Raw genomic sequence first — 288,358 nt, 5'->3', positions numbered from 1 at the left:
ATTTTATTAAAACCATAAGGGGTATGTTTTCTGCATTAGATTCATAGAAGTTAAGGAGTCCCTCTGGCCAGATTTCTGTATTTCCTAAGTCATTCAACTTCACACAGTAGTGACTGCAAGTGGAATGGATAATTTGAATTTGATTTAAGGATATCTTCTGGAGATGTGATGACGATGCTGATGATGATGATGAAAATAACTGGTATTGACATGTAAACAAGATACAGAGGAAATCTGTCAGGCTTTATTAATCTCAGTTGCTTAGGGAGTATACCTAAATTCTATTCTTAATTTGTCCAGTTTCTGCTTAGACACACAGTTGTTATGCCTTAGAGTGAGGAGCTATATCAACATAACAGTAACCTTTTGCTGTGTGTTTGAGTGAAGGCAAGATGACTGTACCGCATTCAGCCTCCTTCTCAGCCTTTGTTTCCATAACAAAGTGTGTCCCTGAGAGACACTTTCTATCTCAGAAAATGTGTGCAGTTCATTCTGCATTCAGCAGTCTCTATCCTGAAAAAGTATTGTACTCTCCTTAACACCCTCAATAATCATATTAGCCATTTGTCACACTGGTGTTAACACTTGGTCGTCTGGTCAAAACCTCATAATTTGTCACTCTGCGACTATTTGTGTCATCCACAGGATTAATTGGCAAGGATTTTATTTCTATTTCCATTTTTAATAAAGCTATTAGATTGAGCCAGTACTGTCTGCTGCCCAGCAATTTTACTCCAAACCAGTTAAGTGATTGATCTGCAGCATACGGGCATTTTTAAGTGCTGGATAATCACTCCCTGATTCTGCAAGATCAAAATCTGTGCAGGAAGGAGGTTTAATTTTAAGATACTTATTCATGCTTCTTCTGTAGCCAATGGAAAAATTAATTTATTTCAACATGCATCCTGCAGTACAATATACACCATTAGTATATGGCCTGGACCTGAATCTCTCACTGCACCTTGTCTGTAGCTGGAGCTTAGTGGACTAACTTGGCTAAGCTGAGCAAGTTACTGTGAAATGGCTGAAATGGCTGAAACTAAGTGGTGTGAGCCCAAACCTCTGTGATTCAGTACAACAGAAACACCATCCTAAGAAGCAAACAGTAAGCACCACTGTAATCCCAAGCATCCCTGCAGCATGAACAGGGGGCTTGTGATTACCTTTGCATTTCCTCACAGCAATGTGTCTGTGGAGAGCAGGTCACCCAAACAGATCCAGAAACAGGACAACACAAAGAACATAATCAAGAGAAAGACAACAGAGGGGGCAGAAGCCTTTTTTTCAGCCTCCAGTCCAGTGAGAAAGTGGCTCAGCATGTGCCTTGTTGACATGATCCACCTCCTCTGCATAGCTGGGTCACACACCAGGAACAAGATCCAATGAAGGGCAAGTTTGAGGTAAATTAACAGGATGGAGCCCATGAAAATTAGATGTACATTATGAACAACAGGGTGGCTGAGGGCTAGGGTGCTTCTTTGTTCAGTCATTAGACATTGTTTCTTAAATACTGCAGCACTTGCCCAAAACTGTGGAAATGACGTGCCATATTAAACCTTCTACTTCCACCAAAGGGAGTCACAGCATATTTGCTACCAATTTGAAGGCTATTTCTCAACTCTTCAGAAGAATATGATCAACTTTTGTTAAAAAATAAAAAAATTAATGCAGGGAAGTATTAAAAACAACATTCTTCTTTTAGGAAAAGTTCTTCATTCCCAAAAGTATAAAAAATTCTTACAATCAAGATTAATCAAATATAGTTATTATTCATTGCTGACTTAAATTTTGCATTGCTGAGATTATTTCATCTGCTGTACTTTATTAGCTCCCTGATGATTATAGAGATACAAAGCAGCAGTTACTTAGGACTAAGATATCATTTGGATATTAGAATTACAAAGACAAAGAGAAGGCAAGGAAAGGTTTTGCGGCTTTTTACACAGGAGATTGAATGCTGATCAGTGTTATAGCATGATTGAAAAATTACACTTAGTGGTCATGTAGATTCTGATTCAATAGAAAAACCCTAATAACTAGGGACAGGGACAACCCTGATTTGATAATCCTCAACTGCTCAAGCTCCATTAATGAAAATGGATGAAAACCTTGACTGCATCCAACTCTCACCATGGTTGTCATCATGTAGAATGTACCTCATCTTAGGATTTGAAATGAAGTTACTGAGCTTCACACAGGAGCACTCTTGCTTATTTTTACAATATATTAACACAATTGAAAAGTATTCTTCTAGCATAGGCAATGACCTAAAAATGAGAGCATTTGTACTCTGTAAGGCACCATTGCACCTCTATTCTTTATACAGAAGAATCCAAGTTGACTTGCTCTGTTATAGATACCCATTTTCTAGACATCCACATTTATCCAGGTCACTCTCATCCAGGATATCAGCCAAATCACAGTCATCGTAAAATATGAAATTATTAAGCAACATTTGAGCAATATTTAGGGTTAAATCCTCTATTTGACATAGGCTGGGGCCACAAGAACATAGTCCAAGCACAGATTGTTATCTTGGTGGCCACAAAACAGCTGGTGAATTGCCTGTACTGCAGCTCAGCAAATGACAACCTTATGACTGAATTAATGTTATCTGCCTTTAATTACCACAGCTGAAGCTGAAGACCAAATCCATCAACTCCTGGTTTACAGGTACATGCTACTACTCTGGTACTGGGATGTGCAGACCTACAGCCACATTTATTTGAGTGTTTCGAGAAATGGATCGCTTAAAAAGTCCAAGTATTCTTGGGGGTAGATCTTGGAGTTTAATGTGATCATGAGACTCTTTCACACATGCTGGTTTATTGCAGCAATATCACAGCACAGAGCTTCCAGTAAGAATGTCAGACACAAGCTGGTAGCTCATCTTTTCCAGATGCCAGAAGCTAAACATTGCTTTGAAATAAATCCCTGGATAATCCCCCAAAATCATTTAATGATAAAATGTAAGGACTAAGAACCTTCTTCCTTGTACTGTAGAAATAGTTTTTCAGGGAAGGGAAAAGGGTGTGGATGATTAGCTTGGTCCCTATAGCTGGAAACACCTTCCACCATGTACTTGTTTCTTTCTTTGGTGAGGCAAACAAATATGTGACATTTCTTTTACTTGCATATCCCAGAAAACTAACCTTATTTTCAGCTTTTTTCTGAGAAAGGAAGTTGTTGCTTCCTCACCTATACTAAAATAATTCTACAGAGTCAGGAAAAGGAATAAAGTTATTTGATTTTAAAGAAAATGTTATATCAAATTAGTAAAAGGATTAGTTTTACCATTCTGTTAAGAAAAAAAAAAAAGAAAAAAGAAAATTCAGGAGCCTTGCCTTGCCTTTTTTCACCTTCATATTTTCACCCAATTAGCTTCCTCATTTGATAGGCATGAGAAGGGAGGAAAAAAGTCACCAGTACTTGAAAGAGAGATGTGAACATCTAGGCCTGAGGAGAGGCAGCAAAGACAAAGGATCCAAAATGCAAGGGCTTGAGTTTGGAGACTAAAAAGCGTAAGCAACTTTAAAAAATATAAGCAACTTTATAGCATGAAAAGTTACTAATATACAGAAAGAGGAATAAATAATGCAACAATTCTTTTCTGTTTTGCCTTTGCCTTTTCACAAACTTGATTGAGAAACAATTAAGTCAGTTTTCATCAATCTCATTGATGTGGGGCTCTGGAGTCAATGACTTTCCATTCATCTTGATGGCATTAACAAGCCCTAATTGAGGAGAGAGAGAGGCACTCTCCTGTCTGAGCACTCTGGTTCTTGGCAGCACTCTGGCCCTCTTGCTCACACCATAAAGCAGGTCACACATTGTTGGAATACTGGGATCTGTTGGATCACAGACAGACACACCTCAAGCTCAACAACTGCTCTTATTTTTTTTTCAAAAGAGAAAGGTTTGTCTGGCAGCGTTGTGTAATAGAGGAAAGAAAAGGAGAAGAGAGGTAATTTTGTGTACTTTCTGCTCTCCAAAGAGGCTCATTAGTACTCTAGCATGACAGCAGGAAGCAGAAACTAGGTTTTGAAGTGTGAGGGACATGCTTTCTGCACAAGTTGTGTGAGGTGTTAATTTTGCCCAGGTTGCCCAAACATAAACCACCCTCTTGCCTAAAAACAGATTAATAATTTGGCCATCCAGTAACAGAGATTTGAGTCATTGTGACTTTGAATGGTACTAATCCAAACAATCCAAAGAGATTTATTTCAGTCTTCAGAATTAGTGTTTTTTATCAATGTTCAACACAACTTTTCTTGTTCAAATGTGTTCCTTTGAGCAATACAATCAAATTTGAAGGTAAAAGAAAAGGTGAGGCAGGAGTAGATCAGCTTGCCTCTGAAATGCACAAGAGAGAATTTGAGATTGAAGTATTCTGGCTGCACTTGACACTTTCCCAGAATGAATAGGAAAGTTGCCATTTCAGTATGAAGACTAAATTACATGGTTGGTAACAGCTCTTGGTGGTTGTTGCACAAGAGCACTCAGTAAGGTGTTTCCACAGATTATTTCAGTCATTCAGGCAATATTCAATTTTGAAACTTCAGCTGTCTGAGATCACTGTAGACTCAAGTAACTAAAAGTCATTACCTCTTACGTGTCAAGCAAACTTTTAACCTGGAATTACCCTGGTGTGCTTTCTTGCAGACCTGAATTCCTTTTATCTCCAATATGACATTAAATGACCCTTTTAGAATGAAACTATTCTTTTACTAAGCAATTTTAATAATCTTGCATGTATCTTCATAATAGAAATATGGTACAAGTAGAATCATAGCACCACAGAATCTTTAAGGCTGGAAAAAGTAGGTAAGATCATCTAGGCCAAGTGTTAACTGGGCATCACCACACTCCCAATTAAACCATATCCCCAAGTGCCACATCCTCTTTTTTTCTTGAACACATAAGTCAAAACTATTCAGGATGGTGTTAATTATATAACTTAAAAAAAAAAGTGTTAAATTAAAGTATTGATATATGTAACACACTGGTTTTTGTTATATACACCAGGAATTGAGGGAATCTTACCCATTTCAACTTAAGTAAATATGAATTCAAAGGCCACCTCTTCTGATTTATTCAGGTTGATTATGAATGTAGGAATTTTACCCAGGATTCCACACTTGCCCATCTGTGTATGAAAGATACAGGTCCCCTCTAGATAAGGCTTTACTTACAGACGCATCCCAATAACTTTGAAACAAGAGGGTCAGCTGTGTCCTGGGGGCATCAGGCACAGCATCACCAGCTGTGCAAGGGAGGGGATTGGTACCTTCCAACAAAGGATATTCTATTCTATTCTATTCTATTCTATTCTAGTCTAGTCTAGTCTAGTCTAGTCTAGTCTAGTCTAGTCTATTCTATATTCTATGAGCCTGTGATTCTGTGATTCTGTGAACAGCACTACCAAGTGCCAGTGCAGATACTGGGTTCAGTGTCTTCTGCTTTGATCCCAGAACTGGCTACCAAATGGAAAGATTTTTTTTAAAACAGTTACCATAGTTAGGTTCTGTACCAGCAAATGTCCAGGAAACATATGGGTAATTTGCTGTACCAGTTGATAAAGCAGTCTCCAATATTTTCTGCTTCACAGAGCAGAAGATGTTATGCAGCTAGATTAGATCATATTAGGCACACAGTGTTTTTGTGGTGCCAACCAACTTGAGTTGTTTGGTTATGGACAGCTATACTCACCCAAGATTGAGCCAGTATATTGACCTGGGCTGGTTTGGGTCTAGCTGTAGCTAAGCACTTCCAAGCACATGACAAATGTGTGCCACCACTAACCTTATGGAATCAGAGAGATGGTAGGAGTTTTCTTAGTTGTGTCAGTATGATTTGCAAGACACAGTAGCTCCAGTACTGTCCCAAATTGTATACCTTCTGACCAGCAGCAGGTAGTGCAAGTCTAATCATTATCCTGCTAGACATTTGCTGGAACTGGCAAATAAACCTCTCTGGCTTGACTCTCCAACACTGTGTTTTGTGGCCAATTTCTTTTATTGCTGATGGGACCAATAGCAATGCTCTGAGAAGTAGTTGTAAGGCAAGAAAAGAGTGACATAATGCTGTTTCCACTTCAGAAAATGTGTTTTGTGGTGAGATAGTAAAAAACTATAGGGGGTGAGATAGTAAAAAAATATCTCCCATCCTTTCTAAAGAAAAAAAGAACTCAGCTTAAGTAGATATCATGGTAATCAAGGAACCAAACCATGTAACCTGCTAGGTTTGCAGCTAAAAATTCTGTCCTAGACTGAACTTGGATTGATGCGCTGAGACCAGTGGTATGAAGTTCTGGAAGGGAAAGTTCCAGGTGCTCCACATTGGTTACAATCACCCCATGGAGTATTACAGGCTGGGGGGAAATGGCAGGAAAGCAGTCCAGTGGAAAAGGACCTTGGGGTGCTGGTCAACAGCAGCAGTGCTCTGGGAGCCAAGGAGGCCCATGGCCTGTACCAGCAAGTGTTCCCAGTCAGGGCAGTGACTGTTCCCATGTATTGGGTGCTGGTGAGGTCACATTTCAAGTACTGTGCTCAGTTTTGGGACCTTCCCAGCAAGGACACTGAGATGCTGGAGCATGTCCAGAGAAGGGCAGTGGAGCTGGGGAAGGGGCTGGAACTCAAGTCCTATGAGGAGCAGCTGAGGGAGCTGGGGGTGTTTAGCCTGGAGAAAAGGAGGCTCAGGGGAGAGTTTATCACTCTCCACAAGCACCTGAAAGGAGGATGTAGCAAGGTGGGAGTCAGTGTCTTCTCCCAGGCAGCCAGTGACAGGACAAATGGACATAGCTTCAATTTGCACCAGGGGAGGTTCAGCTTGGACATCAGGAAAATTTTCTTCACAGAAAGAGTTGATAAACATTCAAATGGACTGCCCAGGGAGGTGATGGGGTCAACATCCCTGGAAAAATATTCAAGAGACCACTGGACATGGCATTTAGTGCTATGCTCTGAGTGGAGATCAGTCAAAGGTTAGACTCAATGATCTTGGAGGTCCTTTCAACCTAAATGATTCTGTGATCTGTGATTCTGTGAGCTGTTATATAGGTAGAGGAAGAACTATATAACAACTCTAAGTAACAAAAACAGCTGAAACCTTCCCTGTCTTCCACTCTCTGAGTATGAGGAGATGTAGCTTCAGTAGCCACGTCAGGCCAAGGGAACTCAAGCCTGCATACCCCACTCCCACTAACACACTCAGTGTATCAGCTTTCTTGGGCAGGGCTCTTCTCCATGGAAGACTTGGGGACTGCACCAATGACTGGACACAGTCACGCCTTAATTGGGGTGAGCAGTTTGAAGCAGAAATAAGGCACTAAGTTAAAAATGACAGAAGAGATTTTCAGATACTTCAGTCAATTTCAGCAAGTTAGTATTGGCTTACCAGAAGCTACATTAACAAAGCTAATGGAGAAAATGCTGTTAGAACAGAGATATGTACAATCTAAAGCCATATAAGACCATAAAATCAATTATGTTCAGCTTAAATAATTTGTCAGCAATACTAAAATGATATCAGAGAATGACGGCAGAAAGCATTTTAAAGTAATTTTTGGGCTTCAAGATAGCAGATTTAGTGAATCTGTCTACCAAAAATAAGACTTGGATATAGTTAGGTACTTGGGCAAAGGAGCTGTAGGGACATTCCTTGCCCACATCTGCTAATGATGGTGTTGGGAGGGATGCAGCACATACGGTAGCAAACTCCATCCTCCCTGTGCAAGATGCTCTGTGCTTCTAGTCCCTCCACAGCATCTTAAACAAGGATCTGCATCACTACCTGACATTAAGGAATGCATTTCACAGACACTCCCTTACTGGAGATGTGATGTGAGTTTTCACCTGTCAAACATAAACAGCATTGACTAGTTCCTGTCGGGACAGCTGTCCAGAGCAGGAAGGGCAGGAATGATGGATTGCTTTAGAAAACCTTAGCATTTCTTTCCTCAGAGATCCTCTTAATTCCCAATCTATTATATCTGGTACAAGGTGAGATGAAATGAGATTGGCAGTGACAAAGAAATCCAGCAGTGAAGCTGCAGTGAAGGCAGCTGCAAGAGGCCCCTGGCCCAGGCAAGGTCAGAGGCTGGGCAGGAGCTGCTGGTTCCTTCTCCCTCTCTCCCTCAGCTGGCAGCACCCGGGGGCAGCAGTCAGCTGCAGAGGATTTCAGATCTGCTGCAGAGAGCCAGAGAGCCAGAGAGCCTTCACACCCTCCAGCTCTCACCACGCTGCAGAGAGAGGGCTGTTCTCCAGAAGGCTTCAACTCTGAAGGGCATTTCATCTTTGGATTTTTAAACTTTCCTTTACATAGAGCACTAGGTCTTTGGATGTGATCTGAACGCATCTGTAATAGTAGATAGCTTTCTGGCAAACCCAGGGAGGAGTTCCCTGAAAGTTTCAGAGCCAGCTGTCATATTGAAAGCATAGGAAGCCAGAAACTGCAGCATGCAGAAAGAAGACATGCATAATCAGGGCTGCCAAACCCATGCATATTTTACTCAGAGTGCAGGTTCAGCAGAGCTTAAATGTTTTGTACAGGGCATTTTTGTTCTTGTTGAAATATTGCTCTTACACTTTGTTCTTCCTTTGCTGGGTTAAAAAAAAAGTGAAATTGTGGGAGTGCTCTTGCTTTACAAGAGGGCAGCTGTTAAGAGGACAACCACTGATAGGAATAGCTTAAATTTACAAGACAGAACATGTCACCAATATGCACTACTCTCTCATCCCTATTTGAAGATTTATTTGTTCAGCTTGATAAATATGTTTAACAACAAACAAACAAGCAAAACAGTGGAAGGTTTCTAAATACAGATCTGTATGGATCTGTATGCAGGTATGAAAAAGCAGGTGGTATGCATGAGCTGCAATAAAAAGGCAGGGCTGGGATGGATTCCTCTTGGGCAGTACCAAAGTAGATGTAACCAACAGTGTTATTCCTTTGTACTGATGGACCCTTTGAGAGAGAGTTTCACCTGGATGATCTGGGATAATTCGGAAGAGCATCTGGAGAAGGACTACAAATGGATTTTCAGAATAGCATTAGCAAGTCTAGTCTTCTAGCAGGTCTTCAAATTGCTGGAAGAAACCCAAAAGTGCTTTGGGAAACACACTACTTTCTTTATTTGCAACTCTGCTGTGATACCTAAATTTAGATTGATGTTTAGGGATAAAAAAGTAAGGAAAGAAAAGCACCTTTTTATTTGTGGGGTGGGGGGGAGGTAGAGGGGAAGAATAACACGGATTTACGTGCTCTGAGGTAAGTCCATGGACAAGACAAAGCAGGATTCAGAAAAAGGCCAACTTTCATTAGACACCCTCAAGAGGAGTTGCCCGGATGTTAGATGCAAGACTTGTACTACACATACAAAAAAGTTGGACAGATTTGAATACCAGAACAACCTTAAACTTGTTCTTTATACCAGGGGAATCCATAGGGAGTTAGAAACATGAAGCATCTGCAATGCCTACATGATAGGCAGCACATTAAGATCGTCTCTCATACAAACATTCATAAGTCATGAAGTTTGATATATCACTAATCCCACTATGGCATTTGCTGGGTACAGGATATATGAGGTGGACCTCTGACATTTCAAATATTCTTATACAGAAATGTCCACATTATCTTCTGGAAGCCCATCACCTGCACTTCTGTAGGAGTTAGTGTACCTGCATTTCTTCTTATTTCAATGAAATAAAACAAACACACCCGATATTCAAATACTCATCCTTTTTTTACCTTTCTGATATTCTGATATTCCTTTTAACTCTCAACCTGCAATTCACAAAATTCACACTAACAGCTGCCTTGCTCCAGGAATGAGTGACGTACATGTTAAAGGAGAGTATGAGAAGTCCAAGTTTTCCTTAGGAATAGCAATCATAACCTGTATGATCTACAGATGTTTGAGAGCATACATTATTGCTGTGCCATCTGCTGAAAAAAGCCAGAATCTCAGCTGTCTCTCAGGAGAAGACAAGGGCCCAGAGGTTAGCTGTACCTTCCAGATATATCTGCATTTTTTCTTCATCTTTAAAGCAAGTTCAGAAAAAATAATTATACATATTTTAATTGCAAGTTAATGGAGTTTTGTTTGGGGGTTGATCTTATTACGCCTCTGAGTTATGAGATTTCATTTCTGTTCTTAAAAGCTTTACCACAAACTTAGCTTAGTGTTACAGAAACACCTTTCAAATGTTTTTAAATTCCATGGTCCTGCTTTCAGATATTGGAAACCTGTTTAAGGGTGTGGGGGCTCACTGGTTGGCCTAAAGTTCAGGAGGAAATAAAATAACCCAGAATCATGAAAAGTAAAAAAGCAGGTTCTGGGGCACACAGCCTGAGGTCTCCAAATGTCCAGCAGTGTGACTGGGCAGAATAGTGCCAATACCCACTCAAGGAAAGAATATATCTGCTGTTGCTGGCAAATCTGACTCCTTCAACAAAGTGACCATTTGCAGTAGTACCCTCAGTTCTGAGTGAAGTCTGAAACCACAATCACAAGTGGGGGAGCATCAGCTTGGTCCTGGGCACTGGGCACAGGAAAAAGGACCTGGTTTTACTCCTGCTCACCTCCTTCACGGAGAGAGAAAAATACCACTGAAAACCAATTGGCTGCTTGAACTTTCAAGCAAACTGAAGCCAGTATTTTGTAAAGTCAGTGTCTCACATTATGAGTACTGAAGCTTTAGTTATACCTTTTCCTGACTAAGCAGAAGTCCAAGGCAATTCACCTGTTTAAAATGTTAATCAGAAATGAAAGTAGCAGCTTTGTGAGCAGAGATAGCATTCCTTTACCTCTTCTTGTCTGGTCCAGAATTAGATCACCTTTCTTGTAGCTATCCTGGGGCCTTAGAAGAAATTCCCAGTCTGGTACCTCGCCAGACAAGCATTAAGAAAGGTTTTTGCTTTGCCTAAGTTGCAGCAGTACCAGAAAGTGTGATATGGTCCCTCCTTCCTAACATGAGCTGCTGGTTACAGTCCATCTTCTCAGTAGGTGTTATTGTGCCTGAGCAAGAAGCTTGCATCAAAGCCACAGTTCCTTCCCTGCATAAGGAAAAATCTCCATTGCTATAGCTTTGCCAGGAATGCATACTTCTTCTGACTATGAATATTGCCACATGTGCCAGTAATAAGCCCATACAGAGGCCAGGTTCCTTTAAAGGAAGTGTTCAAGGGAAGTCACTGTCAATGTCATCAGCCGTGGGATTGAGCATGGATGTCCTTTCATGCTGGTTTTTATCCAGAGCAGCAGAACTGTGGAGACAAGTCTGTAAGCACAATACACTGCTGCTCATTGGTAGTCACCAGTTTGACTCTGTTGCCCTTCTGGGGCAAGGAGGAACTCAGGAAAGAAGCCTCCTTATAAGCAGTCATAACTGTTGACTTATATTTTCAGATTTGAGCGTAAGATGTGGTTTTACTTTGACAATTCCATCCTTACATGAAGTAGCAGGGAAGGTTTAGCACAATGCTCCATTGAAAGGTCTCCTAGGTGGCAGATCTTCACTGCAGGAATAAACATCCTCTTTCTCACATACTCTAGTGGAAGAGCGTCATTGCTCCAGCCAGCCCCAAAGAGCCAAAGGGAGGTTACTATTGTGCTTACTTTTGTAAAAAACAGTTTATCTCAAGTAGATCTCCACCTTTGGTCTGAGTCACAGGGTAACATTTAACCCATCATTGCTCCCTTCCCATCTACTGATTTCCCCTGCACAGCTGCTGCTTTGCTGTTACACTTCATAGAACCACAGAATTCTGTGATCACTTCTGCATATCCTGTGTCAGAAACTATCCTCAAATGTCACAGCACCCCAAGACCACATTGCAGACAGTGTGTCATTGTTATTTGCAGACTTGAGCTGCATCTGCTCATACCAGGATTAAGAGATGAATTTTCTTTGTCAGCATTTCCTGTACTGGACCCTCACCAGCTTCCTTTTCTTGGTTTACCTCTTGACTGCTGCGGTTTCTTCAAAATTTCTGCTTATTTTGAAGGTGGTTGCTACACTTTTGAGGATGCCCTTGTTTTTGGTGGTATGAGATCACATCGGTGTCAATAACCACGGGGCTGTTTAGCCAGATTGCCCAGCTCTTGCTGTCAAGACACTTCTGCAAGTGACATGAATCACTTGCTTAGACTTCCAGGCTCAGAAACCTCACTGATTTCTTCATGACCATTAAAAACTGTGGTATTTATCAGCAGACTGCATGCATTTGTATTAGATGACATCAGTGCCATAAGTTTATCTCTTGTTACTGGAAGTCTCTCCTGAGGGAAAGGATACCATTGGTAGGATACTTTCCAAAAGAGAGCCATAAGTGTGCTCCCAGTCAGCTGCTTGTTGAAGTAAACATGCAAGTCAACCCACAAACTGGCTTTCCTCTTGCATTTTTGAGTCATCACATTCACAAGATATCTACAAATAGCTCAGATTCACTTTGAATAAGTGCAAGCAATTGACTGCCTGGGGAAGGTGCATTGTCTGCTCCAAATTGATTTGCATGGAAAGGTGCTTCTGCTCTCCCCAAAAAGTCTTCCAGTATCACAAGCATTGCAGACAGCTATTAACACCAAAGGCCAATTGCCTCTCTGACTGTAATTTTGAATATAAAGGTCCTATTTCCCCTCCAAACAGAAGAATGCTGGTTGTAGTAAACTGCAAACAGAGTAATTTCCAAAAGGCAAGGAAAGCAGGAACAGGAGCTGACTTCAGACACATCACAGCCTTTCTGTCTGGGCCACTGCAACAACCCTCAGCTGGTACTTTCAGTTCTCATTATTTAAATGCTGGATTTGAGTTTTCATGTTCCTACCATCTGCTCACACACAATACAGAGTTTCTCAAGCCAATAATCGGAAGTAAAAATACCTCAAGATAATGACACAAACTTGAGAGACCTCAGAATTTCCTTTTAAAGAACACTTGAGCATGTGACATTCTGCAAAACCAGCCAGGGAAGGCACCAGCTGCCTCATCATTAGAATATAGTTTTATTTATTTTGAGATTAGGCCAAAGTCAGTGAATGTGCAAAAAAAAAAAAAAATATTAAAAGAATAGGCCAAATCTAAGATTAGATATTCTAGTCCCCACAGACTGACATCTTAAAGGGACAGTGGGGTAACTAATTATACATGTACAAGCATGCTCAGCTCTCAGAGCAATCCAGGCTGGGCACACTGCCAAGGGAGAAGCCCTGCAGAAAAAGCCCTCAGGGTCCTGGTGGGAAGTGAGCTGAGACCTGGCAGCAGAAAGGTCAAAAGCATCCTGTGCTGCCAGGATTGATGGAAGTGGGTATGCCCCTCATCTCAGCAGTCACTAGGGTGGATCCAGAGTCCAGCACCCAGTTTTGAGGGGAGTTCAGCAGAGGAGCCAGAGGATCCTAAGGGGTCTGGAACACTTGTCCTCTGAGAAGAGGCTGTGAGACTGAAGTGGCTCACCCTGGCTAAGCTTTGGGAGGGCTTACAAACAGCCCTCAACACCTGTGACCAAGGAGCTGGAACCAGGCGGTGAATGGTGGGGGGATGAGAAACTGTGAATAAAAGCTGAAGGTAGAGAGGTTCAGAGAGAAGATAAGGAGACCCTTTCCCCCTTGGGACAGCTGGGCAGGGGGGTGTGTTGCCCGAGGGAACTGTGCTGGCTCCATCCTCAGAGTTTTCTGATCCACAAAAGGGCACAGCTCTAAGCAGCCTGATGTGGGCTCAGAGGTGACCCTGCCTGAGTGGAAGGATGCACTGGAGACCTCCTCACTTCCCTTCCCTTACAAATACATACCCCTATGATCTTGCAATCCTATATAAATAACTCTTCTATAGCACTGTTATTTACAAAGACAAAAAGTAGAAAAATATGTGCTCCACAATATTGATGCCTAGCAACCAGCAGAGCAATTCCTGGAAATCCACTTAAAGAGAATTTCAGGGGCTGGACTATGCACTTGTTTGCTGTTTTTTGCCATTGGAATAGCACATTACAGATAAAGGAAGGTCTAAGGACTTGCTTGACTGCTTTCTGATAGTTTTTCTGTGAACTGAAGTATGGCAGGGCTTAGAGGATCAGTCAAGATGGACCCATTATGTCAGGCCTGTGCACAACTTGCCTCAAACAAATTAATGCCTGAACAGCACAAGCAGAAAAGAAATGAAGTGTCCAGGGACTTTTGGTAAGTCAATACTAGAGCCTAGCTTTATGCCATAACTACTCAAAATGCTTGTCATTAGTGCATAGTTTGTCTGAAAACAAGGGAGTAAAAAGGGCAGAAATCCTCTGTTTTGTTATTTTTCTTCTCAAAGAACTCCATATCCCATCTCCATTACATAAAAGCATATTACAGACATATTGTTAAATTGATTCAGGTGGTGCAAGGACAAGCAGATCCCAATCAAGGAAGCAATTTTATTGCCTTAACCTTCTATAACCCCAGCATTCTCTCTTTGTGCTCCAAATCCACTTCTTCCTGTAGTTCTGTGTTTCTCTAGAGGAAATTTCTGATCGCAGGGGTGCTGAAAGCAAGCTAAATGATCCCAATGAGCCTTTTGGATCTGAAAGTCTAGGAACTGAGCTGTGTCCATTTGATATAGTGGACTGAAATGAAAGAGTAGGGGTGAGAACATTATTTTTGAGGGTTGAGCTTGAGCCTCCTTTTTTATTCTGAGGGGTAATTTGATTTAATTATTTGCCTTTAAGGTAGAGTGTTCTTCAACAACAAAAATAATTAAATAAAAACAAGTCAGTGATCTTTGTGCTAGTAAGGGCATATGAATAATAGCACTATGACCCACTGGCAGAGGAGGGGTAGGGGAAGAAGAAAAACACTGGTCAGTGGGACTCACTCTTCATTGGTCATCCCAGAGCATCATGTGGCCACGGCTCCTTTTTAAAGATAAGTGCTCTTCCCCTGGAGCTCATTATATTCTCCAGCCCTGCATTCTGTTTGAACCTGTGGAAGGCATCTTTCTAGCCTGGCAAGATGTGCGACCATTTTGTGGGCACCTGGAAGCTCCTTTCCAGTGAAAACTTTGAGGACTATATGAAAGAACTGGGTGAGAATTGCTATTTCAACTTCTTGTATCTGGAGCAGGGAAGGAATGCCAATTTTGAACTTTACTTGCTTTTTCTGGCTGTGCTGTTTATCAAGGGGGGTTTAATCCATTACTTTGATCAGATAGTTTTAAACTGGAGAATTGGTCTGTTTCAATAAGTGATGTTAAAATCCTAAAAAGCAGAAAAACTTTAATTGATGGGAATAATTTCAGGTAAGTCAAGTCTGTGCATGCCTTATTAGTAGTTTTATAAGTGGAAGTAAAGCACATCACCAGATTATTTTCTGTGAATTAACTTTTGTCCTTCGACACGCAAATCGGTGTGATGCTAGAAAGCAGCAAGTTTCTTTATGTCTGTGAGCAGCACACCTAAACAGCTTTAAAATGCTACTGGATTAGGACACCAGTTAATTGCCATGGCTATTATATTGAATGAAACTCTGTAGCTGCCTCCAGTGAATATTAACAAAGACAATTGCATGGATTCATGCAGATACTTGCAAGATATGATGTCCAACAATTTTCTCTAAAGGTGTAGCCTTCTAGCTTAGAATTAAAATTGGGATTTAAAAGGGTTTCAACATTCTGTTAGTGTGGAGGACGCAGGAGGTAACTTGCACTGATTCAATTACTATATGCTAAAAAGCTGGCGGGTTATTTGCAGTTTAGGGGTAAAATACTTACTGTGGCTTATCCTGACAGCTTTCAATGAGTGAGACTTGCACTCTTAATCTTTACTCCAGATTTTACTCAGGACATAACAATTGCCAGCTATTTTTTCATCATTTCCTTATATTCAATCTACCCACTTGTAAATATAAAAAGCTTGGGGTTTTTTCCTCGTTTTGTTGTTGCTTTTGTGGCTCAGAAACTGTCATATGTTCCTGCTTATTTACATTTAGATACAATTAGCATATTGGTGTACAAGCTGCAAAACTTATTCTGAATAAGTCTATGTGCAAGTATCTGGCATTCATACAATCTCAGCCTTCAAAATATTACTTTTACTATTTTGACAATGACAGAGAATTTCCTTACAACAGCCCACCCAGCTTGGTCTATAGCAGAATCAAGTGAGATTTTACAAAAGAATTTCTGTAACATAGAATTATTAACACTCAGAAAGTAACAGCAGAAAAATCACTGAGGAGTTTTTTTTTTCAACGTATAAGACAAAAAGATTGAGGAAAGATAAAAAATTAATATCTTATTTTCAGGTGTGGGGTTTGCTACCAGGAAGATGGCTGGTGTGGCCAAGCCTAATGTAACTATCAGCATCAATGGTGATGTGATAACCATCAAAACAGAAAGTACCTTCAAAAATACAGAGGTCTCTTTCAAGCTGGGTGAAGAGTTTGATGAGACCACAGCAGATGACAGAAAAACAAAGGTGAGTCCTGAAATGGCATTTTGCAAATACGTCTCTCAAAAGGGGTGTGGGAGCAGCAGGGCAGAGCTGTGATTGTGACATCCAGTGCAGAAATGCTGCCTCCACAGGTAAGACTGTTGAGGGTGCTTTGTGCTTTGTGCTGTTTGGACTGGGGGAGTCTTCTCCTGAGACCAGAGCACCGTGATGAAACAGCCACAATTTGTTTTTTTGCTTTGGTAGAATGTCATAACCCTAGAGAATGGTGTGCTGAACCAGGTGCAGAAGTGGGATGGAAAAGAGACTATCATAAAGAGAAAAGTGGTGGATGGGAACCTGGTGGTGGTAAGTTAATTTTTGTTACTTAATCACTGAATTCAGTGTGCAGAATTCATGTTTGGCTGATGTATGACTTTGGATTCAAAGACAGGGAGGGAAAGCATCTGCAAGGGCTCTGTGCACTTGGTGAGAAGTCTCTCTGATTGAGTCTAGAGCATAGCTTGAAACTGAAAAGCTGCTAAACTTACGGAATGGCAAGAAGGTGCCTGTTCTCCATAGCAAGTCATGGTTGGGAAAGTGTAGGAAGAAAAACCCAACAACCCTATGAGGGAAACTTGTGCAGAATCTCTAAGTCTTGGACAGTATAGAGGAAGCATTAGCAAAGCCCACGTTAAACAAGTCCACTCTATGCTAAAGCAGAGTACTCCTGTTCATCTTCAGCAGAGGCTTAGAGCCTTCTGTGGGAATCCTGCTATGCATCACCAACAACTGTGTTAATAATATGATGTTAGTGCAAGGAAACATGTGCCCAAGCTCTGTTGGTCAGAAGCTATTGTGCTTGACTTGGTGCCAGTAAGGCCCACGTACAGTGTGGGGCTCCCCAGCTCTGCTCTACAGTTTTAGAAAACACACTTTGAAGAATCTGGGACAGGACTAAATCTATGTTCATAAAAGGCAGCTGAGATTCCTACATGCTACAAAACAATACACATACACAAAATTCCTGAACAGTTCTGCCCTCCCCTAAGGAAAAATAATATATCCATAAATTCAATATTTAAATTCCTTTGGATAGAGACCAGAGGAGAAGAAATAGAAATCGTTTTTAATAACAACTTCATTAAGAAAGAGTGAACAAAACAGAGTTTGATCTCACTGAAACATAGATGAGGACAGAGCCTAACATGCAGAGGCTGACACTAGCAGCTGCAAGTCTGAAAGCTCTCTGTGTGTTCATGTGTTGTGCTCACGTGTGTGAAGACAACCACAGCTGCAAAAGGTGAAGGAAAAAAATGTTAATGCCTAGCTCCTGGATCCAGTCAGCCTCCACAGAAGTCCTAGGAGCCTTCTTTAGAGGTTTTTAAGAAAAGATTAGAAATCTCCCAGGGGCCAGTAGAGCAGTTCTTGAAAATTCTTTCACTCCTGTGCTTGTTTTTCAGTCTTATGTTGCTGAAGCTCTCAAAACTGAGTTCCACTCTTTTAGCAATTGCCTTTAGAGGCAGAGAAATGCAACTTTTTTCTTAAACTGGTTCCCAATAGATAAGTAATTCTCTACCTTCTGACTAACAAACATTTAGTTAGAGTTAAAAGCTTATTGAACTATCTTTTATTTCCAGGAATGCACCATGAATAACGTTTCCTGCAAAAGAACTTATGAAAAAGCATGAAGAACACACCTTCACACAGGACTAATGCTTAAAGCTGGAGTAAAACAACTTAACCAAAGGAGAAAAGCCCCACAAATCTGTTTTCAAGAGAACTGTACTTTTTTCAGATATATCCCGAAGCAGTTACACGCATTTAGTCTAATTTGTTGTGCCTATTCAATAAAATGTTCTGCTTTCTACAATGTGTTCTCATGCTGCAGTTTGTCAGGGAGGGGCCTGGGGGCCATGCAGAGTGGGAAGGGGTGCTGGGCAGGAAAGCACCATGTGAGGGCCACTGCCACTCTCAGCCATGTCACTGATATCCCTGAGAAAAGAGCATCAGAGCCAGTCCAGGGAGTGGCACTTGTGACAGATGGACACCTGAACACTCATCTGGGGCGTGCTGTGTGTGGGCTACCCCCTGCAAGGAGTCAGGGAATGGGGCTGCTCTTCTCAGCATCCAGCAGAAGTGGTTGTTCCTGGCACAGGGAGGAGGATGATCTCTGGATGCCCAGTTTTGGCTTCCAAACATGAGCAGGGTACCAGGCCCTTCCTCTGTGCACAAATGCAGACAATTTTAAACCTGGAGGCTATTTGAAGCAGCTTGATCTTACCCTTTTTTCACCTCAAGTGTGAAATTATAGCAGTTAGAGCTTTCACCTGTGATCATTTTGTCAATGTGCCTGTCTTGACTATCTCATTTTGACCTAGATAGGGTAAAAGCCTGGAATTAATAATCATAGCTTTAAAAACACTGAGGTTGACTAAAAGTCTGTACAACTTTGTTGGTGCTACCACCTCCTTTATTACCTACATGCATTTTCTGCTAGCTCATTAGGTTTGATCAGTCGTGGGAACATGAGCCTTTCCAGGTGCAAAACCCTTTGGTACCCCACGTTTTCCAACTCTGCTTATTTCTGAACTGCCATCCTCTACTGCCCATGGGTCTGGTCTCCTGTTTCAAAACTTTGCATCTACCGAAGCCATGATTTCTACCCCTGAGAGGGCTTAAATTGAGGACAAAAAATAAATTGAGGTTTGTAGAGAAAACCTGGACAGTAAGTGTAAAAATGTGTGCCTTAACCACTAAAAGGGGAAATGAGTGATTTGGGTCTCTGATCTAGAGTGATCTGGAGTGATTAAGATCTCTGAACCAAATTCCACATATTCCTGACATTCCCAAAGTCAGCTGCCAGAGGTGATGGTGCTGAGCACACTCTGCTAGCAGCAGAGACCTCTCATGCACTTGAACTTTCCACTGAATTACTCAGTTTGTTTCCAAGTTTTTGCACTATTTATACAACAGGATAGGGAAATGGAAGGACTTTTACATTGTACATGAGCTGAGGAGTAATTTAAAAGCGATGCCAAAGACTATCAGAAAATGTTTAAATAACCATGAACAAACAACTCCTGTGTTTTAACCTTGGCTTCATTGCTTGTGAAATCTCACCAATTTAGAGAACAGCAGCTGCATATGGGATAGAAGAATGCTTCAGAGTACCCCATCTATATACTACTAAATCTACTTAACAATACCAAAATTATTTATGAGAGTTAGGATACAACTACACTTTAGAGGTAGAAAATCTACATGAGAGGGATGGTTGTAAGAAGCAGAAACATTGGCTTAAATAAACTACATACAGACATTAAATATCAGCCCATAGTATTCTATCATCCACAGATTTGGAAATACTCTGTCAGAGGTAAAAGTTCCAATATTTCGATATTCATAGAGCAGATTTTATTTTCCAGAAATCTTACATTCTGAAAGCAGCCAGCAGTTATAATTGTAACATTCACAGCCTAATATTTCAGCAAAAGGTAATCTCTTCTAAAAGCATCACCACTTATTTTGGTACCTGGTGAATGACTTTGAACTTAGTGAATTAATCAAGACACCTAAAACTTCTATTTTTGGAAATTTCAATTCAGTGACATTCTGTCTGTAAATCTGAACAGGCATAGCAACATAAGGAAGCACTACTGATGCTTTTCTTAGAATATGAACATGTTTGGAATTTAGTCTCTGAAGAAGGACAAAATTTATTGTCTGAAAACAGCAGCAGTCTAGTGACTCCTTGAATAAACGGAGGTGATTCCTCTCTGCCAAGAAAAGGTGTGTGCTCTCAGACCCAGACGGAAGTGGGAGCACACATTTCTAAGGACTCAAGTCAGATCAGTGTCCTGTACTTACCTGCAGAGCAGCACAGGTCTGCCTCTCCCTTCTGTCATGCTCAACTATTGTCCAAAATTCAGTAACCACCCCAGAGCATTCCTTTCTGCCACAGAAGGATCTTACTAAACCCATACAAACCCACATTTGGGCAGCACATTGATCACAGCAGGCACCTTGAATGCTGCAAGGAGATCTCTGCCCCACACCACATTCACTCACTACTCCTTTACAGGTTTCTTGGACAGCCAAAGGGAAAGGTGACTCACACCCACAGATTATTGGCAATTCAACAGAAAGATGAGGAAAGGTTTATTCTCATCATTGATCTATCAGTTGTTTTTCTCGTTTTCTTTTAACTATTTATTTCCATTGGGAAGAACTTGAAGGACTTTGGTGTCCTGGCCAGTCAAGCCCAGTATGTGCAATGCAGTCTGGACTTGTTCCCCCAGCCCAGCTGTCCCAGTCTGGCTTTGTAGGATGCTCCAGCTAAGGGACAAAAAGCTATTTGCACCCTCCAATGTAGCTACAGGGAAAAGGGAGGCTGCTGGCCCCATGTTCAGGGCTGATCCTTTAGTTTCATAGAGTCAATGCTAAAACATCCTTGTTGTCCTCACAGCAAGCCCCTCTTTGACCTCTGTTCGCCCCTTCTATTTCTGTTCTCTTCATTGCTCCTCTGGGAATATATTCAGACTTTTGGGCCTTGAATTTGCCTAGATCATAGTTCCCTAAAGAAACTCACATAAGTTTACTTTCTGTATTTCTTTAAATGGTATCTTTAAATAATCTCTGAATTCTTAGTTCTCTATTTCTATCAAGTTTTACCTTTATCTCTTGCGTTTCTTCACAATCTCTAAGTTCAGTGTTTAAAATCCTGTTTTAGATGAACCATAAGCAAAACAAGGGAATCAAGGCCCTCCCTTATCATATGTACTCACAATCCTTGATGCTTTTTTCCCCTTTAAATTCCAAGAAAAGATTGGTTTCCACAATTAATTCTATTGAGATATAATTCCCTGCTCTTGTTCTTTCTAAACTGCAAGTCCTTTAAATGAAAGTACTGTTTTTTCTTAGTGACAAAGAGATAGATGGTAGCAATGTCAACATTGTTTGAGACTGCTTAAGACTGGGTTTTGTCTGAATAAATAATTCTCTGTTACTTTTGTTCTTAAGGTTACTGGTACTACAGTGTAGCTGTTCTATTCTGACTAATTTGCTCGTCTTGAATTTCTTTGGGCCTAATTTTACAGCATCCCAATCATCTTTTATTTCCCAAAGGCACCAGCCTTGTCTTGTTAAAGTGTATTTATGTGGATAAGACAATTAAATAAAAGAACAAAGAATGCCTGAGGAGCAACGGTAGCATATTTTCATATTATTTCTTGAGCAATAATGGATAGTTTCATTTAGAAATAGTTTTCTCATTTTCAGAGATGGGATAAAAGACCTAGCTATTCTTTATAGAAAATGTGATATTATTCATCTCTGCTTTAGAAGAGTTTTGTGTGGACAACACCTTCAAAGACTGACATTTACTTATTTCTTACAGATACAGCACCTGCTTCCTACTGTGGGGGAGAAAGAGTTCTTTGCCATGATTATACAATTTATGAGAGTTAGGATGCAACTACACTTTGCCATGATTATATTTTTATTCACCCCAGACTTTTTCTCTCCACACTGAACTGTCATTAGACTTGTGCAGCAAGGAAAGCTTTTTTCAGCTTCCTCTGCTGATGTTATTATTGAAGAGTTTAAAAATATTTGGCATATGCCACCAAAACATGTGACTGAAGACCTTCTTATTTCCCACAACCACCATATAAACCACAGACTACAACAATTTCACTCCTCAGACTCTATTATTTACCTGTTCCAGTGTGCTCCCCTTCTTCCTTATGACAGCTTTCAAGTCAGGACCTAGACCTCACCTTCTTTGTCACAACACCATTTCCATCTCATTCTTTCAACTCTAAACACAAGAAATTTGGTCCCACAACCTATAACCCCAGTATCTCTGTCCTTACAATGTAGATCTGAAGAGCCTTTATAGATTGCCATAATCCAGAAATTACAGTCATACAAAAAAGACAAACAGGTAACAATTGCTCACGCAAGCTGGAAAGAAGTCTCTAATCTTTCCAAGATATGTACCAAGCAATAATTTTCTGCAGGAAGATGGTTTAGGAAGAAGAATGTCAGAATTACATCTGATGTGGTCTTGCACTAAATAGTTGAGGTGTCTTTAGCTTTCAATTCCTTCCTGTCACATACACACATGGTTTATGATTTCTTTATGTCTGCTTTTTACTAACCATTAGACAATAGTTCTAAATGTGGACTTTAAAAAAAAAAAACCAAAACAAAAAAAAAAATCAGTTTTAAATGCTGAAAACTCTAATCGCTCAATCTTTCAATTTTGGCTTGGCAGAAAATATTCTGGTGGTCCTGGTGTACACCAAGCTGAATATGAAGCAGGAACATGCATGGGCAGCAAAGGGTGAGCGACGTCCTGGGCTGCATGGAGTGTGTGAGGTTGAAGGAGATTATCCTTCCCTTCTATTCTGCACTCAGCAGGCCACAGCTGGAATGCTGGGTCCAGTTCAGGGCTCCCTAGTATGAAAAGTACGTGGACCCAAGGAGGTTGTGGCACTTCTTCATGGAAGCAGGGAAACCTGAGGAAATCTGACAATAGTAGGACACATTTGAATATAACGCCTTATATGATTCTGCTGGCTTAAATCTTCCCTTTACCTTATGGCAGACCAACTACCCATGTGCCAAATTATGTCCCCCTGTCAAGTCAGCAAAGTTTCTTGCCTCTCACCAAGTGAATTTGAACTAAGTACTTTAATGACTCAGTCTCTTTTCATGCCACCCACCTGTCAGGCATGAGAGCTGATCTCCACTGATGCACTGATCTTCTAAATGTGCCTGGTTGTAAAAGAGAGCCAGCGAGTATTGTCTGCTTCTTGTTCTTGTGATCCTGTCTGGGATATGTGCAAGGAAGAGCCCACAGCTTGGGATCATTTCTCTGATGCAAAGGGAGAAAACAGAACACTATAACACAGTTCTGCCTTTAAATGATAAAAAATACAGACCTTTTCCAGGATGGATCGTGAAAGCAAAAAAAAAAAAAAAACAACAAACCACTTTGTACATCTTCTTGACTGCTCCTTCACATAATTCACATGGCTTTGATTTATCTGACTAGCTCAGAGGTGACAATAGAGGTAACACCCTGCAGACTCCTGAGGAGGGGAAGTGGAGGGGAAGGTGCTGATCTCTTCTGCCTGGTATCCAAGGATAGGATGTATGGGAATGGTTCAAAGCTGAGTGAAGGGAGGTTCAGATTTGTCATTAGGAAGCACTTCTTTAGTGAGAGACTGGTCATACACTGAAACAGACTTCCTAGAGAGGTGGTCAAAGACCCAGGCCTGTCAGTGTTTAAAAGGCATTTGGACAATGACTTAACAACATGCTTTAACTTTTGGTCAGCCCTGGGTTGGTCAGGCAGGTGGATGAGATAGTTGTTATAGATTTCTGATCTATATGGTGACAGCAGGACAATAGCATTGGGAGGACAGTGGGAGCTGGGTTTTGTAGGGAGGCAGTGCTCCTTTACTTGTCTCTGTGTTACTTACACCCCACTGCAGCATGCCCTGACCACTCTGCAGGTGCAGTGGTACCATCCCATCCCATCCCATCCCATCCCATCCCATCCCATCCCATCCCATCCCATCCCATCCCATCCCATCCCATCCCATCCCATCCCATCCCATCCCATCCCATCCCCACCCCTATCCCATCCCCATCCCACCCCCATCCCCATCCTATCCCCATTGCCACCCCCATTGCCACCCCCATCCCCACCCCTATCCCCATCCCACCCCCATCCCCATCCCCACCCCCATCCTATCCCCATCCTATCCCTATCCCACCCCCATCCCCATTGCCATCACCATCCCCATCCCCATCCCCATCCCATCCCATCCCCATCCCCATCCCCATCCCCATCCCCATCCCCATCCCCATCCCCATCCCATCCCCATCCCCATCCCCATCCCCATCCCATCCCCATCCCCATCCCCATCCCCATCCCCATCCCCATCCCACCTCCATCCCCATCCCCATCCCATCCCATCCCCATCCCCATCCCCATCCCCATCCCCATCCCCATCCCATCCCCATCCCCATCCCATCCCATCCCCATCCCCATCCCCATCCCCATCCCCATCCCCATTCCATCCCCATCCCCATCCCATCCCATCCCCATCCCCATCCCCATCCCTATCCCCATCCCCATCCCCATCCCCATCCCCATCCCCATCCCATCCCCATCCCCATCCCCACCCCCATCCCCATCCCCATCCCCACCCCCATCCCCACCCCCATCCCACCTCCATCCCCATCCCCATCCCATCCCATCCCATCCCCATCCCCATCCCCATCCCCATCCCCATCCCCATCCCCATCCCCATCCCATCCCCATCCCCATCCCATCCCATCCCCATCCCCATCCCCATCCCCATCCCCATCCCCATCCCATCCCATCCCCATCCCCATCCCATCCCCATCCCCATCCCCATCCCCATCCCATCCCCATCCCATCCCATCCCCATCCCCATCCCCATCCCCATCCCCATCCCCATCCCATCCCCATCCCATCCCATCCCCATCCCCATCCCATCCCCATCCCCATCCCATCCCATCCCCATCCCCATCCCCATCCCCATCCCCATCCCCATCCCATCCCATCCCCATCCCCATCCCATCCCCATCCCCATCCCCATCCCCATCCCATCCCCATCCCATCCCATCCCCATCCCCATCCCCATCCCCATCCCCATCCCCATCCCCATCCCCATCCCCATCCCCATCCCATCCCCATCCCATCCCATCCCATCCCCATCCCCATCCCCATCCCCATCCCCATCCCCATCCCCATCCCCATCCCCATCCCCATCCCATCCCCATCCCCACCCGCCCCTCGTGTCCTGGTGTGCTCAGTGAAGGAAGCCAAGGCAGCGTCACCCAGAGCCTTGCTGCTGGCACGGCTGCCCTGGACAAGGTGCACATTGTCTCGCCCTGGTGCTGCCTCCCCTATTGGCCAGCCCCCACTGCCACAGGCACCAGACCTCTTTAAAGGCAGACCACTAAATCTCACTTGGGCACAAATCTCTGACTGCCACCAAGAGCTGTTGTGGCCACTGCCTCTCTCTGCAGGACCAGCGCCTCACAAAGCCTGAACGATGTGCAATCGATTTGTGGGAACCTGGAAACTCATCTCCAGTGAAAATTTTGATGATTATATGAAAGAATTGGGTGAGAAATGTTCTGGGTTTGTTTGTTTTTTGTTAGTAAGTTTCATTTGGGAAGGCTCTGCTTACGGATGGTGCCTTCTTTCTTGCCAAAAAAAAAGCACTCTTGTAGCATAATTTAATTTCTTTTCTTTAGCATCTAAATTGAAAAAGGTAGGTGATGAATTACTATTATAAATTTACTTCTGTCTAACTGATATGAATCAATCTAAAATGTTTTTCTGTCATGAGAGTAATCTATGGAGATACAGATATTTTGTTTCCTCTTGATTGCACTATTAAACTTGTGACTTATGATAATTCACAATAAATAATGGAGCTGATGTCTCATGACACTGTAGTTTCAGACATCTAAATACTGTGAATGAATCTATCTGTTACTGAAGAATGCCAGGAACGTAACAAATTAAGCATTGTTTTTCATTTTAATGCTGTCTTCATTCCTGTATGCCAAGTGCACAGGCAGTCAGTTACTGCATTGCTTTTGCTCTATAAATGATTCACTGATTCCCTTTATTTGAAATGTTAGCCTGAATAACAAAAGAATTGCAGTTAATTAATTAGCCAGGGTGAACGTAGGAGGAAAGTTCAGCTGCAGATATTTTTCTGAACATCTGAACAGAATTGCTTAGAATGGAATAATTATTGCAAGTAATTTTATACTTTGTAGATAACTTTATACCCTTTTTTTACAGATCTTTCCATCTGAATATGGCATAGCATTAACAGAGGCACTAACTGCAGCTATCCCTTTTCTGCTCTTATGAAGCAGTGATACATCACCAGTGGCTTCATTCCTACTTGCCCCAAGCCTCACAGCCTGTAGACAATGAACTGGACTGGAGAGGATTAGGCAATACAAAAGGCTTTTGGCATGGGATTTTCCTGGAAGCTCTTTCCAGCTCTTAGCCCTTATACCTCAACATTTTTTATATTTCATACTTGTACTTTTCACCGAGGTTTAGATGCAAGGATCCTTAAAGGGTGTTAATAACAACTTAGGAATTACCCAGTCTTCAGTATGTTTTAATGAACAAGCACCAGCATTTGGCAATTCAGTGTCCAGTTTCTTCCTTGCAGCTATTAACAAAGGTACAAATTCTCAGATTTGTCAAGGATTTTTTTAAAAGATTTTTACAAATTTTTACGAGAACCAGACTCTTCTTCTTAATTTTTCTACTTATTCTATCTACATTAAATTAATGCAGATTTGTAACCAACCATGTTTGTTCTTAGCTAAATGTGCACAGCTCTATAATTGTGTATATCTTTACTTCTTGCTGAAGGTGCACTCTTATCAGCTGGGGCTGCCTCAGCCCCTGAATGCTGAGGTTTCCATTCCTACCTCTGCCTCAGTAGTGTCTCATCTAAAGAATGAGTGTTTCACCTAAATCAGGCATTAAAGTACTCAAGAAGAAACTCTTCCTTATTCTTCCACTGAAGAATCATGAGAGGATACTGAGTTTCTTGCTTCTAGCATGTAATGATTTTTTTTTTTGTTTCTGATTTCCAGGAGTGGGCTTAGCTGCCCGGAAACTAGGTGGCCTGGCAAGGCCTGATGTGATAATCAGTATGAAAGGGGACATAGTGACCATCAGAACTGAAAGCACCTTCAAAAATACAACCATCTCCTTCAAACTGGGCCAGCAGTTTGATGAAACAACAGCAGATGACCGGAAAGTCAAGGTAAGAGGGCTGATAATCTCTGAGTAGTCTGAACATCTCGTAGAAGAGCACCAGGGAAAATTTTACCTTCTCCCTTTATTGGAATAAAATCCCAATATTGCTGAGTGGAACGCGCCTGGGCTCGTCCGGCCCTAGTGCTGGACCAAAGGTATCAGCTGGGATGTTTCACCTCAGAGACACCTTTGGCTGGCTGGAAGTTGCAGTTAGGCACTCAGAATGAGTCCATGCATGGTAGAAACTCAGTTTACCTCTAGTGGAAAAAGTTCAGGCGATGGTGAAGAGAAAGAGAGCGGATTCCTCCGGAGGGTTAAATCCAGAGTTTATTCCAGGGTGACAGAGCTCTAAATCTCAGTAACAGCTCCAACAGAATACAGACCACATGGTTTCAGTGCCTTTTAAGCCCACAGGGAGGGGGGAGGGAGAGGATAGGTGAGCCACCAACCAGGTGGGAGGGGGAGGGTCTCAGGGGACAATGGCACCTGGACAGGCCAATGACCCCAGGTCTGAGAAGCAGAACTTCTCAGACCTGGGGTCATTGGCCTGTAAATCTTTTGAACTTCTGCCAATCACACGACGCCCTTGCTGGTATGTGGAACTTGACAGACAGCAGTTAGGAAGAAGGCAAGGAGGCAGGGGGAGGGGAAGGAAGAAGTTGGCACACCTGAGGGACAGAATATAGCTTCACACCACAACATCCCTTAATGCACCTTGAGTCTTCCAAAATATTGAAATAAAGCACTGAAAGAAGACACAGTACAGTGCTGAATATCATGTTACTGAGCTTGCCATTATGCCCAAGTGCATGTCTTGCTGAACACAAGGTGAATTGCTGCTCTAAACTGCAAAGCTCAGCTTGCAGTCTGAAACTCTTCTCTTGGGATTTGCAGAGTGTTGTCACCTTGGAGAAAGGGTCATTGGTGCATGTGCAGAAGTGGAATGGCAAAGAGACCACGATAAAGAGAAGACTTGTTGATGGGAAGATGGTGGTGGTAAGTTCACTTTCCTTGTACACTGCTAAAGGTCAGAACGATATATCCTTCAGTACGTTTCTGTCTAAACTAGACAGACTAGACTATCAATTTTAGCTTACTCTTTGAATAATGAAACAAATTAAAGGAGAGAAAAATGGAACCAAGCTTAGAAAACAGCTGGAAAGAAATAAATGTTGCTGCATACAGCAACTTTAAAGTGACTATATTGGCAGAGCTGCCATAAGTTAACATCATACTTACTGCTCTCAACATTAATGTTCTTAAAAGCAATGAGGTTTAAAAAGAACATAAACCTGTGAAATGGAAAAAAAAATTTACAATCAGGGTACTGCTGTCCCCGAAACAGCTCGTTCCTTTTCACTACCTTGGCCATGCCAGGGAGATAAAACATTTTAGGGACCCTAGTTGTAAGGGTCACTATCAAAATTAAGATTTCACTTTGTTCATTAAATTTTTTAAATATTGGAGTCAAACTAATTTTCACAACTTGTTTGAAGTCAGCAGCATTACATTTTTACATGTTAGCTGACTGTCTTTTGTTATAAGTTCTCTTACATAGAATCATAGAATGGTTTGGGTTGAAAGGAACCTTAGAGATCATCTAGTTCCAACCCACTGTCATGAGCGAGGACACCTTCCACTAGACCAGGTTACCCAAAGCCCCACCCAGTCTGATCTTGATTTCCAGGGTTGGGGCATCCACTTCTCTGGGTAACCTGTCCCAGTGCCTCATTACCCTCATGGTAAAGAATTTCTTCCTAAACCTCCCCTCTCTCAGTTTAAAGCCATTCCCCCTTGTCCTGCCACTACACAGCCCTGTAAAAAGTCCATCTCCAGCTGTCTTGAAATCTCCCTTTATGTAGGAAGGTTGATTTGGTTTTGCATCTCCTCATGACTGCATTTCTGTGTAAAATTTTCTAATTATTAAACCCTCTTCATAAAGCAGAGAGGTAAAGTGCCTCTTCTGTCAGTGTCCTGCTGCCTGCCCCTTGCCTCAGAGAGGGTTGTGGAGGACTCCTCCTCTTTTGCAGACCAAGGAAGCATTTTTTTAACATCCTGTTGCCTTTGTCGCATGCATCCTGTGACTGTGAGTCAACAGCAGTCACTGAAGGCAACTGGGGTGAGAGGGTCAAGAGAAATATTTTGTGACTCAGAGGAGCAAAGATTTTTAGCCTGACCTTTGAAATATCCAGGCTACCTCTGCTTCTACACAAAAAACCCTTACTACTTTGAAAATTTGAAAGCGTTGGTGGGCCATGATGTAAAAACTAGGTGAGGCTAACATTTCTGACAAGCCAGCAATAATACCAAAGAAAGTAAATTTGTTTGTGGAAGCTGAGCCTAATTTTGCAATCTTTTTGTCATTAAATGCCACTTAATGAAGTTAAAACTGTTAAAATAGAAACAACTCTATTTGCAATATAAAAATAGTCTTGCTGTTTGTTCTAAAAACATGACATCTGGATTTTCATTGACTTCAGAAGTTACTGCAGCAGACACAACTGCTGTCAGCAAAAGGTTTATATTAACATTTTCCTTTATGCCTTAGGAATATGCCATGAAAGGGGTTGTCTGCACTAGAGTTTATGAAAGAGTGTGAAGAAGTTTCGTCTCTGCACCGGATCAGAACTGGCTCTAAAACCTCGGCTCAGTTCAGTGACCAAAGCCTCATGCACTGTGCTTCTTAATTTTATTTCCTTTTATTGGGAAAATGACTACACCATAATTGGTATTTCAGAGCCATAGTGTAACTAATCCAAAATATTGTGGTGATCCAATAAAAGCTTCTCAACACAGAAAACAGTGTTTGGCTCCGCATGAATGATTTACTTTTTGACCGGTGCTATCTTTTCTGTTGATAGTGTCTGTACAAAAGGTCAGTCTATTTCTGAGTAAAACGGTGAAACACAAGTAATCTATATCTGAGAGAGGGCTAACACTGCTTCTCTGATATGTTAAAAAAAAAAAAAATATCCTGGACTCAATATTCTTTTCCCACAAAAGATTTTATTGCTGAATAGCTCCTATAGGAAAAATTATCTTTACCACCAGAATTTTTGACTTTCAGTATGACATGTCATTGTAGCCTTATAGTCTTAGCACATCATTGTTTCATACTCACCCAAAAAGCTTATAATTCTTTTACTACCAGGATTTATATACTGGCATTTATTTGGAAGAAAACAGATACTGGAGGGAAAAATTGGAATATATTCCATATTTGTCTGCCAAAAGGGCAGATATACCCGTGAAACAAAGTGTGGAACAGGTGTGAATGAACTCCAGAAGCCTTAAGGCTAGAGGGCTTCATTTTAAAAGTGCTCAGTAATCAAGCCTGCTTCCAGCAGAGTATTTAAGTGTACGCTCAACATTAAGCACACAGAGGAGTTGCATTGGGTAGAGTTTGCTGACAAGCCTAACTGAGTAGCTAGCATTCATTCCTTCCACTTCTTTTACTCTGCTTTTATCTAAGGAAAAAAAACAGAAAAAGCAAACCTAAACTTCTGGAAATCTATTTAACCAAAAAAGCACTGTGGCAAGTTACGAATATTTGCCTCCACTGGGCAGTGGTCAGTATCACTGCCACATTCCCTCTGAACACATTTCACCCTGTGTCATTGCCTCCATGCCATCACCCAGAGCTTCGCCTCCTCGGTGGGGTTAAAGCAACTGTGAGAGGCTCATGTGTTTATCTTGGCTCATTAAGAACAGCAGAGCTGATATGAACCTTTGCCTACTGGTTTTGCAGGCAAGAGCACAAGTTCTCAAGGTTAAGACAGATCCTGAACGTCAGAATCTGAACTGGTTTAGCCAAGCAGAGAGTGAAGAGATGGATATCACATGCAAATGAAAGATATAAAGGTCACCTTTCTTCTCTACCCACCACTGGAAAAGCCAGAATCTGGGCCCAGCTTTGGATACATTTTTATGTAGATGCAGTCTAACTGCAGGCAGCTGCCAGAAGGCAAACAAGACGAATCCTAGAAAGTATGAGCAGTGAGAGAAAGCCGTGGGATTTATGGACAGCAGTTTTAAGGAAAAATTTATCCTGGTCTCTAACCTTGATGAAGGGACAGATGCCCCATCTTTAACCTTACCATTAAAACTCACCCCTATGAGTGTCAGAGATTCTGTGACTCCAAGTCCTCAGTGATTGTTACAAGGAACGGCGGTAGAATGATGCCTCATGTATCATCTTTTGCAAACAGAATGTAATCACGTACTATGAGCAAAGATATTTTACCAGGCTTCCATAAGAACAGTCATACAGTGTGAACTCTCATTATACACAGCCCTCCAGATTATTCCCCTAGTGTCTTAACAGAGGCAGAGACATTTCTTACAGCTCAGAATCTGCCTGAAATGTGCTTGTGGATCTGGATTTCTGCTCTGCAGTTTCATCATTCCCTTCCCTTGCAGTATCACACAGTCCCAGTGAAGCTGCTGGATCCACTCACCCCAGCCTGGCTCTTGGAAGCTGGAACTTGTCCAGAGCCTTTTAGGCAGAGTTCACCTCCCACCCCTGAGCCACAGGCAAAGGAGAAGATATTGCTGCAAACAAACTCTGTGTTTCCTTGGCTTTTCCTGATGCAACCTGTAAATTCTTCTTAAGTTAAATGCAAAATCTCCTCTCCAACAGAATATTAGTTTTCAACTTTTGATTTCCTTAGGCAAATGAAATAAATGTTTACTTCAGTACAAACTACAGTTTTTCCAGATCTGGAAACAGTGACAGAATAAAAACAAAGGACTGCTCACCTACTCTTCACTTATTTATTTACTGTCATCTCCATTTATGTGACATAACCCATCTCTCTCTTCCTCTTCTAAAGAAAATTTTAGTTTCATTTATTTTTCCAGAGATTTGGAATTAAAATAATGATAGCTAAATTCCTAACTAAATACAGATATGTGTTTAGGAGCCTAGTATTTGGCACTTTCACTCTATACAAAGGTCACATAAAAATGTCATGAGAGCTGGAGACTTTCCAAAACAGGATAAGTGCAGCAGCACTGATAGTGTCGAAGGCAAAAACAATAGGGCAGGTGGGACAAATCAGCACAGAAACTGAGCACTTAGGGCTGCTGCTGTCTGTAAAGCAGTCCTGGGGCTCTCCAGGAGAATTTAGGGGGAACAGGAACTTTTTAATCTCAAGGTCTTCTTCATGTCTTACTGTAAATTAGTTTTTTTTCTTTCTTAAATTTTTTATACAGGCCAGATACTTCTGGAATGAACATCTAGGCTGAGGTACAATGTCTGTGTCTTGAAATGTACTTTCACATTGACAAACAATCCACTTGCTGTTTTCCTAGCTTGCGTATGGGCCTAGCCTAGAAATATTGGCAGTCTGATGCTGTGTATAAATAGCATTATTTAAAGCAATCAGCTTCATCAGGCACCCACCCCAGGCAATGAAGTCCTGGCTGAGTTTAAAATACCACACTCAGATTCCTCTCCCACTGGTCACTCTTTGTGTAAGTTTGTTAAGGCTCTGTCACACCCCTGTTTCGCCTGCATCTCCTGAGATGATGGAAATTGCCTGCATGGGGTATTCATCCTCCAGTTGCTGCAGGTCTGGCAGCATTCCCTGCCTCTGCCCTCTCTGACATCTGCTGGGGAAGGAGAAACAAGCTGTCATGGCAAGAGCCCCTCTCAGCCACTGTGCTCCCGTGGGGAGCACTGAAATCAAATGAAAGCCCTATCTGGACTCCATGTACTGAAGCTGTTTCCTTGGACTGAGCAAAATTTGGCAATTTGTGATAGAAAACATTTCCTGGTGATGTATAGCTAAATAGTGAATAGCAGAACAGTGGACCCTGCACCCCACATGGAGTGGAGCAGAAAATATAGGCTCTCCTATAGCTTTGGACTTTGCTTGTCCATCTCCTTGAAGTTCATTTTGGGAGCAACTGTATTCCTGTAAAGTGAATTCCCACACATCCAGGTGCCCAGCTTCAGACCTGCCGGTGTTTTACACAGAAACCTTGCCACCTGCTGGGACAGTTTGACTGGACAGTGAGTGTGTGGCTGGGCAGCTCTAGAAATAGCAAAGATTTGGGGAGGGGGACTGGGCTGTGTTATTAAAGCAATTGTGCTTCATAAGAAGTCCTCGCCGCTTACCGCATTTTTCCAAGCAGCAACGCATTATGCTGCTGAACACTGTGCTGTTTCTAACTTGCTCAACTGTGCCTTTTAAGACTTTGCTACCTTGCCTAATTTTCATTTTGGTTTAAAGATGTTCTGCTGCTTTCGGGAATACTAAGGAGTGAAAGGTTAGTGCTGAAGGGATAATCACTCAGAAACAAATAGGCTGATACCATGAAAAAATTGCCTTCAGAAATCCTGGAATTTAGATGTAATCAAGGTCTTTGTTAGGGAGGCAATTAGAGCATATCCTCGCCATTTCAATGAAAAATGTTGTGGTTGGATATTGGCCATCTGCTGCAGATGAGAAACACAAGAAAATGTTATTTGGACTAAAGGGCACAACAACATTGGGAATAATATTGTGCCTGAGATGCTACAGAGGGAAAGCTGTGTTGGCATTCATGCAGTATTTTCAAAGGAAAGTTTGCCTTTTTTTTACCTTTCAAGAAGCAAATCAATGTTTAAACATACTTTCCTCAGATGTTATGAAAAATTTTAAAACTAAAATTAGAAGAAATGCAATCATTCAGGGATTAGGAAGGGTGAGGTGAATGCATTGCAGCTGGGTTTGTTTCCAGTTTCTCAGTGAAGAATTAATAAAATTATTTAAAAATCTTTTTTATATTTGCTATAATGTGATCACCAGTATCAATCATACTATTTGTGAGAAGATGAGGGAGGAAGAAAGGGTTTTCTATTAAATTCAAACTAAACATGCTCCATGTCACACTCCCTTGGGGATGAGACTTCTTACAAGAGGCACCTGTGCCAACAATGGTCTCAAAACCACTGCAAGGATCCATCTGTCTTTCAAGCCCCTAATTACTCGCCCAACACGAATGTTTTAATTTCATTTAACAAGAGATAAAGCAGTTGGATTATGAAAGGTTAGGTGCATAAATGTCCTTACTTTCCAGATAGGAACTGAGCCCTCTGGCCGGGAGCACAGGAACCAAGATTAAGACTCTCTCCGGTGCTTCCTTTTTCTGGGGATTTTGATGTAATCAAGAAGCATCATAACAGTTTATCCTGGCTCTGTCTCCACTTGGGCAGAGAGCATGTTGTGAAATACAGGCACAATCACTATGGTCCAAGTTAATGACTTCAGAAAAGTAGTGTCAAGGAAGAAAATATTTTTAAAGCATGGGGGCCTATTTGGATGAGGCATTTCAAACCTATCTCATTTTCCTCTCACAGGGTGACAAGTTGTGTGCATGGAAGAACAATAGTAGTCACCTCTGATGACTTCTGAAGTGTTGTAACAAGATGACCAAAGACATCAGCCTACAAGAAGGTCTACAAGAAAATTGGAGAGGGACTTTTTGCAAGGCATGTAGTGAGAGGACAAGGGGACGTGACCTTAAAATAAGGACAGGTTTAGATTGAACATAAGGAAATTCTTTACTCTGAGGGTGATGAGGCACTGGAACGGGTTGCCCAGAGAAGTTGTGGATGCCCCATCCCTGGAAATGTTCAAAGCCAGGTAAGATGGGGCTTTGGGTAACCTGGTCTAGTGAAAGGTGTCCTTGCCCATGGCAGGTGGGGTTGGAACTGGATGATCTGCAGGGTGTCTTCAAAACCAAACCATTCAGTGACTCTGTGTCTATAATTACACTATAAATTAGACCAGATAAAGCTGCTGCTACAGAGAGGGTACAAACTGATGCAAAAACCTTACTTCACCAGCCAATGGTTCAAAGTGGAAGGATGGATTTAATGGGTTTGTGCTGATCCAGTCCTGTTCAATCTTCTCAGCAATAATGATGTTACTGTTTGTGGAATGTACAGAGCTGAGAGAACATGCAAGCACACCAGAGGGCAGGTTCAAATTCAAATGATCCCAACAAACTCACGTAGCAGTTTGAAAAGCCAGAGGGATATTTAAGAGGAAAAAAACACACTAAGCAATATGAGCAAAAGCACAAATACTAGATGGAGAACAAGCAAGAACTAGAGCAAACAGTGTGGTTTTACAGCAGATCACAGACTGAAAGTGAGTGGTGAATGTGGCCTTACCAAAAAACTCAAATATCCTATCAGGATGCACAGCCCAGAGGATGGCCAGCAAGCTGCAGTCATCCACATGCTCTGCTTGTCACTACTAAAGCTCCTGGGATGCATTCTCAGGTCTGAGCAAGGCTGTCCAAAATGAATGGATCAATGCAGACAATTCAGAGGAAAGCAATGAGGCCCAAAAAACATTCTTTGAATAGAAATGTGAAATTACTAGGGAGAAGAGATTCAGGGAAGTGGGACTGGTCAAAGCACAGAAGTCTTGTATTGACACACCAAATTCCTTGGATAGGTGAGATGTGCAATAAATGTAGATCTACACATAGAACTACCTATTCATACACGTGGTTTAGTCACATCCAGGGATACAGAGCCAAGCTCCTGTTCTCCACCTCTGAAACTGTCATGGAGTCAAAGCAGCAGAGGCTAAATCATGTCTGCAGCACCTGCTGTGAGAGTCATCATTCAGTGCACCTCTCCTCAGCTTCACAAGTACATGTTCTCACAGGTCAGAGCATGAGGAAGAGGCAATTTGAACAAGAACTACAGCAAAAGAGTAGAATACTCAAAGCACAAACAGCATTCCTGATTTTATTCTACTGCTTACATTTTCTATCTGATTGGGCATAAAAAATAGGAGATTGAAGTTACTTGTACCTGAAACATATTGGCAACAAGTTATTCCTTTGTCCAAGGTTTACAAGCAGCTGGAAGTTGGATCATTTGAGAGGAAAGAAAAAAAAGAAGACAGAGAGAGAGGAAAAAATGCTAAATTACCTAAAAACCCTTAAATCTCACATTGTTTCAGAGCTGATGAAGTGCTTGCAAAGTAGAAGACACTGCATTTCCTGAAAAAAACCTATACTTGTCACCCTGACACAGTTATGGATCAGATTGTGATTAAATCAGTTGGTTAGAGTGTGGCGCTAATAAGACCAAGGTTGTGGATTCAATCCCTGTATTGGCCATTCACTCAAGAGTTGAACTTGATCATTTTGGGTCCCTTCCAGTTCAGAATATTCTGTGATCTGGGAAGTGTCATCTTCCCAACGATTTTCTAGGATCAGGAAAGAATTGCTATATTTTTCTTTGACACAAGTTTCAGATTATTCATAGAGCCTGTGAAAATAATTGAAGAATGTACCTTTGGACTTAATTTTAACTATACTCCAAACAGAGTTCTTCCCTGAAATCCATAAGCTCTGAATTCTCAGAATCTGCCTGTGTGGTACCTATGAGCACTTTGGGGTAGGAGATGTACATTGGACTGATAAAATATTCTGGATATCCAAAATATCCAGATATTCCAGATACATTGGACTGGAAGATTTTCTCAAGCTCCACATCAACAACAGCTCTTCCATCTGGAAACTCCCCTGACAGCTCCTGGTTGGCAACACAGGGGCATCAATATGATTTATATTTTTGATATAAGGCTGTGCTCTCAGAATTAATATCTTAACAATAGTTAAAGTGATAAGGCCAATGGTATTTCTTCACTGCTCAGATAAGTTCAGTTACCTCTAGCTTTGTCAGCTACTGCTGGGTATCTACTGGGCACCTTCTGGAGGCAGAGTTCATCGAGACAGACAGAGGGACCATCCCCAGCCACTTGCAGAATACATAATTCCTGAAAAATATCCAGCATGGAAGATAGCAATTAGGCCAGTCAAAACCAACTCTCTGAAAAAGGCCCTGCCGTGTTGAGGCTGGGCTGATACCCCCTGATCATGGTGTGCACTGCTCCAGGTAGCAGTCACAGCCAGTTTGCTTCCTCCATGTGAGATCCTGCCCTGTGCACCTGCAGATTTCACCTCTTACAGACAAAGGTCTGGGATGTACCCCCACTCAGGCTACAAGTGCAGTTTCTGTTGCCTGTCTACATCCATTCCTATCCAGGAAGGCTACAGAGGGAGGGATTTGGCACGGTTCCCCCAGTGGTTTACAGCATCCTGCTCTGGTGGAATCACCATCTTAGATCTATTTGGCCACAAAAAATCAAAACCACCAAACAAAGTCAAGCCTCTACATGGCAATTAGATGAGTGGCCATAACCACAAGGGGATTAAAGCACATCTTTTCTCCTTTTTCCCTATAGCTCAAGCTTGTTCCTCCTGGCAACCCACACTGCTCACAGCACACTGTCCCCATATCTGTTTTTACCAGACACACACCAGCTGTTCTCTGCCTCTTCTTCTAACTCCATATTTTCCATACCTGCTTAAATGACTGGTTTAATTTAAGGTCCCATTATGCAACTTTATCCTGATCATCAGGGAGGGAAACAGAAGAGAACCTGTCCATGTTTGTCTGAGTGCTGAATGTTTGAGTCTGTGCTGGCCATGAATATAGGTGTATGTGTAGCATGTGTGTGGCCACGTGCACCTTTTGGCCAGTCCTGCTGCTGACTGTCTGAGGCAGAGATCTGCATCAGCCTCACCTTTGTGGGGCCACTGAATTCAGTAAACCCAGACAGATATCCCTGCTCTGCCTCCTGTGACTCAGCCACATCTTCCAATACATTGCCATCCCTCAGTCAAGCCCTGCTTTCACAGTGAGCTTTAACATGTATACTACTTGATCTGGATCTAAGTGAATTGCTGAATTTATCACTCCTCTCTGATGTCCTTAATGCAGTGTAGACATTTTCCCCTAACCCACCATGGATATCAATATTTGAAATACATCTCTAGTACAATTCTTGGAAAATGGCAAACACCTTCAGGTAATACTTTAGCTGACCTATTTTAAATATCTTCTTTCAGAGATGAATAACAGCTTAGAAATATGCTTTTTTATTGACTGCCTGAAAAAGGATTTATGTTATTGTCTGGTACTTGATGTAACAGCTCACTGAGCTGAAGTTTTGGTTGTTCTCACCACTATTTTGGCTGACAGGTCTGTGGCTGAGCTCTCTTTGGTGTCAGAACCCCAAGGATTATACAGCTGGAGAGTGGTGGTGTGCTGGTGATGCAATGAAAACCCTCACAAATCTCTGACTCTGTGCCAGTGACACCCCACAGTGTCCATTTGGGTAATTCAGTCCGTGTTCTCCAAACAGGATCAATTCTGTTGACATGTCTGAAGATCATCTACTGAGATGAGCAGAGAAGATGACCTGTTTCCTTCCACTCAGCTGTGAAAGCATGGTCTCAATCATACACAGGCATGTGTGGTTAAACGTGGTGCTGGGTTTTTGCCTCTGCATGCCTGCACTGTCTTGCTTGCTGCTGCCTCTCTTCCTGCTCTTTCAATGGCTTTGACAGCCTGTCCTGCTTCTTGGGCTAAGTGGTTGGGCAGTACTGATGGCTGCTTTCCAGCTGATTTCCTATCCTAACTCAAAAGTAGCTTAATTTTTATTTTAATTTTAGTGTGGGGAAAATGTGTGGGAATCTGGGGAACGAGAAAGTCCTTCTTGACTAAATGAAATATGCTGTTGTATTGTCATAACCTAGTTTGGACTCCCAGAAGACTCACATGAACCTGACACACACTCAAAATACTGGAAGCAAAACCAACTTTAAATCTTTGTTCCTCATTTGTTTCTAAAAATACTGCAGTTTTTCTACTCGCAAAGTAGCAAAAAAAATAGAAAGGAGATTCTCAACTTTCCTTTCAGATCTTTCATCAGGAAATTACTCAGGACTCTGCAGAGCAGTCTTTGCAATGAGTTTCTCTTCTCTTGGTAAGTCTGTGGAGAGAACTTTCAGCAGACAGGGAAAGGGTGAAACATGGAAATTATGTTAGAGTTCAACAAAGCATGATGTTTATGTCCCAGAGAAAAGGGGAACATCACCCCAGGGACTTGAGCTGAGTATCTACATGGTGATCACATGATGGAACATTGAGATCCAAAGCCAGGCAATGGAAATGTGACCAGCGTCACTCCCAGGTGTGGTGCAAGGATGTACCACAGCCAAGAGGAAGGGAAGTCCTTTTTTCAATAGCAGAAAATTCTCCAAGCACCATCTGGATTTGAATAGAAGCACTCGTTAAAGGAAATAACTTGTAAATGATGACACTACCCTTTGCAATTCTCATGGCTTTCTACACACATCCTTCTCACAGCACACAAACAAACACACAGAGAGCTGATCTACTCCTGCTGTTTACAAACGCAGTCCCTCAAACTGTGACAAAGACAGGACATGGCCAAAGGACAGAAAACCTGAGATATCTTCTTTAGAGTCCAAATGTGTGATCGAGAGCATAAACCTGCTTTCCTTAGTTAACCCAAGCAATCCATTCGTTTTCCTTAGTTAACCCAAGCAATCCATTCGTTTTCCTTAGTTAACCCAAGCAATCCATTAGTTTTCCTTAGTTAGCCCAAGAAATCCATGAGCTTAAAAAGCAGTAATTAGTTGATTGATTCCTGTGCAATGACTCATGGGGAAGAGGTAACACTGAAGGCTTAGCAAGGCTATATCACTACACATTTTAGTCTTTCGTTCTGAGGCTTTTCTATGACATCGGCCTGCTGTTTGGTCTTACAAAAACCCCAAGAACTCTCAAAGATTTGAGCTCAGTAAGAGTTTGTGGAAAAGTAAAAAAACTCAACAATATATATTGTTAATTCTTATACCCTACAATATTAATTGAAAATAACACTATTTTTTTTTTCTTGTGTATTTGATATCTGTCCATAGATTGTAAAAGAGTTCTTCATCCTTTTGGGAACTTCATCTACAATTTCTATAGAAAATATGTTTTCTTCCATCAAAATGTGTGATTTTTTTTTTTCTCTAAATATACTTCTATTTTCTCTCTTGGATGTGACTAGCCCCTACACTAATAAGACAAAAAGTACAGGATGACAATTTAAACATTCCTGAAAAGGATGCATTATCTGATGGAGTTCTCTTGTTGCTAGCAATATGAAAGCAGAGCAATTTGTTACTAGATCTTCTGGATAAATGTGGAGGACATTTATAATCCAACTGCAACAATATGATGAAACCAGGACTAGCAGCCTTTGTGGTAAACTGTACTGACAGAGAGGACAGTTTCTGTCTCAAGGAATTCATGGTACAAGGAACCAGAGTATTGCACTTGTCTCTGAGAAGGCAGATCTACTGCTGTGTGGCAGCTAAGTAGTAATGGAGAAAAAGTTGCTCCTTTTGGAATCGCTGCTAAGAGAGATTCTGTAGTAAATACAAGCAGTTTCCATGGGCTGGAGAATATTCTCAAAGGTGAGGCTGCACACTTGTCCTTGAAAAACTGATTCCTTTCATCTTTTCAGAACTCATTTCTTTTGGGGTTTGTCCAACAGTGGAGTTCACTCCCTTGCTGGCACAGCCAAACTACAACATCTAAGTGGGTGAATATCCAAAAATGTAACAAGCAGCCACTGGTAGCTGCTAATCACAGCATCTGGGAAGTGATGCTCATTTTGAAAAAAAACAGACTAGATTTGGCACACAACATGTCTTCTCCCCTACCAGCACAACATTTGCTGTTCTGTCATCTTCTTGAGGAGATCTGATCCATGTTTGTATATCCACAGCAAGGCAAATTGTTTTTTACTGTGCCATGTTCACAACCACACTCACTGAGGACAATCGAGTCACATTCATAGAGGTGGAAACTAGAACATGACAATTGGATCACCACAGGTGAATGGCTGGTGTGGCAGGTAGGTGAAAAGGATGGAGTGTCAAGATGCAGAGGGAAAATTGTTTTGTAGGCCATTTTGTAGAGAACCCATAAGCACAGCACCTTGCACTGACTTGTTTGTTGTTTGAGCACACTGCTTTTCTTTTCCACTTCAGTCAGCATGACAATCTGCCTCCCAAGACACTCCCAGGTCACATAAAAAAGGCTGACACTGATTTCAATGTGAAGGAAGAAAACCCTTTCAATGAAGAGAAAAGAGTATTTTCTATTTTTCCACTATTAATCCAAACAAAAGGACGTGCTCTGGAGTCTGGCTCTGTAAGTACTGGGCCAAAAAGCACCTCAGACAACACTGATCTTCAGCATGGTAATTGAGTGTACACTGTCACCTGTGGCAAACAATAGCAGGAAATCCAGCCCTCAGGCAACGGAAGGCTCCAACATATAAAATCCAACACATGTATTATTTATTTCTACATTAGGCATGAAACCCAAGATGGATTGAATGGTTGAAGAATAACTCCATGCAATGTTTGTAGGCAGGAAATAAAAGCTATTTATAAGTGCTTAATAAGAACACTTTCTTTTGTTCAAGAATAAAGTTTCTGTATAAAAACTGGTGAAAGACATCATACTATTTTTGTCCTCTGAATGTTCTCCAATCAGAAAAAGAAAAATAATAACAAAAAATATGGCCACATTTGTTAGAAAGTAATCTGTTTAGATTGAGAATACTCAGAGGAAAAAAATCATTAATCAGTTGTTTAAAAATACTCTTAGTGAACAGGAAAAGGCAGAAAAGATTTCTTCCAAAGATCCCACTTTTGTTCAGCACTGGTTTGACACTTTCCAACATACTTCACTTTAGAGTTTCATGCCAGTCTCTCCTCTCCCCAGGTAATGTACCCAAGCCCTTTTCCTCACTTGTGCACTGCTTTATTGGCTGCAGGTCATTCCTTGTCTCAGGTTTCCCTCTCACAGAGTCTGAAGATGACAAGTTTGGGCATCTTGTGCTAAGGATTTTAGAGATTTCAATGGATAGGGCTTGGTGGTTTATGTTGTATCTTTTTGTAAAGTTGCCCAAACAGCTCTAGAAATGTGATCCAACAGCTGGCATGGCTTCCTCTGTAAATGGATTTGCCTGCATTTTTGTGCAGGCTTTTTTGAGAGTGCGGAATTTTTTGTGGGGTAGCTTACACACATAAATATGTAATGAAGCCCTGTGAACATTGGCGAGAATAGAGTGAATAAGATGATTTCCCATTACCTAATTTTCCTGGAAGAAAGTAGCTTTGAATTAAAATGGAGAGACCACAAACTCCAGATTAGGGTACCTTGAAGATAAAGTTCAGTGAAAGAGTGAAAGAAACCCACACTACTTGTAACTGAAAAGGCAAAAATGCTTTGATGAAAATAAAAGCAACAGTTTTAAAAGTCCATTTCCTAGGTCATGCCCAGCCTCTCACCCATCAGCACCCCACAATCCTTCTCAGCAGGGCTGCTCTTGATGTGTTCACCCTGTGTTGATACCCTGACCCAGGTGCAGCACCTTGCACTTGGCCTTGTTAAACTACTACAATATTATTGATAGGCACCATCAAAATGTATTTAGGATGTCACAAAGGTAAAAATCTGTGACAAATATTTGCTAGCACTTGTAAAAAATGAAGACAATGTGTATGACACATCCAGTTGGTGGACATGGAGTTGCTATTACTAAAAGCAGGCAACACTGGTGGTAACTTGACAGAGTTCCAGCATAGCTCCACCTCATCCAACTACAAAATGTTTTCATCCTCTACACAAAAAAGTGCTTAGACAGTCTTCATTCATGCCCCACATTTTTTTAAAAGCTTCATTTCCTAGTTTGCTTTTGATGATTTTCTGAAGTTATCATCTTACTGTTTTGCTGTGTCTATTGGATATTTTATGAACTATTTTAAAAGACTTCTGAGGCATCATGTTGCTGGAGGAAACTGGAATATTGTTCTCCAGCCGGATGTTTTAACACAGCCAGCTGCCTTTCATGTAGTACAGAGGCAGGGGAGGTTGATGCCACCTTAGGGGAAGGAAGATTTCTAGAAGTGCAGATCTAGCACATGTTGCATGCCATTGCACAGAAATCCCAACTCTCAGAAATGCTTAACTAGCCCTCATTATTCCATTTGCATCAGCCCCAAACATAGGGAACCTTAAAAAACTCTCCAAACCCACAGTACTTCACAGCCCTTTAATTTGACCCAGTCCTTGCCAGCAACCACATTTTCAAGCTTTCTCTGCTAATTGATTACTGGTTATTCCATTGTTGCTTTTTCACTGGTTGTTTTGGAGTTTTTTTATGAAACTGAGGCTCTGAGATATTAATACTACTCTGAGGGAGGCAGTTTTAAGAACAGAGAAGCAAAGTAATAAACATGTTTAAATAAAGTTTAAAAAGAGATGTGAAAAGAAAGTTGATTGACTCCATAAACACAAAAGCTAGAAAAACTCTACTTTTACATGCATATAAATAGAGTGTTACATGACAGCACTGATGGACTGTATGAGTCCCATTGTACTGAAAGCTCTGTTAGAAAAAGAAGTCTGACATTTAATATTTTGTCTATTATTTCCTGCCAAGTCTTCCCCAGTCTTCTGAATCCACAGTGTGTATTGAAAGATCAACTATGCCTACCAGTATGACAAGTCTAGGAATTCTCCTTTCTTTGTTTCTCTATTTCTGTTTACTGTGTGGGCTTGTGCATTTTGGAACACTATTCACTGAGAGAGTATTTGAAAGGCCCCCAACATGTGATAGAGATTCATTAAGTCTCACTGAAACACAGCAGGTTGGAAAAGGAAGTGAAAGAATTAGATTTAATCATGAAAACCAACAATAGCTTTTGGATGTAGAACATTTAAAAAGCCATGAACAAGGTCAGCCCATGTGTTTTCTGAGCATACCACACATTGCTTGTTGCCAAACTCTCTTGGGGTGATGAGACTGAACACCTCTGAGGTAGTCTGCCACGAAAAGACAAGAATTTGCAAAGCTGGATGTCCAACAGACATGCCTGCATCACTGTTCCTTTTAAGACCTGTCTGGGATAAAAACCTCCTCAGGACAGACCCGAGTGAGAAGTTACACAGACACGCTGACCTGAAATCACTCTTTGGAGGCTGCATTAACCTTATAGGAGCTTGGTCTGCATTGCAAGGCAGCTCCAGCCTTTCCAGGCATTTGGTGTGTAATTCCCTTTCCCCAGGGGCCCAGGGAGATGGCATTTGCAGCAAGCAAGGCTGTCTGGGTGTGCGGTGTCACTGCCATTTCACTGTATGGAAGCCACTGACAGTTCCCTTCACCTCCAGTACTGCTACACCCCTCCAAGGGCTTGGGTCTGTGAACAGCAAAGCACTTTAAAAACCTCAAAGTGCTTCATGTGTTAATCCAAACCAGCATGTTCAATATGCTGTCTTCATATATTCATTATGTTATAGCTGGTTCTCTAGAAAAGCTTTCCACTGGTTTGCACTGTCCAGTTTAAAGTATGCTGGAAGGATAGGTATGGGGAGAAATCAGAAAAAAACAAATTGGCAGAAAATAAATCCCAGATTATAAAATTCATTTCCTATCCAGCAGTGAACAATGTCCCAGAAGATCAGAAAAAGCAGCTGCACATATAAAGTCCTGGGCTTTTTACTTGTACAAGAGAGGAAAATAGTAAATCAGTGATTACAGAGTCATGTACTTTTCTTGGTATTTTAAATATGTATTAAATAATCATGTGAGTGCTTCAGTGCCCAGGATTAAGGTCTATGTTAAAAAGTCACATGCATCCTAAGCCAGGGACTCTCTTGATTGTACTTATTCTTTTATTTTAAAGCTGTTTTGGGGAAGATGCAGTTAACCAAACATGGCTCACAAAGTTTTTGAGGCCAATAAACTGCATTACAGCATATTTCTATTGAATTTGTTTTAGTGACTGATTAGAGAATCTTATATTCATTAAGAATTAGTGCTTTCTAACATTAATGGTATGACTTATTACCACACAGAGAACTCAGCATGGTACTAAGAAATGGGAGAAATTTCCACATTCAGAGCAAGTTTATAGTTTAGCATCCCACAGTTACTACCTGTAGCCAGACAGGCAGGCACTTCAAGACCTGACATGACCCATGACATCCAAAACATTTGCTTTTCAGCCTTTTTCAGTATTTTACCTTACTCTGAAGGTAATATTTGCTGTCTTGAGATATACTGTTCATTTCCACACTGCCAGTTGCAACAGGGACAAAGGAAAAACCTGTCATGAGAAACAGGTACTTTGGGGGGAAAGGAAGCAGTAGGATTTTGTTTATATATTCTTGCAAGTGTCAAAGTGCATGAGTAGCCTATAAAGCAATGCTAATGCATAGCTTTATTTTCTTCCTCCATATCACTTTAGGTCAAAAGATTTTCAAGGGCAAGAGGGCACTGAACTTGCTTCTAAAAATAAATGTCTAGCAGATGAGCATAAAGAAATGTGTAAGTTGACAAATAATTAAAAGAAAAATGAAAAGGCCAGATTTTAGGGCTATGCTCCTCATGCATCTGTGATCCTCAGTGACAACTCTGAGGAATGTTTTCCAGCTAAAAAAAACCACCTTCTGAGTCATCACTAGCACTGACTGCATGGCACTGCTATTCTTAGTTATCTCTTGACAGTCTGACCTAATCAGTGCAGAGTGGGACAGATTTTCCCATATATGTTTGCTCTAGCCATAAGTCATCCCTGGCCTATTACTGGGATGCATATGCCTGATGAGACACCTAATCCCTGTTACCACCCCTGGAAAGGCATGGCAGATCATGCAAAAGCTGGCACTGTAGTGAGTCTTGTGGGAAATAGAGAATGGCCCTCAGTTCACCCTCCTTCTGAGAGCTGATGATGAGAACAAGTCATCTGTGCTGGGTTCCAACTGGCAGGCCAGAGGTGCAAAGCCTACAGCTTACTTTCTGTGCCTGGAGTCATCTAGGCTTTATCAGGAGAGGAGTGCATTGGTTATCCAGAGAGTGTTTCTAAATGTTAAAAAGAATGGTAAGCAGGAAGTGATCTGGGGCAGTGAGATCTTTGAGCTGTAAGAACACACTGAGATCTGCTATTAGAAGTACCACCACAGGCAGGGAGCTACAGGCACAGCACAGCCTCTGTGGCTGGAGCTGGGATGGGTGCTCTAGAGCCAGGTCCCACCAGACAGACTTTGAAAAGCTGATTTCTTGGTCTGCCTGTGTCAAGTCATGAGACTTTGCTCAGAGAAAACAGTAAGAAATATCCCCAAAGTTGTGACATCAAAATGGCAATGGAAGAAAGGTGGTTAGAGCACCTCCTTTCCTGCAGGAGACACTGCCCTGAGGCCAAGCAATAACTTTCAAGAGGAATATTTTCACTCTCTCTCAGACATCACCTCTTTCAAAATGCAACATATTTGACTTATGCAGTACTAAGAAGTCTGAAATTCATGCATACAATCACCCTTTCAGTACAATTCCTTTTCAGAGTTGGAGTCTACAGAAAAAATAACCAAACAGTGACAACATGGGAAAAGTGAAATACCTGCTTTCTTTACCACAGCTGACAACTCACTGGTAGGCAGGAGAGCTCCTTTTAAAATTAGGGAGCCCTGAATCATCACTTTGTGCTTCATTCACTGGTCACAGTCACCTTTTCTCTAGTCCCTAGGAAGCAGTGCTGCTGCGTGCTTATATGATGCTAAAAATGTCAGCCATGGAAGCTGTGATTTCCCAGGGACAATGAAACATCATTGAAGTTAGCAGACAGGGCACACTGGGTAAGTGCCAGCATCTAAATCTGTCTTCAGGAGAGGCCTGTAAATCTGCTCCCCCATCCTCAAGTGGGGAGGTGAAACAACCGTGCATATAGGTAGGAGATACCCAGAAATATTTCATATCTATGATGTTGCCTATTAAATGCCCTTTTTTTTTTTCAAACTATGTTAATAAATCTTCATGAACAGAAACTGATCTGTATTTCTGATACACTTTTATGGTCTTCCATAAAGATGAGTCAGAGGAAGTAAAAACAACCCTCCAAACGTGATACTCGTGGCAGGTACTTGTACAGGCTCATGCCACTTTTGAGTAGCAAAGCAAGAATTACTGAATTACATCACCAAAGATGCCATATCTTTGTTAGGAAACTCCCATTATTTCAGGGGTTTTATTAAGTTATTTCAGTTTGTAAAAGGTACCTCTCATCTCCCATCTGGAGTATTGTGGAACAATTTCCCATTTCAGAGCATAGGGAGCCCCTCTAAATCCCTGCATCTTCTCCACAAGTCACCTGGAAGCACTTCCCACAGGGATACCCCACACTGCACCTTTACCTGGCCCTGTGACAGCCCTCACCTGAGGTGCCAGAGTGTCCCTGGGAGCAGCACCAGCCCATGCTCCCTGTGCCAGCCCCAGTGTTCCAGAGAGCACAGCCAGCCCAGGCCTCTTCCACACCGTGTGGCAAGTCCCCGTGCCCAGCACAAGCCAGGTTTGCACAGCTGATTGTCTCAGTGCCTCACAGGGATGCTGGGGAAAGGCAAGGAAGCCTGAAGGACACCAGGATATAATGAGCCCACTTTCCTTTTCCAGGCTATATTTTGCACAGGGTGGGGTCCAAGCAGCAGCTCTGGGAAGCAAAGGAAGCCAGTGAGCCCACCACCCACTCTCTTAGGACCATTCTCTGGGCTGGACCTTGAAGCTGAACATCGTTATAGGATCCCTCAGTAAGTGGGGCCAGGACTGAAAGCCATTTCCTGAGCAGTCTGTCAGCCTGTTCCAGCAGCCTCCCTCCTTTCCCAGGGATTCGGACCCGCTGAAGTGAGCCTGGCGCCTTGCCCCAGGCACGCTGCTGTCAGAGCCAAGCACGGGCTCTCTGCCCCAAGCCACACCACTGGTGTTCCACTCTTTAGGTAAATGTTCTCCCTTGTACCCCTGTGTGGTTAATTAGAGCTGTTCAGGTACTGTAAAAATGCAAGAACGTTCAATAAACATAATTTATAAACAGATAACACCAAACAGCCAGGCTGGAAGGCTGTTGAAACCTCTTGGAAGACTTCTGCTGTTCTCAGTGGGCTTTGGAACAGGACCAAAGGCTGTTCAGATTAGATAAAGAGAGGTTGATGTCAGGACTATAATACTTAATCTGTGTAGTAGCCAGATTAATTGCACAATGAAATTTTCATTAATTATCCCAAATTGTCTTCCATGATAGCTAGTTTAAGTATTATGTCTTACAGTCTTAAACTCTGAAACAGCAAAGCATGTGCCTAACACTGAAAATGCGATTAGTACCCTGGAATCTGTGCCCTTGTTCCTATTTTAGAGAACAGGAAGGGTTTGTAATGCTCTTGCCACCATGAACAATGGTTTTCACTGATACAGTATTAATTACAACATGCACACTCAGGGTAGATGCCTATTTCTTGTGACCATGCACTCCTTTTGCTCTTACTGCTTGAAAGATAACAGGACTAAATATATTGAATTTGAGGACAAGCATGGGTGCAGGGGAAGGAAGGAGGAAGAGAACATTAAATATGCATATATTTAAAGCAGTGCCTGCTGTTTCATCAACAGTCATTAAAAATGTTATAAAGTTCCTATTGAGAACATTTTTGTTCTTTGATATAAAATTTGTCTGTTTAAAAGGGTATCTCTGTGGTTACTGACTCTGGTGTTACTACCTAGGGAACAGAGCTTCGGGGACTGGGTAAAAGTGGGAAGTTCTCTAACTAACAAATGAGGGAACCAATTTGCTGGGTACTGATACCCACTAGGCTAAGAATGTAGTCTGTGGTGTAATAGTCTTTGGGCAGCTTCCAAACAATGCTGTGTTGTGGGAAGGAAGCTATAATGCAGTTGTGTCCCTGTCTTATATTGACTGATTTGGAATTCACTTGCTGTGCCACTGCTTACTGCAGCTAGTTTGTGAAGGAAGCTATTGTGGATGAGAGAGAGAAACAAAAAGCATTTGATCCTTGCAGCCCTCATGAGACAGCTATGAATTTATGGCCATTTTTTCTTTCCAGGCAGCAAAGGAACAGATTACTATCTTATTATAGATCAGCATTTTTACAAATGCTGAACAGCAAATGCTCCCTGGCATCGCTTACTAGGGATGTGAAAAGGAATTATTCAAATTGCTTAGAAATTGCCTGACAGCACTTTTGAGATAAAGATGCATCGAAATAAAGAGATAGCAAGGGAATTGCTCTACTGGATCAGACTGAAAGTGCTTTTAAGACCTGATGTCTAGCAGTGGCAATCCATGGGTGATGCAAAGAGCAAAGAGTGTAAGCAGAGCATGTACCAAGTGATTCTTCCCCCTCACACATCCCCCCAGACTTCAGATACCCTCAAATGAGCCCCTGCTGGAGCTCTCATGAACATTCTTACATTGAAGAGTCTGGTTGCAGCTCTGAACAAATTAATTTATACATTTGACCTCCTTAGTTTCCATGTCAGTTTCCACCATACAAAAATTTGAGTCACTACATGAAAATAATAGTAATCTGCTTCTTTTTTCTGCTGGTCAGTTAGCTGCCTGAAGTACTGGAATTCTGCAAAAGTTGAAGAGAGGAAAACAACCATTTATACTTTATCTTCCCCAGACAACTTTGTAAGTCTGTTTCACATCTGACCTTGATTATTTTTCACAAGTTAAAGATGGACTTTAGCTTGAAAGATCAAATGATTCATCAATCTTTCTGTACCTCGTTTTCTCCAGTTATAAAAAGGAGTTTCTGATGTTAGGTATATTTCTAAAATTTTAATGACACCTCCACCTCAATGTCCAGGAAAACTCAACTAACAGAATGGTTTGAGCTCTTCCTGATATTTTAGTAAACTTCCTGATACTGCAAAGTTAATGGAAATTACAGGAGCCTCATTTGCACGGAACACAGGAGTGTTGTAGGGAAAATGCTACTGTTAACTCAGTTTTCATGCAAGAAACTTGGTATGTTAGGGAGAAATAAACACCTGACTGAAAAAAGAGCTCATGTTTTGCTGTTCACTAAAATAGCAGAAAAAGCTGCACAGACATCACTCCTTTACTTTTTTCAGCTTGTGTACCTGAAAAACAGAAAGCACGAATGGTCAGTAACAAAACATTTGTGTTAGATGTGAGCACACCAACCATGTGCAACAAAGGAATGAAAATGACCTCTGATGAGGTTAGTGAGCTAACCACTGGGAATAATGTGATCCTGTCTTCTTGAATCAGAGGCAAAATTCCTAGTAGAATTCCCAGGGCAATTGATGAATCTTAATGGGTAAACCATCTTTAAAAGAGGGGTGGGGTTGTAACTTTTTAAACGTCATCTTTCAAATTCCCTGTAGACTTTAGCAAAACTATTTTGATTTTTGAAATTCCACTTCCACACAAGAGCCTTCTCCAATATGCTACCAGACTGACTAAAACTTCTGCCTGTTCAGAACCTCATGTGAAACAAAATCACTTGCTTTTTAATATAAGGGGCACAAGTCTCTGGAAAAAAAAAAAAAAAACCTTAAAAGGTATTTTGCTCTCACCTTTTAATGAACTTCTGCCTAATATGACTTCCTTGATACATTTCTTTAAACTCATAAAGATACATCAAACAGCCCTGCCCCTGTACTTTAGTGAAATTTTAGCTGGCTGCAATTATTAGAAAATTACATTATTACCTATTCAAGGCTGAAGCATGTCCAGCAACAAAGAAAATCCCTGCCCAAAGCAATAGGAATGTACTTGACTTGTGCCAGAAGACAGGACCATCAAACCTGCTTCTGTTTCCCTCTGCTGAGGTCAGGATGCTCAAGAAACAGTTCAGGTCACAGCAACATTGGACTTCCTCATGTCTGAAGGCAGCCATTTCAGGACCTCTGCCTCATTTCAAATTCCCTGTAAATTCTGAGATGATTTCTACCTAATTTATATATTTACTCCTCAGATTGATATTTAGGCATATCACTCTAAATGTTTTGTTTAGGCATTAAAAATGGTCTGTATGTCCTTGCTCTGCAAATATAAAATTCTTGTGAGCTATTGTTTTGTAGAAGTCTGATTCAGATACTTGACAAAAAACAGCAGCCTAAGACCTGGGTTTTTATTCTTGACTGCAAGAAGAATAAAGTAGGTGTGTGTAGAATGTTGCAAGAAGTGTGACACTGTCGTGCAGGCTTTCTCTGTTTGCTCACAGCAGCATTACTGCACTCCCAGGAATGTGGAATTTGCCAGGAATGGGAGGATGCTGCAGGACCATGGCTGGCTGTGGCTGGATGAGGGAAGCATTGCCAAGGTGCACATCCCAGGCTCCCTGACGTGCTGAGGCTGCTCCCCAGCAACATCCCACGGGGCACTGCAGGCCTGCTGCTCCTGGAGCAGGCACAGGAGGTAAAGCTGACAGCAGTTCTGCTTTGAAGTTCCCTCCTGGCCACAGCATTTGAGGATTTAACCCTTAAGGAGATCGGGGTTGTAGCCATCGGGATGAGAATCCTAGATTGCTTCCAAGGCTTCAATTAAATATGCCACACAATAAAAGTGCAGGCATGAGAGACCATTTGGGTTTGGCACCATGCATGGAACTAGAGTCTAATTAGGCCTTTATTGCTAACAACATCAGGTTATAACACTGCCTGCATTTCACAAGGGCTGTTTTGCAAGCTCTCTCTGGGTTAACTAACACAGGGATGCCTACACCACAAAATAGAGCTTGATGCAGGAAAAAATCATCAAAGCAGCACTGACCAAAATCTGAATTTACACAGGAGCATTCAAAAACCAGAGAGCTGTGATTCAGCTATGCCTACTGATGTTAACAGGCCATGAAATCTAATAATCAAAGAACTTTTGGGTCAGGTTGAAGGAAACAGTAGTGCAGCCAAAGAGAGTACTTTTCCCAAACTTGTGGTCAGATGAACTAATTTGTTTCTGAACTTTCACTGGGAATAACAACATTTGGACCTTAGGTCACTTGGCATTGCCTGGGTTCTGACAGAAGATGGCTTAAAATCATTCAAAAGATTTAAAACTGAGACAGGAGAACAAATAATCTCACAATACCCTCACAGGGCTAGGTAGGCATGAACAAAATGGGAACTTTCTTTCAAGACAAATATTTCCTGCACAGTTGATCACCTCAGATAAGTTTTATTTTCTCAGTATCATGAAAATTAACTTACAGGTTTCAGTCACACATAGCAAAATATTCTCAAAGGCTTATTTGTGTCATCCCAAATAATTTAACTCTACAGAAAGCAGCAGATATGGTAGTGCTTGCCTGACAGTCGGGTCCTGCTGGGTATAGATTTACATGCAGCCCTGGGGCTTTTGGCTTCTTACTCATAACTGGAAGACTGGTAGTATTTGCCAAATGCAATTTGAATTCAAGTGGTTGCTACTGAAACTGAGTAAGAATAGAGACATAAAGTCAGAGCATGATCAAGTTTCGTGACCCATCAAAACGATACAGATGTCTATTTTCTATTTTCTTATTTGTTTTTGAAATATTATTTAATGGCAAAAGAATAAAGACAGTTTTAAAACTAGTATGATAGGAAAAGAGTCAAATTAAGAATTCTTTCTGAAGTGTGTCACCTGCGATTTTGTGGTAGTGCCGTTTCTATTGCTTTCCACGTGGCACCTACTAGAGGAGTATTTAATATCTATCATTCTCCACTGTATTTTAACAAGATCTAAAATGTTAATTTAATATTTTATTTTAACTTTGTTAATCTTTTAATAACAACTTTTGCTTCATGTCACAAGATGGTTGTGATTTCCTGATGGAAGCAGTTAAAAGTTGTTTTTCAGATCCTGTCGATCAACGTAACTACACTGAACTTACTCTAGCCCCAAGTATTTATTAGAGTCTTGGGATCATCTACAACAACTCAAACTTCATAAATGCTGCAAATAACAACTAAATATTTGTTGGGGCATCCATTTATTTGGAAACATTGTCTTTCTGGTAATGTTTCCTTAGCTTTTGTAAAACTACATATCTTGAATAGTCTTACTGTACACAGACTGGGCTCTGATTTTTTTTTTTTTTAAATGCATGCCACAAACTTTTTTGATCAACTTTACTTCTGAAACACACAAAAAAAAAAAAGGGGGGGTGAGGCCATATAGTTAGTGTGTTTCAAAAAAATTTCAAACATTTCTATTAGGTCTTTATTTGTAATTCACATATTAAAGCAGCATAGGCTTACACAAATATTGTGACTGCCCCCCGTAGACCAACTTATTCCTGGATTCCTTAAATCTATTGTATTCTTAATCTTCAAGCAGCATAAAGATCATGAGGAATGTGCTTTACTTTCATGTGTTTATAATTTTCTCCATGTGAATACAAACATTTTTGTTACATGGGTATTTCATAGTGCAAAACACTCTTTTGTAGACTAATAAATAAGACAGAAGACTGACAATGGAAAATATGGATTAGCTGAACCTATATATTATAAACTGATTTATTGCACAACAATTGGCCAGTTTGCAAACCTTACATGTGCTTTCTAAACAGTGAAGGCTATCCTAAATACATAGAGAGGTTGGAGAGTTAAAAGTAAAAAGCATTAACTTTTCATTTATAATGATCTGCCTCATTTTGCAATAAAAATCCAATGCAACAAAACAAAAGAATATTTTTTTCCTTTGGACTTTAGCCCTCAGATTTTTTAAACAACATTTCATGAAAATTTCATGTTTCTAACTACACTGGCATCCTTGCCAGTCAGAGATGGGCACCTGAATCACTTTGGGTATCAAAGTGCAGGAGCTTTAAATTTGTGCTGTAAGAGGTGACCAGCTTCTGCTGTACATGATGTATTTTCTCATAAATTCCACCCAAGGAACAAATTTATGCATACAACAGAGAGAGAAATGTGTGCTTGTTTTGGGAAAGGAAAGGTTAATGTCTGTGCTGTTGTCAGAGTAGAAACTGGATCTTAGCAAGCGTCTTTTGTTTCAAAGGAAGTCCATCCCACACTTTGGAGACTGAGTATAAGAATGACTCTTCTTGTCTAAATTAACAAAGGCCAAAGTCCTGTCTCAAGTGCAAATGATAAATTGTAGCTGTTCCCTTAATTTCATAGGGGTTTTGGGTGTTTTGGAGGGATAGTTGGAGTTTTTTAAACTTATTTGCTGAATTCATCAGTCATTTTCTTGATTTAAAATTAGCCAGAATCATACTTTTTTAAGGGTCTTGAGGAATTTAATTTTTCATCAGAAAGCTTAATTTTTATTGTATTGATATTTTAACATATTATTCGGACTTTACTCTGCTTTATAGTGTTCCCCTTCAGGATTTCTACAAATGGGTTTAACTACCGTAAAGTTATTGAGCTCTTGTTACTGAGTCCCTTCCTCAATCAGTATTGTTGCTGAGTTGACTGCCACTGAGAAAATTTACACCATGGCTACACCAAATAGTTAACTACAAGAAACCCAAAATTAATGTTTAGAAATCCTTTTAGGAGTTTAGCTACATAATTAATCCAGTCTAATATCACTGACCTCTGTTTCATAAAGCCTTAGAAAGACTGCTTCAGAATTTGTACAGAAGGGAGCTGAAATTTCCTTATATGTGACATATATTTTGCACAGACTGAGTAGAAGCTTATCTTTGAAGTACCTTTAAAAGCATCAAAAATCAGATGTGAGCTATGGGGCAGACAACCCAGACCAGGGTGAGTACACAGCATCTGGATGAGCAGGCTCCTTGATTATACCTCTCACTAGTTATAAATCCATCTTCTAATTGATGACATCTGCCTCTGCTACACCATGGCAGCAGCCAAACCAAGCCGTGCAAGAAGAGGCAAATATGAGGAGTATGGGGAAAGGAAATCAGAGATTGTATCTGTTGATTTTCGTCTAAATATGGAAATTCTTATACAATAGACCATCAAATGTAATTTCCTATGTCTTAAGAGGACAAGTTGTACATTTTTTAAAATAGTTCAAAAGACTTAGAAACTTGAGCCCAGGGTGTGGAAGTGGGAGGAGGGGGCCAGAGGAGCTGTAGAGAAAAAAAGATGGAGTACAGGATATCCCCCTCACAAGCCTTTGTAAAGAATCCCTCAGTTTGAGATTTCTGTGTAACAGTACCAGACAGTCTGCTCACTTGACAGGACTGGGCCCACTGCAGATTGATGACAGGGATGTCTTTGTGCAAGGACAACAGAGAGATCCCTTGGCAGCTTCCACACACAAGAGAAGACACACAGTACCAGAGCTGAGGCACCTTCCTAGTGCCATTCTGCATCACGTGCTGCAAGAAGGAGGAGCCAGTAACACCACAATAATGCTCTACCCTTTGTTGTACGTTTTCTTCTCTGCTTGAAACTCCAAGTGTGCCTCAGTCTGCCCCGTCATAACCTTGCCCCGGCCTCACAGAACAACAGTGAGCTCAGTTTCTCACTGAGGGCCACAGCCCTGCCCCCCCCCCCCTTTTTTTTTTTTTTTTTAAACCATGAGCTAATATATTTAGTCCAGCTTCACTTCTTTTGATATGCCATTTCCAAAGACTTTTATCAAATGAATTCAGAAAGTTGCCGGGCTATGCCTCATGATTGCAAAACCTTGAAGAAACCACTGGGCAGTTTAAGGTCTTTGCTAGGTCAAAGAAGAAACAAAGAAGATTTCCAAAGAACTAGGACAACCTTTCTCCCAGTACTTGAAGAGTTGTGCTTCTTTCTTGTCTGGTAATACTTGCTGAGTATGTGGTAATAGACTTGTACAGGCATTCTTGCCTAATGTCATTGGGACATTACAGTACTGAGAAAATCAATGCAACTTTACAGCTATTAAGCAAAGTGTTGACAGTAACAAGCATATGGATTCCTTCAGAAAACAGTCCTGGGAGATTTGACTGTGTCACATGCATCCCAGTGCTCAGCGTTGGAAATGTGTTTGTCTCAGACAACTTTTTGGGGTGAAACCTGAGATCCCTGAATGAGACACAAACTGAGAAGCAGAGACTTCTTATGCCGTCACAGTCCTTCCCAGAATAGTGATCAAAGCTGACAGCTTGAATCACCAACAGGAGTGATGTTCTGTTTCCTTCCAGAGCTCAGGCTCATACAGCCTCACCCAACAGTAAGAGAGCTGAAACAAACAGAAAATCATATTTATAGGTGGAGCACAATGATTTTGCTTGAACTGAAGAAGGAATTCTGAGCCTGAAATTTCACCGAATTTTTTCACCTTTATCAGCCAGTTTAATAAAGAACAAAGCTTTCCCTGTGAATTCAGCTTCCTTATGCCCACACAGTATGGTAGCTATGGAAACATTCTCACCATTCAGTGGACCTGTTCTTGTGAAATAAGGATTTTGGACAGGGGACCAGTAGGCAGCATAAATATTTCCTACTCATTATGGTAGGTGAAGCTGCCTGTTTTGATTTTAAATTTTAGACAAGTTTTCAAAGCTGTCTTGAAGGGCAGAAAGCTGGGAAACAGAAGATGATCGAGTATTATTTTATTATTTTAACTTGAGCATTATTTAACTTTTAATAAGCCAATCTTCTTTATTTATGGTAAGGCAGGATTGTGAAAATACAGCTGTAAATAGATAAGACACAAGTTCAAACATCTTTTCCTATGCTCAGTTGCCCTCAGGAACAAGAACTTACCTGGATTTGAACAGACCATTTCTCTGCCCACAGCAGCCTTGTGTTCATTTGCAAAAGGTGCAAATCCAACACTTCATACAGAGGAAAAGGAAATAAAGAGTGAGATTTCCCTACTGGCAGCCTTGAGCAGGTTAGTGCAACTTCAAAGTGACAACACAAGCACTCTGAAGGTGGCTGGGAAGCTTTCTCAGGCAGGAGGAAGTTCTGAGTAACACTGATGCACAGTGAGATTGGTACACTTAAACTTGACAGCAATGGTGCAGCATACCTGCAGGTGAGGAGAAAAGGATATCAAAGCAGGAACGCTGGAATGTGGGGGAGGGTCAATTTATGCATAAGGATTTCCACCACAGACACCCCTGGAGTTTTTTGGAGTGGCTTCACAGCACTCAGCAGTCTGTAAAGGAAAACAAAGTGCCTGATGAGGCACACTCCATGCACTGACAGTGGCACCACCAGTTATTCTGGTAATGGCCAGCTCTGTTCCTTCCAGGCAGAATGAAACCACTTTCACTCCTGCCTTACAATGATATTGTAGACAAGTAGGAATATTTTAGACAAGTAGGAATAGTAATGAGCACTTAGCCTATGAAATCTTCCATGTTATGTTCTTAAAAATCTCTGAGAAGAAGGTGTCCACACTTCTAAATTCCCATGTCAGTGAGAATAAGAGAATCACGTGATTTTATAGCTGGAAGAGAAAATATTTTTCATGAGAAATGATATGGCACAAACATTCCAGAGCTATAACCTCATCCTGAAATGTGGAAAAAGAGAAGCTATTTGTTGGAAACAGCTCAGTTATACTGGATGGATGATAGGCCTTGGAAAAAAAACCCACGAAATAGAAAAGCAATGAAGCAAAAAGATGCAATTTTACCTGAATGCAAATGTAATCCTCAAAACGAAAATTTTCTTTTCACAATACCACCTTTCAAACTCATTTATTCATAAAATTTTTGAGCTATTCATTGGCAACACTCGCTCATTATCTACAGATGAACAACTCATGGATGCAGTGCAAGACAGTTGCATTTGGACATTGAATGACTCCTGCAGGTAGGTAAAATATTATTGTAAGAGTGTTTTTGGAGACTGGATGTTGGACCATACTGAATTCTTGTTCCCTAGAGAAAGCAATTGGCCAGCTCGGGAAATATGTATACATGGGTTTCATGAGAACAGTAGAACCAATAGTCACATTCTCCAAAAAGGCATAACAGAAGCAAAGCAGGATATGAGGCAGGGAGTGGAAGAACCACTGAGTAGCTGAGGTGAGCTCAAAGGAGAGTTGCCTGTGGGACTTTTTTATCTTGGTAATGATGGGAGAGCTGACTGTGATCTGCCTGAAGCACTGATTCACAGGTGTCACCTTTGAAAAGTAAGAGCCATGGTCAGCAGGAAAGTTGCAGAAGATCCAGCTTGATGTGCCCTGCCCAGCAGGAAGCATGAGGCCAGATTCTTCTAGCTGAGAACAAAAGACAAAAGCACCTGAAAAAATCCTTTACTGGTGAAAATGTCAATGTCAAGTTCTTACTGAAATCTTCTTTGAACTTCTGTGAAAGAAAAAAAAATTCGGGATGTTAAATATAGAAGACAAATTATTTCTTTTGAGGTATTGTACAAGATCAAGAGCAAACCTAAAAAACAAAATGTCTGTCATTACCTAGGAAATTAATAGCTCCGTGTTTTAATTTATTATGAAGACAAAGAATATTCTGGCCACCATGGTATATTATATCATTTCCCTCCAAACAGTTTCATCTGTCTTGTTTGTGTCCAACAGCAGCAATGCCTTCAGCAAGGTGTTCACCAAAACTATTCCATTCAGCTGACACTTCTGCCAGCAAACTGGATATTTCCTTCTCAGTGATACATTGGTGTAAGCCTTCTCACATGCCCTACAAACATGAAATTTAAAGCACCTGTCCTCAATGAACAGATTATATGGCAATAAGGCAGACATGCTTGGAAAGATCTAATATGTACTAATAAGAGAGGAAGTCATCAGGAAACGGATAGTTCCTCAAGCTAATGAATTTGTCCCAACAAAAATTTGTCTATTATATTCACCATTCTTTCATGGGATCATTTTTAGAACATTTATTCTGAGCAGTTCAGGAATATTTAGAAAAATATGTAATGTATTTGTTCATTTTTTTCTCCCAGGCGTTCACTTAACAATGGGCGGCATGAAGGTTTTTCCTGAGTTCAACATTTGCTTTCCAGATCTGCACGATTCTGATGGCTTGGAAATGTGACATAATCTTAATGATTTCCCCTTATTCTCCATTAGGCCATTCCACTGCTCAGGAGTATTGTGCTGCATTGATAATCACCTTGAGAAGACTTTAGTGAAAGCCTGGTGGGTGTGGTGGTATGAAACGTGGAAAGACGCAATGCTCCTCAAAATGAGAACATACCAAGGATTAAATACTCCTATCTTGCAGCAAGAGAATGCTAAGAATCTTGGTAGGTGTCCTGGCATAGGGACCAGGACTGTGAGGACATGCCTGGGAAATACATCAGGAACTGATCACTTTTTCCTGAACACCAATGTGAATATATGAAACATGAGAGCACTTAAAAAAAAAAATAAAGAAAACCAGGCCATCCTTTATCAGAGAGGCAAAGACATGTACATTTACAACAAAAAATGAAACATGACAAAATACACCAACAAAAAACACCCAAAACAAAACAAAACCCACAGAAATATATATATGTTGAAAAAATAATACATCTCATACCCTTTTATGAGTTTCATTCAAGGGTCATCAAAGCTTGGTTAGTTAGGAGTAGCATGATTTAGTTCCCTCTCTTGGGATATGTGTCTCCTATCAAAGGGCTATCCAAGACTGAGCTGTCTGCCTCAACTTCTTGGTTTCTGCTTGGCTGCACTTTGATTTGATTCTCAGATTGGACTTAGACTATTTTTCATCAGTGAGGCATTTTGACAGGCCATTTAAGTACCACTGCTCAGTACCCCATACAGAGGTCACATCCTGTTAAAACTCAGTTTACCTTTGCTCTTTTCCCAGTGGAATTATTTTGCCCTAACTTGTTAGTCTTGGTGGAAACTGTCTAGGTATAATCTAGTCATTTGTGCATTCACTATACCAGACAGAGAAAATCAAAAATCAATAGAGGACCGCTGACCTAATTTGTAAATGCTTACTTAGAGTTGCTGGGATCCTTGTCCACTGCCCACAGGGGAATCCTCTTTGGCTGTGCTGGACTCTTCTGTGCCTGTAGTTAAATGAAATACATGTTCACCTTGAACATAATTTTGATCCACCCTCCTGCATCACAGATGCAGCATAAAGGTGCTTATTAAAGACCTGTTAAAACATCCAGTCTTCTTTGCTGATGAAACAAAACACAAAAGGTCATCTGATATTTGCTTTAAAAAGGCCAAGGGTCACAAGAGATAGGATAAAATCCAATCATCAACTTATAGCAAGATTCACATGCCCAGCCTACTATTTCCAAGGGCATTGCAAAAGTCTAGCATTTTCATCATCAAGTCACAGATGACTAAAATCAATTACAAAGGTTAATGCCTTTGGCAACTCTTGTTGGTAGTGGATCTCAATTCATAATATTTTCTCTGATATTACAGTAATAATATGTAATTATAAATTAAATCCTATTACTATTGAAATCTATTTTCAGATTTCTTACCAACTATAGCAATGCTAAACTCAACTCAGCAACGCTAAACCCTTTTTATTAAAAAAATAGAGCAGCTATTCTGATTCCATCCTTTTTCCTGCAATAAAACCTTGCCATACTGTAACAGAATTTTGCAAAGTAGCAAAATCTCATAGTTATTATTGTGTTTTGGTAGGAACCTCCTCCTTGATGTCTGCCTGTCAGAGGTGCATCCATCCACCCTTTGGCTCATGATGAGGTACTCAAAGAAGAAATTTGTCTTTGGTGCAAGCTTGTGAGGATTTGCCTCACAAAAGGGCAAGGCAAAAGCAGGAGGAACATAACATAGCTGGAACTATTTTACATAAGCAAAAATAACTTCTGAGTTATCTTGTTTGTTGTCTTATAAGAGAGAAAATTTTGCCTGGTCAATATTTGGGCAACAATCTCTGTACTCCACAGGGAATACCCAAGGAGACAGTAGTTGCTGTGATTACAGGCTTCATGTGACAGGCAAAATTTAAGCAAATTAACTCCTTTAATATTTCCACCACAAACTAAGGCTATTTACTTGTAAGATATCTTGACAAGGAGATCATACCGTTCATAACTGTATCTCCACAGAACTTAATTTTTTGTTTTACAGCTGATGGCTCACTGGCTCCAAATTATTGCATAAGTGTGGCTACAGGCAGGGCATACCTGGAGCAGCTTCACGTAGTCCAAGAAGCAACAGAAGTGCTGAGAGAGATGATTGCCTTCTGCTTTCCCATCAGGAGTGGTGGGGCACTGCCCCAGTCTGCCTGAGGCTCATTAACCACACAGCCAGAGTCAAAGCTCAGCACTGCTCCCAGCATTACCTGACTGACAAATTAGGTTTGTGGTCATGGTAAAGAATGTTTTAGACTGTTTCTCCTCTAAGATTACAACAGCCCATAGTCTTTAAACTAGTCCATATGAACAGACCTGGAGCTCCTAGGGCGTGTCTCTGCCAATGATTAAAGGATCAGCACGTGGTGGGGCCCAGCTTTCTGTTGAAGTCAAAGAAATTGGTCACTGAAGAAGAACCTCTGGAAGTAAAAGATAAAAATTGATCAGAAAAAATATATCAATCTAAATTGATATTACACAACATAAGCAGTAAAATATCTTTTATGTTTAAGAAAGGCCATTATTATAATATCCTCATTTTCTAGGCTCCATTCTGTTACTTGAGAGTCCTTTGTCTTTATACATTAAAAGCATGCTTAGCTATAGAAGAGGATCAAGGAGGCAGGTCTGACCTGTTAACAGGCAGAAGGAGCAGGCTGCCACCTTTTGCTCTTTCTTTGCCTCAGTGCCATACTCAAGTGCTCTGTTCAGATGAAGTTGTTAAAGTAGTTCTTTATGCAGGATGTCCAAAAGGAAATCTCTTTCTGGAGGGCTTATAGCTCTTTGAATTCAAGCAAGGCAACTAATAACATTTTAATAAATGTGCACTTATTGATTTCCTTTCCTGAGACAAACACAACTTTTTGCCTTTTTTTTTTTTTTTTTAAAAAAAGGAACATGGCACATCTCCTTCAGAAACAATTCTATATTCCCTTGTAAGTATATTTTTTAAACTGCTGAGTGGTTTCTTGCCAAAAGGGAGACAGTCCACACTCCTCCCTCCCCAAATGTTCCCTCAGGAACTCTTTGTACTTTCCCTTAACTGTTCGCTACGTCCATTGGAGTCCAGCTGCAAAAAATGGCTCAACTTTACATCTGGATTTCCAATCAGTCACAAATTCATGGCTGTTTTCCCAGACAGAGAGCCATTAAATGAAACCTGTGAAACCCATTACCAAAACCTCTGGAAACATCAGTTCACCCAAACAAAACTATTCTCAGTGTTTCTCAGCCTAAGCTTTCAGGATTTAAATGAGATTTCATAAACATCTAGGGAGAAATCACTCCCAAGGTTATCTGCTCATTCTTTCCCTCTCCCTTCTTGTTCACTAGTATTATGTTCCATTTTTTAAACTTTGCTTACCATGCATTTTACTTGCACTATACTGCAGACATGTGTGCAAGTGGATTTGTCCAGATCTGCAGGAAGAGCCACATTCAAGTGACATTCTTCTGAATATATTGAAGAGAAAAGAAGAAACTTTTTCTTCTCTAAAAATAGAAGGTGGCATCTGCATAATGCCATGTTCCAGTTCTGTCCCTAAAAGCATCTCTGGAGAGCCACTGGTAAGGTTTTGAAATCCTAAGTAATATCAGAAACACTGTTGATCAACCAGCTGCAAAAAAAAAAAAAAAAAATAAATGGTTCACCAAATGTTTCCAAGACAAGACTTTCTACTTTTCTTTATACTCTGAGACCTGGGCTGACAGAATCCTCTTTTTTTTTTGTTTTTTTGCATCAGTGCTGCCTACCTTGTAAGCCTACAGCTACAACTGGTGTTTAGATAAAGGGGCTTAGACAGAGCTGCATCTCCTCGAGCACTAAGAGTTTCCACAAGAGTCAAACACACCTTTTGCAAGTTCAGCTCAAAGAGCACTTTTTACAGGGCTTTCAATACCAGTTTTCGTAAAGACCTTTTTCTCAAGCCAAAAATGCAGGAAATTTCTGATCTAACTTGCACAACATATATTATCTATCACTCCTGCTGTAACTTTGCCTCTGTCTTCAATGTGGATGACAGACCAAAGGGATCTCAGAGCCCTGACCTGGAGGACCATGACTGCAAGTATGATCAAATCCCAGCTGGCCCTGGAATCGTGCAAGATCTGCTGCTCCAGCTGGATCCCTAAAAATCTAGGGGGCCTAATTAGATTCATCCAAGAGTCCTTGAAGAGCTAGATAATGTCATCAAAAAACTCTTTCGATGATTTTTGTGGTGTCTTGGGAATCCAGAGAGTTCCTAGTTGACTGGAAGCTTTCAGGAGGCAGATTTTAAAGAAGGGCAAAAAAGAGGACCCTGAAACCTACAGGCCTCTCAGTTACACTTTGATGCCTGGTAAAGTTATGAGGAGAGACCTCACTGCCATCTATAATTTCCTTGTGAGGGGAAAAGGAAGGGCACTGATCTCTTCTTTCTGGTGACCAGTGACAGTACCCAAGGGAATGGCCTGAAGTTGTATCAGGAGAGGTTTAGGTTGGATATTAGGAAAAGATTCTTCCCCCAGAGGGTGTTTGGGCACTGGAACAGGCTCCCTAGGGAACTGATCACAGCACCAGCCTGGCAGAGTTCAAGAAAGGTTTGGACAGTGCTGTCAGGTACATGGTGTGACTCTTGGGGACCTTCTGTGCAGGGCCAAGAGTTGGACTTGATGATCCTTGTGGGTCCTTTCCAGCTTGGGATATTCTGTGATTCTGTCATTCAACATCAAGCCCGTAAGTTCTGCTGTAATTGAAGTGGTGGCACCAGTGAGTTAAGAACTCTATAAAAACTTACCCTTCTATTTATAGCACTGCAACCAGCTTCCTGGGAATGTGACCTTAACTAATATTCCCTAAGCCACTTCCCCCTGATAAAATACTGATAGTGATGAAAATCTAGTATGTCACTAAAGAGCAAAAGAACTACTCAAAACAATAGCAAGGCATTGCTACAGAATTATATAGATAGCTTGCAGAATGATATCAGGACTTCTAACTATGTAGCATGGCTTGAATTTTTTCTTTGAGACCAAGAGTTGTAAAAAAGGAGGACAGATTTAGTGAGATTTGTTGTGATAGCAATCACAAAGGCAGGATGAGAATTGGGATAAAATTTTTCATACTAAAAAATTATCATAAAGTGAAAAATATGCACCAGTTAAGCACCAGAGTATCATGAAACATCTCCACCTATATTGTTCCTAAGAGCATTTAGGTATAATACTAATTTACTTAGTACAGAGTTGTCAAACCTCAAACCAATCAACTACATCTGGCTTGACAAGCTGGTTAATCTGGACCAGCTCTTCCTGCTCTCTTTCCCAAATCTCCCACAATGATAGGAGGGGACTGCTCTATAGTGCCAAACCAACTGGTCTGTCCAAACCAGTCAGCCTTGGCCACCAGCTTTCCACTATGAGGACCCACTGTCCTGCCCATTCTAAGATGACATCTGGGAATTGGCTAAATTCATTGCTCAGAAAGTGGCAGCTTCCTCCTAGACCTTCTCCTAGGGTTTCCCAGGGGTGGCCAAAAAGTCAGACAAACCAAGAAATGTTCACATGTTTTTAGAGTTATATTGCATAAATTCAAGTCTTCAGGACATTGCAACAAGAGGAGGAGAAGATGAGGTGAATGACTGTGGGCTTGTGCAGCCACCTGTATGAAGATCAGGTGCTAGGGACCTAGTCCATAATCTATTTTATTATTGTTGTTTTCATTGCATTTATTTTTAATTAAAAGCAGCATACCCATTAATAGTACTAAGAGAACTTCAGCACCTAGTCCAGAAATGGTACAAATTATACCATTAACATATGCAAACCAATACCAGAAAGTTTGCAGGTCTCAGAATGCAGAGAGGAGACAAAGGAGTTTAAGCATATAAAAATAGGGTGGATATAACCATCACTTAAAGCATGTTCTAGCCATTCAAGCAGCTAAAAAAAAAAGATATTTGTATTAACATTTTTTGTTTAAATGGTATTTGTTCGCCTCAATATAAATTTTCCAGTGATGTGGGAGAAATATGCAGAAAATGAGCAGTTGCACTCTTTGTGGTTTTAAGGAATTATCTAAGATTGTAAGGCTGTGTGATGACATGTGCCCATGTAGGCAGCATGGAATATATAGCTAGGGTCAGCTTTTGTACCCATCCAGTTCCTTCTCAGCTTTTCTACTGGTTCACAAAGCATCTTTCATGCCCCTGTTGAAGACTGCATTCTGTACATGGGTGACATTGTGACTGGAGCTCTCTGTTCACAATCCAGCCCTGTCACCACCTCTTTTGCTACCTCACACAGTCAGAGGTCTAAGCTGTTGCAGCACATCTAGTAAAATCAGTAAAAGGCTGAACAAATGAAAGAGGTGTTCAATAACTCAGGATTAGTCTGAACAGCTGCTTGGGGTTCTGAAGAAATGTAATTTCTAAGAGGATTGAATTTTCACACACATTCATCTATGTAAGTCATACTAACTAGGCTGTCCCTGTCCTGTGAGACAGAAGGAGAGAATGAAAAGAATGATGAGTCAGTGAGGAGGTATTATGCTTCTTCTAAGAGGGTACCATTCAGAGTTCTTGACTATTATGTCTTTCAAAGTGCTGAGATCCCCAGATGCACATTCTTCCTTCATAGATTACATTCCCCTTGGAGCAATGAGTGTACAGCAGCTGTCTTCTTTCCATCAGCATGTACTGTACCAGACTTGCTAGATGGAGAATTTTGCTCTCTGATGCAGGATACCCTTTCAGTGCTATGAAAGGATCAACCATGCTGACATGGACACTCCCATTCAGGGCAGTAAAGGGCACAGAATTGAGGATTACAGCTTTGTTCACACTACTGTAAGAGTGGTTGGTTTTAATCCCTTGTGGTCTCATGAGTAAAAATTATGGCTACTTCTGCCTTGCCTATTTATCCTATAATCCACCAAGAGATGTGCTAAGCAATTCAGAGAAAACTGCTTTGTAAAGTACAAAAACTGTGTCATGCTACAATCCTCCTTGATGAGTATAGCATTTGTACAGTCTCCAGCACTTTAATTTCTAAGGTCTTTAGTATTTCCAGAACATTCATTTGTCACATTAGGTGCCTTAATTCACATGTTTGGAACAAGGACATTCCCATCTCAATTTTCCCCCTGTCTTCCCATGTTCTTATTGTATGATCCCTGTAAATGCCAGGCAAAAGCACATGCCTATCATTCTCAGGGCATCCTAGGGAATGTTCCCCCAAAGGGAGACAGTTGCATCCTTTGTGAAAATGTGAAAAGAGCAGCAGAGGGTGTAGGTGTCAGGAGAGCTTTCTCAGCCAAAACCTTTCCCAAGGCTCCTGCTGAGGCAGGGAGGTTCTGCACCACTTCCAGCACTGCCAATATCACACCATGCTCTGCTGACTCAGGGCTGGGGCTCTTCCCCAGCAGCCTCTCACCTGGCTGATGCAATCACCCTGTGCTTTCAAATCACTTCAACCACCTGCCTTTCACCTGGGAGATGCATGCAGCATAGAGCGTGCACTATGACTGCCTTGGGTAATTTCATTTCAGGTTGTGAAATGCTGGCTATTGTGCAATGATAAATCCACTCTAAGCCTCATTATCTCACTTCTTAAAGAAGTGAAAGCGTGTCTGCAAGCACATCTGAATCACACTTCCAAAACGAAGACTGTTTTGAATAGAGCTAACTTATATCCCTGGAAAAACACACCCTCCCCTCCTCAAGTGTATTGTCTGCTGACCTGTTTTTAAATGTGGTTATAGTCTCATCTCATAGGCCTAGCAATCTCCCTTTATGCCCAGCAAATTTTAAAGAGGCTATGAAAGCAGTAACTTCATCAAATTATTGTCATCATAAATATGGTAACAATGCAAGGTGAAGTCTTTAGTTACCATGTTCTCAAAAGATCAAGTAACAAATATCAAGACAAATATCAACAAATCAAGCAAGAAAAAGATTAAGTAGAAAAAAAAGTGGCATACAAACTTTTCAGTGTTGTCAAAATGCCTGGAGATTTGTCACTCCTTTCTTTTGGGTCCCCTGATCTCTTCTGTTACCTTCATATCTCCCTGCTTGTTTTTGCTGCTAATGGAGAATATGAGTCAGAGAATACAGACAGACCTTGAGGGTTTGGGTTTTTTTTAAAACAGCACTTTAAAACATTAAAAGTTGCAATGTTTCACTAGGAAGATGAAAGCAAATTTAACATAACACCTTCCTGACAAAGAGCTGAAGTATCAAATGCAAAGTGAAGCATCACTCTGTTTTTAACTTCAAGGTTGCATCCTGTTCTGATGTCAAATACTTTCATGGTACCTGCTGGATTCCTAGTTGCTGTATTCAGCTATTTTGTGGGACAGCTCTTTGGGTCCCCCCCTACTGAGGGCTTCAGTCTGTGCTTGGCTCTAAACACCTTGCTCTAATATCACTCTTGCAGGACTGTACTTCTTCTAAGCATCATTGCAGTGTGTCATATACATTCCCATTTAAATGATGGATTTTTCACAGTTCAAAATTCTTCCTGTTCAGCTTCACCAAAGTAACAGTAGATGAAAGCAGTGGGATTTGCCCTAGATATTCATTTTGAGGGCACAAAGATAGAAGGCATAGCATGGGTCTGAAGAAAAAAAACCCAGTGGACACTTCAAGCCAAGACAGAGATTGCCATCTCAATTCTCCTCAACAGGGACCAGTGAAATGAAGAGGACACCTTTATGAATGAGGTTGCCAGAATTACAGCCACCACAGAGCCTCAGTACAATCTACTGTGCAAAGACTTGTTACATAGAGTCAATCTAGAACAGACTATAGAAAACCATTATTATTTCAAACTTATTATTATTATTATTATTATAAAACTTACTTTCAAACTTACAATTATTATTTTTATTTCAAACTTACTATTGTTCCAGCTGCACATAGCTCTCCTTCCACAGTTACAGTATCTACAATGCTTACAAAGGATATTCTCTAGGTGTGCAGGTCAGAGAGCTGTTCAGATGTTGCACAGTGAGTCCATCCTGAAGACAGTAAGATTAAATCCATCCCAATGGGCAAAAAGGTGGGACAACGGATCTGCCAGAGGATAGAAGAGAGTCAGTGGGAGAAGAAAAAAGAAGAGAGGAAAACTTAATCAGAGTGAGAATGCTCATCTGCCCCAGCAGGCATCAGTTCCTTATTCTGCTGAAGGATTTGGCCTTTGGCCCACGTTTGTGGGGCCAAGGAGATTTTCAGACTTATAACTACAGAAATCAAGTCCAGTTTTCACTGGCATAGCATAAGATGTTCCTCTTCAATAGAGCTTATATTATTTCAGGATTACTCAGGTCTCACTCTATTATTTCAGGATTTTTGGTCCAGATTTGCTAAAAAAAAGTGCGAAAATTGTGAAGTTATTTTCTTATACTTAATACTTGCATGAGTCATTCTTTTCTTTGTCTGTTTCAAAGTCCAAATACAAGGCATTTGAAAATAGGAAGATGAATGTTTTTGAGAAGTAATAATCGTTCCCCTCATCAAAACAGAAGCATGGAATGGAAATGTATAAGCAACCACAGGAGTTACTGGTGCTCCAGTTACATGCCAGTAAAATCTAGGCAGATTTGTTGGTGTCTACACATGTAAAATGAAACTTCAAGTGAGTATGCATTTTCCTTTCAGACAGATTTATCACCTTCCAGTAACATGTATTATTACTGAAGAAAAACTGATAATGGAAAAAATAAATATACTTTGCTGGTAGATTTCTCTCTAATCCACAGTGAGCACACTACATACGCATCTGGTTTTCCTCTTTCCAAAAAGAAATCAACATTCCTGAAAAAAATGTCAGTGTTACTTTATCCAAAAGAACATGCATGCAGCATGCATGAGATGTTTATTGACCTTCCTGCTGAAAGACACACAATTCTCCAAGCTGTCAGTTCATGCATCATTTCTAACATTCCTTCCAAGTACATGTATAATACATGTGCAAGCTACTCATCAGCAAGGCTGTTTTAGAAATAAACTGTCTTAGATAGTGTGCCAGTGCCTAGAGCTATGTCTCCAGCCCATTTGGATATGGATGAAAGGAATGAGGAAAAAAATGTTTGATTAACATTAAACTACTGAAATTAAAGATTGAAAAAAGAAAGCATCTCTATTAGTGGAGGTAAAAATCTACTATTTTGTCCCCTAAAATTAATATCTGAGTTGCCATCAGCAATCCATTTATTTATATTAAATGTAACTAATTTTATTCAGGAAAAAAAATCAAAGTTTTTTTTCAAGTTAAAAAATACTTATTCTTTATATAATCTAATGATATCATTGCAATTTTTCATTTGGAAATGATATCTTGACATAAGATTGAGAAAATTGTGTAATGGTTTCTAGCTGTGCTCTGAATGTATAAATCCCTTCATGGGCTGCAGATATCTACCTGGTACAGTGTGTAGAGCCTGTGCTGCTGCTTAGCTGGCCAGTGAATAAAAGTCTGATTTATGGTGAGATGAAACACCAGGCTCCACTGGCTGCGTTGACTTGAGGCTCATTTCAGCTGCCTAAACCTGGCAGCCAGTGCTTCCACAGGTGCTTTGGGTGCCTGGCCTCCAGCTGCCTCCAGCAGTCCACAGAACTTCAGCCATTTCTCTCAAATTTTCCAAAATTTTTATTCATTCATGTCAAAATTGAGTTACCAAAAAGTAAAATTGTCTACTTGATATCCTAGGGAAAATTTTCTTCAAGAGTATCTAAATGCTCCATACAAAGCAGTAAAAAGTCCCAATACAACAATCTTTCAAGAACTTTACAGTAAATTTGGGATGCCTTTTAAATACATTTCAATGATCCATTTTCACTTGCTGAAAATTGCCAAGCTTTACTCAAAACTATTACAAAGTAAGTATTTAATTTTTTAAGCTACTGCCTATGATATCATCCATTCCCCTGCCATCATACAAACAACTTTTTTGTTTCCTACCCTGATACCCAGTATTGTAGCAAGGGATGTTTTGGGAACATTGCAAATGCCGCCCAGCTCAGTTTACAATCACTTCCATTTAAACCTGCCACTGATTTTAATAGGCACCAAACAGCTTTCAGCCAGTTCTGTAGTCCTGAGATGTGTCTGATCAGTGGCCCTCACTTTCACCATCAGAGAGTTACAGGTGGTTGCAGATGGCTAACTACCCAGAAACATGTTCCCTATCAAGGCAGAGTTTCTTCTTACTTAAGAGTTAGCCAAAAGAATAAATTAAAATATATCTTTTGTTAAAAGATATGGCTGAATAAGCCAGGTGTTAAACTGGAAGAAAACAGCAACTTGGAAAGACTGTTGGAAATTTTTAATAATTTCCATGTTTTGGCTGGAGAACAAATAATAAAATAGAATAAATACTTCTGGAAATAAGTTGTGTAATTGCAAGTGGGTTTTCTCTTTGTTTTGATTTCTTTAGGAGAAAGAAATTTTGTCAAATAAACATGTAGATAATTCAGAACACAACTCCAAGAAATATGCCTGGCCATGCTGGAGGGAGAAGGCAGTGCTGGCTTCTCTATTACTCAGGACACGGGAGGCAGAGTGGATGTCCCAGACCCCTGGAGCCAGGGGATCATGTCTTTGGACACAGGAGAGAGTGCCAGGCCTTGATCCAGTGTGACTGCCTGGAGCTGGAGCAGTGGGTGCCACCAGACCTCCAGCCACTCCATCCAGCAGGTCCCAGGGCCCGTCCCTCTCCCACCCCAGGTGTGCCAGCCCGTGGCAGAGCCTGTGGTCAGCCAGGACACCCAGGCAGTGCCAGGGCCCCAGAGCTCTCCTGCTGGGATACCATCGGCCAGCTGTGGCCAGAGACACCTCGGGCACCGCTGGCACAGCGAAGCCACCACTGTCTGGAAATCAGCTGAAATGCAAAGAGTGTTTGCTGGGGCTGCTGGACTTACAGGGAGGTTTCCAGAGCTTCCATGGCTATTCAGTGGAGCTTGTGCAATGACAACTATTGCTCCAGGCTCTAGAGACCACCCAGCAGTGGGTGAGGGGCTCTTGACCCTCCTGCTGTTCCTTATTTCCTGGCCAGCATGCTATCAAGAGAAAACAGGAGCCTGAAAGTGCCTAAGCAGGAATTTTGGATGGTCTGACTCCATGCAGTCCCTCAGTGCTGGCACTGGGCCAGGCCCAGCTGCTTTCCCATGGGCTCCTCAAGGGCCGAGGTCCAGCATCCATATCCAGCATCCATATCCAGCATCCAGCAGCTACCCTATAAGCCCTGCTGCTCTCTGCTCTGGGTGCAGCCATCTCCATCCACAGGGCTGCTGATTCCCCGTGCCCAGGCACAGCCATGTCTCCAAGTGCCAGCTTGCAGGAATAGTCAGTTCCCTATTCAGCATCACGTAGGCTTCATGCCTTTCCCTTCTCAGACGGGAAATGCCTGCATGGCACTGCAGCAAGGAGGGACATGGTGGAAATGGTGCCTCCTGTTTAGCAGCTTTTCCACAGAAGGTTTCCACAGAAAACTACATGTTTCTGTCATGCATGGACTTGAGCACCATGTGTTCCACAGGTCAAACTGCTTCACAGCAATCTCTCAGGAATGAGCTTGTTCCACAAAGGGTCTCCATAGCATCTCCGAAATGTGGCACTCTGGCAAGAAACATCCTGCTCTCCTTGTTCTTCCTTGGATGCCATGGCTCCACACACATAACTAGGGACTCATCGCTTCAGTTATGGATATTTAAATAGAATTTACTTTCAACAACAGGACAACAAAGTTAAAAAATCTGAGTAAAAGTAAAAAAAATGTTTTTCCACTGTATGGGGAGGAGAAAAAGGAGCTAAACTCAAATAGCCTTTTTCAAGGACAACTCTCAGTTTGAATGAGTTCAACAAAAGTGCATCTCCAGAGAGACAAAATGTTCATTTCTAGACAGTAATTGCCTTTTTTTTTTAATAAAGACTGAGATTCTGGCATTACCATAAATTCTGACCAAAAAAACCCAAAACAAAATAACTGAATAAGCCCAAGTGGCTTTACTTTTGTTGAAATCACAGGAAATACTTCACAGATTTGCTTGTAGAAAGCAATTGGAAAATTAATGCTATTTATATTTCTCAGAGATCTGGTTGAAATTGCATCCTCATTCAAATTTTATCTGCCTGTGGCATAAAATGCAATGTTGATGAAAAAATCTGAAGGATGGATTTCTGATGTTTAGAAGTATTTTTGTGAAGGAGGTAAACCTCATTTTCATATAATCAAATTCCTCATTTTCTAACTTTCATTGGCCAATTAAAAATGAAGTGTTGTTTGAATTCAAAATATGGAAATAATTTTACACAGAAGAAAGAATGTCATGGGAAAACAGAGTGAGCATTATAACTTTTCTAATAGGAAGTTATATATAAAAATCTTCCTGGATATAACTATTTCAAAAAGTAAAAAAGCAACAAACAATATTTATTTGAAAAGTGGAGCAAAGCTATCCCCATCTTCAAAGAGGGCAAGGTGGAAGACCTGAGAAGACACTTACCAGTCAGCCTCACTGCCATCCCTGGAAAGGAGATGGAACAGGATATTCTGGAGGTCATCAACAAGCATAGGGATGAAAAGAAGGTCACCAGCAGTACTTAGCATGGATTCACCAAGGGGAAATCATGCTTGACCAATCTGATGGCCTTCTGTGCTGGCCACGATGGCCACCAATGGCTACGATGGATAGACAAGGGGAGAGCAGTGGATGTTGTCTCCTTCAGCTTCAGCAAAGTTTTGACACTATATCCCACAACATCCTTCTAGGTAAGCTCAGGAAATGTGGGTCAGATGAATGGACAGTGAGGTGGATCAAGAACTGGCTGAATGGCAGAGCTCAGAGCATCATGATCAGCAAAGCAGAATCCACCTGGAGGTCTGTAGTCAGTGGTGTTCCTCAGGGATCAATACCGGCTCCAGCCTTATCCAACCTGTTTAGCAATGACCTGGACAGAGATATAGAAGGTGCTCTCAGCAGTTCTGCTGATGATATGAAGCTGGGGGAGTGCCTGATACACCTGGAGGCTGTGCTGACATTCAGCAGGACCTCAGCACGCTGGAGAATTGGGCAGAAGGAAACTTAATGAGGTTCAGCAAGGGCAGGTGTTTGGTAGTGCACCAGGAGGGGAATGACCCAGAGCCAGCACAGGCTGGGAGCTCACCTGCCAGAGAGCAGCTCTGTGGAGAGGGGCCTGACAGCCTCGGATGCCAAGCTGGCCATGAGCTGGCAGTGTATCCTTGTGGCCAGGAGGGCCAGTGGGATCCTGGGGTGCCTCAGGAAGAGTGTGGCCAGCAGGCCGAGGGAGGTGACCTGCCCAGCCCTAACGAGGGCACATCTGGAGTGCTGTGGCCACTTCTGGGCTCCTCAGTACAAGGAAGACAAGGAGCTACTGGAGAGGGTCTGGCAGAGGCCACAGGGGTGATGAGGGGTCTGGAGCTTCTCTTATGAGGAGAGACCGTGGGAGCTGGGCCTGTTTAGTCTGGCAAAAACTGAGAGGAATCTCATCAATGCATATAAATACTCAAAAGGGGGTGTCAAGAGCATGGTGCCAGACTGTTTTCAGTGATGTCCAGCAAAAGGATGAGGAGCAATGGCCATAAATTAAAACAAAATAAATTTCATCTCCTTTCACTTTACATTGAGGGTGGCACAGCACTGGAACAGGCTGTCCCAGAAGGTTGTGGAGTCTCCCTCTCTGGAGATATTCAAAACCCAGAAACCCACCTGGACACATTCTTGTGTCACCTGATCTCGGTAACTTTGCCTTTGGAGGGATTTGGACCGGATCTCCAGAGGTCCCTTCAAATCCTAACAGTTCTGTGATTCTGTGAAATTACTTCTAGTCCAACAGCCTCAGTTTAAAAGTAAAACTGGCACAGGCCAGTTGTGAGGAAAGGTAATAGATATATGATAGCAGCTCTTCTTTTGTCCCTAAGATGGCATTCTTCATTTTGACTCCTTTTTATATTAGGAATGAGACTTAAAAAAAAAAAAAAAAAAAATCATCACCATGTTTGGTACTGGTTCAGAAAATTCAGGCAATAACCTGAAATCTTCAGGTATGGAGAGCAAATTTGAGAAGTAGCTGGGAAGAGAACACAGACAGTTTTACTCACTCTCTGTACACAGAGGATCCACTGCTGGGGCTGTATAATTTTTCCATATCACCTTTAAGATAAATTTTATCTATGTTATGGAAGGCAATGTGTTAAGGAATATGCACTTTCTGACTGGAAGAAATCTCTCCTGCCCAATTTGTGTGGAATTTGTGGAGGAAGATGAAAGTCATTAGGAACAAGAGAAGCATTCAGCAAGGCAAAATTGGAGTTTGAAGAAACCTACTGAAAGTTTTACATGTGACACACCTACATTATAAATGACATTTTTCCTTCACAGAGGAGCACACAATTCAGTAATTCAGCCCCCTCCACCACAAGGCATTAGAAGCCAGCACTGCTTGTCCATTCATCCAAAAGTGCACATTCTCAGAAACTGGGAACTGTGTAGTTCCTAGTGGGCTGTCTGGATGATAATAGTAAGCTGTTTCCTTCTGAGCCCACTTAATGGCAATTAGCATAGCTTTGGGAATGGTGATAATCATTTATTTATACTGTGCTCCAGTGAAAAAAGTGCTCTTAATAGTATTTACCAGAGAGCAATAGCTGCACTAAGCAGGTTACCTGGGGACAGCTGCACTTCTTGCACAGACCCTGACTACAAAATGCCATTGAGTTTATTTTGCCTGGAAGAACATTGGGCAGACTACACTTGACAATCCCTAGTGGCATATCACTTTCACAATAATTATCACAAACTACCAAACCTCCACTCCTCTTTGAATAAACATTCTCTGCAGGAAATAGTGAGAAGTTCTTGCTTGTGGGCTTGGCCCTTGCCTAGCCAATACAACTGAAGACGTTTCTTTTATACAGCATTGTACCTGCTGCCCAGCATAAAAACAAATGTAATTCTGGGTGTATTCAAATGGAGTCACCACCTTGGACATTTCAAGACGCAGCTAAAACAAACCTATGGCTGAGTTGACCCCAGAAATGTGGTAGCACTTGAGAGTGGTAGTCCTACTTCAGGCAGCAGGTCGGACTAAATGACCTCCAGAAGGTCATCTACTGCTGATATGAAGCTATGAAATGTGTAGAAAAGTCTTAGATATTTAGAACATGACAGTTTTGCATTTGAATTGGAATTGTTTTGCAACTGAACCAAGAGCTTTGTATTTAATAAAGTTGGTGCTAGTCCAACTGTGTGTTCAGGACTTCTGATCATATACACTGTTGCACATCATACTTTTATAGCTTGCCTATGCATTCCATGGATTGCAGAGGTCTTTTGATTTCAAAATAGTAAAATGAAACATCAACAACTTCATATGGTTCCTCCCATGCAAGAAGGATGTAATTAACTTCAGTCACTGGCCTGACCTGAAAACAGGGGATCACAAGAGCTTCTGGCAGTGAGTAGAGACTGGGGGAGGAACTCCCAATACCTTGCAAACAGCACAGAAGAGAGCAAAATAAGTTCTAAGTATAGGTTAAGCAGCCTCCTTGATTCCATGGGATGAAAATGCTTTGAATTCTAAATATTGTAATACCCCCATTACATTTTGATTATTGCGGTATCATTTGAAGTGTTAACAATGGCATCAGCCTGATCAGGAATGAAAGGGAAAAATGCTGAAGTCAAGATTCTTTTACGCTGGGCACTTTCAGGGTAGTTTTGGTTTGGGCCTTGTTCCCTGAGACTGTTGTGTCAGCAGTACCTGGAAGAGTACTGAGCAAGGGAAACTTCCCTTCCAGGAAAGCTGAAGAGAAAAATTGTAAACATAAAAACTTGCTTGTTTTTCATATCTAAATCTGAGGACAAAAAAGCAGACCATGTCTGTTTCTGCACATGCCACATTAGTATTTCAGTTAGTATAGGGGCAAAGAATATCACTTAAGGTACCTTAAGAAGGTGGGGGTGGGTTGCGTATTTTAAATAAAATTACTGGGAGGAAGTGATTAGCATTGTTTTTTTTACAAATTACGAAGTTGCTCTCCTTCTTACAGCCTTTTCCCCCAACTACTTCTATGACCCCATTTTTTTAATGTTGAGCATCCAGTAAATGCCTGTGAGGTAGAGAAGTATTATCATTATGCCTCTCAGAGGATAAAAGCACATGTTAAAAGACACTTAAGCATATGGCTTTGAATGTCTATGTGTAAGTAATTCCATTTGCTGAAAGCAATACAGAAGATTAGTGTCAGTGTCTTCTAGTCTTGCTCACTAATCACTTCATAGCATTCTTCTCATTTATTGCTCAGCAAAAGGACATAATTACATGAGCCTCAATAGTTAAAAGCACTTGCTCATTTGTCTGTATGCTGAGTTGTTCTATTTATAGCCATTTTTTTGCAATTTACTTGCAATAGGAAATATGCTAGCAATGCATTGAGAAATCAAAATCTGACCTTGACTTGGCTCTTTTTCATTGTGTGAGTCTGCTCTAAAAGCCAGTGGGAAATCTGTGCACAAACTTTGCATTGTATCATTCCCCAAGGCAAAGGCCAAAAGTGCTCCAGATTGTAACTCTGCAGAATTTAGGGCACAGACTAAATATTTCTCAAATTGCACAGAATTTGAGTGACCTATCATTTATATTCTCTTTATACCAGTTTATATCACCTTTTTCCAGCAGGCTCAAGCATTTGCCTGGGCGACATTTCCCTGACTGGCCTCTGTTACTAAAACATCTATTAGTTTTTTAACTAGAGCATAATTTAACTTTCATTCTTGATTGCAAATATTGAGTTATACGTTTTCAAATCAAGTCTTAAAAAAAAAAATCACTTAACAACTGTCTTCAGAGGAAATATTTCATTTTAAAGTTAATGAAGTGTAGTCAATTTACTTAATTTTTTTACTCATCAATCAGCCATTCTTTGAGTCTCTTTAAGTTATGTTTCCATGTATGTGTGCATACTATCTTTTTTTTCTGAGTATTTTCTTTTTGTATTTCATTCTCACTCATTTTCCAAAACAGACTTTACTTCTTCTATTTTCCCCACACACCAAGGCAAGAGCCACCATACTGGTGCCATGTCAAGTTCTCATAAGAACAGACATGCTTCCAAAAGTTCTGTCCTGGAGGTGCCAGCTAAACCTAAATTTGACCCAGGTGTCTTACCAACATCTGATACAACCCACTGTGTTATACCTTGTTTAGGTCCTGCATTACCTTCACAGTTTGCCTCTGATATATGGGTGTAATTTCTCTTGTGTGATGTTTCAGCATGAAAGACAACACAGCCTCCCTACTCACTTAGGCCTGAAGAGACTCTGGGATGTGACCATTCAACCCCTGCTCAGAATAGGGGCAGCTCTGTCTTCAGACCAGGCAGCTGAGGGCTTCGATCTATCTCGATGGATCAAAATCTCCAGGCTCGGAGATCTTAGAGTTCTCTGAGAAATTTCTTACACTACATGGCTGTTCTCAGAAGGGAAACATTTTTCTTTTTATCCAGTCAGACACTGCCCTATTTCAGATTATGATAATTGCATTTCATTATCCCATCATGCAAGTTAGTATTGAGAGTGACTCCCTTGTCTAGGCAATCTCCTCAAAAATATTGTAAGCCTTCTCTCCTCCAGTCTAAACATGCATCAGTGGGTTACAGAGTGCTCTAATTGTGGGATTCAACTCACTTTTAAAATTCATCCTCTTAAACTTGTGTATCTCAGATAGGTCTTGTCTTCACTCACCAGTGAAGGAAGGAGATATTCTTGGGGGAATATCCTCTTAAAAAATAGGTGGGCAAGGGAGGTAGGATGAACTTGTCTGCAAATGTTGGAGATTTCCTGCTGATAAGGCAAAGAGACTTAGCTAAAAGCAGAGGACTACCCAAACAGAAGGCTTCAGGAGCAATGAACCTTGCCAGCAGGCACACAGGTGCTCCTCTGGTCTTTGACTGCTGTGTTTGCATGGCACTGGCCAAGAAATGGCACCTCTTCATTCTTTGTTTCCTCTCTCTTAGAAGAAGAGAGCGATGACTGATTTCAGCATTTTGCCAAGCGGTTTGATTTTCACGTGCAAGAAGCTCCATGTGAACGGAAAGGGCGCCGGTCCAGGGTGAAGCCGCAGGAGAATGAATTACTGGGCAGAAATCATAATCCTTTTAAGTGGCACACCCCAGTGGTAGCAAAATGTAACATTCTTCTTTTTTTCAATTATTGTTTCTGGTTGGCATCACCCTAAAAAGGCCAGGCCCCCTATGTGGAGATAGACATAGATTTCTGCCTGGAAAATGCCTCTTCTTCACAGAGCACTGAGCAACAAAAGTCTTTCCTTGTTACAAAGGTACCTCCCTAATCTTATCTTGGTCATTGCACCTATTACAGTTCAGGACACACCTTCATTTAAATACAAGTAATGTTCAAAATCTTTCTGAATCAATCTGATAACTTATTTAAGTGTTGTAAGAAAATGATTCAACACTGCAATTAACTCTTGCCATAATTGATTGTATTTGTTTACATGGTAGGTTATTAACAAAATATTATCTGGAACCGAACTCTACCTTTAAGCACAGTTTAGATTATTGCAGCAATATGCCAAACATAATGTCATAAAGGTACAGCAGGTGGCTACTTAATTACAGTTCATAATATTCAGTATTCATCCTAAATAGTGCATTTAGAACCAAATTAGCTGTCTTGAATGAATGATTGATTTGACTGATAGTGAACTGTATGTCATTACTAGCAAGCATTATGCAGCTTTAGTAAGAAATAACTCACAGTTACATGATGATGTCAATCATTATCTTTGAAATACTATTTTAGAAAAGGGGTGAATGGTCTTTGCTTCTTTCAGGGTGATGCATTCTACTCCAGGAGCTGAGGAGTACTTTTCAGTGCCTAAATTCACCATCTGGTATAGCCCAAAGCCATTATGCCATCTTGCCATCTTAAAACAACAGTATAATAGACCACTACAGATTTATAATCCTGTCTGTCTCTTTGGATGACATGCAGTAAGGCCACATTTGATCAAGCCCCTAACTGCATGTAATATTTTAAATTACTGTATATAAAACTGCTCCAATTTTGAGAAAAATATTTTTTAAAATATGGAAAAATGAGGAAAGATATAATTCTGAATCTGCTCAGAACAAAACCATGGAAGCATTAAAATCTTTTGTCAAGCCTGTTTCCCATACATCTCCCTTTATGCTATCTAACCAGTTAAAAATGTTAGAATAAATTATTTCAGTGATGTGGCAGATAACAGGATACAGGCCATTGGCATGCAGTTTACAGAGAACTTTTGAAATTGATGGAAAATGTCTTACAGGAGAGGTAAGAAACACAGGGAATCCAGTCCCTACTGCAGCACCTTCAGAATCCTGCTGCAAGATATAGGGTGATCTCAAGGATTACAATACCAGAAACAGGATTGTCATTAGACTAATATTCATACACACCCCTTTTGACAAGTAGTTCTCATCATCTGTGCTCATCTCCTTCCACTCCTGTGCCTTGCTGCAGCTCCAGACCTAACTGATGTAAGTAGGTGTCACTGGGAAGCTGCAAAGACTTGTGCCTTCCACAGGACTCAGCTGAATTGAGGCCCTAGATGGAAAGATTTGGGTTTCCCTCCACTTACATAGAAAATATTCTCTTGTGCTGCTTGTTCAGTGCACAGTATAATGGTGCACTAAGCCATGCCTCCAAAAGCAGCAAAAGGACAGGTAGTGCATCTGTAGGTGGATGTGCTGTGTGCTGAGAGAGTGCTGGAGGCTTGTCTTTAGGTAGAAAAGTACACCTGGAGATGGAAAAACATATAATTTAAACAAACAAATAAATAAATAAATGGAATGTGGTTTAACAGGGCTGAGGCTTTGTGACATTTGAAACAACTGAAATACCCTCTTCAGAACAGATCAGTGTCTTGGGGTCCCACAGAGTCAACCTGTGGTGTACTGTGGTTCCCACTGGGAAACTTGAGGATATATCCTCTCATCTAGTGTAAAATTCAAACTGCTAGGCAAGAATGATTGGTTAGTCTATAAACAGACAGGCTGGAAGTAGTGGGGGAAGAAAAGAAAGATACATCTTGTTATTGGCGTGTAAAACTCAGATTTAGTTGGAAAATTATCTAAATATAACCAAAGGATTGTTCTGTTTCTTAACCATAAGCTTTTTTCAGGGTGGAGCTCTTTCTTTATTCTACTTTTATACACCCTATTTCACCAGCATATTTCCTTGTGTTACAAACAGTCTGCCGATCTTTCGGATCATGTCCAACTTTTCAGTTTTCTCTGGTTGGCTGAATTAAGGCCCTTCCACAACAGGTACAGCTCCCTTGAATGCTAAATTGTTTGCTATGAAACAACATGGATCTGCTCTGTAAGCACCAGTTTGAAGTATCTGACTTTTTCATTACAGCCAGCAGCTCCCAAATACACATCAGGTCTATATCAAAATTCTTGGACCCCTTGATTAGGGAAATATCAAGATGTCTGGACTAATATTTTAGAGGATTTTATAGTTTAGTTGTGAGTACTTGTGACACCTAGTGGTCCCGACAGAAAAATGCAAATATTCTAGAGGAAGAGGAAGTAGGGGGTGGGTCAGTCAAAGGAGGAAGGGGTTCAATATCCTACTGGAAGATAGCTACTACAGCAATCGAAGAAAACACACAGCTGAACAAATTCTGTCCCTGAGGATGAGGCACACCTGTCTGAGGCAACGACCCTTTGCAGCCCATCATGTAAAGAGTGGAAAAGTTCAGCTATATGAAACACTTCTGAGGTGGGGTGGCACTAGGTGGTTATAGATATTTGGGTAAGGTGGTCAGGCAAATTACCCAAGTCCTTTTCATGAAACAGGAGGTGAGCACAGGAGCTGTGAGTGATGGCATCAACATGGAATCAAAAGAACACCTGGGGTAGAGCAAAACTACCAAAGAAAGCCAAGGAAAGTGTTGTACTCAGTTCATTTCTGTCTCTTTAAAAAATCATCCTTTAAATGTGATGCTCAACAATGTTCCATCATCTAAGATACTCTATATATTCTACAGAAAAATGTGGGTGTTTCCCAAGGCATGAACTTAGAAGGACTCAGCTTAGATGGACTGTGAAGAAGTCTGTGTCAATAGCTTAACAAAACCCCTTGAATTTATGAACCTTGCAAAAAGACCGGATCAAGAGCACACGCCCACGTGATGCACAGAAGTGAACTGGGTGTCATGGCCAGATGCAGGGACAGCACAGCATAAACAGTGCTGGCTCACTGGGGCTGGCACCTAGAGAGGCATAACCTGCTTGCTGTTGCAGGGCAAAGCTCTTCAACAGCTACCCAAGCTGCTGACCCAAGTGGACCAAATCTCAAGAAGCTCGTGTGCTGGAGATTCCTGGAAGAAAACTGCTTTTGATGGTAAAGACAACAACATCCAGTGGATTTTAGAAGTCTCTAAAAGAAATCAAAACAATGGAGTCCAACATAACACAAAACTCCTCAGAGACAGGTATTCACAGTTAATTAATGACAGTGCCTATTTCTGTGCTGCTGTCTGCTAACACAAAACACCCATCTAAAGATCTTTAACAGGGATAACAAAACCAAAACCAATTGACTTCACAACTGAACAAGTTTTGCACAGCTAGACAACAGATCTACTGAAGCACACCTTGCAAGCATGCAGTTCCAGACATATACAGTTTGTATGTACTTAGTGTGATTCCTGAATTGGAGCACGTTGTGTGATTCACTCAGCTCCTGTGAGGTTTGTGGGATGAGGGGTAGGCTCTGTACCTCCTACAGTGTCATGGCTTCTAGTGCTGGAGTGTACCATGTATGTCCCTGGAAGACAACAACGTGTATTCACAGTGGGCTTGGCAGTTTGCTCCTCAGACTGCCACCTGGCATTTCCAGGCCATGTCTGCCCTTCGTCGCTGCCGTGGCAGGGGCAAAGCACCTTGGCTTGGCCCTCCAGCTGAGGTTTGGAGAGGTGAGTCTGACTCCACAGCGTGCCACAGTTGTTATAGCTCCTACAGCTCCTAATAGGTGCTATTGCTAGGTTTTTCAATAAAGGAATAAAACTCAAACTCAATAAGTAAGTAAATAAATAAATAAATAAATAAATAAAACTAAAACTCAAATGCAGGAACTGCACTATTTAAGTGTCTAGAAGAAGCACATAAACAAAAGACCCTAGATCAGTCCCCAGGCTGTTCTCGCACTTCGCAAATGATAATTTTGCTTGGACTGCTTAGTTGTAGGTGCTTTCTAAGAGAACTTTTTAGATCTTTGTAGATCACACTAAGAGAAATTAATGTATTTTCCTGACAAGTTCTTCTCATATGAAAAAGTAATCCATCAGATGGTGTAAGTGAAGCTTTTCTACAGGACCATCTGTTTCTTCATCCCATCCTAAACAACATAACTGCAGTTAAAAATGGAAACTGGATTGATTCATTGCACTCAGCACCACACTCCCATTTTCCCACGTGAATCCTGAGGCTTGCAGTGGAGCCAAGAAATGACGAGCCCCTGGGTGAGCAGAGAAGCAGAGTCACTGTGCAGAGCACAGCACCACCAGCGACAGGGGCAGCCTCAGCATGCTGCTGTGGCACCTCCCAAGTCTGAATGGACTCTGGATTACGTAAACCAAAGTAAACAGAATCTGGAGAAACAATCAGTTTGATACTAGGACCTTATCAGTCCCTACTCATTGTCAACAGTGCAAATAGCAGAGCACCAGACAGAGCTGTCCTGCGTGCTCAGACAGAGCCTGTAAGAAGGGCAGGAGCAAAACCATGGAGTGAAAAATCTTGAGGGGGAGCTGCCAAGAAAGGATTTGTCTAATTGTGAAGAATGATTAGAAGAAAAATACCTTAATCAGTATGTTGGCACCCACATTAACTTATGAAATAGAGGACAGGGTTGAACTTTGCAACAAGGGGGACCTATCTTTTTTCTTAGTAATATTTGAATAATATTACTATGGAAGAATGTGGGATCTCCATTTGTGAAGTGTTTTAAGAATACTTCGACTGTTACTTCTCAGGGACAGCACAGACATCATTGATTCAGGTTTAAATGATTTGTGAAAGATCCTTCCTTCTGCTTTTTATTATTTTTTCTATAATACACTTATTTTGAGATATAAGTGGAATAGTAATGAAGAACAGTGCTCCTCCTTGCAACCTCGAATGTCTTGTAAAAGAAAAGGAAAATAGGGTAGAGTAGGGTAGGGGAAGGAAGGAAGGAAGGAAGGAAGGAAGGAAGGAAGGAAGGAAGGAAGGAAGGAAGGAAGGAAGGAAGGAAGGAAAAGAAAGAAAGAAAGAAAGAAAGAAAGAAAGAAAGAAAGAAAGAAAGAAAGAAAGAAAGAAAGAAAGAAAGAAAGAAAGAAAGAAAGAAAGAAAGAGAAAGAAAGAAAGAAAGAAAGAAAGAAAGAAAGAGAAAGAAAGAAAGAAAGAAAGAAAGAAAGAAAGAAAGAAAGAAAGAAAGAAAGAAAAGAAAGAAAAGAAGAAAAAGAAAAGAAAATAATAAAAAAGATCCAACTATTGAAAAGCATACAAGAAACTAGGAGACTGTTGACTTCAGAGTCATTCCATAAAAAAATAAAATTATGTATTTGGGTTCAGTAGAATAAAACTTCATTTGCACAATTATACTTGAGCTTAGCATCGGAGTCCTTTCAGCTTTAAACTTCTTTCAATATTTAGAATAAACCTAGTATACAGCAGTAGAACATTAAATACTCATAAAGAAACCTTTGGGAATTCTTCTTTTACAACGTGGGAATATTAACTACTGAAGGCCTATAAAAAATGAAAGTTGAATTAATTTCACTAAATTCATCTTGTTACAGAACAGAAATAAGCAAAAGCCTTTTAAACCTCCTAATATAAAGATAAGCAAAATCCCTAAAATGTTCAAACTTACCTTTTGAGGAGTCCCTTCACTATGAAAAATGCTCGACCTAGCCTCACTGAAGGACAAAAAGGGGACAGAACATATGCTGTGGTTGCTTACCAGTTCTTCACAATTTTTTCCTTTTGCATAAATAAAACCTTTGAACAGTAAATGTTATTTTACTTCCCGGGGTCAGTGAGTACTTTGGGGTCTACATCTAAAGGAGACCTGAATGGTTGGCCAAATCAGTCACTGGTCATTAAAAAAACCAATCATTCTAAGGCCCACCAGAATTCTCAAGAGACACAGTTTTAATTAATAGAAAGGCAAAGTTATAAAAACAGAGGTTATGCTGCTCTGCCCTACAAGAGGTGTACCTGTAAAATGCACCTCTGAAATGCACATCACAGGAGAAAACTTGCACTGGTTCTTCTTGGCTTCAATATTAAGAGTAATTGTGTTAATAAAATCATGCTTTTATTCATACAAACTATTGTTCGTAAATAATATCTGAAATTGCATTAAATTACCTCCAAGTGTATGTTTCAAAGAACAATTGGAGTCGTAAAAGATATCTCATATAGCATAATTTTGCTGACAACGAGACCTATACACTAAATAAATCTGGCTTTTCCAAATCCACTGGATTCACAGTAATAATGCAGCATAGTGTTTTCCTTTTTCTCCTTGATGTATCCACATGCAAATTACCATGCAAAGCAAATTGCTCTGCTCATTAAATAACTGACATTTTATTATGTCAAGTTAATTTCAAGACTTGCAAGGGTAACCATCCATTGTATAAGGTAGTCAAAAATTAATTACAGCCTTCTTTTCTGTGACATGAAGTAACTGTACAGACATGATATTCTACAACATGTTTTATTGGTGTTTTCTTCAAAAGATGTCCCAACAATCATTAAACTAAAGAAAAAAAGTAGATCAAAGCTAACAATGAAATGTTAACTGAATATTCTGATGCAGCTGCATAGTCTTCCTACTAAAATCTGTTGATACTATTGAAGGGAAGTAAGGGAAATATTTTCTCTATAATAAGGTAATTAAATAAGAATAACACCAAGAGAATACAATATGTTTTGTTCTTCACATGCTACTCTTTATTCCAAGAATAAGACAGTGAGACCATACCAGCAGCAGTGATCTCTCCTTTCTGCTGTAAATATTAGGTTCATAAAAATAAATGAATATATGAATTTATCCAAATTTATGTGCCGCTCAAATTCTGTTCCCAGTGAACACTATTCCCATCATAAGTACTACAAAGATAAAGAAGGAAATTTTTATAATTTAGAGTCAGTAATATTTCTTAAAATGAATTATTCCTACTTGATTTCTGGTATTAGTTTTCAGTTACTAAAGCCTAATCCAATCACACTGCAGTAATGCTATCAAGGGCTGTTGCTTCACAAGATGCTCTCAGTGCCTCTATAATAAATGCACTTAGCTCTCAATTTTAGCAGGAATCCAGCCCAGAAATCCTAATCAGTAGGATTCAGCCTCTAAGCAGAAGTTAACTCTCTGGTAAAATCTATGCAAGAAATCATGTAAGAGTGCAAACCATCTCCTGAAATGTAAAGACTTGAGAACAGCACAACCAGAGAAATCTCACTGAATAGAGAAAAAAAAAATATTTTGTCTCTAAGAAAATAGTCAATTACAGTGGAATAAAGACACTGCTGACCAAAAGGATTATCAGCTGGGGAAAGGGAAATTCCAGTAGAAGTCTGGACAACCTCTCACACAGACAGTGTTCTGAATCACAAGGAGGGATACTAGCCACATCCAAATAAGGCACTATCTACATGAATTAGAGCTATGGGTGATGACCTGAGTTTTCACAGCTTTAGCTAAGATGTTTTAAACATTCCTAAAGGTTTGGTACACTTCATTTTCCTAGAATAGGTAATTTTTCAGATTTGTGTTTTCTGTAACAGAAGAATCTCAGGGGAGACCTTTCTTCACAGACTTATTATTTTGGTCATATTATATCAAAGTATGTTTGGTTTGAATTGTTCCTCCCTTCTCCTCTGCAGACCTATGACTGTGTCTTAAACATTGATCACAGAGTAAGGATATAATTGAGTAACTTCCCAAAGTAATGTGTATTTGACAGATGTGACTAACTGGGAGCAGATCTAAACGTGAGGGAAAATCTCAGAACCCTGCAAATTAAGATAGCAACAAGGCAGAAATCAAAAATTAAGCTGTAAATTTTTGCATTCCAGCTTGAAACTCAAGGTCCAGTTCCATCCAGATATGATGAAATTTGTGCAGGTCCGTGGAGCTTTAGCTGACAGATTAATAAAGGAAACAGATCTTTTCAGATGAAGTTGTTTACTTCATTTGATTATCACAAATTACATTCAGAAATTAGTAGCACTGTCACTATTTGAAAAAATATATTCAGCAGAGATTGACTTTTTGGGTAAACACATCTGTCTGCTTTCTTGGGTCACGACTATGCTGATTAAATACTGCAGAAAATTCTGCTTGAAACCACTTCAGCACAAGCATAAGAGCAAAGAGCATGTGGAAACAATTAAATCTCTGGCTAATATTGCTTAGACATTTACTGCTTTAAAATCAGGCTTTCAGGATGGCTGCCACAGATAACATTGCATGTAGTAGGAGTGGAAAGTTGTGCACTGAGTTTTTGTCCTACTCTTGGTGCTGAAAAACAGAGCGAAGAAAACGAGCTTAAAAAAAAATAAAAATATGGAGACTGGACAAGATGCACATGTTAATTCTTATCTTTCTTAAAGTCTGTTCCACTTTTCCACAACAGCTGGATATTCAGAACTAGAGTCTGAGTGACCTGGTAATCTTTTTTTTTAAATAGGAAAAAAAGAATAATCTTTATGAGGAAAGTGAGCATACAGAAGGATAATGCTTAGGCTCAGATGAGCATGGGCTGTGTTGTGCTAACAACAGGGGAAGGAGAAATGAGGATGTTGAGGCACTGAGGCGTCTGTGATGTCTGTTCTATTCAATTGGCTTCCTTTGCTCTGCACAGCTTCAGAAGAGCAGCCAACAGTTAAGCAAGCCCTTTACAGCAGGACCATATTCCATGCAGTGGGCAAAAAGAATACAGCTATTCAAACAATAGCCCCAGCAGAGAAATGCACCTTGCATTTTCATTCTGCATCTCACCAACAGAAACATATAAACATCAAAGAATAGAAATGTCTCATTTTCTGAACTTTATTTATTTAGGTCTGGACAAAGCAAGGCAGTTTAGGAGAACGAGATGAGACAAAACAAAGCACTCAGAGCAAATCCCAGTATCAGACACTGCCTTACGCAGTTTAAAAGATAGTATTAATATTTTGCCTTAATTACACTTCACAACAAAACAGAAATAATTCCTCCTGGTATACTCTACTGCCACTTAAAGAATTAAATTGCCATAATGAGGCCTGGCCATAATTTCTAGAGTGAAGAGTCAGTCCGAGTTGCCTTCAGCTGAACTTAGCATGTACCCAAGGAGCCTTGGTACTCTAGGAGTTTCCAGAAACTCCCTGTCATGGACTCTCTGATCTCAGTTCAAGGTTTCCCTGGAGGTCAAGCCATGCAGGCTGTCCTTCTCTGGATGCTTTTGAATTTGCTGATCACCATACAGGACTTTATCACAGGCCCCAGAAGACCCCACCACAGACATTCAAGCCACAGAACACGAATGCCCCTGGGGTATGCAGCAGAAACCCACTGCCTTCCCAGCTTTAAAATTGCACTCCATTTTCTGTTGGACACTTGCACTGCACAATGAGCTCACCCTTAGGTAACACCTTTTCTGAAGGCAGACTCGATGATTCCAAGCAGAAATTCCCAAGGGAAGCAGATGCTCTGCCTGGGGCAACAAAAAGTCCAGTCCTAGATAAGTGGTATGCATGGTGCTCAGACTGGGATATTTGTCTTCTGGTATTTAATTTCAGAGTACACATCTGTGATTAATGACAAACATGTTATCTATTTTAAAGTGTCAACAATACTAATTGAGATTCAGCAGATTTTTGTAGGACATAACAAAACTGGTTCTAGGTTGCATGTGTTGCAGAAATTTTACATTTCTTCTGAAACTCTAATGAACTTCATGTGTTAATATCTTCAGACTATAATTAGGACCACCTGGGAGAGGGAATTGATTTTGAAAACATTTTTGCTGGAAAGGAAACCAAATTCACTCTTGGGAGCAGGGTCTCCCATAGTGTTTCCTTTTCCTCTGAAATAATAGTATGAAGTAAAACCATTCTGGGAAGTGTCAACAAAAACTTAATTTGATGTGCAAGGGCTGAAAAGCCAAAGCTGGAAGAACCATGGGACAAAAATGTGTTTACACAGATGCTGGATTTTCTCCAAAACCTAAGAAAATAGTGCTAAATCCTCTCAGGGCTGAACAATGGGACTGAAATTAGGCATCAAAGAATAATTAATATATGTTAAGTTGTTCCTACCTACTCTCACACTGGGTTTTTTTTCCCCCTACAATCACAAATAATCAACACAGTGCAAAGATTTCTAATCCACTCATGGTGCCAGCACATACTCAGGCAGGGAAGGAATCACCAGCAAAGGTCTGAGTGGAACTGGTCTGCATTACTGCTTTTATTTTTGTTAATCCATTTTATGTAGAATAAAAAGAAATATGGCAGTTCCTTCATAGAAATTAGTTTTAAGCATGAATTTTTATGTGTAGAATCTGAAGATATCTGAGCTGGAGACTTATCCTCTGATAACCAGCTCAGGCACAGACTGACACCCCAGGCTGAGCTGAAATGGGGCTGCTGGGCAGAGACCCACGTCTCTCTTAGGACCCTGAGAAATATTTACAGGGCACTTATTTGTCAGCATTTGACCTTAATAAGAGTTACTTTGAATGGACTGCTTTATGAAGCAACAGAATTCATAGGACATAATATTATGTAGAAGTAGAAAAGGTGGTTTATGCAATACTAGATTTTTAAGTCTTAACCTGAAAAAAAAAAAAAAGAGTGTCTATTCAATGATTAATTTGCTTTTCAGATCTTTGAGTCTCAGTTAATATAGCCCAAGTGGCCAATGGCAGAGCAAAACTGTCTTCCTACACTTGATCTTCACACCTGAAGAAATAAGCACTCTTTTTTTTCTGGACAGCTGACAGCTATCAGTCGAACCATATTCTCAGAAACCTGAGATGTTTCCTACCATGGACTTTGTTTATTAAAAAACTTTGATCTGGAGGGCATGTGTGAGGTAGGAAGGGGAGAGGAAGAGGAAAGGCCGGTGTTAATTGCAGAGATTGCAGGCAGAGTAGGATAACAATTCTGAAATAAATCATAATACCAAACCATAACAGGAAAATCCTTAATAGTCTGAGCATTATACAGAGCCAGTACACACTCCACAGAGCACAGTGCCATTTCATTAGTGTTCCTGGAAAGCTCAAACAAGAGACTTCCCTAATGTGGTGGAATATCAGATCTAAATTACTCAACAACTTCATTTTCTACTCCTTTATCCCACTTCACTATCAAGAAACTCCACCTCCCCACCCACTCATCAACAAACAAACAAACACATCAACAGCAGCCTCTTCCTTGTAAACAGCAGAACTACACCAATTTGAGAAGCCAGTGAGATTTAAAGATATAAACTGGACAATGCTCATAACTTTAAATGAATGTGTGTTGGACATGGAAACTGCTTCTCTTTGAACAAGTTCTGCCTGCAGTTTCGTTTGCTAAACATGATTCTTTCATCCATCCAAAGTATTTAAAAAAACCATGCACTAAAATGTCTCAACAAAACTTGTCTCCTCATTAATTTCTTTAGCATTACAAAGCAGTCCTGGCTGGATAATGCACAACTTCTTATTTTTCAGTTCTACTCAGAAGTCTTATTTTCTGCCTTCATATGTGATACAGTGAACTACAGTTATTCAAATGTCAGGACAATTGGTTATTTTGCACTGATGGGAATATTGTGTATATAAACTCAAAAAGAGTGAAGCTTTTTTCTAGTATAATAAATAATAGGAGGAAACTGGAAACTAAATATATTTTCAAGTCCTGAGCATTATAAATCTTAGCTTGCAGTACTATAGAACAATCATCATTTTTAGTAGGTCTAATCTAACACAAGCAGGTTGTATATATGGTAGTTCTGGGTCACAGTACACTTACATTGAAGTTGCTGGCAACTGAGGCTAACATCAAAATAAAGCAAATAAATATGTGAGACTAAGTAGTTCTGGAGAATTAGCTCTAAAGAATTCCAGTTTCCTCTTGATCTGCCTCTTATCATTGGTCAGCTTCTGTGCCTAAGATAACTTTTGTCTGCCAAGAGCTCTCATAATGTTTTACTTCCATTTAATGTCAAAGTGTCACTTCCACGTGCAGTCTTTCCACCATCAAGGTACTTCAGTGGTCCATCTCCTTCATCAGGCCACCTATTTTCATGACATTTGTGGAAGAATAGTTATCTTTGGGACCTTTAGCCTGTACTTCACATGGCTGAATTTGGAGAGCACAGATACACAGACTTTATAAGCCTTGTTTCCAAAGGAAATCACTCTAAAAAGACACTCTTCTGCCTTTTGTTTCACAAGAAGTGATCTCATTGTAATCAAAACGGATGTCCTAGAAAAGACATTGGACTGTTTTTCCATTCAAATGAAAGATAAACAATTAACACTACCCAGGATCAGGAGTAAACAAAGCAGGGCTAAGTGATAGACCAGTGACCTCATAGAAGGCTTAATGCCCAGTTGAGAGCAGCAACACTGTCTCTTTAGGAGGGGAGGCAGGATTTTCATATCATGCCTGATGCTGTTTAGAGTATTTCTGATCTAAAATTTAGCAGGTCCCTTATCAGATTGGTTTGTTTTCCATATTACTTCTGTGGGTAGATTCCTTCTATTTCTAATGTCTGTGTAAGACTGCGCCCTCTGTCTTTAGGGTTCATATTAAAATGAGGAAAAATACTACTAGAAGATAATGTGAAAAAGGACAACCCAAAAAGGAGCCACAGAAAGAAATTGCAAGAAATATTCTCCAGGGAGAAATGCTTTCAGATAACAGAGGTAAAGGGGATGACATTGTAAGTAGTCATAAAATTATGAAACACATAAATGGTCTGAGATTATGGGAAAAGTCACTTTCCATGGTTCACAGAATGAACACAACATAACAGATTTTCTATTTGAGTAAGCTCAGAAATATGATACATGCAATGAGCAGCTAAAATCTCAGAAGTAAAAATTGATTCTGCAATGACAGATACAGAAAACAGGACCTGTGCAATTGCATGATCCCCAAGGCTCCTGAATTCATGGAAACCTTCCTGACACCAAATGGTTTCACTTTTATCACTGGTATCACAGAAATTCACCTAAACCTTTTAAATTTTTATCTCATCTGACATCTCTTTGGCAGAATAATAGCATTATAGGCTCTGTTTCCCAACCAATATAAAAGTAAGAGTCAAGACACTGATATTTCTGATTATTTATTATGGCACTTCAAAGCATATATACTCCATTGCTAGGTGTCTCAAACAAGTTAAAAAAAAAATAAAAATGAGGCTTTAGGTTTTAGGCAGTATTTCAGCAATTTTGGTTAAGAATTTTTAGAATGTTACTAGACATGGAATAAGAGTTTTGCTAGGAAAAGTCTTCTTAAAATAAGGCTTCCTTTCAAGAAAGTGTGTATGTGCTTGCTTAAATTTATCATGTTCATTGGCTTACTGGTATATCTTGAGATTAAGAAGACTGTGGGTATTATATATGAAGAAACAATGGGTTTGAAACCAAAGAAACCCCAAACTAACCCTGAAAATCCATTCCTCTATTTAAACACCAATTTAGCTTATCTCATATTTATACCCACACAATTCTAGTTACTTTGTAATATGGAAGTTAGAAAAAACATTCAAAGTTTGGGCTGTGGAGTTGTTCCAATTTCAAATTTTACTATCTTAGAAAGTAGGAATGTTTGTGATATATTGGCTTGTTTTGTGCTGAAGGCAGATTGTAGTAGAGCCCAAAACCAAAACGGGTTTTTTTGAAACCTCACTTAAAATTCCACTAGTAACAATGTTTCCACTTCATATATTCAACAATTTTATTTAATAGCCTAAGTTCAGAATAGTTACATAATAGTTACATCACGGCCATTAAAAAGAATTGCACTCAGCTACTCAGTCCATTGAAATACTAGAAAACAGGGAAAAGGAAAATATGGAGTGAAAAGGAGCTCTGTCCAGTGAACTGAGTTGTTTGCAGCAAGTTCCTACTGAACCTGAAGATGTCCTCATGCCTTCTGGTAGACTCTAACACACTTGACACCATTCATGTCACACTCCTAGAAGATAAAGAGATGGATTTATTAATTTACCTCTCAGTGCAGACCAGCAGGGAAAAAAGACACGTTAGGAATTACATTTCAGGCTACCAACCAGCAGCACCTGGGGATCAGAAAGTAGGACTGAACTCACCACCACCAACTGTCCATCCACTAGCTTCCTTGTTATTGTGGTCTTCTTGCCATCCCATTCCTGCTCTTGAATCAATGACCCATCATCTTTTAAGCTGACAAGGGTCTGAAAGAAGAACCTGACCATCAATATTTTGCTCATGACATTCGGGGAAAGCACTGAGGCTCTTCAACCCCTTATTCCAAATGAAAGATTCCCACCCCAGCTCACTCAATAATAATTTTATCATTGACAACTACAATGCTGGAAATTATCTTAAACATTTTATCAATCCTCTTCTTACAGTAACTAACTCGCTGCTCATTCACTCACTGCTCTGACACATTTCTGCATCAGACAAACCTTTGACAGCATCCACAATTTCAATTAACAGGAGCAGAAGATGTTCTCTGTTCATCTCTTTGTTACATGGGCTTTGAGCTTTTGTGTAGCATTTATCTGATCTTGCAGTAATAGATGAACTGGAAGTGTGTAGCTGGAGGGAGGGGAGTGATAAACAGAGAGCACTCACAGGAGGAAAGGAGATATATCCTTTGCTTTTCCCCTCCTTTGGGATAAATATTCTCACTTCTAGGTGCAAGGAGAAACTCTGCCTTCTAAAACTGGAGTTCAGTGCCTGTAATTCACATGGTTACCTTGCTGTCCATGATCCCACCCCACACTGAACCAGGCTCTCTTGTTATGCAAATATGAGACAGAGCAGAAAGGTTAACCCTAGGGCTGAATTGCCTCTGATTAAACATCAATGGCATTTTTTTTTCCACAGGCTTCAAATGAAGTGGCATTTGGCTTTAACAGGGATTTAGAGGTCTGTTAGATTTACTAAAAAAAATGCTTCTGCTACAAAATGAAAACAGCAAAATACACAAGACTATTGATTTCAGCACTCTCCCTCTTTGGAATTTGCTTAATCCATGTCAAAAAAAATATATTTCAACGAGACTTACAGAGAAAACTGCTCATTGAATAAAACACTGTTAGTGTGGATGTCAAAGTTGATTTTAAAATAGCATCTCCCTCTGTAAAACACCCAAAGAATTGCCTTTTTTCATCAGAAAGTCTAGTATACTGACCTGAGTTTTCCTGCCATCTAATGTATTTTCCTCAAATTTCTCACCAAGCTTGAAGCTGAACTGTGAAGTTTTGAAGGTGCTTTCTGTTTTCACGGTGATCGTGTCCCCATCCTGAATAATGTAAACGTCTGGTTTGGCCATGCTTCCCATTTTTCTCATGGCCATACCCACACCTGCGAGGCACAGAGTGTCACAAAGTCAGTTAAACCCTGAGGCTTAGGGCCACACAAGAATTCAAGTACCTAATTCCCATTTAATTAGGCACTTAAGTACACTTGAGAATCAAAGCTCTAGAGCCACAAAGAAAGAGGATGTTTTAAATTTTCCACAGATGAGGAAGGAAAAAAGCTTATTTGCAGTTACTCTTTTGTTTCCTCCAAGAGCTAAAGTTAAATTTATTTTGCCCTCTAGAGGATTTCTAGGTATCCCACAACTCAGCACTGATTTTTTTTTTTCAAACAGAAATTAATAGCAAAAAGAAAAACAAATACAAAATTTTAAACTAAAATAAAATTATTCTCTTCAAATTCTGAACACTTTAAAAAGTCTACAAATTATTTTTATTGTAAATTAATTCACTTTATTCAAACTGAATAAATACCCTTCCATTAATTTGTACACCATTGCAAACATGCCATTTTTAATTAAATTTCATATTTTACACCCTGTTTACAAAGTATGGAGTTGTGAATTAGAAAATCATTATCATAAAAAATAGTGCTTACACACACATGCAAAAGATAGAGAAATGGAGAAATGAGCAATTTGCATGTAGCTGAAAATTCATGATCTGGAGACAGCAGCCCTCAAAACTCTTCAGATTCACCCTGCTTCAGCCCCTGCATGCAATGTTTGCAAAGTTTGCTTGAATCTTTTTGCTCTGAAGGATGAAAATACAAATAAGAGAGCAGCAAGCAACAAACGTGACTCCATCCAACTGGTAAGTGCATATCTGAACCATGAATTGATATGGGGCAAAAAGTACCACCAAGGCAGTGAGTGCCTGGGCTCTGCAACTGGTGTAGTTAAAGAATGCTGTCAAGTATCAGCACAGCACTCCCCTGGTATGTGGAGGTAAGGGCTGTGTCCTTGAGAGGGAAATTAAGTACTTTCCAGACACTGCTTCACCAGACTCAAATGAGATTCCAGGATTGATCCTTAAGCTTGAGTTCACAGAGAAAAACCAGTTATCCTCAGTCCAGCTTTTCTGATCAGAACTGGAAATTATTGCCACAGTAACCTCCACACACATTCTGTTGCTGTAGTCCAGGCCAGAGTAATCAGGGAGTTATTTCATCAGCTACAGCTTGGGATCCAACTAAACAGAGATGAGCTGCATGTCTTCCATATGGCAAGAAGTGAAATTCCAACTTCTTTGTCCTCAAATGTTCTTTTGCACAGAATGAGCAGAATCTGCATGGTCTCATTTATGGTGCATCAATAGGATCAAAGGCAGAGAGTTTCACAGGTAGCCAGCAAGGGTGAAATCCAGTAAATGACTGGCTCCTAAAATGTGACTTGGTATAAATTTAATTGCCTAAATGGTAAATGTAAAATGAAGAGTTACTGGGTTTATGATTTCAGTCTAAAACCAAACAACAGTCTGGTGCTGCCTACACATGGGAGGTGCTCTGCAGTTGCAGCACCTAATTTCTACTTTGAAGTTGCAACTTGGCACACGCCTAGGTCTGGCCATTGGACATCAAGGCACCAAGGCATCCTAATCCATGGCTCAACCAAGCCGAGCTTAAAATTCTTGAATTTCCTCCAAAGTCTCCCAAAGAGTTCAGTCCAAAAGGCTTTCTCATATCATACCTATCACATACTGACAGGCCTCCCAAAGTGTAATTACAGCCACCACTGTCTGCAGAGCGTAAATGCAGTGATGCTCTTTGTATTTTACATGAAGAACGCAAGACCTAAATTCCTTCTTCTCCCTCTAAGGATAAGCCTACATCTTCTGCCTCTTGAGAAAATATCATGGCTTTCATCTGTGAATAAACTGCATAAAATAATAGCTCTTGGGCCATATAGACACTGCCAGGTATCTATCACCTGTCAGCCAGGATGCTCACAGGAAAGTGGTAAATCAGAGCTTGCAGATGACGCTCCCGGTCTGTTAGGTGTGTTCTTCATCCGGTAACTTCACGTTACAAAATGTAGGGCAGCCTGGACGCAGGGATAACAAGCCAGGACCATCCCCCTGAGATAAAGGTGTGACTACCCACAGAAGAAAACAGGCAAACAGCCTCCGGCAGGGCACCCGGCTGCCGGTTACCCACAGCAGCTGATCCAGTTTGGCTTTCTCGGGAGGAGACACCCAAGGTGACTCCGCGGGGAGGCAGCCCCGGCTCAGCAGGTCTGTGTGCGGCCGCCCCAGGCGGGGTGACCCAGCCGGGCCCCGGCGCAGCCGTGCGGAGCCCCTCGGGGCCGGGGCAGCGCCGAGCCCCCCCTCGGGCAGCCCCCCCCGGGCAGCCCCGGCTCCCTGCCCGGGGCATTAGCGCTGAGGGAGGGGCGAACCGGCCTAATCGCAGCCGGGCTGCCGGCACCAGCTGCTAATCCTGGCCGCTGCGGAGGGAGGCGGCGGGCAGGGCGCAGCGCTGTGCGGCGGGAAGCTGCCTGCTGGTGCCGGCACCTGCCTCACAGGCACCGGCATTACGATGCAAAAAGGGTCGCTGACATCTTTAGGACCCGGAGCCTGAGGAGGCAGCTCTCCCGCCAGGAAAGGTCTGCTGCCGGCCAGCGCTCCGTTCCCGGAGCCGAGAGGGCGCGGAGCCCCCGGCGCTGCATCCCGGAGAATCCCGGCATCATCCCCGCAGCCGCCGCCCACCCGCGGCTCTCGGCCGGGCTGCATCCCACCCTCGGGGCCGGCTCCGAGACCACGTTCTCCGCGGACCTTGGACAGAGCCTCGCCGGCCGGCAGCGACAACACATTCCCGGGGCGGCATCCCGGCATCCATCCCTCCCTCTCGGGGGCGGGGAGCCGGCGGCTTCTTACCCAGCTCCTTCATGTACTCCTCGAAGCCCTCGCTGGAGACGAGGCACCATTTACCCAAAAACGCGTCGATGGCCATGGCGGCGGCACTGGAGCTGATGGCGTCCCTGTAGAAACGCGAAGGCAGAAGGACGGGCTGCAGCGCGGCCGCCTTTATAGCCGGGCCGGCAACATGTGCTGCCGGGAAGAGCCAATGGGGCTCCCGCCGCGCCCCGGCCCCTTCCCCGCCGAGCCCCCGCCCGGCGAGTCCCGCCCGCGGCGGTGGCAAGAGCGGGCACGCCGCGGCACTGCCCGCCCTCCGCCCGCACACACGCTCACGCACACAGACAGACACACACACTCACACACAGACAGACACTCACACACGCACTCACACTCCTGCAGACACACTCGCACACTCACACGCACAAATAGACACGCACACACAGGAAACGCACACTCACACTCTCGCACACACAGACTCGCAACCCCTCTTTGCAGTCCAGCACGGGAATGCCCAGGAACGGGGGGACACTGCCAGGGCTGTCCCGCCGAGGGGTGTTGTGGCCTCGACGCTCCTTCGAACACCTCCATCCGGAGTGCTCAGAGTCCAGCGTGCTGGTTGCCGGTACCCATGAATGCTAAAATATACTGTTTATGACACGTCACGGTTTTTTTGAAGGCTAATTCAAAAAAATCATCATATGGCACAGAGACAGAGCAATAAGGCATCTCCATCCCAAAGCAGTTTATTGGGATTGATTGCCAGCTTTCCCAACAACTCCCACTGGTACCTCATATTATTGAACTACAGCAATCCATAGGTCCTGTGAGCCGGGAACAGACCTTCTACATACACACAGTGGTCACCTTAGCAAACAAAATCAATCAAAATACAGAGTTAATGTGGGTGCTTGCAGTACTCAGGAAAAATCAAAGCCTGAATGCAACCTCATGTCTTAGCATAGGAAAAATGGAGATATGATATCTTGATTTTAGTCCATCTTGAACTGCAATTCCTACTTCTTAAAGGAAATTGCTGCAGCTGCCACAACTGTACACTGGCACAGAAGTGGCATTACAAAATATACTGTCTCAACAGACCCTGTGAGGATTTAACCAGTCTTTTGTCAAATTCTCTCAGGCAAGTGATTCACTGTCATATTCTGTGAGGAAGCTGCTATTTTTAAGTCACAAAAAAAAAAAAAAAAAAAAAAAAAAAAAAAAAAAAAAAAAAAAAAAAAATCCTGATTCCAATGTATCCCCAAAATTTGTTTCCAACATCAGGGTTATGCCAATCTCTGCCTCTTTTGGCCTTATATCACACTGGATGAAAACCATAGCTACTTTCTCCTGTCTGGAAAAGAGAAATGTGAAGATACATCTGGTGTCTCAAGGGTTTTTTTGAGTTACTACACTTCTCTGCTGGTACTTTCATGAAGCAGTTTGAAATGAAGGTATCAAAACTAGAGAACACAGCAAGGCAGGTCCTGTACTGGCTCCAGCATTTCACAATACGAGAAAGTGCCATAAAGCCAAATGTTTTGGAGCAAGGAGGACCTTTTCCTTTACACTTTGCTGTGATACAACTTCACATAGCAGCTAGAAGTTTCAAGACTTTGTAGAAAGTCAGATTTGTTATACACAAAACAAACAGATAATGTTTGAACTGATATTTTTTTAAAATTACTCTAACTATCCTTCCCTACAGAGCTGTCTTTAATTACTTTCTGCTTGTCTGACTAAATGCTTGCTTTTAATATGCAAACAACATTATAGCCTCTGCTCATAAGACAGCAAGTCACATTGCTTCTTTTTTGTGTTATTAAGTAGGTATATTGAAACACAGGACTTTCAACATTCTTCCACTTTTTTTTTTTTAATTTAACTTTGTGTGTGTCTTGTGTAAGAGATTTCAGAGTAAATGTTAAACTAGGGTGATGTTTACTGACTAATTCATGATAGTTGAATCACCATGCTGTCCATGCTGCAGTTCTCTGGTTGCTTACAGAAAAGGATAAATGAAAAGCCATTAGATTAGGGATCAAACAGAATCATCCTACAGGAATTAGGAAGTCTTCAGTCTTGTAAAGCGGGGACAATTTCTAGAAATAGAAGTCTTGGCTTTACTCCTAGTACACTAGCAAATAATTTTGGATCCACATTTCTGCAGTGCTGCCTGCAGATGGCTTACGATATGCAAATGGTAGTCAGGTATAAGTGCTGATAATGCAGCAGAAGATGTAAAATCCACTATTTCCATCTAGTGGTGAGACAGTATTCCTGGATCTGAAGTACCTGATGATCCAGTTACCCACCGGTGCTCAACATTGCTACAGTTTTGAATCCTCCCACAAGTCATTTGGTCTGATTTATTCTCCTCACAAATTTTTCAGGTCTAGGCATGTAAATTCATACAAGACACAAGAAGAAAAGAGACTCTTATCTCTCTTTTCTGAAATACAGATTGTTAGTATACAGTGAAAAAAATCTCACTCAATTCTTACAAAGTTCTAATGTTTTGCAAATTAATCAATCCAGTGATATGGATTACTGGCTGTGGTATCATCAATGCCACATCTCAAAAACTTCTTTGAAATAGAATAGGGCTGAAACTGTCCATGTAGCAAATAAAGTATCTACAGGGGCCAGAGATGTATCCTTCTGGGAAAGGCACAAGTAGCCTGAGCTACAAAATATACATTGCTTTGTATCTCAACAGTACAGTATATATTTGCCAAATACGGCTCCTTCTTTGGAAGGCAAACTAAAATGTTCAGATATCCAGACATCCAGAGGTGCTTGAGCCACAGGGATTCAATCCTGTAAATCTCAATTCCAGCCTGGTTTGAGGCTGACATCATAATCAGACCTTTTGTGTTTGTGTAGTCTCCTCTTTAGATATATGAAAAGAGAAGCAGCAAATACATGCTACCTACGGACAGCGTTGAATCTCTGTGCCACATATCATTGTTTCAGTGCAGACAGAATAAATTCTCTGAAGTTTTGCTCATTTCCACAATGAACTACATATTGTCCAAGAAAAGGAGAATCAAATTTACAATGAGAAGTGTAAATTTTTCTGAGGAAATGAGCTGCACGGCAAGCACGTAGTCACATTTAGGAGCAACCACCACCTTGGCAGCTTGAGCCTAACCAGGGTGAATGCTTTCCTGAGGTAGTCAAACCCTTGCACCTTGTAGGATGGGAGGGTATTACAGCTCTTCATTACCAAGTGCAAGGCAATGTGCACAGAAACCTTCATTCTACTCCTTGGGGCAGGTGCACGTCGTGGAGTGATGCTTCATCTGACGTGGGAGCTGTGGCCAGCAGAGTTTGAGGTTTCTCTTCACGTAGCCATAGATTCACCTCCTGCATGCAAGCTAAGCCATATTTTGTCTTTTGGAGTCACAATACCTGCTGCTTGGGCAGGGCAGAGCACCACCTCCTCGTCTGCAACATATCACTAATCAGGTTCCATAAGAGGCGTAACTTTTTCCCTAGACCTTTACTCATTAAACTGCCCATATGTTTAACTTGGAGGGAACCCAATCTGATAGAGCTGTGCTCTACTGTGTAAGGGAGGATCTAATTTTCCTTCTAGAATACAGACATACTGTGTGTATAGACCACCTTTTCTAAGTGGTAGTCTTCTTTAAGATAAGATAACCTCTTGTGAAAGCCTTAAAAAATTGTTAGGAAAACTGGACATCACTGCCAAAATTTTACTCTTCAGCCTATCCCTAGCTGTGAAAAAAAGTTAAAGCAGTCTATGAATAATAGCTACTCACCCCCAAGGCATGGATGGGAAAAATTGCACAGGTAGCAGAGTTTTGTTTCTGTTTCCTTGTTGTACAAGTGTGGTTTTCCCTTCCCAGCCATGTCATCGCTGGGCAGGCATGATGAAACACGTGCTACAGTTGCCTACCTGGCCTAAGGAAGCTTTGCCACTCAAGAGATGTCTGCTTGGGCAATACTAGGCCAGGGATTATGAAGCAACAACGCACGAACCTGCAAGTTTTCCATTATATGTCAACATGCACAAGAACTCTCAGAATACCAGCATTTCATTGCCTCTGAGCTGGAAGAGCTGGGCATAGCTTTGTTTTATCAACGAGCTTTGTGCAAAACACCTGGTTTTGGGTCTAAGCCATATTGCTCTCCAGCATGGAGCGTGGGTCCAAAGAATCCTTGCTGTGGATCTGGAGACTGCTGCATCTGCCCTGGGCAGGCAGCAGTCAGGGTGGACAGGCTCACGTGTGCCGGCGCAGTGGTGCTGCTGGTGCCACAGAGCATTACTGCATCACTCTAATGCAATTAGCGCACTGGCAGCCGCAGCCCGGCTCTTGCACGTTGGCAGCAGCACGTTCAAAGCAAGGTGAAAGGGAAATGCTTCTAGGGCAAAGTTTACTGTGGCAATGGTGTCACAGCTCACCGACTGTAGCCTGCTGCAGTGATGAGAGAGAAAGCTCCAGAAGCCTGCAGTGACTTGGAAGAGGACTCATTTTCCTCATTCCCGGCAAAAAATAATTGGATGTCAGATCCAGCCCAGGTCACAGTGACTGCAGGTATGTGAGCTTGTAGCTAACTTCAGAAGCTCTGTAAAGTCCATTTTATTTAGCAGCAGTATCTACCCTGAACAGCAAACATCCACATATAAGAATAAAAATATTTTTATTCATCTTCAGAATTTTATAATCAGCATAGTCATTACAATGCTAAAAAAGATATTAGGGTGACTACAAATCTTCCATAGCTGTAGTTTTACCACTGAAAAAGCCTTTGACCCATGTAAAACAAAAGCTCATTAGCAGGGAATACCTGCTCACAGAAGAGACTTTCAGAAAACAAATACTCTGGTATGGCTTTTAGAAACATCAGATGTACAAAAAAGTCATCCCAAATGATGTCTCTGTAAATAAAGACAAATAAAACTTCAACTTTGTCCTTTCTGTGCAGTCTGGAACTATAAAGACATAAGGGAAAGGACAAGGAATGTCAAAATTATTTGGAATAGGTAATGATAAAACAAATATTTCTACCAATGATAAATAATTAGATTATGAAATTTGGAATCAATATAGATGTTCCCACTGGATTTTAAAAGGGTATATAAAGCTTTAGCTTTTTTCCTTGATTGCATATCATAAGTAGAGTTCCATTACTGAGGATATTGATCAAGCACTGTGAAGAGAACCTTAGGAAAAAAACAATGTTTCATTTATAGTTATAACCATACTTCTCATTCTCAGGATATCACAGAGGAGAGCATCATAGTACAGAAATTTGAAGGGCAGAGCCTGACACTCACACTCTGCAGAGGAAGGATCTTCTCATTGTGATGTGGATACCAACACCTTTCCCAGGAAAGCTGCAGAGGGGCTGCCATTGCTCCTCTTCTTGTTGGCCAAAATCATGTAGTAGGGTGCTAGGAATATGTGTAGGCTGTCTACCCGGCCAGGGCTCCCAGAGGGCTTTATCCTGGGGTGAAAAGGTGTAGAACACCTGAGGCACAGTTGATGGGGGTTCCTTTTCAACAAACAGCACAAGCCTTCTCACACCTGCACACAGTGGGAACAGAAAGGCTCTCTGGGCTGCTGCTCAGTGTATTTGCTTCCAGTTCTTACTCACCTTCCAAGGCCTCCTTTTTCATGGACTGTAGAAGAACATTGGGGAAAGCCCTTTGGAAGCTAAAGCTAGTTTTTACTACCAACACATTCCCATTGCCAACATGCTAAGCTTGCAAATAGGGTTGACTAAATGACTTGTGTTCAAAAGTCTTCTAAGAAAATTCTTGCTTCTGGCATCTCAAGCTACCATGCAGGACAAGCAGGTATTTTCCAGCTTGCTCTTCTAGACTTGAAAAGTCTCACGCTATTTGGGTTTACAACCCCGGTTCCATCTCAAGATTTGATAGTACATATCTAACAACCAGATCAGAGAAATCTGTAAGGAAGTAGGAAATTACACTGCAGTTCTCTAATTTGTTACTATGCTTCTGCCAAAAGTTGTTGGTACTGACTGCCACCTATTCTTTTATGTGCAATTTAACTTGATACTGATCTAGCTGTTTGAAGGAAAGAAGTAATTACCTGATCCTTAAATTTCTCATTCCCAGTAAATACTCTGAAATTCACTTGAACAGTGGATTTTGAAATCAAGTTTTATAAATCTTCATCTATAAAGATATTTCAAAAACTCCATGAAAAGATTTATTTTTTCTTTTATTCATGCAGGTGATTTGGACCACTCAAGATTCCCCAAAAGTGAAAAGACAATTCCATGCATCCATGCAAGAACTGTGTAAGAGAGGATAAACTTGCTGGCTTTGCATGCCAACCATGTTATTTTTACAGTAAGGCTGGTCTTTGACTCTGTGTTGAAAAAGTGTGGAGGGTTCAAAAGAAACAGAGGAGTAGTGCCTGAGTAAGGAAGGAACCTGCTGCTTTGCCTCCTACCTGTCCTCTGAACTTCCTGCAGGGACTGTCAGTCTGAATTGTGAAAATCTGTCCACAAAGGATGTCTTTCCCAGGTTTGCTCCTATTGACCAAGCATTCCCTTCACAAACATGCTTGTCCACTTTTCCAGCTATTTTGCCTTAAAAGAAATATTAATTCATATGGAAACAAGTCAAACTCGCCTCTTCCAGTGAAGCACAATGCAAAGATCTCCTTTGATGTGCTATTAACCTCTGCTATTAACACTGCCAGTAGGTAGGAGACTGCTTTAAGTCAAACAGAATCTCTAGGCTTGCCTTACCTCTGCTGTCAAGTACCAGTTTGAAACTTCAGGAGTCATGATCAAAACAGGTCAGCAGCTCCTTTGCCTTCACACCCCTAATATCTGTCCCTGGGTGCATCCTTAGTTTTGTAAAATCCTGAGAAGACCAGCTCAGTGTAAAGACCATTTTTTGTTAAGTTAATCAGAAGCCAAATACCACCTCTAGCTGTTCATGCTGCTCCATCCCAACAGTTACCAGCCTACAGAGCAAGGCTGAGCAGGAAGCAGAGAACATGGAGTGGTCTACCAGCAGCAGAGTACCTTGGCTGCTTGAAGCTACTGCTTGCTCTTGGCAAACAACAAAAAGGGCTCAGGAGACTTAGGCCTTCCAAGGGGAAAAGGGGAGCCTGGATGAGATCAAACAATGCCAGTAAGGAAAAAGACTATTAGGCTAGGAGATGGAGAAGGCAGAGAAGTGCATCTGGAAGAGGCATCACTGATAGGCAATATGTTGGTCTCAATGTGACTCCAAGACATTCAGTGGAAAGGCAGGGCCAGCATCCAGGAAAACTGGTTGTGCGTGGAATTGGTGAGGTGGGCAGTGAGCCAGCAATTCTTAAAACTGTAAGGAGTGTATACATGTGTAGGAGATACACTTGAAAACACACATCTTGAGAACTGTTAAACACAGTCCCAGGATATTCAACTTTTGAGGGGTTTTTCTGGCTTCTTTATACCACATAAATTCCTTGGTCACTTAAAATTCAAAAAAGCAGAGGCGAAGAACTTGCAATGTTCTCTGGCACTGCTGCTCCTAGTTGAAATCTTTACTAAAAATACCATTATCTTTTTCTAAAAGCCAGGTTGTGTTATCAGAATGGCATATTCATCCATTTCAAGACTATTTCCCCTATGCACTGATAAGATTGTCTAAAAAGTGGGTATTTGTACAATGAAAAGATCTAAGATGATTCTAATAATTGCTAAATCTCCAGGCATTAGAGATTTAGCCATTTTAATGTCATCACCTGCTATCAGACATCCTATGTGGCCATGGTATTTGCAAGTAGGCAATCCTAGTTTTTTAGGGTCTGTTCCAGTTCCTTTTATAGTTGGGCAAGCACCCACAGTTTTGGTGGGATACAATAATCAAGATTAGCGGGCTAAAAAATAACAACATGCAAAGTCAGTGCTCACCCAGACACGCTTTGTTGTGCATGAGTGACCTTAATACCCAGTACATCCCCAGTGCTGGCCTGTGCATGTCAGGAGCTGTCAGAGCTTTGTTTCAGGCAATCAGCAGCAGGAGCTGGGAGTGCAGGAGCAGCTTGCAGCAAAGCTATCTAAATACTCAGGGAAGAAAGTCATTACAGATTATCTTTAACGTACTTGAAAAATAAATTCGTACCTTTATCTCCACGATACAGGGAGAGAAATTTTCTACATATTAGCATAATAATCATCAGAGGAGTGCCTTCTTGCTCATCTTGCTTGTTTATATCACTCCAGTATCTTGTAGTCTCGAAGATGCACATTTTTAGCTTGATTTTTCTGTCCTGTAGGTTTTTGCTTTACACATTGCATATTAAAAACCCAGTCATTACTTCTTTTTCATGCACAGAACATATCAGAGTTTTATCACTGCAAACTGCAGCTCCCAGCACCCACAGCAAAAGCAGCATCAGCCTAAACCTCATCCCCTGAATTGTTGGTGATCCCTCAAAAGCAAAACCAGCCTATACCTCATCCCCTGAATTGTTAGTGATCTCTCAATGGCAACATGGCAGGCCTTTGGCCTAACCTAAGCAGGAAGGTTGGGCATGTGTGAATTAAAATGAATGCACTTAGCAAAAGTGTGTGTTTATACAGAGCAAGATACCTATCCATGCTAGTAAAGTAAAAAAATAAACTACCTTTCTTTGACAACAGAAGGGATTCATTTTTGTGATAAAAAACTAGCTAGGACCTTCTTTTTTTTCCCTTTTCTATGCATAAGTATAAGCCCCAATCTTGGGCCAAAATAAATACTACAGAAATGTAATTATTATTAATAATTAATAATTAATTACTTAACTCCTGTTTGACTCTTTAAGCACTTATAGACGGCTATTTAAGATGGATATAGGCAATTCAAATTAAAACACAAGTTTTGTACACAGATGTGCAAACTATCAAAGAAAGAAAAAAAACCCTCAAGAATCATTGATATGGTATAGTAAGAGGGCTTTTGAGCATATGAATATATGATTAACCAGAGGAACAATAATTGTGCATTGGTCTTCCACTTGAACAATTCCCACTTTTCCTGCAAAGCTTTTTCAGATAAAGTCATGGTATATGATGTTATTCTAAACTGTGAGAAAAACAAAACAAAATAAAACAATAAAACAACCTGTCCTTTGAACATTCTTATTTCAATTTGGTCCTCTTCGGTGGTACTCCTCTAGCTTGACAAGATTTAAACTCCTCTCTGTTTCAGGTGTTCTCATAACCCCTCTCTCCTGTAACGGAGCTCAGTAGCAGGTTTAGCAGCTCAACACTCTAAAACCACTCCGAAGAGCTAGTGGCCTAATTAAAAAAAAAAAGGGTTCCAGTGCGGAGAAGGTATTTATCCCAGACAAATTTATTCACATCTCTTGTTCCCACATCCAAATTTCATTGAATTGTCTTATCTCACTCTTCTGCTTGTTGCAAACACATGGGAAACACCCAACGTCTTTAGCACAGCTCTCCTTCTCCAACACAGGACATCACCTTGACTTCAACATTCTAATGAAGAACTTGCAAAGAATTACCTTGACAGTGCTATTTAAAACCATCTTGCTTTCAAAATGGACAGTGTCCATCTAATAATCTTGGCAAAAGTAAAGTAAAACTAGTTTCAGATTTGTGTCCTAAATCTGCTGCCAACTTTGGAAATACATGCACTAATTTTAAAGAAATCAGGCATCTGATTATAAAAAGGTAGAAGTAAAGCCTCTCAAGAGTACCACACCTGCAATTCTCAAAACTGGAACTACATTTTTGTTATGAACAAAACTGATGCACATGAACACATGTGGAGCTGACACTTTCACCTGCACAGCCTGAGGAGAGATCGACCCTTCAAAACCCAGACCTTTGCAATACAGATGAGACACCTGAGCAGTTACTTTAATTAATAGGGTTGGACGTGGGACTATAAACACCAAATAAAGCTCTGCCTTTGATCTTTCCAAAATAGTTAATGAAATATCCCAAAAGTGAGTGACAAAACCACTACAAAACTGAACTTCAAGGATAGTTCTTTTCTCCAATTATCAAAAAAACTAACTTGAGCTAAACTTAGTTACTTTTATGCAGGATGAGTAACTCTACTGTGTGCTGACAGTCCCATAACCTTGTTACTTTAATAGCTGAGCTAAATTTACATTTAGCAAATTTCCCACTTCCTTCAAAAAAAGAGGAAGAAAATGGTAGGGACTTAGCAACAGATGTACTATAAACAAAGCAGTACAAGAACCACTCTACATTTGCAGCCTGCTGTCCCTCACCTAAGTCAATACTTTTAGAAGTTTTCTTCAAATGTAATAAATTTAATAGCTTTCAAACAATAGCAATAACCACTCTAAAAATGTTCTGCCTTACACTTAGAAAAATTTTGTAGGAAATAATGTCCAAAGAGATCTGGCTTCATTGCAGTATTAATTTAATAGCTAATCTGCATTATTCACATTGAAATGCAAACATATGTGATATTAGTCCAACAGGCAGCTGCTTAGAAAGATGCATTCCTGCACCTTATGTCACTCTGAACCACTACTGTAGGAAGATCTGTTGATCTAGTATGTTCTCCTTCAAGGGAAGGCAGGGAACATTTAAAGTCTTTTGGCCATCTCTCGGATTTTGTTGCATAGGAAAAAGCCTTCTGTGCAGCCTGCTGTTTCTAACCCATGTTGATGCAAACACAGCTGGTTTTCCATTCTTCAGGGATTCTTCTTCTTGCTTTTCTGTTCTTCCTTAAGGTCTTTTGCATTACATCTGGATGCCAGTGCTGTTAACATTTCCCCTGTTGTCAGGTGGGCTCCCTTCATTATCAGCCGATCTCCATCAGCTACAAATGAAGAAAACCTTGAGAAGTCACAAAGTGACAACTACTCTGGTGTGCAGTTGTTTCATACGTATAAATCCAACTACAGCTCACCTTCTGATTAGAAAGTGCTCCAGCTACCAAGGAACCTGACTATGCACCACTGCCAAACAAACATATCAAACTGCACACAATATGCATTTAATTTTCACTTCTGCATTGCATTATTGAAAAATCTGAAGCATTTGTCTAGGTATGACTATAGTAAGAACACATTTGATAAGAATGGCTCATACTCTGCCCCCAAAGTCATCTCACAAAAGGCAAGCAAGGCATTGGAAGGCACATTTCCACACATGGCTAAGCATTTTAGTAGCCTGTTGTCAGTGGTTCATTTAACGTGCTTCTTCAGCCAAAACAATAAAATTGGTTCACACAATCCTGTGGTTATAATGTAAAAAAAAAAAAAATAGGAAGCACTAGGATTTCTAGAATTCTGAAAGAAGTTATTTTAAAACAGGCAGGGAGCAGTAGAAGGTGAATATTACCTAAGTTAATTATTTTGCAAGGTTTGCAAATACAGAACCGACAGCCAGACCCATATAGTGAAATACCATGCCTGGCATCCACGTTCCCGCCCCATTTTTGCCAACTACAAGGGCTACAAACACTTCGCTGGAGAAAAATCAGCTTTTAAAATATGAAGAGTTTAGAGGTGTCTTGGCATTAATGAGATAAAGTGGTTTGGGTTTACACTGTGAAAAAACATAGAGCTTTACTGCTTTAGTCTTAATACATCACAAGGATGAGAAAGACAGAGGCATGGGGGAGAGAGAGACAAGCAAGGTTAACATTGAAGTAGGTAGACTTTCCTGAGCAAAACAAAGACCATTCAACACTTTTGACATTTCCACCAATTCACTAAAAATATGGAAGTTTAAACATAAGAGAGTAGCAGAAATCAGTATTAATGAAAACTTTAATGGGCTACATGACATATTGGTCCATTACAGCACAGCAGGAAAGAAGATGCAGCCAGAGAAAAGGACAAAAGCAGATTAGAGCCATCTGTTCATAGCCTGCAATCTGGGACGCTTCCAGAACTGATGAAATCTCCACCACCAATTCCCTGCCTGCTCCCTATACCCCCAAAGGAAACCAAGAAATTTGTAGTACATAGTTGACCTCATTCTGCAGGTCCATCTGCACATGTAAAGCCTCACCCATCTGAGCAGTTCCTTCAGATTACAGTTACTCAGTTGCATAAGCAACTAAAGGTATTCAACCTTCTCTTCTCATGACTGAGATGCCTCCACCACAAGTAACATAAAAAAATTATGGAAAATAAACAGATTGTTATATAAAAACAGAGCTACATTTACCTTCCTGGAATTGTACCTGACTGAAAGTCATATAAGTACATCACTGCAGAAGTACACTCAGCTCCAATGTCATCAGTTGTTGGATCTAAGATCCATTAGATCTAACAACAGTAGAGACATGTAAACACATTTATCTAGACATCAGGCTGTTAGTGACACCCTCTTTCTTTTTTCCTCTCAGCTGTTCAATATCTAGTTATGGACCAGACGAAAAAAAAATTGCAGTTAAAAAAAAATAAAACAGAATACAATAACATTGTAACAACACAAACCCAGAGGTTTTTGTTTCTTTAAAAACAAGCTCCTTACCAAATGTAACATCTACAACTGGTTCAGATCCATCATGTCTCACATCAGTAGTCACTTCACAGTTTGTATTAGTAGCTTGGATTTTTTTATGATAAATACTTTGGAGAAATTTTCTGAAAGTATATTAAAAATATATTAAGTATGTTGTAGACAGAAAGTAAGCATACTTCTAAAATTAATTTGCACATCTCAATATTGCTGGGCAACAAAGTATAAACAAAATACTTACTTAAGTCTGAACTTAAGTTCAGACAGGTACTTCTTATGAGAGAATCACTCTTAAAATCCAAAAATACAAATTCAGTATATATTCCTTATATACTAACATGTAAAAAAGCATACCAAAGAACTTTGCAAAACTTCAGTGTATACACTTTCTGTGTTTCTTTTAGCTAGATCGGTAGCAATAATAAAAAAATAAACAGGAAAGGCATTTTCCTTTTTCTTTATGCATTATTTGCTCACCAATGTTTTCTTGTTTGGGTTTGAGACAGCATTTATTTATATGACATCTTTGGTCTCCTGTAGATTTCTGAAATGCGTGACAGCTACTTTAAGCTGCTATTCTGGCAGTTTAAAGATATTCTAAATTAAGCTGTGTTACTAAATTCATTTTAATAGTGGGTGTGCCTGTAAGTCATTGCAAAACGGCATTTTGGAACTGTTTGGTGCAGAACCCATAATTATTTGGAATTGACTGATCTCCAGAACACTGCTGGAGAAGCACAATCCGGTAAATTTCTCCAACGATTAATTACGGGGATAGAGGAGCCTCTGTTGCCCCGCCTGCCCGTTACCAGCACATGGAATGGATTTCTACTCTCACTGCAGATCAGCCACTGCGGGGCTGAGTACTCTGCTGAAGCTGAGTGCACACACCTGAACAAGGGTGCACGGCAGGGCACGGACCCTCGGGACAGCAGCAGGGAATGACCCCGGGTGCCACAGCCCAGCGCCAGCGCCCGCCGGAGACCCGCGGCACCCTCGCAGAACGCGCGGCCCGGGAGGCCGCAGGAAGGGCGCACGGAGGGCGCCGGGGCGTCTACAGAGAGGGAGCCCGGACAGAGCGGGCCGGGACCAGGGCCGCCCCCGCAGCCCCCTCACCTGGTGCTCTCGACGTTGGGCTCAAAAGGGCAGAACCGGACCACGATACTCTTCACCGGCCTCAACACCAGGCTCACCTTGGACGCCATTTTCTCCCCGCCCCCTACTACAGCTCCCAGCAGCCCCCGCGCAGGGGCTCTCGGCTGCGACGGCCACACCGGCCCGCCCCGAGGGCAGCTGGGAACTGTAGTCCGTGCCGCGGCCATGGGGGCGGGAGGCCCGGGTTGCGCTCCCTTCACCGCTGCTGTCCCCATGAGCCGCGTTTGATGACCCGCGGCGCTCGGGGCCAGGCTCCTTCCTGTGTCAGAGAATCATAGACTGGTTTGGGTTGGGAGTTTAATTTTTATTTTTTTTTAATGTAGTTCCAGCTGTCATCCCTGTGCAGGGGCACCTTTCATTAGACCAGGTTGCTCAAAGCTCCCTCCAGCCTGCCCTTGAACACCTCCAAGGATGAAGCATCTGCAGTTTTCTCTGGACAGCCTGTTCCAGTGCTTCACCATCCTCACAGCAAATAATTTATTCCTAATAATCTAAACTAAACTTACCCTCTGCCGGTTTGAAGCCATTCCCCCGTATCCTCTCATGACACATTTTCGTAAGAAGTCCCTCTTCTGCTTTCTTGTAGGTTGCCTATGGTGCTGGAAGGGAACAACAAGGTCTCCCCCAGAGACTTATCTGCTCCAGGCTGAACAGCCATGACCTTCTCAGGTTTTCCTTGTAGGAGGGGAGCTCCATCCCTCTGATAATACTCATGGTCCTCCTCTCCCCTTAGTCCAACAGGTCAATGTCCTTCGTGTGCTGAGCACCCCAGAGCTGGATGCAGCAGTCCAGGTGGGTTTTCACAAGACTGGAGTAGAGAAGGAAGGAAGATAAGGATCAGCAAGGAGCTACCAACACAGCTAAAGATAAAATAGAGGCAATATTTTGCAATACATCAAAGAGGAAAGAGATTTGCAACAGGTACTGCTGCTGGAAATGAACACATTTGGGTTTTCATTCATGACTGGTTATGTCCAGGAGCTGCTTCCCAGCCCTGGGATTAAGCCTGGAGAAGAGGAAGCTCGGGGTGACCTGGCCACTCTCTACAGCTCCCTGAAAGGAGGGTGTAGCCAGCTGAGGATCGGCCTCTTCTCCCAGGCCACTAGCGACAAGACAAGGGGACATAGTCCTCAGCTGCACCAGGGAAGGTTCAGGTTGGGCATTAGGAAGAAATTCTTCAAGAACTGGAGCTGGAATGGGCTGTCCAGAGAGGCGGTGGAGTTACCATGCTGCTTAAGGAAAGGCGGGACGTGCCGCTTGCTGCCAGGTCGTAGTGGACAAGGGCGTGTTTGGCCCCAGGCTGGACTCGATGGTCTCAGAGGGGTTCTCCAGCCTGGCTGTCTCTGTGAGTAGGTCTGGGTGCCGGTGTCGCCGTGTGTCCGTCCGGGTGCCACTAGATGGCAGGAACCTCCCTGGCAATGGCTCCGCAGCGCCGGGACCCTGCGGGGCGCTGGGGGCGGCGGCAGCGGCGTTCGAGCCCACGCTGGGAATGTCTGCGCAATATTCCATAGCCACCCACCATTCCTGCGGGAACTGCACTAAACAGCTGCCATCTCTTGCAATGGGGAACCTGTTCTTAGATTATCTTTGTTTATTCCAAATAGTCTTCCTTGAAAGCCTCACATTTTCTGTAAAACCATTGTCTTCAATGAGACTTGGACGAGAAATTAACTAGCAAAAGAAAAAACTAACACAATGGAGCCAATATCGTTGTAATGTTTGAAGCTTTTATTCTCTCTCTCAAGAGAATTAAAAATATATATATACACACATATATATTTATATATGTAACATATCATAATATACATTATATATATGTAATATATAATAATATATATTACATATATAATATTCTTTCCCTTCTGGAAAAAAAAGGGAGAAAATACATTATTGTGAGATATCTTTTAAAAGACTTTGCTGTAACCAATAAATAGCTGGTTTAAATAGGAATTTTTCCTATATAGTAGGCTTAGAGACAGGGCCAGGTAAATAGAGTATTTTGTATTTGGAAGGCAAAAGTAACTTATGAAATTTCAACATCTCTTTCTTTGTTATAACACAAAGACCTAAATTTATTCCATTTGAAATCTGTGGCTAAATTTCCATTGACTTCTATGGTTACACTGAAGAAATAACACCAGTAAAGGACAGGGGAAGAAAGAATGATCACTGATTTTTCTAAGGGCTCCATTTTTCACACTGTTGGTACTGTAGCACTCACCGACTTAAAATATACACAATTAGAACAGTTTTATATTTGCTTTTACTGCATTTTGATAGTGATTTAAGAAGAACTTTTAGCTTATATTGCACAATTAAATGAAGAGAAAATTTTGTTTACTTCTTTCCAGAGTCAGATCAGTTGATTTTTATACTTTTTATTTTCAGCAGTAAAATTTGCATCTTTCCCCTTAAGCCATCTGTTCAGAGTAATTGAAAACTCACTGATATTTCAAAGTAATTTTTAATTTTTTGAAGTCTGAGAGATTCACAGTGACATCATAAAACAGGTACCTGTTAACTGAAAGGCTCTGTGTTCTATTTCTCCCTTCAAAGAATAGTCTGTATCTGTGAGATGAAATTTCTACTCATCCCTACAAGTAGAAATATCTCTTCCCTGGATGCTACCCCTACTTGTGGACAACTAAGTCTTTCTCGACAGCTACTCTAAATGCAGTAGTTTTAGGTGATGATAATTCTGGTGAGAATTTGAACTTCTATGGTTACGAAATTAGATAAATGAGCAGTAAAGTGACACAGCTATTTAAAAACAAACACTAAAACAAAAAAACCAAACCCCAAGCAAACAATAACAACAACAACAACAAAAAACCCCACACAAAACCCCAAAATAAACAACCAAACCCAAGCATTTCCTCATCTGCCTTTAAATCCAGGTGGTGGTTAAGCACAGTACATTGGACTACCCTCAGTTTATACCAGAGTAACTCCAACTGACCCCTGCCATTTCAGGAAAACTGATAATTTATCAGTGTAAGACCTTGAATCAGTCTCTCCAGCTCCAGCAGGTAATCTGGGAGCTCTCAAGTGTCTGTATTTGAGACTCATCTTCAAGGACATCCTTGGGAGTCTGAATGATTCATGATTCTTATACCTAGTGATAATCACACACATTCCGAAAGCATAGTAACATGAAGAAGCATCAAAAGATACATTATTATAATGGAAACTATTTTAGTATTCCTTTCACTCCGTGGATCTTTTTTATTATAAATACTGCCTCATCCCAAGTCTACAGACTTTAATGTCATCAGTTTCACTGAAGTGTAGCCATGAGGCCATAAATGATTTATCTCTAAGTACCATATACAGCAAGGGAAAACTGCAGCCATGCTTTTTACACTTCGTTTTGCAGAAAAAAGCTGCATAAAAGAAGTTATGCAGAAAAAGGTCTGTAGTATTAATTATACTAAGTAAATTTTCCTCTTTTCTCATTGGTCACTTCAGATCTTTTAGATCCTGGGAAGATTTCTTTGCTTTTCCTCCAGTTTCTTACTCAGCTGCTTTCACTTTGTGTTCTGTTTTCTGACTATAGAAAGGCGCGCTGTTCAGAGCTCTTGAAATCTAATTTCTCCACAGTTTGGACATGCCTGTTTTTAGCACCTTGGCTCTGGCTTTTGACTGCTCTTCAAATGCTGCATGAGAGAGGCTTCTCAATGCTGCATTTCAGGTGTGGTGTAACACCTCCCTGTGTTTATTGGGTTCTGGAGACTTGGATCCTTATCTCTGACTGTCCTCAGCTGATTGCCTCCTCTGCATCTTTATCCTTTTTCTGCTGAGTCTTTCTCTGAGCCTTGTCACAAACGTCAATAGGCCTGGAATTTAGCAATCAAAATGTCATGTCTGCACATCTAGTTATAATGCTGTGTAGTCCAGGAATAAAATTTAATGCTGCCTTCAGGGCAGTAGGCAGTGCTGAGGAGAAGTGAACCAACACAAAGCCAGCAGCCTGCCTGTTCTGCACCGAGGTGATGCTTCCAGATGACCACTCAGGAGAGGCTCTTAGAGGAAGATTCTGTGCTGGGCCTGACAGGAGAAGCAAATTATTTCTGGGAACAGAAAACCACTCTGACAGGTGCAATATCATGGAGCATATCTTTGAAAGAGCAATGGACAGATAGACAGTCAAGATCACAAAGGAATTGCAGCAAGTCACTGTAAGATACTAGTGCCACATTGAAGGACATGTTGGAATGAATTCCTTACCATACTGCAGGAACACTGCTTATAGTCATAAAAATACAAACCAGTCTGTGTTTTCTGTCTGGCTTTGTTTCTTCCTTTGAACTGAATATTTTACACCATATGTCAGTTACTGAATTTTAAAAATATTTTCCCAAAGAGAAGAGCTGGTAAAGGTCCTTTATCCTCTGAAAATTGTGGAATCAAGAATAGTTTTCTACTAATAGTGCAACAAATTTTGCATTTTATTTATAAACCAGCTAATAGTTGTATGCTGTTAATGGGGTTTTCAAAAATAAAAACAAAAATAAAATCAACCAGCAAAGATGCCACTTACAATGAGCCTGCTTTATAATTAATTCTGAAATAATAACTCTGCATATCAGTTCAGAAAAGCTCTTATGGGAGTGAATAAACAGATTCCCTAGTTGCTCTTTACTCCTCTGCAAACATGTATTTCTATTGCCTGAGGTTAACAACTGCCAGCAGATACATTTGCTAAAATAATATGCAGCATTTAACTGGCTGAGAGCAGACTGTGCCAATTCCTGACTTGTAACTTAATTTCTTGAGGATAATACCAAAAGCTTTATTTTGTACATTTTCTTCCCTGCCTAATAAATACTACATTTGGATTTTTATGTTGATTCAAAATATGCACTTGCTTCCAGCAAAGAGAGTTTATTATCATAATAGCAAAAGGCACAAAGGTGAGCTGAAATGAGTGGTAACAACTCAGGGTTAGAACCTGAGTCCTTGAGGTCTGGGATCTGTTCTTGAAGCTCCAGGTAGACATTTAATGTAAGTATTTTTACTTTAAGGGTCCTTGCACAGGTCACAGGCACAGTCCCATCTAACAGATCTGACTCAGAATCATTATCATAGTTTGAGGGGGAACAGATTTTTCACAAGTGCAGAATCTGGGGAAAGCAGTTGTATTAGAATTTGATCTATATTTTCAAAGACTTCCAGAAGGTTTGTCTGTTCTTCAAATAACTTGTTAGAGGTTTTGAGGAGCTCAGCAGCATATTGACATTTGTACCACTTTGCTAAGGGCATGCTTCAGTGCTGTGAATACCATAAGCAAAGCAGTTTGTTTTCACTGTGTTCTGCTAAGAATAGCTGTGCCTATAGATTGATGGTTTAAGTTATTAGTATTGTCAGCAAAGTGTAACAACTCTGCTCAATTGAACGTGGTGACCAGCCAAGATAGTCTCTCTATGCTTTCATTTTTTCCATGTCAAGAACTTTCACTTTATATTCTACAAGCTTATGTATGCACCAGTTTTAAGTTCTCTTTTCTAGATTTCAAGAATGTATCCAGGCATGGCCTACATGTAAGCCATAGACTACTTACTTAACACAGATGAAAGTTCAAACATAAAGAGTCTAGACATTCAGACATAAAGGAACTAAATATCAAAATAGGGAATTTTTATGCAACCATTGGCTGTAGCAAGTTTCATACAATTTAATCTATTTATTAACATAAGTAAAAGGTATCTCCTCAAGAGAGTCATTGTAAAGTATTCTTACCACCTATATGAGTAGAAGACCACATTTCAATCAATTCAAACATGCATCAATGTCAGTGACATGCTACTACATTTAGTATTATAATTCCAATAAAAAGGCAGTTTGACTTACTGAGAGGCCATGATAAAAATACTCTTAGCTGTAAATTTAAATATGCCGCAACATCCTTCATGTGAAGCTCAATTCTACATTTGCAGTCCTATGCTCAGATACAAAAAAAAAAAAAAAAAAACAAAAAAAAACCCAAAAAAAAAAACCACCCCACACCAAACCCCCCTAATCTGTTGATTTTACTAGAATAGCTTGTACTAGAATAAAAGAGGTAAGTTTTGTTAAAAGCCTGCTTAGCACAGGAAGAGTACGATTCAGGTGGTGTCCCACAAGAATTCCAGTGTGGTCAGTGATATGCACTGACTGAGTGCAGAAATTAATAAAGATCTGAGCCATTTTGAAGTTTTTGTTAGATATTATGTGATTACAATTGTAGTGTAATAATTACATTATTATCTCCTAATTGAAGCAACATGTCAGAAGATAGAAGAGAACAAATAAGATATTGCAAGAGTTGCTTGTTATACATACAGAAGCTACATTATAGAAACAAAAGGCAGCAGATGACAATTTAGATAGATATTCCCAGGAAATTTATGTTACCCAGATGAAGTTAGGAATATGAAATGCCATATAAATAGCAGAACTGGTGAGTTTTATTCAGGCCTATATTACCAGTTAATACAGGAATGAAGCAAGTAATGATTTTCAACCCATGGACCCTTAGTCTTCCATGGCCTATGGGTTCATGAAGTATTATTTTAAAAAGATAATAATTCTTACTCTTGGCAGAGTTCCAGTCAGGGTCTAGGAGTCTCAATCTCCCCTTGGACACTGTGAGGATCCAGTGTTACTGATCTTTACAGATCAGTAAAGGCTGATCACCACAGTGTAAGTGGTCACTGTTCAGCCCCGATGACAAGAGATAGCAGAGTATTTGTTACTAGGCTAGTTCCAAATGGTCAGATTTTCTAGACAGAGATTCCTAATGTTTTAAAAATATCAAAGATTCTGCTCTGTATTACTCAAACCAGAAGAAATCATCACAATTTTTGCCCAGTCTTGAATTACTGACAGTATATCCACATTTGATACCTCTTGAACTACATTAATTTACTTAAACATCTCAGGATCTTAGGACAACCAATTCAGTTCTTACCTTTATCCAATTTCTTGTGTGACATATTAAACAGAGAATGTGCAAGCCAGAGATTTCAAACACTTGTGTTTAGTTTTGTGCATATAATACTGTTGTTCACCTATTGAAATTGCTGGTTCAGAGTTCACTAAAGTCAGTCACATTTCTCTCTGTAGGACTGATGGGTAAAAATTATCCTGATGAATCAAAAAAAAAAAAAACTAGAATTATTTTCAATACATTTGTATTTATGCTGTTTTCCTTTTTTCTTGATGAATGGGCAGTGTGCAAAGATAAGAAATTAATAATTATAATATATATAAATATATAAGATAGAAAGAATATTTAATATCTGAAATATAAAAAGATAAATAGAATAGCTTGGTATGACCATACCAAGCTCTGTAAAGACACAAACAAATATTTAAGAGTTAACCACTTCAAAAGGAAGGAAGAGAAGCTATGAATTTAGCTATTTTATTCAATCTCCATCATGTCTGCAATGAGAGAATACATTCATTTACTGCAATCCCTCCCAGCAAATCCATATCATCAAGCAAAGGATAAAACATCAGTTTCCAAGGCACCTTTTTCTGGCGAAATACATCAGCTCTGTAGAAGTACAGTAACAAAGTGAGGTTTGAGGGGCACAGGCTTTCCTTGTATCTGTGTCCCTTGTGCAGCAGCAGCAGTACTAAAATCCAGGTGATGCCTTAGCCCACTCCCATGCTACAGAACTGATTTGTCTCCACAGACGCCCCACTGTCCAAACTAATAAGAGTGATGCTTTTGCCATGGCTGCACAGAAAGGAGCACAGCATTTGAGAAAGGCAGCAGCACACAGCAAAGAGGCAACTGCCTGTGGCTTCTCACCAAACACGTTTATGACAGCAGACAGCTCCTGTGGAACAGTGGTGATGAGCCAAAGGTCTCTGTTGCTGCACTCTGCGCTGCTTGCAGTAGCCAACAGCACTGCTCTGCCTTTTGTAGGGCTTCCACCTACATGTCTGTAATCAAGCAGATTTCTTCTCCCAGTCTTAGAGAAATATACACATCATCTATTTCAGTTATTGGTTTGTTCTATTTGGTAGTGACACGTTTTTTAAATCCTCTGTGCTTCTCACTGTCTAAATAAGCTGCTCCTGTCTCCCCTCTCTGCAGGCTTTCGGGACATAGTCAATACCTATAACCTCTAAAGATGTGAAGGGAGGTTTCATCTCATTAAAGTGTTCCATGAGTGGACATTTCTTTATTTCTTCTTGTGATTTGTGTCCACAATTTCTGACCTTTCCTATGTGTGTTGTCTCACTCATACATTGTGTGCCCCTAGGGAATGCATTCAAGTATGTCACGGATTTTTGCTTTATGTTCTACACCTTCCCTCTCCCCTGTCAGAGTATTCTCATCTGTTAATAGATTGTGCAATAGCTCAATGGGTAAAATCATTCTTCTAGAAGACCAGGTTCTGGGAAAATTACTTACATTGCTTTCAGATATTGCTTCTCTAGCAGATTTTTCACTGCACTTATGTCAATAATGCAATTTTTTACTCTTTAATGCTACAATTCCTCAGTAAAAACCAATTATCTTTAGGAATATCATAGCTGTCAAGGGTTGTTTTTTTTTCCACTATGCTTATCATACCTGAGGTTCTGACTGTATTATGTTGCTAAGGAAACTGGGTTATGACTCAGTCTCTTTCTCCCTCTTAGAGCACCTCCAAGAGGCTTAAAGTGAGTCACAAAATTAAAAAACACAAGTGAAGGAACAGTTACTCAGCTTTCTAACCCTACACAGAGTCCACATACTTCAAACATCCAGGGACTGTGGGAATGTGATGACAATAGTTTCCCAGGGCATCCAATTGCTACTTTGCAAGGTGGCAGTGTTGGCTTCAGAAGTCTCCCATGGATCCCCTGCTTCTAAATATTCAAGCTGGTAGAAAAGCCTCCCTCAGCTCAGACTGCAGCCCCAGCATAACAAATTACACTTGAACAGCTTGAGAGCTGCAGGTGGCTAAAGAGTCCCCAAACTACCACCCACAATCTGAGCAGCCAGCAGTTTCCAAATTTGTTGTAAATCCTTGAAGCTAGTAACTACAAACATTCCTCTTTATCTCCATCTAAAGAAATTAGGCTGCTGCCTTCTCGTCCTAGAAATGTGGGGAGGGCAAGTCAGAGGAAGGGCCTGTGGCTGAAGGAGCCTCACAAACACAAATGGGGACAGAAGGAAGCTGTACTCAAAGAAATGTAACTCTAAACCATTCTCCATTCTCTGTGTTGCTAAAATTTCATTTTACAGAAAGAAGTATCTGATTAGGATTCTGATCCTCACCAGAAATTTGATGAAGCCACCAACAACTTTACTAAAATCCTAATCTTTGAGTGACAGTGCACACTCTTGCATAAAAATGCTCCTTCTATCAACATCCAGTTTGAATAAATGCATAACGGGCTCCACATGACTTGGGAATGATCAAGATCTTGGAGCAAAAATCAGGAAACACCATAAAGCAAAGTGCCATGGGAATGACAATGTTGTATGTATTTATGAAAATTTTCCATCAGGAAAAGTAGTCAAACATGAGGCAATCCTAGTCCGCTTTTCCACAGAATTTGCACAGCACAAGAGTGTGCATGAAAATACATAACATCTAGATGAAAGAGAAAAGGGATATCCAACCCTTTGGTTGGCATCAATCCATAAAGGGATTGCTCTGCCCCTTTAGGAACTTCTATGGTCTGAGCAGCGCTGGTCAGCCAGTGCTTGAAACCTTGACTGAAAAGGCTCATGCTTTGTTTTCTTGGTAACCATTCCAGAGAAACAATGGATGCAGTGAGCTGAAAAAGTTATTATTTTTCAGCTCATTCAATTCAGCTCACTCAGGTGACATTAAATAAAGAGATGTCTCAGTTATAAGTGCACTTTAAAACATTTATGTGTTGCATCAATCAGAGTATCAAAATTAAGAAGTTGCTTCAAAGCTGCTGAATAATTTTAAAAGTTAGTGCTGGTGCAGAAAAGAGAAGCAAGGGATAAACTCCCAGCCTTCCATGGGGAAGTGACTCCCTGGATGAGCCTCTGAATCCATGGGATTCATAGGGTCACCATTTTGTTCAGCAGGAGCATTTGAGTCCATTGCTTTCCTTCTGCTTCCCAGTGCTCAGGGAGTGATTTTTCTGTGCAAATAAGGGAGGAGAGATAAATCCAAAACTTTCCCCAAAATACTCCCTGCACATTAAGCATATAGGCATATTAACCTGTCTCTGTGCTTGTTTCTGGGATGGTACTGACCAGCTACAAAGCCTGGTCTCAGAATCAAAGGTTTGTTGCCATTGAATTTATCCAGGAGGCATTGGTTCAAAATTCTTGTTGAAATTTCTGAATACAACTAAATAAACTGTCTCTAATGCCAGAATAGCCTCCTAACTAATATGAATTTAGTATGAATTCCTTTCAAAAAGCTGAGTGCTACAGAAATGGTGACTGTGTCTAATTGTGCCAACACGATGTGGAGCTCAATTGTATGTTACAGCTAGGAAGTCATATCAGATTTGCTTTAATGGATTTTCCAGAAAGCAGTTTTCTCAAACTGGTGCACAACTTAACAACAGAGCTTGTGTAATTCTTCTCTTGGCTGTTTCACAATGTCATTTTTTGGTCTTCTAAATGTGAGACTCCAACTAAAGTAACAGAGCAAGTAATGTTGGCAATAGAAGCAGGTAATGTGAAATTCATACCTCACACCTGCTTTTCTATGCCACTTTGTCTGTGCCAAAATGCTACTCTCTTGTTGGAAGCTAAGCAAATATCAGATGCCTTTCATTTCCCAGACGTGTGTGCCACATGCCACAATGTGCTCCAAGTCTTATTTGCATTTGAAGAAGAATCAGTCTTTTGTGTGCTTGTATTGCAGTCATTTCAGTTGTAAGGATATCTTTTTTTCTGGCAGGTCTAGATTGCTTAATTGGTCCTGTCTGTCCAAGTCTCTGCTTTTTTCTACATTATCATCCTGTTTGTAAGACTTGGGCTACCCTGATTCCTGTTCCTTCTCTCCTAAACATGTGTGACAGCGATGAGAAAATGCATGTTAAAAGGACCCCACATTCTGTTTCTTTGCAATATTTCTTTCTTCTTCTACTGGGTGCTGGCTGTTTTGCTTTGGGGAACACAAGCCTGGGCAACTCCAGAAAGTCTTCTATGATTTAAACTACTGCCAGTGCTGTGTGTTATAAGGATGCAGGACTTCCCTGCTGCCTCCTAACTTCCCTGTTTCTTACAGACACAGGCTGGAATCATTCTTGACTAACTGTTGCCTTTGGATTTCTTTGGTGAAAAATGAATGATGGCAGGAGAAAACTTGCTTATCACAGTGACATCTCTCTCTCTGCCTTTATTTTTATGAATGGGTTCATTTCTCTTTCTGGTGAACTCATCCAGAGTTTCAAAAGGATCCAAGAGAAAAAAACTTGATAGATTTCTGCACTCCTGGACAGCATTCAGCTGTCTTTCTATGTGTGCTTACTGGTATTTAAGAGAGTTGGGTGCATCCTGCCTGCTCTCCCAGCTGCCCACCTTGTGGGAAGGTCCAGCTTTTCTCCTAAGCCCAATGTCATGTCTGCTAGCCCATGCAAATGACTTGGATATCCCAAAGAACCTCCAAAGGATGTCTTAAGATGTGCATTTATATCCCTGGATTCTGTAATCACAGCAAATATTTCAAGTTAATTAATTGGATGTGGGAACAAGTTTGGACTGATATCACAAAAATCATGGCTCCCTTTAGTAAGGTTTTTAAGATTCTGGTATTAGGAAACCAGTTTGGTCCCAATAAACATCTATCTGCCAAGATCTGCAAAAGAGGAAATGAGAGAATATTTTACTTTTTTTTTTTAATGTATTTTTCAGTTTTTCTTTGGAATGTGTGGCTTTTTTTGTGAGTGGAGGTCAACATTCTCAATAAAAAAGGATGATAATAAAGGATAATGAAAGGATAGAATATGTTTTAATGTTTTAATGTCATTTTCTGTAGTCAGAAAATAATTGATAGTTTGCTTTTAAAATCTTCTTTTATATGGGAGAAAGAAAGTTCAGCATTAAGTAATTTTAAGTGAGGAATGCAAGTAGATTTGGTGGATTTTCTGACAATATGATTAAATTTCTCCTGCTCCAACCTAAGGAGCAGAACAAAAGTAAACAAATGGCATCAGCCCATGAGTCAGATTTTAGTCAAGTCAGTGGCTGACAAGTCATCCTAACAGTATTGCTAGTATTTAACTGCTGTGTGATGTCAGAATGGCTGAACTTGCTGTCAAAATACCTCCGTTTACCACTTGCCTACCGTGCCTGCCAGGGTGAATTTCATACTCTGTTATGATAAAGCAAGATCTCTCCAGCTCCAACAGGAGCCCATCTTTAACCTGTTTGGGTTTTTTCTCCATGACCTGGCCCAGTTAGCCATTGTGGCCATTGCTATGCAAAATAGCTCACTATGGCATGAGTTGTGTGAAGCTCTGGAGCAGTGTGGGCTTCACCTGCAAGACAACTCCTAGCCAAAGGCTCTCTTGGGACATGCCCAGAGAGGTGCTACAGGGCTTTACTGTGCCAGGTCTTGCAGGTAGGGGTTTGTCCTGCTGACTAAAAGCTCTGAATATTTCAATTCAAGCCAGTTTAAGAATTTTTCAGAGGCAAACTTCAATTGCATGATGTTTCATTATAATGTGGCATCAAAAAGCACGGCTGGGAGATGGGAAGCAATTACATGGGTGTTAGGAAAGGAGCAATCATGATACATATTCAACGGAAAGAATTATGGCATTTAACTACCCCATCATAAGAAACCTGCTTCAGACTCCTTTGGCCTTTTCAGATCGAGCAACAAAACAGATTCAATGCAATGGGAGTGTGAATAGGCTTTAAGGGCACAGAGATAAAAACACATCTCTTCTCATTGGACTACTCCCAGAAAGATCTCAGAGTTTTTGGTTGCCACCATGAGAAGTTATCTTGGGGCAAAGGTGCAAAAATGTCCTGAGTGCAAAAATGTGCCTGGGAAGTGCTGCCCTGCTCTGGAATAGCAGTCCTTAACCAGAGTGAAGCAGCTCCTGTCCTAAAATGTGTCCACATTCACAGCTTCACAGTTCACAGCCTTCTTCATTCGGCTCTTATCCAGCAGGTTTTTGTTGTTGTTATAACAAAGGGCTTTTGTACTCTTTGGATTTAGCTAAACAATCAGATAACTTGATGAAGCACTGTAGGTGGAAACAGTATGGGGTTTTTTCCACTGCACAGTGCTTAATAAATAAATTAATAAATTAATAATACTAATACTAATACTACTACTAATAATAATAATAATAATTTTTCTTTCTTCCTTTAATTTGCTCAAATGAATGCCCCTTAGATAATTAGACTCCCAGGCTACTTAAATGTGTATCACTCCAGTGGCTACTTCAGCCATTTGGAAGAGGCACACAGCAGCTTCACACAGAGAGGGAAATAATATCAGCTTTGCTATCCCGCAGGAAACAAACACAGATGTTCTCCTCTTGAAACTAGAGCAATCTATCATTTCCTGCACACTACAAGACTGCTAGGTAACAAAAGGTAAAGGTGGAACACTGAAACAAAAAGGTAAAAGTGGGACGCTGCTGAAACAGATCTGGAGGAGCTTAGATGATACAAAACAGAAATTTGTGCTGCAAGGCACACACAGAACAGGAGTAGTGTTTATTTGTTCCATGTCAATATTTAAAACCAGAATGACAGTGGCAGTGTACTGATAGCGTCTGGAGGGGGAAGTTTCTGTAGACAAAGGTAAAAATACATGGTTTAAATCTTTCCAGCTCCCACAAGAAAAACTTCAAGAGATTGATCCATATTTGGATGGACCACATCTAAAGAACTCATGTGACTAGCTGAATGTAATTGGCTATTTTCTGTTCATGAATTGTTCACATTTCCTTGAATTTATGTGACAAATTCTTTAGAGCTGGACTGTTGAAATTTGAGTGATAAGATTTTGTTATAATTGATCAGATTTTTCCCGAGGTGTTCTCCAGCTGGGTGACATAGCTATGAATGCAATATTTCAATCACATAGATGCTTGTGAAACAACAGCTTTGAAATACACTCTCCAAATTTCTCTGCAGGCAGGTAGAAATGTGTGGGGCTCTTTTCAAGTTTCATAGGAAGGAGCCATAAAAGTGAGTTCAAAATTATAAACTACTTTAAAACAGGATAAGGAAAAAATAAGAAGAATAGGTTTTTCAGGAGCTGTTAAGTACAGCAGCTTTACTTCAGCTCTGCTCCCTTAACCCTTGACTCCTGGAATGAACAAACGCACAAGAGGGATCCCTCAGTATTTGTGGCTTTCTTGTATTTCATAAACTCATGGGATACCATGTTGGAAAGGACCTCAAGGATCATCTTATCCAGCCTTTCTTGGCAAAAGCATGGTCTAGCCAAGATGGCCCAGCACCCTGTCCAGCTGGATCTTAAAAGTGTCCAGTGTTGGGGAATACAGAGCTTCCCTATGGAGATTATGCCAATGGCTGATTGCTCTCATTATAAAAAATTTATTTCCAGTCAAAAGCTCTCTAGCAGCAACTTGTACCCATCATGCCTCATCTTTTGCATGTGACTCATTGTAAAAGAATGGAGTCTCTATCTTTTTTGTAACCACCTTTTAATTACTGAATGATAGTGACAAGGTGTCCTCTATGTGGTCTTTTCTCAAGGCTAAGCAAACCCAGTTCTGATTTTCCTCATGACAGACCTCCCAGTCCTTTGCCTGGTGTGGCTGCCTGGCCACAGCCGAATTTGGAACTTTCTGGAATCACAGCAGGGATGTACTGCGCAGAACTCACCTGGGATCTGGACATTAAAAAAGCATTAATTGGCAGATGTTAATATTAGGGAATAAATTCAAGATGATTTTGTTACTCCTCTGTGCAGCCACACCAGTCTGTTATGTATATAAAATATGTACTTTGTGATTTACAGTCATGACAGCTACAGCAAAATCTGCACCTATTTTTTCCCTCTAGCTACCTAGATGCATTTTGATATGACGTTTTTAGTGAGGTGCTTACTGCTGGAGAAAAGCTGTGTCCTTCTCCGAGAAGAAACAAAGTTTTCCTTGGCCTGAACTGTGAAAATCAGGTCTCTTATTGACACTTGAAGGGCCTGGGTTTAGAGCTAGATCTTTGCCTGGTGTGTTACATCCATCTCTGCCTCAGTCACTCAGTCACAGGCAGAGCTTTGGTATTAAGCACAAGTATGCAAATAGTTCTTTGAGCAGCAGAGCCAATGGTATTACCTTCCTCATGTCTAAGAAGATATAAAAGTACCTGTCCAAGTATTTTCTGCACTTGATAGAATATTTCTTTGTGTGGGCTCTCTAAATTAGCAATACAGTTGCACTCTTCAGTCAAATCATTCCTGTAGTAAGGCTAAGAGCAGCTTGTAGCTCCCATCCTGCTGCTTATCTCCATTAAACTCATATGGATTTAAATAATTATCTGTACCATGTGCTTCCAGCTGGGCACTGCATTCAATATAAAAAGATGGGGGATTACAGGCAGACAGGCCCCACATGAAGACAACAGGAACACCAAAACCTCATTTCTAAGTGAAAGTGAGTTTAAAATGTCACATAAGAGCTGTGTTTTGACTGTTGTTTGTAAGCATCAGAACTGCCCCAAAAATTCAGGATCTTGCTATTTTGATGTTAACATGAGATAGCACAAATCTCTGTGCCTGCAGAACTTTTTCCTTCCTTATCTGCTTTAAACAACTGTGATTTAGTGTGTGGTAATTTATCTCTGAATAAAGATGAAAAGTTGAAGTTAGCTCCTTTTAACTAGAATTTTTTAAAGTGTGCAGAAGCTCTAACTGGTGCTCGAGTTGCAGTCAGGAAAATACTCTTTGACTGAAATTTTGATTTTTAAGTATTTGATGTCAACCAGGACTTGAAAATGCAGCTAGATGAGCCATTACAGACCTGCTAATTAGGCTCCTGGTTTCTCCAGAGAACCCTCTGGAGGTTTAAAAATTAATTGGCAGCATAATATGAGTAAAAAAGACTATTGCTAGAAAAGGAAAAAAGAAAAAAAAAAAGGAAATGCGATTTATTTATACACATAATTGAAACATATTTTTGTATGATTTTAGCTTCAACTGATCATTTGCAATCTACATATGGAGTGAGATAAGTAATTTACATAGTCATCTGTTGTATGGATCATTGTGTGGCATAGGTCCACACATTAATAAAAAGGCTACCACGGAGAGTCAGGAACTCCTCTGCTTTTCCTTATATATCCTTACAGGGTCTCAATGGCCTCTCCTACAGCAATTAAAAATATCCAGTGTCACAAATATTTTTAACATCAGCAGTAAGAAGAGACTTCATTTATTGGAAGGGATATATTTCACATTCACAAAGGTCAGGTTCCACTGGAATCACTGGGATGTATCCTGTATCCCAGGATCCAGACCAATATTCTGCTGTACCAAGGCAGGTCATTCAACCCGTGTCCTCCCAAACACCCTGAGTAAATTCTGCCTTATTCAACAAAGCCCTCTGACAAGGAAAAGCCATTGGGATCACACAAGGGTTCCTTCTGTGGTTTTCCCAAGTCAGGCATAACCCAGCTGTTGCCATCTGCTGGGAGGAGTTTTTGGCAGGAGACACCTTACAAACACCAGTCAAGCACCAGGCACCCGACAAAATGGACCAGCCTGGTTCTCTGAGGCTGGATCCCCTCTGCAGGGATGTGATCTCACTGCCCTGGGCACAGCTGCTGGTGCTGCTTGCTGCCCACCTGTCTCCAGGAGGCTGTTGGATGGGAGGGGGAGACTTTTATGGACTGAATCCCTAGAAGTGAAATAGTAATTTTTCATGGGTAATTAGGAAAAGCTCTTTCAAATTTTAAACACAGATACTGTCATCTCTGCAAAAGCAACACCTTTTTTGGGACACTTAATTTCCTCTAAGCCACTTTAATAATCATTATGGTTTATTAAATTTCTAACCCTAGTTCTAACTGTTTGCATTGATTTAAAGAATAAATTACAGATTGAAATTTTTTCCATCGTGATTTAATCTCAGTCTCATTAAAATACTGGAAACTGTCAAGCTACCAGCATGAAAAATAGTTAATCTCAGTCTAGAATTAAGCAGTTTAATTTATTTGCATAAATATAAATCGACACCTTTAATCCCACAGAGAAAAGTCTGTATTCCCAATACCAGATCCTGTCATTTAAGGCTGAATTAATGTTGAAGTATGGAGATCCTCTTAATGTATGATTTATTTTAATGCTTTCACTGAAATTATAAAACTATCATTTCTCTCCTACTTCTCTTCTACTAACATTTCTCTTCAATGGATTTAAGATTTTTTTTTCCTCTCCAGCTGCACATAAATGCTACACAAAGACTCAAAAATGTTAATGCATCACCTCTGGAGTAGTCTTTGAAAGAATAAATGATTGCTCAACTGGCACTCTAGGAATTTGCCTTGGAAACACCCAGATAACTTAATGTAAAATTCAAGAGAAGAGGAACAGATAGCTGTAAAAGTAAACTAAAAATGAAAAGTTCACCACATATTAAAATATAGATTGATAGTTTATGCCCCCATAACTTGAATTGCTTTGGATTTGTTTGTTTTAAATGACAGAATTTAAGACACCAAGTTTTGAGCCTTTTTGGGGTATAATGCCAGTTTTAAACTCTGTAACTAAAATCTTGATTTAAATTCCTTGTCATTTATATACATGTAACTCCTTTTTGCATTACAAGTATACACACTGCTTTGATTCTTGTATTTGTTCCAGCTCATTAAACCCAGCTGTTCTGTACCTTTCCTCTCTTCCCCTCATTGTTCAGTGGTTAGCAAAACCATTCTTCCCAGGCCATAAGTGAAAAGCAGAGAAAGCATTAGCTACAGCCTGCCAGAAAAATACTATTACCACTATCCTTGATTTTCCATGCTTAAGTGTAAATTGATCAGGGAAATACACTCCTTGCACAGAAGCAGAGCTGGTTTTACTCAGGAATGCCAAGCCATGCACAGAGCTATGTGGCACACTTAACAGCATTGCAGTGATACATTCTGGTCAAAATGACAATGAAGTTCTCCTTGACAAACTGAGAAATCCTGGTCCTATGCCACTTTATATCCATTACTGACTGTACCACTGTACCACTGTACTATCCATGCAGTGAAAGCATGATTGACAAGTCTGATTCTTAAGCTCTCACATGTACTGATGCAATCCTGTTTTTTCTCCCAAAGGACAGCTTCTTACCTAAGTTTAGGTAGGCAGAAGAGAATCAGACTTATCTCATCCATATGAGCAGTTATGTTCCCCCTCTGCTTTAATAAAAAATCCTAAACTCCTGTGGTGTTACTGTGGCATCCAAGGCTGCCCTTGGTGTCCCAGGACAAAGCATGCCACATGGGCTATGGTCGGATTGATGCTTATGTATCCTACAACAAGTTCTTATCAGTTCAAGTTCCTTAAAACTGTCACTGCTCCTCATGTCCCCTTGAGAAATAGGTCTTTTTTCCTGTGGTCAGTGATTTTATTGTATTTGTTTGTGACTAAGTAGGCACCTTGTTCCCCTCTCCCTGTGGTAGGAACGGCCCGTTGGACAGGAGGCATTTGTGCACATACATGATGTAAGGAATTCTGCAAGTGCCTTTCACTCCCCACAAAAAAAGAAGCTTTCCTCAGAGCCCTTGCACCTGAGTGCACAGGTATGGTAGGCCTAGAAAGGTGGCAAAACAGAGAGATGCAGTGTGGGAAAATAGACCTAAAATCTTGTGAAAGCATTTTGACTGAAGCTTCCCTGTCCACATTGGGTTATTTGTAGTGTTACCACAGGCTTTTGTTTGGCTTTTGCCCACACTGCACTATACCATCTGTCCACAAACATAGACTTTGTTGCAGGCTGCTACTTCAGGCTGTCTGCAAGCTAAGACATCAGGGATAATTTCCCTAACATAAGGCTGCAAAAGGCTTCCTCCAGCATGGGCCCCACAGCCAGATTTGATGGCTGTTGCAGCCTACCTGCACTTCTAGCTGAGGATGAGACTAGCAGCAGCCTTAAAGCTCAGGCAGCAGAGGAAGCAGGATTGGATCCCAGTCTTTTGGGCCATTTGGGTAAAATTTCAGGACAAAGCAGAGAAGGCAGGAACGTTCTCAGCACTGGAGTCACAGCTGATGCCAAGTTGATGTTGCCTGGAGAAATATTCCATGTAATCCCATGACCAGTGATTGAAATTATTTTGGTAGCTTCTGTTTGCTATGGGATGGCTTTTGTCTCAGTCAAGGGAAGAAGTAATGTCTTCCTCTGCCATCACTAGCAAGAGCAATCCCAGATGGAGAGCTATTATCCAAGACTGCAGCTGGGGATTTTTTTTTTTTTCCTACTGTAGAAAACAGTAAGAAAATTTCTAATAGTAATTTTTCTACTGGTCTTAAATTTCATTAAAGGCACTGGCAGGAGCTTGGGCCTCTTCCTATTCTGCCCACTGCAACAGTGAGGGGAAGAGCAGAAGTACTGATGGGGTAGCATGTAACCCCATCACTGGAGAGTGATGCACAGGGCTGGGATCCTCTCCACAGACAGCATCACAGGCACTTTGCTGACATTTGCAAACTTTGCTTGCTGTCTGCTTATTTCTTAACAAAGTTGTTTCATTCTTTTTAAACATCCTTTACTTACTTTAATGAAGACCATAGTTCCACACTCTGCTGGCAGATGAGTACATAAGGAAACACAAGAAACAGGCAGGCTCACCCAAACTTTTAATAGATTTCTAAATTGCATAAAGCAGTTGCCAGTTGGCACGGATGTGAGAAAGTAATGCAGCATCACATTTCCTTACCCTGTCTCACTGTGCACTGCTGCTTGCCACACAAAGCTCCAGGCTCACAAAGCCCTTTCAATGCCTACCTCTTCTGGACTGCTCCCAGTGATGACAGATGAGCTCTTTAGTTGCCCGTGCCAGGCCTGCAAACTGATGGTGCTCTAAGCCTATGCCAATGAAAGCTCTTTGCATTACCCTTGTAAATATTGTGCCATTTACCTCCCACCCCACTACTTAGAAGAGCACCAGGCTTCCTGGCATCTCAGCTGGGTTACAGGTAGCGTCCATTTCACTTTCATTTTGCCTAAAACTGGTTCTGCCTCCATTAAACAGCAGATCAGTGCACAGCTGAGCCATCTCCTGCCAGGTGCTCTCATAGCAGGGAATGGCCTCAGCAGCCAGACTAGCAGAGGGTACACTGACCCATCCCCCTCCCTCCCCCCCATATATAAGCAGGTACTCATATTTTTAAAGGCAAAAAGTTGTTTTCATATTTAAATAGATCTGGGCCACATAGTGCCATGCACACTGCTAAGGTATCCCACAGCAGAATTCACAAAGTCTGTGCCTATAATAATAAATCAGATGTGCCTAGGAGTGCTCCCAGGTGCAGGGGCCAGCTGGCACTGAGTGGCTTACATCTATGCTAATAAATTGCCTCATCCTCCCAAGCAGAGCTGCTGCAAGGAAACCACCCACACTGCTCTGACCATGCTCAGGCATTGCTCAGAGGTGTGCTCGCTGCCATGGCCAGGGACAGCTCTAAGGTTTACCAGGAAACATGCTGGGAGCTGTGGGCACACAGGGCACACTTGGAACTGCTCACACAGGAGCAGCTGATTTTGCCTACCTGACCAAATAAACCATTCTCAGTGGTGTTACTCTTTCACACTGATTTGTCCACAGAGCCTGTGTAGCACAGCCACTGTCCATGTAGGAAAGGAATGTTTGTAAATGCCACCACTGGTTTGTAAATGCCAGCACCTGGTGAGGGGGACAGAGGGACTGTCCTCTCCTCAAGCTGGCTCTCACTGCAGGGGTGATAGGAACACTGAACATTCTGCAGCCACAACACTTCAGTAATCACCTCACAAGCTCCCACCACTACTCCCACTAATCAATTGTTCACTGGCTGCCATCAGAGCGACTTGATACTGGCTTGTAATAAAGTCATTGCCTGCAGACCCCAACTGCAATCTGCCTGGGCTGGAGCTGCGTTTTTGCATGGTTCCATGAGATAGTTCTCTCTGTGCACAAGCTCTTCTGTCAGTTCTTGCCATCTAAGGTCTGAGGGGTAAATGGAAGTACTGCAAAACGTTAAATCAAGGAGACGTTGGTAGGGAGAAATTCCTCAGTCTTCAGACCCATCCTTAATATTTCCATTAGTGATTTCAGCGCAATAAATATGAGCAGTCCTGGTGAGAATTGTCAAAGTCCTGAACACGTGTGGTGATGTGAAAAGAGAGGAGGCCTGAATGTCCTATTGGAGAGATAACTTCAGTACCACAGTATTAGAGACAGGATGAATGTCAACAAAATGAAAGATTATATATTTGAAAATAACATAACCCATGTGACAGCAAGGCCCTTACTGTTGCCATCCAGAGGGGAAGGCATGTGATTACAGATTGAAGAATGAACCACCATGAGAGGCAATCATGTGAAAAGCAAATGTGGTCACAGGACATGCCTGCAGCAACAGGGTGTTCCCAAGAGTCTACTGGGCTGGTCATTGGCTGGGGGAGCAGTTTGTAGTGGCAGGAGGGGCAGGGGAAGGGGCTGTCTCTCCTGTGAGAAAAGGCTGGTGACTCTTAACTGGGCCATCCTAATAACAGGAGAGAGTAGGAGATGTAGCACACTTGTTGTTGTCCATAATTGTACAGTGGAGGTAAACCTTTCCCCTTTGGAATAGGGACAGTCAGTAGAAGCCAATGTTTGCATGCTTGACATAAATACAGGTAGGCTGGGAGTTAAAAGGTGCTCCTCTTCTCTAAACCAGTCTGCTCTGGAGTAGCTATTCAAATAGAGCAAGGATGGCATGAAGGAAGAGATTTTTATGCAATGTTTCTTGAGTTCAAAAGAACAGCACTACCTACTCACCTGTGAGGGCAGAGAATAGGGCTGGCAACCCACATTCTCACTGCAATCCTTTTGTCCTACAACAGAGAAGCAGCAGTCTGTGCTTAAGTGTGTCCTTGTTCCTGTGACCTGGGGAATGCAGAGGGCACCTGGAGAGGCAGCTGGCATCAGCAGTCTCCATGCATTCTCCTGAATGGCCTCTGTGTCACGGCATGCTCCACCTTCTGCTGCCCTCTAAGCATCTTTGCCAAGTTTCATATCCTTCATTTGCATCCATGTTTGCATAATTGAGAAGTTTTTCAGCTTACTGCTGTATATGATTAAATTCATGGGTGGAAAATGAGGAGATCTCACGGCTGGAGTTCATTAGTTTGCCATGTCAGAGGGCTGAGAAGTAACAGAGAAACTGCACCTTGGGAGTAGGGACACCAGAACAGGATCCCCAAAATCTGACATGCCTGCCCTGCATTACAGTAGCAGCAGTTTGACCTGAGGGCTGGTTATGGTCGGGAATAGGAACTCCAGTGGGCTGTTTGGCTAATTTGGTTTCAGGGGGCAGGGAAGATCCTACATGAGAGCTGAAAGGACACTCTGCTGGCAGTCAGGCTCATGCCAGCATCATGTGGAATCACTACGAGGAAAGCAAGTGGGAAAAACACCTGCCCCAGTGGTCATCTCTCCCCATCAGAAAGGACCAAGTGTGTCTGAAGGCATAATTGAAAACCATCAGATAATCAGCAAAGCCCTGAGGGTCACCAGTATGAAGTATTATTAATTGATACAAATTGCTTTTTAAGGAGTGACTCATTTGTCATGGCTTGCACAATGCCTTGGAGAAAAAAATCCTTAAAGACAGAATAAAACCATTTGCCATAGTTGTGGAGGAGTGTCTGGAACAAGCTGCACATCTGCTTTCTAGCTCTGGTTGATGCCAGCCAGAGCAAGGCTTTTCTGGTACTAGAATGGGTTGAAGTGAGTCACCACCACAGCTGGTAACTGATGGCAGGGCTGGCAGGGAGGGATGCACGGAGTCCTAACAGCAGCATCAGGGGTGCATTGACTGAAACCCTCTTTGCTGACACTGATAGCAACACAGACCCTTCTGGAGGACAGCATCCACAGTGGTCCTGCAAGGAAAGAGAGGGAATGGCACTGCCTGGAGCAGAGATATCCCACTGGCCAGGCGGTGTTGCTCTGCTGGGGCTCTGTTCCCTCGTGCCCAGCGAGGACAGTGGCACATGGCCAGTAATGGTGACAGGCTCAGTGCAGCCCATGGGCCCCCAGACATGTCTGTATTGAGAGGGCTGGGGAAAGGAAGGAAGTCACACCAGCTAGGGGGCTGAGCACAGGCTCACCTCAGCTCAGGAGTGAGAGTAGCAAGTACGTGCTAAGAAAGAAGTAACAGACAGAGACTACTTCAGAAAATCATTCACTGCAATCCAGATGACAACATGAAGGTTTTTAAGCTGGGAATTGAGCAGGCAGCCAGCCTTAGTCATAGGTGCCTGTTTCACATGGGAGAAAGTACTACTGAAGCACCTAATTAATCCTGAGCTTCACTCCAAGAGGGAAGCCTGCTACTGAGGACAGCAAATTTTTGTCACACACTCCTGCTTCAGCTTCCAGGTCTGACAACCAGACATGCATCCTGGAGAACTCTACTAACCAGCAATCTTTTATCATTTCAGTAACACACCTGACATTTTTTGCAGGTAAATCTTTCAGGTCTGTAACCCAGCTGCTTCACTAGTTTTTCACTGACAGGTGAAGCCCATCTCAGATGGTGGTGGCTCTAGTCAGTCACTGCTTTCTGCAGAAGGCAGGCAATTTGACTTTGAAGACTGCTCCAAACACACAAAAAACATTGAACTGCTGTAAAACTGGAAGTTTTAAAATTTCTGTGGGTGGTACACTGGGTGGAGGCAGATAGTAATGTAAGTTTTGTAACTGATTAAAGCAGGTATTTGCATGAGTCTCATCTGTTTATCACCAGGTTGTCCCCATGATGAACTTGCACACATTTGTTATTAATCTGGAACATGCTGCTGGCCCTCTTTAATTGCAAAGTTAATTTCCAAAACAGCTCTCTTAATGCCTGTGAGGGATTGCTTTCTCTTTTCCAGTAGTATCAGCTGGGCCTGAAGAAAGAGGATGGGGAAGAGCAGATGACTGAGGATATGGGCTCCCAGAGTAATCTCTCCATGGTGATGTTGGGGTAAGCAGTTCCCTCTTCTCCCTCTCAGTCTTAGCCCCACCATCCCCTCAGCAGTGTCACCACAGGTCCCAGTGGACCAGATGGAGAGATGGACCAGGGAAATGATCAGCATTAAAATAGAACCTTTTCCTAGTGAGACCATTTCTGCCACACCAGCTCACAGTGCACCTACCCAACTGCACAGCCAAGGCTGCCTTTACAGTCAGTGCATGTTCACAGGTGCCTGCCCTGCTGTCCCCCCAAGCTGTGCCACCCTCTTCCTGGCCCAGCCCTGCACTCTCACCCCTCCTCTGGCAGCAGGGGAGCCACAGTGGGCTCTGGGCTGAGCCAGCCCTGCCACCACCAATGGAAAGGAGCAGGCAAGGTCCATCCCCTACTTTCCATTCTTACAAAGAGGGATGGAGAGTCCTGAAAAGACCGTGATTTAAATGAAGGTTATGCTGATATTTGGTTTGGACCCCTCAAGTGAGCCATATATAGCATTTTTATGGCAGTTTAAGGTTAAAGGTGGGAGTGAAAAGATTTTATTTTCCCCTTGCTTACTGCCATTTCTGTGCTGCGGGTACCCACAGATTTGACAGGGAAAAAATGGTTTATTTGGAGGTGGGAATTATGCAGAATATGTGTGACTGTGCAATAAATTACAGCTTTCTATCATAGATCAGTTCTTGATAACACGCACAGCACAGTGAAATGTTTCTCAGATTTCTACTTTGTTGATTGTAGGAAATCAGAGATAACATATCAGGGCTCAATATACTCACTTGATCTTGTGTGGGGGAGGTCAAGCTCCCATTGCTGGATCGGAGCAATTACTGCTGCAAAGGAAAAACCCTTTTTCATCTACAGAGCTGTGTGTTGTTGTAGGCTAAGATCAAGATTTGAACTTAAATTGAACATACCAGTGAGAAACGTGCTAATATAAATCAGTCCTCATAAGCCCAATACAAACTGTAACAGCAATCACTAAAGCAACACAGAGCACAAAAATATTACAGCTATGAAACTGCATGTTCTAATTACTGGTGTTATCTCAGTGCTTTATATTCCAAGTTCTCTGTTCTGAATACTATTAATGAATATTGATTTTGAGAACAGAAGAAGAACTTCTCAATATTGAAAATGGTTTAGCTGTATTTAAACTGAGACAGTTCCTTTCTTTTTTTTTTTTTCCTGCCTTGGCTGTATCTTTCAACCCCCATCTAACAGCAGCTGTGATTTATTTTTAGCTTCTTTTTTTGCATATTTAAAAGGGTGTTTCCGTATGGTGTGAAGCATGAGCTAGTGCAGCAATTAGCTGGCAAAGAGACTGAGCTTTACAATTGCAAGTAAGTCAGAAAATAATTTTTGCTGTGAATCAAAGACATCTACACAAAGTGAACAGTATGCCTCTACTGTACACATATACTTTAGATCTCTTCATTCCTTGGGCCCAGTGGAGTATACAAACTGAATTCAAAGGAGGACATCTAGCAGCAAGTTTAAATGCCTATAACACAAAAGTATTGGCTGTGTTGTAGAGCTGTCTTTTAATTCATAATAAATGAATAAAATATTGCAGAAATCAGCAATATCCTTTCAGAAGTACTACCCTGTACATCTAATGGAACTTGATCCAAAGGCTACATTTGCATCTAGACACAATGATCCATGCACAAAATACCTGGCTTTTATTTATAAATTGCAATGAACATTTCTTTTTCTACTCATAATAGTTCTCTTTAAAGAAAAGGAAGCTCTGTCTTCCAAGAGATGAAGAACAAGTGATTTTGTATTGTTTGGATAAGGCGCAGCGATCCTGTCAGTCAAGACAAGTTACCCATAAGGAGTTGTAAGACTGTGACCATATAAATGGCTTTGCCCTGCCATCTTCAACTAGGGAAGCAGCCTCCAGAAAATAAATTATGTGGGTATAGAGCAAACTCTTTTTACACTGCATCTTAATTAAGAATTAATTAACAAGTCCTCATAAAGAAATAATTAATTTCTGGAACTTATTTGCTTTTTGGTTTTATTATTCTAAACAAATGTCTGGAGTTTCAGCCCTAAAAGATACAAAAAGCCATTACAACCAGAGAGCATCCTGATCTCTTATTGGTATGCATCAGAATTTTAACAATATAAATCAGTGTTTGCGGGTTTTTTTTCCATAGATATAAAACCCCTCAGACTTCTCTGTCTGGTAATTCTTTTTCAGGCAGTTAGTTTCTGACTTCAGTGGCCTCATCAGCAGGGATGGGGAGGAAGGGCTTTGCTTCCCTATTCTGTTTTGCTTATTTCTGGTGGTTTATTGGTTTAACCCTGCAGGCAGCCAAATACTGCCCAGCTGCTCCCTCACTCCCCACCAGTGAGATGGGGGAGAGAAAAGGAAATAGAGGTAAAAGTCATGAGTTGAGATAAACAGTTTAATTGAACAGAAAAGTAAGGGAAAATAGTAATAATGATAAAAGAATATAGAAAAGAAATTATGCATGATGCAATTGCTCACCACCTACTGAAACAATGCCCAGTGAGTCCCCAGGCAGGCCACCTCCAGCTGACTCCTTCCAGTTTTACCACTCAGCAAGACGCCATATGGTGTGGAATGTGCTTCTGGCCAGCTGGGGTCATGTGTCCCAGCTTCTTGTGCCCCCAGCCTCCTTGCTGTCAGGGCAGAATGAGAAGCTGTAAAGACCTTGACTTAGGGTAAGCACTGCTCAGCAACAACCCAAACATCACTGTGCTATCAACATTATTCTCATCCTAAATCCAAACACAGCACTCTATCAGCTACTAAGAAGAAAATTAACTCTATCCCAGCCTAAACCAGGATAACCAGCACTTTAAAGTAGTTGAGCTTCTTCTCAAGGCAGACCAAGATTACTCTAGATTGCCTTCAACCCTTTCCAAACAGGACACCCTTTTACACAGCCAATTAATAAAACAGCAGTGGAGCCTGCAGAGACTCAGCCAGACACAGAAACCTGCCTTCCACTCAAGCTCCCTGAGCCCTCAGCTATCACTTCTGCTTGGCCCCTCTCCAGGCTGGATTAGATGCACCCAGCAGGGACACATGCACCCTGCCAGAGCCCCTCCACTGCTGTGTGGCTCAGACAGGGACAAAAAAGCCAGCTGTCTTTAGAGTGTAAAAATGAGGAACATTTTGGGGAAACACCTCAGAAAATACTGGATATTAAGCAATGAATTGCCTAGCATCATAGTAAATCTTTGGCATGTGGGACAGACTCTAACTCCCTCACTGTTTGCAGCCACTCCTCTTTTGCTGTTCTGAGTATGTCTGCATTGCAGTCAGTGTTCACAGAAACACTGCCAGACTGGGTTAAGCTCACTCAACTCCTGCTAACTGCTGCTGCAGCAGCAAAAACCTCTGTTACAAATTCTGCTTCAGCAGATTTCTGCATGGCTTTGTGTGTTAAACTATCCACAGTGCAATTAGTCAGAACGTTTAAAAGTGAAGGTCCATAATCCATCAGCTGAGCTGAGAAGCCAGGAATTCAGATGATCAATCCTTAGATGCAGTTATTTTATTTGGGCATCTAATTAAAAAACCCAACCCAACCAAATACAAAACCTAAAACAACAGCAGTACAATTTTGTGAATTTCTGTCTTTGAAAAGGTAGCAATTATCTTTGGTAATTTCATTCCCATGGTACATACTGCCTCTCTGCTTATCTCTGCTGAAATGCATTTTTCTAAACAAAACAAAGCTATTTTCTACCTCATACTCAATAGTTTTCAGTCTTGGTCTTCAAGGCTAAAGGTGAATTTGTACACAGTGCTCTCCAAGTCTATCTCTATCATTACAACTCTGTTTATCCCAGGTTCTTCAGGGACCTGTTCCCTATTTTACTCCCCATAGTGCTTCTCTGACAGTGGCAGGAATGAGAGAAACTCAGGAGAAATAATTGGGATTTAGATTAAGTTTAGACAATCCAGGACCAAAGTTTCTGTCCTCCAGCTGCAATACTGAAGACCTCCCTTACTGCAGCAGGAGGACTCCTACACACTTGCCAAATTTCTGCAGAGGATCAGGTTCCTACATACTGCTTTGCATCTCTAGCAGATTTATTGCAGGCTGAAATTCCTCCCCCAGCACAGCACTGTGCTGCAGGTGTGCCACAGGACAGGCAGCACACCCATGGTACATGGGTGTCCTGCCCTGTATGCATTAAATTTTCATGCATTTGCTGCCTTCCTGACATCAGCCCAGAGACAAGGCACAAATGTGTTGATTGATCCTGCAAGCATGAACCTTCAAGGCTCCAGAAGTAGAGACCTGCTCTGCATTTAGATTTCAGTTTGAATATTTCACCCTGTCTTTCTCACTCTGCATAGTCTTGAGAGAAGTCTTTTTATGGAGCAGGCACTGCACAGAACAGTCAAAAAAAAGGACCACTGCTTTCTTCATCTTTTTGTGAACACATGCAGCATTCAGGGCCAGGTGAGGACACGGAGGAGGAGACTGCTACTACATTGCATGAGACAGGGGCTGACAGGGGGCAGGCCACCTTGTGAGTGGAGCCAAGTCAAGGGCACGTGCATCTTCATACCAAGTGCATCGCACCAGTACGGCCACCTTGGCACATCAGCTGGTTCAGACATTCATGTCATCAAACAACAATGGCCTGGTGGATTAAAAACTTGTCTTCATGCGTGTCTGGTAGCAACTTGTGTTGCATGGTGTAACTCACCACTTTTGCTCCTTGATTCAGACAGCTGAGCAGAGGAAGTTATAGTTGTTTTGAGAAAAAGGGGAGCTGTATTCTTCTGTTCCACTCCCAACCAACATCTCCCACATGATATCTGTGGCCCTGGTACTGACCTGCTGTTGTTATGTACTGCTGGGCTTGCTAAGGAAATGAAATCTCTGGACTGCTGAGAAAGTTTTCCTCATTCGTTCCTAGGTGATTAATTGTTTACCTGGTCATCAAATTGCCCTCTGAGTGTGTGACAGGAAAATAAGTCCCAATGATAAAGTACATTGTCAAGACTGTCCTCATGTAGTTTTAATTACTTTGGGTGTTAAAGCAGACAATTATTCCACATAGATTTTACTGTGGGTCAAGACATACACATAAAATTAATTGATTCAAAACGGAATACACTGCTTTTGTTAAGGAGTGTGCTTTTATCATTAAAGAAGGGAATAGAGCTGAAGTAATTTATGAATGACAGCTGGAATATAGTATTGAATAGCAATGTGTGGAGCATGCTAGATACTGAAACTTGAAAAAGTATTTTGATCATCTCTTTGCATCTAGGTGGTGGCATTGTTAAGAGATATTCTTTCATCCTTGCAGTCACTTAATATGCAAAAACTGAATTAATGTCCTGTTATACAATTTCAGCTGTGGGAGAGCCAGGCCTATGCTAATATAATAAGAAAAGCATACAGCTCATCGTTTCTATCCATGACTTAGTCTGGGAAGGTAAAAATGGCACTAGTTTTCTGTGTACTATGCTACTCACAAAAAAGATTTCCTAGCACTGAGATGCCAAAAACCCCCACCCTTGTCAGAATAGACATAGCATCTTACCAGCTACTAGGGCACAGCTTCTCCTCAGTGAGATGTGGGCTGGACCCAAGCCACTTCTGTTTTGTTGGGTTTTTTTCATCTTTCAGCCTCAAAAAAGAAACTTTGAAAGTAATGTCTCCCAAACATCTCTCTAGACTCAAGACATAAATTTCTGATGTCATAACATGATCATATCATAAACTATGTAAAAATAGAGCTTCTTCACACAATATGGACACAGGATCTCCAGCCCCAGCTGCTTTGCTGTACAAACCATTCTTACTGACTGATATCACAGTCTGTAGCACATGGACAAGTCAGCAGCAAAACACTGAAATCTGCTGTGCTTGCATGTCTGAGAAGACAAACAGAAATTTATAAGAAATGACCCTTATCTTCAGAGTGAGAAAAACCACAAGCACCATGATCCACCCTCACCCCTATCTGCTACCAAGCAGCACACGCTGCTTCTGCTCCCTCACTGGAGGTGTTTGCTGATGGTTTTACCCCTCTGTGCCTCTGCTGTGAGAACCACACCAAAAACATCAAAGGAAGGAAGACAGAAGTGACACTGCTCGAGTAGGGATTCTAGAAACAGAGGCCAGAAAACAGTGCTACAGTTAAATTTGACTGAAGGTTTCTCAGGATGAGGTAACCTAGAAGGACTAGCCCAGAAAACACAATGCTAAATGCATTTGGCTGTCAAACACTCACAATTACACAATGAAATTTTTGGTATATTCCTCCTCATTGACCTGTTTTTTTATTACTATCACTTTGAATTCTTTTGTACCTAAATTTATAAGAGCAAGTCAGAACATTAGGCCTTTCCTTCACAGTTAGGATGTGATCTGCCTATAACCAGAGGCATTCAGTTCCCTTGCTATCTACCCTCAATTTTAAATTTCTGCAAAACTGCAGCCAGCTTAACTGCATTTTGAATTACACAGCTGTGTAATTCAACTACACAACATGTTAGCAAAAGGCACCTTTAAAATAGTTGAGTCAATTTTAAAAATGTCTGCATCTTCCTTCAAGTTTTTCCTGTTCCTCTCAAAAGTCCAACCTGCCAGAACCTCAGGAGAAAGAAGGCTTAATGGATTAAGTAGAACCATATGGATTTGTGCTCACTGGGTAGCTAAACTGGCAACAGTGATGCTGAAACAGTGGCAACAGTGATGCTGCTCCCAGACAACTGCAGGAATTTCCTAAAGGTGTTGTGGGTCAACACGGCACTTCCATCCCTGGAAGTGTCCAAGACCTGGCTGGACGAAGCTCTGAGCAACCTGGTCTAGTGAAAGGTGTCCTTGTCCAAATCAGGGGGGTTGGAACTAGATGATCTTAAATCCCTTCCAACACAAACCATTTTACTATTCTAAGCAACCATCTGCTGCTAGAAGACAATTGTGGTGTTGGGTGTGGCAGTACAGCTTCCCTATCCTGAATGCAAGGTTGCAGCAGTTCCTTAGAGTAAATGCAGGGTAGATGAGGTTTAACAAAGATGATTTACCAGTGATGCTGTGTAGGGCCTCACATTTGCAGACAGTGATCTGATGAAACTATTAAAAAACAGGAAGATCTGATGAGCAGGCAGCTGTTACGGTCTAAAAGACTTTTTAAAACAAACAGACAAGGTAAAGATCACCTCAATCCCCTCCTGCCAACAAAGTTCAACTCTAGGAGTTGATGGTCACCCCAGTGTTTGCTAATTGGGAAGAATCGTGGAGAAAATCTCATGTGTGAAATATGTTTTGCCACTGAATTGCTGATCTCTGCAAACACTCAGTGTTTCCTGCTTGATAACTGGAATTAGATGGATGAAAAAACAACAGTGATAATATTTACACACATTTATCCACATGTTCAGGGCTTCATAAGACTCCTATATTATAACCTAAAGCCACTGATGCTACATAACTGGTTGGATGCTTCTCCTGGGTGCTGCATCCACCAGCTGATGTTGTCCCTATTCATGTAAAATCCCTCCCATAACATTCAAAACCCCATTGTCTGATGCTATTCATCCTGGTAACCATTCCCAGTCAACCAGACAGGTGTCAATCAAACTAATGCCTCTCAACATAAAGCCAATCTGTCTAGGGTTGCAGGGTTTGAGCCAATTTAATTTAATTTATTAGAGTTGAAAGGAACCTTTGCCTCTGTGACAATGGGTAAGACAGTTTGTAATCATTCTCATTTAATTGATGAATGTAAACTTGGCACTTGACAATTAACCAGACGCATTAAGACACTAGGGATGAAATCCCAAGAGGATTTCACAAGCACCTACATGTTCTAAGGTTTACTTTCCTATAGCAAATTCATCTGCAGCCTTTCTCTGTTGGGGGAAGCTGGAGCCATTCAGCTGTGTCTCACAGAAACTGACATCCTCCACTCAGAGAAAAAATCTTGCTGTGAAGGAGAAGGACCCAAGTCTCATCTCTGCTTTCAGTGTGTGACTGTGCTGAAAATATACAGCCTGATGGCAATTCTGTAACCCCACACAGGACTACACTCCACAGGCTTTTTGCAATTGATGTACCTATGCACAAGTGAGGAACTTCTAAGTATGCATTAGCCACAAAAAGCCTACAATAAATTAATTGTCTTACACAGGGCTGGTTTGAAGGAGCAGTATTCCTCACTGGAAACAATTTTCTGTCCCACATATTTTCTGGTGCTGAAACTTATCTTGTTTTTATAGTTTGTCCTTTATGGTTGCCTGATTTACCAACCTACTTTGATTAGCTTTTCAGTGTTAATTAATACACATTTGCAACCCTTCTAATCACATATTGCTCAAGGGTGGGTATTCTAAAGTCACAGATTTTAAGTCCAGGGTGCATCATTGCAGGCTTCAGCATAACTCTCTAGAATTTTACCCTTTGCCATAGGAGCAGAGTGCTGAACAATTCTCTGCTGACTGAATGTGAGAATTTTTTTAAGGAAGGAAATCTAATCCTGATTTAAAGATTTAATGTGAGAGAGAAGCTAACCACATCCTGTCATAAGGTGTTTCACTGGTCAAGATTTACATTTTATTTTTAGGTTGAACTTGCCCAGCTCCAGCTTCCACCCATAAAGCCATTGTTAGAACTTTGTTTTCTGAACAGTGTTATTTATAGACTGTGACAGATCACTTCAGCTATCTCCTCTTTTACGAGCTAATTAGATTTTTTATAGATATTTCTAGCTCCCTCACCCAAAGAAAAGCCCTGGAGGACAGCTGTGGTCCTCTCACTCATCCCTCTACCTCTCAGCAGTGTCATCTGATCTGCACAGAAGCTGTTTCTCACCAGTGCAGTCCCCTCTTCATGGGGACAAAAGCTTTTAGGGCCATCAGACTGTCACAGCCCTCAGCACAGCCCACTCTGCTGACTGTCCCAGCAGCACCAGCAAGGGCTCTCTTGCCATTCTCCCACCACCCTCCTGATGTGCAGCCTTTGAAGTCTGGATGTTATTTGGTTGGTTACTGCTGTGTTATTTGGTTGGTTACTGCTGTGTTTCTCCTGTCATCTCCTGCTCCTTGCAGCCTGCTTTTAGTCCTCTGAAGCCACACATCCCACCAGGAGCTCGTGTTTAGCACCACCTAAGAGGCCACCCAAATCCATTGTAAAATCCCTCATCCCCCATCAGTCCCCACCTGAAGCAACCTATAGTTACCTGAGTATTTCTATCTTTATTTTAAGTTATTGACACATAATCTGCCTTTTTTCATCACGTTAGTCCAAGGGTGTATAGCTCAATGGGAGCTGTTCTGGATGGGAGTCCATGCCATATATGTGAATTTAGTGTGCTTACCCCTGCTCTGTTCTCTGGTGTCAGTTCAATCTAAAAAGGCTTTAACATTGTATTTAAAGTGTTTACATGATCCATTATGTAATGTTTGCCTTCATTCTGACGTGCTTCAGATCTGCTCTCCCTCCCTCCCTCCTTTTCCCTTCCCATTTCTCTGCCTGCAGCCTACGTTTTCTGTCTGCCAGCTATAAAGAGATTTCAGAATTTTAAAAATAGCTATTTAAAAGCAACAAACCAAGGCTGAAATGAAATACAGCAGGCAAGAACTGCTCGAGGGAAACTCACTAAGTCAGAATACACCAGGGCTTTCCTGCAGGGTTTTAATGGTGATTTTGTGTAGCTACTTAGACCTAAATCTACACATTTAGCTGAACCATCACCATGAGAGGTTTGTCCTTTATCTAAATAAAGACATAATTGCAATAATTGCAGGTTTACTTTTGGAAGAGGAATTCCAGATATAAATTAATTTAAACCATGTTTTATTATATATTCTTCTCACTATGAAATTTTATTTTCCCCTCATGAGAGTTTATGGGCTAAATCTGGATTTAGATGCTTCTGTTTGAACAAACAAGCTCAAGAGATTTGGCCCCCATGGTATTTAATGAAAAAGAAAATGTCATGAGGCCCTCCCCTTTGGAAATAACCAGTTGAGTAAAGATTAATGAAGATATATTCATGTCCACACTGTCCCCTGCAGAGAGGGTTAAGAGGTATATTCATCATATACATCAGGATTAACTCAGTTTCTGCTGTGGCATTGCAGTTCTCCTGAAATTGTATAGCTACTGACCTACTTTTCAGGTGGTTTGGTGGAAGTCACTAGAAATCCTTCTGGCATTTCAGCACCAGCAAACTATAATGTTTTACAGGGACAGAACATTTTCTGAAATGGAAAAAAATAAAAAAACTAGTCACAAAATAGAAACTGAATTCTCAATGCTGGGAAAAACAAGGATAATTTTCATAACAAGTATACACACAAGGAATGAGCTGACATGGAAATGCCCTACAGGAATTTTTCTCAAAGGGCAGTCTCTGCAACCACAGATATGTTATAATCTTCGATGACCTTCTGCTGCTCTTCCTCTTTTTACAAAAAAGTTTCTGGAGGATCTTCTTTCTTTCTTTCTTTCTTTCTTCTTTTTCTTTTTTCCTTCCTTCCTTTCCTTCTTTCTGCAAAATAGCAGCTCTGCTAAACCCAGGCTTATGTGTATATAAAATTACACCAGCTAGATGTTGGACACAAGGACACCACAGTCTATCTCAGTTGAATATACTAATTCTTGAGGTTAAAATAACACCAGCTTTCTCCATAGCCCTTGCTCCCTGCTAAGGCATCTTCTCAGGAAGGCAGTGTTGGAATATTTACCAGCCCAAGAGGAAGGTGGTACAAGCCCAGGCCAGATCCCTCTTTGGCACCTTCCAGCACTGTTTGCCCCTCAAGCTGTGCCCATGGTAGATGGATGCTGTCAAACAAGGTGGTGCAGGGCACCAGGCCTGGAGACACAAGCTTCTCTCTCTGAAACAAAGACAAAGCAATACCTGAGTCCAATGCCAACAGACAGAGACATGTGAATTTATACAAAGCAAATCCTTAATCACTCTCTTTAACACAAGAAAGAAAGATTTCTCATAAATTAAACCCAAGCAGATTATCATCTTAAGCTCTTTAAGGATTTGCTTCTGATTTCATAAAATCAGCCTCAAGAGAAAAGTGGAACAACCTTTTCTGTAGCTGCATTGGGAAGTCCTGAAGTATGTTATTTTACAGCAGAATCTTGGGCAGACATTGTAACTGCTGTATCACTACCACTGTAATGGCAAAATGATCTCCTGCCTTGCTTTAGTCCTTTGAGTTCTTGGTGATTAGAGAGCAGGTTTCTGCTTCCCTGCACTGGCTGCACAAGGGCTGCCCCAGAAAAGAGGGCATGAGCTAAACACCCAGGCAGCTCAAAGCCCACATTGATTTGTCTTGGCCAGTAATTACATTAACATCTCTGTGGTATGGTTATACAGTGCAGCCAGTGGGGAAGGAGAGGAAAAGAATCCAGTGAAGAAAAGACACAAGTCAGCAATTCAGCTGTTACACTGCAGTTTGACAGATACATAAAGAATTTGTTTCTTCATGAACATTTCTTCATCAGCTCTTAAGATCTGGTCACCAGTTTGAGGAATTGAGGACAGTAAAATAATCCCATTTTTAAAAATTATTATTTGGACTCATTGATATAAATGCTGTGATAAGTCAAAAAGTGGTGGCACCAGCACAGCACTGAACCAGGGAGCAGAGTGTTTCAGTACTGCTGTGGCTTGCTGCAGCTAGAGGGAAAGCCTCTGTTACTGTGTCCCCATTGCTGTGGACAGGACCAGTGACTATGAGGAAGAGGGAAGGTTTTCTCTCCCTCTGCCCCTCTTCCATTGCTTCCAGGCCCTGCCCACACTATTGCTGCACAGGAATTTATCAGCTGGTGTAGGAGAGGTGTTAGGCAGAAAAGACAGAGGGGAGCAACCACTGTATATGCCAACTGGATTACAGGGTTATAGGAGTTTCTCTAAATTATTCTTCTGTTACCCTATCTGGTAGTTAGAGATGGGGGAAACAGATTTTACTGTAGTTGAAACACCCACAAAACAGCCCCCAAAGAATATCCCAGAGGGTACCCCATGGAGCATGCAAGGTGGCAAAGGCAGGAGCAGGCTATGCAGCCTGTAAGAAAACAGTGTCTGAGGATGCCAAAAAAAGGGGTTGCACACCAGGATTGTTCCAGCCAACACAGGACAACTGATCCCCCTCTAACAGGTCCCATGGAAATTAACCAAGAAAATAACTCGGCTTTTTTTTTTTATTTACCTTGTTACAAAAAGAAAAACAAACAAACAAAAGCAGAAACAAAAAGAAGGTAGCAGACATTTTTGAGAGTGAATGTTGCATACTGATATACGGTAATATCTGACAGTAAAGACACTTCAGAAAATTGAGATTAAACACCTTCCCTAACATTAACACTGTTCTAAATCAAAAGATTTACTCCTCTTCCTGTATAGCTTTAGCTATATTACTGACCAGATAGCCTTTGAAACAGAAACACCCTTTAATCAAAAAGGAAATAGTTCCAGAGTTTGCCTGAGACATATGTCCTTCCACAAGATTTAGAAAGGTGGGAAAAGAAAGTAGAACAATAATTCATCTTATTTTAAAATGGAATATATATATATATATATATATATATATATATATATAGCATTTTTGTATTTCAAACAATGATTTGTTTAAATTTTATTATGCCTATGTAATGGATTTTGTTTGCTTGTCATTTTAAATACATCCCTGTCTTGGAGCACCTGAGGTATGCATTTAGTCCAAAATTAATTTCTGCAGTTTTAATTAATTATGATTCCTTCATTAAAAATTAACTTCAAGATTATTTTTTAAATCTTTTTTTCTTATTTGTAGGACATCAACAGAAACAGGAAATTTACATACCTGTAAAAATCTCCTTAAATGTTCAAAAAATTTATGAAGTTTTTCAGGTCTCCCAGGCTTTACTTCTGATTGCTTCACAATTCAATGTCATTTGAGAAGCCTGAAAGAAAAAAAAACAAAACAAAAAAAAAAAAAAAAAAAAACAACCAAAAAAAAACCCAAAAAAACCCCAAACTATTGCAAACTTTAAAGGTAGAAAGACAGTATGGGGTCCATGGTATCACAGTTGTGGAGCAAGCCTGGCTCAGCTCAGTTCCCTGGGGCTGCAGGTGCTTTCCACGAGCTGATGGCCCTGTGACACTGTCCCCACCTGCAGCCCTTCGGGTGGTGCTCCCTGTCAGGCACAAGCCATGGGACCCAGCCCAGCCCTGGTGTGGAGCTGCCATGGAACTCAGAACCTCTAATTTGACCTCCAGCTTCCTGGAAAGAGAGGTGGGAAAGACCAACTGCTTCGGGCTGCAATCCTTCAAACCTCTTCCCAAATGCAGTCAGCTGTGAAAAGAAGTCACAGTGGTGGAGCATTTGTCATTCAAATGGAGCATTTGCCTGAACTCCTTTCACTAACCCCCTCTTCCCCCCCAGGACCTGAGCCCTTACTTGCCCAGACCTTGAGCTACTTAGACAAACCCTGCCCTTTCCTACTTGGGGTGGGAAGGGGTTGCAGTACCTTGTCTCCTGATTTCTGGTCTCAGAGCAGGGGTGTATTCACCTTGAGAAATGTAAATCTCTTCATACACCACCACAGCTCTTGCTCCCAACTAAGACCTCAGCACTCCTTCCTGCTCTCCATATTTCTCTGGTGTCTTTGTGAGTAATAATTCATCATTCTTAGCCTAAAGACAAGGAATTTGTTCTAGCCTCTGCAAGAATCAACCTTTTACCTCAGTATGAGAGAGAGTGGCGCTGGCATTGATTTGTCTTTCAACATTTTCAACGTGGTTTTGGGGTTTTTTTGACAAAAGGCTACATTAGAGCATTAATGATCACAATATGTTCAGGTTTGTTACACTTAGCAGGTGGGCTATTAATTGAAATGAGTATTACTGAATTTGAAAAATCTTTTTTTCTACTCAGTTTTGATTTGCTTCCAAATACCTGCCCTGTGGTCAGACCACATACTTGTAATGGGCTCCTCTGTGGTAATGAAGCTCTTGACAAGGTTTTTTGCATGTTTTTAAAGATCACTTCAGCCTCTATACAGCAGCATCTCTGTTCATATTTAGCAATGGGAAATCAGTCCTTCATTTCCCAAAGCCAGCAGAATGTCCTGAACTTTACTGCAGCAAACTAAAATTTAGAAGTACATATACAAAGAATGGGAGCTCAGACAAACTAAATAATTTGTAGATTCAAGCATGATGCTTGTGACTGTCTTTAGAAACCAGTTTGCCATCCTAGTAATTACATTCAGATGGGTTTTGGGTCAAACTCACTTACTGTATTGTTTCTTCAAGAAAATGAGCTCTATGAGCCTACATATTTCTGCCTAGCAGTTTAAAAATATTGATGGAGGATTATATTACAGCAGCCTTAAAGATTTTATTTAAGGTAGTTATAAAATAAAATGAAATAGTTTGTAACTGTGAATATAGATTGTAATTATTTTTAACACCTAGCAACCAATTTTCTGACTGAATATTTTTTATGCAGATTTCTAATACTTGTGGGGGAAAAAAAGCATGATTTTGATGTAATTTTCTGAACCAAAATATTTTCTCAATCTGGTACAGTCATTAGTTTTAATTTCTTATTTTCATTCTCTTTCCCAGCCAGCATCTACAATCAATACCACAGATGAATCATTGGTACCACTTCTCCAATTTCCTAGTGGAAGTCTGATGGATGAAAGTCCATTCAAGGTGCAAATGTTTCCCTTTGTCTCATCCAGGCCATTCCTGAAGCTAAGAAGAGGTAAAATATTAAGAACAGCCATATTTTTCAGCAACAAATCAAGATACAAAGAACAACCAAATACTCCTGAATAGCAATTCTGCAGCACTGTCAGCTAAAATGCTGCCATGGACACCTGCTCACTCCCTCTAAAAATACATTTCTGGATTGTGTCACCAGAATTAATGAGCCTAAAACATCTAATGTCTCATGACAATAGGATTCCTGGGTGGAAAGCTGTGTGTGGAAAAGTGCTGGGCAGATGTACTGCAGCCCTTGCTCTGCTGCCCTGCAGCTGTGCTGCTGAGCAGTAATCACAGCCAAGCCAAGGCACTCCAAGGCTGGAAAGGTGATGGAAGCCACAGCTGGGTCCCAGCTGGGAAGAGCAGTTATTTGCTAAGGCTGAATATGGGTCTAGGTGCTGCTCAGCAGATACAGCAACTTCTCTCCTTCCTCCTTGGTGGAAAGCATGGAATTGAGCTACCCCCGGGGCTGGCATCACCAGCAATGGCTTTGTCCATTTGTCACTGTCATATTTTCTGAAAAATCCCCTTGCCAGGATTTCTTCTCCTGGGAAGCTGAGAAGCCTCAGAGAAAAATGAAAACAATAATTATCTGATGCGCTTCTCCTGTGTTTTGCTGCTTTGGAATGTGGTTTGGACATGGTTTACCAACTGGTCATTGTTTCATTGGTTTCATGTGAATTGTTTTGACTTAATGACCAATCACAGTCCAGCTGTGTTTGGACTCTGGAAGGAGTCACGAGTTTTTCATTATTATCTTGTAGCCTTCCGTAAGTATCCTTTATTCTTTAGCATAGTTTAGTATAGTACTCTTTAATATAATATAGTAACATAAAATAATGAATAAGCCTTCTAAGAACATGGACTCTGATTCATCTTTCCTCCCCACGACGGGGACCCTGAAAATACCACATCCATTTGATACATTTCTCTCCTTTGGAGGAAGCCTTGCCCAACACCTCAGCCAGAAGAGTTTCCTTGCCCTCAAGGCCTCAGCACTCACCAGGCAGCAGCACTAACAATGCCTGTCTCACTCAGTCAAATCGGCCACGCCGGGAGCCGCTGCTTTGACAGAACGATTTTACACGCCTCAACCATAATGTGATTTGTCATTGCTCTCAGAGATCTGGTGTGCAGCCATCCAGGCTTTCATGGGGTTTTTAGCCTGTAAGAAAGTTCTGTTAGATTACTTGCTCTCTCCCCTTGACTGTGGCAGCTTCTCCCTGATGTGCTCCTTGAATGGAAGCAATGCTTTCCTGCAAGCCCCCATGCCTTCCTTCACATCCTCTTCTTGTCCCTAATGGTTTGATTTCCAGAGGTGATGGTATCCTCAGGCCCTTCTGCTCCTTGAAGGAGTAGGAATGCCCAAGCCTCTTGAAAATCAGGCCAACAATAGAGAGAGGAGTTATTGCAATCTTTGTGGATAGCTCCAGGCCATGTCATAACTCACTCTGTTAAGTGAGGACAAAGCCCATGCTGGAGGGATGAGCAGTTAGAAGTGATGCAGGCCTGGCATGAGGAAAGAAACACATCAGTCTATTTGAACTTTTTTTCCAGTGTGTGGTGAGAGGGAGCTCAGCAAGGATGAACATCTTCCCTGTCTTAAGGCAGGTAGGGCACACTTCATCCCAGGAACTGGCAGAGGTGAGGGACATTGAAAAAGCTGATTTAAACCTCTGGTACTGCTCTGCATTAGGAACTCATGGGAAATTTACACTTGTGTGGTTTAAAGTTGCATTCTCTTTATAATAAGTTTTGCTATACTATGTACACATGATAATTAGGGGACGTACCTCAATACATCTTCAAAAGGTACTTGTTTCCTCAAAGTGCAGAAGCCTGCAGGCTGAGAACTGATTTTTCTCCAATTTTTTTTACTAAAACTTCTTTAATGAGTATTTCTACACAAATAAGAGATGTGGAACCAGGATCATGTTTATATAAAATAGGAGTGAATTTAGGGATTGCAGCAAACTGCAGCACTTCCAGCTGCTGCAGAGTTTGTGTATTCCTGGTTTAACACGTGTAAATTGACCTCTCAAGCTGCATCTGTGAGCACCTAAGCATATCCAGTGGCTTGATCTTGCCATAAGGGGGAAGTCTTGTTCCTTCTTTTCCTTCTCTAACTCAAACTTCTTCCCAGCCAAAGAGCCTGCCCCCTCATCTGTGGTGGCTCTGGAGTTTATTTGATTTGCCTGTGAGCTGGTACAATGCAATGACACAGCAAAAAACCAAGCAGCTGTTTCTTTCAGGGTCACGTTTCTGCTTGGTTAGTGACCAACACTGGTGACTGAAGGGCTTCATTCATTCACAGGTAGCAGGGCTGACAAAAGAGAGATGATGGGATTGCATGTCTGGGAAACAGGGCCTCCTCACTCTGGTGGAGGTGAACTAGGAAAATGAAACCTAAGGTGTCCAGCTTGAGTACCAAAATCCATTTTAGGCATCTGAAAATGCAGTTTAGTAAAACAACCTGCTTCGCACAAGCACAGCTGAGGCCAGTCCTGTGCCTCTGGAGCAGAATGTCTCCAGCAGCTTCTCCAAGCCCTGCTGCCCCCCTGCCTGCCCCTGACACTCTTCCCACACTGGCTGGCAGAAATTTGTATTCTTTTGCCTTCCCTGGGAACTGGTCCAGCTGAAAAGTAACTTCTGCAGCCAGCTCACTTGCAAAGAGCAGTGACAGTGGGATGCAGGGCAGACCAAGGGACAGAGATGGGCTGTTCCAGGCTGAGTCAGAGCAGAGCTTGTACGTGCCCAGCTGCTCCTTACTGCTGCTCTCGCAGAATGCTGCAAGTCAAAGGCTGTGACCTCTAGCAGCACATGCTGTGCTTCAGCTGTGCCTGTGTTAGCCTTCTGCCCTAACTACCACCACCAACAGGCCCTTGGACAAGAGGTTGAATTGGGTACTTGGGATTTCCTCATTCTTGACTGGGAGAAAAAAGACAGTGGAAATGCCTGAGATGGAGGGTGGGTTGCTGCTATGTGTGTACATTACCTGTATGTTATTTACTTCTGACTATAACCGTGACATTACAAAACATAAATGCAATGTAGGCTTCCAAGGCTCCAGATGTCCTTCCTCTCCTGGTCCTGTGCAATATTTTGTTACACTCCTTTGTTGCGTTTTGGGTCATGCTAAACTGTAAGGTCCTTGTGGCAGAGAGCACATCACCAGTGTGAGGTACAATGCCTCAGATAATGGAGCTCTAGCAGCAGTGGGGGCCTTGGGGAGTGTCTGTCACAGAAATGACAGGAAGGAAGAGTTTCACTCTTGCAGAGTGCAGAATTAGTCATGTCTGAGATTGCTCGATTTTTGCCAGCCTCTTTGAAGGACTTCATCTTTGCCTGTTGCCTATGCAGCTCCTATCCCTCTATCTCCACCAGCTACCCATCACCTTTAGACCCCCCTCCTACTCCTCTGTTTTGATTCCATGCCTGATCCTTCCCTTCTGTCAAAAGATCACAAGCTCCTGTCCCTCATTCTCTGCATCTCTCCTTTCTGACCTCCCTGACCTTCCTGGCCAGCCTGCCTGCTGACTAGGGCTGCAAATAAAGGTTAGGTAATGAGCAAACTCCACTTCCCCAGATTTAAAAGAGAAACATCCAATATTGTCTTCTTCCTAAATGCAGAAGCAGATCAATTAAACCAAAAAGTATTTGGAGCTGGAGGGCAAAGGGGAGATGAGAGGTGGGAGAAAAGAAAGGAAGAGGCCAGCAAAAGCCACCCCTCTCCTTTGGAACTGTCTTTGGCTTTGTTCCCATTTTAGCAGGAGTACAGGTTAAGGTGAGAGTCCAGATTGCTATGGTAATACCCTTTTATATCATATGTAGTGACTCTTGCTCAAAAGCAAGTAGATGGACTTGATTAAGCTTATGATTATTGAAAGGTGTTTTTCAACTAATTAAATCCAAATAAACTAACTATCTGGAGGAACCAGGAATGTCTACAGTAGGGTTAAAGAGATGGAGAGTTCCTCTGGGTTTCAGTGTTCTGGCATGCTTTGTGCATCCCTTGTACAAGACTCAATGAAAACTGTATTTTGCTGATGACATCGAACTGTGCCAAAAGATACAGCTGAAGGGGAGTAGCTGCTAGAACATTTGTTTCCAGTCTTTTTGGACCTACAGCCCTACTGTTAGCCTCCAACATTTCCTACAAATCACAATTTCATAATTCATACTTTAAACTGAAAACACTGCAGAGGTACCAAGTGGCTATGACAGCCATCAACAAGGCTTGAGTGGAGCAGAAGAACCAACGGACAAGAATGAAGGAATGCAGAGGTGGAACAAAAGTGCTGATTCAAAACTGCACATGTGCAAATCTTCACTGACTACAGAAACGAGTTGAAGGTGAAAGAGTTAGTCTCTGGGGTAGTTGGGTTCATTGCAGACTCACCGTGTGGGATGTGGATACAGATGTTAATGGTTTCACAAAGTCTTCTTGATTCTAATGGAACGATTTGATGGGAACTTTCTACAAGAACTGCAGGTAAAAGAAACCAGAGAAAAGGAAGCCTGAGAAAAACATCATTAGGTCATCTACAGTGTGCCAGTATAGCAGCATGTCAGGAACAGAGAAGAAAAGCAACACCAGACTGGTAAAATGGCAACCATCAGCTGGATATTACAGGAACTGGCAGGTTACATGCCAGAATAATATGCATTTTGTTGCAGGGCCCACGTGGACAAACTGGGATGAGCTGGACTCTGCTAATCACGGACTACTGTCACCCAGTGCAGACAGAAGTTGTTGGATAAAGAGCTCAAAGAAGGTTAAAAAAAATTTAAAAAAGGTTAATAAATCAACAGAGGAACCCAACAGCTGGCAATCATGAAAGGCGGGATGAGGAAGGAAAGGATCAGTTCTGAGGATTCATTGGATGGATACACATGGAGATAATACACTGAGCTGTAACCTTGCCAAAGATTAGGTGAAAATGAAAATGCTGATGGTATTGCTGTATTTGGATTTAAAAAAAAAAAAAAAAAAAAAAAAAAAAAACAACCAAGCAACCAACTAAGCAACAAACCAGCACTTTCCTGCAAAGGCAAATCCTTGCTTGGAAAACACCAAGAGCAGATCTAGACTCAAACCTTGAGCCAGCCACTCATCTGACAGCACTGCTACTGCAGAATGGCATATGGGGTTTAAACTTATTCTCAGGAAGAAAGAGCTCACTGGGTGTTAAGTCAGTCCTTACATATGGGTGGAAACTCATAGTAATTGTGCAATTTCCCTAAAAAAATCCCCAGAGATCTCAGTTCGGTATTTTGCTTTTGCAGCCTTTCCTGCCTTTGCTGTTACAGCGCTTTTCGCTTGCAGTCTTTGCGCTTCCCTACATCATGTAAAAATACGGTTGTTTTGCTTAAAGACCTTGGAACAGCATTCAAAAGCCACCAGTAACTATGCCGAGGTTCATTTTGCCAAAATACCTGTCTTCTTTAGTCACGCTCACTTAACGAGGAGAAAAAAAACCCCAAGACCAGGATGCTTCAATTCCTCCTTTTTAGGCCGGGCACCGGAGCATCCTCCAGCCGCGCAACCCCCTGTGCAGCAATCGGGGCGGCGGCCCCAGCATCCGCCGCCGCAGAGCCGACCCGGCTCCCCGCTGCTCGGAGGCGGCCAAGGCCCCCGGGGCCGCGGCAGTGCCGCAAGGTGGGCAGCGGAGCGAGGCGCTGCGGCGGCAGCCGTGCCCAGCAGCCTCCGCAGGGTCGCGCCGGGCCGCGCAGTGCCGCGCTGCGCTCGCCGCCGCCTCCATCGCTCCGCCGCCGCCTCCATCGCTCCGCCGCCGGCCGCCGGGCGCGGGGACATGCGCAGTGCCCGCGCCGCGCTCCGCGGCCGCGCTCCGGCCCCTCCGCCGCCTCCCCCGACCCTCCCGCCGGGCGGAGGAGGGGGAGGGAGAGAGGGGGAGGAGGAGGAGGAGGCGGGTAGGGAGAGAAAAGGAGAGGAGAGAAGAAGAGACGAGAGACGCCCCGCAACTTGCTGCCTCTCCTCCCTCCTCTCCCTGGCCGCGCCGCTGCCCGGCCCCTGCGGGCTGCGCGCCGCGGGAGGCGGCATCCAGGGACGCTCCGCTCCGCGGGGCCGGCGCCTCCCGGTGAGTTGGGGGCGGTGCGCGAAGTTGCCGTGTCCGTGTTTTGGGGGGTGCTGGTGCAGTCACTGCGGGGGCCGCCGCAGGGCTGCGGGGCTGCCCCTGCGTGCCGCGGTCCGCGCTGCGGGCGGGCGGGCGCTGCGCTGCGCACGGGCGGTGCTGCGGGCGGCAGGAGCGGTCACAGGTGCAGGGCACGGCCCCGGCCCCGGCAGGGTCAGCTGTGCGGATCTCCGCGGCGCGGGGTTACCGTGCTTCCCCGCTGCTGCCAGCCAGCCCCGTAACCCTATTTCCATTGAAATCCTATTACGCGGTGACAGGCTCCAGTTGTTTCGCTGTGGCATCTGCTCTTGGGCTTGGAAAGTCTTGGGGAGGACGGGGTCGCTGGGGCGAGCGGGGTCTGCTCCTCCAGCAGAGCTGCAGGCGCAGATTGTCCCTAACGCGTCGTGTGCCGGGTGTGCTGCGCGGGGCTTTCGGCTCTCGGTGCTTCGGAGAGGGAAGGGAGAAACTGACCCACGGTCACACCAGAAAGTTGTGCAGCTTGAGATGCTACGGACGCCAATGGGCCAATTAGCTAAATAAACAAACGTAGTGATTTATAGGTGTTTGAAGTATAGCGCTTTGAACGATAGAGCTCTTTAACCTTTCTTTCTAATCTATCCTTCAGAGATTTAGTTATAAAGATAATAACATATCGTCTGTGGTGCTGAATACACGAATTGAATACATTTGTAAAAGGAACAGCCTTTGAAATAATACTAAGCCATTAAGCAATAAATGCAGGGTAAAAAAGTGAGACAGAGAAAGAGCAAAGAAATAATCTTGGCAGAAAATATTTCCCCCCTTCCTAGCAGCCTAGGAAGCCCTGCAGCTGTGCTTGATTAACTTTTATCCAGAGTTCTTATTTTATGAAATTAAACTTCAAAAAAACAAGCGCGCTGTGTGAAACCAGAGGCAAATCCTCCTTAGTCCTCTCAAAGTCTGTCTGTGTTGCAGATAAATGATGATTGGAGCAGCATCTGTTAAGAGAATTTGTAGTAGCAAACCCTGCTAAAGATACCCAGTAGGTAAATGAAGTACATTGTTATTGTATTTGTTTCTCTTAGGTGACACAGAAGACATTTAAAATTCCAGGGGGTTTTATTTTACATCTTTAAAAATTTTTCAGGTGCACAGTTTCCTTATTGCAGAAGTGTCTGCCCTAACTGGAAAAGTGATTAATTCAGGTCTTAGTTTATTTAACAAAGGCCAAATTCTGTAGCCTGTGGGGCATCTCCTGTAAAGGGTGAGTGTCTTTTGCACTCACTGAAAAAGAAAATAGTACAGCATGTGTAACACCATGCGGGCCTGAAGTACTAGAGCAATTTGATATTTAACCAGCATTTCAACACAGATTTTTATTAACATAAAATCAATATTCAGGTCAGCAATTGAGATCTGCAACTTCCAGATGAGAACCTGATCTGGAGGCAATGCATTGCTCATATGAGTAAAAGTTGTGGGATGTGACAGTGATCAAACTCACCCATCTTTTGTTTGGTTTTCTTTTATGTGATGTCATTTAATGAGGAAAAGAAACAGGTAATCCATTGTGTTTTAAGACCCAGTGCTCCTCATAGGCCTCATTGCCAGGCATTTGAAAGGGAATGTGGCTTTAGATCATGTATTGTGTACAAATGACCACTACTAGATAACTTAAGTTCTGAATTTATTCTACTATTACAGTTCTATTGATCAGAAAGTGGCAACTGGATTCCAAGTCCTAAACAAGGATGATCTGAGAGTTAATTTATATTTCAGGCAGCACTGAGGAGTCCACAAGAAAAGCCATCAAGTTTTTCTTGCTGGATGTGCAGTGGCATTTAGTTTAAGGAACTCTCTTTCCTGGGGCACTGGGAACTTCACTGACACACAAAGGAGTTAAATGAGTTTTTCAGCTCATTGATGCCCATGGTGAAGTGCTGTAGAGTTCAATGGCTGGAACAGGACAGTTATTTTACCTCCAATAAGGATGGGGATAGAGAACAGAGGGGCTTTTACAAAGTAGTTCCAAACCCAAACAGTTTGTAACTGTAAAATAAAATGCAAGAATAAGATTTATAGATTAAGAGGACTCAAAACCATATGACAATTAAAACAATAAATCATTCAAATAACATTACCCATGCCTCTACAGCAATGCCTCTGCTTCCAGGTCTTGAGAATGGGGCAGGTTTCGGGCAGAGGATGTGAGGGTAGCTCATCCCTGGAGCAGCAGTGGGGTGGGCAGGTGTCCTGGAGTGTGGTGGTTGTGCTGGGGCTGGGAGGGAGCCCAGGCAGGGTGAGGGGAGCAGAGGGCTGCCACTCACCCTTATCCCCAGGCTGCTCAGCTGAGATGGGCATGGCCCCCTCCCATGCTCGAGGGTTTGCTGATTGTATGGCACCTGCTGGCCCAGGCCCTGCATGGAGCCAGCAGGGAGAGGTGCTGGGTGAGGCCCAGAATGCACAGCCTGTGGCTTGCAGGCAGGCTGCCCTGGCTGCTTGCTACCCATCCCAGCATCCCAGGGGTGCCATCAGTACTGCTACTGCCTTACACTGTCTATAATAGTGCCAAAGAAGTTCTGGTGAGGGAAGAAGCTCAAGTTTCTTGAGAAATGGTCCATTTGTAAATGTTCATATGATAAGATACTGCTGGCATGGAGTGAAATGTGGAAAGGCAAGCAGTGTACACTCATTTGTGCAATACGATGAGAAGTAAACTCTAAATTTTGAAATCACTATGAAATCATGTGGGCTCATGGAGGACCTGTGAAAGCTGCAACACACAGATGAGGAAGCTGAATCCTGATTTGGCTGCCAATTTACTGCAGGTAGTTGAGATGTCCTTGGGTGCTGTTCCCCTATCTCCATCCTGGTACCCTTCATGCTCTGAATTGCTGTGCTGTGCTGGAGGTTCTCCATCAGTCACTCCTCCTCCTGGTCCCCCACCTTCCAAAATCCCTGTGTGCCATGCCAGCAGTGGTGCCCTGCTTGTGAGCTGGGGTGAATGGCAGCCTGTAGGTGTTCAATGACTCCTTCAGGGCGCCAAACTGCAAACCCCTCTGCAGTTTCGTTCTTCTCTTCTGTGGTGAAGCAGGTTTTTTGGCAACACTGTGCCCTCAGTTACCTGGGCAGGGGCGGGCAGGCTGCAGGTGGTGGGACCTCCATAGCTTGCTCCTGAGAAGGTGCAGCCAGCACAGCTGTGAGGTGGGCGACGAGTGGCAAGGAGGTGTGCCTGTGCTTCATGGATGTGATATAACCCAGTTTTAATTAAAGCAGGCACAGCAGATTATTAGGGTAGATAAATACTGCCTTGTTACAGCCCTCTTGGGTCGTATGTAAGCAGTATTCGTTTTAGAATGGATGAATGAATAGTCAGTGTGAAGGATAAAGATCAGCATTGTTAATCACTCTGGAAGTCTTCCGTGGGAAAGTGTAAACTCGTGAGGAAAGATAGCGCCCATAAATGTCATTTAAATATTTAAAAGACTTGAGGATAAAATTTTGATAATAAAGGCATGCAAGTACCATGTTATGTTTGGGTTCCTGGGCAAGGTAACTGGGACTTGTACAGTTGGCCTCCGTCATTGATAGGCTGTGCTTCTACTTCATACTTTGCTAGCAGTAATGAAGAGCTCATCTTCAATGCCACTTGTGGGGGGAAAAAAAAACCCTAATTTTTCTTGCCAAAGCACAGAGAAAAACTTCAGAAACTCGGGAGTTTGCTTAAGATCCTGAGCTTCAGGAGGGGTTAACGCTTCCCTTGTGGTGTTTGTGGGCAAGCAGTGTGCCAGGTGCCTTTATGGGGGCTTGAGTCAGGGGCACTGAGCATCCAGCTGCAGTTTGTTGCTGTTGACACACCTGCAGGGTGAGAAGAATGACTCCAGGTGGGAAAGAGTGGGTTTCCACCCCCATTAATAAGCAGGAATTGTGCATCTACTGTTCCTTGATTTTGTAATTCTCACTAAAGTTTCTTTTGCCCTTTCATACCTCTCAGAATGCCTTACAACTGTTGGGGAAAAAAAAAAAAATCTGTGTGCTTTCATGTAAATGTGACGAGGATGAGCCTTTGAAAATATATCTAGCTGATGTTGATGAATAAACAAACGTGGCCAGGGTAAATCTTTTCATCTAACTTCAAGAGCCACGCTGTAATGAAGTAAATATAGATGTACTTAATGGGCTTCTTTCATCCAAATATATAGCAAATCCTTTAAAGTAATGCAAACAAATCTAAAATGGACTTCTAAGTGGCTTTTTATTTTTTGGTTTCTTGATATTGGAGCAGTTTAGTCTAGCCAGGCTAGGCCAGGAGTGGCGCTTGCTCCTGGAGCTGTGCAGATGCTGAGGTGAAGGGCAGTGGGAATGTGAGAGACCCAGAGTGGGAATGTGAAGACCCAGCTCTTCTCCTGCGCTGTGGTGCAGTAAAGGCAGGAAGTGTTCATTCCATGTGGAGTTTCAAATGTATTATATGATGAGTGTCTCCCCAGACATTTCCCTTTGGAAGGCAGCTTGCAGACCTGGCTCCAAGACAGAGGGGACCCTGCAGAGCCTGCTGTCTGCTCCCCTTGGCTTTGCTCAGCCCAGGCAGCACCAAGAGCTCCCCAAGCTCAGGATGCCTTCCAGGCTGCCTTCCTCTGGGGCCACCTGGGCATGGCAGGCCACTGCTTGGCCAGGGGCAAACCTGACTGTGGGGTTGCTCTGCCCGACACATCCTGGAGTGCCCCAGGTGGGGTTCTGGCTCAGAGTACAGAGCTGGGAGTGGAAGGTGGTCTCGGGGCCATCAGGACACTGCCACAGACAGTCACTGAAGTGTGACTGCAGTGGTGGTGGTGACTTTGGCAGCATCCCGTTGGCTGGAAGCTGTGGGAAGCTGGAGCTCAAAGCACAGTTCTGCAGATCTGGGCATTCACTGCTTGCCAGTGGATTGGGTTTCATTTCAGGTCTTGCAGGATGACTGTTTCCAATGACAGCATTTGTAAACAGGTTAATGACTTTTTGTGCAAAGCATTTCTTGCACATACAACTGTTTGGTTTCACTGCCCTTGCTTGTGAAGAGTGTGTAATGTTTGCCTTTCCCATATCATGGGACGAGTTTTCAGATCTTCTCTTTTAAGAGCACAGTTGTGAAACAATTTTACTTTAGAAGGAAGTCTTTGTTTTGAAAAAGACAAACCCTGCTCTGGAGAAAAAGACCTTTACTTGGTCTTACCTTTTCTTAATAAGAAAACTTCATATCCATTTAATCCCATTGTGGAGTAAAATCCCATTCACAGCTCGGCAATATTAGAATATGAATATTAGACTGTTTAGACAACTGCATCAGCATAATAACAGAAATTCTTCAGGATGAGATTTTTCTTCGCTGAGATCTTGATGAATGGGAAATACTGTAAAGAATGATTTCTATAAGCCTTAGAGGACTTTTGTGAAAGAGATTTAAATCTAGAAGACCACTGTACTTTGAAAAGCATAATGGTGATTTCCTAATGTCCAGACTGAACTCACTGTTTGACACCTCGAATAATCAGACCAGTGCACTTTAGCTATCATCTTGTTGTGTTGGGCTGTGTGTGCAGAAGTGAAATGTATTAAAAACTGCTCGGCTTCGGATGTGTTCATCTGGGGATTTGCTCATAAATAATTGATAACCCTCTGAAACAAAATCTCTTCATTCCTCCGTGGATTGCTCACCTCTTCCCTCCCGCGCTCATTGTTCTCACAGGCGGGGGAAGAAGGAGGCGCTGCTTTAATGAAGGTGCACGTCAGCCTCTGCTGCTCCTTCCAAAGGTCATCCAGCTGAACAGTGGCAGTGAAATGCTTGACAGAGATAAACATTTTATGGAGATTTGTGGCATTCCAGTGTTTTAGAGGAACCACTAAGCTGCTGTATTTAAGAGTTCTTTGCATCCTAGCATAGTAGCAGCACGTACATTGAATTACTGAGTCAATGCAATATTTGCATCTCGTGTGCTGCAGGACAGGGTGTCAAAGTAAGGGTTGTTTTCTGTGCAGTACCAATTATAGCTGCAATATTTGGGCTTTCTCTTTCATGATTTTGCTGCTAAGGATACCATTAAGTATCCTTGCTCAGACTGTTCGCTGCAAATGGGACAAGTCTTGGTGAGCAGTGCTTTCTCACTGGAGCGAGAGCGAGTTCCTATTTACCAGACATTGATGCGCAGTGATGAATTTCCTTTTCTGCAAAAAGAGAGCCATTCTGTGTCCACTGACCTGAAGCCTGAGTTGATCTAACATAATCTTGTTTTAATGGGAAAAGTGTCTTAATGTAAGTTCAGTTCATCTTTTTGATGACTTGATTGCTTCAGAGTTATTAGCCAGATTCTGTAAGTCTTTAAAGGTGCTAATACTTGCTTGCATTTAATAGCCATAACTATTGCTAATGTACAGGAAATTATCAAATCACATTATTAAGAGAGAGCCCCAACAAATCTTAAAGCCATTTTAATGTAAGGTTGCAGATGTTACCCTTTTTAATTGAAAGGTGAATGCTGTAAAGGCTTTGTCAGACTGCTGTTTCTAGATGACAGCACTTTCTATGGACTAACTGGAAGTCCTAGGGTGCTGATCCCAGCTTTCAGCTTCAGGATTCATAGCTCAAACTCTTCCTTTTTTACTTGTCAGAAGCATGCATTTGTGGTGGTGTCTGGATTTATGTCTTCCAAAGAAATATTGGATCAATCAAAGAAAATGAAAATGATTTTCTGAAATGGTAATCACATTCTGGCTGGTACAGGAAAGAACAGAGCCTTTGCTCCTTCTCTAAACCACAAGATTAAGCTTGCTTATAAAGGATTAACAGAGCTCTCTTCTGTTAATTCGTAGTGGTGCAGTTGAAGTGCTCGATTCTACATCAGTGGAAAATCCATTATCAATCAATGGGAGTTTTGCAGCTGAAGCCAAAGGGATTAGAGGCTCATCGTTCAGAAGTGACTGAGGGAGAGAAAGCCCTGGATATGCTTGTTGCCACACAGCTGTGAGCCACTGCTGGGGTGTGCCCACAAAACATGGCAAAGGCAAGTGTTCAGTTGCCTCAGGTGGGCTGTTTCCAGGCTGTGAAGGGGCTGGTGCCACGGGTCAGGGCTGCAGAGGGAGCTTACCTGGGCTGCTGCCCATAGTGGGCTGTTCCTCACGTCCAAACAAGGTGGTTTCCAACTGGAAAAGGCAGAGAAGGATAACCTGAAGCCTTCTTGTAGGGCTTGTGCTGTAGCTGGGGGAGAGTTAATGAGGATGTCAGTGAGAGTAGGAGTTAAGAGCCGTGGAAAAGGGGTTCAGGTTTGGGCACGAGGGGTGCAGAGGAGCACTGGTGCCTACACCACGCTCTGACACCTGCCACTGCTCAGGCTGCCATCCAGGGACACTGGCTTAGGAGACTGGAGTGTGAGGGAGAGACAGGAAGACATAGCAGAAGAGGTTGCTAAAGAATTTGCTACTGATGGTGTTGTGGGTGATTTCCTAACAAAGTGCACTGTCTCCAGAAGTTTGTTCCTTCAATGAATAACAGCTACTTTTCCTTCTAGTAGAGTGCATAGACCAACATTCAGACTGTCAGAGCCTGCAAACTAGAATGCCTGTTGTTGCAGACTTACTTTAGTTTGGAGTATTCACCAAGCACATTCCAAAATATAGTTTTATTTTCTTCTGAAATGCTGTCAGAGAGCTTAGCTTAAAGATAGCTCTGACCCCGAGCCTAGCTGTGTGGAATAGCACAGTCTCTGTGGCCTGTACTGCAACATTTGGTAGTTACTTTTCCACAAATGGAAGCTAATGCTTCTAAAAAAAGCCATTCAGAGTAAAAATTACGAAGTAAAAAATTAGTTTTTAACGGCAACTTGGTAAATGTACATGTATTGTTTAGATCTGTTTTAATGGGCAAGGTTGTGTCATTTAGTTGGGCAATTACAGAGATTAAATTAGTTTTCCTTTACTCTTGTTAAATGCAAAATAATTGAACACATGCCATGGAAGGTTGGGGCTCTCATGTTTGTAGCTTCATCATTTATTAATCTAACACATTAAATGAGAGGCTTTATAGATTTGCTTGCCTAAGGAAAAAGAAGAAGAAAATACAGAAAGGCCAAAGTGGATGTCTGTGTATTCTGTCTCACACTTTGATGTGCTGTCCAATATTGCCTGATTTTTAGTCCACTTTGTAAGAAAGGACACTGCTTTGCCTCCAGAAAGGTAAATTGTGACCTCATGTTTAAATAGTCTGAGTAAGCTCAGATTTGTGTAGGCAAAGTCACTGGTGCAGTTCCCTTCACACTCTCTGTATAAGAATGTACTGTTGTAATCAGACCAGCAAAATAAACTACAAATGAGAACCCTGTAAAAAGATATATTTTGGAACTGTCTTGGCCATCTTAATTGACTCCCCTAGTTATAGGAGGGGCTGTCCCTTCCCCTAGCTCAGCCTTTTCAGGAGATGGTGTTGGCAGCAGTGCAATAACAGCTCTGTGGGGGCAGATGTGCTCTTCTTTCTTACCTTCATGTAGCTGGAGGGGATTTGAAAATTGGTTATTTCTCTCTGTCTCTGCAGCTCCAAGGAGCCCTGACACTGCCGGCCGTGGATTAGTGAAATAAATCCCTCATGTTTGTGCTGAAGTGGAAAGCATAAAGAGCATTTCCTGCCTTTTTCCCCCTTTTTAATGTGTCATTTGCTGGCTGGCACAGTGACCTCCATTCCGTGACTTGTGAAGGGACTTGTCACAGAGCTTTTCTCTGTGGGTGAATCAATCACTCAAGGGAGCAGCAGCATGTGACATCATGCAGGGGGACCTGAGGTACACAGTTACCTGTGGAGCACCTATACTGAATGTGTACTTCAAATATGATCTGCTCATGCACTTTGACTTTTTTAATACAATTTTCTTTCCCTTCTGTTTTATCTGTTTTCTTAACTATGCCGTTGGTAGTCAAAAGGGATGCAAATATCTAGTCACCTTTTGGTGTTTATAAGTATAACTGAATTTGGAAGAAAATATTCCTGACAATGTAGTGCATGAAATTTGCCAGTTCATTGGGAAACGGTTACAAAGTTTGGTTTTCCAGGGTATCTTGGACAGTTTGTCAAGTCTTTTAAATTGTTCCAGTCAATTATATTGACTGAAGTGCAAGAAAGAATTAATTCATTTTTTTCAATTCTTGAAGATTCAATTTCATACTCTTGATTTATATTTTGGTATCAATTGTATATTTTAATTTGTGTGAGTGAACCCCGAAGCTCTTACTCACTTGTGACTCCAACTTTTATTTTGCTTGACAAATCCATCTCATTCCTAGAAATCTAATACACCAGGAATTGATTAGCATTAACAGTCAGGTGAATGATAGGGGAGCAGGTGATGTCTGGGTCTGGTGTGGGGCTGCCCAGTTATGCTGATTTAATGGATGCTGGTTTCCAGGTGATCCTGTTATCATTCTCCTCACCTGGTTTGGCTAAAACCACCCCTGAAGAAGAGCTGGGGAAAGCAAACTAGAAGCAGAGGATTGCTTTCCCACCAAAACAGGAAGCCATTATTTTGAGGCATAATTAGCTATAATATTTACTTGGCAAAGCAGGCAGGCAGCAAACAACTCAGCATTTCTGGGTTTCATGTTTACTCTGCACTCAGGCAGAGCATGTACAAGTAGCATGGTGCTGTTGGTTCTCAACAGGCACATCAACATCTGGTCTGGGAAGAGAAGCCCAGGCTGTGAAATGGGTGATGGAACTTCCAAACTGCTCTAGGGATGGCCCCAGGAGCTGGTTGTAGCTACCATGAGACATCAAAGCCCTGGAGGTTCAGACCTCAGGGAATCTGGGAACCTGGAAACCCTTGGTTGATTTTGGCACTTTTTGCTTCTCCCAGCTGTGGGAATTACTGAAATATTAGTTCTTGGACAGTGGTGAAATTAGCACAAGTTGTTAGTTTTAATCAGCAGTAAATGTTTTATTCAAGAAATACAGTAAACAAGAAAACTTGTTCTCCTTTTGTTTTCTGAGCTAGACAGAAATTATACATTGCAGTGGTGTGATTCCCTGAGAAGCAGAATTTCAAAGTCTTGGCAGTTTCCATGTTCCAGCCAGCATGATATATGCCTTGCTCCACAGAGCCATTGTATTTCCTATATTAAGTATTAGCTTGTATAATTAATTACACAAGCAACCACTTTAAACACCAAAGGCTTTCTTTCATTAGATTCTAGAGAAATGAGAGAAAAACCCCAGCCAACCAAAAAAAAAAAAAACACCAATCCAAACCCCCAAAACCAACCAAAAAAGTGCACACAGAAAACCCTTGGGAATTTCTGGGCTTTAGCTGTCTGTCCATAGGCAATAGGAAATTGATTTTATGAGGTATAATGAAAATGTTTTAGTGTTCATCATTTGATAAAAATTTTGCTCCCTGCAGTTCATCAGCAGCTGGCACTTAAAAACACTGAATTGAGAAAAAAGAAGTGTGAAGATTGCTGTGGGTAAATGCTCAGGACAAGAGCTGTGAGATTGGTACCTTTTAAACACCTGACTACCTGGTTTTATTAACACTCCAGTACCTGTGGTGCATGTCTGCACCAGCCTGATTGCGTGCAGAGAGGAAAAAGCTCTTGCAAATAAATAAATAAGTCACTTGTATGGTAAAAAGTGAGGTTTTGGTGTCAGGGAGAAAAGCAGTGCTGCTTTCTCTTCTTCCTGTGTCTGATGTTTCAGTTTGGCAGAAGAGGAGCGCTGGGGCTGAAACTTAAACTTGTGTTTTCTCACCCTCCTGCTTGATCTTCTCCAAAGGACTTTTGTCCCTCGGCCCTGGGAGTGATGTTGTTTGGTACAGGAAAGGGTTAACTTCCAAAAGCACAGCCTGACAATTCAGTGCCTCTGGAGCTTTAAATGAGGAGATGCTGATACAGTGCAGACTGTAGAGTGGGCCCTGCTGGGGCACACAGCCACATGGGACCAGGGATCACAGGTCATCACATGCTGACTAGAGTCTGCCTTCCTGCTGTGGCTGGCCCCATCTGAGCAAGGCTGAGTCCAGGGCATGGCACCTTCTGCTCTGCTGCACAGACAGAGGAGCTTGGAGTTATCCCACATCCACAGCCGAGCTTCTGAGCGGTGGGTGCTGGGAGCAGGGGAAGTGCTGAGTCCTTCCCATGGGGAGGAGCACCCCCAGGCACCACTGCGTGCAGGGGGACGACCATTTGGAAGGCAGGAAAGGTGCAAGGGTTCTGGTGGACATCAAGTAGAACATGAGCCAGCAAATGAGCCCTTCTGGCAAAGAAAATAAAGTGTGTCCTGGGCTGCATTAGACAAAATATTGACAGCTGGTGGAGGGAGGTGATCCTGCCCCTCTTCTGGGCACCTGTGAGGCCACACCAGTTCTGAGATCCCCAGTACCAAAGTGAAATGCTCATATTGGAGGGAGTCCCACAAAGGGCCATAAAGATGATTAAGTGACTGAGGAGAGGCTGAGAGAACTGGGACTATTCAGCCTGGAGAAGAGAAGAATCAGGGGAGAATGTTGTCAATTTGTAGAAATACCTGAAGGATGGGCACTAATAGGACAGAGCCAGGCTGTTTGCCCCAGGGTGCCCAGTGACAAGACAGGGGAATGGGCAAAACCAGAAATACAGGAGGTTCCTTCTGAACACCCAGAAACACTTTTTCTGACTATGGGGGTGGCTGAGTACTGGCACAAGTTTTCCTGGGAGGCTGTGGAGTCTCCATCCTTGGAGGTATTCAAAACCTACCTGGACATAGTCCTGGGCAACCAGCTCTGGGAGGCCCTAGCTGAGCAGGGATGTTGGATCAAGTGAGCTCCAAAGGTCCTTCCCACCTCACTCTGATTCTGTGACAGCACCAACTGCACTCTTTAGCAGCTGGGCTGGATGGGTGGTAGGGACCTCCTTACCTCTATACCTCCTTCTTTGCAGACACAGATTTTTTAAGAGTGCCTGTTCTAAAATAGCAGTTCTCTTGTTTGTTTTTTAAAATTTGAAAAAGGTTCTCCATTCTCACAGAAAGAAAGATAGTGATAAATCAGTTTGCTCCCACTACTTCATCTTTCATTTTTAAAATATAAAATCTTTCACATGTTCCCTGGATTGTAAAGCAAGGAGCAATATCTCCTGTCTCCTGTTCCTGCAGGATGTGTGTAAAAGAGCAGTTACTTATCACTGTTTTGAATGTGCAGGTGAAAAATAAGGAAAAATCTCATTCTTTGCAGAGACTTGAGCCTGTAAATGTTGGACAAATAATGCTTATTTTGCAAATCCCTTGTCTTGCTTTTTTGCAGTATATCCTTTCCTTTAAAGCCTATTGCTTACTAACTGTTTTCAAGCAGTTTGTAGCTGGCATCGTGTCCTGTGTGCCTCCACAGAATAGCAGATGAGATGCTGAGGTTAGCTGTCATTAAGAGGCTCTTAGCAGTATCATACCCAGGACTCAAGGCAGGAGACTTGTATCAACACAAGCCTACAGGCATGGCTTTTGTAAACCACAGTGGTCAGGTGTGCCATGGCTTGTTCTCTCCTCCTGGTGAGTTAACACCCCTGGAAATGAACCCCACCAAATGTGCTGCTTTTGATGCACATGGGAGGAGTGGAGCTGTTATCAGGGACCTCAGCCTCCTCCCCTTGCCTTGCAAACTGATTTTGTATTAATTACAGGCATAGCTTTAATCTTCATCAGGACAGCAGCTGTAGTGTTACCCTTGGACTGTTGATGTTCAAATTGTCTTTATCTCCTGATTCTCTGAAAAACCCGGGACTGAAGTATTTTGCATATAAATTTACTTTGTATTCATGGTTTTCAAAATTTGCTGAGAGCCTGATCTTAGATATACGGGTGCTGCCTTCTCAGTGTAAATATTATTGCTCTAGTGCAATCCTCGGAGACTGTGCTGGGCTTTCCAGCTCAGGGATAGTTCTTTGAGGCAAAAGAGGAGCAGTCTTTGATAAGCTGTGTGGTTCTCCCAAAGGAGAAGGAGCCTTATTGTCTTAGGATAGTATGAAATCCAAGCCTTTACATAGGTCTTCCTCAATTAAAGGCATTCACAAGAGCTTATGAACTATTTAAGATTTGAATATGCTTGCAATAGCAAAGACTTCAAAAGAGAAACAACTGCCTGAGTGATAGAGTGGCTGAGATCTCAGTGAGCTGCAAATGGGTGACAACTTCTTTACATCTGATCTAGGAAGTAGACTTAGGTAGGAACAAGTTTAGCTGAGAGAAATGTCCTTTCCTTCAGAAAGGAGATTTTGTTCTTTGGCTTTGGTACCTACAATGTGTCATATAGTAAGAAAAATGCTTGGGAGGATTGGAGTTCATACCAGGTATTTTAGTTGATTTAAAAACACATAAGAATGTTCAGAAACAGACTTTTTTGTTAACCACAAGGCTGCAAATGTTGATAGGCATAGGTGTACATGAGCAATAGCTACTGAGTAGATTTCCACAATAACTGAAAATGTAGATTTCATGTTACTTTTTAATTTGCAGTTTATGCCCTGTGGTGGCTTTGGGGGGATTATACATATGAACCCGTGGAGCAGAGAGGTAACTGCATGGATGAAGTAACACTTGATGCTACATTTGCTCTTTATTATACAAGAGATACATTTATTTTTAGTTTTGGTCATGTAAAAATGTTGCAGTCCTAAAGCTGAGAAGAAATATTGGGGTTTTTTTCTGTTGTATATTTTATTTGCCTTATGTGGCTGCACGTGTGACTCAAGCAGTGAACTCAAGAGTAACACTGCTGTTGCATTTAGGCAAACCTGTAATACAAAGAAAATGCGCTCCAAGACTTTGAAGAGTTTCAGAAAAATTCTGAATTAGTGTGTAAAAATATATCTTTTAACCTCAAGGGATTTTTATACACTGAAGTACTTGTCCCACACACAAGTAACTGCAGATCAGTCGAAAAGAGGAGAAAGTCAGGAGAGAGAAAATTAGTATCCTCAGGCTCAGCATGGGAAGCTGCTTAAACACATTGTAAAAGTCACTTAAGGCATGTGTATGTAAGCAAGCAGAAACAGTGGTCTGCTGAAAGCACAAATGTTAGGAGTTACTCAGACTACAGAAATATCCTCGAGCAGATGGGTATCTACCCCTAATGATTCCAACAAAAAAAACCCCAGCCAGACTGTGTTGAATTGGATGCAAGCTGAGCATGAAGATCTGAAAAAGACTTTGAAGAGTAAAGAGTTTGCAACATAAAATAAAATGATGAACTGTGTATACATCTATGAAAAGGTTGATACCTGTAAGAGCACTGGAAGGCAAGCAGGATCACCAGGCAGGGCATCAGAAAAAATGACTCAGTTGAATTGGTCATTGCAGGTGGAATTTGGGCAGGTTTTGTGTTGGGTAACAAAGATGTGAAGGTATCAAACTGCGGAGGTCTCACAACAGAAATGCTGAAGAAAGCTTGAGAATTGAAAATTGAATACAGAGGTGTGACCATGTGTTGTACAGAGCAAGGCCAATGCTCTGAAGAGGCATCACTGCTGGCAGAAAACACACCACACATGCGGATGCTGCAGCTGGGATTTGTGAATATGAGGAATGGATTTAATTTTTAAAACCCTGAAAAATTTGATGGAAATTATGTGGTGATTTTGAGCAGGCTGGCAGTGACAGTCCTGGGAGGCTGTGGGTAACCAGGTGGACAGTTCCTTTCCTCAGCCCACTCCAGCTCCCTCCTTTTGACTTCTGATGCTTCCCTTCCAGGCAGGTGAGCACAGCAGCCCTGCTGCCTTCTGTTCATGTTGTCCTGCCTGCAAGCCCCTAATTAAGGCCACACTCTAAGTCCATCCTCCCCCAAACGTAGCTCAGTCTTGATAAGATATTCATCTTCAGTTTCACTGTGATTTGTGGAAGTGGAGAAAAATAATGTGAAAAATAGGTGCTTGGCCTTCTGGATATTTCACAAGAAGACTGTATTATAAATTATATATTTGTAAATAATTTATGACTTTGAAGCCACACACTTTCTCCCCAGGTTATGTGTCTTGTATAACTGAACTGTGTGATTTACCTTAAATTGCTTATGTGCCATGCATCCTGAATCTCCTGTACAGCCTTCACCCGTGGATGAGAGATTTGCATAAAGTGATTTCTTCATGTAAATGTAATCAGGCTGCAGCTCCAGCATCTTCTTGTAATGGATGTACCAATCCCCTTGAATTGGGCCAGTGTCTGTCTTGGTAATTGAATCTATTTGTTTGTTGCTGTGGTTTTGGGAGTTGCATGTACTGACACACTTTTGCTGCAGCCTTCGTAGCCTTTCCTGATCATGAGGCTTCTTTGCAAAAAACAAGAAGCAAGCATTGGGATGGGGGTTGGTCATGCTGCAGCTCAGGCAGGGGCTGGGACAAGAGCTGGGGGGCTCCCTGGGGACACCCTGGTTATCTGTGCTGGTCCTGAGCCAGGAAGCTGCCCCCCCTGCCCTGCCCTCTGGGGACAACCTGCCCAGGGCTGGGACAAGCAGTGTAATTGGAATGGTGCATAAGCCAGAGAGATAAGGAGCTCTGCTGCTTTGGTCAGTGTCATTCAGGCATGACATGGGCTTGATGCAGCCTCTGAGGTGGCAGACTGTGAAGCCTCTGCCTGAGAATAAAGCAACTAAAGCATGTCACATATTTTTCCTGCAGTCCTCTGCTCCCTGTGCAGACTGTCCCCCATTTGTTTGGGTTCTTTTACCCCTAATCACTGGTTTTGGCTGACTCGCTTCATTCATGGTCCCGTGGTCTTGTTTACCTTGCCCACTTTCCTTGCTTTGATTCCTTTCTGTTCTTCCAGCTCCTTCTGCACCAATCTTGTCCCAGCTTCTGTATTCTTCCTGGCACCCCCTCTTTCCCCTCTACCTGAAGCACGAATAACTGAGATAATGAGACACAGCACTTCCCCAGTTACTTTGTATATGTATGCATATGTATGGCCTCGCCCACTGCCTTGTCTCTCATCCTCCTGTCCTTTTCCACAGCAGTCTCTCGAGGATGGGATTATCTTGGAGTGTGTATTTAGCATATTTTCACTGCCACAGTGTGAATAGCACTGAGTGATGGTATACATGTTTTGAAAACCTCGAGCTGTGTTGTAGTGTTCATTTGGGCTAGTAATGCCTGACAAGAGACCAGGTAGCCTAGCTTGTCATCACCTTCAGTAGGATGTTTTCCTGTGTTCAGGTTATCATTGCAGTTTCATTTTTCTGAAGTTGGAAGGGAGGATAAATTAATAGTCTGTATGGTCTCTTATAATTTTTCATGCTTTTTATACTAATGTGAATGTCTTCTGAATAATGGTTTATGGGAAGTATCTGTTAATTTAGCTAATGGGGATAGTAGTTTGATCAGGTGTGTGGTAAATGCAGAAGTTGGAGGGTATTTTTTGAAGGCTTCTCCATCTTTCTATAATTACCAGATAGATAATAGGAACTTGCCAGATTCAATGTGCTAATGATTGCCTTCCAGCTTTGAGAGAGACAGAAATTATATGCTAGCAGTGTCTGAACTGAGATTCTGCTGTGGCAGTGTAATAAAACATACAATACTCTGCTGCCATTGCGTAAACATCCATGAATATGTCCTCGCTCTTTCAATACAGAAAGTAATGAAGATGAAGCTAAATTTACTTTGGGAGTACTCAAATGGCTATTGATGGCTTAGGAATGCTGGGTTATCAATAGTGGATGAACTGCTTTGTTGTTGTCTGTCACTTTGCAGGGCTGCCTCATGAATCACGTTTGGATAAAAGGTAAATGCTCTTACTGTCCCATTTTGCTGGTTTAAATTGCTGCCTTTGCAGCCTTGTCTGCAATTCCCTGAAGCCAGTGAGAGCTTGCTGCATCTCTGGGCCTGAGATGCAGGGTATTTTCTTACTGGGGCCTTTTTCCCACTGGCTCTGGACTGTGCTGCCTGATTAAAGGCAGGTCTCCTAAGATCCCAGCATGTGACAGTGATCTGCTGTGCTGTCTGTTCCACAGGCAGCTTAGCACTGCTCTGTGCTGGGCCTTTAGGAGCACAGTAAAGAAAGCTGTGTGTGGGCACTATTCTTAAATATATCACGTACCCTTGGTGCCTTGCAGCTGGGTCTAGAGTAATGGGGAAGAGAGCATTTTGGGTGTGTTGCCACTAGCTGCTCTATTAGTTGCCTCTTGCTGTGTCTCACTTTTAAAGGAATGATTTGCAGCACACGAATCCCTCTAGGATGAAGGGAGTTCTGTCCAGTATTTTCTTCTAAGATTCAGTCAGTATGGTGGATTATTTCAGAAGAACATGGAGAGCTTTAGTCTTTCATATTTATTACCATTGCATTGGGAGTGTGTAAGCAAAGGAGCAGTCTGAGGTAGCACATAACCTTTGGGCAAAGTCAAAAAAAAACCAGTAAATGGTGTAAGATTCAGCAACAGTATCTCTAAATCTGCAGGAAATCATCTAATCCCCTGTTAATATAAAACATGCCTAAAATCACTGGCTCTTTTGAAGTTGTTGTCTTTGTTTCAGAAGTAAGCTGTGCAGCCCCAGGTGGTGTGAATTTACTGAGATGTTGCTACAGAAAGGTTTCTGGAGATACAGGACAGCAACCTTGCCTGTTTGCTCAGGAGCTGTGAACCAGATCACATGATGGTGTGTGGAGCTGGTGTGTAATACTCTGCAGGAAAGGGGGGAAATTCTGGGAGAAAGCTTTTGTAAACTTATCCTGATTTATTCTGTAAAACCCATCAGTTAGATACTGCTGTTAATGGTGTGTTGTACTGGTCAGTGTTAGGAGTAAGAGGCAAGGCTCTTTCAATAAAGAAATAAATGTCACCATCATTTTCCCCAGGGCTCTGCACATCAGTTCTGTGTATTAAAATGGACAAAGACTACAGCACAAGGGGGTGGTTGTGTGCCTAGCAGTTACTGTGGTAATAATTAAGGGCACACTTAGACCAGTGGGCCAGTGAGTACCAGCTCTGGGTGTAGTGTGTATGACCCATTAGAGTGAAACTGAGGAAGTGTCCCAGCACTTCTTGTCTCTCCATCCATTGCATCATGGTTTCTGCTGGAATATTGCCTGGATGAGGGGTTCCAAGGGAGCTCCCTACACCTCTGATCTGTTGTGACAACAGCACCTCAGTATTTCTGGCAAGTTTTGGGCGTTTGCTTACTTAGGTGGGTGTTTTTTCTCCTTTCATCACAAGCACTAAAAAGATTCTGCCCCCCATCTCATGCAGTTTGCCAGCTGTGTCCCTGTCTTGTCTAGCAGGAGCTAAGGGTCATTTTTTGTCCCAATCCTGTGGTAGTACTTGGAAAGCATTAGCTATGCTGGAGGCACTTCAAGGATGAAGGTGTCTGTGCCCTGCTGAGCTGTAGCTGGCTCCTCACAGCCTCCTGCTGATGCTGGGTAGATCACAGGGCAGGCCAGTCTGGTTTTCCAAGGACAGTCATGGCCCTGTGGCAGACCCTTGAGCCACTGGCATATTTAAAGAAGTCAGTTTGAACAAAATCCATAGCTCATGTGGATTGGTGCCACATCCTTAACAGGCACAGAGAGTGTTACCGTTTCACATTTTGAAAGAACTATCCTGTAATGTCTGCTCATTTTATTGCTCTACTGCTTTGTGCTATTGGTGCCAGCAGAGATGAGAAATTGGGTAAAGAAAAAAATAGATTCTAGCCCAGTTGTCCCTAAAGTGAATGTGTTACTGTGGCTGGATTGCTGCACTCAGTCTTGAGCCTGGCTCTGGCGAGGAATATGCTTTTGTGATACAGACTATTTTGTCTAGTTCTGCTAAAACATGGTCTCTTCTGACCTTCTGCTTTTGACTTAGACCTGTTTCCTTTCTACTTCTGCGTTGCTTGTCTTTAATGTCTTTTATTCTTATTCTCGAATGTTTTCCTCACACTTACAGCTCTCCAAAGTGTATTTCTCCCTGCAGCCGCTGTTTTCATCTTAACAATCTGTTGTCTGTTTTTGCTTTTTGTCCCAAAGGACTTCTGTTACTTTCCTGCCATTCACTTGATGCCCTGTTGCTGCCAGTCTCCCATCCAGCCTCCCAGGTCTGTGCTGCTGCCTCCTTAGCTCTGTGTCCTGTCTCTGCCGAGCCAGTGCCAGTCTCCCCTTGTACCAGCTGCATGTTGGATGGGTCTCAGCTCACCCTGTTCTCATCCAAGTAACTCCTGATTTCACTCTCCTTTTTCACCCATTTTTTTCTCCTTGGATTTTGCCTAGATTGGCTGACGCTCACATCTTTCCTCCTTTCTCCTGTGCCCTCTTTCTTCCTGCTTTTCTGCCACATTCCCCAGACAAACTTCCTTGCCTGCTCTTGTCCATCATCTTGCCAACACATCTCTCAATCCCAGTTTTCCCTCTTTGTCCTTACTTTTTTCCAGTTTCCTTACTCTTGTTCCTGTTCCCACAGGAGTACATCTATCTCATTTCAGAAGGCAGTAAAAAGCATCTCTCTCCCATAAAGCTTTTACCTGGCTCTTGTCAAGTCCTTTCTTCAAAGAGAGCAGATACTTGAGCTTCTCAAAAAAAAAAAAAAAAGACCTTTTAATTTGTGCAGTGAAAATTGTTTTTCTTTGGCTTTATTTTCAGAAACATATGCATTGCTTTACTGGAGATACTCAAAACTACATTTAGCACGAAACTGCATTTTTTAACATTTGAAATTATCAAGAAAGGGGAAAGTGGCCAACAGCTGTAACAGGCAGCACCACTGCTAGTCTCACCTCCTGTAGTTATCATCACAAAATGCCAGTGTGAGTTTGAATGGCTTCAAAGTCCTTTTCACAATGTATTGGTAAATGCTTGGTCTTGAATAGAGTTAATATGATGCTGCAAATTTTCCAAGGCTCCCAGTAGAGTGAGTTGCCCAAGGAGGAGGCAGCACATGAGCAGTAACTGCTGCCTGCCTTGCTGCTTTGGAAGTGTGAGAGTGAGTGCCCCTCTTAGGAGTTGGGCATGGTCTATGAGTTCCTTGGTGCTAGAATTGCATATGTGTGTGTATTTCCTTCTTCCTCTAAGACTAGTTCTGGAAATGTAAATTTAAAAAAAAAAATATGACACCTCACAAATTACAGCAACCTGTATCACCGTAGCCTTACTGTTTTATAGAAGGGCTAGACTGGGATGCTGATATCTGGAAGAGGATTAGTGATATGACAGAAAATACACAGCTGTTGAAATAGATATTTGAATTTTTAATAGATAATCTTGTAGAGCAGCTCTACCAGCCTTATATGTCTCTGTCTATCATGTGATTTTTCACAGTAGAGTGAAGACATGATCCTCGGGGAGTTAATAATAATTCTTTCATCCCAGGGAAAAAAGTGAAAGGAAAAATGAGCTACATAAGATTTGCCTGTGACATTTAAAGTCCAAACTGGAGTTTGTCTGAGTAATTTATCTTTGGATATTTGTAGGAGGGAGTGTAGGAGAATATGAATGAGGGCATCTTAGTTAAGTCTGAGCTTTGTGATCGTTGAAGAGAACTTTGGGGGGCTCCATGTGGCTGGAAGGTCTATCTGTGTGATCTCTTCTCCAGCTGATGAAAGATAACATTAGGAGGAGTACTTTAATTATCAAAGCATGGGAATTACTCCAGTTCAGTATCACCCTGAGACAGAGACAGGTGATGTGTTTCTGGGATGTTAGAGAGAGCTCATTTCCCGCTGCTGCACTGAACATGGGTACACCACATTTTCTCTGGCAGTATTAAACCTGTCCACAGTCTGTGTCTGTTGCTGGTGAGGAAAGAAATGAAAATACAGCATATCCTTGTAGAGAACATAACAAGTACAAAGACACTGAAGGAAGAGGGTGTGTTTTTCACTTTGACTTCTTTCACAATCTGCTTAGATTCCTTGAGTTCCTATGAATTACTTGTTGAAACATTTAAAATATGGTTAGACTGACACAAATTGAAAACTTCCTGCGTGGAGAGATTCTATTTCCCACTGCTGTTAGATTTCTGCTTGCACAGGTGCTTGTGCAACTTCATGTTTCTGTCAAGACTTCTCTTTGCAATGTGTTGTGTGTGAACCTGCCAACAGTCCTGCATCCAGACCTTCCTTTAACTTCTAGGAATAGCATTCAGCATGTTCTTGTGGGTATCAGCAGGTAACTAACAGAGGCACAGGCAGCCTTCTGTGAATTGCCTCCAGCTTGGGTGTGTTAAGTCTGTGTGTCTCTCAGGAGGCAGCTCTGAGTGTCAGCCCTTGCTTGGAGGGAGGATGAGAAAGGATTGTGCAGCCACAGGAGTTGTGGTTCAGCAGGGTGTCCTGGGGTACCTGGGGAAGTGTGGGCTGGGGAAGACAGTGCCTGCCCTCTTCTGCACTGCAATGTCTTCTGGTCCACAGGAGGAGCATCCACCTGCTGCATGGCACTTTTGGGAGATTGCTGCATTTCCAGAAGACAAGACTGGACCACTGTGTTTATTCTTCAGCTTGTTTCTCAGCTGCTTTTCCCCACAGTTGCATATCACAGAGTCACTTGAAATACAGCTTTGAATGTACAGTGAGGAGCAGCAGCTAAGGACTTTGGGTTTGTCTGGTTTGGGAGAAAGGGAGGTTGTGGGGCAACCTCACTGCTCCCTACAACTTCCTGAGCAGGGAAGTGGAAAAGGAGTTGTGGTTTCTTCTACCTGGTATTCAGTTATAAGGTGCCTGTGAAATGGTTCAAAGCTGTGTCAAGGGAGGATCAGACTAGAAAATAGGAAGCATTTCTTTACCAAGAGGGTGATCAAAGACTGGAAGAGGCTTCCTAGAGAGGTGGTTGAGATTCTCAATGTCAAACCCCAAGATCCTGGTACAAAGAAGTTAAGACAGCAGATGGGTTATTCTGCAATATATGATTAAGATGAACATGTTTATTACTTCCAAAGTATTTTCACTGTTTTATTTTAGTATTTATGAAGCTTTTCCTGAATTCAGTAACTTTTCTGTTAATACCTGAATGTGGCAGTATGTAATTGGCATGTGATTAATACATCTAATAGAGTTTCAGTCTTGAATGTGACTCTTTTTGACATGCTTTCTGACTTTTTTCTGTTTGCTGTTCATGTTGGCCACCTGAGACACTTGTTGGGTTCGGGTGGTTTTTTTTGGCATAACGTTAATTTTTGTTTCATAGTTGATAGCATTATTATTTTATCAAATAACCTGATAAATTGGTACAGCAAGACTGCAGCAGCAGCAGTCAAAGCACTGATGCTTTATAATGGTGCACATTACCTCTGTTCTATTATTGCTGCCCATTTCATTATTTGTGAGTTGATTACAGCTGCATTTCTCAGGGGCTATGAAATATTCAGCAGCCTGGACTAGCCATGGGAGAATTGCAGTCTTTGCAGCTGAACACCTGCCGTCAAAGGCAAAGAAAAACCAAAAAGTTCTTGTGTTTACAAGTGATGGGGAAAATCCTCCTTTTCTTTAGCTTTCCCACAGCACCGACTCTAGGTACACGCTAATTAAAAATTGCCACTTTACTTGTGCTTGTTACTGGCTGGGGGGAAGAATGAGAATAAATATTCAACTACTGCATTTCTGCCATATTTGCCTGGACACAGCAGAGGAGGAAAACAAATGTTGGTATAATTGGTTGCCTGTGTGTCAGTGTGAGGTAGTTGATGTTCAGGGTGGGGTTGGGGAGAAAAAAAACCCCTCTATTAAGGGCAAAAATTAACACTACCAGTTTTGTTCTCACACTGTGTCCCTCTGGGGGACTTGCCAGCAATGATTGACTGAAATGTGCAATATTTTACCAAGTAGGAAACAGATAAGATTTTTTTATAAACAGGATACTTCATCATTAAAGTAAAGAAACAATTGCTTTGACCTTGTCACTGAATGGGTAAGGCCAGCATTGTGATAATTGAGAATGTAGCTAAGCAACAGTTCTCCAGGAGCAGGCACTGCTTTATTTTTAGTTGAGTACACTAGTTCAGTGGGGGGATGTGGGACACACACACATGGGTATGAATGAGCAAAACAACTGGGTAATTATTACTAAAAAGAAAAAATGTTCTTTTTGCACAAAATTTGAGTTGTAATATGTTCTTATACCGATTTTAATTTGGGTTTACATAAAAAGAAAGTAATTGAATCAATATATCCTTCTGTGCTCTGAACAGGCAGATAGCCTGACAGTCTCTCTGATTTCTTAAGCTGCTTTAGTAACTTGAGTCTCCTCTGAAAATTAATGGTGTACAAGAAATGGCATATTCCTTCAGAGATAGTCTATTTTGTATCTGTTTCCCCTTACTTCGGTGTTAATTATATTTCCTAATCCTTCAGGTTAGTATTTCAGAGCCTAATTTATTTATTGCTCTAATTTTGGTTTAAACCAGTCTTAAATACTCTAGTGAGCCAGTCTGCTACAAAGTAAACAGTATAAGATCCTTTAAATCTGAAATTAATGTCCAGGGAGGACATTTAACATTCTTCTAGCTAAATCAATTTACAAACCAAGTTAGTTAATTTTTCATGTAAGCAATGGGGAAAAAGCAAAGTGCAAAGTTAGTAATTTTTGTTATGTAGGCATTGCAGGACAAATTGTCACCATCTGGCCCCTCTGTTATCCCATAAACAAGAGTATGTGTTCCAAGGCTGGTGCCAAGGGAAAATTTGCAGCCTCTTTGCCTCTCTCTGCTTCTGGTAACTCTCTCATCACTGACCTGGATGCTTTTTCTTTAGATACTAAACCAGTACAATTGCTAAGTAACAGTGAGTTTCCACATATCAAAGCCAAGCAGTTACAGAAATCTCTCTGAAGATACTGTCACTGCACGAGTATAAACCACCCTAACTTTACATATGGGAGCCTTTAATTTTGATTTGTTCTATGAAATTTGTATTATTGGCAACATTGCATAAGTGAGAGAATAAAAATGTCCTAATTCTCAGCCTAATTTTATCTGATCTTTTACAGATAAAAAGATCATTTACAGATAAAAATAATAAAAAGGAATTTAAAGATTGTATTAGTTACTCTTGGGTATTTTTAATATAGTAAGAAAACCCTTTCATAAAGTGCTGTTCTCTGGTTGTGATTTTAAACTTGATGAACCAGAGAATGTAATGTATATTTCTCTATTCTTAAATTGTATCATAACTGAATTTGGACTTGTGAATTATTTTTATTTTTTTTCTGCCTAGGAGGAATCATTTGTCAATGTTGTTTCTCACTTGAACATCAAGCCCTACAGAGCCTACAAGGTAATTGTTTGTACAACTGCTTTCTGTTTCCTGTGGTGGTCAGCTTGGCTTTAACTCATTTTCTGAAGACTCCTGTAATTTATGAAGGTGCCAGTGCTAAGCCACTAAAATGTTTAGCAGCAATGTTACAAGTAGCTTTTACAGAAACTGATGCTTACAGCTTCACCATCCGTGGTGAGCTGCCTGAGATTGCCAGTGTGTGTGTATAAAACAAAGATGTGCCACATTTTCAAAATGCTCTTCTTGTATTTCTGTCTTAAGAAGGAGCAGTGCCAGTCCCAGCTGAAAGGTGAAATCTGCTGAACGTGGGTTTGTGTGTGGTCATTCAGAAACTTGTTCCTCACCCCTCAGCACCCCAGTCTTTCAGTGGGTTTTCTTCCTGGAGCCGTGTGGGAGGCATCACGTGTCCTGCAGTGGTGACACAGGCTTTCCTGCCCAGGAAGGTGGCTTTGGTCAGTGTAAATGGTTTGGTCAAGCAAAGCCATGACCATCTCATGGAAATCAGTCTTAGCTCACTTTGCCAAGTTGATGAAAGCTGTTTGTGCTGTTGCAGTTGTGGTAGATGCTGCAGCTCTATACATCAACCTGCTCATCTCAAAGCCCGTTTGGAAGCATAGCTAATGAGGTCACCGTGGGTGTGGACAGCAGCTGAACCAAGTAGACTGCTGGGGGTTCATATTTCATGGTCAAGTTACAAAGCTCTCCCCCTGTCGGAACTCAGGACATCCCTCTGGGTGTCCAGAGTTGCTGGGACCCTTGCCAAGGGGCTCAGAGACACTGGGACGCAGCCCAGAACACCTGGGGGTTTGATTATGACCCCTGGAGCAAATTACCAGCTTTGTATGAAGACCTGCAAGCCACAGCAGTTTAAGTAGTGTAATAATAAAACTATCAAAATAGATTTTTGGGGTTTTTAGAATAGGGGTTTCGGGGGCAAAATGGAGCTACTTGGCATGTCTAGCCTTTCTTCTTCTTCTTCTCTACCTCCATCTTCTGCTGTGATGTTGACACTTTTAGATTGATTTAGAGTAGAAGCTCACTGTCTAACATAGGCGATAGGTATTGGAAAGTAATTGTAAATAAATATTGTACACATAGTTTTTAGTATTAAGAGATAACACTGCCCCGGGGACAGGCAGTGTGCCTGGAACTGTCCTGCTGGATGGACCTTGGCAGGGCAGGAGAAGAATTTTATAGATAAGATGCAATAAACAACCTTGAGACCAAGAACTGAAGAACTCCGACTCATCCTTCGAATGCGTGGGCTGGAACAGAGACTTTTCACATGTCTCAAGGCTGCAGTAAATTGCAGCCATTTGAGATCCCCCTGTGCTGGGTGCAGAAGAGGATATTGTGGTTAGGAAGTTGGTGTGCAGTCTGCAGAGCAGAGCTGGTACCTCTGCATGGGGACCAACAACATCCAGCCTTCAGCTGGTGCTGCTTGCCCTCATTTACAGGAGGAATGATGAGATTTGAGCAATGCCGAATTTCTGTTGGGTTGCCTCTTAAATAATGTCTCCCAACAAAAGGTAAATTTCAAGGACTGAAGTTAATTTTAATTCCAAGTGTCCCAGCCTTTGCTGGGTGGCTGTTACTAGTAGGTGATATGGTACCAGACTGGACTGGACTTGATTGCATGTAGTGCACACAATTTGTGGCTGAGTTGAGAAATATTGGGAAGATTTCAAGTCCCTTTCTTAACGCAGTAAGAGCCTTGAAACTTTATGAGGAATCAGTCCTTTGCTACTGCACAGCCAGCAGGTGGTCTTCACTCTATGCACATTGATAGTATTGCAAAGAAAATGTTTCAGGGTAACCCCACAGTGCTAACTGACCTGCTGCGTGTTCCTAGCTTTCCCTAAAGGAAAGGTGGATTATTTAGACAAGCGTAACTTTTTTAACCCTAGACAGGTTTAATTTTTCCTTTGCAAAATGGAGAGCACTTCTCTGGTAACATATTTGGTTACCACAACTTGTCTGACCAGGTGCCTTCTAAACCACAGTGACTGATTGTATGAGTTTGTGTGAATACTCTGAGTCCTTCTCTGTCTTCTTTTGTTATCTCTATGTAGGACAGAGATGCTTCAGTTCCAGATTTTGAGCTCACGAGAGAGGCATAAATAAATACAACATAAATATGTTTCATGGAATTATTGTTTCTTGGGAATAGTTGTCTTTAAAATGAACATATAAATCCATGAGCTTGTACAGATACCTTAGAGATAAAATTAATGTAAAATCAATTTGTTACCACTCATGCTTCTAGTGTCTTACCTTGTGGAAGCTAGAGGTCTGTGACAGTTGCCTTTAAATCTGTCAAAGATGAACCATTTTACTTCTGAACTCTTGTTTTCTGATGGAAGAGAGAAATTTTCTGTGAAAGATACTCAGATCAGGAAATGAAACACATCTGAAAGCTGAGGGTTTTCTCTGTTTGTTATTGCAAATTCTGTTTGCAATAAAAATGTGTTGATGACTGAAGTGTGTCTGACGGACCTGCATAATCTGAACTCTTGCAGAGGAAATCAGAACTTGTGAACAGATATTATCATGCCATGTAATCCTCCACCAGCATTAGACAGCAGCACAGTGCCATCTGAGGGCAACTGTAGGTCCAGAGCATTATCATTTCAGTTAAAAGCTGGGAAACTTAGAGCTGGGGAAAAAAAAAAAGTTTTATTTGAGGTCTAGGGTCTTTCAGAAATCTGGATGTACTACTTTGGTGCATTGTACAGCCCAGAAACAGCTGTTTGGCTGTGAGTGAGGCTGGAAGGTGAGGACAGGATCCTCTCTCAGCCAGCTGTGCGGTGGTGAAACAGCATCAGTCTTTAGCCTGGCAGATTTTGGGCTGTGTAAAAAAACCAAATGACCCCTCCATGGGTCACTTGATGGGTGTGGTTTGGAGTACCTTCAGATGGAGATGCAGAAGGCAAGTGTGACAGGTGATAAAGGAGGTCGCTGAGCTGAGGAGTTTGTTCAGCCAGTCTGAAACCACATCTGCAGGCACTGCACGCACACACAGCTCTGGTGTTTCACTGAGTGGCTCCTCCCTGAGGTTCCTGTGGCTTTCAAAGGCAGCAGTGAGAGGTTACAGCCAGTGTCAGTTTTAGGAAGCTTAATTATTCATTTAAATTGCATCAAAAGGATAAGAACGTGCGAGTTGAGTGGTCATGAGTCAAGTAGTTGAGTGGTCATGAGTCAAGTGTCCAAGGTCAGGTGGTCCTGTCTCCTGGGGGCTGGCAGAAGTATGTGTTGCACAGTCATTTTTTTAGAAGCACAGGAGTGGCTTCTAACACAGGTACACTGTGGTGGGGGGGTGAGGGACATGTGAGGGGTGAAGAGCAGGGTGGGGTCTCTTGGTAGGTCTCTACAGCAGGACAGCAGAGGTGTTGGCAGTCATCCCCTGTAACTTAGGTCTTGCAAAGAACGTGCAGGACTGGTTTGTTCCATGTTTGAGGTGGCTGTGGCTGGGCATCACACTGGTCTGCCCATGTTCACTGTCTCTGCTCTGGGCTGTCTGGCCAGGTGCTGGCATGGCAGAGGTGCAGGGCCAGTGGCTGAAGGAAAAGGTGTGAGCCATGTGCCAGCTGGAGAGGGCTTGCTGGCATGGGAATGCTGCCAGGGATGAGGCCATGGCCCTGGACAGAAAGGCAGTGAGAAGGGATGAAGAGCTGCTTCCATCTGAGTGACTTTGCACAGGATACATGGTTTGGTGCTTACAGCTGACAGCTTGCCTGTGGTGGAAATTACTGTTCTGCTTTCAGTTTCCTTTCTGCCTGTTTTGCACCAAGCACCTGGGGATTGGGGTTTGTAGGTATTCGGAATCAACAGGGATCCATACAAATGTCAGCCTCAGGCTTCTCCTTTTTGCCTGTGTGGGTTTTGAGGAGTAGGTGTGGGGCTTTTTTGTTTGTTAATGGGCTTTTTTAGGTTGAGTTTGTTGAGGGGCTTTTGCTTGCTCCTTTTTGGTTTGTTTGTTCTTAAAAGTCCCCTCTTGTCTTTATCATTTCACTTTCTTTGAGTTGGAAAAAGCATTTTCTGTCAGTGTTGATGTTATTGGGCTCCACCATGTTGGCTGGTGTGAGCCCCAGGATATCTTGTACCCCTGCCACTATCGCTGGTAGCTTCTGCACATCTGCAGCTTTCTTTGCCTGATTTGTCAGGTTTTCCCTCTGCTTCCTTTAGGTTGCCCTTCCAGATGGTTGGCTCTCCTGCAGGAGTAAGCACCTCCAGGCAAGGGCACTCAGCTGCAGCTCCTCAGCCTGAAAGGGTCATAAATACATGAAATTTGTGCTTTTCATTATACTGAATGTGGCAGGAGGAGCCGCCTTGTCAGCAAGCTCCCATGGGGAGGATCTGCTCTAAAAGGTTTGCATAACAGCAGGGGGGTGAAAAACCCCCTTGGAGAGCAATGTCCATGAGCTGAATGTTGGTGACTTGGAGTCAGGGATCTCAGAGGTCATCCATGGGGTCTGACTGCAGCCTGCTAGTTTGTCTTTACCTCTCTGGTTTAGCTGTTTGTCTGGCCTTGCTGCTGAACCTGGGGTGCTTGTGGCTTTCATGAAGGCTCCTAGGAGCCCTGGCAGCTTGCCCCTTGTCCCAAAATAACCTATCCATCTCCTCCTCGTTTTCCAGCATGAGATCTATGTTTTCAAGGAGCAAGGTGGGAAGGTAACATTTTTGAGGAGGAGAAGCTGGGTGAGACTTCAGCCCTGATGGCCATCAGTGACCTGGGAGGGGGAGAGATGTGCTGTCAGCAGGGGCTGTGCACTGCTGCCTGCCACAGCCCAAGCTTTCCTGGTGAGGAAGGGCACGTGGAAGGAAGGAAGGAGTGTAGGGGTCAAGCTTGGCCGCCTTCACTAAGGGTTCTGTCTCTGTGGGAGAGCTATGGGCAGCAGTTCCTACGGTGCTGCATCCTGCATGGTACTGTTAACATAACCAGCCCATCTCGGGCACAATGCAAAGGAATTTAAGAACTGCCCCATGACAGGAGTTGAGCTTGTTTATTTAGACAAGTCCTGTAAAAGTGGAGGGATTCAGATATTCCTGTGGCATGTTGGCATCTGGGCATGGTGAGGGACTGAACCAGGAACTGCACTGACTGCAGAAATAGGCTTGTGTTGCAGGAATGACTAAGGCCATTACAGAGCTGCATGAATGATTAATTTACCCTGCTTTTGTTTCACTTTTGATCCTGGGTCCCCTGGAAAGAAAAAAAAAAGGTGATTTTGGAAGATGTTTTTGAAATAACTAACAAGTCAGATGTAATAACAGTTTTACTATACAGATGTGCACCAGCACCACTCCAAGAGGAACAGAATAAAAAAATCACTTGCTAACATTTTTCTGTAGCGTGAATATTTGAAATTTGTAGAGAAATAATCACCAAATACTTTGCAATCAGAACATTTATTCACATTTTAGGAGAACAGTATTATTAATCTTCAAATAGGATACAGAGTGATGTAGTAGTAGTGCTCTCTTTATAGCCTTCTTTCAAGCTCAGTGTAGAAGGAATTTGTTTTGTTATTAAAATTACTCCACATATTTGAGACAGACTTCAGCCGAACAACTGCCTAATACGTGCTAGACACATATTGATTTTTTTGTCTTAGCCCAACATTTCCCCTGGGCATCATATTATTTATTCATAAAGCAGAAATGATGTCTGACAGGCAGTTAGAGGGGTGTAGAGCTGTAGGCCAGAAACAATGTGAAAAGCTTTGCAAGGACCCCAAGAAATCAATGGGCTGATGCTAAAGAGCAGCCTTTTAATTCTGAGCACACATTCTTGCAATCATTTAGTATGGAACAGGAAATTTAAATAACAAATAGTTACTATTAAAACTGCAGGCCTAAATTTTCATTCATCTTTATTCCAATTATCCGAGCCAAGGTGGAAGCAGGCACTGAAGGCAGCTAGCCAAGCCCAGCCACCTCTTAGCCATAACACAGGCTTGCTGCTCTAGCCTTGATTTGCACATTTGTATGTAAATTTCTGTTGGAAGGAAGATATTTCTATCAATAAAGATTTAGAACCCAAACGTTGTTCAGAGAGCCAAGACATTCCTAAAATGTGCATGATTCATCACCACTTACTCTGATTGAGTGTTAGACTGATGTCTGTACAGCAGAGTAAAATAATAAATAGCTGGTATTTTTAGAATGCAATTTTAAATATTTTGATGAGTTAGTCATTGTGATAGACCTGTTTGGGAAAAAAAAAAATCAGGCCAAATGAGATTTGTTCTAGTTTTGTTCATTCAAAACTAGATCACAGCATACTATCAAGCAGTATTTGCTAGTGGAAGATATATTTCCACTAATGTTTTTTCTACTGGAAAAAAAATCAAACTATCAGGTAATCTGAGGAAAATTTTGATCTGACCTTATACTTCTTTCAATAACATAAATAACTACTGAAGTATTGAATTTGAAATTCAGTGAACATCTAAACATCTGGTCCATTCAGGCCACTATGGAAATTTTTTTCTTGTTCTTTAAAGCACAGATAATGCAGTCAAAAAATAGCATGTCATCATGTAATTAAATATTTCATCTTGATGTATAAGCACAGGGGAGCTGAACTAAATTTGTTCTGGCATTTCTTGACTTTCTAGGATTTGACTTTGAACCTTTTTCTTCTTTGATATATATTGAATTGGGAATTTCAAAATTTGCTTTACATATTTTGAGGAGGGAGGGGAAATGTAGGAAAATAATTCATTTCTACTCTATAGACATGAAAATTATTGTCTTTCTTGTGGTTAATAAGAAGGTTGTGTTATTTACAGTGAAACCAAGACACATATTAACCTTGTGAAGCTAAGAAGTTCACATGTACTCCTTAAACTGGTCTGCAGAACATCTTATAGTTGTTTTCCCTGGGGAAGGCTTTGACCTCTTCAATCACGAAGAATCACAATAAATTCAATTTTAAATCACTCAGCTGGGACAGCATAATCTGAGTCCATCCCCAACACGTAAGACTGTCTGAAACAGGCACACATTTGTATTTTTTCCCCGGGAAATGGTATGGTTTTGACAAGAAGGGAAAAGCGCTATCTGCTAGGAAATCAAATGGATGAACTTTCACATGTAGTGTTCTGACATATGATGGCATTGGGGAAAAATTACCTTGTTTGACTCTGCCTGTCTTTCATGGATTTGAAAACCTCATTTCAGTTGACTCAGTCTGAAAAATGTGTAGCAAACCCAGCATTTTTCTGGGCTATTGTACACATTGCAATGGGCATATTTTTAATGCTTGCTATCTGATGAAGTCATAAGAATACCTCATTTCCCCCAAATGGATGCATTTTTATTTGCTCTTGCTACGAGTTTTGAATGCTGCCAATAACTTGCAAGACTTGCTGTATATTTACAAGTAGGTTGTAAATAACAAATTTACAGCATAGCATTACAGGTGACAGTGATGTGTAGTGACTTTGAAATGTCACTTTTCCAAACTGGTAAACTACAGCTGTAATGATAATTCTTTTAATCTATTTGGATAGCTGATAGCCAGTCTGTTAATGAGGTTTGTTCATCAAAAGCTCATCTGAATTTCTTTGCCTCTCTGAACTCTTTTCTTGATTTAGTCCTGTCCTTACTGTTGTCAGGAACATAACTCTTGGTTTTTGACAGCAGAGGAGTACCCACCCCAGATAAGGCACTAAAACATGAATACACACATTTTCTGCTTCACCAGCCTGGAGAGAGCTCTTCAGGACACTCAGGCAGAGGATTTGTGCCCCAGAGCTGTTTGCCCAAGGTCCAGCTCTAGTCAGTGCAGGAAGTGGCTGCTCTTAGGACACGGTTCTTTAAGACATTTTGCAGGCCTGTTTTATTGCATGGTGAGTTGTGTCATATAAAAACCTTACAGGATGCAGCAGTCTGAGTGTAAGGACCCACTTGTGGGGTGGAGTTCAGTTTCAGGCTGGCGCACACATGCCGAGTTCCTCTCTGAGCAGCTGTATGTCCATGTGAGCATAGCATCTCCTTGGAGTCAGTGGGAATGTCCTCCCTGTGTCCAGCAGAGCCTGGAAAGCACCACTGGTCTCCCTGAGCCAGGCTCTGCTTGGTGGAATCCCTCGCCAAGGGTGAAAGACTGGGCTGGACCTGACACAGTACTGGTGTTAGCAGGATGCTGGGACCCCAGCTGGTGTGCTTTTCCAATCCCTTTGTGACAGTGATACATAGCTAGCTGGTGTGTTACCTCCTGGCTTTTCTTCTCATGCTGACTGCTAGTTTTTAAAGGACACGGTGAAGAGCACTAAGCAAGATAATTAAAGATAGTCCAGATTTTAAACAGGCCTTTTGTTGTTAAGGTTTGCATGAATACAATGCAGCAGAGCAGGAAGGATTTTCTTAACTTTGTGATATCATTGTGTTCCTAAAATTGCTTTTTTCTGAGACTTTGCTGGAGCCTTTGATGAAAGGTGGTTAATCTGTAAACCACTGTTAAAAAGGCCTTGTATGGGAAGATGATGTCTGCTGCCATTTTCAATTTTTACCTTTGTGTTGCAGTAATTTACCTAATGTGACAATAATTTACCTACTGTCAACATATCTTTGGTAAAACCTAGCCTTACCAAACAAGCAGGTGTTTTCAGAGGCTTGCTAAGAGGATGGCAAACACCAGTCCATCTCATGGGTCAGTTGGATAAAAGGCTGCACTGCTGTTGAGACTCTCATCTGCTGAGAGGCAAATGTGTTTTAAGACCAAGGTTTGCTACTGAGCTCAGATGGGCCCCTTAGCCACTGCTCTTATAACTTGGTAAGTGGCTGAGCTAAGGGGGTGACAGAAAAAATACTACCTTCAGTATTTTCTAACAGAATTAAATAGCAAGTACATTTGTAAATCAGTTTATAAAAGACCAAATTAGTTATGGAATGCAGAAGTTTCCAGCTATTACAGATAGATATTTTAGGAGTCATTAGAAGATAGTAACTTCTTATAAAAACCAACATAGTTAGTGATGTCCTGATCTTAAGAAATGAACCATGAAAGTTGTTGAATATGGTGTTCTTTTTCCTCCAGAGATGTCTGTGGCTGAGGCATGTTTGGGAGCCAGCCCTAGGGATGCCTGTGGCCATGAAGCAATGCCACAAGCATGGTCCACATACAGCTTATGTAACTTTTACCTTGTTCAAACCTGCTGTTAAAAGAAATTTGTTTTCTTGTGAATGTTTCTGTAGTGTTCATGTGTTTCTCCCATAATATTAATGTAGAAAGAAGCAGTCTGATTTCACATCCAAAGCCCTTCTGGCCATACTGTCCACACAGCCCTCCAGTTCATTTGCAATACCAGCTTTGTCACTGACCTGCTGTGTATTCAAAACAGCATCTGCAGGCTTTATTCACTGCTACACTCGAGTTAAGGATGAGCTGTGGACAGACATCAACACACTTAACCTCATTTTCTCCTTTTAAATCCCTTCTTAAGAGTCTCCTCTGCCATAATCCCTGGGGAAAAAAACAGAAAAGTAGGTTAGTGAGGTGTTATAGCCACTGCCTCTTGTGTTGACTGATGTGGTCTCTTTGTTTCCTCCTACTTCCTTGTCAACAATCCATATCCACTTACTGGACCTTTTTTTTTTTAATGTTTAAATGCAGCTTTCCAGGCGAGAATTATCTATTTTTATTCTCACTGAGCACAGCCCTCAGTGTGCTTCTACCCTGCCTGGGACTGCTAGATGAGGTCCCCAGCACAAGGGCCACCAAGTTGATGAGGGACATGAAGCACCTTTCCTGGGAGGAAAAGCTGAGAGAATTGGGATTGTTCAGTCTGTAAAAGAGAACGCTTCAGCGTGACTTAATTGTGGCCTTCCAGTGCCTTAAGGGAGCCTGCAAAAAAGATGCAGAGGGATTTTTTTTACAAAAGCATGTAGTGGCAGGACAAGGGGGAATGGCTGCAACCTGGAAAAGAGAAGTTTTAGATTAGATATCAAGAAAAAATTCTATACCGTGGGGATGAGACACTGAAACAGGTTGCTCGGTGAAGCTGTGGATGCCTCATCCCTGGAAGGGTCCAAAGCCATTTTGGATGGGGCTCTGAGCAGCCTGGTGGAGTGAAGGGTGTCACTGCCCATGGCAGGGGGCTGGAATTAGATAATCTTTAAGGTCCCTTCCAACCCAGACCATTCTATTGTTCCATGATTCCATGTGACCATAACACAGTGAAGAGAATGTAACTGTCGTAGTTCAGTGCTTCACAACTGTCACAAAGTTTTTTGTAGCACCATGTGAGGAAAACAAATATTATCATATGGTAAGGGTGAAAAATGATGGCATATGTCCTTAATAAGGAATGTTCTTAAAGATTTCTAATAATTATGAAATATCTGAGCTGAAATCCAAATCTCTTTTTTTAGGAAAAGAAGGGCTTGTGGCATTCCTTAGTATTTCAGATCTCTTGGAGCTTCCATGTACAGATGTATGTTCAGCACTGCTGCACATCAGGAGCTTGGGAAATGGAGGTTTGAGTATGGATGGGACTTTTAGTCAGTGTTTTCCCAAGCATCCATAGGAGCTCTTTGTCAGAACCCATGTTACAAGTTTAATCCTCACATTTTCCCAGGTCTCCTGTGGTGATGACTTTTTGCCTTACCAGTTATGGAAAAAAGGGAGCACAATCCTATGGGCTGGCAATACTCAGAAAATTAGTAATAGAGGAGCCTTCCCCTGCACCACTGTGTAGACCAGCAGCTGTCACATGAGGACGTGGTGTGTGCCTGGGCTGAGGTAAGACTGCAGACATGAGGAGCTGTGTTTTCAGGGCAGTGTGGGTTTTGCCACATTCAGGCACATGTGTTTGGCAGAGTCATGGGCTCTGTGTGTTACCCCACCTTTTGGGAGAGCATCAGTCTGTACAGATTTTGGTGGTTTTGCTCTGGAATCACAAACGGAGGATTTTACACTAATGGTACTGAAATATAAGTAAAAATATATAAATACATTATTTTTTTTTTTACATAAAAAGCCTTACAGATGTTACTACTCAGTAATTTTCTTAAACATTTAGTTAAATTTTTGTATCTTTTTTGATTTCAATAAGGGTTATGTTAATTGAAATAGTGTATTTAGTCAGCAGATATTTATTGAGGTTATAATAGCCTTCCTGTAGCCTTCCTGTGTACTCTGTAGTGTGCTGTTAAAAGCATTTGCTTCCTTTTATTGAAATGTAAGGCCTACACACAATACATGCCAGTGTAGGGTGGGATAAAGTTTTAGCTGCCATTTGGGATAAGAATATTGTAATTGCTATTGAATCAATTTTTTTAACATCTCTGTTAGCAAATCTGGGACTTGTGCTTGTATTATACAGGGTTCCCTTCCTGAAATAATCCTAAATCTCAATATATGGCTTTTTTATGTATATGGAAGCATCATGATTCAAGTACACCCAGGAGAAACTAAAGCTCCTTTCCAGTGGTGTAAATCCTCTTTGTGATATCTCTGGATGAGCTGTTTTTCTCTCTCAGTGAAGCAGGTACTGCTGGAAGCTTGTGTCTTCGGCATGGAGAGCATCTCCATTTTGCATCACAGACAAGAGGAATGCATCCATGGAGAGTGTCTTGGTTTGAAAGGACAGTTGTCTGCTGAGGAAGGCAGGAGCCTTCCTTGAAATGGAAAATGCAAACCCCTTCCCTCTGCGTTATTATAATTTTTAAATTAAGGGGCTCTCAGGCAAAGATATGGGAATAGGAATAACAGTTCTTTACTAGGAAAATTAAAAATACAAATGCAAAGTACAAAAAAAGAAAACAAATCACTGACAGGGGTCAGAATACAACCTTACACCCAGGTGTGGGTCAGGGTGTTGGCAGCAGTCCCATTAAATGGTGGCTGCAGTCCTCCTGCAGTGACAGATGTGGTTCTGTTGAAGCAGTGATCCTGTAGCAGGGTGCAGTTTTCCTCTGAAGGTCCAGTGGTGGTGTAGATGGCCTGGTCTTCCTCTGAGAATCCATTGGAGAAGACAGCTGCTCCTCTGGGAATCCAGTGGGAAAAGGCTGCTGTGGTGTTCCAAATCTCAGATTATATCCAGGTAGGAATGCTTGGCTCCTCCCCCTGGGAAGAGCCTCTCCCAATGGGATGATGTCATTTCATCAGTCCTGCAGTGACTCAGTGGCTCATTAACAGAGTATTTTGGAGGATTGGTTGTGGAAGAGATAAAATAAACTGCCCAATTAACAGACGATGACTGCCCCACCTCTAACAGATGGGAAATAGAATACACAGCCCCAGCTACATTTCAACCTAAGACAGTGACTTGACTCATTTGATGATGGTGGATTGAGGTTGCTGGCTTAGGCTGCCAGGAAAGCTAGTGAACGGGAGGAGGGCAGAAACATTATTTTTGTGTCTTCTGCATTTAGGGAGTGTTTGTCAATATATGCACCCATATGGCATTTCTAATTGGTGCTTGAACAAGCATGGAACGGGCTACACTATGATACTGGTGTGAAAGGGAATGTAGAATGAAAAGTTAAAATACACAAAGCTCAGTCTGTAAAAACAGATTAAATAATACATTTCTTGCTTACTGAGGAAGTCATATAATTGGTCTGGAAATAGAAATAATGGAAATTATTTCAACCCACAAAATGAGAAGAGGTCAAGCTTTCCCAAACTGAATTAAAACATGTTTGAAAGGAAGATCTCTAAGATGCAACAAATTTCATTTATTTTTTTTCCTCTGGAGAGTCAGAATAGGGCATCCATGTTCAGGGTTGAAGAGGAGTTCAGTACCTGAGGGGCTCCAGCTGCAGAGGCTCACTTCCCTGCAGACACTGTCAGCAGGGCTGCCCATCACGATGGCACTTTCTGTAGTGCTCACACTGGGTACTCTCTGCCCTGCTCTGAGCCTCTGCTCCATTTAAGCAAACATCAAGTCACAGCAGCTTGGGTCAGCAGTGAATTGACCCCTCAGTTATGTTCAGTGCTGTGACTAAAGCCTACTGTATTCTCTTTGAGCTATTTTATACATGGCATAACTGCCACTTGGGAATTTAGAGTGACTGTTGTTTATCAGTTTAATCAGTGAAATATCCACATGATATTTACCTAGTGCTTCTAAGTAAAGTATTGAGCACTCTGTCTCTGCTTTGACACCACAAGGAATGAGTGTGGCCTTCAGGTTTCAGCCTTACCTCTGCATGTTCTCATATCTGCATATTAAGAGTATCTTGTCTGAATCCATCAAAACCTTTTAACTTTTTAACTGTATGAACAGAGAAAGTTGCAAACATCCATTGAATGTAAACTTTCTTCAGAGCTAACAATGGACTTTTTTCAGAGCTACTGAAGCTGTAGTCTGCAACTCGCTTTGAGCTAACAGAAAAAGAGAATAGTAAGAAGCAGACCTATCAATATGCCATTGCTGTATTTCTATTGAGAGGCCTTATGAGTATGCCTTTGCAAATAATTGCCTTAAAGCTTTTAATGTTCTTGCACTGCAAGAAGCTAAGAACATTTTCAGTGCTTATTCACAGTATATACTCCTGCAGTCCACAACACGCAGAAATCCCCCTCAAATTAAATGGGCTTTTTGCCCAATACAGTCTCTCTTTCTAACTGAATTAGCAGTAACAGACTTAACTATAAATTATTTTTTACTCTGGGCACATTCTCTAATAATTACCCTCCACTAGTAAATACTTCACTGTATCAGGGAGATACAAAAGCTTTTAATTTTTTTAATTCAGCAACTGTCTTTAACTTCAGAGCTGGTTCTGTTGGAAGAGGAGTTAGGTTTGTTTTTATGGTGAGAAAGATCACTTTAAAAACAAATATGAGGGTATAATTAGGACATTGCTTTATGAAATTACTACCTTATAATATGGGAAATTTGAAGTTATCCCACTGAATACCTTCTGCTTTAGAGATTGGGGTGGCTAGGTTTTTGGTGGTTTTTTAATGCTTTTTTTTCCAGGTATGCATTAGTATTGAGAAGAGGCTGATTCATGCCAGACTTCATTTTCAGTATGGATCTAATTCCTCCTGGAATCAGAGTAGTGAAACGTGCTGCATGGCAGCTGGCACAACAACACTTTTAATCAAATAAGAGATTCCAGCTGGTGGGGAGTCATCTTAGTTCTGAAGCAGACATGACTTAATGCAGATCTTTCTTATTTCTGTAATAAAAGGTATTACCTTTGCATATGAAATAAGTGGAAGAGGAGAAGTGAAGGAAAGCAGGTTTGTAGGTTTAACAGAAACAAAACTAGCCATAATAACCTCGTAAGTTGACTTAAACAAGGGATAGTGTGAGGTTCTGAGGTCAGAGTGACAAATTAACTTGGACTCTTCTCACATACCATGAAATGATTTCTGGTTGGCAGGTGAGCTCGTGACTGCAAGGGTCATTTTCTAGGCTCTGTCTTTGAATACTGCATTTGGTGCTCTTTAGCTACCTACTGTTGTCACTGTCATAAGGAATCATCCTCACGTTAGTTGTCAGCCTCTTCCCCCTACTTACCTGGCTAGGTTACAGTGCAGTGGTGTGAACAATCAACCCCAGCAGCAGAGTTGAGGGTGTCTTTGTGGTGTCATTGAACTGAATATTGTTTCAGACAGACATTTTTCTCTGCTCTCTTGAGAAGGGTAAAGATTTTGATAGAATTCAGATAATAAGGATCTTATCGATACGTAGAGCTGAACTGTAATTGTGCTGCAAAGCCGAGTGTAATGGTACTGGAAAGGTCAGTGCATGCTGGAAAATGTCAACAGATGCTGCATTTTCAGTGATTTTTCTTGTTAGTTTCTATCCCACCATCTAAGCTCAGTGGTTAGCCAGGACAAGCAACTCATTCTTCACTTAATGCTTACTGGGTCTTAGTTCATGCTATTGAAAGAAAAGTCAAATGCCACAAAATCCCCATACATTGGCAGAGGCTTTTTCTGCTGGTTTCCTCCCTGACTGAAAGCTGAGAGTGACCGATGCTGCCTACTTGGCTTTCTGTTATTTCACTGTTGGGTGTTCTGCAGAGACCCGAGGTGATGCTGAGCAGCACCCCGCCACACTCAGCGGGTCTCAGGGGGAGCAGGTGTCCTGCTGTCCTGTCCCCAGCTGAGAATTGTCAACCTTGGAGGAGCTGGTAACTCCCATCCCATCAGCTGGAGCTGCAGACATTTGATATTTCATGCAGTTCAGCCTGGAAGTAAACAGAGTATGAAAAACATGTCTGATGTGAGGAGACTGTTCCTAAGATGAGTGATCCCCATTCCCTCAGAGCCTCCCCGAGGTCACTTGTTTCAGTCAGGAGCTGCTGTGTGATAGCAAGATCAAAGCCTTTGGAAGCAATCAGACCTTTTTGTGATGTTTGCTGAAAATGTGCTACAAGGTAAGTTTTCCCTTAAAAAATAAAGTAAAAAATTTCTTTTTACTTCATTTGTGTGGTCAGAATTTCATCCTCATTATAAGTCCTGTGGAAGAAGAATACTAAAAGGTTTTTTTATGTAGATGTCTGCAATTAACATAAATCTACTAATCCAGGCTAGCAAGAGAGAAAATCGACTGCAGTGGTTTTACACTGCCTTCTGACAAGTCTGAAAAGTGATGAGAGAAAAACAAGGCCAAATTGATCTCATAATTTCAGTTGTCTTGAAAATAAAAGTAAATATTCACATAGCTTCAATTTATTGCCTGTATTATTTCCATGATGTTTCTGTAGTTGCTGTCTGTTCATGACAACGTTACAATATATTTTAGAGACCTTTTGTGTTACATTTTGGTTTTGTCTGTCTCATTCCTCATGTAGCTTATTGATGCCCTAAAAAACCCTACAATCATAAAAATGTTTCTGAATGTGGAAAATGCACAGGAAAAACCAAAAATAATCTATGTAAGGCAGATAACTAATCAGACTTTGGAGGAGATATTTAGGTAAGTTTTTTTATTAGATGTTATGAAAAGTTCATATTAAGTTTCTGTTGTGTGTTGATAGTTCAGGGGATGCACTGGAAGTCTGGTTGTCTGTGCTGTGACTGGTCAGACCCCACAGTTTATTTTGGTGCAAAGTGAGAGACCTGAAATTTGCAGGGTTGGGGTTTTTTTTCATACAAGAGCAAAACTGGACCTTTTGGAAACATTAACAAAACAATATGTAGAGAAACTCTTGCCAGAGCAGCCAAGTGTATTTTGGCCAGGCACTTTGCTGTAGCAACAGGAGCCCAGCCTCAGGTCTCTTGTCTGACACATCCTGGGCAAATGCTGTTTAATGCAGACTGTCAGTGGCTTTTGCTCAGGAGCCCACATCTCCCACTTTCGCCTGCTCTCTCTGTTCATCTGGAAATCTTAACCCACATCTGGGAAGTATTTCTACATCAGCTTTCTTAGGAAGCGACACAGTAGTGCAAAACATTTCAGTCACCTTCAGTTTCAAACTGTATTTGATGAATTTAGAGCCAGCTTTTAAACGAAGCAGAGTGAGCAGTGGATGTGTTCCATTGGATGTGTTCACATTTTCAGAAGGACCCTACGACTTAAGAGGCTTTACATTTTCTAAGGTAGTGTTCTGATGCACATCACACAGTTGAGGTTGTGATGACCAAGATAGAGGTACTAGTTTGCTCTCAGCCTTTTTGTCAGCAGTAGACTGGTTTTCATTTGGATATGTTGAGTTCCATGTGCAAAGATTTGTGTGACATTTGTTGGTTTGAATGAAGCTGGGTCAGATTCGTAGGATTCATTTCAATGAAAACTAGTAAATGGAGGTTAGCAGATTACATATCGGCCATGTGGTTTAAGAAAGCAGCTATTTCAGAAGTAATCAGCCTATTTATGAAATAAACTAATAATATTGAATGGCTTGTTTGATTCTTATTTGTTCTTGTAGATGATAATTGCATGAGTAGACCTCTGTACTTTGCACAGGCAGAGGTATGTTTTTGTTGAGGTTTTTGTTGTATTCATGCCAAAAAACAACCAGAAAACCTCGTTAGGTTCTGATCCTTCAAACATGCCTGCGCTTAACACAACTGCTCAAATAATGTTGCTGTGGCAGTGTTGATTTCAGTACTTTGATCATGAAATACCTCGTGTAAGGTGGTGGTGGTGGGGAATTTATCCAGCAGTAGTGTTGATCTGAATAAACAGTCATTAATGAGTACACGTTGCACCCTTCCCTGGAGGCAGAAAACCATGTTTCTGCTGAGTTGATGAGTAAAATTAATTTGCTTACTAAAGATACTTACTGTCTTGAGATTCAGTTTCTGCTGCTATCTCAGCCCAAACTCAGACATCAGAGTGACTGTTTCTGTTCTTTGCTGGGCAGAGATTTCTCTGGTGTTCAGGCATTTACCCCTGCCTGCTGTATGTCAGCTGCACCACCTTTGCTCCAGTTCCCTGGGCTAGACTGGGGGTAGCACAAAGACATTTATAAAGGTAAACAAGGGTATTGTTTGAGTGTCTTTACAAACAACAGAAGATAATTTGTTTGCCCGCTGGAAGGGGGGTGTTTACTATTTAGCAAGGAAGGAAAAGTACTATCCCTTCAGGCTTTACAGAGTAGAAAAAATTACTGCAGCTTAAAGCTGACTGGAGCCCCTGAACCTCTAATGTTAGATACCAGCAAGTCCTCAGCTGAGATTTTGGGATACCAAAGAAAAACCCGGGCATCTAGCAGGGAATGGGCTCAGGTAAGACTAAGAGAGAAATATGGGAATAAAACTAAAAAGCCACATAAAATGCATAAAAGAAGCATGGGGAAAGGAGATCAGCAAGGAGGTAACAAAGGTAGATTTCTGTGGCTGTTGCTCAGAAGAGTGGCTGGCAAACATTCCATCTGAAAGCATTTCATATGGGTTTTGCATGGCCAAAATTTCATTTATAATTGTAACTAGATATTTGAATTTCTTTACTTCTCCTGTGTGAAGTTGTTCCTGCATTGTTTTTCATATATTTTCTGAAAGGAGAAAAAAATTTGCAGGCTCCCCAAATATTCTGAGAAGAAAAGCCTGCTGTTTATTTAAGCTGGCTCTCAATACACAGAAAGTTGCCTCCAGAAGAAAATGCTAATATTTGGCTTTGGACTTTCCTGGGAACACAAATAAACTGTTGTTTATTTTTTGTCTTTGGAGGTTTTGTAGGTGTTTTTATTTCTTCCTTGTTCTTTTAAGTCTTTCTACTTATCTAGCATCTTGCATAACTTTGATATTTATCTTTGCAGTACAGTAATTTACATGAAGATATGCAGGATTTTGAGATTTTTTTTTTTTCCGGTAGACAGAATAGGAGGCGAAAAATCATCTGTTTTCCATTCAGTATCTATTTTGCAGTACATGTTGAAAGAGACATATGCTGCTGCATGTCTGATGAGGCTAATTCTGTCTTTGCCTTGGTGGAGTTGTTCACACTGCACTTGCATTCTGATGCATTGAATAGAAATTCAGTGTTTAGGTTCACAGTGGGCTCTCAGGAGGTTGCTTTGTTAGAGCAATGGCTTTGCTCAAAGCTCTGCAAAACTCACCCAGTCTCAGGTCCCCCCCCAACCTTCCGCTGCCACTGTGTTCTGTTTCTTGAGGGCCATCCAAGGGAAGCTAGAGGTGGCTGAAGGCTTCAGGAGGCTCCAGCATGGCTTTGGGTAAGGCCTTGCTGTGAAATTGAAATTGAGTCATGGTAAAGTGACAAGTTCTGTTGTAGGCAAGACTATCATAGCACTCTGTGCATCAGAGACTCGTCAAACTAGAACACCTGTAAAGGTGAGAGTTTTTGAGTGGGAAGTTCCTCCTTGACTCCAGAGAATTTGCAGGTTGTCAAAGTCAGGGGTATTGCTGAGGGTGGGCTGTGGCCATGACCACATGGTCATTTGACTCCCTGCATCTGAGCCTCAGTGAATGGCATTGAAGGATTTCCTTTTAATGGGCATGTTAAACATGGGACAAATTCAATTTTAGCATTGTCATTTAAAGTAATTTCTGATACAGATGATTTGCTGGCAAACGAGACGTTAGGTCTGCCGTAATTTGGGGCTCATCCAAGTTTCTGTTCCTCTAAATGCAAGTGATCTAAGTGATGGCTCAGTTGTGCACTGTGCTCTTCAGAACTTCAGTGCAGATGAGCTGTTCTGACCATGATGATGAGTGCAGTAGCCTAAACTCCTATGCACTAATGACAGAATATGCCTGCCATCACCTCCTTAAAAAAACCCTGAAATCCCAGGGTGGTTGGCTGTTACTTTCATCCACTGCGAGTGGAAACTGCTTCAAACAGACACCTCAAAGTTTCCCATGGGCATTTTTAATGCAGAATATAGTATTGAATATCTGAAAATACCACCAAAAATTTATTTGAAAGAATAATGAAAAATTCACAAAAAAATCTAAGTTGTTATCAAACAACTAAGTTTTGAGTAAACCCTGCTATAATGAGGCATATAATATTTTATACAGTAATCACAGTGTGTAAAATATTCTGACAAAATTTTCCAGTTCACTGTGGGCTGGTATGGTAACAAAGATACTCGTCCCAGCTTTGCTAAAGTAGGGATAGTAAAATTCTTGTAGAACCTAAATGTGTTGTGCATGTAGAGTAGAAATGTCTATCACGAGACTACATTGCACTTAGGTTCATGATGACCTGTCTTTTCTCTTTACTTTGATTTTCCCCTGACTTGTAGCTACTGAACTCCCCAAGGATTACAGGGGCAGAATGCCTAAAAGTGCTCTTTAATGCTTGACAGCATGGCTCTGGCAGTGTTAGACGCACGCTTTAAGCACGCTAACAATTGAGGGATAATGCTGTACACAGTGTAGTGGGTTTACAGAAGAGGCAAACAGGGATTTTGCAGCTTATAATGGAGAGAGTCTTTGGTATAACAGTTTCAAATATTAGATTAGGGTGTATATAATTTAAAACTCCTTTCCAGTTGTGCTGTAATTTTAAAGGCAGGATTTGGTGGAAATGAGCTCTTGTGGTCTGCAAGGAAGAAAATCAATCAGGATGCACCTTATCATTTTGCCATATCATTGGTAGGGATGCAATTAAATTGAGCCTGAAAGGTCACAGTGTGGGGTGTGCATTAACCTTACCCTCACCTGGTGCATGATGCTGCCACTGAGAAGGAGTTAATAACGATATCAGTTGGAGCTGCACATTTGTTCTCTCTCTTTGTTCGATCGTATCTGTGTTCACACACACTTCTAATTATGTCTTTGTGCATAATATTAGCAGATATCTGGAATATTTGCAGGGCTGTTAATTAGGTTGTAGACTAGTGTACAGTGGAATGTACAGCAGAGTTCCACAGCTGGTGGCCAAACCCCCTTAAACTCACTTGTTGGAGTTAATGCAGGAATATATCAGTGAGAAAGGGCTTTGTTTCATTTCCAGACTCTGATGATATTTAAAGCAGCAGCTGCAAAAAGTGGGTTTAGTTTCAAAGTGCAGTAGAGTTTCTGAATGCCATTTGCATTATACACATTTGCTCCAGATGACAGAAATTAAATTTCCTTTTGAGAATTGGACAAGTACTTTGGTGGTAAAGAGACTCTTGACCTTTTTAACCTATTAAATTAAGTTATGGGGAGGTATTTGATTTTAGGTTTGATTTGGGAGGCCTCTTTAAAAGGAATCAGGTTTCCCATATTAGCTATTGAAGAAAACCAGAGTAGTGCAACATAAAAAGAGCAGTGGAGTTTCAGGGACAAGGCAGAGAAACAATATCCATCACTTCTTTTTCAGAGGCTTGCACTGAGAGGTCATCAGATTTTACTTCTAAAAAGCATTTCTGCTCCTCCCTGGAAAGCCATTTTTTGCTACATGAGATTGCAGACTTTTTTAAAATGAATATATTGAACACTGGGGCATGAGAATGAGAAATATAAAATGTGAACTTCAGATTTTGAGATGGTTCCAGGGGAAGTGCATTTGGGAAAATAACAGCCTGTTAAGCCAACCTCTAAAATACATAATATTTTAGAACAAATGTTGAACAACATAATAAAGTCAGGGAAGCTAATGGAAAATGGGGTAAAATAAAAAATTATTAATAAATAGTTTTGTGCCAAGGTTAGCTGTTTCATCTTCTTCAGTTCTGTTGCTAAATAAAAGCAATAGATGCAATTCATCTCAATCTTGATAAAGAATTTGAATGTGGTACCCACATGGAGATCTATCAATATGGCAAGAGATAAAGAAGATTCATAGAAGAAATGTTAATAAGTAGAGAATTGAATAAAGAGGAGAGGTCAATATTGTCTTAAAATGGTGGGAGTGTTGGGCCAAAGGGAATCAGCTAATTAAATTCCTCAACGGAGATGAAACATGTTTCATATTTTCCTATCCTTGTCATAAAAAAGCAGTAGTATGTTTATGAATTTGACAGGTGACAGGATTGTTATGAATTTATAGGTGACTCAAAGGTAAGAGTCACTGGCATTTCAGAAGAGGATCGTAGCATCATACAAGTATTATGTTTTCTTCTGAGTTGGTGTGATAGATATGGCATAAAATGTAATGGTGCAAGGCCATGCTTTTTACTCTGGGTAGAGTGAGGCCAGGTGATAAAAAGCAGTCCCTGATTATCTCTGAGGTTCATTAACAGACTTTCCCAGGTGTAGCAGAGGTAAAAATAAAGAGCAGCTTTAGGATAGAGCATCACGGAGTTCATAGAAGGGACTTGTGAGTTTCCTTGCAGTCCTGTGCTCCTGTATTTATCTGAGGTGTTTCTCTTGAGGAATGGGATGTGCATGTGCCTCTCTGTGTGTGGATGTTTTAATTAAATTGCTAGCTGCTTCCATGTGTCTGAAGCATTCCCCAGTGGTGTCTGTGTCTGTGCGCTGCGAGCAGCAGGAAGGATGATGTGTTCTTGTGCACGCAGCTGCAGCCCAGCAGGAAAGGGGAGACTTTGGAGAGAGCAAACTCTGCAGCTCCTGGAGGGATGGTTGTCATCACATCCGCCTGTCCCAGGCCCTTTGCTGCTGTGGGAATGTGCTGAGTTTCTGCTCCTCTTTGGATCATCAGCCATCACTGCTCATAAGCACAACCTAAATATTGGCCTGCCCACAGAGAAATAGAAAAAATCCCTTTTTACAGCACATAAGTTTTGCTTCTGGAAGATGAGAGAGAGCCTGATGGTAAGCGCCTTGTCCCACATTTCTGCAGTTCCCAAAGGCAGGCTGGAGCTGTTAAATTGATTATTTGGTCGAATTGACTTTCTGTGCCAGGCACACTGTGGGCAAGTACGAGCTCTGCTGAGCCACCTTCCAGCAGCACATGGTGCCAAGGGCAGGCATATACAGGTACCCCTAGGTACCACCACTGTGTTCTGGCCAAAGCCTGGTTTCTCTGCCATGAGGAGGGGACCTTGGTGCACCGAGGAGGGACCTTGAGTGTCAGAGGAGGATGTGGTGGGTGGTTTGCTGGGCCCCAGGAGCAGCCTGTGGCTGATGATGCCTGTGTTGGGTCAGAGCCGGTGCTGCTTCTTCCCCACTCTTGAGGCTGCTCATTGTCCCTCCTTGCACATGTTCCTTTGAGGTTTGTTGGGCTCTGTGGATTTCAGGAGGAAGCATGTGTCACAACTTCTGTTATCACTAATCTTGAAAAAGCAGAATTTAGGATTTCACAGAAAATCCAGCCATTAGCTTCATTTATTCATATGGTAATGCTCATATTGCCTTAACTATCACAGAGTGGAGATGATAATTTACTCCACTTAGGGCATACTGGTCTTTGGATTAGCCATGACAATGGTTATAGGTAGTGGGATTGTATCCTGCAGCATCTGCTTCTTTTTTTTTTTTTTTTCATATTATTCTCACCCATTTTCCATGCTTGCATTGTTTACCCTTGACATGAATGATTATTTCTTCCAAATATATTAAACACATTAATCAAGTTTTCATGGCTGGAGCAGATTTAATATGCATTTTTAGGAAAGTATTGGACAGATTTCAGTGTTGTTATTCCAAGAATTTTACTTGCTGATTTACTGTGCTTTGAGAGTAAGACTGTCTTTTGTGTCAGACGTGCAGCATGGCAAGCCAACAAACATGAGAATCAAGAGTGACTCGATGCTACAGACGAGAATGTGTGATTTTCTCTCCATCATCTAGTTCTGTTTAATACCAACAGAAATGGCACATCTCCCACTTCCCTGTGAGTAGAGCTTCTGCATTTCTGCAGTGAATCCAGAAAAGTTTGATCAGGGCTTTCCCCAGGGGGACAGAGGAAGCTGTGGCACTGCCCACTGTCCACCACTTCTCTGAGAAAAAGCTGCTACACAGTCCAAATGAGTGAAAGGATTTTATTTTTCATGGCATAAAGACCTCTGAATGTGCTCAGGGGCCACACATTTCACTCTATAATTTTCTTCTTGATTATGCCTTTAAATTGCAGAGCAGTTGTATTCTTTTTATATAGCAGTATCATGAGGGTTCAAGAATACTTCTTAACTGTCATTGAACTTTAACCTGAACACTGAGATTTATGGGTTTATTCACTTAATGTCTCTTGATAATCACTTCTTGCCTTATCACTGTCTATTCTTGAGGAAGGCAGAAAAAAATACAAACCACTTTGCTCAAACTCATGAGATGAAGTGATGAAGGTCCTTATAACCTTATTACATAAAAGGAAGAAAACTGGACCAGAAGTTCACATCCTAATTATTGCTAAAGTTATAATATAGTGTGGGAACTATTCTGTTCTAGGCAATAAGGGAACACATGCTCTTTCAATCAGAGGCATTATTATTATTTTTGCATTATTTCTATCAGCATCACAATTCTGCCAAATGAAAATACATATCCAGACATTACATGGTCTTCTTGCTTTTCACAGTTCATTTTTTCAGTCCATTGATGTATGCAAGTTCTTTCACCGTGATTTGAAACTTCTTAATGGTGTCAACAAACAATTGTACATTCCCACACTATCAAACAAGAAATTTGTGGTTCTTCTTACCCTTGGGGTAGGCAAGGACCTAAGAAGATTACATTACAAAATATTGATTTCTGTTCTTCATGTAAAAAGAAAATCTATTTCTAATCTGGTTTGGGATGGGAATTCATAGTGACCATCTGTGTGAATATTTTACCAATAGTAATTTAATTTTTAAAAAAAATCTGGCTCAAAAAAATCAGTGCCTTTTTTCTTTTTTTTTTTTTTCTCTCCCTGAGTAAGGTTTCCTAGTCTGGCATCTCAGGGAAGAGCATCTGCTTCAAAGATGTCTTTGGAGGTTCTGAGTTCAAAGATGTCTTTGGAGATTCTCCTTACCTTTTTAACAAATATTTCCATCATGCTGCCTCATACAGACAGTAAGAAGTCTCCAGCTGTTATGGGCAAGGTCTATAGTATAAACATTCATCTCACTTCATCAGAGATACAATCATGCTTCACTCCTTAATATGAATGTTTTCTTCATCTTATTCCTTAAAAAAATTAATTTGACATTGTGATTTACATTAATAATTCACAATTTTGACAGAATGTTTTTACTAAAAATGATCATGCCTCACATTTGAGCCTATTAAAAACAAAATTACAATGGATTTAGACAGAAGGCTAATAATACTTAGGAAGTCCAGTCTACACATGCATTTTTCATTATGATTGACAACCTGTTTAGAAATTCTATGTTTGTAAGTTCCAGCCCAGACTTTCACTAGGTCTCAGTGAATATTTATTGGATATCACAAATACTTCATAGTTAGGCTGCATTCTGTCTCCACAGGAACATTTTTCCACTGGACATTCAGATAGTTATCCTTTATTCACAGAAATACTTCAACAAATATTCACATTGCATGAAATTGTGTACTTACATTCATGTACTGGGTTGACATTAGTCTCACTGCAAATGTAAAACGTTGATTGCTTGTGCTTGGACATTCTCACTGCAGCACTCTCTTAGGTCAAGGATGCTGCTGGGTATCAGGGGGGAGCGCTGCTCCCTAAACTCTTTGACCTGGTTCACTGCAAGGAAGCAGTTAAAAGCCAACATGGAGATGCAAATATCTTTCACAGCTGTGACAGCACAACATGTGTTAGTACTTTGTGTGAAAATGAGCAGAGACAATTTAAACTCTGCATTTGGCCGATTAGTCTTATGGCGCCTTTTCTTTGACAATAAAGATGCCGTTGGCAAAGCCTAGCCAGAAAGGACAGAGTGGGTATTCCTGCAGAGACTGCCTAGTAGATTGGGATGTTTCTGGCATACAGATAGTTGTAGCAGATGTTTCCAATTAACTGTAATAATTCTGAAAAATAAATGAATTTTCTTCAGGATCTCCTTGATGAATATTGATGTGGTGGTGGCAGTCTCCTCAGCCTGGAAGTGCTCATGTTAGCAGTGCTTGGGGTGGAAAGGATAAAAAATTGAAAGGTGATGATTTGCCATAAAAGCTGAAGATTCAGATCCTTGCACAGGGTAGAATTAGGAAAGGGCTTTTGTCCTCTCTCTGTTCTGGCATTTCCCCTCCAGCAAGCCCTCCCAGGCACTCAGCCCCTCGCGGCAGGCCTGCCCCTGAGACACCACGCCATGGGGTCACACCCAAGGGGACATCCATTGCTGCAGGACAGAGTGGATGGTTTCGTTGAGGCCCTAGGTGAGCTTAGTGCCAAAAGGATTTGTTCCTTGGGTGCTGGGATGTGTGAGGAGCATGATGCTGGTGGAGACATGGGAGCTCTTCAGGGACCCCACGGCGCTCCACGCGGAGCTGCTGGGTTTGCTGGGAACCACCTTCAGGGACGTGTGGAGAGCTGAACCTGGTGTGGCTGTGCTGTGGGATACCAGGGTGAGCATGAAGGCTTCTGGTACAGATTTTTTCAGCACTTCAGGACTCTTGTTGTGCACTGTCCACAAACAGATGGCGAGCTCTACTGTTTAATAAAAAAAAAAAAAAAAAAGAAAAAAGGCAAAGAATCTTTCACAACTTGCTGAGAATTTAATATGGCTTTGTTTTAGCTTGTTTCTTGTTAAGTCCATTTTGCTTTATTTTCTTCCTTGTAGGTGTATTTCTTTTCATACCTACAGCTAGTCTAAGCAGTTTTAATTTGAATTTGATTATTTATATGGTTTTATTTTTTTTAATGCACCAGTCTTTTTACCAGTTCTATTTGTTACTCTCTTCATAGCTTTGTTGCAAGACACATTTTTGCGGTGATTTCACGTAATTCCTTCTACACTCCCAAACTCCTGTATTTGTAGTTTCTCAGATTGTATAGTAGATTCCACTTCTTGAGAGTGATGGCAAGCATTGCTAGTGTCATATCTTTGCATTTATTTTTTGTTTGTTTCAAAAGCTAAAGCCATGAATTAGGGTATTTGAAGGAGGCATGCTGTACTGTATGTTTTCCACATTAGCTCTCCGAAGCCTCCTCATCTGTAGCTCTCACAGGGTGTCCTGTTTGTGATGTCATGGAGTCAAGGTCTGGTTTGGAGTGGTGACCAAGCTAGCCATCAGGATCAAAACTTTCTGGCTGGTGCTGCTGCCCCAAATATATGCCTCTTAGCTGTAAAACCCACTGGGCATTAATCTTCCCTTTAATTCCTATTTATTGCTCCTGCCCTTTTATGCAGCCAGGGTATTAGTGGGGTAGCAATGCAGACCCATTGTGTGGGGTCCTGCTTGCTGCTGTCCTTTGACACAAGCCTTCAGTTACTCCACATTGCTGCTTTTGGCTTCTGGAAGCTCAGCTTCACAGGCTGTAAAGGGTCTGTGTAGTGTTTCTTTAGAAAAAGCCCAACTGACTGTGTATAATCCTAAGCCACTTCATTTTCCAGTACTTAACACTATCTGCTTTCTGCAGAGAATTGCATGTTTAAGAGACAAAAACTTTAATGCTATCAAGTAGTTCCTTGCAAGGCTTTTTTAAAGGGAATTGTTTGCAAAACAAATTTCCTTGACCATTGTCACCATTTGGGAGTGTCTCTAGTTTACTGCCGAGTCAGGAAAACACAGAAGATGGGCTCTTAGCAGTGCTAGGAACCCTTCCCCTCTCACATGTGCAGCTCTGCTTTGTTTTCACACATTTATCCACCCTTCAGACACTATTAGTGAGGAAATATAATTATATGGAGGGGTAGGGCTCTTTCTTTTGTCTTTTTTATGTTAAGGCAAACTGGGGACAGGAGGATGATGCTGAGTCAAAATGATCATCTCTGTAACTCTTTTAGGGCTAGCACTCAAATAAGAATGAGATGGGACAAGAGGTCTTAAGCAAATGAAAATTGTAAAGCTGAAAACACAAATGTGAAAGACGAATGGTTCCTGTGAGCTCCCATCTGTATTAAAAAGACTGTCAAGAGCAGGATTTAAACTTTCTTGGCCACATGTTTGCATAGGACAGAATGCATTTAAAACAATTCCTGTCCAGTTTCTTCCTAAGCAGGCCTGTCTGGAGAAATAAAGGGCTGATGCAGCACCACAGGCTCATGGTGGGTGAAGAGGTGTTGCTCCTGCACACAGCATCAGGTTCTGGCCTTTTCCACCTGCAGAAAGCCTTCCTAAAGATTTCAACAGAGCAACTGCACAAAGACTTTTATGGGAAAAAAATAGGATTGGAAGTGGCAAACATGATGGGAATACAGTCTTTCAGATTATTTGCTGTGTTTTTTCACCTTTGTTTTAACCACTCCCTGGCTAGAGTGCTGCAAGAACAAAACCATGGTCTTCTAAAACAATTTTGTAGGCATTTTAAAAGATGCTCTTGCAGCACAGATGAAGCATTAATGTAGCTGTGCTTTTGTGTGCCTGGGGGATTTGTGTTGTGTTGATTCAGTGATGAATCAAGTAGGCAATATGCAGTGCTGTGAGATGTACTGCTAATGCTGTTAGAGGAGAGGGGCTGGAGCAGTAGGCAAGGGAAGGACAGGGATGCAGCTGCAGCAAAGGGGTGGCTGAGGAGCAGGAGCACAGAGAAGGTAGGTCACAGGTAACAGCAGACCTTGACTGGTCTTGTCTTTGTATCCATGAACAGCGGTTTTGCACATGGTTTATAGTGGGTGGTAAATATGTACTTTGCCTGGAGGCGTGACTTCAGGCCCTTATCCTTTTAAGTTCTCTCCTCTGTTAAATATTGTTATAAAACCCCCAAACAGCATAGTGAGTGGGTTTTTTTTGTTGTGTTTTTCTTTTTTTGTAAAGGATCTATTGGCAATTATTATTACGTCAGTAAGGAGCAATGTAAAAGCCAAAGCATTTGATGCCTCCCGTGCTTGCTTGACAACATTAAATTACTGCAAAGAATGCCCCCTGTTTAAATATGCTTAACTTATTCACATTTTTGCATTAAGCTCTTCTTATGTTTTATGAGCTTACAATCAAGCAACAAAAGTTTTATTTTATCAAGATTTGGAATTAATTGAAAGCCTGAACTTTAAAAAAAACAACTAACCAAGCATAAAAGCTGCTTGATGGAGAGAGACAAGATTTCTCTGTGTGTACACAACTTGTAATTTTTGAAAGTGTATCTACCAGCCCGGTTATATCTCTGTCCTAACAGGATTGCTTGGAGAATATCTGAATGTCTGGTATTTCACATTCTTAACATCTGAGTTGTAGTTTTGAAGTGGCTGGACATCTGAAATACCAGACATGCACATGTGAAATACCCTTATTTGAGTGTGCTTTCTTTGTGTAAAGTAAAACAGTGGAGAATCCACATTAGTTGGGATTACTGGCTGAGATGCTTCCCATGTCAGGAAGAACTGATTAGTTTCCCAGGGCATGCTTTCCAGGCTGATGTTCCTAAGAGATTTACCCAAGCAAAGATATTGACTCATGGTGAATTCTGGTATCTAATTCAGAGGAGATGCTAACAGCTTCCCAAAACTTGGATTTTAAAAATGATGGAGAAAGGGAATGAATGTTTTGTTTTTCCCTTTTTCAGTTATTAAAAGCAAAGGTGGGGAGGGTACAATCGCTATTTGTTGAACATTATTTCTGAAACACTTCAGAGAGGGTGAAGCTTTCCTAAACATTCTGCATGATGAATTTGTTTCTTCTGCCCCACTGAATTCAAATGCAGTACTTCTCCTTGTTGCAGTGTGTAAGGCACCCTCATGTTGTCCCTGCCTGGAATGCGAGCAGCGCTTTGCTGCCCGGATTCCCACGGCAGCAGCAAGCAATCTTGTCTGCAGTTAAGATGCTCTCCATCATCACGGGACTGTCACTGGTGTCTCAGAGGCAGCACTCAGGGTCCCAGTGGGGGAGCTCACAGCTGGCTGCAGCTGCTCCCATGCTTTCTTCATGGAGCGAGGAATGTACATGAAAAAGGAGAAAAACTGTAATGAAATCCATTAACAACTGCTAGGAAGGAAGCAAGCTCGTTCTGATGGATTTTAGTGGGACAAAAGCTATTTATACAAAGCCACCTTATGTGTTGCAATAACTGATGGCTATGCCACAGGGTGACCCCTCTTCCCAGGGCCTTGCTGGATGGCAGGGAGGAGGTGGGGACCCCCAGACTTCTTCCTGCTCTGACCCAGCACAGAGCACCCCGAGTGCACTTCCTGGCTGTGGCTGAGGTGCTGGCAGGAGCACTGCCCTGGCTGCCAGGCCACTGCTTTCTCCATGGTCAAAGGAAGGGATCTCTGTGAAAAGAAGGCTCACAGTATGGAGGGGTGGGATGTATGCACTGGACTTGGGGAGAAGCACGTGGGGGCTTCTTTTCTTGTTCATCTCCCCTCAGGCTTAGCGGAAAATATTTTTCTCACATCCCTGGCTGTCCATCTGGCTGCTTTGGTGTGGGAGAAAACACATGCTGAAGCCCATACAATTTGCATGGATTTCATGCAAATATCAAAGCAGAATTTCAGGAGTTGGTTAAGTGTGGGTTTTTTTCTAAAAGGCTAATGTAATCTTCTGTGGTGTGTGATTACATCTTCTGGCAAAGCTTGCTTGATTAAGCAAATCCCATTTCTGGGATTTAGAGTTTTATGCTAGCATCTCTCCCAGTTCAATGAGTTGGCATAGGAAATTCTGTTTACTGTCTTCTCTGGTGCATTTGGTCCAGTGTGGAGTCTGGAGGTGGTGAATATGCACACTAACACTCTGGCTGTCTCAGCCACTCATGTAAATGAAGAAGTCACATTCAAAGTGTTAAAAAAAAAAAAAAATCTCATCATCCACAAGTTACTGCAGGTTTCCTTTAAACATCATATTTGATTCTTGCTGGCAGAGTGATTTTAAAGGTCATTTTCAAAAGAGAGAGAGATGTACAGATGTTCTGGGGAGTCCTCCTTGCTGGGACACTGGTCAGAGCAGCGATGCTCTGCACTCTCCATCCACCAGTCCACTGCACATGTCACCTCCCGTGCCCAGGAGGAGGGTGGTAGGTGGTGGCACCCAAAAGACAGCTCTCTGCAGAACTCCACTGCTGAAATGGAGGGGAAGGCTGGCCAGTGGTGCTCTGCCTCAGCTCCTGCTTTATTGAGCCATGCTCCTGTAGAGCCTTGATGTTCCAGGGTCAAGTCTCCCTTGTAGGGAGAGACTTTGGCTTTTGTGTGCCAAAGGCTGGTGGAGTAGGGGCTTGCCAAAGGCTGGGTCTCTGCCTGCTAGCTGGAATGGATTCTCCATGCCCAAGATAGCTTTCATTCTGTTGATATTAGTTATTTAAGAAAATCGAAGCCAATCAGTTTCTGTCACAGCCTTCCTGTGTGACCAGGGCAAAGCAGATTTTATTAGCAGATACTTTGAGAGCTTTTATGGAACTCCCCTGGTGGACAGACACCTCTGACTTACTGGGCCACTCCACTCCCAGCAGGGATTGTTTAAAGTATACTTTAAAGTCAGGGCAGGGCCCAGTTTCTCAGCGCCCTTGCGTAAGTCTCGCTTTATCAGACACTTGAAAGATTTGCTCTTTAAAATTCCTTTTTAATTAGTCTCTACATTCTTTCAGTTCAATCTTGTGAACCATGCTTGGGTGAGGCTTTCAGGTATGTGTCAATCCATCCGTGACAGGTATCTCCAAGGGAGAACAAAGTATTGAAGGACAATATGAGATACAAAAATGGGTCTGATCTCTCACAGGTAGCGTAGAGTCCAGGCAAAAAGCATAAAATCCCACAACAACAATAGCAGAGAGAAGGTGGAAACACCATCTCTTATGATCTGTTGTTCACCTGCTTCAAAAGCTGTTTGAATCTGAGGGGTCAGCAGGTCCTTTTGGATATTTTTTTTCCTTTTATACCAGAAACATAGGTCAAACTTTGGGCAACATTGGTAAATTTCAGTCTTGTGTCACATGAAGCAGGTGCAGGGGCAGCCAGCTCACTGTTCAGTCCTTGGGGGTACTTAGGAGGACAGCACAAAGAGCTTTAGTTGCATTAGGAAATGTTTGATGTAATTAACCAGCTTTTTGTTTGGATTGGATCTAAGGTTGTCCATCTTGTTTTTCCTGATTTTTAAACCAGTTTTCACTCTGAAAGATATAGTGATGATCAAAGAGGACAAGAACGGTTAGCTGACAGTCTACATCCCATCCTGTTTTTCCCGAAGTTGAACTTTGAGTATTAACACTATCTCAATTCACTGTAGTTAAACAAAGTTTTGTAGGAGTGGGGGGATTTTGTTTGTTTGTTTGTTTGTTTTTGTCATTTCAGATTTTTTTTTGTTTTGTTTTTTGTATTCCTTGTTTTATGAATAAATAATTGCCGTGGACACGTCTGTTGCTGATGCAATACTTAAATGTGATTCCACAGTTTCTGTGTGGCAGTGGCTGTGATAAGAGGACTTGTACAGTTTGTGCAAATGCTTGCACAGAGAAAATCACATCCTAATAACTACTTTTCATATAATGCAATTTCCTGAGCACAAACAGTTTTATCTGGGATGCTTTTGCTGAGTAGGATGCCAGCACTCATGGTAGAAAAACAGGGATAATTCAAACAGGTCTGAAGGGATCAGGACTCAGAAATGCAAGGCAGCCATTGGAGGTGAGATGCAAAGCAGTCATGGATGATGATGAAGTAGTGACAAAGCTTCTCTCTATCAGAGCCTGTCAGCAAATGACAGGAGGATGACATTTTTTCTCTCTTGCACTTGTAATCTCAAAGTGAAACCCTCATAAATAGATAAATATCTTCTCGTGGCTGTTTTCCTGATTAGAATGGTGTCACTTCCATTTCCAGAACTTCTGCCCACTAGTATCTTACAGTCTGATCAATTATTTTGATTGTACTCTAATCATACTTTACATGTTAAAAAAATATATATTCCCTTGTGCATTGGAGTTAGAAATTTGATTTAGATAATCAGATCTTGTCCATATATTCAAATAATTCATGAGAGTGTCTCCTTGTTAGATATGATGATAAAGGATAATGGATTTTTACCATTTTTGGCCAAATCTGAAAACATTTGGGTATCTTGAGTCAGAAAGATCTTTGACCTGAAATTTAATTAAGAAGTGGAAAATAGGAAAAGTGGGCGAATGCAGGAGAGGATTAAACAAACAAACAAAAAAATCTCTGTTCCTTCAAGATTTTGGTTCTGTTAAATGGTGTAAAAAAGTCTTTTTGTAGAATAGTTGAGCCTTATAAATGGCATAAATTTGAAAATTAGGAAGAGTGGAAAATGGAAACTTAGTAATTTGATTCCTTTCTTCATTTTTAACAAAAATAATCAAGCTGCAGGGGAGAATAAAAGACAGCTGAAGTTGAAGGAAGCACATTTGTAGCCATCCATGTCCTAATGAGTAACATTAGGAAGCCTTATGTAAGTATTTAGTCTTGACTGTAACAGATTGAATACATTTGGTCTTGTCTGAAGGAAACAGGCCCGAATCTATCAAGTACATGGGTGAAAAAACAGTTGTAAATTCTGGTTACTACAAATAGAAACCAAAGAGCCATGCTCAAATTCTTTCCCCTCAGATGAGGTGAAAATTTCAGTTCCACTATCAGTGCTTATCAGATAGGTGAGAAATCAATTTGTAAATTACATCAGTTATTCTTACGTGCTTTACTGGATGTGTAGTAGTTCGAAAGTACTGTAATGTTGCAAACCAGCTTCCATAAGAAAAATTATTTAAGAAAATTATTTGCATTCTTTTAGTACAGAAGATTAGACGTATTATTATATTGGTAGCTGTCAGATCTTTGCAAGGCTTTGACTTGACAGCTCTGAGAGGGGGCTTTGGCCACATGCAAGTTATGCCAAGATAAAAAGCCACATGTCCTGAGTTAGTCACAAGTTAAAGAGCTTTCAACAGAGAACACAGTGTAGACCCAAATGATCTGTGCCCAAGTAAAATACTTCAGTTTGATCAAGAGCTCAAAATGAAATACAGACTTTTTAGCAGCGGGGGCAGTCTGCTGTGTATTTGTTTTCAGCATGTGTGGGAGATTTGCACTTCCCAGCTCTGCCAGGCTCCCAGCCAGAGGCAGAGGTGATGCTTGAGTAAGTGTAATTTTGTGTTTGGTCTCCCATAGATGGAGAGGACCTGGTATGATCCAGCATTTGTCTCAGGCAAGTAGAAGGACCTGATGAGGTGCAGGTACCAATGCCACATAACACTACAAATGAAACTGTCACAAAAGTAATGCTCTTGGAAAGAAGGAATAGCAGTGACAAGTTTGACTGGAAAAACCGTAATTGAGGCAAGTCTAGAATAAGCAGTGTTATCAAGTTGGTTTTCATCAACAGCTAATCCAAATTTAACTAAGATCTCTTGGGTTCAGGCTTCATTATCACCTAATGCAGGCTGAACACATCTATCTGGACTCATTGGAGATTTGATATAACACCTATTTAGAGAAGTAATTTACAAGTGTTAGTCTTATCTGTGTGGCCAGAGATGTTCATAATTTGTTTAAAGATGTTCATAATTTGTTTGCTTTGTATTTGTGAAGATTGAATTTGCTATCAGGGAATTAGAGTGGCAGTGACTAAGTCTTGGCATACGTCTTTGGAGAAAGAATCTCTTGGCCTTGTGTTTTCAGAAAACTGAATGTTGAGTCCCTCTTTCTCTTAGTTGTAGATGTAAAGTGGCAGTCTGAACATGTGTGTATTTTAAAATCCTGTCAGGAAACCAGATTTTTCAGAATAGCATCATACTAAGAAATCTCATAGTCTTTCTACATCTCCAGAGACACACATGGCACCTTCCTGTCCCTGCCAGAGGATGCGTGCAGTGCTCCTTCCTCTTGCATGATTTTATGGAGAAGTTCTTCTCTGAAACTTTTATTCTGTAGTTCCTTAATCCATCCCTCCATTGAATGACAGAAGTCTTCTGCCAGCTAGTAATATTCTTGTGGTTTTATACACCTTGAGAGCTAAACAGGTGTGAGATAGAGGTGAGGGCTTTCTCAGATTGATGGTGTACATCAAGATACTGCAAGTTAATGGAATTGCTGGGAAATTACACCAGGAAAAGTGAGGTCATCTTCTGTTCTTCTACAATACCTGTGAGAATAGTCTGAAAGTATTCATTGATTCAGGGGGCCCTGACAAATAATATCTGGATCTTTACTTGCCATAGATGTGGGGAAAAAAGCCAGTAAGGTCTTTTAAAAATGAAAATCAAGTAGGATTGCAAAGATTCAGAAGGAGAAGTATCTCCAAGGAAAAACTCAATAAACTATGTCATATAAACAACTTACATGTAAGTGCTAAATCTCTCTACATCTGTTGACCAGAGTAAAGACTGAGTTTTGGCTTTCACATATGATGTACACTGAGTACATGATCCCTCAAGTAAAATCTAAAGGTAGAACCTCTTAGAAGTGAGATGGCACAGGCAGGCTCCTCCGCACCAGACTCAAGATTTCCAAGAGAAATAACCATCTTTAGTGTTCTTAACTACTTCCAAGCCAAAATACACCATTTTCAGGCACCTATTTATGTTATGTTGTGGTTTCTAAGTGTTGTGCAGTAAAAGACAAAAGTAATATGAGAAGAGTAACACTGAGGACCACTGATTTATGTGGACTGGAAACTTAGGAGAAGCAGAAAAAGGGAAGCAGAAAAAGGAGAAGGAATAAAGCTGGCCTCGTGTTCTTGATTATACTTGACCTGTTTTAGTTGAAGCAGTTCTGCTTGCCTCTGGCCACAAGCATTTCCTAATGTATTTTACCATTAGATGTTGCTTCCTTTACTGGGTCTTGAGTGGTGCTTTGTAGGCTGACCCCTGCACAGTTCTCTTTTCAGACACCCTTCTGACTCTGAATAACCACCTCAGCACCGGTTTTTAAAGTTTTGAGATTACTTATGTCATTCTGAAAAAAGAGATTGATACTGTGAAAATGCCCCTGGAAGCTACTCTAAAATGTGTTCTAGATGTTTGCAATGTTCAGTCAAAGAACATCTGATTTTATTTATTGCCATGGAGTTGTGGGGCTCTGCTGAAGTAAAGCACTCTTGAACCTGCTCAAGTCCATTTGACAAGATGCTTAAGACAAATTTTATCTTATTAATAGATAAAAGGAAATCCTTAAGAAGTGTTATTAAATAATAAAATTAGAAGAGATGATTGCTCATTCACATCTGTCCTCTATCAGCTTAATTTTGAGTGCAAGATGCAGAGTTTTACAGGTCTGTTTCTATCCAGACGCTGAACTGAGCACTTCAGCTCAGTTCTCCTGAAAATTGTTTCGGAGTTTAGCTTCAGTAAAATGCTTTGAAACAACATATTTTTTAAAATTGCTTATAAATTCCCTCTAGAAGTCCCCCTCTTACTTTGCTGTCTCATGTTACAAACTTGAATATATTAATTTGGAAGAGGCATATCTTTGGTTGTTCATTACTCAAGAGAACCCTTGCCAGAGTCCCCAAAAATACAAGAGCAAGAAAGAGCCCTGAGAGGTGTGGCAGTGGGATGGCTGCCCAGCCCTGATGATCATCTCAAGGCTGATCTGGTAGGACTGGCTAAAAGGGTGAGATAGGCCTCTGGGAGATTGCCAGCAAGTCACCAATTAATACTAATTGCATGGGAAAATACTGTAAGGGTGGTTCATCAGGGACTGGAATGAGTTCATAGCTGTGCTGCACCCAAGGGCTGTGTGTCCCTTGGTATTTACTTCAAGAAGAAAACACAATGTTGCTTGCTGTTCTATTCACTTGCAATGTTTTTAGATCCGAACTACAATTAATGTGGAGGAGTGTGAAACATCTCACATGTATCATAGAGCTTGGCTTGTGAATATTTGAGTTAAAGTGTAATATTCTAATTGGTTTCAGCAGGAATCATCACTGTTTCATCTTGAGCCAGACATTGCTTCTCATTTTTTCATAGGGAGGAAAACAAAGCTGAAGCTGCATGAACTATATGCACATGATAGTCCTTTCAAAACAAGCAAACTACGGACGTCTGGTTTTAAAAGGGCTTTTGGCTTTGCCTTTCTGATTTCCAAGGAAAGCTTTGTAGAAAACTGGGATTTAAGCTGCTGCTGTCTCCTCCTCTGCCTAGTGACAGCTGTAAACATCTGCTGAGGATGTCGTTTATTGTCTCATCCTCTAGTTGCTCATGAAGATCATGAAGCATCGTGCCTCCTGGAAAATGAAGCCGGTAACGCTGTGGGGCAGGAGCGAAGAGCCAGCGTGCTCGGAGGCTCTGGAGTGTGGTTAGCGGGGGCCGAGAGCAGCTGCTGTGCCTGGGGATCCCGCCCAGGCAGGGAGAGCCGCTCTCCCGGCAGGTTTGGAGAGGCAGGTGGCAGCAGCCGAGGTGGGAAGGGCACGTTGCTCTGTCGGGGCGCTGCGATTTCGCCTCTTCGTCCTCCTCTCGAAAAGGCAGACAAGGCTTCCAAGTCCTAAATTGCATTTTGTCTAACTCCTCCCCTATTCCGGCTGTTTGCTCATGCAACCACCCACGGATCCGAAACACAAATGTGTGAAGCGAGGCAGGGAGGGCTCTTGCCAGCGCAGATTCCATCTCCTCTCTGGGCGCCCGGGTGCCCGTCGTGCGCTGCCACTGTCTCACTCCCGGACACAGCGGAGCTGTGGCTAATCATAAACACATCAGCATTTCTCTCCCGTCCCTTCTCATCGCCCCGTGCTCCAAGAAGAAGAAGAAGAAGAAGCAGAGAGAGGTCCGGGGCTGCGGATGAGCGTGTCTTTGTGGCACCGCTCGCTGGCGGGCTGACAGAGGCGGCATTGTTGGCGGGCTGAGCCCGCCTGGCAGCCGCGGAAGGTGGGATCCGCGCCCTGCATACGGAATCGGGGAGCGGCCGGGACAGGGCCAGCGGCTCCGAGAGCTGCTTAATGCTCGGAGGGAGTTTTAGAGCTCTGCTCCAACAGCTTCTCCTGGGGTCTTCTTCTGCACAGTGCAAAGAGGGTCTAGGAGGAGGAGTCCTTGTTAATCAAAGGTAATATTTTTATCTTTAGAGTGGCATAAGTTAGTGGCTGTTGCTGCTGTTTGGTTGTTTATTAAAATAAGAGTGATACAAGAGGGAGGAAAGTTATGAAGTGCTCTGTACTCCGCAGGAGAGTAAAGCTTCATGGGGGCATTGTGCTGAGGGTTATTGAAGTTTGGCTGTTCCCCTTTATGTGGGCTTAGTTTGCCTTACCAGTAATAAGAAAATCTGTATGTGTTCCCCTCAGAGGAAGAAAAGACTATTTAGTTTCCTTCTGCATCTTACTTTTTAAGCCAAAAGTTATTATTTATATACAATATTAAGTGAATTCTGCTAATAGAAATACATTGATATATAGGCAAGGTAAATACTTCTTACTACCAGAGACAGTTCCTCACCCCTCAAGGTACTCTCTGGAGTACAATGCATCCTGCACAGTGGTAAAAATATTGACATTTGTTGCACATACCTCAGCAGAAAGAAAAATCATTGTTGCATTTATTTTTCCAGCCGCCTTGCAATAACTGTGATTACACAGACTGTGGCAAACAAGATTTTTCATTGTTGTGCCAGTATTTCTCATGCGCTCTTAGTACTTCAATCCTATTTTAGTGGGTTTTAAATGACTATTTTTTTAGTTTCTAAGTAAAGATATATTTTGTCAGAGTGTTTGCTGTTCATATTGCTGTCTGTTCTTTGTGGTTGATAAGTCTTTTTTTGAGATGTGTACTGCTGTTTGGGGATCATAACAAGCATGATCTTAAAAGCACAAACCTTGTGGCTGTTGCTCATCTTTTGTGCCCAGGCTGATATGCTTTTGGGGTGAACGGGCTCAGCTGCATTGAAGACCCCCCCACAACTCTAAATCTGGAGCTTTTAATAACACAAGTGATATTTGAAAGGTTTTTTTCCTAAGAAGGAGTTAAAATGAGGAGAGTGTGGTTTGTGTACTGAAGAACTTGCCTCGGTTCTGCCCGTGCAGCACCGTTTGTTCTGTGTAATTTGGGAGAACACAGCTTGTACCTCCTGTTTGCCTGATGGCACATAGCAGCCCCGGAGGACACACACTGCTTTTGTGCTTCTGCTCAGTTTTAATCTTTAGGGAGCAACTGTTTCAAAGAATAAACACATTGCCTTGGAGGAGAAACTCCAGAAAACATCCTGCTAGTGACAGCGGCAGCCGCTGCCCATCATCCCGGGCGTTGCTCTGCCAAAAACGGCGGGGCTTTGTGAGCCGGCCTGCCAAAGGCTGGGAGCTGCAAACTCGGTGTTCCCGAGGATGGCCAAAGGAAAGCAGGTTTCAAAGAGCTGAATTAAAACTGTGAGGCTGCTAGCTGCTGGCTCAAAATGCAGAATCTGTGTTTATCCTGGCCCCTTCAGCCCATGGATTTCTGGCATCCCCTTTCTGCAGGAGTGTACTGCCCATTAATCCCTACACACCCCTCAGGCTGCTTGGTGGTGAGGCTGGTTGGACACCAGGTGGGCAGGTAATGAGCCTGCTCACTCCCTCCATGCAGGCTTTTAGGTTAAATCAAAATTGGTTGTTTATTATTTTGAATACACTGCCTCATACTGGTGTAGAGCCTGTTACTTTTCTTCTACTGATTGGTTTTGACTGGCAAACAAAGTTTCATTTGCTGTTAGTTTAAAAAAGTAGAGTAAATACACGTCCCACACAAAATAATCCCACAAAATAATATTTGTTTGCTAGATGTTGCATGCCTGACTTATACAGAGACTTTTATAACCAACTTCCTTCAGAGTATATGACCCTAAGTGGGCAGGGTCAATTTAAAATAAATAGCTTTTGCTTACGAAGTCAACTTCAGTCTATTGTATATGTTTCTGTAAACAAAAAGATGCAGCAGAGTTTGGGATGGATATAAGCAGAGACAGGGGCTTTGAGATAATGTCTTAACCAGTGTTTCACCGTTTTTTCAGCCCAGAAGCTTTTGGTTCATCACTGGGAGAGCCTGTATGAAGACCTGTGTGGATGAAGTTATAAGGTAAGGGATACACCTTAGGTGTGTTCTTTAACTTCTTAATTTTGCACTGCTACAGAGTTTCTGTGAGAGAAGTTGCTGCACTCTGTCTAATTTCTTCTCAGAGAGACTCTGTTGCTTGGTAGTTACAAATAAATGAGCGAGACTAACTGTTTATAGTGTAGGTGATGATGTGTCTGAAATGATGTTGAATTTCAGTTTCTCTGCTACAACCCTTAAACTCTCCCTTTGGGGAGAGGCTCATGCTGTGTGTCTGTCTGGAGGACCTCTTGATGCAGCATCACTCGCAGTGTTTTATCCAGCTTGGTAATGTTACATTAAAACAGTGTGTGCAGTGTCTTTTCTGATTCCCAGAAATATTGTCACTTCATGGCATTCCCCTGCCAGCTTTAGTGTCACCTTTCCCTCTGGTCTCTGTCTGGGTAGCAGTCCCCATCATCTCTGTTCCCCTGCAGACTCAGTGCACTCGAGGCTTTTATCCAAAGGCAGATATGGGATGATGATCAGTGAACAGCCCCATTCTCACCTCCTCTCCCAGGGCCTCATGCGCCGAGTCCCCAAATAATTTATAGATAAATGAAGAATATATTTGAAATAAGTTGATGAGGAAATGTGGAACTCTTCTGATCTGGGGCCCTAAAAGGCAGACTTTCATGCTAGGCAGTTCACAAGCCTGCATGCATATTACAAAGTCTAGCAGTGTTAGTATAGTACAGCTGTGCTGCATATTTCCTTAATCTGCTTGTTTAGAGACACCCAGAATATTCATCTTAATCATTTCCGCTGCATAGTAGGTACAGGAGGAAATACCAGGGAGAGCCCTGTCACTGGGAAAATGCATCATTTGAATGTGTAATGTAAATATTTTAGCTAACCAAATGTAAACACTGTTTTGCCTTTAGGATGGGAAAAGACTGTCGCAGTCAGAAACGAGCTGACATAAGAGTGACCCTGTATAGATGAGACACAAAATTGTGTTCACACATTTTGGTAATCAAAACAGAGCCCTTAATGAATTGCCTTGTGTGAAAGGAATTACAAACACAAATGTGCCTGATACAAGGCATTAGGAAGTTGCTGCTGTATTAATGCTAGAATGAAGGACTTTTCAGGATTCATGGGGATCCTATGGGGAGGATGATGGGAGATGAGAGAGATAAGATGATGAGAGATGTGCTATGGTGAGGGCTAAACAAAGGCTGGAGATTCTCTGGAGGGAAACCTAAACTTGTAAGTACGCTCAGAATGTCCATGCTCCTCCATGCCGCTGACTATGAGTTGTGTTCACCATGCCAGGACAGTAAATTCAGAAGTTTTCAAGGGTTAGAAGATGGCAGAAGCCACAAATATACTCGATTCTGTAAGAAGCACCTTATTGCATTCACAGCCATGCTGTGGTTTTTCAGCCAGTGGATTCAAAGGAAAGCAGAGTTCTTAGGGAGCTCAGAGTGACTGCTCATCAGTTCTGCCTGAACTGGCTTCATAAGTGTGTGAGGACCTATGTTCAAGTGGTGCTTGATATAAACCAAACACGTGGCTTAACTTTTGGTACTGAAATTGGTCCTGAAAAGCAGCATGGGATCCAGAATCCTCCCAGATTCCACTTGACTTCATTGTGCAGTCAATGGTCTTTGGGCATTCATCAGATCACTAAGCAGAAGAAACATCTGGAGATGATTTCGTTGGCTGTATGTTCTGGCCCTTGAATTGTTAACATCAGAAGAGGAAGAGAGGACACAGAGGTCTTGTCTAGACTCCATGGATTGCAAGAAACTAGTTAGATCTTATTTCTGAAGGCGCAGGTTCATGTAAATGCCCAAGTGAGTAAGCTTTCATTGCTGGAATAGCTGGGAGATTTTTTAAGGTTGGTTTTTGCTTGTATTACCAACAATGGATAATTTATTAACATCTGCCTCTCATTTGCTATTTCTTTGTTATAACAGCTGGAAATTTACATTTACACATAGGCCTCAGAGCTAAAAATATCATTCCCTAGGTTAAAAACCCATAATGATTTTTGTTGTTCTCCTTGATAGGAAAGGAGAACTGAAAACACAAGGAAAAGACAAACAGGAAGGGTAGCCCCAGACAAGAAAGGCTCTCAGTTGGAGCAAAGATTAATCATGTATAGTGTAGTCTTAAAAGTGTCATTGTCTGCCACGACTACAGCAGTTTAGCTATAGCCAGATGAGCAAATCTATCTCTTTAATTATCTAAAGAAAGTAGAAGAAATCAAATATTAAACATCATCAGTGAAAATACAATGGCTTTTTTTTCGGTACAGAGAAAATTAAGAGCACCTCTTGTGTGGATGAAAAGTGTTCTGCATAGATGAGAATAACTTTAACACTACCACAGAATCAAATTTGTGTTGCTAGAAAATCTAATAATTTTGTGCAATAACTTCTTTTAATTATTCTCTTGAATACAGATAATCCAAATTTCCTTTATCTCCCAGACAGATGTATCAATTTTTATGGGAAAGCATTAATACAGTCAAAAGTAAGAACTTAATTTTTTTCCTTTATGGGCAGGAAGTTCATATACTTTTGCTAAAAGGCTGTATTGTGCCTTTTTAAAAAGGTATTTAAAATTAGGTGATGTGTTTTAGTACAGGGAAAAAGGTAGGAACAGATTGGTCTGTAGTGCTGAATTCGCAGCATCATTTTTCTAAAATGAAGTCATATTATTTGAAAGCTGGTGAGAGAGAGGGAATTTAAGAGATGGGAAATGCAGTAGAAAAATTTTTGGAAGGAGATTGTAAACTTCAGGGCGGAAGGGAGTTAGATAAAAGAATCTGTGAGAGTGGGAATAATAATGTGAAGAGGAACAGACTGTGCTGGTGATATCTTTTGGCCAAGGTTTTGAAAAGAATTCAGAATATGATCTGCAATCTCTGTCTTTGAGGGGGGGAATGGGAATTTTTCCATTTACAGTGAAGTTGAATACGAATGTCATTGCTCCAGCTGTTAAAATATTTTGAATTCTACATCAAACTGATTATTTATTGCAGTGTTAAAGTATAGACTATTGTGGACAGAAGAAAAAGAGAAATTGGAATCAATCCCAAAAAGTGGGTTGAAAGTATAATTTATGCTTCCCTGAGAGGGAATGGGACTGCTTGTCCAGTTCAGCTCATTCCAACCCAGTTCTCTGAGAGACTGCTTTTTAGGAAATCTCTTTGAATAGATATAGCTGGAGGTGAACAAATCTCAAGGTTCAGATCTGCAAGGGAAACTTGGAAGCCTCTCTCAAAGCCAGGAGTAAATAGGATGCATATTTTGAGGCTGGAAGTGCCATCTGAGCGGGACTTTACGAAGCACGTGAGGACCACGGCATCCCAGGCATCCCAGGCATACACTTGAGAACAGAGCTGTGTGAGGCAGAGTTTCTGCAGAAGGTGGATGGGCTGCATGGGCTGCTCCTGTGCCTGCAGCCTTTTCAGAAGCCCCTCTTTCCTCATGGTACAGAGCAGTGCACCATCTTTGCCTGCACAGTCATTTCTATGTGACACAGTCTTCACATTCATATCTACATATAACCTGCTCCAGATGAATAGCAGTAACTTCCAGCATTAGGTAAATATGTCTGTGAAATGAATTTATCCTTCTGCTGTTTGGACTGTCAGTAGCCTTGGACAATCTGCTGCCATCAGACTGACTTGGGTTCTTAGTTTTGCTTTTGTGACACAGCCAATTCCATTTCAGTGTATGTGAATTAAAGAGAGTGCTCTAATAATATTTTATATTTACGTGGCACATCTCATCCCAGAGGACTTTATAAATCATGTATATTCAACACCTCTGACCTTTCACAGTTCCTTCAGTGCTGGAGAACAAGCATTTTACAAAAGCAATAAAACCATAGGAATTTTTTCTCTGTAATACTGGGGGGAACTCATTAATTACAGAATGAATTTTATGTTCCCTAAGCTACAGCTTCAGTTTGTAAATAACTTTATTGAAGATTTCTTCAAGATAAGATGCATGATCCTACGTTTTGTGTACACCACGAACAAAGGGCTAATCCATCCTTTTAAAACTGGACCCCTGGAAATATTTCACTCTTGCATCTAAATGAACATAAAAGTGTCACCACCTCAATACCTTGGCTGTCATTTTACCAGTAAATTGTCACCTCTTCCTGAAGGATCTGCCCAAAATGCTATAGTCTGCCTTCCCCCTCAGCTGCTATGCATCCTCCCATCGCAGTGTGAGAAATACAGCAAAGTAGATGCATCAGAAAACCTATTTACTTGCTTTTGAGGAAGTCAGATGTGACTGATCCTCTGAGGTATCAAGCTGAAGAAATTCAGCATGTCTGTGCATTTGGTCAGCATATGCAGAGGAGGAGGGACCAGCAAGGCCAAAGATACAAGGCAGGCGAGGAGGAGGATGGCGATGAATTCATTGTCCTGGCATTCAGTGCCTCTTCCTGTAACATTAGGAGGATGACCAAAGCCTGTGGCTATCAGTTAGTGTCTGTCCCTGCAGCACTGGGTCAGTGAGGGACAGTGTGGGGTCCTTTGTCTTCCCAGGGCATCCTCCTTGTGGTGCACCGAGACTCAGCTTATGTGCAGGACTACCTCTACCTCAATGGGATCAGATTCCCTGTACTTTGAGAAAAAACTCCAGAGGAGCTGAATTTTAAAGAAGAAGATGGACATGCAGCCTGTCTACATACAGTCTTTGCTAGACCATTTTGTGGGTTGATTTGGGCCTTATTTAGTCTGTTGTTGTAAACAGAAGGGCAACAACATTTCTATTCTAATTTTACAGTTCAGCAAATGGATTACAAAACCACTGTTAACTGTGACTGCCATGGATGGTAACTCAGTTAACAATAGATTAAAGAATCTATGTTTTCTGTGTATTGTTTTGCCATTTGTCTCTCTTTGTAGCTTGTCTGGATTTAATATAGTTTATTCCATTTAGGAGCATTACTGAGACAAACCCCATTAAAGCAGGCATTATAGTCCTTGTTTTGATTAGCACTCAAGGCCACTAGATAATAATGCTTAAAAAAAAAAAATCTCGTATTTCTCCCATGGTCATTAGCACTGTGATCATTGCCAACCTTCATACAACAGTGTAAGTTGGTTTTTTTTCCTACATCTCAGAGCCAATTGTGAATGTCTCTAATACAGTCTGTGACATTTGAACTGTAACATTTATCTCAAAAATAGCAGTTCTTGCTCTTTCAGTGCTCATACTTGCAAGAAATTGGATCTTTCTATGTAAGACAGTCAAAAAACATCATTAACTAGCTAATATTTTTCAAAGCTATTTTATTGGGGTGATTTTTTGCTTTTTTTTTGTTTCATGTTGTGGTGAGGCTTTCTAGACATTCAGGTATGTATATGTTCTTCTCAAACACCACCCTGACCAGAGAAAGACGTTTGCACCACTCCTAACAATACCAGACCATTTCAGCCCTGGACTAATATGGGCAATTAAAATAATTTCCACACATCATGTTTAAACCAGTGACATGTAATTCTAGGACAAAGCCTCTCAGCACCTCTTTCCAATATTCATCTGCACTCAGAGGATAAGCAGCTGCTATTACATGCTAATGTCTTTTGAGGGTGAATGGCCATTTTAGGGCATGTTATTAACTCTGTGCAAATCAGTGCATTTTCCATCTTAGTGAACAGAGCTGACTTCACACACTGTTCCCTTTGCAGGTTTTAGTTCTGTTAAACAGAAAGAAAAATGAGAAAAATTAGACATTTGATGATTTTGGGTTGGCATGTTGAAGGATGGGGCAGGTCCATCTGCAATTACGTGTTCAGGCTGTGGGGACCAGACCTCTCACCTCACAGGCTTGTGAAGTTGCAGGTCTTAGGGCAAAAGGCCAGCCAGAACAATTATCATTTCTAATAACACAGCTGACTTATTTTACTTTATTGTTGTGTTTTACCTACTGTAGATGTACACTGGGTACCTGGAAAGAGGCACTCACTCTAGTGTTTGTCTTTTATTCTTATAGACCCAAGTCACCCTATGTTCCCACTAACTTGCCACATCCAGGTGTGGGATGTGGGAGCCCAGCAGACTCCTGAGATCCTTTGAGCTGCTCATTGAATCCTCAGAGCAAGCTGCTTCTTTGCATGAACATACTTCTTTATTGAGATAAAAATTCTTGCTTTTCTCCCCCTTCTCTTCCTCCTGAAATGGAAAAAAAAAAAAAAAAAGAGTACACACACACACACAAAAAAAAAAAAAAAAAAAAAGTGGTGTAGCATAGACTTGCTTTGGCTTAAGACTGGCTTGTTACTACCAAGAGTGTGTTTCTTGCTGTGGCCATGATCCCTCAACCCCTGCTTCAGCATTTAGGGGATTCATGTGGGATGAGTGGCTAGGAGTGCCAAATGTATAAGTTTTAATTTTTGTTGAACTGTTCCGTGATTCTCCAAACCTTCTGAGCACAGAAACCTTTTTTATTGTATTGCAGCCCAAGCCACCTCATCTGTGCTCTTCTGGTTTGGGCATTTTTAAATGAATTTTACTCACTAAGGCATCCAGTTCTGTTCTGTTTCTACTATTTGTTTTGTCTAGCCTCGCTCTGAGTAGATAATTAATGCAGTAGTTAAAATACCATCATCTTAATGCTCTTTAAGAAGAAGGAAGAAAACCTGCTTCTCTCAGAAGCTGTTATACATGAACCATGTAGAAGAATTAGCTTCAGAGTGGAGTAACCCTGGGTTTATTATTCAACCACACTAACCTGTTTTTTTCCTGTTATTATTCTTACCTAAATAGTTGCTACAGTTGAAAGGCATCTCCCAATTTCTAAAACAGAGAACAGAACCAGATCTCTGGAAGATCTTCTAAAATATCCATTTTTAAAAAACATAAATCTTCACTTGTGAATTCCTGATAAATGCTGAATAAATTCCCACAGTTCATAATTTCTCATTATTTATTTTATACACCATTATAACTGTGAATGAGGCTTTACAAAACCACAGGGACACAATCTTTGCCCTAAAGAGATTGTAGCTGAAATTAGACACAACATATGACCAATTATTTCAATAGACAAAGCAGGATTACACCAAATAAAAATGGTTATTGTTGCAAATCTTGTGCACATTGTAAGCTTGTAATAATACAGTTATTTGGGAGAGACCTGTTTGTGCCCCTGAATGTGGTGGTTCGTAACAAAGCTCTAGAATAAAGCCATCATTAATGTTTGCTGGTTTAAACCAGAAAACCTGAGACACTAATGACTAATGGTTGCTTTCCTACAGGCAATTTAATTAAAGAGCTGGAGTTAATAGAGGATGTATTCAGTATTCATTTCTAGCTGCTGTGGCCTCCAAGGATCTTCAGGTCCATTTTTAGACCCATCTTGAAGATATTGTTTGCCTGGTGCACTTTATTGCATGGTGAAGGCAGAGCCTCTTGGAGGCTCTAACTGGACACCACACTTTCTTCACTTTCTTCAGCCTAATCTTGGCCACACAGTGAATAATAGGATATCTCTGAATTTTAAGTAGTGTCTTACTCCACACATATAGAGCTCTTTTCCTACTATTTAGTTGCAAGTACTTGTGTAATATTTTATATCCAGGAAAAAGCCATAATTGTGCAGTACATCATTTTTTAAGTGTTCCTCAGCAGGAGAGGCTACCATCCTCATATAAATACTGCATGTACTTGTATCAAATCCTCGGGCTTTTTTTTGACATTTGAATATCCAGACCTTTTGCTTGACAGGACTGTAGCTAATCAGCTGAGGTTTGTCCACTATTTCCAGAGCTCTGCCAGTATAGAGCTCATCTCATCCCCTCTCTAGATAAGGACAAGTGTCCATGGTGGGAGCAGGGTGGGTTGGGCAAAGGGAATGGGGCTGGAAACCTCCCCACCTTCTCCTCCCCTGCAGCAGGTCAGGGTTGGGGTTTTATTCCCCAGCAATTCACTGAGATAAAAAGAGGATTAGGGTACCTGCTTGCCTACCCCACAGGATCCTGGTGTGGCTAATTAGTCAATATTTGCACAGCTCTGAGAAAATGCTTTAAAGTGCCAATTATGAATAATAATTATCTTCTGAAGATGATTGGGAGTCCACGTTTGCATGTTGATTGGGCCACAGGAGTCACTTTTTCAAATACCAGCTCTTATTTAAATGCCTCGCTGATTCCCTATCTCATGTTGTGTGTTGTTTTTTTAAGGATGATGAGAAACATTAGTTTACCCTCAGGAAAGACCAGGTCTGGCTGTTTTTAATAATGAGTTATGTACTTAGTCACAGTAGGTAAATTTACAAACCAAGCAGGACACACTCGAAGATCAATTCTGTCTGTTGGGCAGATGGTTTTACACAAAACGTTCAGCAGGACAAGCCTGCTGAGACTTCAAAACAAATACTGCTAAGTAACATTGCCATAAGCCTCTTAATATGGTGGCAATGCCTGATTTACACTCTGCAGAGCTCCTGCTTTATTTATATCTCATCTGTTTACTGGCGTGTAATAGATTTACTCTGGGAAGGGACTCGATCTGGGCAGATTTCCTTTGAAGGCTGACATTCTCAGCTGGAACTTACTTCCAGGAAATAGTAACTAGTCCTCAGCACTAACTGCAGGACACTGAGCTATTTTATTGGTAACAGCACACCAGTATTAAAGACAAAGCAAGAACAGCCTACAAAAGAAGTCCATGACTGGACTTCAAATTTTTTGATATTCCTGGAAACTTTCTATTGCAGCAGAAATATTTTTTATCTTTCTTAACATCTGCATTTTCCTGTAGTTTTAGAAATGTTGCTGGTCTCTTTAACTGGATAGTAAGAGGCTTAATTGTTTATTCTACTTTTATATGAGCTAATTGGAGAAGTGTTGCCCATAATTTAGTTTTAATATTTGAGTCTGTATATCTGTATGTTAATGTTGTATTAAATAAAAGGAAATCTACAGTCGTACTTAATCCTACAGAGAGAACAAAATTTTGCCTCCAGTTACTATAGAAGAGCAATTGGGAACAAAATTGGGCCAGAAGTTCCCTGCCTTCTATCTCTTTGCAGTAACATAAAATTTTAATGGAGAAAAATTACACAAAAAAGGAACACTTTGTTTAAAAATGTTCATAAAGGGAAAAGAACTTTTTTTTTTTTTTTTTGCCTGAATAGAGGTCTTTTGATAGTTGTTTGCTAATTTTATGCTTATACATGTGTTCAGTAGCTGCATAGGGACATTAAACACAATGTTGATATGAGCCCAAACATTGATGCTCCAGCAGAGGGGTCTTAAATATTCATATGATGACTACATTTGTGTTATTTTATTTGCTTCTTTTCTTTTCTACCCAGAGTCCTAAGCACCATCAGATAATTAAACATTACAGGGTCTGTGATGGTGAACATTTCTGAAAGCCTGGACATTAATTTTGTGTCCTGCCAGCTGGAAGGAGTGTGATGCTCTGGCATTGTTTTACTTGGAGAAAAGTGTTTTTCTGATATTAGACTAAAATGTTTCATCCCTGAATAAATCCTTATGACTTTCTGAGAAGGATTTAAGTGCTAAGAGCATTCAGCTTTGTGTAGGAAATTATTTCAGAGGAAGATGTTTGTGCCTGTGCAATAGTAAAGCATAGCATTACTGGTGTGAGGTTCAAGTGCAACTGAAAATTCCTAAATTTTTAAGCAAGTATCTGCAGGGCACCTTCAGGCCCCCTTATAGTCAGTGGCAATCAGAGCCCCCTTCAGCTGCTCATGCAGAAGCAGCTGGTGCCATTTGAGGTGCCCTGGTTCATTTTCCACAGTTTCTTAATAGCTGTTTGAGAAGTGTGAGAGTTGGCCCTGTGCCGTGTCTGCTGACCTCATCCAGGTGCAGGGTTCATCTGCCTAAAGAGAGGGCAGTGAATGGTGATTGAAATGCCATAAACTGTGCCTTTTGGCCTCCATCTGCCACTCCAGAAGGACACACATCTCCTGCAGTTCGTGCATCAGGTTGTTCTGATGCCTTGTGGAGGCTGACCTAGAACAGAGGCTAGATGGAGTTAAAGAATGAAGTAGGTATTTATTAGGAGGCCTCAATGGATCCACCTTGGGCAGTACAGGAGCCCAGCCAGGGCTACACCCAGGATGAACCCAAAATGGTCACCAAAATGGACAACTGGTCACAGGGTCTCACACTTTTATAAGTTCTGATCCATTTGCATATTGGGGTTAATTGTCCAGTTATAGCTTTAGCTTATGAAGTCTCATCCTTCTTGCTTTTCTCTCTTCAGTACGCGATTGTTTATGCTCTTGGGCCTGAAACTTGGATCATTTGTCCTTGGTCCCCAGTGAGAGAAAGAATTGTTTTGTCTACCTACTCAGTGAAGAGAGCTTATTATCCCCTAATATGAAGCTCAGAACTACACACTAAAGCAGTACAGAATCTGAAAAATATAAAAGCTAAAACCTGAGGCATCAATTCATCTCTGTGACACATCTGCATGAGCATCCCAATATCCTGGATGCCTTTAGGCAGCTCAGGCAGTTCTAGCTGCCAGTGTTTAGGCAACTAAATGGCCCCCTGGGCTGCACCCTGCATCTTTTGTGAGTCTCCATTGCCTGGTACCCCTGGAAGCCCAGGAGGCTCAGACATGTCACTCACACACAGACACGCTTGGGCATCTCGTGGGTGTCTGACTCCCACACATCCTGTCACAAGTGTGACACCTCACTGAGCCTGCAGAGCTGCTTGGGACTTGGGTGGGAGAAAATAAAAAAAACTGTGGAAGGGCTGAGGAAGGAAGGAAGGAGAGAAAACTGTAGTTCTGCACGTGTTACTGCTGTGCTGTGCTCTGTAACTCAGCTGGTGAGATGCACTGTGGGTTTGATCTGTGGTCTCCCAGTTGTCCTGCCTTATCTGCATAGCCACAAAACAGCCACTGGGCAACCAAGTCAGGGCAGAAAGCTGCACCAGAGGGACGTCAGTGGCCCTGAAGCTTGATCACTGGGCAGCACCAGCCCAGTGGAATAAATTGTGCATCCTGAAATGGCTGAAATGCTTGTCCTTCTGAGACAGCAGTAGGTACCCTATGGTGACTGGCTTGTTTTCTCCATCTCTTTGGCCTGACATCATTTCCCAACATCATTTTGCCTTTTCCTTTCCTTCGCTTCACCTGCGTTTGCCAGCAGTGCTGTCTTTGCCTATTAGCAGTTGTGTACCAGCTGCTGTGCTTTTCCTTTTTTTGGCAGTTTCCGTGCAGACTGTGCTTGCTTTTTTTTTGCCCCAAACCTTTTTGGTGCATGTCAGCATTTTATCTGTTCACATGCACTAGGGAATGATAGGAGCCATGATCTATTTGGGTCAGTGCATGCCTGTAACAATTCCAAAAGGAGGGATTGTCTAAGAATAAATTCTCCAACGCCAATCTAGTTCTCATTCTTACCCACACAATATCTGTTAGCACCTTCTGCTATTTTTATACTTGTGAAACTGGGGTAGCGTGATGAGTCTTTCTGTTGTTTTTGCTTTCTTCCAAATGAACTAAGTGTTGCAATTCTTCTGTTGGTTGAATAACTCATGGAAACACATAGCAAAGCATGTAGTTTAGCAGCTGCCCCAAACTAATGTCTGCAGTCATACATTTCAAGTCAGTTGAAAATTGAAAAAGGACTCTCTAAAAGGATGACATGTTTTTTTTTTTCTGAAAGTAGCACATAAATTTGATATTGAATCTAAGTAAATGCATGCCTAGATGACCTTTGTTTGTCAGGCAGTTTGCCAGGTGTTCATTGCAGTCAAGAAAAAATTTCAACAAAAGGAAAAATTAATTTACTGTCACTGCCATCAAATCAACTTGTAAATGTTTCAGCTTTCAATAACTAATGGTCACTCTCTTGACTTACAAATGGTTTCTTTGAAAACTGTTTCCTTCTGCAGAATTGGATTGCTTTACAATAAAACTATGTCCCAAAGTGATGAAAAGGGATGAAAAAGCTTTTTTCACCATATAGCATTAGGTTATCCTTTAAAATGAACCATGTTCAGGATGTATTACAAGAGGCATGAGCATGGCACATTTCTCAAAGAATAAAGCAGATTAAATCCAGATTCCTTGGTTCAGGAAAATGGAACCTGTACAGGGTGTTTTAACAGTGGTGTAATGATAAATTGTAAAAAAAAAGTAGTTGTTGAAATTCCTGGGTGGGATGTTGTATATTGTAGCTGTATATGTTCTTCAGCTGACTGCTCATTATTGAGTATGTTTGTGTCTGGTATAGTGCTTAAGACTATTCAACACCTTTTAGGTGAGCTCTTCTACTGCCTAATTCCTATCATTCCATTCTCTCTCTGAGAGAAAGTTTTCTCAGCGTCTGCTCTTTGTATTTCTGACATGCCCTTTCTTCACCACTTGGGCATCCTGATACCAACAGACCATAACCAAAGTAATCAATATATGTTGTTATCAGTACTGGAAGTTTTAAAAAGAGTTTGAGTGGGTGTTTGATGGGCACATTATTACAGAAAAATAATCCAAAGGAGCAGTGTTAAACCAAAAAGGCTGCCCAGAGTGGGAAATTCTCGGTGAATAGTCAGGGTGGCTGCACTCTCTGCTAGAAGCAGCGAGCTCATGGAGCTGTGGCACTGTGGCAACACTGGTGTGGCCTTTGGGAAGGAGGAGGGGGCAGTTGTGGAAGGAAGAACAAGGTTGGGTGAGTTGCAGAGGGTGGGTGAAGGTGCCAAGAGGAGGCAGGATAACAGAGGTGGAGGATTCCTGGCCATGCAGGAGCAAACAGAGGCAGGACCTGCTTTACTGGTGAGTGTACATGTAGATGTGGTCCCAGGACTGCTGTGCCTGCTGTGGTCACACCCACACAGCTGGAAGGCTTCTCAGCTGCTGGGGGAATGACATGTGCTTACTGCGATCAGTTGTACAAAGGTTTTGAGCTTGTTATCTTCTCTTCCCTCATACATCACTGGTGAAAGACTGTTCTTACCTGGTCTGTCTTGGCTGTCTCTTCTGTCTCTGGAGAGCAGTTATCCTGTATCCTGACAGGCTTTCATCAAATCTCAGACTTAGTCTTCTCTTTCAAAACCTGAACAAGACTATGTTCTGTGGGGGAAAAGTAATGATTTGGGTCAGAACAGCAGAGAAACCGGGGAGAAGCAAAGCCCAGCTAGTTGTTGATTGCATGAAGTGATGTGATGCTCTGCTTATCCTGCCTAGCAGCCATTGCTTCTCTGTCATCATGCTTTGGCAGCTCGCAACTCAAGGTAGCAGCAAAACTTTTTGCAGGAGGCATGATGTATTTATCCTTCTCTCTGCAGTGCTGCCCATATTGTAGAGCCTCCTGTGAAAGTAGTGCTAATGATGACACAGGAGAGCAGCACAGAGGCAGGGGAAGTCTCAAAGCAATAGGGATGCTTAAACTGCAGAAAAACCAATGCCAACAGGCAACAAGAAGAACACACTGGAGGAAAGGGGGAAAAGGGATTTTCTTTAGTCATTTGTTATTCAACAAATTTGAGTTTACAAGCTATAGGCCAAATTCTGTCTTCTGATTCTTGCTTTAATGCAGGAGGAGGGTATTTTTACTAGGGATCATGATTTATTCATGTTAAGGAAATGCTTTCTTATGCCGTGTTCAGGCTACAAAGTGATAGTTAGTAGATGGCATTCAGACTGGAGATTTCCCTTGAAGCAACATGAGAAAGTATTTATTTTCTGAAGTCCATTTCCGTTCACAGATAGTTTCCTACCATGTAATATCCAACAGTCAGGAAAAAGAGCCCAATACTGTGACAGGCTGAATGTGTAAATGCAATATTCATACACAGCTTTATGGAGGGTTTCTTTTCCACGGTGTGTGAACCAAACATCTCAATTAAATGGAGAAGGGAAAGACCTGTTTTTCGTTAGCTGTGAAGACTTTCAGAATTGCATTAGTTGCAGTTGATTAGATCTCATAATTGCATTTGCTGTGTGTCAGGATGAAGCAGTAAGGGGTTTGGGTGTGTTGAGGGGGGTGGTACCCAGCTTGTAGATCACTCCTGCAGGACTCATGATTAGTTTCTTCTGCCTAGGTCTGTTGGGGTCAAGCCCAGGGTTTTATATTCCGCTCTCCAGAGCAGGAGAGAAGGTGGATAAAATGCACCATGTATCACAACGTTGGTGTGGGGGGTAGGATAGAGTTGGGTTTATTTTGCCTCCCTGCTCCGTGCTGCTGCAGGTGCCAAGCAGGACACTGCCTGTGGCTCAGTGGGGAGGTGAATCCACAGGATATTCTGGACTGTCAAAAGCAAGTGATGTTTTCATTTATCCCAGCTCTGCTTCCAATTGAAAGGGCAGAACGATGTCTTTATGCTGGTCTCAGGGAGAAATTGCAATGAAATTGTGCCGCAGAGTGAGGCTGGGAAAAGGTGTGGTCTGTCAGGGCTGTTCCTGCTGCCCAAAGGTTGAGTTATCCTCATTGTGTGGTCTGATGGGTCAGCCAAGGAGGTCAGCTCAGAGGAGTGCATCTGAGGCCCTTCCCAGTGGGTCAGCACACATTGACCTCCCCTGGTTTTGTCCATGATTTATAGATACCTCCACTTGTAATTGTAGGTGTCTGAAAGGTCACTGGTCTGTCAGAGATGAGGAATGACCTTCACAGCTCACTTTGAAGGTTCCCCTCTCTCCACAGGAAGAAGTAAGTCTTTACTGATCATGCAGAGCATAGAGGCAGCCAGTTTAGATTATTTTTACAAGATTGAATTAAGGTGGCACCTTCCCTCAGGGAACACATAGCTGTGTTTCCAACTCAGAGAAAACAAAGATCACAGAGAGGCAGCACTGAGTGGGGACACCAGGTATCTGGATAAGTTGCAAGAACTCTTCAAAACCCACCAAATTCCTCTTTTTCTTGGACATTCTTTCATGAAAATGAAGTTATTTAGAAAGGGATTCTCTCATGTGCTGTCTTGGTCTTATCTTGACAAAAAGTAAACTCTTCAAGACAGGGACCATCTCCAGCAATGAAGAAGGCTCTGCATATATGCACCAAATGCTTAAGGAAAGCTGACATTCCTAATGAGATATGAATTCTAAAAGGTTAAAAATTATTTTATTGAATCAATTAAAGTGAAATGAAATTTGGCCTTGAAATAACTCTACACCTATACAAAGCACATTGTAAGGTGAACTCAGTTTCCTTCAAACTGATTTGTCACCAAGTTAAATCACAGCTGCCTCTACAGCTGCCCCTCTTGCTGTGGGATATCACACAGCTCAATTCTCACTGATTCCTTTTGTTTCAAGTTTACTTAATCTTAAATATAACAGGCCCTTCTGATTTAATTTGTATTCTACCCCAAGGACCATCACTTAGCTTCCCTGGAATACTCCTGTCTTCCAGACACTTATATCCACAGATTCTATGACAGCACTGGCACTCAGTAATCTGGGCTGTTTGAATTTAAAATTATTTTGATTAATTTTTTTAAAACTTGGGATGATGTTCATGTGCTTCATTTTGGGGGTGCATCTCACTCAAGGCACATTAAAAGGCTGTAGCGTCCTGCCAATTGGATACAAGACATTTTTTTAATTTCTAATTTTAGGTAGAGTTATTCTCACTATAAATAATAAAATTTGAGCAATCTGAAAGTTTAGTATTAGTAGAAGTCATTTAGTCTTCTCCTGTGATGGGAACAGAGGTGAGATCTCACAGGTGGGACTCTGCAGATGGCATCTGAGTAAACCAAAGCTTGATTTTAGAAATGTAAATGTCCAGAAGTGGAATCTCATTCTAAGTAGGAGTCTTTTTTTTTTTTTTTTTAAGAGCAATATTTCATTGGGGACAATCAAAGCATTGTGTTTTACTGCTGCATATTTTGCAATCTTTGGTAATTTTATACAGTGGGGGTCCTTTGGAAGTTGGAAGTAGCATCTGGAAAAGTACCATCTATTTTTTGTATTGTTTTGTGGGCCTGATTCAAACAGCAGTTTGAGAACAAGTACAATTGCCATGGATTTTAGAGGTCTTCTAGGTCAGATGACTGTGACAAACTCTGTGTGCACCTACTTCCCAAGCTAGGGGGAATTTCTCAGTTTCCATTATTATTACCTGAGATGGCAAAAGGGTTGCTTGAAATGTGGTTGCACTGCAAAAACTGAAAGGGGATTTGGCATGGTAGAATTACATAAACAGCAAAGTGAAATTATAAACTGGCCTTGTTTAATATGAAAGAGCATCTAGTTCCAGGAAAAGCAAAGCTATCAGGAGTAGTTGTGTCAGAGCTGGAAAACACAAAGACAGCTTTCATTTCTATATGCTCTAAAGTATGCAGTAATCGTGGTCTAATTGCCTCACTGCAGCCAGAAAGCAGTATGGGATATTGTGGGGGTGTGGGAAAGAGCACAATAATGCTACAATTAAGCTGTAATCTTTGGCATGGTCACTCAGCAGATAAAGCTTTTCTGCTGTCGCATTTGAGACAGTCATTATTTGGCTGCTAAAGCCTGGGGAAAATATGTGGTGCTGTTCCTAGGAGCTGTTGCACAGAGGCTTCATTATGGGCTTTTTCCTCAGCAGCTGGCCAAGCCCAACCAGTGCTCTGCATTGGAGAGCTGTGGCCTCAGCACTCCCCTTCTCCCTCTTTGTGCTTGAGGAGGTTTGTATGGCTGGTAGTGGAATGGGGGAAGCCTTATTAGCCACTGGGGAAGGAATCAGTGAGCTTTAAGTTTTTGGTTACAAACCTCTTTGCTCAGGGCCTGATTTGTAATGGAAGCTGCATTTGGCAGAGATTTGTGAGTGTATGGTTTATACACAGAAAATACCTTGTGAATGTGGGAAATAAATGTGATAGCTCTGTGACAGGTTAGGTGCATAATTATGCATGTGTATTAACCCCAGGATGCAGACTGTGTTTCACAGGGATATAATCACATTCACAGGCAATTATGCTCACCTTCCTTGGAAAATTTAGTTTTACAGCCTGCTATGAAGCCTTGATAGTGACATCTCTTATTTTCTGAAATCCTCCATCATTATAGGAAAACCATTCCACTGTCTTGAAGCGAGCCCTTGAATTCACATGCTTAATTGTTCATACAACTTTCCTGACTCTTTCCACTTTCCCAAATTTATTTCTTTCTGAGGAGAGGCTGCCTGCACCACAGGCTTGGGTGCACTTACTAGAATTCTAGTAGGAATAGAAAAGAAAGAGTGGCAGGAGAAGTCAGGTCAGCTTTGAATACATTAACCTTGAGGTGACGTGGTCTGACAAGGTATGAATGAGTTGCTTGGAGTATGAATGCAAATTGTGGCATAGATCAGCCTTTACTGCTGCGAGAGGCTTTTTAATTTTTCTGCAGTGCCACAGATAGATGGCTCTAGGGAGACTTGGTTTCTCTCTAGAAGGTGTTAAGGTTTAGAAGGGGTTAAAAGTGACCAGTGGTTTGGGACTGTTTGGTTTTGTCTTAGATCTGGTTTTGCATTATGGAGCTCACACATCCTTTGATAAACCAGCCATGATTTCTGGAGAAGTAGGTACAGGTAGATTAGATCAGATTATTCTGCTGCAGAATCATGAACTGTTTTGAAGGCTTATGGCATGCACAGTCTCTGCAAGGCTCGTCTGACAGCCTGCAAGAGCAGCTCAGTCCATGTCAGTAATTCCTTCCAGCATCAGGCTTTCAGGACCAGGCCTTAATTATGTGCACATCTGGTCTTCACAGCTTGAAATAAGATGTGTCTGTCTTGAACTGTTCTCATAAATGGGTGCTGCCAAGCCAAGCAGCTCAAAACACAACTGCACCACCAGAAGAGCTTTAAGCTGTTGTAGGAAAGTATTTCTCCTGATTTAATGCATAGGAACCCTAAAAGCAAAATGCACTAGGTACTGCATTAGAAAGGGGATCTTGGTCTTAAGGTTTGTGTAGTTCAGTACTGGATCTCCATTTAGAACACTAGAAGCCAAAAGAAGCCATTGCAGATGCAGAAACAGCAATTTGACCAATTACAAATACGTTTTACAATGTTTTTTAGGTGCCTGTGAAGAAACTTCACAATCTTGACTCCAGTAACACTGTGGTGTTAGGAAATGTTCTGCAGGCAGCACCTCAGTCCAAGCAGCAATCCTGTCACCTACTGTCTCCAGAAGCATTTAATTGCAATTGCTCTTATTCACTTAATACCAATGTAAAGCAAGGAGCACATTTGTGTGTTCAGGCTGTTCCATAGTATCATCTATTTATCTGAAATGTCTCTTTTGATAAAATTTTGACATCTTTGTATTTATTTTATTAGGCTCTCATGCACGCTTATTCCTATTTTGATATCTTAATTAGTCTTTGTCACCTGTAGTAGAGGTGGTTGCCTCAGGCAGCAAACAGGACTGGGAACTGAGAGAGAAAGAGGAGCTGAAGTGGGTAGAGAGCTGGACATGTCCTGTATGGAGAAGTACTGAGAGAAGAGAAGAATCTCTAGTACGGGGGGATTAAGGTCCAAAGGACCCACTGTTACCAGATGCTCAGCCTGAAACACAAAATATGTGGTTTTTACCAAGTTAGAACAGCCTGAAGCAATATTTTGGCTGCAGTCAAAAGGCTCTTTCCCAAAACCAATCCCATAAACCACTCAGGAGTTAGCTCTGGTCAGGGACCACTCCTGGGAGAAAATACAACCCCCGTTCTGTGGATGAATGAGAGCATGAGACTGTGGGCTTGGGCTGTACAAGACAATTATCTCCAACATGCTTCATTTATTGCAATGGACCCAACCTTAATGTTCATTGAAGCACAACTCCCACCAGCTTCTGCAGACAGGCTCCAAAGCAGGACTTGCAGTAGGAGATACCTATGAAGAGTTTGACCCAAGTATTTTGCCCACACAAGAAGAAATGCAGCCCTGTTGATGTCATTAAGCATGTGTGTAATGTCTTACTGAGTTATGCTCTCAGGAATCCACCAACTGTGGCAAGTTACAGAAAGGAGACGTTCAGGAGCTGCCTCCAGCTACTCTGCAGTTAAAGCCTGGTTAGGCCATAGTGAAAAAGGTCAGAAAACACATTCTGACCTTTTAAAATCAAGAGGTTTAGAGGAAGGTTGTTTGAGTGAAGGAAGGGTGCTTTGATTTCATTTTAACACAGGGCAGCATAGTGCTACACTTAAGGGCTGTTTCAGGAGCACAAATGGCATTTTCCTGCCAGCACCATGGTATTTGCATGCAGAGAACACTCCTGACATGGAAATGGTTATGGACTGAGCAAAGTGCATTGCCATGTTCTCCTCCTTCTCTAAATGAGGTGTGTAGTTTGGTGTAGCTGTTGTGGGTACAGGAGTTGTGGATTGCCTGCCTTCAGATGTTTTCTTTAGGGTGGCCTTGAGGGTGTCACATACAAGGGGTGTGCTCAGTCTTTGGGCCCTTGGAGACATACTCTGCCTGCTGGTGCCTGAACTGGTGAGGGAATTTTCTGGAGCAGGAGTAAGGTAAGTCCTCTGGTCTCCTGTAGGATGCTTTCTTCACAGCGAAAGTGTATTTTCAGGATTTGGTGGAACAGAAGATGAAAGGCTCTTACATTGAGAGGTGTTAGTCACACGTGCAGGACAATTTCTGCTGTTGCCTGTTTGTTGCAGCCCAGGTTCCTGGTCTGGTTTTGTGGTTGAATGACAGCATTTGCAGCTGGATGTCGACAAGACATTGCTTCATACTTCTCAACTCCTGTCTCAGTTTGTGGGTCCACATATCTTGCACTTCCCCATTTTCTGGCTTAATACAGCTCTCTGGGGGATTGCTACCAGAGTAATAAAAATCTCACATAAAAATTCCAACCCTCTTTCCCACTCTCCCTGCTCCTTGCCAGGCCTGCTGTGGGGTGGAGGGGATCTTCCAAACCATCTCATCTCCCCGATCTGTTTTGCAGTTTAACAGCGGATGACTGAGAGCGCTGGGAGCCGGAGGGTTGGCAGGGCAAAGAGAGCAGTAGGAGCCTGAGCAGTTCCCAAGGGAGTCCTGTGACAGAGCTCGGGGGTGAGCCCATGAAGCACCTGGGCAGTGCCTCTGTTAGCCGAGCACAGCCTGACAGCCACGGACGGGGAGCCGCAGTCCCTCAGCCTCCGTGAATCTCTCCTGTCCTGTCGCGTTTGGCTTCTCGCGTTCAAAGTTGCTCAGTTGTCAGAACAATTCAGTCTCTTGCCTGGGCTCCATCTATAATTCATTAAGAAACCCAGAGAGGTGAAGCTGTTGACATTTCCCACTCTTTTCCCTTTGGAAGGCGTGGGCCGAGCGTTCTTTGCAGCAGGAAGTGAATGAAGCTGCTCTAAACCCAGAAGCCAAGGGGAAGGTGGTGGGAGAGGGACACGCTGCCATCTCCTGCTGGGACACCAAAGCATGGCACATCCTTTGCATGTGCCACCATAAACTCAGGCAGGACTTTGCTCAGAAAATCCTGGCCAGATCCTGGACCTGAAGTGCCCTGGGTCTTTTGGATGCGCCTGTCTTTGAAGGAGCACCTTCAAAGGTGCTGGGGTCTCACCCCAAATTTTTGCAGCGGCATCCCCACCAGTTAAAATGTATGCTTCATGTGCTTCCCAGAGTTGCAGCCTGTCTGTCTGCTTCACTGCAGATACAGGTTTTTTGGAACCAAAATTGCATTCTCCTCATCATCACATCATCCCGAACTGCCTCAGCTCTGCTTTATCCCTGCAAGAGCCACAAGCAGAAATAACACATTATTCACCATAAAAGTGTGGGTTATGCAATAAAATATCTGTCATTTTGAAACCACAAATATAATTGGGCATTTAAGTGCAATTTTGAGGAATGGCTACAGGCATCATTTCTCATAGGGATTTCAATAATGGCAAATATTGATGTCTAAAAAGCAAGAAGTTCCCACAAGAAGAAGAAATTTTATCCAATATAGTGTAAAGATTCGTTTTCTGAACTGGTAGTGACTTGACATGTGAGTGCAGACTATTGTTTAGATTTTGCCATAGATGAAATAACCAGGTTTCTTACCCTCATGTTCCAGGCCATTCTCTGTTATTCTCTTTAAGAGTTCAGCATCCCCTGTGTGTGCAGAGTTCTGTGGAGAGGGCACAGTGGGAGAAATCTTCATCTTTGAAGGGTTGTCACAGAGGAAAATTATTTTCCTAATAAAAACCCCAAACAGTTCCGTTGACCACTATTCTGTCTCAGCAGTGTCTGTCTGCAAGGTTGAGTCTGACAGACTTCCAGGGGTGGAGGTAGGGCTCAGGTTTTGAGGCTGACAGATGAAGGGCCCCACTGAAGCCCATCTGTAGCAGCAGAGTTTGCACCGAGCTCTGAAGCACCCTCGAAAGAGCCACAAATGCCAGACCCCGAACAGAGAGATTCACCAGAGGGCAGCACAATATCACTTTCTATTGTAACAGCAGGCGTTAATCGTTTCAGCTGTCAGAAAGCTCTTAAAAATTAGCTGCTTGTTGTTCCATCGTTATGATTTCAAATAAGTTTCTCTTTAAAGCTAACCTCTGGAGCCTCTCCTAAATCCAAGGTATCGGACATTGATGTTTTAGTGTCCAGGCATTCACGTAGTTGAAGCAGAGGGAGTTCAGGCAGTTGTGTTTTCAGTCTATGTCTTTGCCAGGTTTCTGGCCAGGGCTGGTTGGGGCAGCTGATGGGTGCTGGTCCAGCTTCAAGCATTCCAGGAGCTCTCCTGGAATATTCCCCAGTCTGGGTGGATATTATTTCAGCCTTATTTTTTGGGAGTCATTAAACAGAAGGAGTAAGCCCTCTGATGTCACCACATGGTAAGGGCTGACAGAGGGTTCATCTAGAACCATAGAATCATAGAATGGCCTGGGTTGGAAGGGACATTAAAGGTCATCCAGTTCCAACTCACCTGCCAGGGCAAGGACTCTTTTCACTAGACACAGTTGCTCAGAGCTCCATCCAAGCTGGTGTTTAACACTTCTAGGGATGGGGCATCCTCAGCCTCTTTGGGCAACCTGTTCCAATGCCTCACCACCCTCACTGTAAAAAAATTTCCTTTGAGATCTAGTCTAAACCTACTCCCAGTTTAAAGCCACTCCCCCTTGTTCCAGCACTACATGCCCTGTAGAAAAAGTCCCTCACTAGTTTTCTTCCAAGTCCCCTTTATGTACTGGAAGGCTGAGATGTTTTTATGTTATAATTGTATTTACTTCTGGTTGTCATGTGTGCTGAGCAGATTCTAGGTCCTTTAGCACTTATGCTAAACTCCTGCTGTTCAAGGAGCTGAGAGGAATCACTTGTCACATTTTGCCTGCTTAGCTTCCTTCACTCAGGGTTTCACCTGTCATCAGTCTGTTCCTGTTATTTCTCTGTTCTGCTTGCACAGGTGTCTGCAGCAGTCACCTCCCCTGGTTCAATTGCCACTGTGCTTTTCTGTCCTTTTCTGACCTCTTTCTCTCAGCATATAGTCAAAGCATTTCGTGCTGCTTTCCTGTAAATTAACTACATCTTCTGGCCTTGGCCATTCCCTTTGCTGCTTTGACTTCTGCCTGGTGGGATGCCTCATGTGTCGCATCAGTCTTGTGCTTCACTCCTGACATCACTCACAGAGGTCTTCCTTGACTGACTCTTTCTGATCTCACTTCTTTTGAAGTTCAGTCTGAGCTCCATCTGCTGTGGCTCTTCCCAACACTTCCTAACTCTGTACTGAAGGTTCAAAGACAGAGCGCTCCCCATGTATCCTTAGGTTTCCTTAGCTTAAATATTATCTTTATTTAAAGTCCTGAAACCTTAAGAAAATATATTTAGAATCAAAAAATAACCCACTTTCCTTACAGTATTAGCTTAAGTTGGATTATTTAGTCTTCTGAGAGTATAGGACCCTTTTTCAGAGTAGATACAAAATTATGAACTTAGTAGTAGAAATAATTTAAGTATCTTTCAAGACAGGTCTGTGTCTGCTGTAAAAGAAAATTAAAATGCATTTCTGTTTTAAGGAAAACACTTTAAATCCCTATTCTTCTTATATCTCTTTCTTTTCTTTTCTTTTCTTTTCTTTCTTTCTTTCTTTCTTTCTTTCTTTCTTTCTTTCTTTCTTTCTTTCTTTCCTTCCTTCCTTCCTTCCTTCCTTCCTTCCGCCACTTCCTTCCTTCCTTCCTTCCGCCACTTCCTTCCTTCCTTCCTTCCGCCACTTTCAGTATTTGAAAAAGAAAATAGTGTATTGTTTTCATTTGCATTCTTTTTATTTCTTGGGAAAATTAAGGAAAAAAGATAACAAAAATGCTGAAAAAATATTTTGCTCAGTTTCCTTTGCTTTTACATTCCATTTTCATTTCATTATTTTTTTTCCCCAGGGGAAAAAAGAAAATTAGGAGGCTTTGAAGGCAAAAGGATTGGACAAAAGAAACAAAAAGATTTTTAAAGAATTTTTTTAAAGTTTTAGCAGGGCAGAAAATGTCTTTGAAAATTCACTAAAAAGAAAAGTTTAGAAGGGAAGCACTTTCTATTCAACCACCTTAACAAGGCTTTGGAGCTAGTTAAGGCAGCCAGCACAGTGTGCTTTGTAATGTTTTCTAGATGAGGACAGTCCCTCACCTTTACAGGAATCCATAGCAATGCACAGTGCCCTTGCATGACATCACAGAGATCTTTGTGGGCATTACACCAAGTTTTCTCCTGACTAAACCTGATTCAGTTTCCCTTAAGGTCTCTCTATTTCACAGTCAGTGCTATGACTGTGACTCACAGTAGAAATAACCCAACCTGGGCTTTAAAATAGGGATGAGGCAGAGCTGTGTCATCTGCTGCATACCCAATTTTTAGAGTGATCTGCCACTACTTTTAAGTGTTTGATTTTCCAGGCTCTGCCAAGATAACCAGAGAGGCACATTGCTTGGCAGCGGTCATCGCCGAAGAGTGGTGGCTCTTGGGTGTCAGTGCTCAAAACTACCAGTAAGATGTTTGTGCTTTGCCAAGGTGTGTGGCACCTGTTCTTCCTGTGTATTTAGGGGTTTGGAGAAGTTATACAATGTCTGGCTTTCTTTTTTCTTGCCCAAACTAAAAATATTTAGCTGCACCTTGAAATTGGTCTTTTCAGGATCAGCAACTTATCCCTTTTTTTTTTTTGTTTCTTCCCATTTCAATTTATATCCAATGCCATTATTACCTAAAGGGAAAAGTTTTTTAAAAAGCATTTATCCACTGTGGATAAATTAGTAAGGCTCTTGGAAGGTGTTCAGAAGTCTGATCCTGCATGGTTGAAATGAATTAGTCCATTTTATGCAGAACAGAAATGTTACTTGTAAGAGCTACCCAAGCTACCCAATCGCCTAACTTAGTTGTTATGTGTATCTTCTCTGATTCACCAGATTTACTTTGATCTGAATGGCCTTTTTCTGGGAATAAATCTTGTTTTCTTGTAAGATTTTAATAAAAAAATGGTGATATGTTTTCATATACAAGCATGATATTAGTACCTAACTGAGTTTGTTTTTACAAAGGATGCTTCTGCTGCAAAGAAATAAATATAGAAATAAGCATACATACGTTCTATAAAAAAAAAATTCCGTGAAAATGTTTGCATTAAAGTAAGTCATTAGTGGCTTTGGACATTGTCAATCCTATATTTGTGCTACTTTTTCATTCCCAAAATATATCTGCTCATTTTTTAGCCATTGTATTCTATTTCAGTTTTTATCAATCAAGTCAGGCTGAAAGCCTGTAAATAGGCTTTGCATAACCTGTTCCCAAATTAATGAAGAATTGATGCCTTCAGCAGTGAAGAATTAATAGCTTCTTTTTAATTTTGCCATGTCAGCAATTGCATTAAATATATGTACACAATTTTAGAATATATTGTGTACCAAAACTTGTATGTCACAAGTAAGGTTTACCCAGGAGTCTTCCCCGCAGGCTGCTGTGCTGTAGCAAAAGTTGTGTTTATTCAAGTTCTTAAAAAAACACCCTGTTTACTTTGCTCTCTTGTTTTCTCAGACTCATGTGGGGAGAAGCTAAAAAAGAAAGTTCAGTATTGTTACTCTCCAGACACACTATTAAGAAAATAAGCATGTCACACAGAAATAAGACTGGCTCTTATCTGCTGTGAGAAAGGTTTCAGGAGAGACTGAGAGAGAAGGAGGTGAATGCTTGCTGCAGCTCTCTTTTGGCTTGTTAACTTTGCAGAAGTTGTAGCTGTTTTTGAAAGCTCACTTTTCAATAAAATTTGCAAATATAACCACAAAAGAGATTACTCTGGCGCTCCAAGCAGATTTATAAATCTTTTCCTGAAGATCCAAGTACAGAGATGCTGTACTACCTTTTATTCACATTGAGATTGTAGATAGGTAACAGCTTGTGTTAATATTTGACAAATCTGTTCTATGTTACTGTCAGAAATGTAGCTGAAAATCTCTTTGGCTGGCTGGCTTGTACTTGAAACTGGTTTTCGTAAGATCTGGATTTGAAAATCTCTCCTGCCAGACTTGCAGCTGTCAGATTCATTATCTTCAAAATTTCTCTTAACCTCTAATGGTGTTTTTCTTTCCTTCTGCAGAAACAGAAGGTGCATGCAGCACAGATGTCCGTCTTCTTCAAGGAGTAACTTCTTCAACCCCAAGTGATACCAGGTCCTGCTAGTACCATGGGGCTAGAGGGTGTTTTTTTAGGCACTGGACAGATCCACGTAATCCTGTGGGGAAGTTTGGCAGCCATGACAACACTCTTGTTCCTCACCTTCCTCATCTTCCTTTGCTCCAGCTGCAATGGGTAAGTCTCTGGGGCTTAATGGTTCACTTTGGACATAGCTTCATGTATAAATAGTTAGCAGGAAATACTGAGGACTGAGGTACAGAAATTAAAAAAGAAAGGTACAGTTTTCGAGCAAACTTCAGTTTGAACAGTTCTATTCATTCTAAAATCTAATTATGTTTTTCTTTTGCTGTGAAGGAAGTACACAATTGTGTTTATTTGGTGGTTTGCCCTAAGCAGAACCCTGAAGCACAGGTAGACACTGAGTGTTAACAGGTCACACCCCTAAGCTGAAACTGAGAACATCAGGTGGGCTAAACAGGACCAAAAAAAAAGTCTAGGTGAAAAGGGAAGTGATTATGTACTTCAGCTTTGCTGTGGCCACTCCTGAAGTACTGGGAATATGGTATTGATCCTGCCTTTCATGCAAAAATGAGTAAGGATCAAACAGTGGTACCAATTAATGTCTTATACCTTATCCTTATTTTCTTCTCCATAAGAGGATTCAATTTCACCAATACAGCACTTCTACTGACTTTGTTCATGCATGTTTCAAAGCTCCTGCATGACATAGAAGCTGAGCTTACAAAGGGAAGCTGGGCAGCCTGCAGTCTGTCCATGGTGCCCTTCCACAGGCCAGAGCAGTCAGACCCTTCACTGTGAGCAGTGGCACTGCTGTGGTCCATATTGCTCTCTTTTGTAGGCACAGCTGAATCAGCCAAGTCTATGGGCAGAAAATCCAGTACAGCAGCAAAATCTGCAGTTTGGGTGCCTATGCCTATGAGGAGCATGTGCTTTCATCCCTTCAGCTTTGAGAACATTGAGGAAATTGTGCAGCCATAAAATGCACTGTATTGGCACAAGATGTGTCTACAGTGGAAGGCTCTGTTTTTCAGCAGGATTTATCTAATGCCCACCATGCAAAAAATAGTTGTGGGCAAAAACACAGAGGTCCCAGAGTTGGTTGAAACCCTAAGCAGCCCAAGTTAGAGCATGTAATTTCATGTGATTCAGGAGAAACACTTTTGTAAACTGTAAGTTGACACTTCAGTATCTTCTTATTGTCACAGTTTGCTGTGATATCTGTGTAAAAAATACTATAATTTTTTAAAAAAATAATTTAAAAGTAGAAAGCCTATTTTAAATATTCTTTAGCCCACAAACATTGCATTTAGATACTGTGTATCATCTTTAAGGCTTTTTCCAACCCAAATTATTCTATAATTTTGTGTTTTCTTTTGTAACACACCAATCCTTGAAACATCTCTAGAAAGATGGGTCAAACCACTGAGAAATCTTTGCAGTTAAAGAGATACATTGCCTGAAATACTCTGGTGAACTTTTTTAATTAATTCTTGTGTTGCTAGTTCGGGTATAATATCTTTTGTTTCAGGTGATTCTGTAGGGCAGGCTGTTTCTGCAGAAATGCATTTGTGCAGAATTTCTTCCTGGCTGCTTCTTCAAAAATGGATGAGGACCTAGAAAACTGAATAAAATTTGCTCTTTATAAAATATCAGAGTCAGAAAACCTCCAGAGAGGAAATTCACCTTTTAACTTTCTCTGCTCTGCATTGGTGCATGCTCACTTGCTGTTTTGTTTTTTCCCAATTAGGCAGAATTTTAACAGATGCTAATGTGGAAGTACAGTTCACTGCAGACTTTAGAAGAAGGAAGAATTTCATATTGTCAATATTTTCTCACCCTTTTTTTGACTTCTCATCTAGGGAAGGTCTAACATTATTTTAAGCTCATACTTTATTGCAGTATTTCTGAATAAGAGCTATATTTGCAAATGGTGAAAACTGGAAATGTGATCCATACTTTGACGCCTTCAAAGGACCCAGGGAAGCAGGTTTCCTTTAAAAAAGCAGGCCCCTACTGCTGTGAAATTTGTACACCTTTTTGAACTGCTCATGCTTATTATCAGTTTGTCCAGCATTTTTAGTAAAAGTTGTCTGGATTTTGTTGGCCTTTTCCAATTCCTCATAGGATACACACTTTTTACTGACACAGTTTAAGGGACTTCTAAGTAGTCTGTCATCAGAATCTATGTCTGAGAATTTCAGATATGATTAAATTGAAGAATAATATTTTTATTATCATAGAATCATAGAATGGCCTGGGTTGGAAGGGACTTTAAAGATCATCTAGTTCCCTGTCATGGCAGGGACACGTTTCACTAGACCAGATTGCTCAGAGCCCCATCCAGCCTGGCCTTGAACACTGCCAGGGATGGGGCATCCACCAGGGGTTGCTTCTTGGAGCAATTTGTTCCAGTATCTCACCACTCTCACAGTAAAGGATTTTTTTCCTTATATTTAATCCAAACCTACTCCCTTTCAGCTTGAAGCCATTCCCCCATTCCTGTCTCTACATAATTATTTACATTATATTGTGATAACCATCAGTCACTTCTCACTGTGATCTCACTGAGTGAGAAGGGTTTTGTGTGTTTGTTGTACCTCTTCAGGTACCATTTATCACCATTCTGCCTCAATGGTGGTTTTACACAGAGGTCATAGCAATTCCTGTAATAATTTTCAGTCATTCCATTTTCAATATTATTGTGAATCATAGTTCTGTTCCCTGCAGGAGTGTAAGGTCTGTGAATGATTGGTATTTGTATATTAGCATAATTTGTAGTAAAAATTCATGTGCCTTTTTCATTAAGGGAAAAGAAGGCCAAAAATCAGAATGGAGATCATGAAAATCTGATGAATGTGGTAAGTATTTATTTCTGGCAGCCTTTGTCTGTCTTGTGGTTGGTTTGTTCCAAGCTCCTTGCAAAATACAACAGATTAGAAAATAGTTCAGGAATTTTGAGATGGTTGAGCATGAGAAACTTTAAAAGTTGCAGAATGGAAAGAGGAGAAAAATTTGTGTAGATCCTGATAATCTGCACTTTCTCAGTGCCCTTTCTGCCACCACTGTACTCCAGCCTTCCCTTCACTCCATTTGCAGCCCAAGGCAGTGAACCCTTTGTCAGCTGCTGTCTTCTCACGGGTTAAGCCATAGCAATGTCTATTACCATAAAGCTTGAAAAGGACATCACTCTGGACATCTTTGCATTTATTTCTTTTTAACATCTGTAAACACAGGCACTTAAATCTTTAAATCTAGTTGGCATGGTTTGCTTCTCCTGCCAATCGCACCTGTGGGTCAGAGCCGCGGCGATGGGAATGCAGTTCGTAGCGCGTGCGTTCATGTGAGCGTCGGTTGTGATCAGCGTTGGTTGTGATCCGGTGGTCACTGATCTGTGTTGCAGCCTTCCGAGAAGGAGGTGTTCAGCCATTCCATCGCGAGTTCCGTCACGGAGCCTCCCCCAAACAGCGAACAGAACGGGGCCCTCAGCAACGGAGAGGGTGAGTCCTGGCAGCCCCTGCGGGTGGGATGAGCCAGCGGCGCTCACAGCTCCCTCCTCAGCTGGTGATCCCTCAGTTTGAGGTTTCTAGCCATCAGCTTTCCAAGCACACAGGCAAGCCATTTGTCAGAATACTCTGTGCACCTCTGCAGGTCTCACACCAGATCACACAGAACTTACAACCAAGTTCAAAAATGTCATGGAGTTGTTTGCCTTGCTGGGAGGGCAGTGGAGGTGATCATCTCATGGAGATTTGGATGGTTTAGGCTGCATCTCCACTCCTGTTACTCTTGTGTTGAGAATGACACAGGAACACGTGGGAGGCAGTATTGTAGAAAGAGCAAAGAAGGCTTTATTCTGAAGAACCACGCAGGTTGTATAGAGTAATAATAAACTATAATAATATAGAGTGATAATAAAATGATAATAAAAGATACATTCTATTTGATTGGCTAGTTAACAAAAACACCTTTCTCATACACCGTCTTTGAGAAGAACAGAAAGACAAAGTAGAAGAACACCACCTGCAGATTGTTTATACTTAACAAGTTATTACATCCTTACAACTCCCTGGAAACTCTCACAAGCCCCTGTAAGAAACACTTGCTGTTTCTCTCTGTCCCGTGGCATCCACACACTCCTGGGCGTGCTCTGGCACAGCCCTACGCTGCTGCTCCCAGTCCTCCACACCAGCCAGCACTGGGAGCTGCAGAGGTCCTCCCCTGGGCCACCAGGTCTGGGTCACCAAGCCAAACCTGCAGATTGACCAGGTCATCAGGCAGAGAATGGGACCTTCCCTAACCTTGGTAAGCTATGGAACTGGGATAAACCAGAAGATGAAGCTGCACCTTAGAGTTTCAAAAGTGCTCCAGGAGACTGTGGACGTATTTCAAGTCCTCCTCCAGGGATTACAGCTTTGGATCGCAGTCCTGTGCCGTGCTGTCACTTATATTTTTATATTTTAGAAAACAGGCAACATAAATAGGCTTCCTTTTTTTCCCTTAGTCTTTGCTTTGCTGAACACTCAAAATGATTCACCCTGAAGTATCACTGGAAAATATTTTACTCAGCTGCACCTAAAAATAAACTCACTCTCAGCTCAGAGCCACTGGGAGCCAACTGTTGTCTTCACACTAACACCAACACCAGGGGCTACACTCCAACTTAGAGCTCTCTCCTCATCTCCTGCAAGCAGAGGCCAGAGCTATTCAGACTTTATCCCTTAGAGACAAGTATCCAAAGTAATTTTTAAACTTTGTTTTTGCAGCTAATTGCTGTTCCCATCCACTGGCCTGTTGTGTATGTAGGTGTGTGGTTCCCTGAGGGACTTGATGTGCAGAATGGAGTATTTCTCTCTGCCATGAGTCACTGTATGTGCAGCTGTCAGAGCTGCTGCTAAAAGGTGTGCTGTCAACCAGCAGACAGTTTTCAGACTGTCTGATATCATACTCAGCTTACACTCTGCATAACAGCCCTTCTGAATAACAGGAACCTCTGTTCTTTAATTTCTTACTTATGCTTTATGCATTTTTTTTAATAGTTCTTTTTATTACTGTTTCTGCTAGCTTTTTGAGCAGGGGCAGGGCTATGGAAGAAGAACCATCAAATGCTGTGGTTTTTTCCTTTACCCAACCTGCAAGCATTGTCTTATCTATGCCAACCCTTCAGCTACACCAACCCCTTCTGTGCTACCACCCACAACCACAAAAATACAGAAACTTAAGCTCTCGTTGCTTTTGATTATCCCCTCCAGTGTGAATGGAGTGTGTGCTTTCTGGGTTCTGTAAGGGTGCTCAGCACAGCACAGAAATCTCTAGAATTAAGGAGCAGAAAGGCAAAATTCCCATCTCCCATTCAGACTGTGATTATCATCTTACAGTGATATATCTTCCAGTTCTGTCCTGAGTTTTGCAGTCAGGGTATGGCTCCCTGCAGGAGCTGACTGTGTCTGCATGCCCTGGACACAAGAGAAAGCAATGTCCATGGCAACCACCAAATCAAGGGCATTGATTGCTTTGGCAATGCTTCTGTCACCACGTCAAACACACTGAAGGACACAGAAGAACGGGTTGTTTTTGTTGAGATAGTGCCTTAGGAACTGTACTAGGAAAAGTAAAGCTGTTCAGAAGTGATTTTTTAAAGAAATAAGTGTGAGGTAAAGTTACCTACCGGGCTTGAAACATGCGTGTATATGCCCATGAATGCATGCAAATGTCACACGTGTGCTGTAAGAGGAGAAGCCCCATACATTTCAGTCCCTAATATCCTCTAGTGACAATGACATGTGGCCCACTTCTGGGACCTGAAACAACATGTTCTGCCTGACACTACCTCCTGAAGTCTAGTCTTCTCTCTTGTGCATATGGCCAGCTCGTTAGTAGGTTGTCAGCCAGCATTATGTGCTGCGAGACTAAGAGAAGGATGGCTCAGCCCTCGGTGGGGAGCTCCTGCTGGAGCCTGCAGGGAGGGCTGAGTGAAGTGCAGTTCCAACCAGAACTGGGCCAGCATGTTAACAAGCTGAAGTGGGGAGGAAGAAGGAATGCTTTCCTTTGGATTGCAAAGAGTGGGGAAATGCAAAGAGGAAAATCTGACGAGGATTTTTTTAAGGCACTTGGTTCGAGGCCTCCCACCTGTTTCCCATCTGAGACTGCTGAGCACTCTGTAATCATTCAGTGAAACTGAGTACAAGGCAGCTGAATATCCATGCACAGCTAACCTCCCACCCCCTGTTCTGACAGTGAATGCTGTTGCCATATAATGTGACTTGGGGGTGTACAGACTATTTTAGATGTTGTGAGAAAGATATTTTACCAGTAGAGTGCAGAAATGTCTGTAACTGAAACCTGCTGATAAGCAAAAAGCACGCTAATCACTAGGCATTTTCAGGCATTAGCATCATTTATCCTTTCCAGCATGTCACAAAACCAAAGTGATGTAGAGAGTACCAAATCACAACTTTTAGTTATGCCTCTGTTTGTAATACTTCTCTGTAATTTTCTTCAGTTCTTTCTGAGGACAGTACAGCTGCCTGTATCCAGCCTTATGAAGAAGTACAGACATCTGATCTACTAGATCAACAGGATAGTCTTGGAAAGTCTATAAAATGTCACCAGAGCCGGGAACTACCCAGCATTCCCCCTAACAACCCCATGGAAACTATAATCTCATCTAGAAATGCAGAAAATGATCAAGGTCTTGGAATGGAAGGGCCTTACGAAGTCTTGAAAGACAGCTCCTCTCAGGAGAACATAGTTGAAGACTGCTTGTATGAAACTGTGAAGGAAATTAAAGATGTTGGAGCAGTAGTCAGCATGGAAGGGAACTCTAACAGCAAATCAAAGGCTTCACTGACAGTTTCTGAAGGTCAGAACCAGATTCCTGAGTGCAGAATTGAGTCAGCAGAATATGCATCTGTTGACCGAAACAAGAAGAGTCGCCAAAGTGCAAATTCAGAAAGCCCTCTTGACAACATACCAGATGTAGAGGATGAGCTTCCCCCTCCAGTACCCATGAAACTTCTTGATGAAAATGAAAATGTGCAAGAAAAAGAAGTGGAAGAAGAAGTGACAGAAGGAGCGAGTAAACCAGAAAAGGTAAATACTGCAAATATTTGTCCTCGTCAAGCAGCCAAATAATGATTAAGAACATACGGGTGGGAGAAGATTTTATTTTTCGGTAATGAAAAAAAAAACAAGAAAGAAACCCCACTCAAGATGAAGCAAGACTGTAAATGGAAATATGATAATGTATAGTAGAATCTTTGTGTTAGAGGTATATGCTCATTCTGTTGCTGCCTGTATTTTTGACTGTTGCAGCTATGCACTACAAAAGGCTTTTCCCAAATATTATCCAGGAATTGCATAGGAGGATTCTGCTTCTTTGTTTGATGGTATTATGCCTGTGGAATCTATTACAATGGGCATCCAGTATCTCTGTCACCATCTATGTATTGTTCTTTATTTTCTAGTGAAACTGCATCTTACAAAAAGGAGAGGAGAGGGGGGCATCCTTGGTGGATGTCCTTATCTAAGATGTGCCTCTTTCATTGGTCTACCTTGACTTAGCTGTGCAAGTGTTAGGCACTCACTTTGGCTGTAGGAGAGAGGGATAGAAAGAGAGAGAGACTGCAGCTGTATGCGTTTATATTTGTCAAATTCTGTATGTCACATATAAACAGAGTGTAAGGAATTTCTAAGTGCTGAAATCATAGTCAAAAGTTAAGTTTTCTCAGCAGCTTATGCTTCCTACCTAGGAATGAGTTGTGGTGAATTCCTTGACATTTTCAACAGTTTCTTTTACCATTTGTAGTTTTTTATCAGAAGTCATTTTAAGGATGCTTTCAGATCATAGCAGAGACTTTTCATAAACTCTTGAGTTTGCATTTTTCAGTATGTTTCTATATCTTCTTATTAATTGTGAATGAAAGAACTGTAGGTTTAGCAGATTTTTGGTGTCGGAGTCATCAAATAATATTAGGTAGGTATTAATGAAAATTTAAAAAAATTCTTAAGATGCAATATGACTTTTTAATGTAAACATTTACATGAAAAATCACAGCAGAGCTGAGGTATTTTTACTTGGTTTTGGTTGTTCTCTTCTTTGAAGAATTTCAGTAATCCAGGAAGAAGAAGAGTATCTTGTTAAATAAATAACTAATGATGTAACTTTAAAAGCACAATATAGTTCAAATGAATGAACTGAAGACTTGCAGTATAAAAATTGCTTAGCTAGACTCTTCAATGCCCATTTTTACAACAATGAGCTCATTAAGCAAAAAATTAAGATGTGACTGTCAACAATAATCTAGAAGCATTCCCCCCTCCCACATTCCAGCCACAAGTAATTTCTAATTAAACTTTTAGATAAACAGCTTACTGTAAAAGTGATATTTTTCCTACCAGGTGTGAAAAGACTAGCAGAAAGTAATTGTATTTCCCAGGCACCAATACAAAGGAAAAGCTTTTGCTGCTCTGTAGCTCCCCAACACACCATGTATGCAGTGTCAGTAACTGCCAGGAGTGGGAATTGATTAAAATGGTTCAGGTTTTGAAGGATTAATCAAGAGATGACACATGCAGTCCCCTAAGTGCCAGAAAAAAAAGGTGTTTGTCTAATTAAAATTTATTCAGAGCTGAAGGCACCCTGAGTTAAACCTTGGGCAGCATCAGATCATTGCCGTGCGCGCTGCTGGGTACATGCATAATGCATCGAGGTGTGCGCCTGTCCTGTCCTTGAGAGCTACAGCTGCAGCAGAGCTGGAGATGGTAATTGATGGAATACATAAATGTCATTATTGTTGGCATTCTGTGGGGAGGGGGCTGGGGGATTGTTTTTCTGTTGAGATGATGATAGTTTTTCTCTGTATTTTGCTGCTTCAAGCAATGCAGAGCAATGCCTGGTTTTTTTGACGTGGCAACCAGAACCAAGATGTTCATGGAAATGTGTGCTACACTGTTTACTCTTTTAGTTAGATCCATAGGTGTTTCTGGTTTTGCTTCCTTTCTATGAGTCTACTTAGCTGCTTTGTTCAGCATGACATCTGTATCCCAAACTCTTCAACCTTCTGCCCTAGCCCTGATGAAGACAGAGGTTGTGTGTACGTCGTGCAAGTCTCCCTCACTGTAATGAGGGCACACAGAAGGGACAGGCAGGGAGGCACCTGTGTAACCAAGGCTTGTACCTGCCAGCAGAGAGAACAGAGTGTGTCCAAGCTGTCTCAGTCTCACTGTCTAAAAGAGGGCAGCCAGGGTGATCCCCAGCCCATGCCAGTCCCTGAAGCACTCCAGTCTGGGAGAGAGCTAGGTGGACCAAGCCAGAGACCATTCCTGTGTATAACAGCAAGAAAACTACAAAACATCCTTTTAAGAGCCAGCTGTGCAATAACGGATGAAAATTTACCTAAACAGGTTTTTGGCTGTGACCCAGCCAAATCATTTGGAAAAACTTGGGAAGAAAGACACCTTTAACAGCACAAGGCCTCTTACAGGCCTCTGTCACCTGCAAAACCTTGAAAATCATTCTTCTAATAACACTGAAAAAGCAGAATAGATTTCTTTAGTTCTTTCTTTTATTTAAAAAGGAAGTATGGATCTCCTTTTTCAGCCAGGTCTTTCCAGAGTGAGCACTCTGGGTAGAAGTGCTATCTGTGTGTCCATTTGGCTGCTGCCATCTGATTTCAGCCTTGCACAGCCTGAGGATGAGCAAAGCATCTCTTACAAATGCATCAGAGGAGAATGTTCTTGTTCTTGTGCCCAAGTCAGGAGCAGCAGCTGAGGCAAAGAGCAAAATATCAAGCGCTGTCGAGGAAGAAAAGGAAAACGGAAGGCAAATAAGGACACGTGTGGTTTGTGTTGCTACTGTTGAGGTTTCAGCCTAGTTTAAAATGTTGCTAGGTACAAAATGTTTAGGGACCAGTGGGATTTAAGTTTCCAAGATAACAACATTCTCCAAAACGGATGTGTCACAAGCTTCACATTCAGGAGAAGAAAGAATGCTGTATCAGGGGAGCAGCACAGGATGGCAAACACCCTGGGGTATTTATCAGTACTTGAGTGGGAAACTGTAGAAGGGGTCCTGACACATGGTGCTCATAGACACACTGATGACAGAAAAATCACTGAAGAATTTTATGAGCACATGCTTGTTTTAATGTGTGAGGATGAAATTAGTAGCTTATTCCCCAGCAGAAAAAGATGCAGAAAGGAAAGACTAAACTAAGTTGCTGTAGTGAAGCAGATTTAATACAAGGCCAAAATATAGTTGAACTTTTCCTTTTTCTTTCTTTTTTTTTTCAGTTGGTTGGTGGGGTTTTTTTAAGAGTAAACAAACCACAGGTTAAAGAGCACTGTTCTCCAGTCAGTGAGAAAGAAGTGAGGGAGCTTGTCAGTGTGAGGGAAGCTCTTCAGGTTCAGCAGGCAGAACTTCAGTGTGCTTTGGGCCAGGGTCTGTCTGAAGTGCCCAGGAACCTGAAGTTTGGTATTTACCTGAAGTAAAAACAACAAGAAAATGGAAGGAGGAAAGAATCTATCACAATGAGCCTCTAAGGGAAAAAAAAAAAAAAAAAAAAAAAAATGTGTGCCTGGAAGTGGTATTTTATTGACTGTGCTAAAAATAGCTCTAGGCCTCCGTGTTGGCTTGCTCTGGAGTTGGTGTGAAGTATTTTAGTTGGAGAAGTTGTGTGAAAATCCAAAATACAGCCTTTCACAGTGCTGGAAGGCTCCCTCTGGATCACTGTGGAGCAGGAGTCCAGCACAGCCTTCTTGGCCCAGGGAGGAGGCATCCCTCAGCTGCCATGCAGCAGCAGGGCTTTGTTGTTGTAAAGGTCCCAAGGTGATTTCCATAAGAGCAAAATGCTTTTCCCCTGATGTTTCATGACCTGTTTTACACAGAACACTTTAGATGCTTGAAATTAGACTTGATGCCAAACCAAGCCCTCCATCCTTCGCTGCAGCAGGTCTGAGTGGTTGTGAGGCCGAGCTGCTGAGCACCTCTGCACCCTGGAACTGCATTGCAGGGGTGGAGGACACAGCTCTCCCATGCAGCTCATCCACGATCTGCAGAATGAAGGGTAACAATCATCCAGAAGGTGTCAGCTGAGTATTGTTCTTTCGTCATCTAAAAGTGTATCTGAAAATCCTGTGAAAGGGCAACTGGTGTATCACAACAGCTGACTTCTAATTGTTCAGAAGCCTCTGCAGATACTTCATAAGGGCTGTAAAGGCAGAGATACAGTGGTGCAGTGGTTTTTTTTTAACCATTACATTATTTTTACCCCTTTCAGGTCAGGACAAGAGCAGGTACATTAAAAAGCTTTACTAACCTCAGGGCTGTTATCTCCAGAGAAGTACTCTGAATAGTGGGGGTATTAGTAATGTATTATGGAACTTGAGAGCAAATGACCATAAAATATAATGTATTGATTATAATGGGAAGGTTTTGTTATAGATTTCACACTGTTGATGGGTAATGAGCCTTTTATTTTCTTTCTTCCTTTTTTACAGAGGCTTAGTTCAGTGTCTTACAAGTCTCGAGAGGAAGATCCATCTCTTACAGAAGATGAGGTAGGTTTCTTGCATGAAATTCAGTAACTAACTAGAGACCAATTTTTTGGCAGAAATTAGCATAAGCTCTGCGTGATTAAGCAGAATCCAAGAAAGGTAAAACTTGTGTGAAAGGAAAATGAAAGCCCAAGTTTCTCTGCACGGAGAGCCATTCCTAAAATCAGAAGTATTGTAACATGTGGCTGTATCAGGCCCATAGGTTAAACATGGTGTCAGAAAACAATAGGAGGCCACAATTAGTTGATTGTCTTGATTTGGATGACAAGACCTTCTCGAGAAGAATAACCAGCAGCCTTTTGAAACATATGCTCCACCTTCCCCATGCAAAGTGTTTGGGGCTCTGGGAAGTAAACTGAAGTACAATAAAAGCACTGGAACATAAATTGTTCTTTATGGCCAACTGTCCGTTGGTCAGATTAATGGAGGAGAGTTAAACAAAGAGAAAAGTTAAACATAAATAAGGCCGTCTGTGATCATCTCCAGTGCCACTGTGATCATCTCTCATGCCACTTATAAATATGTTTTCTGGACATAAAACTAAACACAAACTTGGCAATGAGCTAAGTGAGCTAATGCCTTCTGCTGGGAGAAGCATTCCCAGCTATTAATGAATAACCTGATCTTGAAGTTGATCTGCTCTTTTAACTGGATTGATACAAACCCAGAATGGCTTTGCATGCTTGGGAAAGACTTCAAAATGTAATAGAAGAGCTATGTTGCATTGTGATATTGGGTACCAGAGAAGCTGTGCAGGGAATTTCAGCCATCTGTCTTGTGCAAGGGCTAGTATCCATTTGGCCTGGGAGAGGGAATTAAGACTGATTCCTGTGCTTGGCAACAGCCCAGGTAATCCCTGAGCAGAGGGACATGTGTGGATGTGGGCTTCTCCTCACCTTTTCATGAAGGGCCACTTTAATGCAGTTGTTGAAGTGTACCACCTCGCCAGAGGTAACTTTTAGTTAGGAATGAAATGCTGGCTCCCTTTCTGCTGTTTACAGCTGAGAGGATTCAGTCTCCAGTCTAAAGTTCACATACTCAATGCCTGAGAAGCAGCTCTTCTTGTAGGCAAAGTGTAGTCAACAGAGCAGACCTTGCATACCAGTATTGGCACTGCTTGCTATTATCTGGTGTGAGTAATTTATCTACAGATTTTTAATGTTGTCTTCACATGTGTTGGTGCCCATTTAGTCCTGCTTAAAAAAACAATTAACTATTAATTATTAATTAACTATTCTTCTATTGCAGTGTCTCTAAAAGCAGAAAAGTAGCCACTACCATTAAAAATAGTAACAATAATAATTTTTAAAGCCCTAAGGATCAGACAACATCCTTCATTTCAGCAGTTCAATCTGATCCTCCCTTTGATGCCTCTCTCCCTGTTGAATCCAAACTGACTCCAGGACCATAGTAAAACTTGCAAGAGCTCCTGCTCACAAAGCCATTCCCTTTTGCCCAGTTCTGATTTTCTCGACAGGGTTTTATATTCAAGGAAGTTTTACATTTATAAACTTACTTTATAAAGCATTCTTTTTTTTTAAAGAAAGCCAATCTATAAATGCATGCCAGAAAAGGAAGGATTTGTAAGAAATAGTTGGGGTTTTTTTTCCCAAGGAAAAAATCATATCCTTTTAGAATGGATATCTTTTCATCAGAAGATCCTGCCTTTTCTTAAAAACCCAGCATCCTTGTAGTACAAGGGTACAGACTGGTGCACAAGCCTTATGCCATGCTCCATACTCAGCAGGTGTCTCCTTTTCCTAGATCTCAGCCATGTACTCATCGGTGAGTAAGCCGGGACAGGCCATCAAGGCACTGGATTCTCCTTACACCTGCATTCAAGAAATTGCATCCCAGAGGTCCCCCTCCATTTGCAGTGGCCTCTATGCAAGTGTGAAGGACTTTGAAAACACCCTCAATTCCACCACCGTGCCTCAGCCAGCGGACAGACCAAACGGGGAGCTGGAGCCGGACTATGAAGCTATCCAGTCAGTGAGCCAAGAGGAAGACAGGACCTTGGCAGTGCCTAACACAAACCACACTGCTCTTTCAGGAGAGAGCGACTACGAGAGCATAGGGGACTTGCAGCACCACAGGGAATTCACCAGACTTTAACCACTCTGGCAGCAGATTTCCCCGCCGTTACTTTCAAAGGACAATGAAACATGGAGAGGGAAGTGCTTTTCCTATGGAACACAAGTTGTGAAGAAGCAATGTACGTTTCAGCCAGGGTGTGATACCTGCTGGTTTTTCTGGGTGGTGGATCAAGGCTCATGGGAAAGGGTACATCAGGTCAGAAGGATGACCAGGAAAATGTAAAGATTCCTTTATTGTTATTAGCTCCAAGGCAAACGTAATTTGGGAAGGAGTGCCATGCTTGTTGTCCTGATAGGATTACGTACCAAAAAGACTACCTTTACACAAAACTAGCTTCTCATTTTAAGAGATTGTTTCATGTAATTTTCCTCGAAGTGTTTTTCAAGCATAATTTTTCATTCAAGTTTTGGCATCTGCAATTTTGAGCAAACCACGGATAATTGTACCTCAACTCAGACTTACTCTGCGGGGCTGGGGAAGATGCACTCACTTCTGTGTCTTTTGGGGAGCTCTGTCCACCTTCACTGCAACTAAAGTGCAAACAACAGTAGTGCACAAGGGACTGACTCCAAATGTACTTGAATTAATTCTGCTGGCTTTGTCTTTTCTTTTTTCTTTTCTTTTATTTTTTTTTAATGTCAAGGGCTGTATAATGTGACTTGCAGTATTCGAGATGTGTACTGGTATTTGTAGGGGTTTTGTCTGATTATTTGTGAAATATCCCTTTAAAATGGCAATGGTCACCCTTAGCATTCTTGCACTGTTTCCCTCAAATGGACAGAAACACCTACACACACACACCCCAGACCATTGTCATGTTGCAAAAATTGTGCAATTGAATGCCTTGGCATAATATGTAGTCTAACCTTAGTAATGTTGAGTAAATTTTTTTTGCACATTTTTGCCCTTTTTAAAGACTTAACTGTTTTAATGTTTGTCTAGTTTCTTATCTAGGAAAAATTATGTACTGTTTGAGTGGGTATTTTTTTTTTTTACAACATACTTTTCATCTTCAAAGTTTTTATCGATTAATTTACTGGGGTTTGTAACAGGAGGAATCCCATTCTTTATTTGGGCTTGGTTTTTAAATTTTTTTCCTATTTCAAAAGTAGATAAATGAAAATTGCTTTGGGGTTGTTTTGTTGACTTTTTCTGTCTCCTTGAGCAGGGAAATGGAACATGCCTTGCTGGTTTTAAGCTAAAATCATGGAGTCTATGTAAAAGAACACTGCCAAAGGGCAAAAAAGAGGCAAAAGAGACAGTGGGATTTAGTCAGGCATAGCCACTGGTCCTCCTTGTTCTTCTGCTAAAAGGAGCAGGAGGGCAACCAAGACCTACTTGGGCCTCTGAAAAACAGTTTGAAAGCCACTGGCTTTTCAAAAATGCTGACTTATTCTGTTCAGAATAACAGAAAAACAAAGTACAGTGCTTGGATGAAATAAGCAGGTACTGATTGGTACCTTTTTTCCTCAAGAATAATTCAATAAATAGTCCAATGGTACAAGAACAGTCCAACAGTAAAGAACTAGCATTGTGTGACATGCATGTGCACATATCCCCATGTATATAAGCATACACTTGTAATTTGGACACAAGTATAAGTTATAGTCCAAGCTGGCAACATTCACATACGTAATATCTGGCATGTGCTTGAAGAGCAGTTTATTTTTAATTCAAAATAAACAGTGCATAAACTGAGGTTGGCTTGTTCTGTAGCAAACAAAACAGGTCTACTTTCACCTCAGTTGGTACTGGGTTTTGAAGGTTGAACCCTTCTCAGATCCTCAGTCAGTTCTCACCATGACTTGGTACTATAAAGAACAAACCTAGATCTGGTTACACACATTTATTAGAAATAGCTTCATAACTGAGAGAAGTGTGCTGATTTACAGGCTTTGCCTGCAAGTAGTACAGCTCTGAGGAGCAGTGCAGCTGTGCAGCCAGCCTCTGCCCACAGGGTGGTTCAAACTTCGTGGATCCTGACCTTGTGGGACAGCGCAGCACACTCGATCTCCGACTCTCTTCCTCGGAGGAGAAGCAGTTCAGACCACTCTACATCCATCCTGTTCTTGACCACGCATCATGTTTTGACAGCTGCAGCAAACCCTTTGCTTCCACTTCAGTGCTTTTTAAGGATGACTGTGGTTTTGCTTTCTGGAGTTTTTCCCTTTATAAAAGTTTTAGTTTCTGTTTCCTTGAATGTGAATTCATGAAGTTCACTTTGAATGTTCTCTCCTTCTACTTCACACTGTTTAAGGCCAAAGATAAGATGCACCATTTTTCGGAATATTTGTCATGCTGGAGAATTTCTTTAGTCTTTAACTATGTGTTTGCTGTCTGTTCCTTGCTCAGGGGTACCAGTTTATATATATAGTCCTCAGTCTGACTCCTGCAGTTTAGTGGCAGGCATACCTCAACTCCTGATATTCCCAAATGCATCCCAAGGCGTAGTTATCCCTCTACATGGATGACTGTTTTTGGAGAAAAAGTAGGAACATGAGGTTTGCCAGGTTCACTAGATTCAATTTCAAGACCAATTCAAAGATATCTTGAGATAATGTCAGTTGATAGCAAAGAATAGCACTGAATTCTTGATTGTAAAATTTTAAGGTGCAAAAGAAGAAAAGCAAACATCACTCTAGAAATACCCCCATTGAGACCAGCTGGCCAAAGGATGGTGGAGGACTGTCCAGTCATTCTGTTGTCTTTCATAGCCAGATCAGAAATGTTGCTTTGTAGGAAGGGACACAAGTCCTTCCATCCTTTCTTTCCTCTGTTCTGACAACTGTTCCTGAGACCCCCTAGGCTTCCCTTTTACACAGTGAAAGAAAAATTTTCCTCCACCTCTCTTCTTTCTTTGGTTTCTGTTTTTAACCTGTCTCATACAGCCTTGCACTGGGAGCTGGTACCATGTCTGCAGTGCTGTGGCAGTGGCACATTCCTTCCTCTTTCAATTACTTTCAGGCTGGTCACAACCTTTTAATGGTTCATCAGACCTCAGTCTCATGGAGAAGCAATTCACCTTTTGGATTACTGCTTTCAGGACCTGCCCTCAGCCTTGAGACCCCACACACTGGACTTAAAAGCTGCAAAAAATAATTACCCTCCTGAACAAGGATGTATGAGGGAGTTCATAACTCCCCTGCAATCTCCATTATGTAGTTTAATGCTAAATTAAAATGTTTTAGAATTCAGTCCAAGGCTGGTAAGTGAGTATTAACATTTCTTGACAAAGAATCAAGGTTCTGGTTTAGTTCCCTCTTCCCAGAAGTAATATCTGTTCCTTTGTGGCTGTTGTCAATGCTTCCTTTTCATTAATATATTTGATAGAAAGATTTTTCCAGCAGTAATCCCCAAAGAGATTAATCTGACTGTAAAGAAAAGGGAGTCTCTTCTACTTGTCTCTTTACTGCTCTTTTTAACTCTTTCACCATACCCCTAAATAAAATGTCAACATCCAAAATGAAATGTTTGTTACCTGGTGATGTTTTCTGGGGAAGATTCACATTCTATTTCTTTGTCTCCTTTTTTTGGCACAACTGTACAATAAGATCTCACATCAAATTGCCACAGTAAGGCAAACAGAAGCTGTAATGTGTATGTAACTGCACTAGTGAAAAAGTCTTTTTGATTTCCCTCTGGGAACTGGTAGAAAACAGGAAATGCAGTTCAGACATCTCTTCTATGAATCTGTGTCTTCCATGAGAGTTGTTCTTACCACATACCTAAAACAGTGCTAATCCAATATGTAAACCAGTCATCCTATTCTACCATGAGTGTAGAATAACTTTCTTAGTCAGAGAGAGAAATAAATTCTTTGCAGATACCTGTAGCATGGGCATGTACCTATTTACCACAGTTAGATCAGTTATAGTGCCTTTTCCACAAAGTAGCTGGTACTTCCATACTCTTTTCCATACTGTATATGTTTAACTCAAAAGTACAGAGGGACAACCCCAACGTTTACTTGTCCCAACTTGGAAACATGTTTATAGAGACACATTTAATGTTAACTCAGTTAACTAGACCTCAGTTAGCCCTACAATAGCAATAGTCACTCACAAATATCCACTAAAAAGCCCAGTAATGTAGCTATGATGACCAAGCTTTGCAATTATCAGTCTTCTTTTGAAGAACCTAGCTTTTACAATAGTGAGCATTCAGGAAGGTGGTGTTCATGTCAACTGTGAACAATTTGTTGCTTCAGTCTTTCTATTCATATAGATTGCAGGCTTGCTTACATGTAGCAGGATCCATGGAGCGAGGGATGAGTAGGTGTGGGGATTCATATTCATGAGTAACCCAGAGCTGGGTCATCCCCATAGTTTCAACTGGCTGATGACCAAGCTGCCTTTTCTCCAAGCCCTCATCTATCGTGCCTTCAAGGATTCCATCCTGTGGGGCTGCATGCTTCTCCATGGCTCCCTGAACAGCTCCTGTCCCCTGGTTTGAACACAATTCCATGTACACGGTGCTCTCATTCAACCTTTCAATGGTGCTTTTATAAGATGCTGGATAAATGGTTTGCATGTGTAAAGCTGTGACACAGAGTGCTCTCTCTGGTATTGTCTGCTTTCCAGAACTTCATGTTAACTGTGCTGCTCTTGACTACAAAAGCTGACAGTGCTGCCCTGTCTCTTGCTCATCTCGCTGCAGCCAGGGTGGAGTCACCCCATGTGACAGCCCTGCCTAGGCTGGGACACAGGTGTTTCAAAGCAGCCATTCAGGCCAGGTGACTTGGCTTGGAAGCAGCTAGAGACAGGACTCTCATCTGTGCACTGTGGGACTGGAAACACCATACCCCAGCTCAAGGACTTAATTTCTGTCTCCTATTGTGCATATACATTTGTTTGCCACATGACTGTAAGAAATCTGTTTCTGTATCAAACATTTTTATTTGGACCACGCTCCAGTGAGGGGCTCTTGCTCTTAGGCAAATAACCAGTTCTTTCAGATGAGTTTTATTTTTTGAGGTTGAAATATGCCTGAATAAGGCTTTTACATGCCTCATTGTAATTTGGTGTGGTAGTCTGCTGCAAAACAGAAGAATGCAGAAAGATGCTTAGCCTGACAGATGCTCCTTTGGTGGTGTGCTGAAGACTTTCAAGGGCAGGTCTCTTCCTGGGAGCAGGGAACATAACTACTGTTAATACAATTTCATATCCTGGTGCTAAAGTTGATTTGTAGCATCTCCTCTGGGAGGGTGAAGTCATTGCCAGAGCAGATCTCAGCCTCAGAAAAGAACATACATATATATACATATATAGATAATGTATATGTCTTGCTGCTGGCAAGCGACATGTGTTCAGGATTATGTTAAAGATAAATGCTGCAAATGGAACATCACAGAGCAAAAAATACAGGGCTCCCTTTCTTCAAGGAGAGAGAACCCCCTTGGCTGGCCAGCATAAAATATCCCAGGCTTACAGAACGTGTTAAACAAATTAATTGCCTGTGTGGTGATTTTCCAGGAGTGCATTGGGATATCACATTCAGTAAGCACTGTTCTCCCAAACAACAGAAAAATGACAGCTTATTTGTAATACAAGGTTTCCATTGATTAACTGATAAAACCTAATTTACATATAATCCAAAGGTCAGCAAGAGTGTCTACACAATGTAGATATATTTTAGCTCTGGCACCCCAATTTCCATAGAAATGCACAGATTATCTTTGCATTACAAACCCATTGGTCTGTGCCCAGTCTATGGGAAATATAAATCTTACAGTTCTGTTTTTACAAGCTGTGAGGTTTTGTTTCTGGAGGCCTTCAGTTTTAAACTGGCCAGAAGGACAGTCACTACAAATATGATAGCAAAGTGCCTAAAAATAAGGATGTTTCTATAAAGGTAAAGATGCTCACTGTTACTGCACAGCCACTTGACTACTGTATGTGGTGCTCTCTTGCCATACACATGCCTAAATACTGGCTTTCATTTGTGGTGTTCGTTTATTGTTATAATAGCACAGTCTGACAAGGGTTTTGTCTCTGCAAATTCATTGGCTAATTTTAACTAGCATGTGTTTGTACAGAAAATACAAAATGAATTTTTTTTTTCATTTAGAAAGCAGGTATGTTATTTCCTATAGTTTATGATAATGCTACAATTGGCTTAGATTATAAATAAGGTATGTAAGTAACTGTACTTCAGAATGCTTCATTTGAGATTTCAGAATGCCTCCTGCTACAAGACAATATAACCAACTCTTGTCCTTTTAATCTTGCTATATTGAGGAAGGGGGCCTAAATATTACAAATCTTATTACTATAAAATAAAAAGAGACAGTTCTGATGCTTTCAATTCCGAATGTCTAAAAAGAGAACAATCTTAACTCATATTTTAACTTTAAGCATAGGTGGGATTTGGACTACCCTCTTGTTTATGGAATTGCTCTTCCCCACTATGTTCATCTGTCACCACCTATCTCTTTTGTCCTTAGTGAAACATGACAGTTGTACAGAGGGCACAGAAACTGCATCACATTAACACTCCTGAATGGGACCTTTTCAATGTGCCTGTGAGATTAAGAAGCCTGGACTTCAGTCTAATGTTTTGAGGCAATTGCATCCTGTCTGGAGGACATCTGTGGAGGTCTTCACTTTCTTTCCAGGCAAGAAATTCTGTAGCTTGCAAGCACTCACATGACACATGTTAAGATGTGAATTGTCACAATGTTTAAATGCATTATTAAAGAGACATCTAAGAGCACAAGAACCTGCTTTCTCACATGTCTGAGGATACTGGAATTTGCCCTTTGTATCTGAGACTGAGAAAGGTCACATAACCAGTGTCCTCAGAACATCTACCAGCAGACAGATCTTTGAAATGAGCCACTGTGATGGCTCCTGAGTTTCTACATGTATGTACCAACTTCACAATTTCCAGCAAGGTTCATCTCATCATCTCATCTCATCTCATCTCATCTCATCTCATCTCATCTCATCTCATCTCATCTCATCTCATCTCATCTCATCTCATCTCATCTCAGTCTCACCTCATCTCTGTGGCATGACTACTTAGGAATGGCCCTTTGCTTCACAGTCCCAACCCCTTTAACTAAAGGAAGGGGATGTGAGCTGCTTCTCTTCAGTCTGACCAGTCTTTCTAGATGCAAGTGTGCTAAGATCCCACCTTCAGAACCACAAAAGAGCTTTCACTGTCAGGGTAAGACAGGTACAGCCCACAGTAACAGCTAGGAAGAAAGGTAAAGTAACAATAGCTAAATTTCATTTGCACTTCCCCCATCCCATAGACAACCTGTTTTGAAAGATTTTTAAGGTAGAAAAGGTTACAGAAAAGGGAGTAGTTGCTGAGAGTCTCACAAGAGACTTAATAACATTGTTTATTCTCCTCAGTTTTCCCTATATAGAGAAAGGCAGGACCAAGTCATCACCACCCAACCATGATGCAGCTGGATTATCTTTTATCAAGCCTCCATATCAACAGAATGGAAATGAATAAATTCTAAATACATGTTTTTGTTCTATTAGAAACCCAACATGGACAAATGTAAATGCACTAAAGTAAGCACCATGTGTAGATCTGGACTTGCATCATGTGGGGTTTTTAGCAAAAAAACCCCAAATGAACAAAAAACCCAACTCTAATTGGATTACTTTATTTAAATAGAATTCTTTGCATGAGCCAAGGCTGCAGGATTGGGCCCTAAGAGTTTAGAAGTTTGGTTTAGTGATAGGTACTTTTGTTTGTATTTTCAGTGAAATGTATTTCCTTTTTTTTATATTAGTGAGTTGATACGACTTCCATAAAAACAATAAAAAATAGTCAGTTATAGGGATAATTATGTCTAATAGCTAATTAATAAAATCGTGCCTCAGTAAGAGTCACTTAAAATTGGGTGCTATATGAGCTTCAGCATAAAATTGCTTTATATATGGAACACTGCATACTAAGAACACAGTGAATAAGAATTTGTAAATGCAGACAGTTGTTTATTTTATCCATTGTTTTATAATGGAAAAAATACGTGTCACTGGAATATCTCCAAGCAAAGTTCTCTTACATAGTGTTCTAGCAACAAAAAGTGTTTTCTGGACAACTATTTGAGTCTCTGATCACTGACACAGAACTGCAAAACGTCCTCAAAACAGTATGAGCTTGTGCAAAGAGAGGCTTAGGACTGTCCTGGCTATCTTAGAGTGGATACAGCTGAATATCCTGAATATCTTGAAGTTCAGCTCTGTGGGCAGTGAGAGCAGCTCAGTGATTCAATGACTGTGCCATATACACAATGCATGGAGTCAATGCATGCAGACTTCTGAGATGGCATTAGCTAAGGCTTGTTTGCTACATGAAGAGTTATTTGGCTTGCTACCTGTTTGAAATCAAAATTTTTTCATCAACATCACTGCAAACACTGAAATAAAGTAGTTTTACAGAATGTATGTTCCATAAATTGTAGTTTAACTGTAATTGCAGGGCTTATCCTACTGTCGGAGCAGTTCAGATCCAACACTAAATTGCATTTTGTAAATTAAAAAATGCCATTAAACTCCTCTCAATATTTTGTAATAGTATACACAAGGTGATGTCATTTAGTCATACTTTTGTTCCGAGAATCTTCATCAGATATTTCTATAGCCAATTCAGCTTTTGGCTGCTGAAAGCACAGTAGGCAATTATGGTTATTTACTGTAAATGTAGAAAATATTATGTAAATATTTCTGGAGGGAAAATGCTACATGAACATATGAAGCAGTTATCAAAAAGTAAGAACAGAGGTCAATAATAAAAAATGCAGGTTTTATTTATGTACAGTAGCATCCTAATACTTACTTGTTTATATGCAGAAGAAAAATCATATGATTCTGTACTGTATTCTCTGAAAGCATTTAAAAGAGGCTCTGCCATTTTCTCTGGTTATTATATTTGCAAATAACTCGAATTTATTGGAAATCCATGTAAATTATGTCAAATGGGAAACATGTTACGTTGCAATGAAATTAATTTATTTCAAAAATACTGGCAAAATTCATAGGATTAAAATCTATATATAAATTCAATAGCCAGACAGAATAAACCACAATAAATAAGCTTTGTCCTTTGTTTTAGTGGTTGGTTGGTTTGTTGGTTGGTTGGCTGGTTGGCTGGTTTTTACCTGTGCTTCTTTTAGTTTTTTTCTTAACAAATATATTATTCAGTCCTTGCAGTCACTTCATCCGGCAGTTCTTAAAACCTGCAATATTTTATAGAATTCTGTTTGTTCTGGGAATTTTGTGCTGATTTCATTATCTGACAAAAACTACTAGGACTTCTTTGTGATATACAGCACCTTACTCCTCCCAAAGCCACAATCCTGTCAAGATTCAAGCATGCACACAACAGCACCAACTTTAAGTTGTCTCTGACTAAAGCAGGGACTGCCATGAATAGTGGCACTATGCTTTCTAATGCAGGTAAGAATATTGGGTTTGAGCCTTTCAAAGTTGTGCAGCTTTCAGCATTTTTAAAGTTGCAATTACCAGCCCTATGGATTATGCTCTGAAATTGCCGTGGCAGTGGATTCCTTTTCCTTTGTAATAGATGCTCTCTGGGTAATGTTCCCCATCCATTTGCTGCACTGCTCTGTCAGTAGCAAGACTCATTTGTGTAGAGCATCCTTTTAAGATCATCCTGAAGCATTTCAGAGGCAGGTGACTTAGGACCACTGCTGAATATGTAACACCGATTCTGCTTGTAAGTCTAACACAAAGAAATGTCATTTTTAAGCATGTCACTGGAACAAGGCTCCTTTGTACACTAGAGCATGAGGTTAATTTTAGGTTTTACCTAACCTTTTGGGGCTTGCACTCTCCGTGACTTGCACCTTCCTCCTCATTATCTTTGATTACAGATAGTAAAAGGGCAGCTTTACCCACTTAGTATTAAGTAGTTACTGATGAACAGGTTTCTAGAAAATTCACAGTGCAGACAGGGATTAGTTACACCAAGCTTGGAGACTGAAGAAATATGAAAAGTATCTGTTCATTGTCAAAGTGATGTTTTTTTAATGTTTAATCTGGGTAAGTATATTTTAATACTCAAAAGATACAAGGTTATAGATCAAATAGAGAATTTGTAAAAATAGGGAATATTTCATGTGCAAAATCATTCAGGATCTGATAAGTGTAAAAGAAGATTGTTTTTTTCCTGAACATTTGTTCATGGGCTAAGAAGCTGCAAATTATGCAATTTGATATAAATTTTGTATTAAGTAACTGTTGGATAATATCCAATTCAGGCTATTCTTCAGAAAAAAAAATGCATGCAGCATTATTATCAAGAGAACTGTTTCACAGATTGTTTTTTTTTTTGATTCTTCATTCTGAACAATTGCTATCAGCCAGAAAATTGCTCTATTACTACAGTTAGCTTCATGTTTGAGGCCAACCACATAGAAATATAAATGTGGCTGGTTGAAATATTGAACAATTTTCCCAGATTCTGGCTAATCATATAGCTGCGTGGAGACACTTGGGAACAGAAAGTACAAGCATCTTTGTTCTCCATAAGCTTTGACATCACTTAAAAGTAAAGCTTTAACCTGATGGGAGCTCGGTGTGGAGTCAGGAGTATACTGCAGTGACACCTGGTGTTTAAAGTAGAATTAGTCCCTGTGAAGTGTGGCTGACAATTTACTTTCAATCGAGTACATGTTCTCTGAAAGACTCCCAGTTCATCCTGTGTTCATGGAGCATAGCATTATGTTGAACTACAAAGCATTGGAGCTAAAGAGTGGCTTGACATTGCTTCGTAGAAAATGTGGCTGACAGATTTGTTTCAAAAGCCCAAAACTACAGTGACATGATCTTCCTAGCACTGTAGCTGGCAAGATACTTCAGCACTACTTCTTCTCAGTTGGCTATTACATAAATGAGATTGACCTTTCATATAACTCACACGACTGGAATTTCTGTGCAGCCTTTGTGGAAGGACTGATAGGCAAGAACAGAGAACTGTCAGTTCAGGCAGAAAACAGGGATCCTGTGTGTGTCGTGGTGCTAGAAAGCAAATTAGAGCTACAATAGATTCTTCTGAAACAGCTCCGGCTAAAGAGCTTATTGACCAAAGTAGTCAAGATCTGCATATTTACAGATGTGACTGAAATGGCATGTAAATCCCATTATCAGTTAATGTAATTAAGGATTATTAGGATAATGTAAGATAATAATAACAAGGATCATTATTATTCACCATTTCAGTTTGCCACAAGATGAAATAAAAAATACAAAGATCTGGTTGCAATCTCTAATTTGGACTGATGAACTATTTCTATTATGCAAAAGGTTTGTGTCACCTATTTCAAAAACCACATAAATGCTCCACATTTATGTAGCTAATCCTTAAAATCTGGCAAGGACAAAACTCTAAGGCTAGCATTCTGGTTTTCCTTTATGCCACAAAATTCTGTTAAGGTGTTGGCTGAGCTACAAACGTCGGATTATCCTAAAAGTCACTGTTTTTTTCTTTCCTTTATTTTTCTGGAAAATATGGGAGCCTGTGAAAACAAACAAATAAACATGAACCTGAACTTTTTAAGGCTGTACTGAGGCTGCATGTCAACCAGCAGAGACCCAAGCCTTTGTCCAGCAGATACTTGAAGGTTGGCACTCAAACTAGCATTCAGAAGTCTTCCTAATTTCTCACCTGCAGCTTATTTTTAGCTGCAAAGTACAAAGGAAAAAAAGGGTCTGGGCAAAAGGAAGTCTGGATGGGTTCTGAAGGAAGCAAACAGCTGCTGCTCCAATTAATGTAATGAATCTTGCAAGCCAGCAGCAGAAACACCACTGTGCTGTTTCTAGGTTAGAGGGCTGAGGCTGAGACTGGAGGAGAGTTATCAGTAGCTTGTCTTTAAAACACATAGCTCCTTGAGTTGTCCTTCAGGTCATTTTGGAAGATAGGAGTGACATTTGCTTTCCCCCAGTTTTCATGCACCTCTCCAAGTCATCATGATCATCCAAAGACAATCAAAATGTAATGACACGAAACAGCTCCCTCAGCATTTTTGGGGGCATCCCACTGGGGTCCATGTCCATTTTGTTTAAGTATTCTGTAACCTGGTCCTCTTCCACCTCACTTATGTGTTCCTTGCATCAAACTTTCCCTCTGTCTCCAGGTCCTTGGATTGCTGAAGACAGGTTTTTCTAGTAGAGGCTGAGGTGAAGAAGGCATTCAGTACCTCAGCCTTTTCTGTGTCCTGTGTCACCAGGGCCCCTGCCACCTTCAGCAGCAGCAGGCTCACACTTTCCCTAGTCCTCCTTTTCTGACTGATTTAATTACAGAGGGCCTTCTTGTTGCCTTTTTCACCCCTCACCAGATTTAATTCTGGTTGGCCTTTGGCTTTCCTGTGTCTTGCCAGCTTGGACAGCATCTCTATATCCTCCACAGTTCTCCTGTCCCTGCTTTCACCTTCTATATACTTCATTTTTGTGTTTTAATCTTGCCAGAAGCTCCTTGTTCATCCATACAGGTCTCCTGGCATTTTTGCCTGACTTCCTGCTCCTTAAGATGGACCCCTGTTGACCTTGGAGGAGGTGAAGCTTAAATATCAATCATCCTTCCTGGATCCCTCCAAAGCCTATACCTTTGGACTCTTTCAAACAGATCCCATACAGCCATCTCATTCACCAAATAAGAGGATTTTTGGGGAAAAGTAGTATTGTGATCTTATTTGCAATGACTTTATTTGCTTGATGAGGTGTGGGGTTTTTGCCCACAGAAACTGTCTCAGTAGCTGTAAGCATAAAAAATAGCACAAACCTGTATGAAGTATGTGGAGGTATTTGTAAATCTGAGGTTTCTTTCCCTCCAGATTTTGCAGCTTAGGTAACACTTGAATGTTTAGTACATGATTGAAAGATGTTGATTGCCACTTGTCTGTGACATGTCTGCAGCTGACACTATAAAGACTGATAAGCAGAAGGATAAGATGACAAGTATCCTGTCCTTTATCATTTGCAGCTAAAATACTCATTGGGCAGATGAGTGAAAAGAGATGAGTGGGAGTAAAGTCCATTCTCTGCTGTTCATTGTAAGAGGTTTTTTATGATAGTCTAAACAGTGAGATTACTTTTTTCCATGGCTCCCAAGTTCCCACTAGGTCCTCCTGAGTTCATCTACAGTGTTCTCCAACACACGTGGTGTCTGGCAAGCCTCCTAGCCCAGGCACAGCCTGCTTCTGCAGCCCATGCTACCAGAATATACAGCCAGCTCTGGCACACGGGACAACATCCCCTAAGCTGCCTCAGCACAGCTCCAGCCTTGGTCCTGGCAGGTCCAGCTCCAAGTCTCAGCTAAGGAGTCTGCACAGGAACATGCAAGCCCATGGAGCTCGTGTGTCTCTGCACCAGCACTGCAGTTTGGCCACAACCTAGGAAAGTACCCCACAAAGGGGAGATTCGGATAGATAGATAGATAGATAGATAGATAGATAGATAGATAGACAGACAGACAGACAGACAGACAGATGTATTTCTTTAACTATGTGTATGCATGGGTGTCAAGGGAAGAGGAGAAGAAAGAGCATCACAAGTTTGAGATCACTTAACTTCCCTTGTCTACGCTCTTCTTATGCACCTTCCCACTTGGAATTGTCTGAGCAATGGCCTATAGTGAAAAGTGGCCTGAAACTGAAGACAGAAAGATTTCAGGTTGTTCGTGGTCAGTTCTGTGGTTCACAGAACAAGAGAGATTGGAAGAGAGAACTCTCCCACTGGAAATGTGTGAGCTGGAGGCAACACCACCATGAGGGGCTACAGCAGGAGGAACCCCTTCACAAAGAGAACATGGCCTGGGGGTTATCCTGTGCTCTTCAGCCACATATATGACAAAATTAAAACCAAAATTACCATCTTGGTGCCTGGGGTGCCTGTACATGCACATTCTTAATAAATTTAGTAATTTTAGGTTAATCTATAAAGACCCCTTCAAAAAACAAATTATTCCTTTTTGGACCCAAGCTGAGCACCTTCCTGTTTGCTTTCAAAAAAAAAAAAAAAAAAAAAACAACCAAAACACTTTAACATGTATGGAGGAATGGAGGATACTCATGAGGCTATTATAGCCCTAGATGGTTACAACAAAGTAAGAGCTGCATGTTTGGGTCCCCTGCAGCACTAAGGGAGTTAGGTAACTTCAAAGGAGTCTCCAACAGGCAATGTACTGAGAACAAACTGCTTGAGGTAGTCACTGAGGAGCACAGAGGTGATTTTAAGGGTTTGCTCACCCAATGTAGGATAGGCAGGTACTTCCTGGCAGTCATCTTTCACAGACACAAACCATTCCAGTATGTTCTGACAGCTTGAGTCTTGAAACCTCTGTGTTGGGTGAGATGATGACAACTACTATTTGTAGCATGAAAAAACATTAGCCTGAAGAAATACTTAGCACATGTTCTCTTCTGGAGAAGTGCAATATGAACTCATTCAGAGCCTAAGCAACCATGACCGCATCCGTATGGGGAGCACATGTCCTTTCAGTTAAACACAGCTCTATTTGTGCACCATTGCCCTCTTGGCAAATCTGCATAAATCCAACACTTTAAAGCATGTGTCATCTCCATTATAGTATGGTGGGAAATATAAAGTGCTGGGTACACTTTAGGCTGCATTCAGAACTGATTTAGAGGAGTGCTTGGACTCATTTGAGATTAATATCTGGTCAGGCCAGGTCATCTCTCATGGATAACGCTGATGTCCAGATTTCCTTTTGGTATTTTAGAACTAATAACAGACACTGCTGTTTGGAGGGATTTGTCTCCAGTGATGCACATGCAATTTTCATACTGCAGGAAGAGGAAAGTTGCAGAACTGACAGCCACATGGTGCTATTTGAAATGCAGTTAATTCATGATTCAGCTAATTCATTTGCTTCTCTGTAAAGCAGATTTGCAACAAAGGAAAAGAATGAGAATGCTATCACATCATAAAGGGTTCTTGCTACATATTCTTCACAGACACAGAGATAGTTTAAGGTAAGGAAAAAAGTTACAGGAATTTTCATCAGACAGACTTTGCCAACATCTGCCATGTTACTATACCCAGCTTGTAGATTTGACGCCAAAGGCTTATCAAGTAAGTGCTCTTGCATGTTTGCTTTTCCTCACCATACAGAAAATGTTCTCCTTTTCCTAGAAAGCAGCAAGTCCCTGGCATGATTGGCATCAGTGGTCTCCACAGGGTCCAGAACTTCAAATGCTCTTCTTCCTTGTGTGCAGGTTTTGGAGCCCTCTCCTAGCTTTTCTCAAGGCTGTTTAGTTTATGAATTGTAGTCCCTGTTAGGGCAGAAATAAAAACTTTGCCACTAAGTTGCCTGATTCCCTAACTAATTTCTGTCTCTGATGAACAGATTCAGTAGCAAAAGGCTGTGAACAGAGGCAATCCCCAGAATCCACGGGCTTGGGCAGCTTTAGCATACTTACTGTTTATACAACATGCATCCACTTGTAGGAACAGCCACTAGCAAGCAACTTCTGTTCCTGCTCATTTTACTGAGTAATATTTGTTCCACAAGGGACATATCCCTCACTCCAGTGACCACAAAAGAAGGCATGTGTCCCAGAGACAATATTGGACCAGCATGGGTATCCAGGAAGATTGCCAAGTGTTCTGCTCCTAATGGGAAGAAGGTGGGTACTGCAGGGTACAAGAAACTCTATTCTTTGTGCCTGATGGGGTGGAAGAGCCAGAAGAGGAAGAGAAACGATGGGAGACAGAATGCAGTTGGGATAATTTTAATTTCTAAGACTGCAAAGCTGAATTTCACTCTTGGGTTCTGGCAGATACGCAGGGCAGCAAGCACCCTCCATACAGATGTCTCAGAGTTCCAGGAGGTTTTAAGTTCAAAACAGTGACTTCAGCATTCAATAGCCCTGGCAAGCATTAAGAGGAAAAATTTGGCATCTGTTAAGGATCTCAAAGAGAGGGGGAGGGAGACTGCTGCCAAAAGCTCTCCATTTTGAACTTAGTTTTTCTCAGAAACTCAGTTTCTACTGCTGTTCATTAAAGCGGCAATTTCTATACCTGAGGGAAAAAAAAGAGGCAAAGGATAGGCACAGAAAGAGGCTCTTAATTTTGAACAACTGTTCACTTCTTGCATTCCCACCCTTAGGTTTTTGACGGTACATTCTTAATTGAAATAATTATTGACTATGCTTCCCAACTTGAGTTTGGTTTAGGCACTAACAAAGGCATTTTTGGCAATTAGGCTTAATCTAGAAACTGAAAACAAAGCTCAGTGTTTCTTAAAAACAAACAATGTTCTTATTGTTTGTTAAGGGAGGTTGTTTTTTTTCCTCTGGTGCTATTTTGAGTTCTAACATGTCTATTGTACACAGGCTGGAGCGTTCACTCTGGTTGTTTACAACAATTTTGCTGGTGTTGCCAGGCTTTTCTTCTAGGAAGCATAATTTTGTAGGCAATGTTCAAAACAAGCTGCAGTGTAAATAAACGAAATATGTGTGAAGTGTTGGCTCAACACCCCTCAAATTTTTCTCTAGTCCTAAAACTGTCATGAGGGCATTAAACACTCATGACAAGTCGAAAGCACAGTAGATACCTCCTTGGATTAAATTTTAAAGGATTGTTTCACTTCTGCAAATTTGGAACTGAAAATATTTGTCTAATTTCCCTGTCTTTACGGTAGGCTTTGGTGGCTGCCCAGATTTCATTTTGGATCTGCTGAGCTCACTTGAAAAAATTCAACAGCTGCTGTTGCTATCAACATGCCTGAGACCACTGATTTTAGCACAGGAAGGAGACTTTTTTTGGTGCAGTACTGGAAACTGTTTTTCTGGGGCAACCACATGTGGCTGACCACATCTGGGAGCTAACAGGGGATAGAAGCACTTTGTACTGCTACATCTTCATGCTCTACACAAAATGCCTTTCTCCTGTACTTGATGCACATCTGAGAGGGCCACATGGTCATGGGACAAAAACAACATTTTTTTGACTCATTAAACTTTTGTGGGAATGGTTAAACACTGCAACATCTCACTGTGATGTTGGTCCTGTGGAGAAACAAGCAAAAAGTGAAGCAATGGGGAGTGCTCCTATTGTCAGTACCCTCACCCTCAAAGATGGCTTGGTATGTGGCTACAGCACAGCATCCCCTCCAGCCATGTAATCCATCACATACACACCAGAAAATCTGGCATGTGCATGCAAGTTCATATGGAAAACACAAGGGAGACTCAGAGAAAAACTTTTCATAAAATATTGAAAAAAAAATACTTAAAGCACTGAATCATACAGTTATATTGCAAATTCTCCCTACTAGCTTCATGGTCAAAATCAGAGGTCAATAGACAGGAGCTTGTGTCATTGTGTCACCCTGTGCTGTGCCCCTTTTCACAATTGTCACATGCTATTCCTGCAAACCTGGGGACAGCCACTGAAATCCTTGCTGACACATTTTCATTTCTTTTCATAACCAGACTGATACAAAAGTTAGCCAAGAAACACAGCTCTTGTGAATGGGTGTCTCATCTCCTCCACATGCTAATGCACACCTTCCCAGCATCAGTGAAAAATCTGACTCAAATGCACCACCATAAGTGGACAAGAACTCTGTCACATATTTAAGAGCTAGGAAATTTGTTATAAATCATTATTAAAACAAAAAAAATAAAAAGAAGGTATTAACAAGGCTTATAAATTTCTCACTAGCATGGATGCCACATGTAAGGACTGCCCCAACCTGAGCAGACACAGACTTCTCTGCGAGCAGTTTTTGAATGCCTAAAAGTAGTCACTGCTGGAATTACCTTCCTCTACAATTATGCTGGCCCCCAAAAAGGCTCAGTAACTCAGAAATGGTGTTTTGTTAGACTGTACGACCACACAAGCCATCACAGAATGTAAGATCCCTTTCTATTTATCAGTTGCTTAAGACATGGTTACCAGTTTTCTGATGAGCTGCTGAAAAACTGTGTTCAGGACCTCTGAGAAGTGGCAGTTGTAGGGCATCTTAGACTGCCTTAAGAAAGAGGTTAGCTGCACTGTAACACCTAACATTAGAAAGAATCAGGGCTGCTGCCCGTGGGATTTCCGAAATAGAACATGTCCATATGTGACATGGAACACAGACAAGATACATCCAAAACTTTATGGATTACTCAAATTTTCTGAAAGGCTGCAACAGATCTTGGGGTTCCCAAAGGTGTCAGAGGCACTGTGTGTGCTGCATGGCTGATCTGCTCATGTGCTGGATGTAGATGAGTTCGACCAAAAGAGGAATTGTTTTGTTTAACTCAAATTGACATGGACTTTTCAGTGCATATTTTCTCATGTTAGTCCAGTTTCCTAACCAGAATTCTACTCATCTCCCCAAATGAACACTGGAATTTACTTTCAATATGCACATTTCCTCTTCTATGGAAAGCTAAGGGGGGGTGCTTTGCTTCTGGAGAGGAAGAAGCTTTCCAGGAAGCTTTCCAGTGAATTGCTTGAGGAAGCCAGTGGCCTGCCAAACTGGGGATTTCAAAAGTGAAAGAGAAATGGATTCTTCCTCCTTCTCCTTTATCTTTACTACTAGGTCTAAAAAAGAAAGTTCAAACCATAGCAAGACATATTTTAAGACTTATTTTAAGTCTATTCTTAAGCACTGAATCATTGTATTATTTTTAATTGTAAGAACTATTCAATTAGCAGAGACCTCGTAAAACAACTTTATTTCTCTAGGTACCACTTGGTGTGGTTAAGCAATACAGTAAAACTGAGACTAATTTGCTGTGAATGCTGGTGCACTAGACCATGAGGCTCTGTGTCAGTAGAAAGCTGCATGTGACACGCAGATTACAGGCTATTTTTTATTGTCAAACTCAATTCTTCATTCAAACAAATACATTGTCAGAACCCTAATTATTTCTGTTAGAAGCGCTGCAGCTTGTTATAAAGGGGCATAAAGTCTTTCTCTGCAAATTCTTGATCATTGCATTACAATTCCTCACCATTTGTGAAATACACCATTTAATTTACAGCCTGTTTCTCTCTATGTGGGCTCTGATTACAGAATCATCAATCATTACAGAGTATTAGCCCTGTGATGAACCATGCACTGGTTGTTTTTTTTTTTTCACTCTGGTCTGAAATGAATGCCATTAGTTTTTTTCTTATTATCTCCTGCTCCTCCTAATTGCTGACAGGCAAACTGGAAAATCTTGCCTTTTATTCAATCATCTTGCTCTCTTCAGCAGTGGGAATTTTGGGCAGATACAGTAACAATCTTTCTGGCTCCATCTAGTATTACAAAGTTTCATGGACAGGTTTTTAAGTTCTTCATTACCTAGCAAATGCTCTGTACATGCTCTGGAAGCTGCTTCCCTGACTGTAACTGTGAATGTAATTCAAGTTTGATCAATGGAAAAATTTCTACAGGCTTAGCACCTGTTGGTACATGTCTACGTGCAAAACTCGTGGCTTATAATTATGCTTTGAGGGAAGAAACCAGGCAAAACAGTAATATCTTTTTTCCATTGCTGGGATCTTCAGACCAGGTCAGAACACTGGAATCAAGGTGGCTGGAACATGATTAGAACTCAAGGATTAGAGAGCTGTGGGGTTTTTTTTTACCCAAAATGGAAATGCTGATAGCTGGAAGATGTTTAAACTAAATCAGCAAATGTGATGGGATTCCTGTGGAGCACAGCTGAAAACAGGTATGTGGAAACCCTGGATTTGGTAAAAAGAGCTGGAGGTGGCTACCTGAGAAGAAAAGACAAGGGTCACACTGCAGCAAAATGTCTATTTGAATACAAAAACAAGAGTCAGGTTTTTAACATTTTATAATGATACAAATCCCACCAAGCAAGATTTACTACATCCCTGGGCAAGTAATGATGCAGGGTGACCTCACATTGCTGGGTGGAAGTTTGGACACCACCTTCCTTTGGACACCACCTTCCACCTGCCCTAGATTTAATAGCCTGAAGCCAGGTATCTTTTCTGACCAACATCATGAACAGCAGTGGAAATGATCAGGGGCTCACAGCTCAGGCTGATCTGGCATTGGAGCAGTGACAGCAATTCTTTGAGGCAGGCTGCTCTCCCTAAACACAATCTTTGTGGTTTATTGATGGAGTGTAGCACAGTATTGACACAGCTTTCTTGAAAGGTTTTCATGCCACCCACTTTGGTTTTGTGTTGCTGATGTCAGAGTGTGTTATGCACAGAAGCAAAGGCCCTGGCTCATCATCTGGATTCATCAGAGTGAATTTGTAATTTAGAGGACAATACAGGCCTTTGGAATGCAGGTAAAATACTGAGAAGGACAAATCTTCAAAGATTCATAGAAAAAGTTTCTGAAATACTATGAATAAATTATACCCTTTGGCATGCATGGATTGGGAGTAAAACAGCCAAATCCTGAACTAGGAGCAACTTCACTGTAGAGAAACCAAGATAGGTTGAAAAAAAACCCTAAAGAGACCTTTCTTAATACTTCTCTTACCTATTTTATGTCTGTGTGGGTTGATCTGAATTTTCTGTTAACTGAGCTCTGAACACTTTTGCTTTTACTCTTTAAAGGAAGTCAGCTTAGTAAATTTCTTTAGTTTAGTAAAGAATTCAGTGTGCTCATCCATTTTCTGAAACCAAATTCAGCTTTAGAGATTAATTGCTGTTTTCCTGGAAAAACTAAAAGAGAAGTCTACTGCTTGATCTGGCAGCAACACAAGGCTTTTGGAATCTGTCCACTTCTGGAAAATTTAACCCAGTGTTTTTTAAAGGTTTATCACTTTCTGTCTCGTACATCAAGATAAAGCAATACTCCTTGTCTTAAGAAATTTTCAGGAAATAGAAAAAGACTGACCAACAGTCTTTGGGAAAATTTTTAATTTGTCATTTCTGGATCCTGCTTTATTATACAAGGTTTTGTTCAATGCATTGACAAAAGCAATATGATAAACATCAGTATAAGACATTGTTTAGCCACAAGGTATTTCTTAGTAATATGAATGACAACAAACCCCAAATTGCAAATAAGCAAAAAGGTGAAGGAGAGTTGTATTCTAGGATTAAAACCACAAACAAATGTGTTTATGTATCACAAAGCAACAATATATGAGTAAAGAGAAGTTTTGAATTTAAATCCTTTAGAATGAAATGGAGAATCTAATAGCAATGGGAAGCAGAACTACTAAGGTATTATCCATTCAAAGGCAGGAACATGCATGAAAATTACTACTAAATCCATTGTCACAAATGTCTTTGAGATCAGTGAAGCAGAGATATTTAGTGACTTGGCATTGCTCAAAACCCACTAATCTCCATGAGCAGACTGAGATTCAAAGCAGACCAGAGAGCAACCCTTTGTTCATCATAATAAAGAATTTGCTGTATTCAAATGAAGTCACAGCAAAGTGGATGCGTGCCAGTGCAGCACCAGTGTTCCAAGAGAAAGGCAAGCTAGGAAATTATAGACCCTTCATCTCAATGTCTGCAATTTGCAAAATAAAGGGTACAACCAGGAGAACATTTGCAAAATGCATGTGCAAAGGAGTATCATTCTCTGTAATCTCCTTGTAGATAACTAGCAAGATGGGTGGTGTCAGTTAACTCATCTCCTTTTTGAAAGAACTATGCTACACTTTAGTTATTAAAATTAAAACACTTGAAATAATAATTCATGTATCAGGCTGTTCACCTAATGCTCTGTGGCAGAAGAGGTTAATTCTCCTCTAAAATCAGTGCTGTTATTCTATAAGAATTCTACCAAAATGGTAATCTAGATCCCAAGTCTCCAAAGTTTGAGTTTTGCACATGGCTGAACTGAGCAGCACAAAGAGCAATGTGACCACGAAATAGAGACACAAAAGAAAAACAATCCAAACTTTAAACAACAGCTGTATCAGGTACCTCCAGTACACTTACCTGTGTCACATGTAATTATCCCAAGCCTCTTTTACAAGGGTGTCTAGTCCTCTTCTTCTCTGTCCCAGTAAGCTGTCCATCAAGAAGAGTTTTGTTCAAGGAGAAATTGTGAGGAAATAAGTATTAGAAACAAAATTCTAGGCTTCATACACATCTCTGCTATTATTCACTGCTTTGGGGCTAGCTTCTCATTCCTACTACTTGATTCCCCTGCCCTTCCACTCTTTTTCTACTGCCCTTCCTCTGTGACTAGAACCATCCATTCCTGTTCCTTCTTTTCTTTGTTGTGCTTCCCTGACCTGCTTCACTCTGCCTTTTTTTTCCACTTTTGTGTTTATCCAAGTAACATGTTTCAAATTACTAACTCAGACAAGGCAGTAGATGCTTCATTAGCTCTAGTTCAAATGAAACTCTTTATCTTGCCATCTACACCAAACTTGTGCACTGTGTTAGCACCTTTTGGCCAAATATCTTCAATACCAGTAAGACAAAAAGCCTCCAGGAAAACTTGCACTGGCTTCTCCCTCTGCTCTGCTCCTTCCTGCTGCTCCTCTCTTCCCACAACAAAGCCCGATTTGACAGTTCCTTTAAATGGAAAAAAAAAAATTATACACAAATAAGTTTGTTCTATAAACACTTGAATCCTTTGTATTTAGTAACATGTTAGTACCCGCAAGGCCTTCTTTTTGCTTACAAAAATCATAGATTAAAATACAACACACCTCTACCAAAGGAAGCCAGCATAACAGAAGAGCTGAAGTGTTTCTAAACAAAGCCCAACCATTTAGAGACCAAAAAATTAATTTGAAAGACTTAGAAATTCAAGCCAAAACATTACAGTGGAAAAGATAATCACAAAAAAAAAAAAAAAAAAAAAAAAAAAAAACCAAAAACAAAAACAAAAATACCCTTAAAACACCAAAACACCACCACTTTAAAATTCGGTTTTGGTTTTACAACATCCTTCCTTTGAAAACAAAACGAAAGCCCTAATCTCCCGGAAGAGAAATGAGTGAGATTTAGTAGATGGAACTTAAGACCTTTTCCTGTTTCCCAGGGGGGTTGCTGCAGTTGAATTGAACTGGCCACAGCGATTAGCTGCGACCTTGGCTGCATTTCACGTTATGTGCATTGCGCCCAAATCCCACTACTAAAAGCGTGTTTAGAAGAACACGCTTACACTTGTGTTGTGCCTGTAAAGCAGGTAACTGCTCGAGTACAGATGGTCCCAACCGCGTTCATGCCAGAGGGTCCCTGGTTATCAATTTTAGCTCAACAATCATGAGGTGTGACAGATCCAAGTTTGGGGCATTTCACTCATTTGCCGATTTCTGAGCTCTTCTTTAAAAGTTTCTGAACTTTTTTTTCCCCCTCACAGAGGAAGATTACAATGGCTTTATTTGGAAATTTTTTTAAGGAAGCCAAAACTCTTACACAACCCTCCGACGTGTAAGCAGCGGGGGCTTTACGATGTTTATTTATAACTCGCTGTGGCATCGATTATTGCAGAGCCCGAACCGCACGGGGCCACGGAGAAGGGCAGAGCGGAGGCGGCTGCTGGAGAGAGCTGCTCGGAGCTGGGACCAGCGCCCACCTCCTGCCCGCCGTAAGAACCACGCAGCAACCGCGGCTGCCGGCACACGGCCCCCTTCCCCTCCGCGGGCCCAGCCCTCGGGCCGCCCCTTCCGAGGGGCCGGCCGGGGCCGGGGCCGGGGCTGGGGCCGTCCCGGCGCCGCCGCCCGCGCCCCTCCCGCGCAGCGCCGGGCGGCTCGGCGGCCCCGCCGCGCGTGTTTACGCGCCGCGCTCCGCCGGCAGGAGCAGCAGGAATCCGAGGCAAAAGCCGAACAGGATCGCGGGCAGGAGCATGGAGCGGGGGCTGCCGCAGCTCGGCCGGCCCTCGGCACCCGGGGGCGGTGCGGAGAGCGGCCCGTCAGCAGCGGCGTGACAGCGAGGGGCATGGACCTGGCGGGGACAGCCCGCTTCCGTGCCAGTCCTCTTCAGTTGTGCCTGTCCAGCTCCGAGCTGTGTCACTTGTTTGTTTATTTGGGATTTTTCTTCATGGAGGGGAGCAGGGTGGGAGAGGCAGGAAGAGGTCGGCCGCGTTTCCACAAGGAGAACGGGACAGCTTGATCCCGAAGGAGGAGGGACGAGTAAAGCGGAACAGTCTGGTGTGGTGGTCTCGTTCAGCCTTTCAGGGAAAAAAGGGTCATCAAAACTGTCCATATTTCTGGACACTTCCAAGGAGTTAACTGAGGAGTTACTCCAGAGTAACTTCCATATTTTCAGGGAGCTTCTCTGAAAGAGCACCAAAACAACCAAACCCAACCAAACAAAAAACTCCACCAGCACCAAAAATTAACCTTTATGAAGCACTGCACTCTCTAGAAAACAGGGACATGTTCAACACAGAAAATATCTCCTACCTGTCCAGCTAGTGAACTGGCTTGCAGCTGATTGATGTTGGAATCTTTGATGTGAGCCTCAGGTTATCTGGTTATTTGGTGTTTTCCTTAAATTTTGGTTAGTGGTGTTTACTTGGAGCCTTGTCAGTGTGTTATGCAAGCAAAAAAATGTGGAGTGCCTTTTTTCTAAGGAAAGTATTAATCTCCAAGATAAAGAATTTATACAAATAAAATGATACTATCTTATGATAAGTAGCAAGATGATAAAATTGTACCCATTGCTTAATCTATTGGTGTAAATATTTTTATTGCTGGTGGTGTTGACTTGGAATTATGTATTTTTTCTTGCTTCCACAAGATTTATAAAGAACTTACCATGTAAAGAGTGAGTCTGAAAGAAGTTTTATGGGTCCGGTAATATTTATGTTTTTCTCAGTGCCTGATCTAATTTGTTCATTTTGAAAGGAAAAGCTAGTTATTTTCTTTGTAATTGCTACCTCTCCAAATTCAGCTTTGACTTTCAGAATCAATCTGAGTTCTTTGACACTTCACTAAGAAAGAGGAAGTTGACTTGCTAATTTGCAGGGGAAGTTCCACCTGAATTAAGACAATTAATGAATACATTTGCTTAAAATAGCATTTCAATTATCATCTTTCATTTCCTATATCCTTCCTTTAATTCTGGTGTCATTTCAGGGATTGTTATTCACACACATTGCTGTTACCCCACATGCATGAGCACAAACAACATAGAAACTCCCTCAAATAGCTTTGTGTGTGCATGTGTGTCTGAGTGTAAGAAAACCTCAACTACGTATATATGGTTATTTCTGTTTTGTGCTTGAACATTTGCATTTCAGAGGCCTGTGTGTCTTGTGTGTCTGCCCTCTGTGTAGACTCTGGGTTTTTTGGTCCTTCACTGCTTTTGTTCAGAAAAATTATTTTCTCTCTCTGTTTGCGTTTTCATGTGCAGTGAGTAGTTAAGTAGGAAAATGTTAGTCTTACCTTTTTCAGTTCATCCCTTTGTTTTTCTCAGTCTAGTTAATTTGTAGAAAGGGGAACTATAGTCACTGTATTAGCATGAGCATGAAACTCCAGTGACCTGACCTCTTTTTTCAGGGGAGGAACAAAACCTTTTAAGAGACATAAACATGTAAATTGTGTTAACGTACTAAGGGCAACAGGAAGACCTCTGGGGAGGGGTTTTTAAAAAGCCGTGCAGGACTGGTTGGTGTTTATGCTCTCACAGTCCAAGGATGGATTGTCTGGAATTCCTTTCGTTTCTGTACCACTAAGGTTATTCAGACCTAGTCAGTATTTCAGGGTGGTAACTGAAAAGTAGTGTGTAATGTCTGGTAATTTTTCCACTTCATTCCAACACATGGCTGGCACTGGGACCCCCTTCATGCAGAAGGCACAGCCTTGTCTGCAGGGTGGCATTTTACTGCACAACAGCCAGACTCAGAAGTGACCCCGTGCTCCCCACTCAGCTGACAAGTGGGGCAGAGGCGTGTCACACAAGCGATGATTTCGTGTACTGAGAAGGGGGTCGGAAGGTTGCCACCTCTCCTTTTCAGCAGCATCTGGTAGACAATTTTCTGCCTAATATTGTCAATCATTCCCTTGTTCTTGAAGGTGCCTGGCTGTCCTCCCAGCTGGAGTGAGAACTTCAATGATCACTAGAAAGCAAAACAAATGCAAAGTTTACAAAGGGAGTGTGGAGAAGGCAGGTCCCCGAATAAAGAAGTTGGCAGGGGCTCAAATGCCTGGGATTATGAGGAAAGTGGAACACACACACACACACAGTTAATGCACATGCTGGTTTGAATACCAGAGCTCAAACAAATACATTTGTTGCACACTAAAAAGTGAAAAGTGAATGACTTGTTGATTAGGTTACATTTGAAAAAAATGTGATTAAATGTGCAGTAAATGGAGGTTTCTTTGTTTTGTATTGCTGCTAGATTTTTTAAAGGGAAGAACTGAAGCATAGTATCAGTCTGGGAGGAGGCAGGAGCAGGGGGGAACCTTGCCACTAGTGATAAAAAGCTGGCATTCATGGACAAGGGGAAAAAAAATCAGATATTAAAGAAAATAACAAGAAATGTATTCTTTCATTGAAGGCATGAGGAAAAAAGAGAGTAAAAGCAAAAAAAAAAAAAAAAAAAAAGAGAGCTGGCTGAGACAGGATTTCGGGTGGTCCAATAAAATGCCTGCTGTGATGTAGCCACCTGTTCCTGTGAGGCAAACTAAAGCACACCTGTACTTGTGGTTATTGGCTGTGGCTAGTGCTCATCCCTCCTCTGGAAGCTGCATTACTGAGTGATGGTCCCTGGGGGAAACAGTTCTGAGACCAGCAAGCAGGGAGGTTACAGAGTAGTGCCTTCTTCAGCATTACAGAAAAATCTCTGCTTTTTGAAGTAAAAGGAACTTGTTCCCTTGATGTGATGTCAGGCAAGCTTTGCCTGCAGTCATGATCACAGTAGCAGCTGCCGAATAGAACAAAATGTCAAACTGATCAGTAAATTATTATATTAAAAATTCGAGGAATACTTAACTGAACAATGGACTAAATGAAATGTTTGTGAAAAATATGTATCAGAAGACAACTCCACCTGACGTTAATCAGCACAGAGTAGTTAAGGCAGTACTAGGGAAAGCCAGATTTTTTTTCTGTGGCTAGTGCACAGGGCTGCCGAGTGGGTATACTGAAAGAAGATAGACAATAATTATTCAAGATGAACTGAAAAGCCGTCAGTGTAATTCAGCTTCACTTGCTCCAGAAGAACTTCTAGAGGGTGATATATATGCTTACATGTACTTATCATTCAAATTGTCTCATATGTCTTTAGAGAGAAATTTCATTTCTGGAAGTATGAACTGATTGTTAAGGTTAGAGGCTGAGAAGCATCTGAAATATTTCTGCTGTGTTGGAGAGCTGTGTACACAAAGGGAGTGTGGATGTGCACATTAACTTTTAATAAGCTTGGAAATCATTGACATGCAAACAGCTCTTATTCCAGCCAGAGCCTGTACTTGCGTTAGAGGCATATTATGCTGTGGTACAGTCATGAGATATCTCTGTTGAGCTAAGTGATACCATATTACCCCATATATCACAAGAATTTACTTGATATCAGGCCATGGCTATGGGCCAGAATTGTTCAGCAGGTCACCCCAAGAGTGGGTGCCCAAGAGTCCCGGGCAAAAAATGTTGATGTATGATAGTGCATTATGACCTGTGTTTGATTCTTAACTGTTTGTGAATGTAAAGATATAGAAGAAGACTGTATCTAGGACTCCCTGACTTCCTCCATAATTTAGCTACCCTGGGAAGCACTGGAAGGACAGCAAGGGTTCAGCTTCAGCTCCATTCATACTGCAAGTCAGGCAGACAGGAAGAAATAGAGCAAACAGTCATTTCTATCTTTTGTTTGTATCAAATATTGTGAGAGAAGTTATTCCTACTTCAGCTCCAATCTGGCTCGCCAGAGAAGTGCTAGAAATCTTTAACTGATCTGTTGTAGAGTTGTCAACACCGGCTTCTCATTGCATTTGATAACCCAACAGGAGTAAAAAACATTAGCAGCTCAGATTACTAATGGAAAGTCAGTCTTCTCTAAACCCCTTCCTGGGACTGACCTGGCCATCAGCCTAGTGAATTCTGGATTGTCAGTCCCTCTGGATCCCAAAACTGTTTTGGCACCTCTCCCTCCACCAGGATTTGGTTACGCTTTTCCTCTGTCAACCTGACCAACTCTTGTAGGGCCTCACATGCTGTCCTGCTCTGCTTTGAGATCTAATGGGCCATGATCTGATGGAGTCCTCTGGAGAAGAGGCAGCATTTTGGGGCATGGAGCATCCTCCTTAAGGAAGGCAGGCAGGCCTGGGATGTTCTGTGTGTACCTGCCTGAGCCTCTCTGCCTCCAGCTACCATGCTCCCAAACCAGAGACCCCAGCTAAGTAATTCTTAAAACAGTTGTTGAACTGACAACTAAAAGCCTGGTAATTGGTTAACAAGCTCTGCTTTTATATTCACCCACCAAACCTCAGGCAAGAGGTGTCAAGTTAGCTGTACCTTACAGCAAATCCCAGAACAAACCTGGCAAAAAAAGCTGAATAGGAAGTTCAAAGAGAGGCTGAAGTGTGAGCTGTCATGGGAGTTAACAGATGTGCCTGTACAAGCCTAGCTATCCTTTATCACCACTGTTTTCTGCGAGAGATCCTTTGGTTTCCATTCTGTTATTTGTGGTGTTCATGCTAGCACATATAATCTAATTCAGTGATAACACACTTGCTGCATATAGTTTCTAAATTTGTTTCTTGTTTTGCTGCAATTAAAACATAGAGGACTTTAAAAAAGGTAAGGAAGTCTCTCAGTATATACCCCAGTATGTGGCAGATAGGAATGACACCCTTAGTTACACAATTATAATTCAGATAACTGGGAACACAGGCCACTAGGAAAGATCACAATTAGATTCAGGTGGTATTCAAATGATACAAAACATTTCAAATAACTTGAAGACTAGGAGGTATTGCAATGATTAAATTTCCATGCCTTTAAGGTATAAAGAACTATGACTATCATTGAAATTCATGTTAAAATTAATGTTTAAGGTAAAATCTAAGCATAAAAGGAACTATGACTATCATTGAAATTCATTATGAAATTCATGTTAAAATTAATGTTTAAGATACAACCTAAGCATAACTTAATTATGTCAAATCTAAGCTCTAAATCTGAACATTCAGCACAGGAATAAAACCAAAAAAAGCATTTAACTCTTTTTTTTTTTTCCCCCACAGATCTCTCCTTTATGCAACATCAGCTTCAAAAAACTATGACTGATCCACTCATCCAGGTGTCAAGAAGCTAAGTACACATGCAGTGGCAGGAAAAAAGACAGAACATCTTGTGGCAGCATGTACCAGGAGTTTTGGCTGCTGTTCTGCTGAGGTGGGCTGAGTGGACATTGCAATGCAGCTGGTCAAAGCACAGTAAAACATCTGGAAAAGACACTTTTGGAGGGGTGGGGTAATATTGCTGGAAGCCCTGATATGCCAGAATTTGCCAGCAATTTTGTTACAAATCTTGACCCAGATCTGTGGGAACCTTGAAATAATGGATGCAAACATTTGTGGTTTGTGGGCTGGGTTGAGAGAATTCAAACAACTTAGAGAGTTTGACATGAAAAGTAACTTCAATATTTCTTTAAGAATGGGTACTTTATTATGTATAATTTCTTGCCTAAAAAATGCTATATGTTATATTCCAGAATAAAAAATACCATTACTTTTTGAAAGGGATGAATTAACCTAGGGTGAAGCTTGGCCCCATGCTGACAATATGTGTACATTTGGCCTGTTGGCAGGTCTCTAGAACAGAATGTGCAGGGAGAAAAGTACTCAACACTGAGAAGGGAATGACTGTAATTCACTTGTAGATGGAAAAGAATATACATATGGCTCAAAAATAACATGTAAATGCAGACTTAAGACTTATAGAAGAAGAGTTTAAGAAAAGCATGTGGCAACATTAAGTATAATTCAATCTCAGGAGGCATGAATGAATGGCATAGAAGCCTGTAGCAAATTTAAATGCTGGCCACAGTAACTTCAGACTGTTTGGAAACTATTTAAATTTTTTTTAAAAAAAGCTTTTCAGGGAGGTATTTTAAAGCTTTAAGCACATAATTTAAACCAGAAATTAGTTCCCTAACTGTCCCAGATAATTTTCTTCTCAACAGGGTATAGATACCACTGCTTCAATTATTGATCTTGAAAAAACCCAATTTCTTCATTTCGGGTTTTTATTTTTCCTTCAAAAGTTCCATTTTCCCTCCATTTATCTTTTTCAGGGGGGAGAAGTGAAAGAATTTTATTTTACTGAGGCCTGAGAAATCTGACAGCCTGTCCTGCAGGTGGAGGTTGTCACAGAATCCATTAGGTTGGAAAAGACCTCTGAGATCATCAAATCCGACATATGACTGAACACCACCGTGTCAACTAAATTATAGGATCAAGTGCCATCTCCAGTCTTTCCTTAAGTGACTCCAGGGACTCCGACTACCTCCACTACCTCCCCCCTCCTGGGTACCTCAGTCCCATGTCTAAACACCCTTTCTATGGAGGAATTCCTTCTGATGCCCAACCCAAACATCCCCTGGTGTAGCTTAAGACTTTATCCTCTCATCCTGTCACTGCTAATCTGAGGGGAAAAGCCACCCTCTACCTGGCTACAACCTCCTTTCAGGGACTGGTAGAGAACACTAAGGTCCCTCCTGAGCCTCCTTTTCTCCAGGCTAAACAACTCCAGCTCCCTCAGCCACTCCTCACAGGACTTGTGCTCCAGACCCTTCTCCAGCTTTGTTGCCCTTCTCTGGACGCGCTACAGCACCGCAATGTCCTGTCGGGCGCCCCTGGCCCTCCTGCCGTGCGAGCACAGCCCAAGCGGGCAGGGCAGGGCCGGCCCGGCGCGCCGCTCCGCCGGCAGGGCGCACCCGGG

General features: G+C 41.5%; 5 protein-coding genes and 4 long non-coding RNA genes across 12 annotated transcripts; 4 read left to right on the top strand and 5 right to left on the bottom strand.

Annotated features, from left to right (window-relative positions):
• Positions 1–14,892: 14,892 nt before the first annotated feature.
• Positions 14,893–18,271, top strand: LOC132335931 (fatty acid-binding protein, adipocyte). The gene is made up of 4 exons (XM_059862924.1): positions 14,893–15,056; positions 16,274–16,446; positions 16,666–16,767; positions 18,039–18,271. Exons 1-4 carry the CDS (start codon positions 14,984–14,986, stop codon positions 18,087–18,089), a joined length of 399 nt encoding a protein of 132 aa, XP_059718907.1. The 5' UTR covers positions 14,893–14,983; the 3' UTR covers positions 18,090–18,271.
• Positions 18,272–25,406: 7,135 nt separating this feature from the next.
• LOC132332349 (myelin P2 protein-like) lies at positions 25,407–30,050 on the top strand. The gene is made up of 4 exons (XM_059856597.1): positions 25,407–25,572; positions 27,082–27,254; positions 28,142–28,243; positions 29,796–30,050. The coding sequence occupies exons 1-4, from the start codon at positions 25,500–25,502 to the stop codon at positions 29,844–29,846; spliced, it is 399 nt and encodes a 132-aa protein (XP_059712580.1). The 5' UTR covers positions 25,407–25,499; the 3' UTR covers positions 29,847–30,050.
• Positions 30,051–91,366: 61,316 nt separating this feature from the next.
• LOC132326797 (fatty acid-binding protein 5) lies at positions 91,367–97,010 on the bottom strand. Its single transcript, XM_059845511.1, has 5 exons — positions 96,881–97,010; positions 96,441–96,776; positions 93,443–93,615; positions 92,370–92,474; positions 91,367–92,236 (listed from the first exon to the last, which is right to left on the bottom strand). The coding sequence occupies exons 1-5, from the start codon at positions 97,008–97,010 to the stop codon at positions 92,186–92,188; spliced, it is 795 nt and encodes a 264-aa protein (XP_059701494.1). The 3' UTR covers positions 91,367–92,185.
• Positions 97,011–106,807: 9,797 nt separating this feature from the next.
• On the bottom strand, positions 106,808–110,129 carry MRPL53 (mitochondrial ribosomal protein L53). The gene is made up of 3 exons (XM_059862910.1): positions 110,001–110,129; positions 108,897–109,009; positions 106,808–107,229 (listed from the first exon to the last, which is right to left on the bottom strand). The coding sequence occupies exons 1-3, from the start codon at positions 110,087–110,089 to the stop codon at positions 107,102–107,104; spliced, it is 330 nt and encodes a 109-aa protein (XP_059718893.1). The 5' UTR covers positions 110,090–110,129; the 3' UTR covers positions 106,808–107,101.
• Positions 110,130–144,407: 34,278 nt separating this feature from the next.
• Positions 144,408–147,061, bottom strand: LOC132332310 (uncharacterized). Its single transcript, XR_009487878.1, has 3 exons — positions 146,955–147,061; positions 144,840–144,989; positions 144,408–144,643 (listed from the first exon to the last, which is right to left on the bottom strand). It is a non-coding gene; the product is annotated as an uncharacterized LOC132332310 (long non-coding RNA).
• A 1,615-nt stretch (positions 147,062–148,676) lies between these two features.
• LOC132335922 (uncharacterized) lies at positions 148,677–153,260 on the bottom strand. Its single transcript, XR_009488777.1, has 2 exons — positions 149,871–153,260; positions 148,677–148,855 (listed from the first exon to the last, which is right to left on the bottom strand). It is a non-coding gene; the product is annotated as an uncharacterized LOC132335922 (long non-coding RNA).
• Positions 153,261–154,825: 1,565 nt separating this feature from the next.
• PAG1 (phosphoprotein membrane anchor with glycosphingolipid microdomains 1) lies at positions 154,826–261,044 on the top strand. 3 transcript variants are annotated; one of them, XM_059862863.1, is made up of 8 exons: positions 154,826–154,965; positions 218,356–218,420; positions 243,868–244,079; positions 246,733–246,784; positions 247,327–247,423; positions 250,426–251,015; positions 255,423–255,482; positions 257,244–261,044. In XM_059862863.1, the coding sequence occupies exons 3-8, from the start codon at positions 243,955–243,957 to the stop codon at positions 257,592–257,594; spliced, it is 1,275 nt and encodes a 424-aa protein (XP_059718846.1). In that variant the 5' UTR covers positions 154,826–154,965; positions 218,356–218,420; positions 243,868–243,954; the 3' UTR covers positions 257,595–261,044. The 3 variants fall into 3 exon arrangements, with proteins under 3 accessions (XP_059718846.1, XP_059718855.1, XP_059718839.1); XM_059862872.1 differs by lacking the exon at positions 154,826–154,965 and adding an exon at positions 196,801–196,819; XM_059862856.1 differs by lacking the exon at positions 154,826–154,965 and adding an exon at positions 215,950–216,426.
• Positions 236,235–280,298, bottom strand: LOC132335911 (uncharacterized). Its single transcript, XR_009488770.1, has 4 exons — positions 280,171–280,298; positions 279,905–280,033; positions 279,449–279,520; positions 236,235–239,042 (listed from the first exon to the last, which is right to left on the bottom strand). It is a non-coding gene; the product is annotated as an uncharacterized LOC132335911 (long non-coding RNA).
• LOC132335915 (uncharacterized) lies at positions 273,076–287,156 on the top strand. 2 transcript variants are annotated; one of them, XR_009488774.1, is made up of 2 exons: positions 273,076–273,204; positions 286,660–287,156. It is a non-coding gene; the product is annotated as an uncharacterized LOC132335915 (long non-coding RNA). The 2 variants fall into 2 exon arrangements; XR_009488773.1 differs by lacking the exon at positions 273,076–273,204 and adding an exon at positions 277,034–277,236.
• Positions 287,157–288,358: the final 1,202 nt, after the last annotated feature.

This window comes from Haemorhous mexicanus, chromosome 1 (assembly GCF_027477595.1).
Source record: "Haemorhous mexicanus isolate bHaeMex1 chromosome 1, bHaeMex1.pri, whole genome shotgun sequence".
Lineage (NCBI taxonomy): Eukaryota > Metazoa > Chordata > Aves > Passeriformes > Fringillidae > Haemorhous > Haemorhous mexicanus.
The sequence above is the reverse complement of the archived record's forward strand: the minus strand, read 5'-3'. Positions and strand labels throughout refer to the sequence as shown.

What these genes read in the sequence shown, in the direction of transcription:
- LOC132332349 (XM_059856597.1), top strand. Translation starts at nt 25,500, where the DNA reads ATGTGCAATCGATTTGTGGGAACCTGGAAACTCATCTCCAGTGAAAAT. An exon ending in TGATTATATGAAAGAATTGG is followed by an intron (nt 25,573 to 27,081) that starts GTGAGAAATGTT and finishes TCTGATTTCCAG; the next exon opens with GAGTGGGCTTAGCTGCCCGG. An exon ending in TTGATGGGAAGATGGTGGTG is followed by an intron (nt 28,244 to 29,795) that starts GTAAGTTCACTT and finishes TTTATGCCTTAG; the next exon opens with GAATATGCCATGAAAGGGGT.
- MRPL53 (XM_059862910.1), bottom strand. Translation starts at nt 110,089, where the DNA reads ATGGCGTCCAAGGTGAGCCTGGTGTTGAGGCCGGTGAAGAGTATCGTG. An exon ending in CCCAACGTCGAGAGCACCAG is followed by an intron (nt 109,010 to 110,000) that starts GTGAGGGGGCTG and finishes ATATACTTTCAG; the next exon opens with AAAATTTCTCCAAAGTATTT. An exon ending in AGTTGTAGATGTTACATTTG is followed by an intron (nt 107,230 to 108,896) that starts GTAAGGAGCTTG and finishes CTTCATTTGTAG; the next exon opens with CTGATGGAGATCGGCTGATA.
- LOC132326797 (XM_059845511.1), bottom strand. Translation starts at nt 97,010, where the DNA reads ATGGAGGTGTTCGAAGGAGCGTCGAGGCCACAACACCCCTCGGCGGGA. An exon ending in GGAGTACATGAAGGAGCTGG is followed by an intron (nt 93,616 to 96,440) that starts GTAAGAAGCCGC and finishes TGTGCCTCGCAG; the next exon opens with GTGTGGGTATGGCCATGAGA. An exon ending in TAGATGGCAGGAAAACTCAG is followed by an intron (nt 92,475 to 93,442) that starts GTCAGTATACTA and finishes TTCTTCTTTCAG; the next exon opens with ACCCTTGTCAGCTTAAAAGA.
- LOC132335931 (XM_059862924.1), top strand. Translation starts at nt 14,984, where the DNA reads ATGTGCGACCATTTTGTGGGCACCTGGAAGCTCCTTTCCAGTGAAAAC. An exon ending in GGACTATATGAAAGAACTGG is followed by an intron (nt 15,057 to 16,273) that starts GTGAGAATTGCT and finishes TCTTATTTTCAG; the next exon opens with GTGTGGGGTTTGCTACCAGG. An exon ending in TGGATGGGAACCTGGTGGTG is followed by an intron (nt 16,768 to 18,038) that starts GTAAGTTAATTT and finishes TTTTATTTCCAG; the next exon opens with GAATGCACCATGAATAACGT.
- PAG1 (XM_059862863.1), top strand. Translation starts at nt 243,955, where the DNA reads ATGGGGCTAGAGGGTGTTTTTTTAGGCACTGGACAGATCCACGTAATC. An exon ending in ATGAAAATCTGATGAATGTG is followed by an intron (nt 246,785 to 247,326) that starts GTAAGTATTTAT and finishes TCTGTGTTGCAG; the next exon opens with CCTTCCGAGAAGGAGGTGTT. An exon ending in GGCCCTCAGCAACGGAGAGG is followed by an intron (nt 247,424 to 250,425) that starts GTGAGTCCTGGC and finishes AATTTTCTTCAG; the next exon opens with TTCTTTCTGAGGACAGTACA.